Source organism: Leucoraja erinacea, chromosome 1 (assembly GCF_028641065.1).
Source record: "Leucoraja erinacea ecotype New England chromosome 1, Leri_hhj_1, whole genome shotgun sequence".
NCBI lineage: Eukaryota > Metazoa > Chordata > Chondrichthyes > Rajiformes > Rajidae > Leucoraja > Leucoraja erinaceus.
This window is the reverse complement of record NC_073377.1, coordinates 35,047,207-35,327,939: the sequence shown is the minus strand read 5'-3', so window position 1 is coordinate 35,327,939 and position 280,733 is coordinate 35,047,207. Positions and strand designations below refer to the sequence as shown.

At 43.5% G+C, this 280,733-nt stretch overlaps 5 protein-coding genes and 1 non-coding gene across 7 annotated transcripts; 3 read left to right on the top strand and 3 right to left on the bottom strand.

The window, feature by feature from the left end:
* Window positions 1-5,709: 5,709 nt before the first annotated feature.
* Window positions 5,710-67,437, bottom strand: zfr (zinc finger RNA binding protein). Its single transcript, XM_055632735.1, has 21 exons — window positions 67,292-67,437; window positions 66,222-66,310; window positions 65,882-65,963; window positions 37,905-38,184; window positions 36,619-36,742; window positions 35,254-35,472; window positions 32,570-32,798; window positions 29,435-29,630; window positions 23,680-23,941; window positions 23,057-23,232; window positions 22,790-22,909; window positions 22,566-22,711; window positions 20,620-20,758; window positions 20,052-20,254; window positions 19,262-19,430; window positions 18,401-18,542; window positions 15,154-15,251; window positions 14,210-14,305; window positions 12,015-12,126; window positions 9,827-9,924; window positions 5,710-6,746 (listed from the first exon to the last, which is right to left on the bottom strand). The coding sequence occupies exons 2-21, from the start codon at window positions 66,256-66,258 to the stop codon at window positions 6,561-6,563; spliced, it is 3,114 nt and encodes a 1,037-aa protein (XP_055488710.1). The 5' UTR covers window positions 66,259-66,310; window positions 67,292-67,437; the 3' UTR covers window positions 5,710-6,560.
* On the bottom strand, window positions 50,950-51,061 carry LOC129704830 (small nucleolar RNA SNORA66). The gene has a single exon (XR_008724786.1). It is a non-coding gene; the product is annotated as a small nucleolar RNA SNORA66 (small nucleolar RNA).
* A 26,897-nt stretch (window positions 67,438-94,334) lies between the features above and the next one.
* On the top strand, window positions 94,335-110,217 carry myorg (myogenesis regulating glycosidase (putative)). The gene is made up of 3 exons (XM_055632722.1): window positions 94,335-94,494; window positions 103,892-103,967; window positions 106,323-110,217. The coding sequence occupies exon 3, from the start codon at window positions 106,428-106,430 to the stop codon at window positions 108,537-108,539; it is 2,112 nt and encodes a 703-aa protein (XP_055488697.1). The 5' UTR covers window positions 94,335-94,494; window positions 103,892-103,967; window positions 106,323-106,427; the 3' UTR covers window positions 108,540-110,217.
* A 20,174-nt stretch (window positions 110,218-130,391) lies between these two features.
* LOC129695597 (uncharacterized) lies at window positions 130,392-181,898 on the top strand. Its single transcript, XM_055632697.1, has 5 exons — window positions 130,392-130,855; window positions 142,351-142,770; window positions 163,706-163,864; window positions 169,389-169,479; window positions 181,161-181,898. The coding sequence occupies exons 1-5, from the start codon at window positions 130,795-130,797 to the stop codon at window positions 181,324-181,326; spliced, it is 897 nt and encodes a 298-aa protein (XP_055488672.1). The 5' UTR covers window positions 130,392-130,794; the 3' UTR covers window positions 181,327-181,898.
* A 2,084-nt stretch (window positions 181,899-183,982) lies between these two features.
* On the bottom strand, window positions 183,983-191,924 carry nudt2 (nudix (nucleoside diphosphate linked moiety X)-type motif 2). Its single transcript, XM_055632710.1, has 2 exons — window positions 191,485-191,924; window positions 183,983-184,351 (listed from the first exon to the last, which is right to left on the bottom strand). The coding sequence occupies exons 1-2, from the start codon at window positions 191,603-191,605 to the stop codon at window positions 184,026-184,028; spliced, it is 447 nt and encodes a 148-aa protein (XP_055488685.1). The 5' UTR covers window positions 191,606-191,924; the 3' UTR covers window positions 183,983-184,025.
* A 221-nt stretch (window positions 191,925-192,145) lies between these two features.
* Window positions 192,146-271,914, top strand: LOC129695589 (kinesin-like protein KIF24). 2 transcript variants are annotated; one of them, XM_055632679.1, is made up of 13 exons: window positions 192,146-192,274; window positions 197,570-198,156; window positions 208,549-208,738; window positions 216,803-216,900; window positions 220,284-220,499; window positions 232,864-232,951; window positions 243,650-243,771; window positions 244,377-244,482; window positions 246,115-246,186; window positions 251,306-251,415; window positions 255,487-258,009; window positions 261,961-262,054; window positions 270,189-271,914. In XM_055632679.1, the coding sequence occupies exons 2-13, from the start codon at window positions 197,588-197,590 to the stop codon at window positions 270,324-270,326; spliced, it is 4,326 nt and encodes a 1,441-aa protein (XP_055488654.1). In that variant the 5' UTR covers window positions 192,146-192,274; window positions 197,570-197,587; the 3' UTR covers window positions 270,327-271,914. The 2 variants fall into 2 exon arrangements, with proteins under 2 accessions (XP_055488654.1, XP_055488663.1); XM_055632688.1 differs by having other exon boundaries at window positions 192,155-192,274; window positions 197,573-198,156.
* The last annotated feature ends 8,819 nt before the right edge of the window (window positions 271,915-280,733 follow it).

Below are 280,733 nucleotides of genomic sequence, written 5' to 3'. Positions count from 1 at the left end.
AAGAAAAGATTAAAATGTTTAAATAGCCTAAATGTCCAAATAACATTCACACAAGAATTCACAATATAACATGATTTTAAAATCCCATTGTCATAAATTTATAGGCCAAATGGAAGGAATTTAGTGTTTAATTGCTGTAAATTAATGGCCATTTAAATCATCTTGCGAGTGGGATTTTGAGGAACGCGCTGGTTTGGAACGTTGCGGTTGCAGTGAATTTGAAGCCCATATCGGCATAAAAAATACTGCTGGTTCAGATGGGCTCCAAGTCACCTTCTCGCAACTTAAAATTTTGATTAAAGGAATCTTAAGAAGTACTTTTTGTGTGTAAATATAAACAGCCTACCTTGCCTTGTCCCCTACGTGAGATCCGTCCCGTTGTTGGCGTTCACGGCTTTAGAAGATGATTTTTAATTTACTATAGCAATTAAATTACCTAGCGCTAATTTTAATAAACTTAATAAAACGGCAGTCAAAGCGATTTTTCTTTAGCAACTAAACAGCCTAACAGAGATCGATTTGAATAAGCTGCAGAAAAATCGCATTTTAAACCCGCCCCCCTCTCAAATGCGCCAAAGTCGCGCACACGGGCAGCGGCAGAATTGCAGTTTTTGGTAACATACCTACACATTGTATACCGCCTCCCTCGACTCTGTCCAGGGACCCCAACAGTCCTTTCAGGTTAGGCAGAGGTTCACTTGCACCTCCTCCAACCTCACCTGCTGTATCCGTTGTTCAAGATGTGGACTTTTATACATCAGTGAGATCAAACGTAGACTGGACAATCGTTTCACTGAACACGTTCACTCAGTCCATCTGGACCTACCTGATCTCCCGGTTGCCAAACAGCATAATTCCCTTTCCCATTTCAACACTGGCCTTTCTGTCGTCCTGGGCTGCCTCCATTGTCAGAGTGAGGCCAAACGCAAATTGGAGGAACATCTCATATTTCATTTGGGCAGCTTACAACCCAATATTGATTTCTAACCAAGTAATCCCTGCATCCCCTCTCTCTCCATCCCGTCATCCCAGCTTTGAAATCATCTTGTTGAGTCGTATTGTCAGTAACTAATTATCATCTCGTACACAGCTACCAATGGGTTGTTTCCTTTATCATCGTTACTTTTTTTGCATATCTTTCATTCATTTGTTCTATAGCTCTCTACATCACCATCCATTTCTCTCGTTTCCCTTTCCCCACTTTCAGTCGGAAGAAGTCAACCCAAAATGTCAGATTCCTTTTTTTCCCCCAGAGATGCTGTCTGACCTGCTGAGTTACTCCAGCTTTTTGTGTCCATCGTCAGTTTAAACCAGCATCTGCAGTTCCTTCCTACATGTCTCCATAGATGCTGCCTGACCCACTGAGTTGCTCCAGCAGTGTCTTTGTGGAGCAAGTTTGTTTTTTTTTTTACAGAGAATGGCAATTGCCTGGAACACATCGCCAATGGAAGCAAATACAATAATGGCATTTATGAAATTCTGGAATAGGAGCATGAAGGAAATGGATTATATGCAGGCTGATAAGAGTTGGTCTTGGCATCATGTTCAGCTTAGACCTTGTGAGCCAAAGTGCCTGTTCCTGTACTGTGCTGTTGTGTTTCTATGTTCTATGTAATTCCTGCAGCAGCATAGGTTTAGAAAAGTACTGCAGCAGCTGAGCTATTTCCCATACGAACACACTATTTACTGGTGATAGAATGTATTTGCAAAGTTGGCAAAAATATATTTTAAGACATTCATTGTCATTTGGTTATTTTAGCACACATTACCTCAAATGGTGTTTGAGGCCAAGACCATTGCAGTTTTCATGGAATAGCAAGGTTTGCAACTGATGATCTAAGGCTGCATACAAACAATGAAACAGGCATTTGGCAACAAGATACACTGAAGGGTCCAAAGAGTTTAAAAAAAAATTATAGTTGCTTGTGCTTCTATTTGTAAACCAAAGCTTTTAACCTCAATCATAGAAAACATAGAAAATAGGTGCAGGAGGAGGCCATTCGGCCCTTCGAGCCACCACCGGTAAATCAATTATATAACTTTAATGTCATGACTAAACATTTTATGTAACACAAAGTTTGTCTTAATGTATGCAATTAGGTAAAATGTTACTGCAAATTAAATGATAGGATATTACTGATCCAGGCAGCTACATGACAAGATGGCAACTTTCAAGGAACAAATATGCATTTATTTAGCAAACTTCAGAACTTCAGCATATCCCAAACATGACCAAAGATCATGAAAAGTCAAACTACTGTAATTAATGGCCAGATGGACAGTTCATAAAGGTTTCGACATGCCATCTCAAAAAAAAATTAACTTCATTCATCATGTTCAAAATGTTGATGAATTTGATATTGCAAGATTAAAACGGCAAACCTATGCCCATGTACTTTAAAGTTACTATGTGGCTACCTGGTCTAGTAAAATTCCATATCCATTTCATCATTGCTCCCAAGAATAATGGCAGGTTTCTATACTCATCCCAATATTTAAGCATTTTCATGAATTCAAAAGAGACAATTCCTGATGGTTTAATTCACATTAATAATAATAATACATTTTATTTTCGGGCGCCTTTCAAAGTCTCAAGGACACCTTACAGAAATTAACAGAAGAGAGAAAACATATGGAGTAAAATAAATAATAAGGACATCACCAGTACACAAATTAAAGACAGAAATCGCTCCAAAGACAAAAAATCAAAAAACACAATGTGAAGAGGGAGCAGCGGCAGCTAAACCGCGCCAGCGTCCACTCTCCCTTCCGACAGCCATCTTGGACACTAACATATTAACTTACACACAAAAAAAATCATCCCCCCCACAGTGGTTACCACTGTGGGGGAAGGCACGATGTCCAGTCCCCATCTCCAGTTCACCCAAAGTCGGGCCTATTGAGGCCACCGCAATTGCCTCTACGGAGGCCCGATGTTCCTGGCCGTTCTGGCCGGGTGGTGTTGCCCCGGCGTCGGGAGAGTCCTCACAGCGGCTGGGCCACCTGGAACGGCCGCTTCCTAGCTGGGGACCACGGCTTCCGAAGCCGACAAGGCCGCGCCGGTTTGGAGCTCCCAGGCTCCCGATGTTAGAGTCGGCGCCGCCCGCTCCGCTCCGCAGACCCGCAGCCCGGAGGTGTTGATCTCGGTGGTCACAACTCACCGGAGCTCCAGCGCGGCGAAGGCATCGCCCGCTCCAGGCAGCGCTGTGCCGCCAACGAAGCCGAGGTGCTGGGCGGTACCCGCCAGGAAACGGCGCTCCACGCCCGCTGGTAGGCCACGAGGACGGGTCGACGGGGCAGCCCGGAGAAAAAGCTGCCTCACCGACCAGGTAGGGACCAAGAAGTATAATTACCCCCTATCCCCCACATTAAAAAGTCAATTTCTCCAACAGACGAAGCACAGGACTTGCTAAAAACTTCCAAAAAAAATGAATTGAACGGACGGCTGCTGGTTAGCAGCCGTTCCCCAAGATGGCTCCTCCTCCCCGAACCATGAACAGTAGCCTGGTAAAGGTGGCATATGATATGCTTGTCTTCTTAGGTCAGGACATTGAGATAACAGTCAATAAGTCACATTACACCTTTGAGCACCTTTGGTGCAGACGCACTTGGAGTTATGTGCAGTTCTGGTCGCCCTTTTACAGGAAGAACGTGGTTGGTGTGGAAAAAGTACGTACAAAGTTTCAGAATGCTGCCAGGATTTGAAGGCATTAGCTATGAGAGTTTGGATGTTTTATCTGGAGCGTCACAGGCCGAGGGGAGACCAGAGAGAACAATACAAGAGAGATAGATGGGGTAGACAGAACATTTTTCACCAGGTTGGAAATGCCAAAGAGTAGGGAGCATGTCTAAGATAAGAGTGGCAAAATTCCAAATGTGCAGGGCTATTATTTTTTAGAGTGGTGGGTGCTTTGAACACAATTCCAGGGACAGTGGTGGGGGCAGATACACTAATGGCATTCAAGAGGCTTTTGGATAGGCGATTCACAAAAAAACACCAAATGTTTGTTTTGCAAGGCACTGTGGCGCAACTGGTCTGAAGGGTCTCGACCCGAAACGTCACCCATTCCTTCTCTCCAGAAATTCTGCCTGTCCCGCTGAGTTACTCCAGCATTGTATCTATCTTCGGCGCAACTGATAAGCCTGCTGTCTCACAGCGACAGACCCAGGTTCAATCCTGACCACAGGTGCTGTCTGTGTGCTTTTTGCACAATTCTTCCTGTGACAAGGTGGGTTTTCTCCAAGTGCTCCAGTTTCTACCCACATCCCAATGACACGTGCTTTTATAGGTTAATTGGCCTCTAGAATTGCCCTAATGTGTAGGGAGTAGATGAGAAAATGGGTTAACAGAGCTATTGTTTACAGGTGATTGATGCCCCATGTGGATTCAGTGGGCCGAAGGGCCTGTTACCCTACTGCATCTCCAAACTAAACTACATATCAGGAGTAATAGTGGGCTCGGCAGTTATTTATTTATTTATTTATTTATTTATTTATTTATTTTATTTATTCCGAACAAGTAAAGACATTAAAGACATTAATAGTAACAAAATCGAAATTATCAAACAATTGGACATTACAATCAATATTTACAAGCAATGAAAAGAACAAAAAGCAAATTTCCAATGTCCAACTCTGTGTCTGTACAAGCTCGAAAAGGAGTGAGAAGAAGAATAACTTATTAAATCTCACCCCTTTTCCCCAACACTTCTACCATATTTAAAAATCAATTAATTAATAATAATAATACTACCCCAGGCAATTTCCCATAATACCTCCAGACATATATATACACATACAACTATTATACACATACAAACTTCATATATGAAGTAACCAAACATAAGTAAACAATTGTAAAGCAATAGATAAACATTAACCCCCACTTGTCAACTATCCCCTCCATCCCGGTAGCCCTTGAAAATTATTTTTTTATATATCATTTTAAAATGATTCATGTTTGTACATTGCTTTAATTCCTCGTTCAATTTGTTCCACACTCCTACTCAACAAACCGAAATACAAAAGGTTTTTCTAGTCGTACGGACTCTTTGTTTCTTAAAATTAAATATTCCTTTTAAATTGTAACCCCCCACACGTTCGTTAAATAATTTTTGAATGTTTCCAGGTAAATTTTTATTTTTGGCCCTAGACATTATCTGAGCTGTTTTGAATGTAACCAAAACTTCTAATTTTAATAATTTTGACTCTAAAAATAATGGATTCGTATGACCCAGATACTTGGCATTATGTATAATACGAATTGCTCTTTTCGCATCATGGTTAATGAGTGTATTTAAATTTTACATTCAAAATTTGGACTTCCCAATTAGTACCTCTGAATTGACTCGGGTTTGCCACAATTCTCTATTCTCAGCCACCTCGCATTTGTGAGTAACCAAAATCAGAAAATTCACTGTTTCCACCATTAGGTTATAAGCTACCCAAGCGGAATACGAGGAGCTGTTCCTCCACTTTGCACGTGGCCTCACTCTGGCAATGGAGGGGGGCAAGAACAGAAAGGTCAATGTATGACTTGGGAATTAAAATTGGCAGGCAAACATTTGTCCCCTTATTTTTGATACCTCGACCATGGGAAATATTCTCCTTATCTACACTTGTTTTATACACCTCCATCGTTACCCATCAGCAGTGAGCGAGTCACTAGCGATGACCATGAAAAAAGCAAGAACAACGTAGATGGTAATATTTTTGTGTTGCTTTAAGTTTTATTGTTGAGTAAGAATTGACAAAGTATACACAAGGGGTACAGTCCAACCTCAATTACAACAGAAGTGTTTTCAACATGGCAATTGCATTCAAGCTTTTTTTTTTTACTACATATTGAACCATATAAAACAAACTACATAACTTTTCCATTGAAAACAAAAAACATGAAAACTGTTAGCTTCATTAAAAGCATTTCTACAACACAAACCTCCAAGGGTATAGATCAGTCATGCAAGCTGATTTACTAGGAATGAATGTAAAAGCACTGCATTAAAACTGCTGCCAGGCGCAACATCAAACTGTCTCTTTCCCCCCTCGCTGATGCACAGCTAAGAACTTTAAACTGAAGAAACCAAATTGTTATTCACATTCACCTTTATATTTAACAAACGTCACAGGTTCGCCAAAAGCAAGTGTTTAGTTGAATTCAAGTGCCAGTATTACATTGCGTCCTTAGAAATACTGTCACCCGATTTGTGCAATCTACATGACCTTCCACTCTTGCTTTTATTATTCTAAACAAATGAATGCTGAAGGAAGCAATACTTATTTACATAAGCATCTCTTCAAATTATAAAGCAGGTTTATCACTATCCATTAAACAATAGAAAGATGTAATTTAGTAGTTCTGTTTAAGTGTCACAAATGGGACCATTAACAATTGGTTTGTTTAAATATGCTTAGACAACATGCCACTCGAGTGTAAAGTGTGTACCTTATTTACATTTAACATAACTATATTTAAAATATGGCAACACATATAAATCAGACATTTGTTTCAAGTCCAAATATAGTCAATATTGTATTAACAACCTTGGACATTGTGAAATTTAAAATTCTCCACTATCAAAATCTTTTTTATCCTTCTTTCCCTCGGCTTCCAATCCATCCGTCCCATCACTGTTGTCCCTCCTCCTCTTTCGATTACGAACACTGAAACGTGGATTCATCTGAGGTAATGGATCCATTCCCAAGACTTTGTGAATCTGGCGGAATGCTATTAATCTCAGAGCAAACTGTAAAGAGTGAAATTAAAAATAAAAATCAGAACAAATTCTAGTTTTCTCTAAATACAAATTATAAACCAATTCCAAAAGAAGAGTACGACAGAATTGAACTGGTATTTTTCGAGTGCCGATAATGCAAAAGTGGCACAAATCACTAAAGAAGCTAAAGGATGAAAGGTGGACTTGGAGGGGAGGATGCTCCTCAAACTTCAGAGCATCTTGGACAATACAGGTCAACCCCTCCATGACACACTAGTCAACCCGAGGAGTACCTTCAGTAAGAGGCTGGTTCCACCAAGATGCAGTACAGTACGCCACAGGAGATCCATCTTCCCGGTAGCTATCAAACTGTACAACTCCTCTCCCTTCTGTCGTGGGGTAGATTGACTTGCCTGCCCCCCACCTCTACAAATCTTTGCACATCCCCAATCCTTTCCACTCATCACTTTAATTTCATGTATCTTGAGTTTTAGGACTGTTGGCAGATCAATTTCTCTCCTGAATAAATAAAGTTCTATCTATTAGTTTGGAGTCATATATACCTTTCTGTTCTCGGTCTCCTCCATTGTCAGAGTGAGGCTAAACGCAAATTGGAGGGGAAGCATCTCATATTTTGCTTGGGCAGCTTACAGCCCAGTGGTATGAACATTGATTTCTCCAACTTCAGGTAGCCCCGGCATTCCCTCTCTCTTTCTCTATCCCTCCCCCACCCAAGTTGTACCAGCTTCTCATTTTCACCCTTCAAACAGCCCGTTTTCCTTTATTTTGCTTTTCTTTCATTCATTGTTCTTTATCTCTCCACCACCGTCTATATCTCTTGTTTCCCTTATCCCTAACCAGTCTGAAGGGTCTCGATCTAAAACATCACACATTCCTTCCCTCCAGAGATGCTGCCTGTCCCGCTGAGTTACTCTAGCTTTTTGTGTCTATCCAAGGTAAAAACATGCCTGAAATTTTTATTCCAGGTATCTGTCAACTAATTTCTTATTTCAGAAATGATGAAACAAGTTCCTTGATTCTCACCAAGATTCAATCCTCCATACACATTTCCTGTTCCTTTAGTCTGCAAATGCTACCTGCATACTGGAAAACTAAGCCAAAATATGGACCGATGGGAGCTGTGCAGATCATAGAAACATAGAAATTAGGGGCAGGAGTAGGCCATTCGGCCCTTCGAGCCTGCACCGCCATTCAATATGATCATGGCTGATCATCCAACTCAGTATCCCGTACCTGCCTTCTCTCCATACCCCCTGATCTCCTTAGCCACAAGGGCCACATCTAACTCCCTCTTAAATATAGCCAATGAACTGGCCTCAACTACCCTCTGTGGCAGAGAGTTCCAGAGATCCACCACTCTCACACAGATCAACACACGTGGAGCTGCAGTCTCATCTCACCCATGACTTACAATGCACACCCTAACTCCAGGCCATGCTGGATTGCAGTTTAGAAAGATAGATATGAACCAGAACCTGCATAAAATGTTGCCTCCTCAGATACAGAAGGACATTTTTCCATATAACCATATAACAATTACAGCACGGAAACAGGCCATCTCGGCCCTACAAGTCCATGCCGAACAAATTTTTTTTCCCTTAGTCCCACCTGCCTGCACTCGTACCATAACCCTCCATTCCCTTCTCATCCATATGCCTATCCAATTTATTTTTAAATGATACCAATGAACCTGCCTCCACCACTTCCACTGGGAGCTCATTCCACACCGCCACCACTCTCTGCGTAAAGAAGTTCCCCCTCATATTACCCCTAAACTTCTGTCCCTTAATTCTGAAGTCATGTCCTCTTGTTTGAATCTTCCCTATTCTCAAAGGGAAAAGCTTGTCCACATCAACTCTGTCTATCCCTCTCATCATTTTAAAGACCTCTATCAGGTCCCCCCTTAACCTCATCAGATGTACACGATTTTCTTCTTTCCTGGTTGCTTTAGTCCCCCACTGTACATGGTAATCGCAGTTTAAAAACATGCCTAATTTTTATCATCTAATTAACAGCAATCAGATAGATACCAAATTGTCAAATACCATATTTCAGATTTGGTTGTATACACCACCAACTTTCACATTCTTTATTTCCACAGACTGAACAAATAAAACATGCAATTCTTTCTTTGGGAAACAATGCAAAAATAACTGCAAAAGCTAGTAATTTTAAACAATTGTCAAGTATGGTAAAACATGACTGGTAATAACATTGTATTCAAAAGATTTCAAAGCAATATCTATTAACTATATATGCGGTTCCGTATACATTTCAAGACCTGTGTCTACAAAGCCCTCAATGGGCTTGCCCCCTACTACATTAAAAGTCTTCTCACCCACCACTCCACCTCCAGGTCCCTCAGATCGGCCAACTTGGGGCTGCTGAATATCCCACGGTCTAGGCATAAGCTTAGGGGCGACCGCGCCTTTGCGGTTGCAGCTCCTAGACTGTGGAACAGCATCCCCCTTCCCATCAGAACTGCCCCCTCCATCGACTCCTTCAAGTCAAGACCAAAAACTTCACTACACTCCCAAGCCTTTCCTGACGTCCACTGAGCGAGGGCTATATGTATGTATGTATGTATGTATGTATGTAGTTTTTGTTTATACTATTCTTATAACAAATGTAAAGCACTTTGGCCAACTCCCAAATGCTAACAATCTCTCTCATCAATTCAGTACCGGTGGTGAATAATGACAAAGGTTATTTGAAGGAATTGTAAAAAAACAGAAAAGCCACTTTTGATGTGTGGATAATGGGGGATGAATTGCAGCTATTCAAGTAAAAATATGTGTGCAAATTAATATAGATAATGTCACATGCAGTCAAAAGGCAAATAATTTACGATGATTCCCAAGTGGATGATCAGGATGTAGCCCTAAATAGAGGTGAGCTAAGTGAGAAAAGAGTTATATCGAATGAGGGACAAAATATATCATGGAAGTAATTCCCTCAACATTTACCTACAAAAACACAGAATATAATTCTACATATGTCTAATCAGGAAACAGACCAGCAACACATTTACAATATATTTTTCAAATAACAAGCAACATAAGTGACTTTTCCGTTTGTGAGAATCATACCTGTGCACTAGCTGTTATATCTTCTCGCTGTTGTTCAATGACTGAATTCAATGTATCATTCGGGTTCTTTTCACAAGGATCATATAGGCCAGGACCACCTAAAAACGTCATTACAAATTTAAAAAAAAAAAAAAAAAAAAAAAAATTGGATTGTTCATATGATTTTGGATTTATTCTCAAATATAATTTGCAACAACTTCATTTTATACAATAAAATAAACCGAACCAGGGCAAGCTCATTGTTAATTAGCTAATACAGGCTAAAAAACTACTACGATTATCTGTTTTCAACACCATCAAATATTCATTGGATGGTGAGCACAACAAACATGATTCCATGTACGAGTAAAACTCAAGTGTTATCAACGACTCATTTTCACTCCTGACAAATTGAGAAGTCACTATTCCCAAGATTCACATCAATGCAAAGTTACTGGAAAAGCCTACATGACAGCAAGTGAAGAGGATGGCACTGATTAGACGGGTTTCTTTCTGGAAATGGCATTTTTGGACATGTCAAAAAAAGTTAATGTCACAAGAATGCATGATAGAATTCCAACGACTATCTATCCTAACCAATACCGTTTGTGTCACGTTTTCCTGGTCTCCTTTAGGCATACTAACTCCCTCACACATCCCAAAGACATGCTTACAAGTTAATTGGGGAGGGCATAGGTTGCATGTAAGTGGCAGAATGGGAGAGGTGGGAATGCTCTGAGCAGGCAAAGATTTAGTGGGCCAAATAAACTCAACGGTCTCCTTTGGCATAAGAATATTTATGAAATGATAAATATGAAAGTGCAGCAACCTTTGAAATGATTGGAAACTTCAGACCTTTGGCTGCAAACTATGCTGCATCCAAATTTAATAGTCGAAGATTAAAAAAAAAGTGTTAATCTGGCTGGAGGACTGGGACCAGCAGACAACATCATAATTGGTGAAGTTGTGGTTTGTGAGGATGAGTGTGAAAGGGTACAACAGGATATAGATACAGACATGGGTGGGGAAATGGCAGATGGAGTTTAATCTGAGTAAGTGTAAGGTATTGCACTTTGGAAGGTTGAATACAATGGGGAAGTACAGGGTTAGCAGCCCTTTAACAGCACTGATATTCTGGGTAAAAGTCCATAGCTCCCTGAAACTGGCAACACAAGTAGAGTGATAAAGATAGCATGTGATATGCTTGCCTACATAGGTCAGGACATAGAAATAAGAGCCAGGAAGTCATGTTGCAAACCTTTATAAACCTTTGCGAGGCCACATTTGGAGTAGTGCGTGTTGTTCTGGTTGCCCCATTACAGGAAGGATGGGGTAACTTTGGAGAGCGTTAATGAAATTTACCAGGATTAGAACGTATTAGCAATAAGGAGAGGTTGAACAGACTTGGATTGTTTTATCTGGAATGTGAGAGTCCGAGGGGAGACCTGATATAGAAGCATATACAATTATGAGAGGCACAGATACATTAGAGAGTCAGAACCTCTTCTCCCCCCCCCACCCCCAGTGGAAATATCAAAGACAAAGGCATAACTTTAAGATCAAAAGAAAGAATGAAAGGATTTGTTTTCTTTTTACAGAGTGGTGGGTGCCTGGAACACACTGCCAGGGGCGGTGGTGGAAGCAGATAAAATCGCAGTATTTAAGAGGTCGTTAAATAGTTACATGGATGTGCAGATTGGAGATATACAAATCACGTGCAGGCAGAACAGATTAATTTAGCTCAGCATTATGTTCAGCACAAACATTGTTGGCCAAAGGGCCTGTTCCTGTGCTGCACTGTTCTATGTTCTAGTAAATACAATAGCATTAAATTACCGGTTTAATGATTTCACAGTATTTGTCAAATTTAAATAGGTGAACGAATATTCAATAAACTATAATGATGGCCATGAAACACTGTTTGGCACAGGTATTATGGGCTCAAGGGCTGGTTCTCTTCTGTACTATTTTATGTTCATTTAAATTCTGTAGGATATCCAGAAATTAACAATGCATGGCGTGACCGAGGCAACTGCAATTTATTTTGACAGAAATTATAAACTTTTGCAGTGGAAGATTGAGTGGGTACAAGGACAGACAAAACCGTGGATGGGCGATATTAGGAGCTGGCAGATAAAGGAACAAATGCCTTTTAGTTCAAATAACAGTACCTAACATTAAAAAGTTCAAATACATTTACAGAACTCACCTGGTAGAAGTATTCCAGAAGAAACACATTCGAAAACTCTCCTCAAAGCGTCACCCGGACTAAGTGGCCCAGAAGCACTGCTGATTACTTTTTCCACAAGCAATTCCATGGCCTATTATACAAAAGGTTAGGGACCATTTCAAAACAATTGATAAATTAGTTACCCAAAAAATTCTTCCAAACAAAAGTGAAGATGAAGAAAGGGAACAGAAGAGTTTGAAGAGAGAAGATAGGAAAGAACAGACCAAGGTATGATCAAAGAAGGTTCAAAAGACTAGCAGAAGAGTAATTTACACACAAAAGCTCTCTGCATTAAATTTGAAGGAGCTGTTCCAAATAACAAGAAAGAGAAATTAGACGATTGGAGAGTACTAGTTAAGACAAATACTTGAAGAAACAGGGTAGAGTATGGATGCAGGAATCCAAAATACAGAATCTTTAAAAGAATGTGCAAGTAATAGGTTTTCTGGAATTAATATAGAAAATCGCATTGTGCAATTGGGAGGGTCAAGGTGATCAATGAATGAAGAGAGAATTTGATCCGAGGTGATATGGATACAAGTGTCAGCAGCACAATTGGCAGATTCTTCCAAATTCACAGTCACACTCCGTTCAATACAACATTCTACATTTAAAGGGCAGAGAAACAAACCGTCTCGAATTCCACCTTTTCAGCATTTACTGGAAATGTAACAGGTTCCATGCATAATTTAGATGCGGTGACAACTGATATATATGGCCAACTATAAGGATAACTAGATCTCTTGCCTCAACATGTTGAAAATAAGAAAGTAAGTAAAAGTTTGTTTCAATTATTTTGAACAAAAATTATTCTAGTTGTAGCCAAAATAAGAACATATTTACATGAGGGTATGTTCAGAATTAGAGTGATAATAATAAACAGCCCTTTAAATTTCCTACTGTGATATTTGAAAAAGGATACTTGCACAAGTTCTAATTAATAATCACATAAAGTGGGTATTACTGGTCAGGTGCTGCAGGATAAACCTAGAAGAATAACTGAAATGCATTTGAACCAATGGTAGAGACTAAACATTTCTAACAAATGGATACTAATCAAGCAGCCTGTTTTGTCTTGGATACACCAAGATGTGTGTGGTTGATGAAAAAGTGTACAATATTACACCAGTCCTTTTTGTGTCTCAAAGGGTTGAAAACATCTAGGTTAGTTGCTCACTCCAGAAACTCCCTAATACTTGACCTGATTTTGTGGCCACATTATTTCAAATGTTCATTTCCTAGACAATGGTGAACCCAGAATGGTCATTAACAGGATCCAACATAATCATGAAGTCAAATGTCACGAGTGGGTGGTGAGACTTGCTCTTCTTGCGCCTGGTAATCCTTGGCATTGAATATCTCATGCTTAAATGTAGTATTCAAGCATGCTTTGTTTTCTAATTGGCAAATGGAATTAATGACCATCACCTGCAAACATTCCAAGATTTACAAGATACAATTCCAAGCAGTGGAATGTATTCCCGTTGCTGCCTACTCAATCCCGTTTAAACAGGGCTCCATCACGCCACAGCCGGTCAAATGCTACCTTGCTATAAAGATCAGTGATTCTGTCCCAATCTCCGAAATGAAGCTGTCTGGACCCTTCTTCAGTCTGAAGGGTTCCGACCCAAAATGTCACCTATCTCTAAGGATACAGCCTGACCCACCAAATCACTCCAGCACATTGTGTATTTTTCTGTAATTAAGCTCCTGGTTCCACATTTGGAACAAAGTTGTGGTGAAATCCTGGAAAAACCTAGACTGAGTCTCAAAGAGAGGAAAACTGGTAAAAGCTGCCTGATAGCAATACCAAGGACATCTTCCTCTGTCTGTTGCCAAGATAGTAAATAGTAACAGTGGATTTGTTCTGTTTTTGCTGGACTGGGCATATTTGGACCATTTTACTGATTATTGGGCAGATGCCATTGTTTGTGCACTGCAATAGATTGATTAGAGGCATGGTTGGCTCTGAAGCACAAATCTTCAGTATTGTAAGAATACCATTGTATTAGGATAATAGCACAAATGTAGTTATGCCATTTCTTAAAACTATTTTGTGATCAATGGTATCAAAAAAGTGCTATTCTGTGTAATTAGAACATTCCTCTACACTGACAAAGTCAAACCAAGTCTTTCTTAAATGACTTTTACATTTAAATAGATGCTTCACTTACCCAGCTTGGCAAAACTCCCCAGGTTGGTACCCGCTGGCAGAGATCACGCAAGATGCGAATAATGATCACACAAGATTGCAAACCATTGGCTCTAGCCTGGAGCAGAAACAAAAATCTAAATCACATGGACGTCAGTAAGTCTTGGGGCTAGAGATTATGTAATGGGGAAAAACACTGCTGTTTTGAAATAAAAGCTTGTAAAGATGGTGGATTCAAAGAAAAAAATATCCAGCACTTTACTCATGAGCCTACTTTCCACAACAGAATTCTTCTGTGGAAGAAATGGGGGCCAAAGTGCACAGCAGAAACAGGAAGAAGCTGTCCTAGCTCATCTTCCTGGCCTCTTGAGAACTTCCTCTCCCCCGCGTTCTTCCTTCATGGCATTTTTAAAGAACAAGATTTATCCATGGAAAATACATAATTACACATGTTAAAAGGAAAATATAAATCACGGAAGACATGGTAGACTGCCTTTTCTTACTGTACGTTTGCCACGCTGCAAAGTCGCAGTAAGTTAGAGCAACTTCTGTCTCCCGCTCCAACATAAACAATAAATCTTACAAATTATAAATGAAGTAGGTGAAGAAAAAGGTTTATGAAAGCTGAGCATAAAGCATAAGACACCTTTTTAAAAGCTAGTTAATCTGCAGTCTTATGGAACAGTTACAACACAATACTGATAAGTGCAAACGTTACAAGAAGCGACAAAAGGATGCCTCATGCTAGTCAATGACCAGAAAAAAAAGTTACAGAATTTCAAGTTTTAAACAAAGTAAAAAATTTGGTAGTATTTTCCTGGTCACTTTCTTAGGCAAAGGCACGGTCAACGTAGGCAGCCTTGGGTATATTAGGTTTACTAATGTAACAGCTCATTTTCATGGAAAAGTCAAACTCAATCATCTCTCATAAGGCTACAAGTAAGTAAGTAAAATGATGTTCCGAACCTGGAACCACTTAGCGTGGCGGAGAGCAGCCAGAGCGTCAAGGCATTTTTGCCTGTCCAAGACGTCCGGTGGGTCTTTCACCATAACCGAGGTTACATCTAAAATGGATCGAATTGGCAAAGTGCAGTGAGGAATGGGTGTTTGACCAGGTAGGCATGACATTTCAGAAACATAGCCATACTGCCACACATTCTACTACAAATTGACAATACACGAGGGAATCCTCAATATAATTTTTGAAATATCCAATAACTTCAAATTAAACATATTATTGTACTTGAGCTTTTGTTATCTCAAGTAACTCAAATAATGACACGTTCAAGAATGTCCAGTAACACAAGGAATGACACCGCTCCAAATATTAGCTTTCCCTGATGTACACGGAGGACTAGTAGCCACACTTCACCAGCCAAATCAGAACTTGTAATAGAAGGGCCTCCAGAAATCCACATAGAAAATTGATAAAGAATCTTGCAAATTGGAGTTGGTCAATTGCCAAGGTGTGTGTTTTAACTAGCTCATTATCATTCCAGTTTATGGCTTTGCTGGGAGGAAATTGTTTTAAGGTACAAAAGTATTCCACCTAAACTTGACTTCAGTTCAATGTCAGTTACTATGTTCCAGTGCTGTATTTGGTGAATGAGTTAAAGTAACCAAAAAGAAAGGGGGTGGGACAGGAATTAAAATTAAAAAAAATTGTCAACCTTGCCCGTTCCCTATGATTCACAATATATCAGCCAACTTTGAAAATTCTCTAAAATATACTGTATTTGAAGAAAAAAAATAAAAAAAGTTTGTTTAATCAGTTTAATTGTGGAGGGTCTAATGAAGGGTTGTGTGCCAGAAACACAAATTATTTATCTTTTCCACTCTTGACTGGCAATTTTCTTTAAAAACCCCACCTGACCTAGACACAAATACAACTAATACTGTAGACTGTGCAGAGGGTTCTCGGCATTAAATGTTGGGTAAAACCAAGTATTGGATGCAAACCCTCAGGACAACAAAACAATTGTATTGAGCTTGCAGCATCAGGTCCAAAAATGCAACTATTTTAGCTTTGAAGGTTAACCAATTTCCTAACACTGCAAGTGCCAGAAAATAATTAATTTTAAATAGTGTATGTCATCCATAGCTCAGATTTTAAGCAGCTTGGAAAGCAAACATTTTATGTGGACCCATTTACCATATTTAAATATTCATTATTAAAAAGAGGCATTTATCTCCAAACTAGTTTAGTGCTGCCACGTTTCGTTGGTAGAATTAACTTTTATATGCTTTCTTTGAAGTAACAAGTGGCATAAAATTTATTAACAGGCAAATAATTTAAGCAAAAACATGAATTACAGAAAAGCTGCATCAATAATTACAGACAAAATGTCATTAACCAAAAATGTAAACGGCTTTACTCCACTAATGCTGTCTGACCTGCTGAGTATTTTTATGATTTTCCTTCCGATTTAAAAAATAAAAAAAAATCAGTAATTATAAACCCCTCAAACTTGGAAGGCTACTATCAGTTTTATGCTAGCTTTCTATAAACTTGACTGTTGATATCCACATGCTCCTGAACTATTTACTCGGGCATGCTTTATATTTAATTTAGTTTACTGTCAATTTTTTCTTATGATCTTGGGCAAAAAGAATGGCACTCTCAGTTACAGATGTCACTATTATGTATTTGAAAACAAATGGGATTGAAGATTTGGGAGCAAAAGACAACTAAATACTAGACTACTGAAAACAAATGAATTTTTGTGGCCCTGCTACAGTTTCATAGAAAAACAAACTTATGTCAGCGCCATTAAACCAAGTCAAGGAAAGCAAGAAAGGAAATGGAATTCTGCAAGAAATACTTTAGAGATAGACCGATACCACATATCTGGCAGTATGCAATATCCTGGCATAACGTACCAGGGATCTGCTTGTAAACAATAAACAAAATAACCCTAAAACTAAATTTGAATGCTTTTAGTTGTCAAGTTCACAACTTGTGGATTACAATTGAATTATTAAAATGTAACTTGAACTAAATGTCATTTTGCAGAAGGCAGCATTATGGAGGTAATTTACTTCAAGTAAACAGAAATATTTGATATCAACATTAAGTGGCATTGTTCGATCTCTGGATACATTTTATATATAAGCACGGCTGGAGTGGCCCCAGTCCATCCAATAATTGTGTGGCAGGTGTGGCTAAGCTCTTACAAAAACCTTGGTCAAAAATCCTTCCGATGACGTGTCAGCAGCCCCTGAGAGGATTCGACTCTTGCCGTTGATGCTAGAAGGCTTTGGACTGAATCCATGAGCTATGAATAGATAAAAACAACCATCTTGCAGGAAATCTACATCCCAACACAACTTACTGCAGTCAACAGGAGCAAAACACTCAGTAAACGGGTGCAATAACAATTAAGAGGATTTTTTTCCATTATACCCAATCCCTCATCCATCAAAGATTCCTCTCACAAAGCCTTCATCAGTTGTTTAGTAATTCCCCCAAGGAAGCTCCAAAAACCCAAATGAAATCCAGTATTTTATATCACCAGGGCTCTAAAATTCAATAAACAATTAATTGTACCATTCCCTACATTAGAAATTAGAATAAAATTATTAAGTTTGCCTAATGGTATCCTCAGTAAAATAATGTTCACGTAAACGCGGTTATCTGGATTTTTTGTTTTTTCCCCCAAATTACTTATACACTGCATCCACTCCTATTACAAGCTTCAGCATTTTTTAATTTTTTTTTTAAGAAAAAAATGTGCTTTAAAGTATAAAACAAAAGGGCAATCCAAGAGAATTTACTTGTCATCCAGATCTTGGTTTCAATTTGGGAGGATAATAAATGGTAGAGATCCCAGAATTTGGAAATGATAAATCTGAATTGAAGAGCCCTGTTCTGTATTAAGCATTTCTTTGAACATAAATGTGTAAAAAATAAACATCAGCACACTTAAATTACAATACAAAAATAGTCTTAAAAATACAGGATCAACTTGCACTCAGGGGAGCTATACGTTAAATACCAAGGGACCACAGAACAGCAAGTTCTACAACACTTTCCTTTTCTACCACACAGGTGACTTCACATTCTATAGACACTAACATGCTTTGAACTTCGCTCTTTCAAATCTCTTATGTACGGAAAAGTGTCATAGAGTAACTCCTAGGGCCCATTGGCATATGATAGCAGGAAGATAACAGAAGAGAAAAGCAGACAAGTAAAGAATCTTAGACTTCCAACCTCCAATTCCCATGTTCTCCTCTCTAATGACCGGTGATGTAAGTGTGATGGTGACTTGCATTTTTGGTTCCATATTTGAAGTAATAATAATGGCTGAGTCAGGAATGCAGCACTTTACTTCGTACTTCTCAGGAGTAGTCGCCTATAATCATTTAAAAAAAAGTATTACACAAGTGTAGATGGTTATGCATACAACCATATATGTAGCTACCTCATTATCATATTGACCCTCCCACAGTTTGTAGTATAACTGTAGTATCTGCATGTTCCCTCCCTGTTAGGTTCCAGTACGTGTGTAGACCAGTTGTGGTTAGTGCTGGAACGTGTGCGAGTAGTATCTGAATAAAGACTTAGTTAAAGGACTAAGGACAGCGTCTAGTTCCTTTACAACAAGCAATTGGGAATCATTACATACTTTAAAACCATTTTTAAAATGCTGAAAAATATAGCAGCATATGAGGAGAAAACATGTTAAGAATTTTTTCTCTTTACAGATGTCAAAAAATTTGGTATTCCCAGGAATTTTCTGTTGAAATTTACAGTACAAATAGTCCAGTTTAAAAAAAAAAAAAATAATTTCAATACGTTAAAAATAAATATATTTTAGTGGAGTGTCACTTTCTAAACAGAGTAAAAGAAAATCACTTTGCATGCTTGTTCTGCGAAAGATATCAGCTTCTCCGCGTTGCTATATAGTTTCATTTATTGTGCTCCACATCCCTGTTTGTGATTGAAGTTGATATCCAAAAGCAAAAACATTGTTAATTACTTCACTGTTTTAGAGTCAGTCATGTTTAAAGTATATATTTTTAAAAAGCAATAGAATTAAGATTTATTGAAGAAGGACTAAAACTAGCATACCACAAGTTGCTTTGGCAAATTGTCTGCAATGCGATTCAGTAGTACTCCAGTTGGTTTCTCGGCGCAAAGCAGTACAAGGTTCACATTTTTGTCCCCACGTAACAGCAATCCTTTAGCAAGTACGCCAACTCGCATGACACCCTTCAAAGCTCTCTGGCTATCATCTCTTCTGTAGCAAGTGTGGACAGCAGGGAAGAAAAGGTAGTAATTGTACTTCAAAGCCACTAGTCACTTAGCAAAAGAGTTTATTATCAAATGGTATTCCTCCAATTTAGGTGTCCACATCAAAGTCACCCTGCAGCAATTAACTCAAGCAAAGTCTGCTAATAAATAAGGTGCAAATTGGCTGCTGAGACCATAAACTTTATTCCTTTCAAGTTTTCTAGTTGGTTTATGAATAATTTCAAAATAAATTAGTGATTAATTTTCAGTAATCATTAATGCACCCAATACAAGTGGCAATTGGGGATTGACAAGAAATGCTAAACATTTTGCCAACAGTTCCACTTAGCTAGCGCCTTTTCCATTTGAAGACACCTTATCATCAGGAAAGCATCTATTCTTCCACACGTTTAAATAACACAATTTCTATTTACGTTTAATGTCACGAGTTTTATAATTATAAAACATTTTCAGTAATAAAGGCATAGAATCAGTACATGGTCCCACAATATGAACCGCTTCATATTTTGAAACAACTGCAGCTGTTCTAATGGTTTAAGACGAGTATTTTTTCAAAATTTAACTGGACACATTTTCACAGAAATGGACACAGAAACTACACCCATACCTATCTTTGATTAAATCCTTTTTATCATCTTCTTTGTTCTTTGGTTTGTCTTGCTCTGTTATGCAGTCAGATACAAGTTTAAGAGCACGTTCAGTATGTGAAACTATTTTCTGGACAGACTGCAGCTCCTCTTCAGTTGGGTAGATAGCAGCATGTTTTGTCATAACGTAGCGATCATCTGACGAGTCTGGACGCCTTGGAGGCTAAGCAGAGGTTTATAGTTGACACCAAGTATATGCACTTCCTTTGCCACTGCAATACATTACAATAAATCTGGAAGGAAACCCACATGCACCCAGATTTTGCTTGCTATTAAGTGCATTTATTTACTCTTTCTGAAGCATGCAAATCTTTTGATGCAAATTATTAGTACAAGCCTTACTCTTACAACTGTTATAGCAAATTAAAAAGCTAAACCTACAAAATGTTCAATTCCATTTGAAATTCTCAAAGTCAAAGTGATTGGTAGCAGGATGACCCTTTTCAAATTTGTTAAAATGCAAAAAAGTCACAAAGTATTTTTCCTTCTCAAACTCAAATGAAGGTTAAGCCATTAAAAACAACATACCAGTGGCCCTTGAGGCTGCATCATTCCAGGTCGAACACCAAGTAGCCCTGGAGGATATCCATCAACCAGTCTGCGGCGATCATCCCAGTAATGGTGCTCTTCTTCCATCCTCCTCCAGTAAATGTCCTCCTCATACCGTCTGAATAACACAGAAATCTTGCTTCAGCTAACTGATCTAAATATCTCAAATAAACCAATTTTACTTGAGGAACTCGCATGCAATAATCAATTAAAAGATCACTTCCTGCACCCATGCAGAACTCACTGACTTCATCCATTTCACCACTAACTTCCATCTGGCACTCAAATTCACCTGGACCATTTCCGACATCCCCCAATCGTTTGTAGACCACCTCCATCTCCGTCGTAGGTAACAGACTACTGACCGACATCTACTATAAACCCACTGACTCCCATGGCTATCTGGGCTACACTTCTTCCCACCCTGCTTCCTGTAAGGACCCCATCCCCCTACTCCCTTCCTCCATCTACGCCGCATCTGCACCCAGGATGAGGTGTTCCACACCAGGGCATCGGAGATGTCCTCATTCTTTAGGGAACTGGGGTTCCCCTCTTTGACTGTAGATGAGGCTCTCACCAGGGTCTCCTCTATATCCCGTAGCTCTGTTCTCACTCCCCATCCCCCCCACTCGTAACTAGGACAGAGCCCCCCCCCCCGTCCTCACCTTCCACCCTACCAGCCGTCACATACAACAGATAATCCTCCGACATTTGCGCCACCTCCAAAGGGATCCCATCACTGGCCACATCTTCCCATCCCCTGTCGGCATTCCGCAGAGACCGCTCCCTCCCCAACTCCTTGGTCAATTTGTCCCTTCCCACACAAACCACCCCCTCCACTGGTACTTTCTCTTGCAACTGCAGGAAATGCTACACTTGTCGCTTTACCTCTTTCCTCGACTCCATCCAAGGAACCAAGCAGTCTTTCCAGGTGAGGCAGAGGTTCACCTGCACCTCCTCCAATCTCATCTATTGCATCCGCTGTTCTAGGTGTCTGCTGCTCTACATCGGTGAGACCAAGTGTAGGGTCGGCGATCGCTTCGCCCAACACCTCCACTCAGTTTGCATTAACCAACCTGATCTCCCGGCGGCTCAACACTTCAACTCCCCCTCCCATTCCGAATCCGAACTTTCGGTCCTGGGCCTCCTCCATGGCCAGAGTGAGTCCCACCCCAAATTGGAGGAACAGTACCTCATATTTTGCTTGGGTAGTTTACACCGCCGCAGTATGAACATTGACTTTTCCAATTTCAGGTAGTCCTTGGCTTTCTCCCTCCTTCCCAGCTCTCCCACAGCCCACTGACTCCGCCTCTTCCTTTCTTCTTCCCCACCTCCACCATCCCCATCAGTCTGAAGGGTCTCGACCCGAAACGTCACCTATTCCTTCGCTCCATAGATGCTACCTCACCCACTAATTTTCTCCAGCATTTTTGTCTATATTCAATAAAAAGGCCATGCATGCCCTAGAAGCAATATCTAAAATTCCATTCACAAGTATCGACATTACTGTCACAGCCAGGATTTATTGTCCATCACTAATTGCCTTTAACCTGACAAAGTAATTAGACATTAAGGTCATCCCACTAGCCAACTTGGGCAAGGGCAGATTTCCTTTACAGAATGACATTACCGAAACGGGAGGAAGCTATCAGGACAATCCAGAAATTGGACCATCATTCCCGACTGTGAATTTAAAAGAAAACTGCATACATTCAGTCATTTTTCAGCCACAATTCGCCATGTGTGGTAGCCAGGAAAAGAGATGGCAGAAACACCTCATCAGGGAAGTGGCAGGAAAGGAGATAGATGGACCAAAAATATCAAACCACATAAGGAAAACAAATGAAAGGCAGAAGATGTGAGAAATTACTTAAAAATCCTCACAGCTTGGACGTGCATCTTCAAAGCTCAATTGATTGGATTACCTCATTTCCATTCGCCAACGCTCTTCTTCCTCTCTCCGTCTCCAGTATTCTTCTTTCTGCATCTGTTTTCTCATTTTTTCTTCCTGGATTTTCCTTGCTCTAATACTTGGTTTTACTTCAACTTGCAATTCTGGATTTACTTTTTTCTAGATTTAAAGGAGGATAAACATTTCGTACCCTATGTGAAATATTTTGTTAATAGTTTTTACTAATGCAAGGCTCACCTTATACTGCAGTCTGTGTCGCCTTCCTTTTAGATGCATTTCCTTTGCGTTTGGGTCATTGAAACTACACTCACATAATTTGCAGTGGAAGCGAATCACTTTGCCTTCATCGTTTCGAACCTTCCAAGGGAAGGACAGTTAAGTTAATTCAGAAAAAAAGTTTGAAGATAACCGCTTATTGGGAAAATATATTAGATGATGGTCAAGGTGCAAATCATGCAAAAAATAGAACCAACATCATTAATAGGCAGGCCACAGTAAAATTACCTCTTCCACGTAATCATGACCAACAGGCTGAACATCACTCTGCAACGCAGCAAGTGCTGTTATTGGCTCCACCACTGCCTCTGATTTGGTCTCCTGAACAGATGGTGCTGCCAATTTTACTTCAGGTGTTTTGGCCTCTTCAATTAAAGTTCCTGTAGTCTGCAACTTGTTACCACCTAGCGAACAATTCAATACTTCAGCCAGACAAGCAATTTTTTATAAACTTTCAACATTAAAGCAGCTACTTTTAAAAATGTGATATTACACCTGGGATTCTTTAAATACATGACACTTAAAATTAACAGGTGTTAGATCAATACCTCGCCTTTTATCACCATGACTTCATTTTAGATTTAGGGACATGAAGTCAGGTAATGGCATTTAGAACATCATTGAAGCCAGTTTCTAAGTGGCAATCATTTTACACTGGTTACAATTATTATTCTGGGTCTTCCCTCCATTTTTCAATCTTAAATGCAGGTAATAGGGTAGTCAGGTACTCTTCAATTACCACCTGTTGGTGGTATTCAGCAAGTTAGCAAATAGGAACTGTAGTTGCAGCACAGCCAGATTGTTGATTTAACATAAAACTGGCAAAAAGCTTGATAAACCCGAGTACTTGCCTATAAAAGTAATCTTCGGGGTTGGTGCTTTCTTCACAGCAAGCAGCTTATTAGTTACATTATTGATAGACACAGCAGCAACTGGATTAGTCTTTACAATAGTGGAAATATTGGGAGTTGCAGCAGCCATTCCACTGCTCGATCCCATGGGTGGATTTGGAGTGGGCGGCTTGACAGCTGTAGTTGTAGTTGCTGTCTGGCTGACCATGCTAGGTTCTGTTGATGGAATGGGTTTGCCAAGCTTTGTGTGCAATTTGACCACCTGCACGATATTTGAATAAGAAATAAAATTTGGCATTAAAATAATTTTACAAATACAAGGAACCAGAGATTTATTTTTGAAGTAGTTAATTAAAACACAAGAAACTATTTTCCGGAGAACACGTTTAAAAAAAAAAATTCAATTCAATTTTTAAAAGTCAACAAGTTCATAACATTCTCAAGTTGCCTCCATCAATTTGAAGTGCGCAAAAACGCAAAACCTGGCTTTAAATCTGCATCCCACATCACTCAAGGATTAGATTCAATTTCTAGTAATATTCATCTCATCCCATTTCTTAGTTAAATTTCAAATATTCTTCTTGGAAATGACTCTTTTAACAAAACTAATTATGTGTTGGAGTAGAATTAGGCCATTCAGCTCATCAAGTATATTCCACCATTCAATCAAGGCTGATTTATCTCTCCCTCCTAAACCTCCTTATGGGTTTGGTAACGAGATTATGTTTTACAAACTTGATTTTGAGATGACAATGGTGATCGATGAGGTTAGGGAAGTGGATGCATGTATATCTGCATGTATTTTAATAATGGTCCCTAATGGTAGACTGATCGTGAAGATTAAGATGCATGGCATCCACTGTGACTTGGTCATTTGGATTCTGAACCAACTTATCCACAGAAAACAGGTGGGTGTAATTCTGTCTGGAGGCCTGTAACCAGAGGATGAATATGGATATGGATCTCCCCCTCCTCTCTCTCTCTCTCTCTCTCTCTCTCTCTCTCTCTCTCCTCTCTCCTCTCTCCTCTCCCCCCCCCCCCCCCCCCCCCCCCCCCCCCCCCTCAGTGCAGGATTCCCATAAGGTTAATTTGCAGGTTGTCAGCAGTAAGGAAGGCAATTAAACGCATTTCATTTTGAGGGGACTTGAATATGAAAGCAAGGATGTAATGCCGAGGCTTCATAAGGTGCTGGCCACATTTGAAATATTGTGAGCAGTTTGAGGCCCCATATATGAGGATGGGTGTGGTGGCATTGGAGAGTCCAGAGGAGGCTCATGAGAATGATCCCGGGGATGACTGGGTTAACACACGTGAAACGTTTTAGGCCCTGGGCATATACTCCCTGGAGTTTAGAAGGATTAACAGGGATCTCATCTAAACCTACCAGATAATGAAAGCCCTGGATAGAGTGGATGTGGAAATTATGTTTTCAGTAATCGGAGGGTCTAGAACCAGAGAGCACGGTATCAGAATAAAAGGATGTACCTTCAGAATGGAGATGAGGTTTTTTTTTGTTTTTTTTAAGACAAGGGGTTGTGAATCTGTGGAATTCATTGCCACAGATGGCTGTGGAATCCAAGACATTGGGCATTTTAAAAACAGAGATTGATAGTACTTGAATAGTAAGGGCGTCAAAAGTTACGGGAAGAAGGCGGGAAAATGGCGGAGAGGAGACTTGAAAAATAGACCAGCCTCTTCACTCCTTATCGACACCATTGTCACTTTTTAACTTATGTATTTGTCCACCTATCAGCCATTCAACCCCCCCTCACCCACTATCCACCTGTCACTTATCAGGCTTTGTGCTGCCCTCACCGCTTCTCCGTCTTTCTGCACCCCCCCCCCTCCCCCCACCATCACCACAATCCATCTAAAGGGTCCCAACTCAATATTCCTGGTCTTCATACAAAATTGATTGAGAAAATATTTTGATAAGCATTTTATCAAACATAAGAGACAACTGGCAACGTTCCACAAAAAAACACTATGCCCCATCAGCTAAGTCAAGAATATCTAGCTTGCTTTTGCGCTGCAGTCTAGGCAGAAACATCAGCTAGAACACTATTCATTACCTGAACAGCCTTGTAGTAAAATGTTACAAACAAACTTTGCTATTTGTAAACCAATTTTTATTTTTCAATTAGCTCTTATTCAAGAAACATTTTATGTAGGTTAGTGAGCATGGGGTAGAGCAAATGATGCCTGGTGCAAGTTCAGACAGGAACTTCAGAATTCTGGATGACTTCAAATTTGAGAAACCAGAAGATGACAGGCACACATTTGAACAGCCACATCAAACAAATCAATGAAAAATGGCTTCAGTGATATGGAAGCTAAACAATATTTTGTTGAGGGAAATAAGCAAACTTATGGGGTCAGAAGCTCATCTTGGTGTCAACTAAGAATGTAAAGCCTGATTTGGACCCACAGGTCTCCTTTGAGTCAGTAGACTGGACAATGTTCAAGGACTTGGCAACGGACCTGAATGAATACGCCTGATGTTACAGACTTCATAGGAAACGTGTGGAGGAATGCGTTCCTTCTGAGTGTTTCCTAACCAGAAGCCTTGGATGAACCAGGAGATCCGCATTTTTCTGAAGACCAGATCCCGTGCATTAGGATCTGATGACGCAGAGGTTTATAAGAAGTCCAGATACGACCTTGACAAGGCCATCAAAAAGACCAAAAGGGACTTTTGCACAAAGCTGGAGGATGGGGTGGGGGGGGGCGGATGTTTGGCAACTGTGGCAGGACTTGAATGCCATCACCTCCTACTAGGTGAAATCCGGAGGCAGCTCAAGCGACAGCGAAGCATCACTCCTTGACGAGCCCAATGTGTTCTACGCACGCTTTGATTGGGAGAACACTGATGTGCTTTCCCGAGCCCCCTATGTAAAACTCATATTAGTCACAGTGGCCGACGTCAGAAGATCCTTTGGGGGAGGCCTCAGAAAGTGCCTGGGCCTGATGGTATACCTGGTCGAGTTCTCAAAACCTGCGCAGACCAACTGACTGGGGCTTTTGCGGACATTTTCAACCTCTCACTGCTGATGTCTGAGGCTCCCACCTGCTTTATGAGGACAACAATAATACCGGTGAGAAGAGTAAGGTGACGTGCCTCAACGACTATCGACCAGTGGCACTAACGTCCATGGTGCTTTGAGAGGTTGGTTATGGGGCATTTCAACTCCTACCTCAATAAGAACCTCGACCCGCTACAGTTTGCCTACCGTCACAATAGGTCCACGGAGGATGCAATCTCACTGGCTCTCCACTCCGCACTGGACCACTTGGACAATAAAAACACTTAGGCTGTTGTTTATAGGCTACAGCTCGGCGTTCAATACCATCATCCCCTCCACGCTGGTTACCAAGCTCACAGAACTGGTCTCTGCACATCCCTCTGCAATTGGATCCTCGACTTCCTCATCCACAGACTGTTCGAATTGGCAGAAACACTTCATCCTCAGTAATAATCAGTATGGGAGCATCTCAAGGCTGCGTGCTCAGCCCCCCCGCTTTATACTCATGACTGTGTAGCCGGACATAGTGCGAACTCCATTTTCAAATTCGCCGACGACACCACCATTGTTGGACGAATTACAGATGGTGATGAATCAGAGTATAGAAGTGAAATCGACCGATTGACCAAATGGTGCCAGCACAACAACCTGGCTCTCAATAACATCAAAACCAAAGAACTGATTGTGGACTTTGGAAGAGGATGGTTGAGGACCCACAATCCTGTTTATATCAATGGGACGATGGTGGAGAGAGTCATAAGTTTCAAATTCCTAGGCACGCATATTTCCGACGATCTTTCCTGATGCAATTATAAAGAAAGCACATCAGCGCCTCTACTTTCTTGGAAGATGACGGAGATTCGGTATGTCAAAGAGGATTCTCTTGAACTTCTACAGGTGCACAGTAGAGAGCATATTAACTGGTGGCATCATGGCCTGGTTTGGCAACTTGAACGTCCAGCAGCAGAAAAGAATGTAGAAAGTTGTGGCCACTGCCCAGTCCATCAGCGACTCTGACCTCCCCACCATCGAAGGGATCTATCAGAGTCACTGCCTCAAAAACGCAGCCAACATCATCAAAGACCCACACCATCCTGGCCACACACTCATCTCACCACTGCCATCAGGAAGAAGATACAGAGCCCACTGCCATCAGGAACAACAATCAATTGGCATCAGCGCCTGACCTCCCCACCATCGAAGGGGATCTATCAGGCCTCAAAAACGCAGCCAATCAAAGAAATAGTTGGGAGCCCAAGACCTGTATTCTGCAAACACTCATAAGATTTGGCTAGAAAATTATCGTACTTGTATGTTTGTTTTGAAAATTATTTATTGGGCATATACTGTTGTGCATTAGGAAGTAAATTTCATTGTTCTATCTGAAAACAATAAAACTTTCATCCTCAGACTGCTACCATAAAATTGAATCTTGGCAGGGATCAAAGGAAATAGTTGGATTCTGCAAACACTGATTTGGAGAAAATATCGTACTATATGTTAGAAAAAGAGCTTGGGCATTACTATTATAAATGCAGAAAAACAAATTTCAGACGATAAAGACAAGAATCAAGCACTGGAAATTCCTTGACAGGGGTTTTCATATCCACTTTGCAACCAACCTTCAGGTTTATAGTAGGGCGAATTGGTATTGAAGCTGGGGCCTTAATTATTTTAATGTTTAAATTATCTTTAAAAAAAAGATTTTACATATCATAGAATCATTTAAAACAGGTACAAACTTTTTATTTACATGCAAGCTTTCAAAACACTATGTTGAGTGAAAGAGCGGGTAAAGGGCAAGAATGCCACCAGATGCAATGCATGAGGCCAAAACCAAAGTTGAGTCAGCTCCAATTTAACAAATGCCTTAATGTGTAAGAAAGAACCGCAGATGCAGGATCAAATCGAAGGTAGACACAAAATGCTGGAGCAGCAGGTGAGGCTGCAACTACGGAGAGATGGAATGGATGATGTTTCGGGTCAAGACCCTTCTTCAGACTGATGTCGGGGAGGGGGTGGGACAAAGATAGAAAGTAGGCGGAAACAGCAGGACCAGTAGGAGAACTGGGAAGGGAGAGGGGTAGGACAGAGAAAGCAAGGGCTATCTGAAGTTAGAAATCAACATTCTAGGGTGTAAACTACCCAAGCGAGATATGGGGTGCTGTTCCTCCAATTTGCGCTGGGCCTCACTCTAAGTTCTCTCCATAGGCAAGACCAAGCGCAGGCTCAGCATTTTGTGTCTACATTAACAAATTCCTTGTCAGGTGTGGAGGCCAAGTTCATTTGTTCTTCATATTCAGAAGAATAAAGCACTCATATGGACTGTAAGCAGGGGGTCCTGGTCCAGAATGACCCAATGTGATACCATGGTTAGAAAACTCAATACTCAAGAAGCAGGCTTTGCAGAGCAGCAATTCTGACCATTAAACAAATTACAGGTAAATCTGCAATCCTTCCAATTCCAACTGGTTTCCTGCACTGCCATGCATGACTGACAACTACCATCCATGGAACAAAACTGCAGAAAGAATTAAAGAATGGTAATAGGAACAAGAAAATAAAATTCCAGACAAGGAACAAGGAAAAATATAATCTCAGCTATATTCAGTTGTTATCAAGCATGTTAAAAGGATATGCCAGGTTATGTTAGATTGAATAAATACAATTTACTCATCTAATTTGTTTTACAAAATGGTCTATTAGTTACTGAAATGCAAACAATAATTTACCTTCTGATGCTTTGCTCCACGAATATGAGCTGCATATGCATCAGCGCCAGTGCACGAGACATCACAGAGTTCACATCGCAGCTGATTTTGAATGCTTCGAGCCGTTCCAGCATTGCTGCTTTGATTAGTAGTTTTTAGAGCTGCTTCCTTCTTCTTGTGTTTCTGCCCTTCCAAATGTTCCCTGTAAGTCTGAGGAATTTGTTGTATTCAAAAGAGGAATGACATTAACAATACAGATGGCAAATGTCTACCAGATCTCAGTTATTGATAGAAAATTAAGAGGGATAAGGTGTTTCTATTGGATATTTGGAAATTAGGCAGCATTAACCAGAGCAAATAGTTCCTCATTCAGAGACTGCTTTGAGGCAGACCCATTTAATTCTAGGTTTAGCTGTATAAATATTTATCTTCAAAGAATGAGGCACAATTGTATCATAGTCATACCGTGATGGTGTGGAAACAGGCCCTTTGGCCCAACTTGCCCACACCAGTCAACATGTCCCAGCTACACTAGTCCCACCTGCCTCCACTTGATCCATATCCCTCCAAACCTGTCCTTTCCATTTGCCTGTCTAACTGTTTCTTAAATCGTAGGATAGTCCCAGCCTCAACTACCTCCTTTGGCAGCTTGTTCCATAGACCCACCCCCTTGTGTGAAAAAGTTATCCCTCAGATTCCCATTTAATCTTTACCCCTTGAACCCATGTCCTCTGGTCCTCAATACCCCAACTCTGGGCAAGAGACATCTACCCAATATATTCCTCATGATTTTATACACTATGGATTCAAAGGAAATGACAATCCAACTAACTAATTCCCTCTTTCCATTTTCAATTTCTAGAACCCTCAGAAGATTTTGTTTGTCTTCTCTTCAGAAATAGAAATGATTCTAAGTTATAGAATCATAAAGTCATACAGCGCAGAAACAGGCCTTTCAGCACAACTTGCCCACACCGAACATGTCCCATCTACACTAGTCCCCCCGCCTGCGTCAAGAGACACTGCGTCTACACTTCTATAAGATCACCCTCATCCTTCTGCACTCCAAGGAATAGAGTCCTAGCCTGCTTCACCTCTCCCTTTAGCTCAGGCCCACGAGCCACCCCCCCCCCCCCACCAATCCTGCTGAAACTATATTGTGCACTCTCTTCTGAAACAAAAGTCAAGCTAACTCCAGAATACTGGAAAGGCAAATATTCAGTGATACATGGTATTTGCCCAAAGCAATGGGGAGAATAGTAAATACAATAAAAGTTTAACCATGATTATGTGAAATAGTATATTAGCAAAGAGAGATACAAGACCACTGTCACCCTCCCCACATAACAAATATACAATAGTTCAGGCAATCTCAGTAAAGAAAAGAAATCCGATTGATGACCTTTTATCATAATTAGAAATAGTTGGAGACAAGATCTAGAATGATGATGATCTAGAATACAAGTACAGAAGAACTTCAAGCCATCTTTTCATATACCGACACATCCACAGCCTCATACCAGATTTTACCCATTGCTATCTCTTTTCCAAGAGACCAATGCAGGTCTGCATGGCCAAACTCAACGCTTCGATGCAGATTTTACTACAGGTATTGCCCTCAAAACCTGCCTGGACCAGCTGGCAGGAGTATTCTCATATCTAACTGCTCCCTATTCCTTTCAGGTTTTGGTTTAGGTTTATTATTATCACATATACCGAGGGTCAGTGAAAAGCTGTATCTTTATTGCATGCGATCCAATATGATCAGGTTACACTATATATAGATACACAATCAAGTCAAACTGAAGAGCAATAGGTAGAGCAAAGGGGAAGGGATAGATCGCAGTACCATAGAAGAGATTTAAAAGAGTAGAGCAATTGTATCAGATGATAGTAGATAGTGATCCTCCAAATTAAGGTTTGGTACAAAACAAAAAGCCATCTCAGAAAGAGAGCAGGGCTCCCGGTGAGATGGAGCGAGTTGCCGGGAACACCGGAGTCAGTGTTCGTGACCTAGCGTCCCCATCAGCCAGGGGGTTGCTGGACAGACGGGGATAGATGGAAACGTGTTGCTCTGTGCAGGGGGAACGACACCTGCGGCACGGAATAGCCGGGGTGTAACTTATCCTGCACTAGAACTGCGCGCAACTCCCCAAATGCTGCATGACCAAAGTCCTACAGAGCTGCGTCCTTCCCTCAGAGATGCCCAGGGGATCCAAGATGACTCGCATCATCCCAGTGCCGAAAAAAACAGTAAGGCAGTGCACCTCAATGGCTACTGTTCAGCAGCTCCGACAGTTACTTCATCAAGAACCTTCCTCCATCCCAAGGTCAGAAGTTGGGGATGATAGATAAAAGTCCATAGATTCTTATGAGACTAGACACAAGCTAAAAGGGTTCCAACCTGGAATATCACCTATTCATGCTTTCCAAAGATGCTGCCTGACCCCCGAGTTATACCATTATTTTGAGTATTTTTCTTTCCCTTAAGGGGCCAGTCAGGGTAATGTCAAAAGTAAGTTTTCTCCCATAAAATAGTCTATGACTGGACAGGATAATGGGGCATTCATTTAAGACAGATGACAAAGATTTTTTCTCTCAGAATTGTATTTTGAATTCTTTACTATAGAGTGCTACAGGGATAAAGCCCTGGTCTCTATTCAGGGCTGAGCTGGACAGATTTCTAATCAGTAAGGGATATGTGGGTTACAAGGACATGGCAGAAAAGTAGACTTGATCTGCCATATCCAAAACTTAGATATGAACTGATAAGTAACAGGTAACATTTCATTTCACCAACTGCAAAGTATGAGTTAGAAGAATGACGGCATACTCTCCAGTTGCCTGGATTCCCAAGAATTGATGTAATCTATTTCCAAACAACCTTTTTTCTCCCAACGGCATCACTTATAACATCCCAAGCATTTGATACCTCCACTTCCACTAAGTGGCTGCAGTGAGGATAAAGAAACACTGCTTCACAAAGATTGCCAAGCTCAATTGATATGGATAATTAAAATGATCAATGCATATTTGGTTGCGTGCCCAGTGCTACAAAATCGGCAAATAAACTGCAACTGTGAACCATAAATCAAAATATATTGTTTTGAATCTAACTTTATTCTATTTAAAAACCAATACGTCTTACCTGTGGGCCCAGCACAACTGATCTTGCAAACATCACAGTAATGAATCTGAGGTTGTTTTGGTGGCTGCTTTGGTTTCTGCTTATTCTGGAAAGGTACTTTCTTGGTAAAAGTGCTCCCAGCCCAAGCTGCAGCTTGTTTCTGTTGTTGTTGTTGCTGCTGCTGCTGCTGCTGCTGCTGTTGATAATAGGAAGATGCAGCAGAGTACACTGCAGCTTCATAACCAGCATATGTAGCTCCTATGAAAATTAAGAACATTATTTATTTTACAAAAAAAAATGAACCCATCAGACTGAAAGTTTTCCTTCTGAGATGATCAAACATGGATGTATTTTAGTTGAAAGTTTATAAACATGCAAACACCCTTCAACCTGAATACAGCATTAAGCCAGAAAGCATCTCAGAGCACCAGAATTAGCGATTCAACTGTTTACAGAAGCTATCTGCATTGCTCTTTATTGCTGGCTGTCTGCATTGCTGGCTGTCAATATTGATCATAAAATTCAGATTGTAATCCTTCAATTGGATTAAGCAGTATTAGAGAAAGCACCTATGGATCCACGCGCTTTAAAATGTATTCACATCAGGCCAAATAAATTGTTCACTTCAAATTCTGGACCAATTTCATGATATTTGATTCACAAAAGTTTTAATTTTGACCCCAATGCAAATTATTCCACATAAAAAGTTTAAATCCAAAAGGCTTGAGTTGTGATGGAAAGTTGGTCCTTCAGATCATTCAGACATTGAAGGGGAAAAAAACATTTCCAAAGCAGTATGAAAATCTATATATTTAGCAAATCACTTAAAATAAAAAAAATCGAATACATTATCAACCCACAAACTTTTATCTAAACGCAAGCTTATGATTTACTTTTCACAAGATGTCAGATATCAATGTTGTCAAGCTGGAAAGGATACAGAGAAGATTTATGAGGGTGCTGCCAGAACTAGAGGGTCTGAGCTATAAGGAGAGGTTGAGTAGACCGGGATTCTATTCCTTGGAGCACAGGAGGATGAGGGGCAATCTTATAGTTGTATAAAATTATGCGAGAAATAGTCCAAGTAGAAGCACAGAGTCCCTTGCCCACAAGTAGGTGAATCAGGGACAAAAGGACATGGGTTTAAGGTGAAGGGGTAAAGATTGAATAGGAATCTGAGGGGTACCTTTTTCACACAAAGAGTTGTGGGTGTATGGAACAAGCTGCCAGAGGAGGTAGTTGAGAAAACAGGGAATTATAGACCTGTTATCCTGACGGTGGTGGTGATGATGCTGGAGTTAATCATAAAAGATGAAACAGCGGCACATTTGGATAGCAGTAACAGGATCGGTCCGAGTCAGCATGGATTTACGTAGGGGAAATCATGCTTGACGAATCATCTGGAATTTTTGAGGATATAACTAGGAAAATGGACAAAGGAGAGCCAGTGGATGTAGTATAACTGGACTTTCAGAAAGCATTTGATTAGGTCCCACATAGGTGATTACAGTGGGCAAAGTTAGGGCACATGGTATTGGGGGTGTAGTGCTGAAATGGATAGAAAATTGGTTGGCAGACAGAAAACGAAGAGTAGGGATTAACGTGTCCCTTTCAGAATGGCAAGCAGTGACTAGTGGGGTACCTCAAGGCTCGGTGTTGGGACTGCAGCTATTTACAATATACATCAATGATGAAGGATATCAAAGTAAAATTAGCAAATTTGCAGATGACACAAAGCTGGGTGGCAGTGTGAACTGAGGTGGATGCTATGAGAATGCAGGGTGAAGGGTGAGTGGACAGATGCATGGCAGATGCAGTTTAATGTGGATAAATGTGAGGTTATCCACTTTGGTAGCAAAAACAGGAAGGCAAATTATTATCTGAATGGTGTCAAGTTGGGAAAAGGGAAAGTACAACAGAATCTGGGGGTCTTTGTTTATTAATCAATGGAAAATATGCAGGCAGGTACAGCAGGCAGTGAAGAAAGTGGACAGCATGTTGGCCTTCATAACAAGAAGAGTTGAGTATAGGAGCAAAGAGGTCCTTCTGCAGTTGTACAGGGCCCTAGTGAGCCCACACCTGGAGTATTGTGTGCAATTTTAGTCCCCTAATTTGCAGAAGGACATTCTTGCTATTGAGGGAGTGCAGCGTAGGTTTACATGGTTAATTCCCGGGATGGCCGGACTGTCATCTGAGAGAATGGAACGGCTGGGCTTGTATACTATGGACTGTAGAAGGATGAGAGGATATCTTATTGAAATATATATTATTAAGGATTGGACACACACGCTAGAGGTTGGAAACATGTTCCCGATGTTGGGGGAGTCCAGAACCAGGGGCCACAGTTTAAAAATAAGGGGCAAACCATTTAGAACGGAGATGAGGAAACACTTTTTCCACACAGGGATGAGAGTCTGTGGAATTCTCTGCCTCAGAGGGCGGTGGAGGCCAGTTCTCTGGATGTTTTCAAAAGAGAGCTAGAAAGGGCTCTTAAAGATAGCGGAGTCAAGGGGATATGGGGAGAAGGCAGGAACGGGGTACAGATTGGGGATGATCAGCCATGATCATATTGCTGGCTCGAAGGGCTGAATGGCCTACTCCTGCACCAATTGTCTATTTCTCTTAGCTATGGTTGGACCACTCATTGTATATTCTGACAAATATTTGGTTACATTTTTACATTCATCATTTTTAAATTCGCTACTTTACTTACCAGTGTACGTCACAGCAGTTGAGCTATAGGTACCACTTTGCGTATAGGACGGAACCACGGTGGCAGCTGCTGCAGCTGCTGGTTGCACAGTTGTGGATACAGGATAAACAGTAAAGGTAGTAGTTGGGTTCGGAGTAGCTGGCTTAATTGCTGTCACTTGTCTAGTCTGTTGAGCTTGTGTATATTGCGTTGCAGCTTGACTATATCCTGCCTTGGCAGCTGCAGTAAAACACAAGTCTTAGCAATTGATACAAGCAAAACCTTTTTTGTCAATATTCCCTCAATTATAAAGTGTACACAGTCTACCACAATCCATCTACTTCAAAGTAGTATGTTACTCAGTTTTAAGGAGCTTCTACATGATGATTCACCTCTAATGTTATCTTATATTTACATCCGCGCCGAGCCCGCGGATCCCTAGAGAGAGACCGCTTTTTTCGGGGCTTCTGCGGCGGCGACTTCTCCCGCCCGAGTTGCGGGGTCGAAGAGCTCCTGGAGCGGGGCCCGACACCGCTGCCCCGCGCGGCTGGAATGGCCGCGGACTCTGCGAGCGCACACCGGGGGCACCAACACCAAGACCCGGTGTGCGGCCTCGCACCACCCGGCGTGGCTTCAATGGCCGCGGGACAATCGCCATCGCCAGCCGGGGGCTATGACTTTGACTCTGACATCGGGGGGGGAGAGTGCAGTGGAGAGATACGTTTATTTGGCCTCCATCACAGTTATGTGATGGATGTTTATGTTAAATGTAATTATGTTGTGTCTGGGGTCTATTTGTGTGTTATGTATGGCTGCAGAAACGGCATTTCGTTTGGACCTCCAGGGGTCCAAATGACAATTAAATTGATTCTGATCTGATTCTGATTCTGATTTTACCTCGCGTTATCTTCAATTAACAAATGGACACTACTACTCTGCCAGCTGAGGCATCAGGAGTGTAAATCATTAAACGCTCCAAAACACAGAGCATTTTGTGACCCTTAAAACTTTGTGCTATAGAAAATGATGTTATTAAAACAATTCTGACAATGGGGTCAGGCAGTGAGAGGGGCTAGAGTTTATCAGACTGGCAGTAACAAAGTTACTTTACCTGCAGACTTTTCAAAAAAGGTATCTTCAATGGCAATACATGTATTTTAGTTAGTGCAAGCTAAAAATATTGAAACCAATGTTACTTTGCTTAATAAAAGGTCATTGCAAAAAGACAAAAAAAAGGACCAGTGTTCAATACCTCCTTATACTCTTCCACTTTCCATTACATCCAGTTAGGATATTCGCACAATGCTGACGAGAAGGGATTTCCAGAGAAGCCTGACATGAAAATCCACTTCCACTATCAATTCCTTAATAAAGATGTATACTCACCAGCTTGATAGTAGGCTTCTGCAGCAGTTGGGTGTGGTTGAGCTGCAGCACCAGGCTGTTGATAATATTGTTTGCTGTCGTAGGCTATTGCTGGTGCTGTAGAGCGCACATACGTATAGGTGTCCTGAAAAGGTTCAATTGAAACTAACTTAGTTCCTAGCTTTTCACTACATACTCAAAAAATAAAAGACAAAAACTCAAGACCAAAAGAAATTTAAGGCTAAAATAGTATATGACCAGATCAATATCATCGAGTATTGTGCATAAAGACTGATTGGATACTAGATGGTACACAAAACCTAATGATCCAATTCTATAAACAATATCCCTAACAATAATAATCTAGGGCATCAAAAACGACACAGTTTGGCTAAACCTAAATGCACTAGTTCAGTTAGAGGAATTTAGTCGTGTGGAAACAGGCCCTTCGGCCCATCAAGTCATAACCAACCTATTCACACTTGCTTTATCCTATACAGTTAGAACAATTCTACTGAGCCAATTAACCTACAAACCTGCACATCTTTGGAATATGGGAGGAAACTGGAGCACCCAGAGAAAACACATGCGGTCAAAGGGAGAACATACAATCTGTGTACAGAGATCACCCATAGTCTGGATCGAACATGGGTCACTGGCACTGCAAGGCATCAACTGTACCGCTGTGCCATTGTACCACCCCATTCCTTTTATCTTTTAAGAAAATGTAAGTTATTGGCACACCAACCATAGGTTCTGTACAAAGTACAAACTGCAGCCACTTTAGAATGGTGGTGGATGAAGTAAATATTCATATTATATACTTTTACAATTCCTTCCCCTCCCCCATTTCAAAGTTTCTATCCAATATTGCCTTGGTCTCAAAATGAAAGTAATTCTATTCTGTCTATGTTCTATTCACTTCATTGTTCAGTGTCCTGCAGAATGAATCTCTTTGTTACACTTCAAACAATAAGGAATTTATCTCAAAATCTTAAGAAATGTACAGCTTCTATATTCCCCCTCACTCCCACCACAATACAAAAAAGATAATTACAGAATATAAAATTACAGGAGACCATTTGACACAATATTTTAGCAATGCAAAGCATTGAACTGTATGTTAAATTGTGTGCATAACACACAAATTATTTAAAAACTTGCTTTAAAAGTATTGTGTCGATTTCTCCTACATTACATTTTTTCCTCCACAGGGGCTTGGAAAGAAATGTCATCCCTAGAAATAACAAATACAGTTACAAACAATTGTATGCCTAAACACCAAATAAATTATTGATTTAGTTCACCTGATAATTTTGCGAGGTGACGGGTGGAGGAGGCGGAGGGGCCTCTTGTTGCCGCTGTGTATACCCATAGTCTGCTGCGGTGTGTGTTGCTTGGTACCCTCCATAGGCTGCTGTGGCAGCTGCTGCTGCAGCCACAGCAGGAATTGGTCTGGCTGCCGTAGCAGCAGCTGCCGGAGCATAGGCTGCTGTCACAGCATGAGCAGCTACTGGTGCTTGGTGGACCGTGTAGCTGCCAGCTGTGGTTGGATGGGAGTAGGCGATGCCAGTGGCCGGCTGTTGGCTAGTCAAAAAGACAAAACGCGTAGTGTTTAGTAATACAAAACCCTAAACAGAAGTGGTATCACATTCAGAACAAGATGCAAGAGTTATTTTTCAGAAACTGCATGTAGAGATTGATAGGATTTATTCGGTAAACCAACATAAAGTAAAGTAAAGTAAGCTTTCTTGTCATTCAGACCTTTCAGTCTGAACAAAATTTTGTGCTTTGCAGTCATACATATAATAAAAATGACAAAAACACACAATAAACACAAATTTAACATCCACCACAATGAGTTCACCAGGCACCTCCTCACTGTGATGGAAGGCAAAAGTCTTAAAGTCTTTGTCGCTTCCCTCCTTGTTTTCCCTCTGCGCCGAGGCGATCCAGGCTTTGGATGTTGTGACCCCACCGGGTGATGTATGTCAGTCCCACGGCTGAATCCAAACGTCGCGAACGGGTCGGTTCAAACTCCGCGGCCCGGGGTGGTCGAAGCTGCCGCCCTCCAGTCCAGCGGACGAAGCTGTTGTTGCGGGAGCTCCGAAAAAACAGGTCACCACCCTGTGACCTGTGAGCTCCCGACGAAGTCGGGTCTGCCGCCGCCGGAACGCTGCCACAGCTCCAGGGTCGGGTCACCGCTGCCGACGGAACGCTGCCACAGCCCGAGGCCGCCAGTTCCGCCATTAGGGCAAGAAAGGTTTTTTTTTTGTGTTGTTTCTTGAGTTATGTTGAAGTGTGTTTTTTATGATTTTTTAAATGTCTTTATGTGGGGATGAGGGCACGGTGCGGGGGATACCGTCCTTCAGCCGCTTCCTGGTGAGGACGCGACTATTATTCGAGTCTCGTCCTTGCCCCCCCCCCTGTCCCCAGCGGCCTACCTGGATTGGCGCGGCCTTTCCTGCCGGGATCGACCGGAGCTCCAGCAGCGGCGGGACAGCGCTGGAACATCGCGGGGCTCGCGATGCCTTACCGGGGGTCGCCGTCTGGAGCCCGGAGTGCTGGACCTGCTGCACCGACAGCATGGAGCTGCGGTTTGCGGAGCTCCCAACGCGGGCGGCGCTGACTAACAACGCGGGGTCCTGCGACTCTGCCCGGCTCGACCTGCAGACTCGGGAGCTGCGGACTCCGGCTGCGGGAGGCGGCTGATCGGGAGGTCCGGGCCGCTGAGGAGGAGGATGCTCACCATCGGGGTTCGGCGTCGGTGTTCCACCAGCCCGGCGTGAGGGCCTGAACATCGGGCCGCCCGGTGCGGCGACCACGGATGAACATCTGGGAAGATCGGAGGGGAGGCTGGCTGGACTATGGTGCCTTCCTCACCTTGGTGCCACTGTGTTGTGTTGTGTCGTGGACTTTCTATGTTTGTGCTTTTTTTTTAAATTTCTATGTTATTTTTTTAATATGTTTTAATATTTATTATTTATTTATTTTTATGATACTGACTGTAAAGGGAAATTCATTTTGTTGTCTCTAATTGAGACAATGACAATAAATTTGAATACGATACGAAACGAATACGAAAAGTCGCCTCACCCCGAATGAAGAGACCAAAAACATGTTTCTCCTCTCTCCCCCGCCCCCCCCCCCCCCCCCACACACACACACATACACAACCTAATAAACCAAAGTCAACTAAAACAGGACAAGAGAACAAAAAACAAAAAAAAAGTCGGACAGCAGGCGCGCCGCAGCTGCTAAGGCAGCGCCGCCACTTCCACTAATATTAACATTTCCCAGAACATTCTGCAATTTATTGAACTAATGGAAGTATTTCACATTGGCTATATTTAAGAGGGAGTTAGATGTGGCCGTTGTGGCTAAAGGGATCAGGGGGTATGGAGAGAAGGCAGGGATGGGATACCGAGTTGGATGATCAGCCATGATCATATCAAATGGCAGTGCAGGCTCAAAGGGCCGAATGGCCTACTACTGCACCTATTTTCTATCTGTTGCATTCTAAAGTGCTCAGGTAGTTTTAACGTGAAAAACTATAATAATTCCAATCATGAAGAATTTTGCTGTTGTTCTGTTCATGACTGGATTTGAACATTGATCTTAATCTATTTGGGGAGGAAGGACTGGAGGCAGAGTGAAATAGGAGGTGGCAGCAGCAGGGGAAGCAAATGTAACAGAAATGGAGTGGACCAGATTACTGTGCTAACGGCTTTGAGTTGGATAGCTTTATGACAATTACTATGGAGCCAAATTGCAACATTCTGGCTGTTTCATGTTGTTGCCCCATAATTGTTGCTAGCAAGAACCTGGTCATCAGGGTGTCATATGATTTCTATAGGGTGATTTCACCAAATGTCAAATGAGCGTTGATCTCCCCTCACGTGACCAAAAATTTTAACTGGAGGACATATGTCAGCTCGGTACATGTTAGTGAATGGGGAAACAAGCACTTTCCCACCCGTTAAAAACATGGAAAACGGCTGATTTTTGCCATGGAGATTTAAAGATCCAAAATATCAGGAATTAGCGCGTTTGCTCGCTGAATTTCATCAAAAGTAAGTTAATAATGCCTTACTTTTGATGAAATTCAGTGAGCAAACGCGATAACACTGCCCCCAGCTTCGTGTCATCCGCAAACGTGGAGATGTTGCATTCAATTCCCTCATCCAGATCATTAATCTATAGTACTAAATCTCTGATCTTGACCGCTTTTGGCCGACTGTGCTGCGATTTCCGAGAGAACGCCGCCACCTACAGCCGTCATTTTTGGCCAACTCGTTCAGAGCCCCCCTCCGCCGTATAAGTGCTGAGGATTTCTTCCGTCGATGAAAAATGAGAGATATTAATGTTTTTACAAAATTCCCCATTCTCTCGGCTGCCCCGCTGGCGGCAGGGAGGGACTATAAAACCAGGAAGTGTCGTGCCTCACTCAGTCTCTGCCAGACCCAGGAAGCGAGAGGGTCTGGCAGAGACTGAACCCAGATTCAGATTCAGATTCAATTTTAATTGTCATTGTCAGTGTACAGTACAGAGACAACAAAATGCATTTAGCATCTCCCTTGAAGAGCGACATAGCAAACGATTTGAATTGAACAGCGAATAACACTCGATACAGCTGCAAAGCGGCTGGAGCCCTTTTTAAAAAGCTTGTGTTCACAAAATGAATTTTGGTTGTCGGGCGTCTGCAACCCAATGGTTTGCCTTGCCTTTTTTGACAAGTTTGCGTTCACAAAATGAATTTTGGTTGTCGGGTGTCTGCAGCCCAATTGTTTGCCTCGCCTTGGCTTTTAAAATCGTTGCAACAGTTGGATGCCTGCCCAAGCATCCATACGGCCCACAATGTCTATACTAGCCCTCTGGAAACAATTCCCATCAGCCCCCCCCTCCCCCTCCCACTGGTGAGCAGCATTGGAATTGGTGGAGAGGTGGAATATTGCGTTGGTGACCAGCCCTCCCGTGTGATGCTGGGACCCAACGGGTCCCACTTAGTCTAGTATATATTGTAAATAGCTGTGGTCCCAGCACCGAGCCTTGCGGTACCCCACTAGTCACTGCCTGCCATTATGAAAAGGACCCGTTTACTCCTACTTTTTGCTTCCCGTTTGCTAGCCAGTTCTCTATCCACATCAATACTGAACCCCCAATACCGTGTGCTTTAATTTTGTATACTAATCTCTTATGTGGGACCTTGTCGAAAGCCTTCTGAAAGTCCAGATACAACACATCCACTGGTTCTCCATTATCCACTCTACTAGTTACATCCTCGAAAAATTCTATGAGATTCGTCAGACATGATTTATCTTTCATAAATCCATGCTGACTTTGTCCAATGATTTCACCACTTTTCAAATGTGCTGCTATCCCATCTTTAATAACACACTAGCATTTTCCCCACTACCGATGTTAGACTAACTGGTCTGCAATTCCCCATTTTCTCTCACCCTCCCTTTTTAAAAAGTGGGGTTACATTAGCTACCCTCCAATCCTCAGGAACTATTCCAGAATCTAAAGAGTTTTGAAAAATTATCACTAATGAATCCACTATTTCTGGGGCTACTTCCTTAAGTACTCTGGGATGCTACCTATCTGGCCCAGGGGATTTATCGGCCTTTAATCCATTCAATTTACCTAACACCACTTCCCAGCTAACCTGGATTTCACTCAGTTACTCCATCTAATTTGACCCCCGGTCCCCTGCTGTTTCCGGCAGATTATTTATGTCTTCCTTAGTGAAGACAGAACCAAAGTAGTTATTCAATTGTGTTTAAGAAGGAACTGCAGATGCTGGAGAATCGAAGGTACACAAAAAAGCTGGAGAAACTCAGCGGGTGCAGCAGCATCTATGGAGCGAAGGAAATACGCAACGTTTCGGGCCGAAACCCTTCTTCAGACTGATCGGGGGCGGGGGTGGGCGGGGACAAGAAAGGACAAAGGAGGAGCCTCCTCGTGGTTCACCCTAAAAAATGCTATACTTTTCAAAAAGATCATCTCTTATTTTTCTAATCGCCAATTATAAAACTAATTTCTGTAACCGCTCAAGATCGGACAGCTTCTCATCCCAGGGCACAAAGTACTGGAGCAACACTGCAGTCCAGACAGCATCTGTGACGACATTTCAAGTTGGGACACTTCAGACTGATTGGAGTAGGACGGAGAGCTGAAAAAGTACAAGGGAAAAAACAACCAGGCAAGTCCTGGCAACATTTTCCAGCTCCCCCAGCTTCCCCCCACACCCCACTCAGTCTGAAGGGTTGCAATACAAAACCTCACCTATCCATTCCCTCCACAGATGCTGCCAGACCCGCTGAGGTACTCGAGCAGTTTTGTTCAAGATCCCAGTATCTGCAGCTCATGTTTCCTTTCATTAGCCTGGAAAATCTCCTTGAAACTCCTGTGATCAGGCCATAATTGGTTGCAATTAGTTGAGTCTAGCGAAAAAGCGAAATGGCGCTTCGGCCCACCGAGTCCGTACCGACCAGCGATCCCCGTACATTAACACTACCCTACACACACAAGGGACAATTTTACACTTGTAACAATCCAATTAACCAACAAACTTGTGAGTCTCTGGAGTGTGGGAGGAAACCGAAGATCGCGGAGAAAACCCATACAAACTCCGTACAGGCAGAACCAGCAGCTGGGATCAAACCCAGGTCTCTGGCGCTGAAGGCGCTGTAAGACAGCAACACTACCGCTGCGCCTCCATGTTGCTCTCTCCAAGGGATTGTTATAATACTCCACATTTACTAAATTCCAACACTCCTGCAATAATACCCAATATGTAATTTGCTTTATTACCCACTTGCTACACCTACCCACTAACCTTTCACAAGTTGTACACACAAACCATTAATATTTGTGCTTTATTTGTGCACCTAGACCGCCAGGGGACCTATGCGAGGATCCTGTTTGTAGATTTTAGCTCTGCATTCAACACCATTGTGCCAGAGCTACTACACTCCAAACATTCTGAGTTGACTGTGCCTGAACCCCTCTGTCAGTGGATCACCAACTTCCTGACAGTCAGGAAGTAGCATACGAGGCTGGGAAAGCACATCTCGGACCCTCAAATACTCAGCATAGTAGCATCGCAAGGCTGCGTACTTTCTCCTCTCCTCTACTCTCTCTACACCAACGACTGCACCTCCACAGACACCTCTGTCAAGCTTCTCAAGTTTGCGGATGACACGACCCCGATTGGACTGATCCAGGATGGGGAGGAATCTGCCTACAGACAGGAAGTGTCAGCTGGCGCCCTGGTGCCATAGCAACAACCTAGAGCTCAAAGCTATTAAGACAGTGGAATTGATTGTAGACTTTTGGAGAGCTCCCCCTCACCCCACTCACCATCAACAACACCCCAGTCACATCTGTGGAGTCTTTTAAGTTCCTGGGAACCAGCATCTCCAAGGACCTTAAGTGGGGGGCTACCATCGACTTCACAGTCAAAAAGGCACAACAGAGGATGTACTTCCTGCGGCAGCTGAGGAAGCACAATCTGCCACAGGCAATGATGGTCAAATTCTACACAGCCATCGTAGAGTCCATTCTCACCTTCATCATTGTCTGGTTTGGCTCAACCACCAAGTACGACACCTGGAGGCTGCAGCGAATTGTCCGATCAGCAGAGAAGATTATTGGCTGCAACCTTCCCTCCATTGATGAACTGTACAACGCAAGGGCCAGGAAGCGAGCAGGTAAGATCATCTCTGACCCCTCTCACCTTGGCCACAAACTCTTTGAATCACTTCCCTCTGGAAGGCGACTCTGGACTGTCAAAGGTGCCACAGCCAGACACAAAAACAGTTTTTATCCACAAGTAGTTGCTCTACTCAACAGCCAAAAATCTGTAGCCTACCTTTGATCTGGTATTTTGTTGGTTCACATGCTTGATCAATGGTGTTTTACAATACAATACAATACCGTTTATTTGTCATTTGAACCTCACATGAAGTTCAAACGAAATTTGGGTTTCTGCAGTCATAAAAGAAAAGAACCAAGACACACCCCAACACAATTTACACAAACATCCATCACAGTGAATCTCCCCCTCACTGTGATGGAAGGCAAAGTCTTGTCTCTCCCCTGCTCTCCATTCCTCTCCCGAAGTCAAAGTCAAAGCCCCCGGCGGGCGCTAGCAAGTCCCACGGCCACTTCAGATTCAGATTCAGATTCAATTTTAATTGTCATTGTCATTGTCCAGTACAGAGACGAAATGCACTTAAAGCTGCGCCGGGCGATGTAAGGCCCTGCTCCGGATCCCGATGTCGGAGCCCAGGTCACTCTCAACCCCGCAATTTGAGCTGGAGTCGCCGCCGTTGCTGGTGCCCCGCAAAGCAGTCTCCCACCGGGGACGCGCGAGCTCCCGGTGTCACCACCCACCGGAGTCGGGTCGCAGCAGCGCGCCACCGCAGCTCGCCACACTCCTAAGCCGGCCAGCTCCACGATGGTAAGTACCCAGCTCCGCAGGCTCAGTAACTTGAGCTGTCGTTCTGGTTGGCACCCACACACTAAACCAATAATATATTGTTGAAAATGCTAATATCCTCATGACTATATGCCCTGCAGCCTACTTTCATGTCATCAGCCCTCTCTTAAACATCATTAATACAAACTGTCAATAATTGAGGGGCAAAAACAGATCATTCTAGCTTGAGAAATCCATTTATTCAGATTCTCTTTGTGATAATTTCACAGGGTCGCTGGTTGTGGTTGGGGTAGACAATTAAACACAAGCAAACCATGAACATACAAAACATCATTGAACACAAAATGTGAAGCAACATTTCCTCACAATATGGACCATCATAATTAAAGCAGAAGAATCTCATGTTTGCTCTCCAAAACATCAGCAAAATAGCTCCTCGTGTCTCCCCCCACCAATCAATCTGGGGGGGGGGGGGGGGCAACTTGAAACATCACCTATCCATGTTCTCCAGAGATGCTGCCTGGCCCACTAAGTTACTCCAGCACTATGTCTTTTTTGTAAACCAGCATCTGCAGCTCATTGCGTCTCCGATTAGAAAAGGTACTGGAAGAGCAAGTAGAAATGGAAAAGAAAGCACAAGAGGGTTGGTGAACTCAACTGCAGTTTCTTAATCCAAGGAGCCTTCCCTTAATCCACAAGGAGAGCATGGATAAGAAGTGGGGGTAATGATATACTTGCAATCATCGGAGTGGTCGAGGGAAGTGCAGGACTGGAAGCACAATGCTCTGGATATATAAAAGTTTCAGGTGTCAAAGGTGCGGGGCAAAAGAAAGGGTGCTGCATAGTTACTGAGGGTAGTCCTTAAGGAAGATATCCTATAGGGATCAGCCAATGAGGCGATATAGAATAGGAATGGGTCAATGGTTATGATGGGGTTATACTGAAAGCTTCCTAAAAGCTGTGAGAATTAGAATTGATATGTTGGCAGATCAGTATGACGCAAAAGCAATTGAGTTGCAAGAGCAAAGGATTTTATATTTTTTACGGTATTGACCAGGATTGCATTATTTCAAGAAGCTTAAATGAGGAGGTTCCAGCAATCCCCTTGTCTCCCTCAGCAGTTCTCTTAAAAAAAAATTCCAATTGCACTTGCCCTGCGTGTCGCAATAGCGTGTTGCAATAGCAATTTGCCCTCTCCCTGCTAGCTGAGCCATTGTGGTCGTTTTGAAATTCAAAGTATTTTGATTTTTTTTTTTAAACTTTAATCAGTAACAAGTCGAGAAATAAAGCATAAAATGTTCTGAAAGTGATCTCTGCTGAGAGGGGGAAAATGTGAATCCAAATATGTAATAATCTTGTGAAAGTTGGCATTTTTAAAGCTTTAATCGCAAATAACACGTCAACTATTGGATGAAATCTTCAGTGAATATGATCACAGCTAGCTGAGCCATAGTGACGTCATCAGTGAAAGCTGGTCGTTTTAAATTCAGTCTTTAGACATTTAACCAGTAATGAGTCAAGAATAAGTAGAGAAATAAAGCATAAAATGTTCAGATAAGGTGTTCCCGGCCTCGAGGGGAAATATATGAATCAGAATATGTAAAAAATTTATCATTACCTCGAGGTGTTTTTGCGAAGATGTAAAGACAACCACATATACACACACGTACAAGATCAGACTTTTAATAAGTATACGATGTAGTATGTATGTGTATATATATATAAACCTATACACACACATATATGCATACAGACACATATATATACACATACATATATATATGTATTTATATACACACACATGTATATGTACATACATATACACACACACACACATATATATACACAAACACATATACATAGTCAAACTGGGGGTGGGGGGGGTTGGAAGGGCTATACTTGGCATTATTGTAGGAATGAGAACAGGCAAGTGAATTAAGTTTCTGTGAAGGATCTCTAAGATGGGGGAAGCATGAAAGATACATCGGATCACAGAACAATGGAACATGGAATTTAGTCCAGGCAGGTGTAAAGCAATGAACTGTGGAAAGTCAAAGCCTGTAAATACAGAGTAAATATCAGGGACTTTGGGAGCACTAATATACAGTGGGGTCTTGGTGGTGCCAATCCAAAACTCCCTGAAAGTGGTGGCAATATAGGTGGATAGAGAGTGGTGAAAAAGGCATTTGCTTGTCTTAGTACGCAGAGAAATTTGAGTACAAGTGTTGAACCGTCATTTTGCAGTTGCACAAGATGTTGGATAGACCATATTTGGATAGATCACATCATAAGGACCAAAGTTAGGTTAGATGGTGTGTTTTTTCCACCCAGGGCAAAGGAGATTGCAAGAGGACATAGGTTTACGGTGATAAGAGGCAAGGGGTTACGTTTTTCCAAACAGATGTTACACATTTCAAATGAGGTGACGGAGATAGTAGAGGCAGATGCTATTACAATGTTTATAAGGCATTTGAACATGTACTTCAATGGCAACATAACAGAGGGCTTAGCTGGGCATCACGGTCAGCATGGACAAGAGAGGGACTTCAGGGTCTGTTTCTGTGCAGTATTTATCTACAATTTAACAATCATGTCATGAAAATATTTAGTTACTTGGAAGCTAAATAATGCAATTTCTCCAACATGGCGTTTCCTTTCCCATTCATTAATATCCAAAAATAATTGCAACCGAGTTCTCTTGTATTTCCTCTGGGGGAATTTTATTTATAAACCAAAGACATGATATCAATAGACTATTGTCTATTGACATCATTTATATCCAAAATATTTCTATTGATGCAGCCTCGAACACATAGTCGGGTCCCAAATTCTTAAAATTACATAGGTCTCTGGAGTAATATTCATGCAGAATTTTGCATTACATAAAATGTAAAATAAATGTTCTTATAAGATTGAGAAATTCTGAAAAGAAAAAGGACCATACCCTTCTTCATCACAATCAACCTTCTAAAAAGGTCTGAGGATAATGGCAAGTTGAGCCCCAGGCATCAGCATTTCTAACAGAGAGATCATAACACTGCCCAGAGAGATCACAATGCTACCCTAATTCATTTGAAAAACTGACAAATTAACAGATGTTGCTATTGATTCTGATAAAATGCAAAATAGCAGGTTTTCAAAAACAATTAAAAAACCAGACCATTGCAGCTTTTTAAATCTCCTATATACCATAACACCCATTGTATTAGCATATTTACTTTAAGCACCTGAGAAAATTCAGCATGCCAAGCATTAAAGCTCTGCAGAAAATATTCTCATGACAAGAATTTCAGCCTTATATGGCAAATGCCCTGCTCTTGGATGCCTGAACCCGCAGAGAGCAACCAACACTGCCTGGTCCATCACAGGCATTCAATCCAGCCTCAAGGTGTCCCAAGAAACTGCAGATGCTGGAATGTTGAGCAAAAGTCAAAGTGGTGGAGGAATTCACTGGATCAGGCATTATCTGTGGAGGAGATGGGAATGGACAGATGACTTTTTGGGTATAGACACACCTTCAGACTGACATGGTTTTTAAAAATATCCATGCTGTGTATAAGGCATTTCATAAAGTTCCCCTTGGTAGGCCAATCCAGAAGATTAAGATGTAAGGATTGAGTAACTTGATTGTATGGATTCAGAACTGGCTTACAAAATGAAAACAAAGGATTGGATTGGAAGGATGATATTCAGGCTGGAAGATTGTGATCAGTGGAGTTCTGTAGGGATCTGTGCTGAGATCTTTGTTGTTTGAGATATATGCAAATGAGTTGGTTACTAAAGGGCCTGTCCCACTTACGTGTCCTTGGCACGCAAATTACACTACCTGGTCATCGTGTTGAGGCACACGGGCATCGTGTGGCCGGGCAGGGCCGGTCCCACTGAGAAGCGGGGAGGGGTATGTAGTGGAGCGCGACATCACACAGGGCTCCGAAGTTTTTGTCGCGAACAAAATCTTTGCGTGCCGTAACTGACGGCCAAAGTGGGACGGGCCCAAGACCCTGGCGCGATGCAACATCTCATTTTCAACAGCAGCAGAAGCAGGCAAACGATCGCTGAACTCGGCTTGGGGCTCACAGCCGTTGCGGATCCAGTCCGCCCCGACTCCTACTCCCAGAGCAGGGCCAAGAAAATTTATGATAGACACAAAATGCAGGAGTAACTCAGCAGGACCGGCAGCATCTCTGGAGAGAAGCAAAGAGTGATATTTTGGGTCAAGACCCTTCTTTCAGACTGAAGAAGATTCTCGACCTGAAACATCATCCATTCCTTCTCTCCAGAGATCCCGGTCCCGCTGAGTTACTCCAGCATTTTGTGTCTATCTTCAAATGACGTCACACGCTCCAGACGGCTGTGCGGGCGAATGAAGTCGCGCGTGACCTTCGCGCCTAAACGCGACAACGAGGTCGCGTAATTAGCGTGCCAAGAACACGCAAGTGAGACGGGCTTAAGTTTGCAGATGACACAAAATTGCTCGGGTTACAGAGGAAGACTGTCATGTACAATGACATATAGATCAGCTACAGAAATAGGTGGAGAAATGGCAGGTGGACTTTAATCCAAAGAAGATATTGCACTTTCAGAGGTCAAATCCAAGGGGAAGACCCTTAAAGCATTAATGTACAGAGGGATCTGTGGGTCTAATCCATAACTCCCTCAAAGTTGTAACATAAGTACATAGAGCAGTAAAGGTGGCATATGGTATACTCATCTGCATTGGTTAGGGCATTGAGTACAAGTCAGGAAATCATGGTGCAGCTTTATAAGACTTTGGTTGGGCTGCATTTGTAGCATTTTTGCGTAGATCTGGTTTAATTGACACCAATAGTCAACTTGGAGCGCATTAAAGGTTTTAAGATTTTCTCCCTGGCCCGCCCAAGAATATGTACCCCTTCTGTAATCACACACACCCTACAAGTTTTCTTTTGCACTGTGATGATATTGAGCTCATCTCACCGAATCAATGCTCTCTATTAACGTCTTGCCAATCTACTGGAGGCAAAGTCTGCAGATGAATGGGAGATTCACTCTATCTCTAATGCACTGATACATTTAGAATAATTGCTCCATGACTTGATTATTCTGTTTTAAGCAACACTTTCTGACATATTCCACAAAAGACCCAACTTTAATTTGAAAGGACCTACCAGAGATTTTTCCTCTTCCCCATTACCACCCCTATTAAATCTTAAACAATCTGTACATGAACAAACATGAAATTTACCCAGAAATAGCCATTTTCCAACTTTCACGCATAGATCGACTGTAACGATCTATGATACAAGGCATCAATTAAATGGAATCTCTGCTTCAGGAACAGTTGTATGAAAACAGGCTTTAGTGCCCAAAAGTCAAAACAGCAAAATTCACCACTTTGGTCCTCATTATCTTTAAACATTTGATGGGTAAATGAAAAAGCCCAAATTTGCACTGCAAAAAAGGCCATATTCAGATTCTAATACATTAAACCTACTGGTGGAAATTCAGGAATGCCACACACAAATATTATTCAAACTTGCAATGAATGAATAGTGAACCCCAAGTATGCAAACAGAAAACTAGGCACAAGTGAAAATAAAGAAAGCAAAGATACAACTTGGGATATATTTGCTATAGTTCATAAAATAATCTTTCAGTGGTTAGCATTCAAAAATGTTTGAGACATGACAGTATTTAACAATATACTGTTTCCAAGTAGAAATTTCAAACTAAAATCAACTAAAGTGCTTAGATTTAAATAGCTTTTTTTTGGTCAAAATTCTTCAAATGCTGCAGAGGAAGATACAAGCTGTAAAAAAATATTGTTAGTTTGGAAGAACTTTTAACAATCATTAAACAATGAACAGGAAGAATCTGTTACGACATCATGCTCTTTTGTATGTGATACAGAGCTGCTAGCCAAAGTAAATTGAATTGGCTAGTTGGAATTCTGCCTGTAACCACAGATACAATTTACTGTTGCAAACATGTTCCCCTCACTCCAGCAACATTATGCTGGGCAAGTGATCTAGTTTGCTAATGAGAACCTGCTTTGTACTTCTTGATACAAGGAATGCCTGAAGAGTTTTTTTTTTTTTAATATTGTGATTTTGCCATTATTAGCTTATAATGAAAGTTAAAGAACAAGACTAAGAAAACATTCAAGCACTTTGTTATTTGCCCAAATACATGAAGCTAATCTATTAAGGAGATACGATGATTACCAACTTCCCTATCCATAAAATCCCATCAATTTATCTGTTCTGCAAAGCTACAATCACATTTAGAGCCTTAGTTATACAACACCAAAGCAGGCTCTTTGGCCCAACTCACCCCTTGCTCTCAAGATGCAAGCCTATCATTTGTCACATTTGCCTGAATGCCCATGAACGTTCCTTTGAACTTCCACAGCCGCATGAAAACATTCCGATGGGATGCATCTCAGCCTCCTCTACTCTCGATCCGCAATGGTGATCATAGCCTCGTCCCATCACAGGCTCCTCAATTCCTTCTATACATTTGATCTTCACGGTGCATTGCAAATGTATGGAATCAGGTTTCCATATCCATTCTCTTCCCCCTTCATCTCCTGGGTGAAGATACAGGAGTATGAACATCCTAACTTAAGAAAAGCTGCTTTGTGTTGCAACCCAACTCCTGAATTAATCATCTCTTTCACGCTCCATTCCCCCCCCCCATCCCCCACACGTTGCCGCGTACTCTTACCTCAACCTCAAATGTCACTCTATTAGTATATACTTTTATATTCCTTTCCACTACCTGTTTTTGCAGGCGCTATGATGTTCCATCATTCTGTATATGACAATACACACTGAGAGAGTTAGATATAGCTCTTAGGGCTAATGGAATTAAGGGATACGGGGACAAAGCAGGAACGGGATACTGATTTTGGACAATCAGCCATGATCATAGTGAATAAGAAGGAACTGCAGATGCTGGAAAATCTAAGGTATACAAAAATGCTGGAGAAACACAGCGGGTGCAGCAGCATCTATGGAGCGAGGGAAATAGGCAACGTTTCGGGCCGAAACCCTTCTTCAGACTGATGGGGGATAGGGGGGCCGGGGAGAAGAAAGGAAAAAGGAGGAGGAGCCCGAGGGCTGAGGGAGAATTAGGAAGGGGAGGAGACAGCAAGGGCTAACAAAATTGGGAGAATTCAATGTTCATGCCCCCAGGATGCAGACTCCCCAAGCGGAATCGCCTCCCATTTCCTCCAAATACAAGGCGTAGCTATGGGCACACACATGGGCCCCAGCTACGCCTGCCTCTTTGTCAGGCATGTCGAACAATCCTTGTTACAGACGTACCAGGGCCCTATCCCCGACCTCTACCTACGCTACATCGACGACTGCTTTGATGCCACCTCCTGCACCCACACACAACTGACTGACTTTATCAGCTTCACCACTAACTTCCATCCAGCACTCAAATACACCTGGACCATTTCCGACACTTCCCTACCATTCCTTGACATCACTATTTCCATCGCAGGTGATAGACTTCTGACCGACATCCACTATAAATCCACAAACTCCCATGGGTATCTGGACTACACTTCTTCCCACCCTGCTTCCTGTAAGGATTGCATCCCCTACCAATTCCTCCGTCTACGCAGCATCTGCTCCCAGGATGAGGCGTTCCACACCAGGGCATCTGAAATGTCCTCATTCTTCAGGGAACAGGGGTTCCCCTCCCCCACCATAGATGAGGCTCGCACCAGGGTCTCGTCCATACCCCGTAACACTGCTCTCTCTCCCCATCCCACCACTCGCACCAAGGGCAGAGTCCCCCTAGTCCTCACCTTTCACACCACTAGCCGTCAAATACCACAAGTAATCCTTCGTCCGTTTCGCCACCTCCAACATGACCACACCACTCGCCACATCTTCCCATCTCCCCTCATGTCGGCTTTCCGCAAGGATGGCTCCCTCCGTAACTCCCTTGTCAATTCTTCCCTTCCCTCTCATACCACCCCCTCCCCGGGCACTTTCCCTTGCAACTGCAAGAGATACAACACTTGTCGCTTTACCTCCCCCCTCGACTCCATTCAAGGACCCAAGCAGTCGTTCCAGGTGCGACAGAGGTTCACCTGCATCTCCTCCAACCTCATCTATTGCATCCGCTGCTCTAGACGTCAGCTGATCTACATCGGTGAGACCAAGCAGAGGCTTGGCGATCGCCTTTACTCGGTCAGCATTAACCAACCTGACCTCCCGGTGGCTCAGCACTTCAACTCCCCCTCCCATTCCGTATCCGACCTCTGTCCTGGGACTCCTCCATGGCCAGAGCGAGCAACACCGAAAATTGGAGGAACAGCACCTCATATTCCTGCTTGGGGAGTCTGTATCCTGGGGGCATAAACATTGAATTCTCCCAATTTTGTTAGCCCTTGCTGTCTCGTCCCCTTCCTATCTCTCCCTCAGCCCCCTCCTCCTCCTTTTTCCTTTCTTCTCCACCCCCCCATCAGTCTGAAGAAGGGTTTTGACCTGAAACGTTGCCCATTTCCTCCGTTCCATAATGCTGCTGCACCCGCTGAGTTTCTCCAGCATTTTTGTGTACCTATCATCATAGTGAATATTGCTAGCTCGAAGGGCCGAATGGCCTACTCATGCACCTATTTTCTATGTATCCAATAAACTAATCTTTAATCTGGTGTAATGTGCAGACTTGCTAACCATGTTATTTACATGCTCATCCAAATCATTACTGTAGATGGCAAACAACAATGAACCCAGCACATCACAAGTTACTGACATCTGACCTGAATAACAACCTTACATTACCACCCTGACTCCTAGCACGAAGCAAGCAATGTATATCCAATTGTCTAGCTCACTCTGGATCTCATGTGATCTGTAGTTATCCAGACTGGCAACTTTTATAGGGATCCCCAAATGTATTTGTGTCACCAATTTCTAAAGTACATTTGCTGTAACAGTTTTCAGTAAATCTGCATAGCTTTGAAAATGTCACAATAGTAGCAAATTAGTGTTATTGTTAATTTATAAATGGCAATTAGTGAAACATCCTACTCATCTTAGTTCATTAATTGGGTCGTGGAAAGAGAGTTCACGTCTCTAATTGTTTCCACCAGTCTTCCCGCCACCACGTACAAGAAGCACAAGACAGACACCATTGTATGCAGATGCCGAGAAGTGTGTTCTGCTCTGGCTGAACAAGGTCTAATCTTGTGTGTGGACTTGATAAGAAGAAGTTCATCAATGTAAAAATGGTCAATTTATCTGGACCTTCATTTGTGTTTGTAGAAATCTGGAGCTATTGTGTCATCTATATTGTTGATTACCCGTGCTTTTCACCCAATTTCACAACAAGAAACTGCTCAATAGCAGTCTTTCAAACCTTTAAATCAACATTAAAAAAAATCTGTAAAATGTTACTTAAAAGTATACAAAATACACAGCATTATATTCAATCATAAACTAATTTGCACTGAAAGCTGTTGTGCATTTTTGAAGCACCAATTTGATCAATTCCCAGCAAAACTTTTCCTAATGCAAACATTGAATAATATTCAAATAGGCTTTTTTTTATTTTTTTTTATAAAGAGTTTGGGGCTGGACCAGTGAGGAAAATTCTCAAGGAGACAACTTTAAAGGTTGTATTGCTATAATGGATACCCAAAACATACCTAATACCTATTTCACTTGGTCCAATGCTTCTCAGCCTACATCACACCAATCTGAAAATAATCCAAGAAATAACTGTGAGAAATTATATACAAGGAGAATTGGGTTCTAATGCAATAGCACAATTTTAATGAGTAGTTCCTGAAGGTGATATTGTGAGTGGATGCATTTGCCTGTGTAAACATTCAAGCAAGAAGGAAGAAAAAGTGAAAATAAAAATCATCATAATAAAAACAACCAAAAGGTTTTTAGCTCTGGAATTCTCTCCCCGAACTTTACCTTTAGCTTCCTTCACAAGCTTTAAAACTTAGTTCTGACTAAGCTTTTACACCAAATATTGTGCCTCAATATTACTCCACTGATTATTGTATTATTGATTATGCTATACAATTAATATATTTGTATTATTGCATTAATTGTGGATGCAGCCCAGACCATCGCACAAACCAACATCCTTTCCATTAATTCTATTTACACTTCACACTGCCTTGGCAAGGCCGCCAGTATAATCAAGGACCAGTCGCATCACAGTCACTCCCTTTCCAACCAGGGAATATGTATAGAAGTGCGAAAATGCACACCTCCAGATTCAGGGACAGTTTCTTCCTGGCTGTTACCAGGCAACTAAACCATCCTAGCAACAACTAGAGAGCAGTCCTGAGCTACTATCTACCTCGTTGGAGACCCTCAGACTATCGTTGATCAGAATGTACTGAACTTTATCTTGCACTAAACGATATTGACACGGTTTTAATCATACATTGTCTTTCCACTCACTGGTTAGCACGTAACAAGTGCTTTTCTCTGTACGTGACAATAAACTAAACTCTAACTAAGATATAACACCAAGAAATTGAACATGCCACAGAAAATGCTTTGACTAAAAATTAGAAAGGAAGGTTTAATACCAAATAACAATTGAAATGCAAAACAACAAAAGATGCATGCGAGGATAATGCAACAGGCGCAAAGGAGTAGAAGGATATGTTGAAAAGATTACGTTTACTCGGTGGAGTGGAGGCTCATGTGCAGCATGGATTAATTGGACCCAATGGTCTGCTTCCGTGCATGTCAATGGACATTTTATAAATAAGATTTCTTAAGTATGATTGCTTTAATGTGACTGCTGGAAATGCTGGCCATCTCAGCTATAAAGATTGAACAAATTTTAACTATGACCAGGTTTTACAATATTCAGCCTGGGCATTTCAGTTTGTTATTTTAATCAAAGCACAAATCAGTCATTTTAAAGTAAAGATTCGGCATTAATTTGTTCATAGAAGTCAATTGTTGACAATATTAGCGTATTTAATTCCCCATAAACAGAGAAAGGTGCTTGGCCATTTCTAAAATGCTCCAGCCTGAATCTTAAACTCATCTCTCTGGAATATTAATCCATGCTTCAGGTTTATTAGTTGGTATCACAATTGTTATGCTTTTCGACCATGTATATCTCGTCTGAAAACTAGATAGCATAAAGCTCAACTGGGGAGAAATGAATGTTCGCTGGCTTTTTCAAGCCAGCACTTGGTTTCTGTTCAGTGATCACTCATTAAATAATCCCCATGAAAATTTCTGAGTTTTATCCCTCAACAGATACAGTACTACCTGAACACTCCAACTACTGTTTAAGAAGAACTGCAGATGCTGGAAAATCGAAGGTAGGCAAAAATGCTGGAGAAACTCAGCGGGTAAGGCAGCATCAATGGAGCGAAAGAAATAGGCAAAGTTTCGGGTCGAAACCATAGTTGAAATCTTATAGATACATAGAAAATAGGTGCAGGAGTAGGCCATTCGGCCCTTCGAGCCTGCACCGCCATTCAATCTGATCATGGGTGATCATCCAACTCAGTATCCCGTACCTGCCTTCTCTCCATACCCCCTGATCCCTTTAGCCACAAGGGCCACATCTAACTCCCTCTTAAATATAGCATCTTCAACTACTGTTCTGATTTACAAAATTACCTGCCATCAGATACAGAGACTAGGAAGAGAAATTATAAGCAAGAGCTGTGCATGTTATAAAGAACTACATTTCAACCAAGAAAATCTGGTTATCTCAAGCACTTGTAGATAGCATGTCTGAACACGTGATACCTGCGAAAGTGGGAGATTTGGGATTGAGAATGAACTGATTACTGACCTGGTACAGTACAGAACAAAAGATTGAATTCCTCTACTTTATACCATCACTTAAGCATACATTGAATCAAATTAGTCCCAAAGGTAACCCACGATGACCATTGTCATCCAAATTCAGCAACACCACCTAGACTTTAATTGCTATATACGTGTGGTTTCCGCAAGCTGTGCCAAATATACACTTTAAAAAAACAAATAGCTGAAAATGCATTCACTACATTTTTAATATTTGAACCATATTTTGTGCAAGAGGACATCTTCACAAATCAGTACCAATTACTCAATTCCATATCTTGATATCATATTAATCCAGTTTGCGCAGGGTTGAGCTACCAACTACTTAAGTCATTTTGAAGAATTTACCATATTTTGGAACCTGAAAATTACATTGACAATTTCCTTTTTGTGTCCATCAGGTTTTGCAGAATTACAAGTATGCTCTGTTCTAGATGTACATAATTATTTTATATTGCTAACACTTCAACACCATTGTCCTTATTTCACTGTCAATTGTGAAAATGGAAAATAAGCATTTAAATAACAAAATATCAGAATTAGAAGTGGCATACAGTCAGCATTATAAAGCACAGAAACATACCCATGTCAACCAAAATGCCCCACCTACATTACATGCCCTTGTTTGGCCCATATTCCTCTAAACCTTTCCTGTTCACCCTTGACAAATTTCAATTTCTTCTAAATTTTAAGACTTCAAACGTGAATTTACACACAACCAATGAAGCAGAATTTAACTTGTCTTCCATGGTTACCAAATACAAATTTGGCCAAAGGAAATGGAATGCCAAGAGACTTGTGTAAAAAAAATATATATATATTTACAAGGGAATTTACATTTGAATAAGTAATGAAAAACAAGGAAGGTTAAGGAGGTGAAACCAAAGATAAATTTTGAGGGTAGTCAGGAGCTAAAGCAATTTAAAATAATTAGAATGAAGGTGTTTTTCCAAATCACCAATCTGCAGCATTTGATGTAGGTTAGAATGCAAGCGACACAATTTTGGATGAGCTCTAGTTTATAAAATGCAAGGAGAGATGCCAATCACAAGAGCAATGGAACAGTTATCTATTTTGGGATGTAGTGCAGTGTGTGACAACATTCTTGAAATGTAAAAAGATTGTGTATACATTTTACAAAGTATACAAATACTAATGGCAATTCACTGATTTTCACAACCTATACATGTACAAAACAAATATTCATTTGACCACTTATGCCTCCATTCAGTCAGATTGTGGTTGACCTTTCACTTCAACACCACTGTTCCACACTGACCCCATGCTCCACGATTCCCTTTATATCTAAAAAAGGTTATTGCTCTTTCTTAATTATGCAGGTGACCCCACATTACGCCATTGGGTAACAGAAATTCACCAACAAATTTCACAAATCATTGCCAAAAAATTTGAGATACAGAATAAAATTCTCTCAGAATCTGTAAATAAAGAAAATAAACAAACCCCAATTTAAGGAACAACAGCAGCAACAGATTAGCAAGAGATACGACTGATTGGCTCTAGCCCAAGTGGGAGGAGAGGGGTGGAAACAGTTGAAAACTGAGGAATTTGCTCTGTAAATTGGTAAATCAGGCAATTTATCAGTCAATTTAAGCAGGACAGCTCTTTGCGAGCGGCAGTGAGTGAAGTGCCCTGTGAGAAAAGTGTGAGTCTTTGGCTCGAGAGTCTTTGGCGAGGAGGCTGAGGAGAGGAGACCACGCAATACGCTTGAGAGGTAGAGACCAAAGAAGGAGATGTCAGGCAAGCTGATTCAGTGCGATGCTTGCAGTATGTGGGAGGTCAAGGACACCGCTGGTGCCTCTGGCTGCTACAAATGCGAAAAATGCATCCAGGTAGAGCTCCTGAAGTGCCGTGTTGGGGAACTGGAGAAGCAAGTGGATGACCTCCGGTTCGTCCGAGAAACGGAGTCGTTCCTCGACAAGTCCTACAGTACGATTGTTACACCTAAGGTACTGGAAGAGAGAAGGTGGGAGACAGTGAGAAAGGGAGGGAAGCATGGAATGCCAACGTCCCCGGGTGATGTACCTCTTGTAAACAGGTTCATCCGCTTAGAAGCTGTTGGGACAGAAGACGTGAGCGGCGGACTTGCCTGTGATGCGAATAGGGCTGTTGAGCCAAAACCAAAAAGGCCTAAGGCAGGCAAGGCCATTGTAGTGGGAGACTCCATCGTGAGAGGTACGGACAGGGGTTTCTGCGGCAACAGACGGGATGCGAGGATGGTGTGCTGCCTTCCCGGTGCCAGGATCCAGGATGTCACGGACAGAGTGCAGAAAATCCTCAAGGGCGAAGGTGAACATCCGGAAGTGGTAGTGCATGTTGGCACAAACGATGTCGGAAAGAAGGGGATGAATATTCTGCAGCGTGACTTTAGAGAGCTCGGAAAAATGTTGAAAAGCAGGACCTCCAGGGTTGTTATCTCCGGTTTGCTTCCAGTTCCCCGTGCTGGCGAGAGCAGGAACAGGGAGATACGGGACCTGAACGTGTGGCTGAGGAACTGGTGCACGGGGCAGGGATTCTTAGATCACTGGGATCTGTTTTGGGGTAAGGGGGAACTGTACAAAAGGGACGGATTGCATCTTAACAGGTGTGGGACCAGCATTCTGGCAGGCAGGTTTGCCACTGCTACACGGGTGGCTTTAAACTGAATAAGGGGGGTGGGGTGTTGAATGGGACAGTGGAGGATGGAGTTAAAGGGAAAGGGTTTCTTAAATGTGTGAGCGTAGAGACCGAAGGGTGTAAAATGAGGGTAGAAGAAATAGGTAGCAAGGTGAAAAGTAAAAGTGGCAGGCAGACAAAACCAGGGCAAAAATCAAAAAGGGCCACTTTTCAACATAATTGTATAAGGGGTAAGAGTGTTGTAAAAACAAGCCTGAAGGCTTTGTGTCTCAATGCAAGGAGCATTCGTAATAAGGTGGATGAGTTGAATGTGCAGATAGCTATTAATGACTATGATATAGTTGGGATCACGGAGACATGGCTCCAGGGTGACCAAGGCTGGGAGCTGAACATCCAGGGATATTCAATATTCAGGAGGGATAGACAGAAAGGAAAAGGAGGTGGGGTAGCGTTACTGATTAGAGAGGGGATTAATGCAATGGAAAGGAAGGACATTAGTTTGGAGGATGTGGAATCGGTATGGGTAGAGCTGCAAAACACTAAGGGGCAGAAAACGCTGGTGGGTGTTGTGTACAGGCCACCTAACAGTAGTAGTGAAGTTGGAGATGGTATCAAACAGGAAATTAGAAATGCGTGCGACAAAGGCAAAACGGTTATAATGGGTGACTTCAATCTACATATAGATTGGGTGAATCAAATTGGCAGGGGTGCTGAGGAAGAGGATTTCTTGGAATGTATGCGGGATAGTTATCTAAATCAACATGTAGAGGAACCAACGAGAGAACAGGCTATTTTAGACTGGGTATTGAGTAATGAGGAAGGGTTAGTTAGCAATCTTGTTGTATGTGCCCCCTTGGGCAAGAGTGACCATAATATGGTTGAGTTCTTCATTAGGATGGAGAGTGACATTGTTAATTCAGAAACAATGGTTCTGAACTTAAAGAAAGGTAACTTTGAGGGTATGAGACGTGAATTGGCCAAGATTGACTGGCAATTAATTCTAAAAGGGTTGACGGTGGATATGCAATGGAAGACATTTAAAGACTGCATGGATGAACTACAAAAATTGTTCATCCCAGTTTGGCAAAAGAATAAATCAGGGAAGGTAGTACATCCATGGATAACAAGGGAAATCAGGGACAGTATCAAAGCGAAGGATGATGCGTACAAATTAGCCAGAAAAAGCAGCATACCGGAGGACTGGGAGAAATTCAAAGACCAGCAGAGGAGGACAAAGGGCTTAATTAGGAAAGGAAAAATAGATTATGAAAGAAAACTGGCAGGGAACATAAAAACTGACTGCAAAAGTTTTTATAGATATGTGAAAAGAAAGAGATTAGTTAAAACAAATGTAGGTCCCTTGCAGTCAGAAACAGGTGAGTTGATCATGGGGAACAAGGATATGGCGGACCAATTGAATAACTACTTTGGTTCCGTCTTCACTAAGGAAGACATAAATAATTTGCCGGAAATAGCAGGGGACCGCGGGTCAAAGGAGTTGGAGGAATTGAGTGAAATCCAGGTTAGCCGGGAAGTGGTGTTGGGTAAATTGAATGGATTAAAGGCCGATAAATCCCCAGGGCCAGATAGGCTGCATCCCAGAGTACTTAAGGAAGTAGCTCCAGAAATAGTGGAAGCATTAGTAATAATCTTTCAAAACTCTTTAGATTCTGGAGTAGTTCCTGAAGATTGGCGGGTAGCAAACGTAACCCCACTTTTTAAGAAGGGAGGGAGAGAGAAAATGGGGGAATTACAGACCAGTTAGTCTAACATCGGTAGTGGGGAAACTGCTAGAGTCAGTTATTAAAGATGGGATAGCAGCACATTTGGAAAGTGGTGAAATCATTGGACAAAGTCAGCATGGATTTACGAAAGGTAAATCATGTCTGACGAATCTTATAGAATTTTTCGAGGATGTAACTAGTAGCGTGGATAGGGGAGAACCAGTGGATGTGGTGTATCTGGACTTCCAGAAGGCTTTCGACAAGGTCCCACATAAGAGATTAGTATACAAACTTAAAGCACAAGGCATTGGAGGTTCAGTATTGATGTGGATAGAGAACTGGCTGGCAAACAGGAAGCAAAGAGTAGGAGTAAACGGGTCCTTTTCACAATGGCAGGCAGTGACTAGTGGGGTACCCCAAGGCTCAGTACTGGGACCCCAGCTATTTACAATATATATTAATGATCTGGATGAGGGAATTGAAGGCAATATCTCCAAGTTTGCGGATGACACTAAGCTGGGGGGCAGTGTTAGCTGTGAGGAGGATGCTAGGAGACTGCAGGGTGACTTGGATAGGCTGGGTGAGTGGGCAAATGTTTGGCAGATGCAGTATAATGTGGATAAATGTGAGGTTATCCATTTTGGTGGAAAAATCAGGAAAGCAGACTATTATCTAAATGGTGGCCGATTGGGAAAGGGGGAGATGCAGCGAGACCTGGGTGTCATGGTACACCAGTCATTGAAGGTAGGCATGCAGGTGCAGCAGGCAGTAAAGAAAGCGAATGGTATGTTAGCTTTCATTGCAAAAGGATTTGAGTATAGGAGCAGAGAGGTTCTACTGCAGTTGTACAGGGTCTTGGTGAGACCACACCTGGAGTATTGCGCACAGTTTTGGTCTCCAAATCTGAGGAAGGACATTATTGCCATAGAGGGAGTGCAGAGACGGTTCACCAGACTGATTCCTGGGATGTCAGGACTGTCTTATGAAGAAAGACTGAATAGACTTGGTTTATACTCTCTAGAATTTAGAAGATTGAGAGGGGATCTTATAGAAACTTACAAAATTCTTAAGGGGTTGGACAGGCTAGATGCAGGAAGATTGTTCCCGATGTTAGGGAAGTCCAGGACAAGGGGTCACAGCTTAAGGATAAAGGGGAAATCCTTTAAAACCAAGATGAGAAGAACTTTTTTCACACAGAGTGGTGAATCTCTGGAACTCTCTGCCACAGAGGGTAGTTGAGGCCAGTTCATTGGCTATATTTAAGAGGGAGTTAGATGTGGCCCTTGTGGCTAAGGGGATCAGGGGGTATGGAGAGAAGGCAGGTACGGGATACCGAGTTGGATGATCAGCCATGATCATATTGAATGGCGGTGCAGGCTCGAAGGGCCGAATGGCCTACTCCTGCACCTAATTTCTATGTTTCTATGTTCTATGTTTAATTCTCAACTTGTTTCTAGGCAAATAATATAGAGAGCCTGGCTTCATGTTATGGAAAATCATGATAGGTGCCGTTTTCTAGAAACGCAATTCTTCTGCCCCCCCTCCTGTAACACAAGGGTCACCTATACCGTGCAACTAAACCTCAACAATTCCCCAAGGTGCAGAATGCCAAAGATTCACTTCCCTCCACATGAAGAGACTTCTAATCTGTCTATATAGCTAGACCCTTGCTTTGACACAAGGACTCCCGGTTCTATGCACCCCAACCCCAAAAAACATTGAAGTTGCATGTACTTTGTCAACCCTTTTGAGAATGTCATTATTGATATTTCTCATTCTTCGAAACTGGATATCGTGGTGACAATATCCAAAAGGTTTTAATATGATAAGATATGGAGTTCATGTTTCGTTATGGCCAAAAAGGAAATGTTGTATCACCCAAAGAGCAATGAATCTTTGGAACTCTCTGGCCAAATTTTCTCTTCGGTCCAAGCTTAGTTGCCAAGTACGTTAAACAAAAACTGGATAGAATCAGGGGACAAGGGGTCTAGTACGGGAAACTAACGCTGAAGTAAATGATCTATCGGGATTTTACTGAATGACCAATAGCCATTAAAGGCTGAATTGCCAATCTATTTCTTAACTCAAGCAGGTATGAGCACATTTTAGTCAATTTCTTCTCCTATAACAAACCCATCATCTCAGGAACCTAAATTTCAAGTTGGGACTCTTCTTCAGACAGATCAGTCAGAAGGATCCCACCTGATTTTCTCCACCAGTTTGTTTTTTGCTCAAAATTCCAGCATCTGCAGTCTCTATCTGGTGAACACTTCCATATGCTCACGGCTGTCTTGAACAAGCTCAAATGGAAATAGCTGAGTATTAATGATACCACCTTATGAACTGTCATAAAAAAAGGTTGAAAACCATAACCAGATATCAATCTGCCAAAAAGACTGTTTAAATATCATACATGCTCACTTTGCCTAGTAATCAGGTTGTCCTGAAAAACCATTCAAATTGACCAAAGAACAAATTCATCCATTCAAGATTTCTGGGAACTGCTTATCGAATCATAGTAATCAATGAAGTAAGATTACTAGAACTGGTGAGCTCCTAGGAACAACCTATTTATCTCCAATACTGTTACTGTCAATCAAAGTTATTTTTATTCTCACACTAATAGTAGTCGTTGGCAGATCACACCCACATTCACTTATTCCGAGCCTCGACCTGCATTCTTCCCCTTCCATCTGGTAACACATCACCACACAAAAGCTCTACCCCAATTTTCTAAAAAAATTACTAGCTTGATACTGCTGTCATGAGAATCATGAGAATACATAACAATTTTACCTTTCCACACCTTCAACATGATCCCACCACCAGTCATACCTACCCATCCACAACCCTTTCTGCAGACTACTCCCTCTGCAACTCAATTCACTCACCCATTCACACCCAAAGCACCCCTCCCCAGGTGCATTCACCAGCAAACACAGCAGATCTGTCCCTATACCTCCCATTAAACATCCATCCATGGAACACAGCAGTCCTTCCAGGTGGTCAGAGCTTCACATGCACTTCCTCCAACCTCATCTACTGCATTCGATGTTCCTGGTGGGGCCTCCTTTATATCAGTGAGATCACGAGTAGACCGTTCGCTGAACACTTGCACACGGTCCAGCAAGGCCTACTGGATCTCCCAGTTGATGGCCATTTTAACTCCCTTTCCCATACTAACTTTTCTGTCCTCTGCCACCTCCACTGGCAGAGATAGGCCACACACAAACTGGAGGGAGAGCACCTCATATTCTGCTTGGGTGGTTTACAACCCAATAGTTATGAACAATCTGAAACTGGATCTTGATCCAAAACACCACCTATTCCTTTTCTCCAGAGATGCCGCATGACCGGCTGAGTTACTCCAGCTTTTTGTTGCCATCTTCGGTTATGAACATTTAACTTTTTTTAGGGAATTCACAAATGCCCCCTCCCTCCCCTGTATCACAACTGGATGCACACCCAATGTTACCCCTATCTTTCCTCTCCCTCTTCCACCTATATCCCTTCCTATGGCTTCATATTTCATGCTGCTTCTTTCCTCATCTCATAGCCTTTTAGCTTTTCACCTCTGGCCTTGGATCCAATTACCTGCAAGTCAACACCACCCCCCCCCCCCCCCCCCCCCCCCCCCCATTGCAGAGTGTCCAACAGAAGGGAATAAGGATCAATTATATTATCCATTACAGAGGGTCAACTTCTCAGCTGTCATTTCCTCCTAAATTCAAATAATAAAAATAAATAGGTATTACAATATCCATTGAGAAATCACATGGTAGATTAGAGATGGCAAGGAGATTTTTTGGTACTGTGAATTACATGATTCCAACTAAGCCTGATTTCAAACAAGATAATATTTATCCCTTCCCTCATCGTTGTAGGGGAAGTGCGAATTGCATCGTATTTAAAGTACTTGAAACGGTATAAATAATGTACATGCCGTTGTATCAGATTACACTAGGCGACATTAATACTTCAAAGCCTGCCAATGTCACGTTGAGTTAAAATTACGGTGAAACTCGAATTCGGAGTAGATCCAAATGATATGTTACACATTAGTTTGAACCGTTAAACATATAATTAAAACAATTAATTACACAATGGGAATGTTGAACATGGGCTGTATTTTTGCCCCCCGAGCCCAATGTCAGTGAAAACTATGACTCCGATTTCCTGACGTGGTATCCCACATTGCATTGTCCAACTCGCACCTGTTTGATGATACAAGATCCTCAGGCAACGGACTGAGTTACCGTTAGAAAGTCAAGGCGATTTTTCTTTTTTTATTAAAACAAAAATCAAATGGAAATACACATGAGATGCAAGAGGTTGGCCGTTCGTGTTTAATTCTAATCAAAATAAACATTTCAAACGAAAGCAACCGCACATTATTCGAAACCGCACACCATGTCGCCATTTTGTGACTATGCAAACGGGAGTTTTAATTTATACACAACAAAGGAGGAAAAATAACAAGTCTTTTGACAGTAGGGGCGGCTTGTTTTATTAAATTGTAGATCAGGTGGGGGTCGGTGTGCTGATGATGAAAGGGGGTTGCGGGAAGAGGGGCAGATTGCATGGGGGCAGGGCCAGTGGATTGAATGGGAGTGAGGAAGGCCGTGCAATGAGGAGGGCGGGCGGCGGCGGCGGCGGGGACGGCGGGGACGTACCTGTACTGCGCAGCACCACCATGGGCAAATCCAAAGTAGTTACTGGTAGCCATTTTGGCATCTTCGCCCAGCCGGCCAGGCACTGAGCACCAGGAGAAGCGCCCAAACAAGCAGCAGCCGCCGCAGCAGCAGCAGGAGGAGAGGGGGGAGAAGGGAGAGACCAGTAAAACATCGTCAGTCACTCACTCACTCAGTGCCCGCAACATCACAGCAAACAGGAGCACACCGCTCTCTACTCGCGGCTTCAACACACACTCTCCACAACACACTCCCCCCAAAACCACCACCTTTATCTCCCTATTTAAAAAGTTGATTTTGAAAGATATAAATTGTCGCTTACCATAGGTGAAAGAAACAACTGGACATATAGGAATCATGGGGGTTCCGTGCAGCGACCAACGACGACCTTTTACCTTTCAAGTCTGTGCCCTGTGGAGAGAGACGTCACCGTCAGGGGGCAGCCGCGCATGCGTGGCCGCTGCAAGGCATTATGGGAGTTGTAGTCCGCCCAGGGTTCCCGCCCCGCCCATCACCGAAACGTCACTCATTCTTTCCTAGGCACACAAAAATGCTGGAGAAACTCAGCGGGTGCAGCAGCATCTATGGAGCGAAGGGAAAAACTGCATCTGCAGTTCCTTCCTGAACCCATTCCTTCCTTCTCTCCATAGATGCTGCCTGTCCCGCTGAGTTACTCCTGCATTTTGTGTCTATCTTCGATTTAAAGGGCTGAATGGCCTACTCCTGCACCTAATTTCTAAACCAGCATTGCAGTTCCTTCGGTACACAAAAATGCTGGAGAAACTCAGCGGGTGCAGCAGCATCTATGGAGCGAAGGAAATAGGCGACGTTTCGGGCCGAACCCCTGCAGTTCCTTCCTCCGGCTATCACATGCCAGGCTTTGTCCTGCTCCTCCTCTCTTCCAGCTTTATCCCCCCATCTGTCTCAAGAAGCGTCTTGACCCGAAACGTCACCCATTCCTTCCTTCTCTCCACAGATGCTGCCTCACCCGCTGAGTTACTCCAGCATTTTGTGTCTACCATCAGCTATCCACGTTCTCCAGAGATGCTGCCTGGCCTGCTGGGTTACTCCAGCACTTATTTTGTAAACGGTGGTCTGCAGTTCCTTGCATCTAAGCACAGCTTAAAATGCCAGCATTTCCATTTTAAAACATAACACGAAGAGAAGGCAGACAAGAAAAGGGAGGATTTATACCTTTGTTTATCACCCAAACAAGCCGAAACCCTAAGCCCTGAGAGCGCAGTGAACTAAATTGCAGCGGAAATCCAAACCTTTTCTCCTGCGCACAGGGACAAGGGTCGGTGCAGCAGTCAAGATCAGCATTCAATGTTCTGATGCCTCTGAATCCCTTCCCCCACCAGAACGGATATTTGAAGAAAAAAAACAACTCACCGATTATGTATATTTATAAAAACATAAAAATCTCCTTGTTTCTGTGTAACGATGTATATGAAAAGAAACACGCTGCAGCTGGTCTCTTCATCTCAAAGAAATCCCAGTCAGCGTCACGGTCTTTTTTCCATCGGGTCTGACCTTCGCAAATACGCAGCCTGCAATCTTAATCCAGCTCCAGGAAATGAAGCTCGCACATTTACTGTTCTTCTTGCGCAATCGTATTCAGGAGACCCGGCAGCATGGTCTGTCCCACTTTTGCTGTCAGTATTACAGTGCGCCAATAAATTATATTGCGGCAATGCAATTATTTTTTGTTTCTAAACGTTGCTCTAAAATGCCCAACAGCTATCCCAGTAATTCTGTTCTGCACAGGTAAACGCTGCTTTCACCCAATGTCTCGCATCTTATGTATTTTTATTTCTTGCCCTTGTCCAACCATCTCACTTTCACCCCAATCCACCTATTACTTGCCAAGCTTTGTCCTGCCCTCCTCTCTACCAGCTTTCTTCTCCTCCACCTCCCCAACCAGTCAGAAGAAGTGTCCCGACCCAAACCATCAGCTGTCCACGTTATCCAGAGATGCTGCCTGACCTACTGAGTTATTCCAGCACTTAATGTCTTTTTTTGTAAACGAGCATCTGCAGATCCTTGTTTCTAAACAATGCCTAATATGTGCTCTGCTCAAGAACAGCCAATATATCATATTGTATTAGTCTACTGTAACTATGGCACTGGACAACTTGAAACAGTGGATAAAGAAAAAAGACAATCCCAGATTCCCGAAAACTGAAATAAAAATGCAATATGCTGAAAATTATCAGCAGATCGAGTAGGCATCAGTTGAAAAGAAAAAGTAAACCTTTCAGGTTGCTGAGATTTCATCAGTGCTGGTGGGTAGGGACCAGTGATTGAAATGGGTTTTCGGAACTAGGGGTACGCTAAGGTCCGTGAGGTTTGGGGGGGGGGGGGATTATTTTATGTGCGGCCATACCCATGTAAGAGTACAAGAATGCATAACTTGTTTATTGTGTATTTGTAATACAGTTTATTGTGTATTATATGTCATAGCTGATTTCTTGCATCTATCTATCTCTCTCGCTCTGTGTGTTGGCTCTAGCCATCGTCTGCTTTGGTGAGGGAAGCAGGTCGGTGATTGGTCACAACGCCCCTCAGAGACTGTGTCTGATTGGCCGCCGAGTGACCAGCGCATTATGTGATTGGACACAATGCCCTTGGAGACAGCGGCTGATTGGACGGGAGGGGACCAATTTGTTGATTGGATGGGAATTTTAAGGGAAGTTGGTCGGTGATTGGATGCAACCCCCTTAGAGATAGCGGTTGATTGGCCGCCAAATAATCGGGCCCAAAAAATTGGCAAATAGGAAAACAAAAAAAATCGGAATTCCGATTTAAATCCGATATAAGGTACATAGGGTGGGTATCAATTAATTCTAGACAACAGATTTAAAAAAATTAATCTAACCCCATTAATTCACTCAAGGTGTATTATGATGTGTTCTACAGTATGAAGTGTACAGCAAAACTTGCACTTCCAGAGTGGTCTATCGTGTTGTTTCTTCAGTGGACCACTGATTTATTTTAAGAGCAAAACATAAAGTGCTGGAGAACTCAGCAGGTCAGGCTGGATCTATGGAGGGTCCGAAGAAGGATCTCGACCCAAAACGTCCCCTGTTTCTTCTCTCCAGAGATGCTGCCTGACCCACTGAGTTACTCCGGCATTTTGTGTCTATCTATTGAGGGAATGGCTAGGCGACATTTAGGGTTGGGTCCCTTCTTCAGGCATTTTTTAAGGGGTTGGGAAAGATTGAAAATCACGTATTTAAATATGTTGTTACGAATATAACTAGTAGTGTGGGACAAAATTCCATGAGCCATAATTGCCACATATATACCCATATATTTAAGAGGGAGTTAGATGTGGCCCTTGTGGCTAAAGGTATCAGCGGGCATGGAGAGAAGGCAGGTACAGGATACCGAGTTGGATGATCAGCCATGATCATATTGAATGACGGTGCAGGCTCGAAGGGCCGAATGGCTTACTCCTGCACCTATTTTCTATGTTTCTATGTTTCTAAAAGTAGAAATGTAGAAAGTTACAGTGTGTAAAAAAATAGATATTACGAGCTTTGTAGTCTTCTTGTACCAATCAAACGCCAAATTCAAAATTCTATATTTTGAAAATGGGCAAAGCAAAAAGTAGCATGTTTTCAAGAAAGGCTTATCCCAAAATAATTGAACGGAAGGGTGTGATTTTCAGTCAGGACGTCTGTATCATTCACTCAGTGAGCTTGACGTCCGGAGCCCTTCTCTATTACCCCTCAACATAAAATGTCAATAAGTGTCAATGCCTCTTCAAGGTCTACTAATGCACCCATAGCTTCAGTTGCAGGTACAGCTGAAGGGATTTGGCACTCGGGCAACACTATGAATGTATATGAATTTTAAAAATCCAATATGTTCAAATTGTTCAAAAGCTACAACCACAACGTGATTAACTAACACTAAATAAAATTGAAGCAAATAAAAGCAAACAGAAGAACTAACCTTGAAGGAGAAAAAGAAAACATCACACAAACTTTAAAAAAAAATTAATATAATATCCCTAAATGACGGGGACAAATGACTAAATAACGTGGCTGGACAAAAATGCTGGAGAAACTCAGCGGGTGAGATGCTGCCTCACCTGTTGAGTTTCTCCAGCATTTTTGTCAACCTTTGATTGTTCCAGCATTTGCAGTTCCTTCTTAAAATAACGTGGGTGAATGACTGTACCTGCACACCAGGAAGAAGCCCGTGCTCGTGGTCCGGAGCCCTTAATGACAGTAAGTTTTAAGAAATTCTCCCATTAATTTTATTCAAAGAAACGCAAACTTGGTCAAAACGCAATTATATTGACTGAGGAATGCAGTCAATATAATTGACTACGGGCTGTTAATAAGTGCTAACAGTGGCAGTTAACAAATCCTTTTTGCCTCAGTTGAATCAAGTGATAAACGACTCCAATCTTTCTGCAGTACTCATTAAACCCGAGCTGGAAACTGAAAAGTAGGGGAACGCTGTCCCCCTGTGTACCCCCCCATTTCCATTAATGGTAGGGACTGAAGAGGGGACCAGGAGGTCATGAAGTTAGCAGTCCTTTTGAAATGCAAAATGAGGAGGAGAGCTGACTGCTTGTAAGATCACGTGGAGCTGGGGAAATTTGTGAATAATAGTACAATTAATGTGAAGACTGGTTGGGTGGAAGGTGAGTATCAGGGAAAAATACCATTAATCTGTACTTAGCGAGAGAGGATTATGCAAACATGTGGAAAACAGAGGATATTGAGTTGAGAGCTCCATCAATTGCTGTAGAGGTTTAGTTCAGTTCAGTTTAGTCCCCTGTCTACCTCATTGGAGCCCTTTGAGCTATTTTTAATTGGACTTTATTGAACTTCAATGTTATATCTTGCACTGAACATTATACCCTTTATCCTTTATCTGTGCACTATTGATGACCTGATTATATTCTTATATAGTCTTTTCTCAGACTGGATAGCACACAAACAAAAGCTTATCTCTACATCGGTACATGTGAAATAATAATAAACTTCTGAGAATGGATATCATACTTTCAAACCACTGCCTAACACTGCATTCACTCTCATGGGTCCTCTGTACCTGGTGCTTCAGGTCTCTCATCTTCTGGTACTGCTTTTACAGTGAAGAGAAATGGGGCAAAATTAAACCAAAAGTACCATTCTATTCAGAAGAATTAGAAGCAGAAGTAAGCTGTGCTGCCCTGTGTATGAGCTTTACCATTCAATAAGACCATGGCTGATCTTTTACCTCAGGTTCAAGTTTAAGTTCATTGCCATATGCATGAGTGTGGTGACGTACAGGTACAATAAAAAATCTTATTTGCAGCAGCATCACTGGCATATAGACTCAAGTGTCAAATCAAGAGAGTCACAGCTCTGCTGTGACCCGACCCCCGGAGATTCGGAGGCTTACCGCAGGTCTGGCAGACAGTAATATCGGGAGCCCGCGGGTCCCTGGTGGGAGACCGCTTTTCGAGGCTTCTGCAACGGCGACTTCTCCCGCCCGAGTCGCAGGGTCGAGGATGACCTGGAGCGGGGCCTTACATCACCGCCCAGCGTGGCTTCAACGGCTGCGGGACTTTGCTAGCGCCTGCCGGGGGCTCCAACAACAAGACCCGGAGCGTGGCCTTGCATCGCCCGGCGTGGCTTTAATGGTCGCGGGACAATTGCCATCGCCCGCTGGGGGCTTTGACTCTGACATCGGGAGGGGAATGGGGAGTGCATGGGGAGAGATAAGTTTTTTTGCCTTCCATCACAGCGAGGAGGAGATGCGCTGTGATGGATGTCTGTGTAAATTGTGTTGTGTCTTGGGTCTTTTTTTCATGTGTGTATGACTGCAGAAACAACATTTCATTTGAGCCTCTATGAGGTTCAAGTGACAAATAAATTGTATTGTGTATTGTGTGTTTATTGCATATATCCCAGATAGAACAACATTTTTACTTGCAAAAACAAATAATACACAAGTTCTTAAAGAAAGAAGACTGCAAACAAAAGGCAAGATATTAGGGCAAAAACATAATTAGAAAACAAACTCCATACGCAAGAGTTGGCAGTAGTGTTCTGTTGTTGAGTTAAAATTATGGTTGTTTATGTTGGTTCAAGACCTGATAGTTGTAGGAAAGTAGCTGTTATTGAACCTGTTGTGGGATACCAGGGCCATGTGTTTTCCTGTTTTTTCTCACCACGAAAGCAATGAAATTCACGTTCCTGCACCAAACGCATAACTGTGGAGGGAATTTGAAAGACAATGTTTCGTTTGGAGACCCTCCTTCAGACCAATGAAAAGTCCTGACCTGAAATGTCGTCTATCCATTTCCTTCGATAGATGCTGTCTGACTCTCTGAATTCCTCCAACAGAATGCCTTTTCTTCAAGCTTCCAGCATCTGCCGTCTCCTCATCCCGTATCATCTTGATTCAGATGTTAAAAAGGACTCATGAGATTGCTTTTAAAAAAGATGGAGGAATGCTGAACACGTGAATTGAAGACCAAGCATGCAGAGGAATTCCAGTGAAGAGGCCAGTGATTCGAGCAAGTGCTAAGAGACGGTATGATCGCTAAAAACAAGAAGCTGCATGAATCTAGGGGACAGCAGTGTTGTGAAGGAAACGACTTTAACTACTTTTATAGAAACATAGAAATTAGGTGCAGAAGTAGGCCATTCGGCCCTTCGAGCCTGCACTGCCATTCAATATGATCATGGCTGATCATCCAACTCAGTATCCCGTACCTGCCTTCTCTCCATACCCCCTGATCACCTTAGCCACAAGGGCCACATCTAACTCCCTCTTAAATATAGCCAATGAACTGGCCTCAACTACCCTCTGTGGCAGAGAGTTCCAGAGATTCACCACTCTCTGTGTGAAAAAAGTTCTTCTCAGATTCAATTTTTAATTGTCATTGTCAGTGAACAGTACAGAGACAACGAAATGCATTTAGCATCTCCCTTGAAGAGCGACATAGCAAACGATTTGAATAAAAAAATAATAAGTGTCCGGGGGGGGAGGGGGGGTGGTGATTGGCAGTCACCGAGGTACGTTGTTGAGTAGAGTGACAGCCGCCGGAAAGAAGCTGTTCCTCGACCTGCTGGTTCGGCAACGGAGAGACCTGTAGCGCCTCCCGGATGGTAGGAGGGTAAACAGTCCATGGTTGGGGTGAGAGCAGTCCTTGGCGATGCTGAGCGCCCTCCGCAGGCAGCGCTTGCTTTGGACCGACTCAATGGAGGGGAGCGTGGAACCGGTGATGCGTTGGGCAATTTTCACCACCCTCTGCAATGCCTTCCGGTCGGAGACAGAGCAGTTGCTATACCATACTGTGATGCAGTTGGTAAGGATGCTCTCGATGGTGCAGCGGTAGAAGTTCACCAGGATCTGAGGAGACAGATGGACCTTCTTCAGTCTCCTCAGGAAGAAGAGACGCTGATGAGCCTTCTTGATCAGAGTAGAGGTATTGTGGGTCCAAGAGAGGTCATCGGAGATGTTGACTCCCAGGAACCTGAAGCTAGAAACACGTTCCACCTCCGTCCCGTTAATGTGGATGGGGGTGTGCGTGCCGCCTCTGGACTTCCTGAAGTCTACAATGAGCTCCTTGGTCTTCTTGGAGTTAAGGGCCAGGTTGTTGTCAGCGCACCATGCTGCTAAGTGCTGGACCTCCTCCCTGTAGGCCAGCTCATCGTTGTTGCTGATGAGGCCAATCATCTCATCTCGGTTTTAAAGGATTTCCCCCTTATCCTTAAGCTGTGACCCCTTGTCCTGGACTTCCCTAACATCGGGAACAATCTTCCTGCATCTAGCCTGTCCAACCCCTTAAGAATTTTGTAAGTTTCTATAAGATCCCCTCTCAATCTCCTAAATTCTAGAGAGTATAAACAAGTCTATCCAGTCTTTCTTCATAAGACAGTCCTGACATCCCAGGAATCAGTCTGGTGAACCTTCTCTGTACTCCCTCTATGGCAATAATGTCCTTCCTCAGATTTGGAGACCAAAACTGCACGCAATACTCCAGGTGTGGTCTCACCAAGACCCTTTATAGCGAACAAGGGTTGGTGTGAGAAATTTGAAAGGAAGTGTGGATTAGTTAATATTAGACAATAGACAATAGGTGCAGGAAAAGGCTAATCGGCCCTTCGAGCCAGCACCGCCATTCAATGTGATCATGGCTGATCATTCACAATCAGTACCCCATTCTTGCCTTCTCCCCATATCCCTTGACTCCTCTATCTTTAAGAGCTCATCAACTGGTCAGTGTAGATGCGTATGCAGATAAGCAAGCATTCCATTCAAACCTGTGGGCACCAACTGACTGGAGTTTTTGCAGTTACCTTCAACCTCTCATTAATTTGGCCCAAGTACTCCACCTGCTTGAAAAACAAATTGATAAAACAGGTAACCAAGAAGAGCAAGTTAAGATGCCTCATGACTGCATCCATTGTGATGAAATAATTTTAGAGGTTGGGGTTATGACGCAAATCAACTCCAGACGTAATAAGGGTCTGGGTCCACTTCAGTTTACCTGCCGCCACAACAAATGGACAGGGGATGCGATTGCTTTAGCTCTCCATTCTGCACTGGAGCATGGACAACAGGCACACGTACGTATTCCCATGAGTATAAACACAGCCTATCCAATCTTTCCATGTAATTACAACCCTCCATTCCAGGCAGCATGGTGAATCTCTTCTTCTCTCTCTCTCTATTGCTACCACATCCTTCCTGTGGTGCGATCACCAGATTGTACGCAATATTCTAAGCGCAGTCTAACCAATGTTTTGAACAATTATAACATAATGTCCTGACTCTTGTACTCAGTTACAGCAGGAATGAGGTACTGATTTTAGATGATCAGTCATAAAAATAAATTGGATAGGCATATGGATGAGAAGGGAATGGAGGGTTATGGTACGAGTGCAGGCAGGTGGGACTAAGGGGAAAAAAAATTGTTCGGCATGGACTTGTAGGGCCGAGATGGCCTGTTTCCGTGCTGTAATTGTTATATGGTTATATGGTTATATGGTTATGATCATATTGAATGGCGGTGCTGGCTCGATGGGCCGAATGGCATATTCGTGCACCTATTTTCTATGTTTCTATGTAGTGCCATGGCCTATGAAGGCAAGCATATGAAATGCTCTTTTCGTGTCACCACTTTCAAGGAGTTATGGACCTGCACGCCTACAGTAAGTTCCTCTGTGCATCAAATTCATAACGCCCCTGCCATCTATCTTCTATATTACTAAAACTCTGTTCTTGACCGGTTTTGGCTTTCTGTGCTGCGGTTTCCGAGAGTACGCCGCCACCTACGGCCGTCATTTTTGGCCACCTCGCTCAGAGCCCCCCTCCGCCGCATGTGTGCCGAGGATTTTTCCTGTCGATGAAAATTGACAGAGATATTAATGTTTTTACAACATTCCCCATTCTCTCTGCTGCCCCCGCTGGAGGGAGAGGGAGGGAATATAAAACCAGGAAGTGGTGTGCCTCAATCAGTCTCTGCAAGTGGTGTGCCTCAATCAGAGCTTTGAATGACACTGACAAATGTCTACAGCACTGTGAGTACCCTTAATTTGGTTGGTTGAAAATGAAAATATGGTTAGAGGTAAAAAAGCACTGCCTGCAAATGGTTGTTTGGGTTTGGATTGAAGTAAAAAGGCACTCTCTCCCCCCCCCCCTTCTCCTCTCCCCCCCTCCCTCTCCCCCCTCCCCCCCCCCCCCCCCCTCCTCTCTCCCCCTCCCTCCCCCCCCTCCCCCCCCCTCCCCCCCTCCTCCCCCCTCCCTCTCCCGCCTCCTCTCCCCCCCCTACCCCCCTTCTCCTCCCCCCCCCCCCCTCCCCCTCCCCCCCCCCCCCTCTCCCCCTCCCTCCCTCCCCCCCCCCCTCTCCCCCCCCCCCCTCCCCTCCCCCCTCTCCCTCCCCCCCCCCCTCCCTCCCCCCCCCCCTCCCTCCCCCCCCCCCCCCTCCTCTCCTCCCCCCCTCCCCCTCCTCTCCCCCTCCCTCTCCTCTCGCTCCCCCTCCCCGGCCTATTCCCTCGTCATTCCCCCATATCCCCGTTCCCCCCCCTCTCCCCCCCCCCCCCCCTCCCCCCCCCCCCCCCTCCCCCCCCCCTCTCCCCCCCCCCCCCCCCCCCCCCCCCCCTCCCCCCCCCCCTCCCTCCCCCCTCTCCTCCCCCCCCCTCCCCCCCCCCTCCCCCCCCTCTCCTCCCCCCCCTTGCTCTCTCCTCTCCCCCCCCCCCCCTCCCTCTCCCTCTCTCTCCTCTCCTCTCCCCTCTCCCTCCCCCTCTCCCCCTCCCTCCCCCCTCCCCCCCCTCTCCCCTCCCTCTCCCCCTCCCTCCCCCCCCTCCCCCCCCTCTCCCTCTCCCCCCCGCCCCCCTCTCCCCCCCTCTCTCCCCCCCCCCCTCCCTCTCCCCCTCTCCCCCCCTCTCCCCCTCTCTCCCCCTCCCTCCCCCTCCCCCCCCCCTCTCCTCTCTCTCCTCCTCCCCCCCCCCTCCCTCTCCTCTCTCCCCCTCCCCCCCCCCTCTCCTCTCTCCCCCTCCCCCCTCCCCCCCTCTCCTCTCTCCCCCCTCCCTCTCCTCTCCCCTCTCTCCCCCCCCCTCCCTCTCCTCTTCTCTCTCTCTCTGCTTCTCCCTCTCTCTCTGCATTTCTCTCTCTCTACCTCTCTGTCTCTTTGTCTGTCGCAGTCTTTCCCTCTCTCCCCCTCTCACTCTCTCTCTCCCTCTCTCTCCCCCCCTCCCTCTCCACCCCCTCCCTCCCTCCCCCTCTCTCCCTCTCCCCCCCCCCTCCCCCTCTCCTCTCCCCCCCCCCTCCCTCTCCCCCACTCCCCCCCTCTCTCTCCCCCTCTTTTTCCTCCCATTCATCCCCTCCCCACCATCCCTCCCCTAAACCCCCCTCCCCTCCACACCCCCTACCCCCTTCCCTCCACCCTCCCTCCCCCCTCCCTGCTCCCCTCATCTCACCCTCCTCTCAGCACACCCCCCTCTCCCCCCCCCCCTCTCCCCTTCTCTCTCTCCCCCCTCCTCCCCATCCCCTCCCCTAAACCCCCTCCCCTCCACACCCCCTACCCTCTTCCCTCCCCCCTCCCTCCCCCCTCCCTCCCCCCCTCCCTCCCCCCTCCCTCCCCCCCCTCCCTCCCCCTCCCTGCTCCCCACCTCTCCCCCTCACTCCCGTCTCAGCACCCCCTCTCTCTCCCCCCTCACTCTCACCCTGTCTCTCTCTCCTCCCCTCCTCCCCCACCTTTCCCCCCTCACCCACCCTCCCCCTTACCCTCCTCTCTACCCCCCCCCCCCCTCTCTAGATGTGACTGCAAGTTGGGGGCTATGCGTCAGTAGGTTGGGTGGTTATGGGGTAAAAGGAGCAAATTAATAATATTAATAAAATATCAAGGGAGGTAATTAGCGTGAGTGGGGGGGGGGGGGAGGCGGGGGATAGTTAGTGTGTGACGCTGCATGCCGCCTCCCCCCACCCACAACCGCACGTTGGGGGAACAGACCCAACGGGTCTGCACTTGGTCTAGTATCCCATTAGAATTCGATCCCAAAGCTAATTACCTCACAGATGTCCAGACTATATTCCATCTGCCTAACTTTCTATCTAATCTGCATCCTGAGATAACTTTCATCACTTGCTATGACTCCATCAATTTTCACATTATCTGCAAACCGAGTAATCACCACTTACATTCTCATCAAAACCAAATAAACTCGTCAGTTATTTATATTTATTACAATCAACAAAGGCTTCAGCGCTGCTTCCCACAATGCATAACTTGTTACAGATTTCCAATCAGAAAAACCATCCACCACTACCTTCTGCCTCCTATCAACTAGAAATTTTGGATCCAATTTCCAAAGACACAATTCGTTTTGCCGACACATGGTTTGCATATTGCTGTGAGTGTCAAACGGAAACATAGGATCTGTTGGCAAAATAACAGATCAAGCAGTTATGTATTTATTTAATCAATAAACCAATTGCAGCAATAACCAGGGCAAAGACTGATAAGGAAGTTTAAATTAGGTACAAATTAGGTAGAATGGGAGAACAGCCAGAAGTATAGAAAGAATGAAATTAAATAAATAGAAAACAGAGAAAGGGCCATTGTTGAATGAGTGAGTGTTTTTTTAGCTCTACAGGATTGAGACCCTACACATATAATGATTTATTTGCAGTATCAGGGAGATTCACTTTATTATACCTGTGTAAGCTTTGAAAATATTTAACATTGGCACATTTATACCAACTCTACAAGACGGGTGCATGAGTTTTATTTTAATTTGTATTTTAATGAAAAATAGTAGAGAAAGGCTTTTTGATGGTGGAGCATACATCGAAAACAGCAACTTTTGGTCTTCCATGCTTTATCTGAGTGAAACCGTTGTGGCATTTGTGCAGAGAAATGTTAGTCTGTCAATGTTTACACCGCAATTTTGGGCCAACTGTGAGCTGGTATCTGTTTAACATTTCCTTATCTCCTTTTTAATTTTTATCTTTATAAATTTCTAACTTTGTGATAAGGCCAATGAAATTTTTCTTTAAGAAGAAAGTATGTTTTTTTCGTAACAGTAGAAACATCCTGCAGAATTTAGAGTGTACATAAACAAGATCTGGCACAAACAGCAGCAGGTTAGCATTGATGTTCAGCTGCATGAATATTCTGTCGTTTTAGTTACCTTTGAGAGCTATAAATCTTTAAACAGGATATTCCCTTACAAATTTAAATGTGATAAACAGCAGGAATCCACAATGAAATGAATTGCAAGTAATCTGAAACAGAAGAGACTTTTCAGAGCAAGTGCCATTTTTTATGTTTTAGGTAATTTTATTTCTTCTTATCAAAAGAACAATTTCAATTTGTGTGAAGGGTCATTGAGAAAATAATTCTATGTCAGATGATGCCAGATTTCAATTTTTAAAGTATTTGTCTTCAGAACATTGTCATTCGTTTGCAGATTAAATTAAATGGGTTAATGAAAAATGAAATGGTGTCATGTACGAGGCATGTGATGAGTATTCCATCTGTTAAATAATGAATACCTCGGAACGATTACATGAAAGTGTAGTCGTCTAATCAAGAAGTTCAGCTGACAGGTAAACTGCAAGCGCAAAGTACAAATGGTTTATCATTTTTATCTGCATTCTATTTTTACAGATTACAGCTTTAATGGAATACAACTTTTTCTTAACAGTGGATATTGCTTTTGCACCTGATAGCGCCCATTTGAAAGTAAAACATTGATGTATGATTGTTCCAATATTACTAAAATAATTTGAACGATTAACAAACAATTCCTTGGACAATATTTATTTTATGTCATTTTTAATTTTTGGAGGGCTAGGCCTGTTGCCCGGTAGGATATTCGCCCTTCAGAAGCCTGAAATAAGCTATTTCTGAGTCTTAGTGGTGCACACTTTCAAACTTCTGTACCTTTTGCCAATGAGAGCAGGGAGAAGCAGGAATGACCGGGGCAGGAGAGGTCTTTGATTATGTTGGCAGTGTGAGGTGCTGATAGAGTCAATGGCGGGAAATCTAGTCTGTGTACTCACTGCAATGGTCTTGGGTAGAGCTGAATGAAAATCTTGAGCTCAGAAATGCTACCAGGATGTTTACATTTAAACAAGATTCAAAGGATCGTACATATCTTATCAATAGTTGTACAATCCTTTGAGAACCTAATAATTTAGACATTGAGGTGTATCCAATAGTTGAAGCATGTTAAACCAGAGAATAGATGTGAATAGTCATTTAAAACAGAATAAAGCAGAAAGTAGTAAGTTGTAGAGGATGGTGAATCTCTGGAATGTGCTACTGTTGAATGCTGTGTAGGCTGGATCGTTGGTCATTTAATGAAAAGTTTAATCATTTTTTAAAGATAACAAATCAAGGCGAATGTGGAACTGACACAAAGGGAAGTTGAGGCCCAGAAGGGATCAGTTATTATCATGTTCAGTGGTTGGAGAAAGCTTGAGTGGTCAGGGAGCTTGTTCCTGCTCACATTTTCTTATGTTATGATGTTCAGAATTCAGAATGTAAGCATACTGCTTGCATTAATGAGCTCAGGATTTTCATGTTAAATATACATCAATACATGTATCTGAAATAATAATATGTAATTTGAAATTTGTCGGGCAGCACGGTGACGCAGCGGTTGAGTTGCTGCCTTACAGCACTTGCAGCACCGGAGACCCGGGTTCCATCCTGACTATGGGTGCTGTCTGTACAGAGTTTGTATGTTCTCCCCTGCATGGGTTTTCTCAGAGATCTTCGGTTTCCTCCCACACTCAAAAGACGTACAGGTTTGTAGGTTAATTGGCTTGGGTTTGTATACTTGGTATGTATAAATTGTCCTTAGTATGTGTAGGCTTATGTTAATGTGCGGGGATCGCCGGTCAGTTTGGACATGGTGGGCTGAAGGGCCTGTTTCCGCGCTGTATCTCGAAACTAAACTAAAATTTATCTACAATTACATTTTAGATTATGTTAATAAAACTATACATAATTTATCCTTTTCAGGATACTCACCAAGTTAAAAGTGACACAGGGGTGGCTGCGGAGATGTTTGCTCATGTGGGAATAGATAAAATGAAGGAGCACCATTTAAAAATAAAGTTTACTAATAAACTCAGACAAAGATGAAAGAATCTCATCCACTGCTCTAGATGTCAGCTGATCTACATCAGTAGACTTGGCGTAGGCTTGGCGATCGTTTCGCCGAACACCTCCGCTCGGTCCGCATTAACCAACCTGATCTCCCGTTGGCTCAGCACTTCCCCTCCCATTCCGAATCCGACATTTCTGTCCTGGGCCACCTCCATAGCAAGAGTGAGCACCACCGGAAATTGGAGGAACAGCGCCTCATATTCCGCTTGGGCAGTTTGCACCCTAGCGGCATAAACATTGACTTCTCCAATTTCCGGTAGCCCTTACTGTCTCCTTCCCTTCTCAGCTCTCCCTCAGCCGTCGGGCTCCTCCTCTTCCTTTCCCCACACTACATCAGTCTGAAGAAGGGTTTTGGCCTGAAACGTTGCCTATTTCCTACCCTCCATAGATGCTGCTGCACCTGCTGAGTTTCTCCAGCACTTTTGTCTACCTGAAGGAATCTTATTTTCCTTTGGATCTCATTTTTTCAATGGATGGTGGAAATAAAATGGATTTTAAGGCTGAAATAGATTATTTCATTATGAGCAATGGGATGATAACACATTACTGTGGAGATGCAGGAATGCAGTTTTGAAATTACAATCAGATCAGACAGATCTTACCAAATGCTAAAACACTGAGTAGTTCACTCCTGTTTCTAAGTATATTTGAATCTTCACATTTATTTAGTAGGGCTGATGGGAAGAAGGTGTTATAACAGATTTAGGATAATGCGATGGTTGTAAATGGAACCATCCTGTAATTGTTACTGGGGGAAGGGCTGGTACTTGAAACTTAAAGTGAGTGTCTGTTTAAATCAGGACATACTCTAACCTAATACTCCCCATACTCATACTCCATCTGTGTGTTGTGGCAGGTGGGGCTTTAGCAGTGATCTTTCTCATGTATGGAATCTCATATGGATAGGGTGGTAAAGAAAGCTTTTGGTATGCTGGCCTTTATAAATCAGAGCATTGAGTATAGAAGCTGGGATGTAATGTTAAAATTGTACAAGGCATTGGTGAGACCAAATCTGGAGTATGGTGTACAATTTTGGTCGCCAAATTATAGGAAGGATGTCAACAAAATAGAGAGAGTACAGAGGAGATTTACTAGAATGTTGCCTGGGTTTCAACAACTAAGTTACAGAGATAAGTTGAATAAGTTAGGTCTTTATTCTCTGGAGCGCAGAAGGTTAAGGGGGGACCTGATAGAGGTCTTTAAAATGATGAGAGGGATAGACAGAGTTGATGTGGACAAGCTTTTCCCTTTGAGAATAGGGAAGATTCAAACAAGAGGACATGACTTCAGGATTAAGGGACAGAAGTTTAGGGGTAATATGAGGGGGAACTTCTTTACGCAGAGAGTGGTGGCGGTGTGGAATGAGCTCCCAGTGGAAGTGGTGGAGGCAGGTTCATTGGTATCATTTAAAAATAAATTGGATAGGCATATGGATGAGAAGGGAATGGAGGGTTATGGTACGAGTGCAGGCGGGTGGGACTAAGGGGAAAAAAATTTGTTCGGCATGGACTTGTAGGGCCGAGATGGCCTGTTTCCGTGCTGTAATTGTTATATGGTTATATGGTTATACTCTATAAGGTCACCATCAAATTTCAGTGTATCTCCCATCAGAGTATCCTGCATCTTGGAATCTGCCAGTCTACAATATTTGGTTGTGGATAGCTCCTTGCATTGGGAAACCAACAACCCAGTTTCCTCCATTGTCAGAGTGAGGCTAAACATACCGGTTGCTCAACACTTTAATTCTCCTTCCCTTTCCCACACTGACCTTTCTGTCCTCTGTCTCCTCCATTGTAAGAGCGAGTCTAAATGCAAATTGGAGCAACAGCATCTCATATTTCACTTAGCAGTTTACAGCCCAGTGGTATGAATGTTGATTTCTCTAACTTCAGGTAACCCTGGCATTCCCTCTCTCTCTATCCCTCCCCCACCAAGTTGCACCAGCTTCTAGTTTTCATCAAACAAACAGCTAACAATGGCCTGTTTCCTTTATCATTGTTACTTTTTTTGCATATCTTTCATTCATTGTTCTTTATCTCTCTGCATCATTGTCTATATCTCTTGTTTCTCTTATCCCTAACCAGTCTGAAGAAGGGTCTTGACCCGAAACATCACCCATTCCTTCTCTCCAGAGATGCTGCCTGTCCCGCTGAGTTACTCCAGTTTTATGTGTCTAACCCACGAATGGATACCAGTGCAATACCACATCTCCTTCTCTTTCTCTCACTCAATACCTTTCTTACACTGGCAGTGTGTGTTTGTCTAATCACTGGTTTACACAATTTATCTTTGAATTTACCTGCATAATTCATTTTAAAAAAGGGGGTCAAAGTTTTAGAATGCGATTGCAATTTTTTGACAAAAACTTCAACTAGAGGGTTTGGTAAATTAGAGCGCATATTCAAGAGGCCAGAATGAATGAAGACATAAGTAGCTCTGTCTTAACCAAGAATAACTTGGTCCTCGGGATCTGCCTGTTCAGGAATCTGGTATCAGTGGAACTACTGTACATCTGATCTCCTTTATCTTGGTGAGATCAGACTTTGATGTTAAAAATCTCATCCCACGATTGTCTACCCAAGTCTGACATCATACTGCTGTAACAGAAGCAAATACATTTTCAAAGGGTTACATGAAATACTACTTCAAAAGTTACAGTGTATTTTGAAACACAAATACAAATTCAAAAATTGCAACTTGCAGAGTGCTACAATTGAACTTGCAATCCCAATTGCCGTCATAAACTTTTCGATTGTAACCATTGCTGGGTTAATATTCACTTGCTGTTATATCACATTAGCCCTCAATTATAAAGCTAAGCTTTATGTCTCTTTTCATTTAAATGCAGGAACAATAATGTTATTTTCTTTATGGAGCATGTCAGAGCTTTGAAAATTTGTACTATCTCATTCTTCAAGTCACATTAATTCTTCCTCATCGTGTTATATTTGGGTCTCACCCTAAATTTGTTCTTCAGTGTAACTCATGAAGAATTAGCACATACTAATGACCTCATATCATCAATCATATTTGCGCAAACTGGTATTTCAAAATCAGGCTACACACATGGTGGAAACCATTCTTCTGCTTCTCTCTACTATTACCACATGGTCAATGTAAGTCTGTGCAGGGGCCACTTGCATACTTGAAAATGAGTACCTCATATTCTGCTCCGTTAGTCTACAATCCTATACCATGAACATTCTTCTCAAATTTCAAGGTCCCCACAACCACCTTGTCCCCCCCTTATTCAACCTTCACACACATCTTTCCACTCCACTGCCACCATCACCTATTTGCTCTCTGCCTTTCTCATCCATCCATCACCCATCCCTCCCTACTCTGAATTCCCCATTTTTCTTTTCCCTTTCTCTTCGACTCGCTATCCCTCCCTCTGGTTCTACATTTCACTCCTCATCTTCCTTCTTCTTCCTTCTTTCTTCCAAGAGCATATTGGACATCCCTACCTCCATGACACACTGGTCAACCTGAGGAGCACCTTCAGCAACAGACTGGTTCCACCAAGATGCAGCCCAGAACGCCACAGGAGATACTTTTTCCCTGTGGCTATCAAACAGTACAACTCCTGTCCTGTACAACTCCAAACTGACTCCCGTTCCCCCTCCCCAATCTTTGCGCATCCCCAATCCTGGACTTTTCACTCATCGCTTTATTTCCTGTTTCACATATCTGTTGTGTTTTATGACTGTTGGCTGACCAATTTCCCTCCTGGGATAAATAAAGTTCCGTCGTATAGTATCATATTGTTCCCCGGATTCCACACCTGCGCCCTTTTGTCTCCATCTCACCTCCAGCCTTGGTTACTAACTCCACCTATCTACCAGTCAGCACTCCTACCCTGAATCCACCAATCACTTGCCAGTTCCTCCCCACTCCTTCTCCTTACCTCTCTCCACCAGCTATCTCCCCCATCGGTCTCATGACGGGGTCGGTCTGGAAACATCATTTGTGCATTTCCCTGCAGAGATGCTGCCGAATCTGTTGAGTTTCTCCAGCACTTCATTTTTTTGCACAACATTCCAGTCTCTTGTGGCTCTATAAGTCTGTATAATTTGTGAAGGATTGCATTCACTGACAAAATGGGATATCATGGATTAAACAAAGGAAATGTTTCACTGGAGCTAATAACCTAGGGGGATAAAAAATAAAGGCATGAAACACAGATGGTATTCATAATTAAAATACCAGGTTTGTGGTATTAAAACACCAACAGCACAGGACTTTGATGGACCATCATGTAGCTGATCACATTGACAGCAAACAATAATGAAGATTAAGAGTGGAAAGTATAAATAGTGACAATTGGCACTCTAGTCAGCAGTAGACAAGCTGCAGTCAGTGGAGTAATCAATCCAGGCAGTATTTTTGGTTAAATAGTATAGTAGTAGTATAGTATATCTTCATTGTCATTTCCTGAGTATTCACATACCCAGAGGAAACAAAAAAACGTTGCTCAACCAGTGTCCATTCAGTGTGCATTAAAAATAAATAGAAATACAAATACATATATCATGAACAAATTTAACACTCTACTAAACATTCAACAGGCGTTCCGATCTTCAGCGGCATGACAGTGGCTCTGCTGCAGTGTGTCCAGGTTGGTGGTTGGTGCGCGATACTTTGGCAGGGGGCAAAGTCCGTTTAGCAGTCCGGGAAGAAGCTGAGGAGCATCCTGCTGGTTTTGCAGCTAATGCTCCTGTACCTCTTCCCAGATGGCAGGATGGAGAATATGTGATGCGATGGGTGGTAGGGGTCTTTGATGATGGAGATGGCTCTGCTGATACATCTCTTCCTGTATATGTCCAGCAGGAAAGAGAGTGGAGCACCAATAATCCTGCTAGCGGTCTTCACAATCCTGTCTAGTTGGTGCCGTTCGTACGCCTTGCAGCTCCCGAACCAGGAAGTGATGCCGTAGGTCCATGTGCTCTCGATTGTCCCCCTATAAAAAGTCCGTAGGTGTGTAGTGGGGAGACCTGCTTTACGTAGTCTTTGGAGAGGGTGTAGTCGCTGCTGGGCTCTCTTGACCAGTGCTGTGGTGTTAGCCGTGGACGTCAGGTCATCAGACAGGTGTAGTCCTAGGAACTTCACGCTGCTGACCATTTCCACATCAGCTCCATCGATGTGCAGAGGTGTATGGTGTTGTTTCCCCACCCTCCTGAAGTCAACCACCATCTCCTTAGTTTTTCCCACGTTGAGAATGAGGTTGTGGGATTTACACCAACCTGTGAGCAGCTCCACCTCCATCCTGTACGCCGACTCATCATTGTCACTGATGAGACCCACCACTGTTGTGTCATCAGCGAACTTGTTGATGAAGTTGTTGTTGAGTCCAGTCAAGAGTGTTTTATTGTCATGTGTCCTGAAACGGAACAATGAAATTCTTACTTGCAGCAGCAAGACAGATGTGTAAACACAGTACTCCGTGATGCATTGATGCAATTACTTGAAAAGCATTTTTTTTGATGATTTACATCTTATACAAGTAAACAGTGGGGTGCAGAACACCACGTCTGATCTGTGATGGGCAGTTCTGCATTCTGCTACTTGTCATTCAAGAAGATCAAGGTTAAATGTTTTCTCCTTCTCAGTTTATAAACTTACACCTTGTTTTCTTGAATACCATGAACTTGTGTTCTATTTGTAGTTTGTACTAATGTCTTGTTTTTGCACAGACTTTTACTCTTCATTGTCTTGTTAAATGTATGTATAATTGCATATAATTTATGGTTTGAGTGTTTATCTAAGTGCTTTATGAGGCTGCTGCAAACAAGAATCAAGATACAAGAGTGTTTTATTGTCTTATGTCTGAGTAGAACAATGAAATTCTTATTTGCAGCAGCACAGCAAAAATGTAAATGTAGTACAGTGTAAAAAATATAATAAATGAGAAAAAAAAGTTTAGTGTGTGTATATATACACACATATACATGCATAGCTTCAAATTCCTGGGTGTGCCTATTTATGAAGATTTTTCCTGGACGTGGAACACTGATGCAATTATAAAGATAGCCCATCAGCACTTCTACTTCCTGAGAAGATTGCGGAGATTTAGTATGCCAGAGAGGATTCTCTTGAACTTCTACAGGTGTACAGTGGAGAGCATATTGACTGGTTGTACCATGGTCTGGTTCGACATCTTGAATGCCCAGGAGTAAAGAAGACCGCAACAAATGGTGAACACTGTCCAGTTCGAAGCGTACCGTGGCCCTATCCCCGAACTCTACCTCTGCTACATCTACGACTGCATTGGGGCTCTCGCAACGGCGACTTCTCCCGCCCGAGTTGCGGGATCGAAGAGCTCCTGGAGCGGGGCCTGACATCACCGCCCTGCGCGGCTTGGAATGGCCGCGGGACTCTGCGAGCGCACGCCGGGGGCTCTAACACCAAGACCCGGTGTGCGACCTCGCACCACCCGGCGTGGCTTTAATGGCCGCGGGACAATTGCCATCGCCAGCAGGGGGCTTTGACTTTGACTCTGACATCGGGGGGGGGAGAGTGCAGTGGAGAGATAAGTTTATTTGGCCTTCCATCACAGCGATGTGATGGATGTTTATGTAAATTATGTTGTGTCTTGGGTCTATTTGTTTGTAATGTATGGCTGCATTACAAACAAATGTTTGTAATGCATTTTGTTTGGACCTCAAGGGGTCCAAATGACAATTAAATGTATCTTGTATCTTGTACCTCCTGCACCCATGTAGATTCCACTGACTTCACCCATTTCACCACTAATTTCCATCCGGCACTAAAATTGTAGGGGCCCCAGTGCACTGCTTTGCCCGGGGTCCTATAATGCTGTTAAGATGGCCCTGCCAACCCCCCACCCCCACATCAGTCTGAAGAAGGGTCTCAACTCAAAACGTCACCTATTCCTTCGCACCATAGATGCTGCCTCAGCCACTGAGTTTCTCCAGCATTTTTGTCTACCTTCAATTTTTCCAACATCTGCAGTTCCCTCTTAAACAATTGTCCAGTCCATCGTGGGTTCTGACCTCGCCACCATCGAAGGGATTTACAGGAGTCGTTGCCACAAAAAGGCAGCCAGCATCATCAGAGACCCACACCATCCTGGCCACACATTCATTTCACCTCTGTCATTGGGAGGGTTGGTACAGGGTGGTGTGAGTACCTCACCATACTTGTGCATAAAATAATGAGTTTGACTAGACATTACTATAAGTAAAATCCTACTTTTTTTCAGTCTTTAGTATATTTGTCCACAAATCTCTGGTAATTTCAAAAGGGTGGAGAGGAGGTTTACCAGCATGCCTCCTGGATTAGAGGGTACTAGGTACAAGGAGGGGTTGGACATACATGGATTGTTTTCTCTAGAACACCGGAGAGAAATGATAGAAGTTATATAAAACTATGAGAGGCATAGATAAGGTAAACAGTCCGAACTTTTTTCCCAGGATGGAATATTAAATACGAGAGGGCATAGCTTTATGGTGCGAAGGTAATGTTTAAAGGTGATGGGTGGAGCAAGCTTTTTTTTAACACACAGCGGCGAGTGCCCAAAACACATTGCCGGGGGTGGTGGTGGTGACCTATAGAATAGTGGCATTTAAATAACATTTGGATACATACATGGATATGCCAGGAATGCCAGGAATATACCAGGGGCCATAGTTTGAGAATAAGTAGTAAGCTATTTAGAACGGAGACGATGAAACACTTTTTCTCACAGAGAGTGGGGAGTCTGTGGAATTCTCTGCCTCAGAGGGCGGTGCAGGCAGGTTCTCTGGATGCTTTCAAACGAGAGCTAGATAGGGCACTTAAAAATAGCGGAGTCAGGGGATATGGGGAGAAGGCAGGAATGGGATACTGATTGGGGAGGATCAGCCATGATCACATTGAATTGCGGTGCTGGCTCGAAGAGGCGAATGGCCTACTCCTGCACCTATTGTCTATTGAATGGAGGGAAATGCATTATGTGCAGGCAAATAAGAATCAAGATGGTCATTTATTGTCATATGTCCCAGATAGAACAATGAAATTGTCATAGGGTCATAAGTGATAGGAGTAGAATTAGGCCATTCAGCCCACCAAGTCTACTCCACCATTCAATCATGGCTGATCTATCTCTCCCTCCTAACCCCATTCTCCTGCCTTCTTCCCATAACCTCTGACACTTGTACTAATCAAGAAATTCTTACTTGCAGCAACATAACAGAATATGTAAACATAGTGACCGTAAACAATATAATAAATGAGGAAATAAAGTTCAGTGTGAGTATATATACACATACATATACTGTAGCCATACATTTAGACGTACGTGGTCGTGGTATCGTGTTCAGCACAGACATTGTGGGGAAATTATGCCTGTTCCTGTGCTCTACTGTTTTGTGTCATAATTTTCAGATTCTATCAGCTCTGTGGCTTTCAATATGTAAACACTGCCGTTGTCTCTGGTGAGTTCTTGTTTTCAAATTTACTTCGATGCTCTGGAGAGGCCCATTTCCCTCCTGGGATAAATTTCCTTCCTGGGATAAATAAAGTTCCGTGTACGAAGGAGCTGCAGGTGCTGGTTTAAACCAAAGATAAATACAATAAACAAGAATAACAGCGGGACAGGCAGCATCTCTGGAGAGAAGTAATGGGTGACGTTTCGGGTTGAGACCCTTTTTCAGACTGATTAGGGATAAGGGAAACGAGAGATATTGACGGTGTTGTGGAGAGATAAAGAACAATGAATGAAAGCTATGCAAAAAAGTAACGATGATAAAGGAAACGGGCCATTGTTAACTGTCTGTGTAGGAAAGAACTGCAGATGCTGGTTTAAATCAAAGGCAGACACAAAATGCTGGAGTAACTAACTCATCGGGCCAGGCAGCATCTCTGGAGAGAAGGAATGGGTCTCGACCCGAAACGTCACCCGTTCCTTCGTTCCTGAGATGCTGCCTGTCCCACTGAGCTACTCCAGCATTTTGTGTCTATCTTCGATTGTTAGCTGTTTGCTGGGTGAAAACGAGAAGCTAGTGTGACTCTGGGTGTAGTACGCTGAAAAGCTCTAGGTAGAGCATCCCTATTGTGTGGGGGAGGGATAGAGAGAGGGGGGAGATGCCAGGGCTGCCTGAAGGTAGAGACATCAAGACTCATATCACTGGGCTGTAAGCTGACCAAGCGAATTAAAGTTATATCGTATATTAAACTCGTGTATATATATCCGACGGCATCGACGACGGCCCAGGAACAGGACCTAATGTGAGAAGCAGCAAATAATTGCTCCGTATATATCGTGTATATATATCTATATTACTAAAACTCTGTTCTTGACCGGTTTTGGCGATCTGTGCTGCGATTTCCGAGAAAATGCCGCCACCTACGGCCGTCATTTTTGGCCACCTTGCTCAGAGCCTCCCCTCCGCCGTATATGTGCCGAGGATTTTTCCCGTTGATGAAATATGACAGAGATATTAATGATTTTACAAAATTCCCCATTCTCTCTGCTGCCCCCGCTAGCGGCAGGGGGGAGGGACTATAAATCCAGGAAGTGGTGTGCCCCAATCAGTCTCTTCAAGATGGAGGAAGGCAGAGGGTCACGTTTCCCTGAGCTGTGAATAACACTGAACACATGTCCACACACCTATGAGTAAGTACCCTTAATGTGGTTTGAAAATGAAAATATGGTTAAAGTAAAAAAGCACTGCCTGCAAATGGTTATTTGGGTTGAAATAAAAAGTCTCTCTCTCTCTCTCCCCTCCTCTTCTCTTCCTCCCCCCCCGACCCTCCTCCTCTCCCCCCCCCCCCCTCCCCCTCACCTCACCCCCTCTCAGCACACCCCCTCACTCCCCCCCCTCTTTCCCCCCCCTCTCCTCTTCTCCCCCCCCCCTCCTCTCCTCTCCCCCCCCTCTCCTCTTCTCCCCCCCTCTCCTCTTCTCCCCCCCCCCCCTCTTCTCTCTTCTCCCCCCCCTCTCCTCTTCTCCCCCCCCTCCTCTCTTCTCCCCCCTCTCCTCTTCTCCCCCCCCCCTCTCCTCTCTCTCCCCCCCTCTCCTCTTCTCCTCTTCCCCCCCCTCTCCTCTTCTCCCCCCCCTCCTCTTCTCCCCCCCTCTCCTCCCGCCTTCTTTCCCCTCCCCCCCTCTCCTCTCCCCCCCTCCCCCTCCTCTCCTCCTCTCCCCCCCCTCTCCTCTTCCCCCCCCCTCTCCTCTTCCCCCTCTCCTCTTCCCCCCCCCTCTCCCTCTTCCCCCCCCCCTCTCCTCTTCCCCCCCCTCTCCTCTTCCCCCCCCTCTCCTCTTCCCCCCTCTCCTCTTCCCCCCTCTCCTCTTCCCCCCTCTCCTCTTCCCCCCCTCTCCTCTTTCCCCCCTCCTCTCCTCTTTCCCCCCCCTCTCCTCTTCCCCCCCCTCCTCTCTTCCCCCCTCTCCTCTTCCCCCCTCTCCTCTTCCCCCCCCCCCTCTCTTCTTCCCCCCTCTCCTCTTCCCCCCTCTCCTCTTCCCCCCCTCCTCTCCCCCCCTCCCACTCTCTTTCTCCCCTCTTTTTTCTCTCCGCCTCCTCCCCTCTATCCCCTCCCCCACCATCCCACCCCTAACCTCCCCCTCCCCTCCACATATCCCATATACCCCCTTCCCTCCACCCTCCCTGCTCCCCACATCTCCCCCTCCCCTCACCTCATCCCCTCTCTCTCCCCCTCCCCCTCCCCCCCTCTATCCCCCTCTCTACTCTCCCCCCTCTCCCCCTCTCTACTCTCCCCCTCTCCTTTCCCCCCACTCCTCTCTCCTCCTCTACCCCCCCCCGTCTCTCTCCCCCTCCTCCTCCACTCCATCTCCTCCTCCACCGTCCCTCCCTTAAACCCCCCTCCCCTCCACACACCCCTACCCCCTTCCCTCCACCCTCCCTCCCCTCCCTGCTCCCCACCTCTCCCTGTCCCCTCACCTCACCCCCCCCCTCTCAGCACACCCACCCTCCCCCCACCACCCCTCCGCTCTCCCCCTCTCTCCCCCTCTCTCCCCCCCCCCCCCCCTCCCCCCCCCCCCCCCCCCCTCTCCCCCCCCTCTCCCCCCCCCTCTCTCCCCCTCTCTCCCCCTCTCTCTCCCCCTCTCTCCCCCCCTCTCTCTCCCCCTCTCTCTCTCCCCCCCCTCCTCCCCTCCATCCCCTCCCCCACCCTCCCTCCCCTAAACCCCTAAACCCCCTCCCCTCCACACCCCCCTACCCTCTTCCCTCCACCCTCCACCTTGCCCATTCTCTCTCTGCCCTCACTCTCTAACCCCCCCCCCCCCCCCCCCCCTCTCTAGATGTGATTGCAAGTTGGGGGCTGTGCGTCAGTAGATAGTGTGGTTATGGGGTAAAAGGAGCAAATTAATAATATAAATATAATATCAAGGGGGGGGGGTAATTAGCGTGAGTGCGGGGGGGGGGAGGGGGGGATAGTTAGTGTGTGACGCTGCATGCCGCCTCCCCCCTCACAACCGCACGTTGGGGGAACAGACCCAACGGGTCTGGACTTGATCTAGTATCGTATATAAATGACTCTAAAAATGTAATTACTGTGGCCTTGTCAAACATAAGGGTTAGCACTACACGCTACGAATCCCAGCTGTGGAGACACTGGTATCGTTGTCTCGTTGTAGGACATTGATCATTCTTTTAATCTGGATTTTTAACTCATTTATTGTGTTTTAAAAAATATATAATTTATGATGCTTTTATAAGTGATATAGGGGGGTTGCACGAAAGGTCACTGGGTCAGAGGGCTCGACGCACGGAGCCGCTAAATCCATCTGGAGGACATCCGTCACTTCTGGTATATGTTATTAATGCTAGAAACGCGTACTTTCCTACCTGTTAAAAATCACCAAAATATTGAATTTCTGCGCTGAAAAAAATTGTGGGAGTCAGGGTAAGTGTGAGAGACATGTACCCAACTTTAGAATTCCAAAAGTGAAGCGAAATGTAGGTAAATAGAAGTGAGAGCTGAAGGGACAACAGCAGCTAAAGTGCTTGGTAAATATTGACCGTGCAGATATCGGAATTGAAAATATTGGGAATTATCGCGTTTGCTCACTGCATTTCATCGTAAGGCATTATTTGTGTTTTTTTTCTTGATTCCTTTGGTATCTAAAAATTCTCAGGTGATAAATCTGGCTGTAAATTTTTCTTCAGATGCGTTTTCATTTTGTATGTAAAAGCCCACTTGGGAAAAATGGGCGATTAAAAAAAATTACGGCCAGATTTATCATTTCTGAAGCTTTTTAGATGCCAAAGGAATCAAGAAAAAACACCTTAGTTGATGAAATGCAGTGAACAAACGGCCAATGTTCGGCAAGCACTCTGGCTGTTGTTGGCCCTTCAGCTCTCGCTTCTATCTGCCGTCATTTCTCCTCACTTTTGGAATTCTGAAGTATGCTAAATGTCTCACACGCTTATCCCGATTTCCATAATTATTTGCAGCGCAAAAATTCACAATTTCGGCGGGTTTCAACGGGCCCGCTACGCTGGATACAATGGTAAGTGCTTACCTGCAGTACATCGGGTGTACTCCACTTGGAGTAGCGTAGGAACAGCACGGGTCATGGGTCGTGACCCGACTGCCGTGAAACCTCCCTATACTAAGATTTTATATGTACTTTATGATATGTTTTAATATGCAATGCATTTTTTATGTAATGTTGCCCCTTGTCTGGACATCGAGTCCGTAATAAAAATTTTTAAGAAGGAACCGCAGATGCTGCAAAATCGAAGGTACACAAAAATGCTGGAGAAACTCAGCAGGTGCAGCAGCATCGATGGAGAGAAGGAAATGCGCAACGTTTCGGGCCGAAACCCTCCTCCAGGATACCACGGTAGTAGGACTGATCAGCGACAACGATGAGTCGGCCTACAGGGATGATATCCAGCACCTGACCACCTGGTGTGCCGACAATAACCTCATCCTCAACTCCAAAAAGACGAAGGAGATTATTGTCGACTTCAGGCAGACCAGAGGAGGCAGTCATACCCCCATCCACATCAACAGGACTGAGGTGGAGCGCGTCTCCAGCTATAAATTCCTCGGAGTGCATATCTCGGAGGACTTGTCCTGGTCCCTCAACACCTCCAAGCTGATCAAAAAGGCACAGCAGCGCCTTTACTTCCTTAGGAGGCTCAAGAAAGCCCACCTGTCCCCCCAGATCCTGACCAACTTTTACCGCTGTACCATAGAGAGTATCCTGACCACCTGCTTCACGGTATGGTACAGCAGCTGCACTGCTGCGGACAGGAAAGCACTACAACGGGTGGTGAAAACCGCGCAGCACATCATCGGTGCCCCGCTCCCTGCCATGGATGCCCTCCACCGAAAACGGTGTCTGAGACGGGCTGGGAAGATCATCAAAGACCCCTCACACCCCAACCATGGACTGTTTGACCTCCTCCCATCAGGGAGGCGGTACAGGAGCCTCAGGTCACGTACCAGCAGGATGAGGAAAAGCTTCTATAACAACACAATCACACTGCTGAACTCGGAATCCCGACGATAGACTCTCTGGTCCCTCCGTCCCCCTTTGTTTAATCATTCTGTATTTCCTGACTATTCTGTATCTTCTCTCTTTCTATTTTTTTCTTGTCTTTTCTCTTTATGTACAACTACTACGGTCTGACGCAAAACTGCATTTCGTTGTACTGATACTTGTATTTGTGCGATGACATTAAAGTTGAATTGAATTGAATTTATTATTGTTTTATTAAACTACAATTCCCAGAATGCATTGGAGGTGCGTGGCGGATGTACGTCAGAGCTTGGGCCTGAGGTTTGCATCCGCTGCTGGACAGAGGAGGAGGAGGAGAGTGAGGGACGTGTCCAGTGTAGTGTGTGTGTCGTGTATATAGTGTTGTGTTGTGTGTGGGGGGGTGCAGCGGCAGCGGCGCCGGACCAGGAACAAGACCTGATGTAAGAAGCAGCAAATAAATGCTCCGTCCTTCGCCCACAGCCAACACACACATTTATAATTGGCCGTCTCTGGTGAGTTCTTCTTTTCAAATTTCCCTCTAGCTCTGTCTACAGAGAGAGGCCCATTGATTGCTGATTGCATTTCCAATTGTAGCTGCTCAGCACAAACTAGCTGGTTGTGGCTCCCACTCACTATTAAAACAGTCTGTCTGTCTGTCTGCCTGGGGGCTCTGATGCTGAGAAAGAAAGTCGGTGTTTTGATGAATTATTCCATGTTTCAGACGCGAGGGAGTTTGTTCTTGTTACCTTGGCGTTGGATGTGGTTAGTTTTGTTAATGCATGGCTCGGGATCGCTGTGATCATTTACTTTTTCTGCGTAGAAAGCTCGGACGTTTCCTAGTAACACATCTCTTCAAAAAGGGTAGGTAGACAAAAATGCTGGAGAAACCCAGCGGGTGAGGCGAAGGAATCTATGGAGCGAAGGGATCGGTGATGTTTCGGGGCCAGACCTTTCTTCAGACGCTGTTCTCTTCAAAAGGGGTGTTACGTTTTTCTAATTATGTTAAAATTAGAATACAGTGCAAAGTGGAATAACTCGGCGGGTCTGGCAGCGTCTCTGGAAAGCAGTGATCGGTGATGTTTCGGGTTGGGACCTTTCTTCAGGCTGATCCCTTTGTGTCCTTTTTGTGGAATCAGCCTAAAGAAGGGTCCCATCATCTATCCCTGTTCTCCAGAGGTGCTGTTTGTTTCGCTGAATTACTCCAGCACCTTTGCGTCTTTGCAAACTAGCATCTGCAGTTCCGCTTTCTAATTATGTATCTCGTTATAACTTTCTCTCAGGTCTTTTCCTTCTCGGCAGTTTCAAACGATTTTGGACTTCTCGGTTTTTTTTCCAGTTAGCCGTGAAGTTGCTGTCGTACAGCTTCAGTAACCCCGGTTTGATCCTGACCTCGGATGTTGTTTGTGTGGCATTTACACGCTCCGCGATTTCTCCCCGAGTAATCCTTCGTCCCAGTGACGTGCTGGTAAATTAATTGGCTGGTGTAAATTGTCCCTGTTTTAGATTGAGAAGGAAGGGAACTGATGGGGCATTTGAGACCATTAGGTTATAGGGAACTATCGGGTTTTAGGCTGAAAGGAATGTTCTGAGCCAGCATAAACTCGATAAACCAAATGGCCTATCTTCTACCTAAATATAAAACCTGGGGACAGTGGCCAAATTTGGAGATTTGTTTTGTGGTCTAATCAGACATCAGTCTGAAGAAGGGTTTCGGCCCGAAACGTTGCCGATTTCCTTCGCTCCATAGATGCTGCTGCACCCGCTGAGTTTCTCCAGCTTTTTTGTGTACTATCAGTCTGACATAGTTGCATTCAGAATATTGCAGACAGTACAAGCAATGTTCTAGACTCTCATCACAAATGTTAGGTACATAGCGTGCCCACTGCCTGAACAGCTTTATCTGAGATGGTGGCACAGTGGTACACAGGTTGGAGGAATTAGTTTATAGGTCGGGACTAAATATTGTAGATTCTGAGATTAGTTGTAGCAAGAAATACCACCTATCGTCCTCATCTGCTGAAGAATCAGTGCTCCAATAGATGATAGTTCTGCAGCCTGATTATATCTAGTCATGAATGACGGTAGTCAATTAAAGAGCTAAGAGGAAGCTCTAAGAATATTCTCATCATTAGGAACGTGTTTCCAGCTTCACGTTTCTGGGGGTCAACATCTCTTGGACCCACAACACCTCAACACTGGTCAAGAAGGCTCACCAGCGTCTCTTCTTCCTGAAGAAGGTCCATCTGTCTCCTCAGATTCTAGTGAACATCTACCGCTGCACCATTGAGAGCATCCTTACCAACTGTATCACAGTATGGTATGGCAACTGCTCTGTCTCCGACCGGAAAGCACTGCAGAGGGTGGTGAAAACTGCCCAACGCATCACCGGTTCCTCACTCCCCTCCATTGAGTCTGTCCAAAGCAAGCGATGTCTGCGAAGGGCGCGCAGCATCGTCAAGGACTGCTCTCACCCCAACCACAGACTGTTTACCCTGCTCCCATCTGGGAGGCGCTACAGGTCTCTCCGTTGCCGGACCAGCAGGTTCAGGAACAGCTTCTTCCCTGCGGCTGTTACATTACTTAACTCTGCACCTTGGTGATTGCCAGTCACCCCCACCCCCCCCGGACACTCCTTCCCCCAGAAAAAATGCACTATTGCTAATGTATGTACATATAGAATAATGGAACAGCAAAATATATATATTTGCTCTCCTGGGTGAGATGCTAACTGCATTTTGTTGTCCCTGTACTGTACACTGCACAATGACAATAAAGATTGAATCTGTTAAAAATCTGCAGTAACGGTGAGACTGAAGCATTCTAAATAACTCTGTTCATCTTGTAAGTCCTGGCACCCTCCCTCATCACAAAGGTTTGTCTTCACTTCAACTCGACAAATCAAGAAAAGACTGAAAGCAATGGATCAGATCTGAGGATAAATGCTGTGGTAACAGAAATAATCCCCACTTGAATATTGATGCCTTGGGTTCCAAAACAAGCTGTAACTCTAGCCAAGCAATTCCAGTGTGATTACAATACTGACATCTACCAGACAATGTGGAAAATTACCCAATGTGTCCTGTCTACAAAAGGCAGGGTAAATCCAATTTGGCTAATGCTGTTGAGGATTATTCAGGATCATGTGAAAGTAACAGGCATTAATTCAAAACTGTAAACGGCCTTCAGAATATCTGTTCTGATGTACACTGAAAGCTGTTACTTTGACGTTAAAAAGAATCGCATGTAGAGCTGGAGAGCAGCAGGAATTGCAATAAAAGCGCAGCTTTGCAAACAGACAGGCTGTTTACTCGCATGACCTTGACTCGTTCTCATATGAATCATCAGAATGTAAAACGGGGTATGGTCATTGGCCTACATTAAATCGGATATCTTCACCTTAGGGCAGCACAGCCATGGTGCTGGTAGAGCTGCTGTCTCAACGCAAGTGATTCCAGTTTTGATCCTGACCTCGGATGCTGTCTGTGTCGAGTTTGCACTTTCTCCCTGTGACCGTGTGGGTGCTCCGGGTTCCTCACATATATCAAAGAAGTCTGTGTTGTTGGGTATTTAGCCCTTGTAAAAATTGCCCCTAAAGAGTAGGGTGAGGATGAGAAAATGAGAAAACATAGAACTAATGCGAACAGGAACAGGAACTCACTGGGCCAAAGGGCATGTTTCCATGCTTATTATTTGGCATCACTCCATTTGAAAATTTACATAATTATTTTTAAATATCATTATGGTCTAAACTTAAAAAACAACTTTAAAAAAAACCTAAAGTTATTTCACACCATTGTGGTGAAGATGAAGAAAGCCTCCAGACCAGACTTCAAGAATTGGTAAAAAGGCTTGAGAATGAGCTACGGCTTTTGTTAGCAGTGTATCTCCTGGAAAATAGGTTAAAAATGTAGTTTTAAATGTGTTCAGTTCAGTTTATTGTCAGATGTACCTAGGTACAGTGAACAGCTTTTGTTCCATGCTAACCACTCAGCAGAAAGACAATGCATGATTACAATCGATCCATTTACAGTGTGTAAATACATGATAAGGATATATATATGATATGAGGTGCTTATTTGTGCAATATAATGACATGCAATTTAATTATGCCAATCCTGCACGACCGTAGGTAAATAAGTAATTTAAGGTTTTGGTTTGTGCTCCTGGAATGCTGTGATGCAAGGAAGTTCTTTAGTTTAATTTTATTCTCTTTTTTTTATCCTAGATCTATTAACTGATTAACAAACACTTGGCCTTGTGCCACACCCTTTTAACAGAAAAATATTCTTGTGTATGAAAATATAGTTAAATATGTTAGAATTTTACTTCAGAGTCACGTGAGTGACTACGTGAAGAACCCCGCCAGGACGCATGCGTGACATATCGCTTTCACGTTTGCGAAACGACAGGCGGGGCGGAGCGGTCCCCCGCAGCGGTAAGTTTGAAACCGCGACCTGCAGGTAAGTGATTTACTCTGCGGTAGTTTTTGTCCCCGCGCTGTTTTTGCACAGGGGGGGAAGCTGGACAAAATACTGTCCACAAGTGCTGCGAGTAAAGCTGGCTGGGGAGGACCGCGAAGTTGCGGGAGCCAGCAGCAGCTGAAGGCACAAGCCCCGTAAGGGATCAGCTGTGCCGACTTTTGGTCCCGCGCCGGCCAGAACACCACGGCCGGGCGGGAGACTATTCAGATGGGGCCGTCGACTTTTGACAAGTCGAAAACGGCAGGAGGCGGGGTGGAACGACGTTCCCCCGTAGCGACAATTTAAACCAGGACCTGCAGGTAAGAGCTGCGGTCTTTTTGTGTTTTCCCATGCTGATTACAGGTGGAGAAACCAACGGGCTGCGACAAAGCTGGTGGGCTAGCAGCGGCCAGCGGCACTTGAATCACCTATAATGGGATCAGCTGTGCCCGATGTCGCCTCCGCACCGGCCAGATCCACTCCGCGGCCGGGCGGTAAGGCAAGACAAAAAACCATCAAAGTCGTGGACTCAGAGGAGTCCGACTTTGAGCAGCCGCGGGCGGCCAGCGACCGTGAGCGCTGGAGCCGGATGGAGCGGTGTGTGGAGCATTTGCTCCAACGTGACAGGCTCCGGGAGATGGAGTTGAGTCACTGTGGGCTCTATGTAAAACCCACAGCAGCACCTCTTGTAGAGCTGCACAGTGCTTCTCCCTTGTCAGAGGGGAGTACTGGGGGTCAGTTCTGGGCTGATCCTGAAGAGGGGTTTGCAGAACAGAAATCAAGTGTGCAGGGGGTGCAGGAACGTGAAAATCTACTGGACATGGTGTCCAACTTCATACAGCCATACCAGACTGGCCAAAACCTGGAGGACACCTGACACCAGGTAACTGTATATCCCGGAATGTTCCCCCAAGAACCAGGTACTCCCAAATATGGGATGTGAGTATTGTCCTGAAGATGCTCAGGAATTTCTGTCCAGCAACAGCTCTGTCCCTACATAGACTGACATTAAAAACAGTCATGCTAATGGCATTGGTCACGGCACAAAGGGCACAGTCATTACATAAATTAAGACTGGACAACATGACTTCTTCATCTGAAAACATTACGTTTCATATTTATGAATTGGTGAAACCGAACAGACAGGGATCAGCGGGCCTCAATATCGAATTTAGGTCTTACTTAACAGATGATCATCTATGTATAGTAAAACATTTGTCGTTATATATGGAGAAAACGAAAATCATCAGAGGCAATGAGAAGGCACTTTTAGTCAGCCATAAGCAACCACACAAAAAAGTGTCGGTCCAGGCCATCTCAAGATGGCTGAAACAGGTTCTAACACAGGCTGGAGTGGATACTAATATTTTAAATCTCGTTCCACCAGGGCTGCAGCTACATCGGCAGCTATGCAGTTTGATGTACCAATGGACCAAATCCTCAAGGCAGCAGGATGGTCAGGGGAAAAAACATTCCAACTATTTTATCATAAACCAGTCATTAAACCTGGAACATTTGCAGAAACAATTTAAGTTCTGTAATTTAATTACCCCATAAATAGGGGCTATAATTTGTGTTAATCAATTCATGGATTTCAATGTCGGATTCATGTCTAAAATATGTTGACACAATTCCTCCTACAGTCATTAAGGCAGATGTGATGCATGGATTCGTTTCCACGGCATGAAATCACAGAGCTTTGAAATCTTCACGTAGTCACTCGCGTGACTCCAAAGTAAAATAGTAAGATTAAACGGGAACTTACCAGTTCGAAGTTTGATCATTATTTTATGAGGAGTACGTAGAGGGAATACGTGCCCTCCGCTCCCACCCATGATCATATACTCAACTGGTATTTCTTTCTCTAACCTTACTATGTTTAAGTCATTACAGTTATCTGTGATTTCACACCGCTGCTTTGAAGAATGACACGCATGCGTCCTGGCGGGTTTCTTCACGTATTCCCTCAACGTACTCCTCATAAAATAATGATCAAACTTCGAACTGGTAAGTTCTCGTTTAATCTTACTATTAATCAACAGAAGTGGTGGAAGGCTATACTTTCAAAAACTTGGTTAGTTATTTTTAAAGTTCATCTTAAAGGAGGCATAGTAGTAAGGAAATTCCAGTGTTTCAAACCATTAGAGTAGAGTCATTGTTCAGATTTGAGGAAAGGCAGATATTTCAAGAGATGGAGGGTATTATGACTAAAACAGCAAAACCATAATGATATTTAAAAATAATTCTGCAAATTATCAAATTGAGTGAAGCCAAATAATAAGCATGGTGTTAAAGGGTAAATAGGATTTCTCCTCCATGTGGCATGATAGCATTTCAGTGCACAAAGCCTTGTCTTTGGGTTGGGACCTCATCAGCAAGTTAACATTGGATGAGCCATGAGGATAATCAGTATGTCAGTGGTACCTGTGCTCAGCTTACTCCCAATAGTAACATAAATAGTTTATTACTATTGTGTGTATCTAGGTACAGTGACAAGCTCTTTTTGAACGATAGCCTCATTTATTTGAATTACATTTTTATTGATTTTCTTTCCACATAAGAAAGTTTGACCTTTTAAAATCTTTTTGTCAGTGGAAGTAAAATTAAGAGCTTTGAATCGTGAACTGTAATATTTCTACAGCAGCAGTTTTCCCTTTCAAATAAGGTAAGGGAATCGCTGCTATCCAGTGACTTCTGATGGTTGATATCAATGTCTGCTTATTGAAATTTGACACTGGCACACATTCTCTGCGCATATCGAAAGGATTGACTCACTTAGGAAGATGTGAATTTCATCTCCACAGCAACTAAAAAGTAAATGTAATGAAATGTAAGACGAGAGTGAATTGATCGTTGAACATTGCAGATCCTGCCTGGTTTGGATGAAATAAGCAACATGATGATGAACCAATGCAGAGCTGTGGTTTCAACTGTGCGGAAAACACTTTCTATTCCAACCAATGCTATAATGTAGTCAACTTTAAAGTTGTGTTTAAATCTATCTTTATGTGCATAATTTATGCTTGATGGTAAAGGTTGTACTTGAGTAATGTGTATAATTATGCACAACTAAATATTGACCTGTTTTCGTCCTATGCTTCAGTGACTCATGGCACTAATTGTGAGACTCCTTGTTGCATTTTAGAAACAGAAATGAGTAGAAGAAAGGGAGAGGTCATGACTGAAGATGTGCTTTAGCTATTGGATTTAAAGGCACATTGGGTGATTAAAAATATATACGATGAAAAATTCTGCCATTCTTGCCCTACATAAAATTTAGCCTGTAAAAAATAGAAGCGTTAGTAAGAGGGGCATGAGAGGAGATAGCATAACATTGACTAAGATGTTGTATCTCCTCGAGCTGTCCTGGAGGACTGAAGAGTAGCTAATGTTATTCTCTGTTTAAGAAGGGAAGTGGAGAGAATCTAGTGAATTGTAGGCCAGGGAACCACGTGTTAGTGGTAGGGAAGCTATCAGAGAGGATTCTTTAGGATGGAATTTACTGGAAAAGAATGGGTTTCTGAAGGGGCAGTTGGTGTGGCTTTGTAGAAACATAGAAAATAGGTGCAGGAGTAGGTCATTCGGCCCTTTGAGCCAGCACTGCCATTCAATATGATCATGGCTGATTATCCAAAATCAGAATGCTATTCTGGCTTTTTGCTCATATCCCTTGATTCCCTTAGCCCTAATAGCTAAATCTAACTCCATTGAAAACATCCAGTGAATTGGCCTCCAATGCTTTCTGTGGCAGAGAATTCCACAGATTCACAACTCTCTGGGTAAAAAGTTTTTCCGCATCTCAGTCCTAAATGGCCTACCCCTTATTCTTAAACTGTGACCCCTGGTTCTGGACTTCCCCCAACATCGGGAACATTTTTCCTGCATCTACCCTGTCCAATCCTCTAAGTATTTTATATGTTTCTATAAGATTTCCTCTCATCCTTCTAAATTCCAGCGAATACAAGCCCAGTCGACCCATTCTTTCATCATACGTCAGTCCCGCCATCCTGGGAATTAACCTGGTGAACCTACGCTGCACCCCCTCAATACGTAGCAGGTTGTGTTTTACTAACTTGATTTGTGAGGAGGTGACTGACGAAGGTGCATGCTGAGGGTAAGGTAGTAGATGTTGTCTTGGTGGATTTTAATAAGGCATTTGATAAAGTCTCCCATGGTGGGCTGATCCAGAACATTTTAATCAAATGTCTTGCTGAAATGCTCAGGATTAACAGGGACTTGGTCGTATGGATTCATAACTAGCTTACTGATATAAGATATTGGGTTGTGGTTGAGGACAATATTCAGGCTGGAGGACTGTAACCAGTGGAGTTCAGGAAAGATCTACACTGGAGCCTTTGTTTATGATATATATAAATGAGTTGGACATAAATACATGTTTAGTAAGTTTGCAGATAACAGAGACTGCTAGGATCGTGGATAGTGAGGATGGCAGTCAAAGAATAGAGCAGGCTATAGATCAGATACATAAATGAGCAGACATGGTAGATAGAGTTTAACACGAGCAAGTGTGAAGTGTTGGAACTTTGGGAGGTCGAATGTAAGGAGAAAACATGAAATTAACCCGTAACAGCATTGATGTACAGAGGGATGTTGCCGTTCAGCTCATCACGTTCATGCTGGTCAAAGAAACCCCACATCCAGTGGTACAGTCCTTCAGTTCAGGGCCAACCACATTGAAGTGACAGCCTAGAAGGAATGTGACACCTGAGGAAAGTCCGCTTGTCTCCAATAACTTGTACAAACATCTACAGATGCACCATAGAAAATATGCTGTAGGGTTGAATCGCAGCCTAGTTTGGGAGCAGATCTGATCTGCCCAAGCCTGCAAGAAATTGCAGAGGGTTGTAGATGTCGCCCAGTCCATCGCATAAGCCAGATTCTCCACCACTGACTAAATCTACATTTAACACTGTCTCGGGTAAACATGATCAAAGACTTGTCCCACCCCGGTCATTCCTTTCTTCTGCTCCTGTTGGGCAGGAAGTACACAACTTGAAAGCAAACACCACTAGACTTAGAAACAGCTTCTTCCCCTCTGTTATCAGGCATCTGAATGGTTCTTCCATAGGTATGGTACTGTCTGATTCACCTCTACCCCATTGTGGACATTGGACTTTGCCTATGGAACTGATGCGTTACAACGCTGAGAATATATTCTGCATCCTGCACCGTTCCCTTTGCTCTACCTATTGTATTTGAGTTTGACGATTGTATTTATGTATAGTATCTGATCAGAGTGGATAGCATGCAAAACAAAGTGTTTGATTGTACCTTGTACACATGACAATGATAAACGTAAACCTTTAATAACTCTACATTCAAAGTAGAGAATTCCAAAGATTCTCGCTCCCCTGAGAGGAGTAAATCCCACCTTCTATCAGCTTTAAATGTTAATAACGTATTTTAAAACCATGTTCTCTCATTCTAGGTTAGCCCTCTTGGCATGAACTTTATCAGGCTGTCTCAGAACCTATCAATTCTACCATGAGGTTCAACTGTTATTGGTAAAGATATTATTTTCTCTTTTTTCGCTTTCAATTAATTTAATCGGCTGAAGTGTGTTTGCTTCAATGTAGGAAGTGTTGTGGACTACTGATCAGGAAGAATGGTGTAGACGCACTTGGAGAGGACATTCTGGAGCACTCGTCCAGTGAAGCAATTTGGTAGAGCCGAAAAATAAGAAAGGCGCAATTACTGCAATGAGTTTAAAGTATATGTCTCCCAATATCCCATGGGGGATAGAGTAAAATATATATAGGCATGAAAGCATCAGGTTGTTGTATTAGGTGACTTTAATTTCCTCATTATTGACCAAGATGTTTGGATTTCTTGAGTAGTCCACTCAATGTTTGAGTTTCATTGGGGAGTATTTTGGAACAGTGTATGTTTTTGGTTAGCTATTCCTAAGGATGTGTGGACCTTGGGGAAAGAGCTAAATTGGGAGAAGGCTAATTATGACAGTATTTTTTCAGGAACTGGGGAGAATAGTTTATAAGCAGCTGGTATTAGGCAACTCCACATCTGATATAGAAAAAAGAAACTGCAGATCTTGGTTTACAAACTACTCCTCAGACTAAATCAATCTGAAGAAGGGTCCCAACCCAAAATGTTTCCTGGCCATGTTCGCCAGAGATGCAGCCTGACCAGCTGAGTTACTCCAGCAATTTATGTATTTATTCCATGTTTGATGTGAGAGTTAGTTAAAGACCAGAATGGCAAGGTTTGAGAACCCAGGTTGATGAAAGATGCAAATTTAGGCAAAAATGAAAAAGGAAGCTTATGAAAAGATTCAATATTAATTCACGGAGCTCAATCCATGAACAAGTGTGAGGTGCTGTACAATAGGAGGTTGAATGCGAGGGGAAATATATATAAATAATGGCATGTCCCTTTGATGTACAGAGAGATTTTTGGGTTCAAGTCCATCACTCCCTGAATGTGGCAACACAAGTAGATAGAGTGGTAATGAGGCGTATGATATCCTTGCCATCGCTGGCCAGGGCATTGAGTATAAGAGTCAAGATAGTCATGTTGCATTTTTATGAGACTTTGGTGAGGAGCATTTGGAGTATTGTGTGCAGTTCTGGTTGTCCCGCGCTGTGGAGGCATATGAAAGGTTGCAGAGGATGTTTATTAGAATGATGCTTGGATAAGATGATATTATCCACAGGGTAAGATTAGACGGACTGGAAATGTTTTCTCTGGCATGTGGGGAGACCATTTAGATACGTATAAAAAATTGAGAGGTTTTGTTAGACAATCAGAACTTTATTCCCCAGGATTGAAATATCAAATACTAGAGGGCATAACTTTAAGGCGAGAGGGGCACAGTGCAGGGCTTTGTCTTTTTTAAACAGAGGGTAGTGTGTGCCTGGAGCGCACTGCGGGAGGTGGTGGTGGTGGGGGCAGACATAATTGTGTCAAATAAAATACTAATAAGTATTTATTTTACTTATTTATTTATTTTACTTTTCTTTTTCATTGGTTGGAGCTGCATACTAAATCTCGTTGCACTGACGTGCAATGACAATAAAATATTATTATTATTATTTTGGTTAGCATATGAACATACAGGGAATGGAGGGAAATGCGTCATGTACAGGCAGAGAAGCCTTTGCTTCGGGCTCGGCATGGATATTGTGGGCCGAGAAACCTGTTCCTGTGCTGTATTCCTCTATGTTCTATGAAGCTGCAATTAGATGATTTAGATCTGATACGTATTGACAATCACTAAACTAAAAATTGCATGTTTGGACCTATCTAAAAGCTATATGTATGAGGTCAATAATTTTAACTTAACAGTGCTATTGTGGTATTTAATTAATTGGCTGGTCTACCTATAATCAATAAAAAAAATATTTATATGAATGTAGGTTTTTATTGATTCAAAGGTGTCTCTTTTCAACAGTTTATTACAAGAGGATTTGATTATTTTGTAAACCATGCACAATTACTTTTGTAACAATTAAAAGTTTAAGCAGTGATTGGAAACCTATATTATTGTTGGATCAATAATTGAATACACTTAAAGTAAATTTTAAATCGGAGGGTTCAATTGCTGAAGTAATATGTAAATATAAGAATCGTTTTTTTATAAGCAGTGAAGCTTATTGGATTCTGGAATATTAAGGTAATAAGCATGAACTAAAGGTCTAAGCACTGAGTGAAATATGTTAGCAGACCCATTAACCAAAAGATGATCTGTTATGTCACTATTTTATTAACTGCTTTTGAAGTAAAAGAAAAAAGCAAAATGGGAATAGAATTTAATCTTTTAAATTGCTGAAAATGTATTTGAATTTGCAAGTCTGGTATTAGGCAAGCTAAGATGTTACGTCTTTTTTCCTTTTATCATCTAGAGTTCCAACACATTGCTCTGTGGCTTCACGTGGTCATTCAACGATAAACTATTCGTGGATCAGCTACATAGTTCTGAAGTCTCAGGAGCACCCAATGACAACCTTATGCCTCATAACTACAATCGTCAGCTGCAACACCGGGCAGGTAGAGGAGAAAACACACGGATTGATGCAATGTACCAAGTTGTGCCAGGAAATCTGCCTGCAGCTAGGGAAAAACAGTCCAAAGAAGCTAAACCATTAATATGCTCAGTTTTGCTGGGTGTGTTACTGATAATTGCAGCTGGAGTTGCATGGTGCTATTATTCAGCATCGCTGAAGAAAGTAAATTGTATTAAGATCGATGATTTGGAGCTCTACGAGGATGGATTTATCATCAAGAAGACTGACGGTCCAGATTTATTTGAAATGGGCTTCAAGTCTGCCCCTATTAACCTTGAGTCGTGTTTTAAAGATGAGACTGGAGTTTGGATAAATTGCACAAATGCTGATAAAGAAGTGGATTTTTTTATTGAGACCTTGAAGCCCAAAGATTCCATAACTTGCTTCAACATCAAATGGAGAACTGAGGTACTGGACTCTGCTGTTGAACACTGCATGTATTGGGCAGATGGTTATTGGTATGGAGGAGCCGAGACTAGTTCACAGCACTGGCCTATCAAACTCTCAGGTGTAGTAGATCCAAAGCCATATGTTACAGGTGATGTACATTCATTACGTGAAGGCTTTGGTGGAATTATGGAAAGATATTGGATCTCAAATAAGTCTGTAGCCATTCGAGTTAATGATTCAGTCCCTCTACACATTGGTTGGAACAGCTCAAATAGAGAAGCATTTTGTTTGCACGCTAGATACAAAGATTCTCCATTTAAATTACCAACAGGACAACAACCATTTGTGCATCTAAGTTATCAAGTCTGTGCTGGTTCTGATATGAAAAGTATCCACCGATATATGGCCAAAAAACATTTCAAAAAGCCTGAAGTTACACCTTCAGAAAGTATGTTCATGTACCCTCTATGGTCAACATGGGCGTTGTATAAAACAAAGGTTAACCAGGATAAAGTGTTGCACTATGCAGAAAAAATTAAGAAATATCAATTCAATTGCAGTCATATTGAAATAGATGACCGGTACTCCAGTAGCTACGGTGAATTTGACTTTGATCCAGTGAAGTTTCCAAATGCTTTGGAAATGCTGCAGAAGCTGAGCAAAGATGGATTCCAGGTGACCTTGTGGGTCCATCCTTTTGTTAACTACAATTCACCAAGTTTTGTTAAAGGAATTGAAAGTTCATATTTTGTGATGGACACCAGTGGGAGACTTCCTGGTCTTGTGGAATGGTGGAATGGGATTGCAGCTGTCTTAGACTTCACCAACCCAGAAACTAAAGATTGGTTTCAGAAAAAATTGGAGCACTTGAGATCAAAGTATGGGATTGTTTCTTTTAAATTTGATGCAGGAGAGACCACTTACCTTCCTGTAGAATTTAGCACTCAGAAGCCTTTATCTGATCCCAGCATATATAGTAAACTATATGCTGAAGTTGCATCTTCACACTGCAAACTGGGTGAAGTGAGGGTAGGATATAGAACCCAGATGCTTCCTTGTTTTGTTCGTATGATCGACCGTGATTCTGTTTGGGGTTATGAGCTTGGTTTGAAGTCTGTGATTCCTACGGCCCTCACCATGAGCATCTTGGGATACCCCTTCATATTGCCGGATATGATTGGAGGAAATGTTTATCCAAATAAAACGGATGGATTTGATGAGATTCCAGACCGAGAGCTTTATATACGCTGGCTTGAATTGTCAGCTTTTCTTCCAGCCATGCAGTTTTCAATCCCTCCTTGGCAATATGATGCTGATGTTTTGAAGATTGCATCTAAATTTACGCAGCTCCGAGAAAGAGTAGTTGGGCCTCTTATATTCCGACTAGCAGAGGAAGCCACTAAAACAGGTAATCCAATCATCAGGCCTCTATGGTGGGTAGCTCCTGAAAATAAAGACGCACATAAGGTAGATACACAGTTTCTGATAGGAGATGATTTTATGGTAGCCCCCATTCTAGAAAAGGGTAAACAAGCAAGAGATATCTTCCTTCCAAAAGGTAAATGGCAGAGTTTCAATGGGGATATTTTCGATAATACGCTGGTTATCTTAACAGACTATCCAGTTAGTCTTGATGAAGTGGCCTATTTTACCAGAATGATTTGATTTAATTTTACTTAAAATTTGGACTAATTCAAATAGTTTTTCTAGAAAATGCATTTTAGATCCGCTGTTTGCATCTGTGTTCCGACCTATGTAATTTCAGGATTATTCACAAGCTGACATTAATATGTTGCTTGGTCTCTCTTAACTGTGAAGTTCTGTAAAATAATACTTGTATTATGAGTTTTTAATGGTTTTTTTTCCCTAAACTGAACCAATTACTATTTTTGAGCAAAACATTTTGCAAAGAAAATAGCTTAATTGTTCATTTTAACAATAAAACAGACATTCATATTCTGTTAAGAATTGTATAGCTGCAATGCGGTAATGGGAATAAAAATAAATTCGATATACCATTTGATAAATGCAAATAATCCCAAATCTTAACACTTTTAAAAAACAACTTTAAGCAAAGGACCAATAATCATAGAAAATACATGCGGGAGGAGGCTATTTGGCCCTTCGAGCCTGCACAGCCATTCATTGTGATCCTGGCTGATCATCCACAATCAGTAACCCGTGCTTGCCTTTTCCCCATATCCCTTGATTCCGCTAGCCCCTAGAATTCTCTTTTAAATTCATCCAGTAAATTGGCCTCTACTGCCTTCTGTGGCAGATAATTCCACAAATTCACAACTTTCTGGGTGAAAAAGTTTTTTCTCTTCTCAGTTCCCCTTTATTCTTAGACTGGCCACTGGTTCTGGACTCTCCCATCATTGGGAAAATTTTTCCTGCATCTAGCTTGTCCAGTTCTTTTATAATTTTATATGTTTCTACAAGATACCCTCTCATCCTTCTGAATTCCAGTGAAAACAAGCCCACTCTTTCCAATCTTTCCTCATATGACAGTCCCACCATCCTGGGGATTAACCTCGTGAACCTACGCTGCACTGCCTCAATAGGAAGGATGGCCTTCCTCGAATTAGGAGACCAAAACAGCACACAATAGTCCAGATGTGGTCTCACCAGGGCACTGTACAACTGCAGAAGGACCTCTTTACTTCTATACTCAAATCCTCTCATTATGAAGCCCAACATGTCATTAGCTTTCTTTAAGCCTGTACCTGCATGTTTACTTTCAGTGACTGGTGTACAAGGACACCCAGGTCTCGTTGCACTTCCCTTTTTCTTAATCTGGCACCATTGAGATAATAATCTGCCTCATTCTTGCCGCCAAAGTCGATAACCTCACATTTACCTACATTATACTGCATCTGCTATGCATCTGCCTACTCACTCAACCTGTCCAAGTCACCCTGCAACCTCTTAGCTTCCTCTTTGCAGTTCACACTGTCACCCAGCATTGTGTCATCTGCAAATTTCCTAGTGTTACTTTTAATTCCATCATCTAAATTATTAATATATATTGTAAATAGTTGCGGCCCCAGCACCGAATCTTGCGGCACCCCGTTAATGGGGAATTGTGTGGCAAAATGTAGTTTTGTGTATTTATATTTACAGCAACACTTTAATTGGCAAATCTTTCTGCTTTCGAAGACATTAGTTAAATTAACTTTCAAAAGATGTATTATACAGGTGGGGAGGAGTAAATTGACATGAAATTCTGGGTTGTAAATTTGGAAATTGGATATGGAAACAAGTGAATTTAAGCAAATGTTGCTGAGGTGAAAGTACTGTAAAATTGTTGGATACTGATTTTAAACTTCATACTCTAAGAAAAGTATTTAAAAAAAAATCTTTATTCACTTAAGAAGAACTTGATTGAGTAATCTATTCTGTGTTAAATCATGGAAAGTAGGTTGAGTGGTCTCCATGGGTTTTCAGGATTTTCTGACAGGAAATTCAGCTGCTCATTCCTGCTCTGCGATCCAGTAATATCTTTTACCTCAGCAGCCCTTTTCTCTATTCATCCCATATGCCATGATTCCTATAATATCTCAACATTTGTTATCCACTCTCTTGGAAAATACTCACCAACTGAGTCTGAACAGCCCTCTAGGATGGAAAATGGCACAGCTTCATTTCCTACATCGTGAAGACATTTCCTTCTCATCTTTATCTTGTCCCAAATGGCTGACAGCTGCTTTTCAAACTGATTCCAGTAAAAGTTCAACTACCAAATGATGTCGGCAATATTCCAGTTTTCCAGTTTGATTGTGGAGTTTGAGATTTTTTTATTGATCTCTGCACTCTACCAGATTATAAGCTTTTATCAAAATAGCTCAGGTAAAACTTACATTCATATAGTGCCTTTAATTAAAAAAAATATCCTGGGACATTTCTCAAGTACACACCCAAACCCATTAGACTCCAAAATCATGCAAGATTTGGGGACTCCCAACCAAACAGGCCAATCAAAGAAACTCAGCGGGTGCAGCAGCATCTATGGAGCGAAGGAAATAGGCAAAGTTTCGGGCCGAAACCCGGTTCCTTCGCTCCATAGATGCTGCTGCACCCGCTGAGTTTCTCCAGCTTTTTTGTGTACCTTTGATTCTCCAGCATCTGCAGTTCCTTCTTAAACACAGGTCAATCAAAGAAGATGCTTTTAAAAGGGTTGAATCAATTGTTTAGAATTCATCTTCATCTGGGGTGTTAAATTAACCATGAATGGAAATTAAATGTTATTTGTTCTTTTTGTTTTGATTTTGAACAAAGCAATAACATTTTAGTAAATGTTGTTCAATTGGAATTAATACAGTTAAATATTGGGAATAGGATTTTATGTTACACATGAAAGGTATCATTAATGTTTTGACCCCTGTCAACTCTGGAGTCAACCTGAGGAATAATCCTGTTACATAATCTTATACCTAAATTTCAAGCAGTTAAGTTGTAAAAATCTGTGTGAAACCCAGTGTTACTGTAAACAATAGATCAGTTTGTACATGTATAAAATTCTTGTATGATACTTTTTAGAAAAATACAGAAACTATTATGAAATTAGTTATGGGATTGTTCTAGTGTTTTCCTAACTATTACACACATTATGAAAGTTGTGGGGTCAAATTGCAGTATGTTGTTAATAATTATCCCTTGACACTTTGTTAGAGTTCCAGTACATTTTATTCTTGCATATTTGATCAAGATTTGGAAATTCTGTTATATGGGGTAGTATTTGATTCCAAAGGTTTGTCTTTTGAGGTGTGTAAATATTTTGGTTTTGTTTATTGGGCGGCATGATGGCGTAGCGGTAAATCTACTGCCGTACAGCGCCAGAGTCCCGGGTTCGATCCTGACTACGGGTGCTTGTCTGTACAGATTTGGTACTTTCTCCCCGTGACCTGCGTGGGTTTTCTCCAAGATTTTCAGTTTCCTCCCACCTTCCAAAGACGTACAGGTTTGTAGGTTAATTGGCTTGGTATATTGTAAAATTGTTGTAAGTGTGTGTATGGCAGTGTTAATGTGCGTTGGTCGGTGTGGATGCAGGCTGAAGGGCTGGTTTCTGCAATATATCTATTATATTTTAAACAAAAACTCCTTAGTCGCTGCCTCTGCATGTGTTTCCCATGTTGGGTCTTCTCCAAGTTCGCGATGGATGACCAATTTTTTTTTCTGATGACTGAAGAAGGTTCTCGACCCGAAACATCAACTATTCCTTTTCTGCAGATATGCTGTCTGTCCTGCTGAGTTACTGCAGCTTTTTGTGTCTATCTTTGGTTTAGACCACCATCTGTCAGCACTTGTCAGCATGTAGTCACTTATGGAATCCTAGACCATCATCGCTGAAAACATCAACAGGCTCGGTGCCTCACAATGCTATGTACGACAGTGATCGCAACTTGTAGCCGAATCCTAAAACTCCTCAGTTTCGCCAACTCCTTGCAGGTTCCTCAGGATTACAGCATTGTCGCTGTTGTTAGTTCCATTGATCAGAGCACTGATAGATATCCTTGGTATGGCCATGTGGAAGTACATCCAGGGTTGATCTAGTACTTGATTTTTTTTTGTGTGTGTTGGGGTTTCAGTTTGGTTGCTTTGAAACTGGTAAAACATTTATTAACCTTTCCTAACTATTTGCACATAGTAATTATGGCCTAGGTTTCATGCATGCTACTACGTGCTTTCCCATATCCTGTGGGGAAATATGGTTGGATCGGACTTTGCTTAATTGACTATTTGGTAATCTGATATTTGATGATCTTTGGGATCTGGTTTTACTTGTCTCAACTAAAATCCAGTAAAGACAAGTGCAGAACAGATCATGTTAAATGTACCCCATTTGAAGTTGCACATCCATGCCTAATAATGTTGACCAGTGTTGGGGAGAGTGCGTCATCTACCTTGATCATCTTGATTCACCTTGATTCTATCACAATTGTTGTAATTGTGTAAAAGTCATCAATTGAGCCTCTGATATCCCTCTTCTTAGTGAATGCTTTTGAGAACTTTATGATCACCTGAACTGAATGCACTGGCCCTAGCAACAAAAACTCTTGCTGGCTTCATGAACCTGAGTTTGACCCCTGCCTCATTATCTTGTGTAACCCCCGAGTGGCTGCAATGAAGTCTTTCCGTTTAGAAGTTGAGGTTCAATGTTTCACTTCGTCTCTTTACAATTATATTGGCTCACAGAATGAGCCCATTGGAAATTATAACAAATATCCTTCAAAAGTTGATAAAAAACACTTTAGCTTCCACTTTAGATACATTTGCTCAAGTGATTTGAAGGAGTAGTTGTGAATGTAGCAACAGAATTGGATCAGACTGAAGAAAGGTTCTAACCAAAAATGTCACCTATCCTTGTTCTCCATAGATGCTGCCTGACCCACTGAGTTACTCCAACATTTTGTGTCTTTCCTTGGCCATTGTAAATATATGAGTATATTTCTCACAATTTATCTCATTGAATAAAGTGGAACGTGGTCTCACCTCACACTACCTCAGTGCATTTGAGTGACTTGGACATATGGTGCTTTGGGAAAGTACTCATCTGTACCTGACGGCCTTCCATTCTTACAATGAATGTTCACCTTCGCCTGCAGCCCATTCTATGCCTTCATTATTCATGTTGCAACGGCCTGATGACAGGGAGAGTAGGGTGCTGTGTATCACTCCTTGCTTTTCTGTTTTGTGGAGTGTATTTTCTGCTGGACCTGCAGGTTATGACGAGTGTTAATGTAACATGTGACCTTGTCACAGAATGTTGCTGCAAGCACTGCTGTGATGTACTATCACAACTTCTAAAAAACATTTGGACAGGTACATAGAAAGCGATACAAACCAAACGTAGGCAGGTGGGATCAGAGTAGATGGAGCATGTTGATCAGTGTGGGCAAGTTAGACTGAAGAGCCAGTTTCCATGCTGTGGGTATTTGCTTTGGCTTTGTGCAAACAGTAAAACTAGGTGAATAGATGCTAATCCAATTAGCTCTTTTTTGAGAAATTCCTTTCCCCGCACATAAGGACTTTATTCCTTGGAGACTACTGGGTGATACTGTAGAAGTGTATAAACTCGTGAGGGTAACAAATAGGGTAATGCAGAGTGTCTTTTACACAGAGTAGGGGAACCACTAACCAGAGGGCATGGGTTTAAAATAAGAAGGGAAAGATTCACGAAGAACATGAGGCACAGCTGTTTCATACAGAGGGTAGTGAGTATATGGAATGAGCTGCCAGAGGAAGTGGTTGAAGCAGGTACAGGTATTTGGATAGGCACATGGATTGGAAAGATTAAGAATAATGCAGGCAAATGGGACTAGCTTAAATGGGGCATCTTGGTTGGCTTGGACAAATTGGGCCAAAGGGCTTTTTTCTGTTCGGTATGACTCTGCCTCTGTGACCATGATTGTAGATTCAATGTCACCCCCTATATTCATTGGAGGGGGGGGGGGGGGGGGGTTTGCTTTCGTCAATGGAAATCATTGCAGAACCCGCAACAAATATGATTCACTCTGACAACAAACATATCAATGTCTCCTCTGAGTCCATACCATCTACACAAAAGCTTTGTGGAAGATGCCCAGTCGTGCAACATATGTTGAGGCCGTTTTATGGAGCTAGTCTCCATCTGAAGTCTAAACCCACACTCCCCACACCCACACTGGGCCACTTCGCGACAGAAAGAATCAGGAGGTTCAGGAGTTATGCAGGATTTATAACAGAAACTAATTTGCTGCCCAGCTAGATGGAAATTCTGATGGTTAGGCATCTAACTTGCCAGCATTTGTCACCGTTGAAGCTCTCTGGATTCACTTGAAAATGTATTCCACAATGCAACATCCTTTTTAAAAGAAAGGAGAATTAAAAGCATATTAGGGTATTTATAGGAATGACATTGCAGAAGTCTGGAAAATCTAGTCTAGAGAATGTAGTCTGGCTCCATCATAGTCCTGATTGTGCTGGAATAATATGCTTTTTGTTGGATCAACCCACACCCACCTGGCAGAAAAATACTGTAGTGTCCGATTGAAGGTTACATAACCACCTTATTAGATGCATCAACAGTGCACACTACTTAATGTGTCTGATAAACATGCTCAAAATCATACTGCCAGACTAATTCTGCTGCAAGGATGCAAGACATTGTTGGCTGAAATCCAAATAGTCAATACAAAAAGGACAAATGTAGGTGGACAACCCATTGCAATGCTGAGGTGTTCTGTATGGGAACACTGCCATCTTTAAGATGAGATGTTAAAACTGACGTGCCACATGGCACAATTATGAACAAGAGTTATGGAGACATCCCAGGTGTCCCAGCCCAATATTTGGCACTAATAAAATGGCAATAATCACATTTGGTGGGAGATTACTATCCTTGAATGCATTAATATGTGTTCACCTTTGCAACAGTGTCCACACCTCGGTGTGATTCATTGCCTGAAAGGTGCTTTGGGATATCATGAAGGGATGGAGCCAAATAAACACAAACATGTCTGTGAACCATGAAGATTATGGCTAATGATTGTCGAGCTGTAGATCAGTAAGTCAGTTCAAGGAAAGGCAGCAAGATAAAATGCAACATTTTCAGTTAAAGGGCAATTTTAAAACACGTTATAAATTTCTTGCAGAAACAAATGTTGTTATCCATGAGTCTGATGCACTGTAGTTAATGTTGATTTAGAAACAATATGATGGTGTTTGTTCGGGTTTAAAAGATAAATAATGTCTTCCTTTTTATTAGCTTACTGTAACTTTATTCATGAACCTGTAACATTCAGTGTTTATAACATGATATCGTAGGATTTGCAGGCCTGGCAGCAAGCAATAGTGTATTGTAGCAAACGTATTAGATCAACATAAATGATGGGTTTAGTGATGAGTTTTAACAGTGAATATAAAATTTATGATTTATGTTGTCTCCCTGATTTGTGTTTTTATTTAATTTGCATTAAGATACTTTTAGTACACTGATTAACAAAGGTCAAATATTGTATACACTGTTCTGGTGCTTTTACCTGTAACCACTTTGTAAGAGGTCTATTGTGATTTGTAAATATGTTCAGTGATGTGAGTAGTTGAGGAATTATTTCCCCATTTTGTCTGAATTTGAATCCTGACGCTGTTAGAGTTTAAAATGTTTCTCTGAAACTGCATTGACGAGTGAAGAATAACACATGGCAGCTTTAATGTGCTGCTTCTCACCATCCTTTTGATAGCAGTTACATTGTAGTACTAAACATTATTGCACTACAATGATCAATGATACTTGTATTTATTTCACATTGGTGGTTTGACTGAAAAGTTATAACAAAAGCTGAAACTAGCATTTAAATGCCTTAAGAGAAAAGATACTTTAAGTAACTTAAGACGTAGTTAAAAAGCACAATTCCTAATATATTCTAAATGTACCGTATATACTATTTTAATTGCAATGAAAGTTTTCTGTGGTAGGGATTTGGTTAACATGATATGTGGCTGCAATTTAGGAACAAGGAAATATCAATTATACCTCTGATGACCATTTTATTAGAATTGTCATTCATTGATACATCACAACTGCCTAACCTAAAAAAGTCAACTATCTCAACGAGAATTTATCCATCACAAATGTAAATGAGGGGTCTTGATTTGCTGGACCGATTGATGAACAAGAGTGATTTGTCAGGCACAAGCAGGGTGATTGCTCTTTACATATAAGCTTATTTCACTCCTCTGGAGTTGGAAGCCATGATGATGGAAAAATTGCCAGCACTCTTTTTTATAAAATTGAAATAAACTTCTGAAATCCACAACAAGAAGTTAAATGCCATCTTCCATAGGTTTCTCTCTGTTTCATCTCATCTCCCCACTGTATGCTATTGTAGACTTTACAGCTATAATCTATGAACTTCGTTATTTTTTAAGCACCCGAGTATCTGTAGATAAAATGTTGATTCCATTTCATTTAACCAGGTTTTAGTTTTTCATTGTGTTTCAGTTAAAGATACTGCTGCATTATCATTCTGACCCTGGAGATTTTTTTAGGGCTTTATTCCATATATTTTTAAAAACATAATTTATTTGGTTCTGTAATAAAATGGTTCAGCTTTCCTCGTCATACCATGTAAATGTCCCATGGTTATTAATTATAAATCTGCAGTTATTTTCTGGTTTATCTGAGGATGACTGGCCGTATAGCCTGCCGAATATCACTGATCCTGGACATTTCGGCTTCATGTCATCAGACAGAAAATAACATTGGAATTGGAGAAATCGATGCAGAGACTGCATGAAATCCTCATTTGCAGTTTTCTTCAAACTCAAAAATAAATATTGTCCATCCATCAGGACAGCAAAATCCTTAAGGACAATTGTGTTACTCCAGATGGAACACTGATTTGAAGTGCTAGGGTTGTGAAGTTTTCATTATTATGTATAAAATAAATAAAGCTTGTTTTAAATGAAACGTTTGAGAATTTTTACATTTATCAAGATTTGCAACTTTTTTAAATGTGTTCAGAATTAATTAGTTTGATTTGTCTAATGATAGTGAATCATTAAACAGTAAGTATGGTGCAATCAAATCTGAGTTTCTCCCATTAAAAGGAACACACAAGGCAAAATTTATACAGCCAAAATAAAGAGAACATGTAAAATCGAATTCTCATTCAAAATGCATTATGGCCATATTGAGAAATTTTATGATATAAAACGACATGCAATTTTGAGTTCATTTGCAAATGCGGTTAATTTTTAAGTTGTTTGGGTCTAATTATTGACGTTTTGTAAATTCTTGTGGAAATATTGAATCAATCCCAAATTCCATGGTTAAAAACACTTTCAACGTGTGTATTTTGAGGTAATTATTAAATTGACTGAATTTGTGCTATCTTCCTCTCCCCTTTTCCAATGCAGTTATTTATCTGTGTAGGAAAGAATGGCAGATGCTGGTTTAAATCGAAGGTAGACACAAAATGCTGGAGTAACTCAGCGGGTCAGGCAGCATCTCTCGAGAGAAGGAATGAGTGACGTTTTGAATCGAGACCCTTCAGATTGATGTCAGGGGAGGGGGCAGGACAATGATAGAATGTAGCGGGAGACAGTAAGGCGAGTCGGATATCCACCATATAATCCTCCAACATTTTCGCCACCTCCAACTCAGCGGGTCAGGCAGCATCTCTCGTGAGAAGGAATGAGTGACGTTTCTGCTAGTGTATCTTTCCAGTCAACTTTGGCCAGCTCCTCCCTCATGGCCCCATAGTCCCCTTTATTCAACTGCAACACTGACACCTCCGATCTACTCTTCTCCCTCTCCAATTGTAGATTAAACCTGACCATGTTATGGTCACTGCCTAATGGCTCATTAACCTCGAAGACCACAGGAAATTGCAGAGAATTGTGAACGCATCCTAGTTTTATCACACACATAAGTTCTCTCCCTCACTGCACCATTGCTCCATCTATCCTTCACACTGTGTTGAGAAAAATTAATCAAGGATCATTCGTATGCCAACAGATTCGAGAAAACCTTTTTCCTCATTGTTATTTGATTCCTGAATGGACTCGCATATGGTCGGGATGAATTTCAGAATCTTCCAATCTAACTCATTGTGACTCTTGCACTTTAAAAAAAAGTCTGCACATTTTCTGCAGCTGTACACTATTTTCTGCACTCTTTATTTACTCTTCTGCACTACCCGATGTGTTTAGGATAATTTGCCTGGATAATGTGCAAATTCAGTAAATACTACTGGTCAATAAAGTATGTAATTTCAGCATTCACATTGTTTGCTGCTTTTCTTTTTGGTACCAGCATTGAACAGAACTACCATTATCAAGTTCATTTGTCACACCAAATAAAACTAAGGTACAGTTGGCAGGATTTACCATTTGTGAACCAATGTTGCTATACTTTGTCTTTTTTTTAGTTCTATATACTCCCTAACTTAATTTAAGGAGGGTTCCCATAATCTCTAATTAGGACCATTCATTGTCACAGGAAAACCAACAATTTGAAAAATTGTCACTGATGGTGAAAGCCCTGTCCCACGGTACGAGTTCATTCAAGAGTTCTCCCGAGTTTGCCCCGATTCGAACTCGGGAGATATACGGTAATGGCTGCTCGTAGATACTCGGGGCTCTCGTGGACATTTTTCAACATGTTGAAAAGTCTTCCCGAGCTTACCGCGTTTCCCACGAAGAGACATCCCCGAGCTCCGATGTACCCGCTACGTTCATTCTACGTGCTTACCACGAGTTTGATTTTTTTTTTAAACTCGGGAGAGCACTTGAATGAACTTGTGCAGTGGGACAGGGTGGGTTTTAAAAACAAATCTCTGGTTGCATTAGCCATTTCCTTAAAGCTGTGCCACAATGTAACAGCCAATTTCTTCTCTTCCACAAAATGGGCATCCAGTTATGTTGCAAATGATGCAAGTACTCCCTCTAATTATAGAGTTACATGGAAAAAAGAGGAATTGGTGGTTCTTTGTTTCCAAATGGCCCTTTGACATCTTTGTCTGTCACTATTCGGCCTCATCATAAATGCACAGAAATTAGGAGTTGGTCATTTGGCCTTTAGAGGTTGCAATGCATTTTCAATACAAAAATAATTAACCCTCAATCTCCATAATCTCCTCAATCTTTGATATCTTTTGTATCTTGAAATGTATCTAATACATTCAGCAACACAGCCTCCACCATCTAGTGGTAGAAAATTACCACTGCACACCAAGTTCAAAATTGTCTCTTCATCTCGGTTCTATGTGTTTACCATAAGATTGAGGCCCCTTGTTCTCTACACCACTTTCCCTAACCAAGGGAAACAATCTGCATTGATTGGCTTTTAGATGGACAAACAGATATGCCGGGAATGGAATGATATGGATCACGAGCAGACAGAGGAGATTAATTTACCCTGACATCACGTTCGACACCGACATTGAGGGCCGAAGGGCTTGTTTCTGCAATGTTCAGAATCAGAATCGTTTATTGTCATTTGAACATAAGTTCAAACAACATTGTGTTTCTGTAGTCATAACAATAAACAAAAAACAAACAAACGCACAATTCCACACAAAACATCCATCACAGTGAATCCCCAAACACCTCCTCACTGATGGAAGGCAAAAGTCTTATCTCTTCCCTGTTCTCTGTGCCCATTCCTCCCCGGCAGTCAAGCAGCCAATCTGCTGCATCAAGCCGATCAAGGCTCCTGATGTTAGAGCCCACCCGGCGGGTGATGGTAAGTCCCGCGGCTGTTTAAGCCGCGCCGGGTGATGTAAGGCCCTGATTCGATTTAAACCCCTTGATTCGGGCAGGTGAAGTTTGCCATTGCAGGAGCTCTGAAAAGCGGTCTCCCACCAGGGACCCGCGAGCTCCCGTTGTTACCATCCACAGGGCCTGCATCCGAAGCCTCCGAGCTCCGTAGTCGGGTCGCAGCCACGTGCCACCTCAGCGCTCCGCACTCCGAAGTCGGCCGGCTCCGCGACTGGAGCCCCAGGTTGATTCCCGTTGGAGGCCGCTGGCTCCACGATGTTAGGCCCAATGGCAACAGCAACGGAGACTCCACAAGGAAAAAGTCGGGTCCCCGTACAGGGAAGAGATTTAAAAGTTTCCCCCACCCCCAAACCCCCACATATACACAGCTAAAAATAATAAAAACTAAAAACCAAGACATCCACTTAACAGGAAAAAAAAAAAAGACAGACGGACTGCAGAGGCCGCTGCCGACAGGCGCCGCCATCTTGTTCTATGTTCTATATGATTAGCCCTGTAAGAGTTTTTGTTTGTTTCAATAAGCCCCCTCTCATTTTTCTAAACTCTAGGGAATATAAATCTTATCAACCCAATCTCTCCTTGAGAGTCGACCAATGCAAGAAACAGTCCCGTGGATTTTACGGGATTTCCTGCATGACAAATATACCCATCATTTGCTAGTAAGGCTAATTCTGCACACAACAGTCTGGGTGTTGGCTCATCAAGGCCTTGTATAATAGTAACATGACATTTTGCTTCAAATAACTAAGGCCAACATACCATTTGTCCTCATCATTGCTTGTTGTTATCATGTTTGTTTTCAGTTGCTGATGCACAAGTTCACCAAAGCCTCTTTGTACATCAACATTTCCCAATCAGTCACTATTTAAATAGTATGCTGCCTTTCTGTTCCCTTTATAAAATGAACAACTTTGTTGGACTGCATTTGGCAGGCCTTTCCCTAATCATTATAATAATACTAAAATTGTATTTGTTTTGGTCAGTCTATGTGTGGTGTACCTCCTGCTGACTTCTGTTACCAATGGCCCCACATCAGCAAATTAAACCCAACTTCAATACCAATTCTCCCCGTTGGATTGCAACCTGGTCGGGGAGCCTGTGTGTTGCAGGGACCCCTAGAGCTATGCCAGCGGGAGATTCGTCTCCTGTTAGGGTCTCCCATGCTGGACAGGTCGAAGGGTAGAGGCGAGATGAAGAGCGATCCTCTGGTCCTCCAGGTTGGAGGTTGAACACACGGCTAACAACCCTGTCTCGTAAAACAAATATGTTACAGAAACAGCAATTCAATTCAATTCAATTCAATTCAATTCAATTCAATTTATTTGTCATTTGGACCCCTTGAGGTTCAAACGAAATGACGTTTCTGCAGCAATACATTACAAACAAATAGACCCAAGACACAGCATCATTTACATAAACATCCATCATTGCTGTGATGGAAGGCCAAAAAACTTATCTCTCCACTGCACTCCCCTCCCCCCCCCCCCCGATGTCAGAGTCAAAGTCAAAGCCCCCGGCTGGCAATGGCGATTGTCCCGCGGCCATTAAAGCCACGCCGGGTGGTGCGAGGTCGCACACCGGGTTCTTGATGTTAGAGCCCCCGGCGTGCGCTCGCAGAGTCCCGCGGCCATTCCAAGCCGCGCGGGGCGGTGCTGTAAGGCCCCGCTCCAGGAGCTCTTCAACCCCGCAACTCGGGCGGGAGAAGTCGCCGTTGCGAGAGCCCTGAAAAGCGGTCTCCCTCCAGTGACCCGCGGGCTCCCGGTGTCGCCGTCCGCCAGACCCGCAGTTGCAGCCTCCGAATCTCCGGAGGTCGGGGCCACAGCAGCGCTCCACCACCGCTCCACCCGCTCTGGACTCGGCCAGCTCCGCGACGGTGAGGTGAGTAGTCGGCACCAGAGCCCCCGGTCTTCCTGTTGGAGGCCGCTCCACGTTGCAGCCCCAACGACAACGGAGACCCGACAAAGAAAAGGTCGGGTCTCCCGTGCAGGGAGAGATTTAAAAGTTACCCCCTCCCTCCCACCCCACCCCCACCCCCCCACACACACACCCCAACAAAAAATAACAAAAACTACATAAAAACATAGACAAAAAATAATAAAAACGCAGATGGGCTGCAGAGGCCGCTGCTGACGAGAGTCGCGCCGCCTACCGAACTGAAGGAATCAACACTACTGGGTGTGATGGACTTCCAGGCCTATCGACAAATGCTAGGATGAATGGCAATTGAGAAGAGATCCAGACAGCATCCCAAGAATAGCCCTGCACTGGACACCAGGAGGGAAAAGGAAACGAGGGAGACCCAAAACCACCAGGCGTCAAACTGTAGAGGAGAAAATTAAAACAATGGACCTGACCTGGGGAAGTGTCCAGAAACTAGCCCAGAACAGACAGGACCTCCGTCGCTGCCTTACATGCCAGGAGGCATAATAGACAGTAAGCAAGTAAGTCAATACCAATTAAGCTTTCTCAGCCTCACATTTTGAGCTAGCTGAATCACCCGTATTTAAGTAATTTCAATTGACAGGTCTCTTAGTAACAGGCTTCCAAATTATAATGAGGCAACTTATTTGCTCAACTCAGCTGTAAGTTGTAAACTTGTCAGTTGCATGAAAGTTGCAAAACTACGTGGGTTTTCTCCTATATCTTCGTTTCCTCCCACATTCCAAAAACATGCAGGTTTGTAGGTTAATTCGCTTGGTAAATGTAAACATTCTCCCTAGTGGGTGTGGGATAGTGTTAATGTGCGGGGATTGCCGGTCGGCACAGACCTGGTGGGCCGAAGGGCCTGTTTCCGTGCTGGATCTTTCTCTCTCTCTCTCTCTCTCTCTCTCTCTCTCTATATATATCTATCTCTCTATATATATATATATATATATACTTAAAACATTTCACACATAATAACAGTAAAAACAATCCAGTCCCTGATGAAACAGTAAATATATATATATATATATATATATACTGTTTCATCAGGGACTGGATTGTTTTTACTGTTGTTATGTGTGAAATGTTTTAAGTTTTATGTGCGATGCTCTGGTATTCCCTGGGAAACGTCTTCTCATTTTGCACTGTACAACTGTTGCTTTGCAAGATGACAATAAAGGTTGATTGATTGATTGTGATTTTAAAAAATAGCTTGATTTACTTAAAATAAAATATTCCCATCTCTTCCTCCTGTTGTGAGGAGTGTGCACTGCGGACTGCTGATTTCAAACCACTCCATCATGCTTTGGAGGTTTTCCAAAGGCTTAAAAGAATCTTTGCGGAGTAATTCTGTCAGCTATGATTTGTCAATCTTCATTTTCATGTCATTTGGCATCCTTTAAGTTTTGCATCTTTCCTTCACCAGATTGTTTTACGAGTAATGTTTAGGTCATAGAACATTGCAGTATAGGAACAGTTCTTTTGGCTCGCGATGCTTGTGCTGACCATGATGCCAATTTAAACTAGTCCCATTGGGCTGCACATGATCCATATCCCTCCATCCCCTGGCTGCTCATGTGCCTATCTGAATGCCTCTTAAATGTTGCTATCAGTATTGCTTCCACCACCACCCCAGATTCATCATGCAACGGTGAAAGCAACAGGTGTCCTAAACTTTCTGAGGCGCAACTTTCATCATTGTTCAACTTCTGTCAAGGAGAAGCTATACTTCACCCTCATTAGACCTCATTTGGACTACGCAGTTGCAGCATGGGACCCATACACAAATAAAAACATTTCTTCCATCGAACGTGTCCAAAGACAGGCAGCTCGATTTGTTACTAACACCTATGAGAGAGAAGCGAGTTTCACCAAACTTCTGAATTCTCTGGGGTGGAACCCTCTCCAAGACAGACGTGTCTTGGAGAGGGTTCCACAAATTCCACCAGCATGTGCCGTGCCCTACCAGGGGCTCAAACACCAACATCAAGGACGCTTACAGAGCTCTCCCCTGCCCATCCCTGGGACAATCCGATCACCTCTCACTGTTTCTACTGCCTGCATACAAACCCCTCATCCGCAAGACCAAACCTGCAATAAGGACGGTCAAAATATGGCCCGAGGACACCACCCTACAACTCCAGGACTGCTTTGATCGCACCGACTGGGACCTGTTTGCACAACAGGCTACCAGTGGTACAGAGGTAGACTTGGAGGAGTACACATCCACTGTGCTCTCCTACATCAACTGCTGTGTGGAGACTGTCACAGTGGACAAGCAAATAAAGATGTTCCCAAACCGGAAACCCTGGATGAACAAGGAGGTTCAGGATCTGCTAAGGGCACGCAACAATGCCTTTAAATCCAGGGACACTTCTGCCTACAGTGCGGCCAGGTCGAACCTGAACAAAGGTATAAAAAAGGCCAAAGACATCCACAGGCAAAGGGTGGAAGACCACTTCAATACCGCGGACACCAGAAGCATGTGGCAGGGTGTCAGGGACATCACTGACTACAAGAGCAGCCCCGCCTGCCCCCACGGTAATATCAAACTGGCCAATGAGCTAAACACCTTCTTTGCTCGCTTCGAAACTGGCAACACCACCAGGAGTGGAATAACCCTGGCCATTGCGGAGGGACAGGCCTTAACACTGAGCACTCAGGAGGTACAATGTGTTCTGCATAGGATCAATCCACGCAAGGCTGCAGGCCCAGATGGAGTCCAGGGAAGGGTACTAAAGGACTGTGCTGTACAGCTGGCGGAGGTATTCACGAGAATCTTTAATCTATCTCTATCTCTGTCAACGGTCCCCAAGTGCCTGAAAACAGCCACCATAGTGCCGGAGCCGAGAAAGTCCAAAGTCACCAACCTGAACGACTACCGCCCGGTTGCCCTAACTCCAATACCCATGAAGTGCTTCGAAAGGCTGGTCCTCTCCCACATCAAATCCAGCATCCCTGCCTCACTGGACTCCCATCAATTTGCATACAGGGCAAATAGATCAACGGAGGATGCCATCTCTCTGGCTCTTCACACTGTCCTGACTCACCTGGACAGACAGGGCACGTACGTGAGGATGCTCTTCGTTGACTATAGCTCTGCATTCAATACGGTCATCCCCACCAAGCTCACCACCAAACTCCACCAACTAGGCCTCAGCTCGCCGATATGCGATTGGATCCTGAACTTTCTGACGGAGCGACCGCAGGCAGTGAGACTGGGCCCGCACCTGTCCTCCACTATCACCCTGAGCACCGGCACACCACAGGGCTGTGTACTAAGCCCCATGCTCTACTCCCTCTTCACAAACGACTGTGTTCCTGCATTCGACACCAACACCATCGTGAAGTTTGCAGACGACACAACAGTGATTGGGCTGATCACCAACGGTGATGAAACAAAATACAGAGCGGAGGTGCAGAACCTGGCGGACTGGTGCACACGTAACAACTTGTCACTAAACACCTCCAAGACCAAGGAGCTGATTATTGACTTCAGGAGGTCCCATAATGGAGAATACGCCCCAATCTCCATTTACGGGGAAAGTGTGGAGAGAGTGTCCAGCTTTAAGTTTCTGGGCACTCACATTTCAGAGGACCTCACATGGTCCACCAACACTGCTGCGCTGGTCAAGAAGGCACAGCAACGACTGTTCTTCCTGAGGACATTAAAAAAGGCTGGTCTGCCCCAACAGCTGCTGACAACGTTCTACCGCTGCACCACAGAGAGCATATTAACGTATGGCATCTCAGTGTGGTATCTCAGCTGCACGGAGGCGGAGAGGAGAGCTCTTCAGCGCGTCGTCCACAGAGCGCAGAGGATTATTGGGACAGAGCTACCAGCCTTGGAGGGCATCTACCACACACGGTGCCTCAGGAAGGCCGTCAGCATCCATAAAGACTCATCACACCCTTGTAACGGACTGTTCGAACTACTTCCCTCCGTCAGACGTTACAAGGCCTTCTACACCCGAACCTCCAGACTCAGAAACAGCTTTATTCCCAGAGCTATAGCGGCTCTGAACCGGCCCTGCTGAGTGCCCCCCACCCCCCCTGGACTGTCTCCCTCGGATGGTCACGTCACACAGCTTATTTATTTATTTTACTTTTCTTGTACATCGGTGGAGCTGCATACTAAATCTCGTTGCACTGACGTGCAATGACAATAAAATATATTATTATTATTATTATTATTATTATTATTATTATTATTATTATTATTATTAAGCTCACCGTTTTACCTGTTTTTACAAAATGTTAAATGGTCAGCTCGACATAGATTACAAGACCTACACCAAACCCAAACCAATTAGGAGCAGACGAGGGCATTCGATCCAATTTGTGATCCCAGCTACAAAGACAGATGTGTACAGCAATTCGTTCTTCCCGCGCACAATTAAAGCATGGAATAATCTCCACCCTATTATAGTTACCCAACCAGATGCAACTAAATTTAAAGTAGCTCTTTCTTCCCAATAACCCTTTCTGGCTTAATCCCTCCCTTCACCACCTCCAGTTTAAATTCCATTTGAAGTATTTTGGAGGACCAAGAAACCAAGAACCAAGAACCCCTCGTACCGTACATCAAGCCCCGAGCACTCTCTATGTATTGAGGCTATCCACCCTGTTCATGCCTCTTATAACTTTATAAACTTCTATCAGGTTTCCCCTCAGTCTCTAATGTTTCAGAGAAAACAATCCTAGCCACTCCTTTTAATTAATACCATCTAACAACATCCTGCTGAACCTCTTCTGCACCTTCTCCAAAGCCTCCACATCCTTCCTGTAATATGGCTACACACAACACTCCAAAAGTGACATTGTTTTATACAGCTGCAACATGATTTCGCTACTTTATACTCAATAACCCAACCAATAATGGCAAGTACACTGTATGCCTCCTTCACCACCATATACACTTATTCTACCATTGTCGGGGAGTTATGGACTGGCACCCCAAGATCCTTTGTAATTCAAAGTAGCCATCGAATACATAGAACATTACAGCACAGGAATGGGCCCTTTGGCCCACAATGTTTGTGCATCACAAAGCCAAATTAAAGTGAACTCATCTGCCTGCACATCATCTACAATCCCACCATTCCCTGCACTTCCATGTGCTTATCTAAAACACACGTACACGCCACTATTGTATCTTTCTCCATCACCACCCCAGGTAATGTGTTTCAAGCCCCCACCACTTTGTGTAGAAAAACTTTTCCCACACATCTCCATTGAACTTCCTTCCTCTCAACCTTACAGCAATTCCCCACTGGTTTTATCTTCAGTGATACAGCGTGGAACCAGGCCCTACAGCCCACTGAGTCCATGCCGACCAACGATCACCCGTGCACTAGTTCCATCCTGGACACTGGGGACAATTTACGGAAACCAATTAACCTACCAACCAGCACGTCTTTGGAATGTGGGAGGAAACTGGAGCACCCGGAGAAAGCATGCGATCACAGGGAGAACATACAAACTCTGTACAGACAGCACCCATATTCAGGATCACACCCATGTCTCCACGCTGTAAAGGGCCTGTCCCACCAGCATGCGACTGCATGCGGCAAGCGCGACCTAACGTGGTCGCTTGAGCCGTACGGCCTTGCGGGGCCGGTCCCACTTCGATCGCCGGAGCCGTATGGAGTTGTGCGAAGCTGGTCCCGACATCGCGCGGGGCCGTGTTTAAAAATTCCACGCAGCAACGGCCTGCCGGCCCGCAGCCATATTGAGGCCATACGCAGCGTCTCGACGACGTACGCAGCATCTTGACTGCGTACACCTTCGCTCGAACTTCACGTCAACTCGTACGGGATCACTCAACCTCCGCAACTCTACCGCTGTGCCACTGTACCGCCCCAAGTGCTGGGTATCTCCACCCTGGGTAAAAAGGTTCTGACTGTCTACCCTATCTATGCCTTTCATCATTTTGTATACTTCTATCAAGTCTCCCCTCAACCTCTGTCGTGTATTTAATGTATACTTTGCTCTTGTAATTGACCTCCCAAAATACAACACTTTTGGGTCCATCTACCATTTCTCCGCCCACATTTCCAACTGATCCCCAGCCTGCTGTATCCTTTGACAACCTTCCTCACTCCACTAACTTTTGTGATGAGTATAAACTTACTAATCAGCTCACCTACATTTTTATCCAAACTAACTATACATTGTACAAACAACAGAGGTCCCAGCACTGATCCCGACTGAACACCACCATCTAGTCAGAATAAGACCTCCAGCCTTAGCCTGATCCATAACTATCTGAAAACTTAACCTTAACCCAGAATGTATAAACAAGGAACTGCAGAAGTTGGTTTACCAAGGAAAGACACAAAATATTGGAGTAAATCAGCGGGTTAGGCTGTACCCATCTCCCCCTCCTCTGCTAAATTAGATTAAATCTCCCTGCAACGATATTGGTTCCCTTCTCGTTTAAGTGCAACTTGTCCTTCTTGAAGAGAGTCCACTGATCTATGTACCTGAGGCCTCACCCTCTACGCCAGATTCTTAGTCATGCATTCAACGGCCCTATCTTCCTATTTTGTGCCTGATCAGCACATTGGCTCAGGGAGTAATGCTGAGATGACAACTCAAGAGGTCGTGTTTTTGAAATTACTACTTAACTCCCTAAATTCTATTTGCAGGACCTCATCTTCCTTCTTTCCTGGATCATCAGTGCTAATATAGACCACGGCCTCCGGCAGCCCACCCTCCATAACGCCCTGTGCCGCTCTGAGATGTACTTGTTCCTGGCACCACAGAGGCAATTCCCCATCCTGGAGTCTCGCAGGCAGCCCGAGGAATGCCTCTCTATGTCCCAGACTAAAGAGTGTGTCCCAGGCTCCCTTATCATGTATCTACACACTGTAAATGGCTCAATTGTGTTCATGTATTGTCTTTCTGCTGACTGGAAGAGCACGCAACAATAGCTCCTCACTGTACCTCGGTACACGTAACAATTAACTAAACTGAACAGAGTACTCTATCACTATTGCTCATTTTGTCTTTGGCCCACCCTTCTGAACAACAGCGCTAGTTGTGCTACCACTGATGTGACGACTGTTGCAATTTTCTCCAGAGAGACCATTCCCCCCCCACCTGGTGACACCTCCCCCTCAAACGCATCACAAACCGCACTTTCCAGGTGCGGCAGAGGTTCACCTGCACCTCCTCCAACCTCATCTATTGCATCCGCTGCTCTAGGTGTCAACTGCTCTACATCGGTGAGACCAAGCGTAGGCTTGGCGATCGCTTCGCCCAACACCTCCGCTCGGTTAGCAATAACCAACCTGATCTCCCAGTGGCTCAGCACTTCAACTCCCCCTCCCATTCCGAATCCGACCTTTCTATCCTGGGCCTCCTCCATGGCCAGAGTGAGGAGCAGCACCTCATTGAAGGAGCAGCACCTCATATTTCGCTTGGGCAGTTTACACCCCAGCGGTATGAACATTGACTTCTCCAATTTCAGGTAGTCCCCGCTTTCTCCTCCCCTTCCCAGCTCTCCCTCAGCCCACTATCTCCGCCTCTTCCTATCTTCTTCCCCCCCCCCCCCCCCCCCCTCCTCACATCAGTCTGAAGAAGGGTCTCGACCCGAAACGTTGCCTATTTCCTTCACTCCATATATGCTGCCTCACCCGCTGAGTTTCTCCAGCATTTTGAGCCTCCCATTTAAGGTCCATGGAGATGATGGTTCCAAGGAATTTAAATGACTCCACAGATGTGACTGTAGTGTTTTTGACAAGTGGGGGGAGGGGGATTTTCCAGCATCTGCAGTTCCTTCTTAAACAAACCGTACACCTATTGCTTGTTGAGTTGTTCCTTATCTGGTACAACACATTTCAGTACCATCTGGGGGACAATTATTAAATACCCAAAGGGCCACAGCAGTCCAAGAAGCCAGGAATAGGAACTGCACATACTGGAATCTTGAGCAAAACACAAAATATCGGAGTAATTCAACGGGCCTGGCAGTAACTGTCGGGGACATGGAAGCCGTTTAGAGTCGAAGTCTGAAGAAGTTTACTCCAGCACTTTGTGTTACTTCAAGAAGACTGTTCACCATCACCATCTCAAAGGCGAATAGGACGTGTGATTCCTAATTTTTCTCACGTTGATGTGAGATCATCGATCTGAAATATTAACTCGGTGTCTCTTTTCCATCTGTGGAGTATATTTTTAAGACATTTTATATATAATGTATATATATTCAATTAGTGAACCTGTGCCAAATCCCGTTCAACAATTATTTTTGAGTACACTGTCCTCTTGTTATCCTGAGAGGATTATTTTTAGTAAGAATATTATTCCAGGGGCCAAAGCAACGACTATTGATCTATGATGTTCCGATCACAATAAAAGAGTCTAGACGAGTTTGTCCACCCCTACTCCGGAATTGACTCAACCAAGCTATTCAGCAATTCTGCCCACGTTACTGTACAATGCAAGTTGCAGCAGTCGGTCCGATTAATCGCCAAGAAAGTAGAACTTTACAAAAATCTCTCAGTTTCAGGCGGAAACTAATGGCGCAACTTGACTCTGTTTAGATGAAAGTTATGGGGAGCAGTAATTGAAACCTGTTTTAATCAGTGCAATTATTTATCAGTTGAGCAACGAAAAGATTCAATCGAGGAAAAGTATTTGAGTCTTCTTTCTGCGGCATAATTGCAACAACGGGAGGTGTTTCTCCAACCGCACACTTTACTCAACAGGAAGATTCAGAGCAGCTGAGATGAGGCTTGTCACTTCGGTGATTTTTGTCCTCTGTTTTCTTCCAGTGACTTTGTTTGAAGGTAAGGCGGGCTTCTCCGTTAATATTTAACCGTGCAGGATGCGAGATTAAAATGTAGTTTGAAGCAACATGGGTCATATCTGCTACCTGGCATCGCGTCACAAGCTGCACATCTCAGCCAAGTGGAGCCAGGGTTTTGGGACAGGAGAAAACTTGCAAAGTAACCAATTGCGATAATGTAATGTGCTTGAGGTGCAGGCTATAGAAATGCATTGAAAAGAGTTAACCAGAGTTAACTGTAGAACTGCTTTAACTGATGATTGTTCTGGGACCTCTTTAACGTTGTGGTGTTTCTTGCATATGTTTCCCGTTTTACAAGTTAAATCACCCCACACTTACATTTTGCTAGCTATGTAACCGCGCATTCCGCCACACTTTAGCTTCCGAAATTCTGCAATTTCCCTTTTCACGGTTTACTATCTTCCAAGTTACATTTCAGTTTAGTTTAGAGGTCAGCATCGAAATGGGCCCTTCGGCCCATCGAGTCCACGCCCACGATCGATCACTCGTTCACAACAGTTCTATGCTATCCCACTTTCACATTAGATTAGATTAGATTAGATTAGATCCTTTATTTGTCATTCAGACCTTTCGGTCTGAACGATGTCGTTACCTGCAGCCATACATGTAATAATAATAAATAACAAAACACACAATAAACACAAATTAACATCCACCACAGTGAGTTCACCAGGCACCTCCTCACTGTGATGGAGGCAAAAGTCTTAAGTTACTGTCTCTTCCCTCCTTATTCTCCCTCTGCACTGAGGCGATATGTTGTTACCCCACCGGGCGATGGTGGTCAGTCCCGCGGCTCAACCAAGCTCCACGAACGGGCCGGTTCAAGCTCCGCGGCCCGGGGGTGGTCGAAGCTGTCGCCCTCCAGTCCAGCGGACGTAGCTGTTGCCGTGGGAGCTCAGGAAAACAGGCACCAGCCTGTGACAAGCGAGCTGCCGATGGTGTCATCCACTGGCCCGCGGCCAGCCCCGGATTCAGGTCGCTGCTGCCGGAATGCCGCCTTAGCCACCGGAACGCCGGCTCAGCCCCGAGCTTACATTAGGTGTTTAAGAAGAAACTGCAGATGCTGGAAAATCGAAGGTACACAAAAATGCTGGAGAAACTCAGCGGGTGCAGCAGCATCTATGGAGCGAAGGAGATAGGCAACGTTTCGGCCCGAAACGTTGCCTATCTCCTTCGCTCCATAGATGCTGCTGCACCTGCTGAGTTTCTCCAGCATTTTTTTGTTTTCCTGTACATTAGGGGCAATTTACAGAGGTCAATTGACCTACAAACTTGCATCTCTGCGGAAATCTGAGCACCCGGAGAAAACGCACGCAGTTACAGGGAGAACCTGCAAACTCCACACAAACAGCACCTGAAATGTTAAGCTCATCACAAAAATGCATGTCAGAGTAGGAGGTGGTCCTGATGCTAATTTTTTTTTTGGGGGGGGGGACATGTACATTTGCCTCCAATCATGTAAAATCTTTTCTGAAACAATTTCACCCCCATGTTGGATCTTATAGAAACATATAAAATTATAAAAGGACTGGACAAGCTAGATGCAGGAAAAAATTTCCCAATGTTGGGCGAGTCCAGAACCAGGGGCCACTGTCTTAGAATAAAGGGGAGGCCATTTAAGACTGAGGTGAGAAAAAACATTTTCACCCAGAGAGTTGTGAATTTGTGGAATTCCCTGCCACAGAGGGCAGTGGAGGCCAAATCACTGGATGGATTTAAGAGAGAGTTAGATTAGATTAGATTAGATTAGATTCCTTTATTGTCATTCAGACCTTTCGGTCTGAACGAAATTATGTTGCCTGCAGTCATACACAGAACCAATAAAAACAAAACATACAATAAACACAAATTAAACATCCACCACAGTGAGTTCACCAAGCACATCCTCACTGTGATGGAGGCAAAGTCTTAGTCTCCGTCTCTTTCCTCCTTGTTCTCCCTCTGAGCTGAGGCGATCGATCCAGGACGGAGATGCCGCCTTCCAGTCCAGCGGACCTCCGTGGTGATGTCGCCGCCGCCGAAAGCCGGAACGCCGTCAACGCTCTGAGACGGCCCGCCATAGCATCAGCTCCAGGCAGCCGCCCCAGCTCCGGGTCCCGCAGTCTCAGCTCCGGGCCGCCGTCCCAGCTCCAGGCCGCCGCCCCAGCTCCGGGTCCCGCAGTCACCGCTCCAGGCCGCTGCCCCAGCTCCGGGTCCCGCAGTCTCTGCTACGGGCCGCTGCCCCTGCTCCGGGTCCCGCAGTCTCCGCTCCGGGCAGCCGCCCCAGCTCCAGGCCACGGCGGGACGTAAAACCACCCATAAGTCTGCCAGACCCGTAGACTCGGATGAGTCCGGGGAAGAGGGATACCCTCCCTCATCGGGAAGCGTCCGAGGACGACTCTCCCACATGGAGCAGCTGGTGGAGAAGCTGCTCCACAATGATAAACTCCGGAGAAAGGAGCATTATCAGCACGAGTCCCATTTACAGGCCGTGCCAACAGCCTCATACTCTGGGCAGCAATATGTCTTCCCCATGGAAGGGGGAAGCACATACGGGGATTACCCGGACTCAGAGTTTGGAAGCGCAGGGGGGGGGGGGACACTCCCAGGGGGGATTGGAGGAAGTACCCCTACAATCAACCAAATATGCGATCTCCACAGCATTGGGAGCACCAATGGATGAAGACCTAGCAAGGAACATAATCTCCTTGGCGTCTCATCAACTGAAGGATCTTGTTATGGAGGAAACCATAAACAGGTACCCCCCACCATCAAACTGTGCTTCCCTAAAGGTGCAAGCGGTGAACCGCATAATTTGGGGACAAATAGGTCCCATAAATCAGGAACCAGGAACTGAAGTTCCAAAAAGTGTTAAACCTGCTGGGGTCAGGAATCACTTTGTTTGCGGGCGGTGTGTAAGGAGGCATCCTCACTGAGTGGGAGCAAGACACCATGGCACTGCTATGCAATGCACGTTTTGAGATAAACTGCATATGGAAGGAGGCTATAAAGCCGGCTATAAATTAAAGGTTTGCTGCACTTTGCAAAGCCAGCGACACCCAGCCAGCAAACTACCTGTTTGGAGAAGACCTGTCTAGACAGGTACGGGACCTGGATGATGAGGCAAAAACTGTGCGCCTCATAACAAGAGGTCAGCCCACACCCAGGGGCCCAGCCACGAGATTCCACCCCTACAGCTCTCGGCGTTTCACACCAAGAGAGCCAGGCACAGGAGGAAGGTTCACCCCTGAGACAAGGTCTTTTTTAGGGGCAGGCCCCAGCAGGCCAACAACGAGGATGAGGAGAGAGCAACCACCAGCTCTGCTCCCCAAACCTCGCGGACGAAAGCCAGCACCACGACACCAGTAACAACAGAGGTAAGTCAAACCAGTTCCTCAGGGAACATAGCAAACAAACCTCACTTACAGGTGGGGGGAAGGTTAAAATACTTCTTAAAAGAATGGTCTTGGGTTACAAAGGATCCATTCATACTACACAGTATAGGATTCAAAATTGAGTTCAATTTAAATTTATCACCACCACCAACACATTCTAATACTCGCACATATGTCTTTTCCCAAAAAGAGACAATGGATATACAAAAAGAAATAGAAACACTATCTGACAATAATATCATTGAGAGGTCATATACAGAACCTCACCAATTTATATCCAACATTTTTCCAAAAGAGAAAAAAGATGTAGGGATCCGTATTATTTTGGATCTTACGGAACTAAATACATATGTGCAATACAAACACTTTAAAATGGACAATTTTGGAACAGCAACTCCGTTGGTTTCCAAAAATGGCTATATGGCATGCATCGACCTAAAAGATGCATACTATTCGGTGTCTATTCACAAAGAGTATAGGAGATATTTGAAGTTTACCTGGATGGGTCAATAATGGCAATACAAGGCTCTACCAAATGGGTTGACATCAGCCCCTAGACTGTTTACCAAATTACTTAAACCAATTCTGGGGCTGTTAAGATCTCAAAATCACATAGTCATGGCATATTTGGATGACATTTTCATCTTTGGAGTCACCAAAGAATTGGCAAAGCAACAGTCAAGGCAACCAAAACCCTGTTTGAGAAACCTGGGTTCCTAATCCATCCAGTAAAATCAAAGTTAACTCCTACCAAGGTAATTGATTATCTAGGATTTACTATAAACACAGTAACCATGTTGGTGACTCTGCCAAAAGGCAAACAAAAAAGACTTGAGGAAAGCCTGCAATGATCTGAAAGGAAAACACAAACCAACTATCAGACAAACAGCTAGTGCTATTGGGAAATTGGTAGCTGCCTTTCCTGCAGTACGCCACGGACCTTTGCACTACCAGCATTTACAGCAGGCAAAGGAACGAGCATTGAAACTCAATGCAGGTCAGTTTGGCAAATCAATGCGGTTACCACCAGGAGCCATTATTGAACTACAATGGTGGATGGCAAACATAAGACTCAGCTCAAGGGAAATCTTTATTGAGAGCCCATCAGTGTTTCCCCAAACCAACGCAAGCGGGTTAGGATGGGGAGCCACTAACACAGACAGGAGCTGTGGAGGCAGATGGAATGAGCAAGAGTCAACTATACTCCAACAATATGGAAGCAATTACCTAGAATTGTTGGGGGCACAATATGGACTCAAGTCTCTCTGTAACAACATGCAACAAGTGCATGTTCAAATTCAGATTGGTAACACTACTGCGGTAGCATATATCAATCACATGGGTGGTGTAAAATCTGTATCCTGTGACAGATTATCTAACCTCATTTGGCACTGGTGCATTGAGAGGGATATTTGGGTCACGGCAGTATATCTACCAGGAAGATATAACACGGTGGCAGATGCAAGATCACAAATGTTTAATGATAACATAGAATGGATGTTGGATCGTACGGTATTCAATGAAATAACAATACGATTTGGCACTCCAGATTTGGACCTCTTTGCATCTAGATTGAACCATCAATTACCCATATATGAGTCCTGGGATCCAGACCCAGGAGCAGAGTCAGTGGATGCCTTTTCCCTAAACTGGGGAGGAATGTACATCTATGCATTCCCACCATTCTGCCTCATAAACCGATGCTTGGCTAAAATCAAGCAAGACAAAGCCACAGGCATTATAGTAGTACCAGATTGGCCTACACAAGCCTGGTTCCCAAAAATATTGGGGATCATAGTCCAGCCATTAATGGTTGTACCTAAGAGGAGAGATCTCCTAGTAAACCCAGTTTCAGGGAGCAACCATCCACTTTCTGACCGGATTGATTTGTTGGTTTACAGATTCTGAGGAGGCCATTTCAAGACATTGGGTTATCCGAACGAACTGTGGATGTCATCACAAAGGCATGGAGGGAGAGTACCAAAAAACAGTACGCCACTCATATTAAGTAGTGGGAAGCTTTCTGCCATGCAAACAAAATAGCCTACAACACAGTTCGGATAACGGATGTCTTGGAGTTCCTATCAAGCCTGTACTATGACTATAAATTAAGTTATAGCGCAATCAACAGTGCCAGATGTGCACTATCCTCCTATTTGACACTGGAGGCAGGGCATGGGCCGATAGGAACGCACCCCTTCGTAATAAAATTCATGAAGGGAATTTATAATTCGATACCCCCAAGGTCTAGGTACACGGACACGTGAGCATGGTACTGACCTTACTTCGTCAGTGGGGACAAACAACGGCCTTATCTTTGTCTAAACTTACATTGAAAGTGGTTATGCTGATGGCGCTAATAACAGCCCAAAGAGTCCAGACACTATAAAAACTACGACTGGACTACATGACCAGCAACATGAATAATATAACATTCATTGTAAAGGACCTGATCAAACAGAGCAGGCCAGGTATGCCAGTGATGAAGATCCAGTTCCTGGCATATCCAGAGGACCAACGATTGTGGGTGGTAACACATTTACACCACTACCTGAGAGTCACAGAAAACCTCAGACGCTCAGAACAATCGGCCCTCATCAGCCACAAGAAACCACACCGAAAGGTGTCGACACAAACTATCTCCAGATGGTTAAAGGAGGTAATGGTGGTAGCGGGAATAAATACTCATATCTTTAAATCTCACTCCACCAGGGCTGCATCTACGTCGGCAGCAAGAACGATGGACGTGCCCCTGGATGACATACTAGCAGCTGCAGGATGGGTGAACGAAAGAACGTTCCAGCGGTTTTATAATAAACCCATAATCGGACCAGGGGTATTTGCTCGTGCCATCTTAAGTTCTGTAAACTAGCTTTCCCACAGGTTTGGAGGGAAAGCAAATAAAACATTTATTTTTCTTTTCTTTACTTTAAAGCATCAGTGTCGTTAATAACTACGTTATGTCTGAATGCTTTAATAATAATCTCATCCATGGTCAATCCATTCAGTGAGTGACGCCTGGATTCGTAGCCGGCGTAAAATCACAGAGCTTTGAAATCTTCACGTAGTCACTCACGTGACTCCGAAGTAAAATAGTAAGATTAAACGCGTATTTACCAGTTTGAAGTTTGATCTTGATTTTATGAGGAGTTACGATGAGCGATTACGTGCCCACCGCTCCCACCCTCATACTATCAAGGTCACATGGAAGTTCTAGTTTCTTCAATCTTACTATTCTCAGGTCTTCTTTTTATCTGTGATTTAACACCGCTGCTTTGAAGATTGACGCGCACGCAGACGGACGGCCCTTCTTCACGTAATCGCTCATCGTAACTCCTCATAAAATCAAGATCAAACTTCAAACTGGTAAGTTCTCGTTTAATCTTACTATCATCCACTAAAGTAGACATACATTGAGGGGCATAATACTTTGGGAGGTTTAAAGTTAATTTGTATTAGGATGGATCTAATTATCCTTGGTGCATGAACCACCAAAGCTTAACATCCAAGTACAGTGACCTCTAGACAAAGGAACTATGGTTGCTGGTTTACAAACAATTATTCTTACAAAAAATTTGAAGAAGGGTCCCGACTTGAAAGACATCTATCCACGGCCTCCATCCAGAGATGCTGCCTGACCCAATGAGTTACTGAAGTACAGAAACCTGTTTGGAAGATAATTGACGTCTTGACTTTTATTGTAAGAGTTAAAATACTGAATTGGTGCCTGGCCACTTTTCAAGGTATTGGACATGAGCTGAGCTGAGCTGCTCCACCCATACGCTCCTGCCCGGTCCCTCAGGTCAGCTGGTCATAAAAGTTGTTTATGCTCAGCTAAAACTATTCCTGGAGGAGCATGATATTCGGGAGATCTTCCAGTCTGGATTTAAAACCATGCACAGCACGGAGTCAGCATTGCTAAGGGTTTTTAACGACATCCTCCTGGCTAATGATTCTGGGGATTGTGTGGTTCTTGTCCTGCTGGACTTGTCTGCCGCCTTTGACACGGTGGACCATAATATCTTATTATCTCGGCTACAGCAGTTAGTGGGCATCTGCGGCAGTGCCCTGGGATGGTTCAGGTCCTATCTGGCGGGCAGAACCATGTGTGTTAGCCTTGCTGGGTTTGAATCCTCTTCCGCTCCCCTGTCATATGGGGTTCCACAGGGTTCGATTCTGGGGCCACTGCTTTTCTCGCTGTACATACTTCCTCTGGGTTCCATCCTTAGAAAGCATGGCATCTCTTTCCACTGTTATGCAGATGATACCCAGCTTTATTTGCCGCTGAGGGGGGAAGACGCCTTTTCTGTAAAATCGCTTCTGTCTTGTCTTGATGACATTAAGTCCTGGTTGGCCCTAAGCTTTCTTGGATTTAATGAAAAGTAGACAGAGGTGATTTTATTTGATCCCAATGGCTGCCGTGAACCTCCATTTGTTGATTTAGGTCCATTGTCACGGTACGTGAAGCCAACAGTTGTGAACCTGGGTTTTAGGATGGACAGTGACTTTAAATTAGATCGCCAAATATGCGCGGTGGTTAAGTCCAGCTTCTTTCACCTAAGCAAGCTGACGAAGGTGAAGCCCATTCTCGAGCGGCAGCGTTTTGAGACAGTAATCCATGCCTTTATTACATCTAGGCTGGATTACTGTAACGCGCTCTATTTTGGTGTTGCTCGTTCTTCACTGGCTCGTCTCCAGTTGGTTCAGAATGCTGCTGCTCGCCTTTTAACAGGGACTCGAAAGAGGGAGCACATATCGCCAATTCTGGCCTCCCTACACTGGCTCCCGGTGCACTTTCGAGTTCATTTTAAGATACTGTTATTTGTTTTTAAATCTCTGAATGGGCTCGCCCCGCCTTACCTCTCTGAGCTGCTCCACCCATACGCTCCTGCCCGGTCCCTCAGGTCAGCTGGTCAGCTGCTCCTGGAGGTACCGAGGTCTAGTCGGAGGCTCAGAGGGGATAGAGCCTTCTCTGTTGCTGCTCCGGCACTCTGGAACACCCTGCCGTTGCACATCAGACAGGCCCCCTCACTGTCCATCTTCAAATCCAGTGTTAAAACACATTTGTACTCCCTGGCTTTTGACCATGCCTGGGGCTTTGCTTCTGTTTGTGGTGTTTTGATGTTTCTTTGTTTTGCATGTCTTTTCCTGCTATTTCTTTTGATTGTTATTTTTGGTGTGTATTAACTTTTTTGTCAATGATTAGTGATGTACAGCACTTTGTTGCAGCTATGTTTGTTTTTAAAGTGCTCTATAAATAAAATTATTATTATTATTGTTATTATGAGTTTGCTAACATTAATTGGAATAGGCTGTTTGTGAGCAAAGGGATGTTTGGAAAGTGGGATGTTTTAAAAAGTGTGACGATGAGAGTTCAGGGCATGCATGTTCCTGTTAGAGTGAGGGGCAAGGCAGGCAGAAGGAAGAAGCCTGGATGGTGAGAGAAGTTGAGGCTTTGGTCAGGAAAAAGGAGGAGGCCTGTGACAGCTGGGATGAAGTGTAAGCCTGGAAGAGTTTGGGGACTGAGGAGCATACTTAAGAAGGAAATCAAGAGGGCAAAAGAAGGGGCGGGAGATTACTCTGGCAGATAATATTAAAGAAAATCCAAAATGATTTTATGTACAATAAGGGAAAGAGAGACACTAGAGACTATGGCCCCTCCGAAACTAGTGTGGTCATCTCACAAATCTGATTGAGTTTTTTAAAGATGTGACCAAGAAGGTTAAATGGAGCAGAGTTGGAGATGTTGCATATATGAACTTCAGCAAGGCACTTGAAAAGGTTCCCGCATGGTATGCTGCTCTGGAAGGTTAGATCGCATGGGATCCATGGAGAGTTAGCTGACTGGATAGAACATTGGCTTCATGGAAGAAAGTAGTAGATGATGGTGGAAGGTTGTTTTTCAGGCTGGAGGCCTGTGAGTAATGGTGTGCCTCATAGTTTGGTGCTGGGCCCATTGGTGTTTGTCATCTATATCAATGATTTGGATGAGAATATACAATGCATGATAACTAAGATTGCAAATGACACCAAGGTGGGTGTAATTGTAGATAGTGAAGATGGTGAAAAATTGCAGCAGCATCTTGATCAGTTGGGCAAGTTGGCTGAAGAATGGAGTTTAATACAGATAAGTACGAGGTAATGCATTTTGGGAAGTCTAACGAAGGCAGGACCTACACAGGTATGGCAGGGCTCTGGGGAGTGTAACAGAGCATCTAGGAGTGCAAGTACATTGTTTCTTGAAAGTGCCATGACAGTCGGGTAGGGTAGTCAAGAAGGCATTTGGCACATTAGCCATCAGTCAGAATATTGAGTATAGAAGCTACAGTTGTACAAGACATATGTGAGGCTGCATTTAGAGTATTGTGATCAGTTCTGGTCACCCCCTTGTAGAAAGGATGTTGTTAAGCTGGAAAGGGTGCAGAGAAGATTTACAAGGATGTTGCTGAGATTCAAGGGCCTGAGCTATAGGGAGAGACTGAACAGGCTAGGACTAAATTCCTTGGAGCGCAGGAGGATGAGGGGTGATTTTAAAATGGTCTACAAGATCATGGGAGGAATATGGGTAAATGCATAGAGTCTTATACCCTGTGTCGGGGAATCAAGAACCATAGGTTTAAGGTGAGGAGGGAAAGATTTAATAGGAGTGGAGCTAGGAATGGATATTGGAGGTGTTTGGTATAGAAGATAACATGGTGCAAATAGTGCAATCAGATAAGAAAGGAAGGAGGAGAGTGTGGAACCAATGGTGGGGTGGGTGAGTCCCGGGGGGACAAATGGCGGACACAGAGTAAACTGGGGTGAGTGATGAGTAGATGGGGGAGATAGTGGAGCAGAAAGGAACTATTTGACAGGGGTGGGAGAAAGTGGAATAGACAGTATACACCAGAGGGAGTATGGCAGTTGAAGCAAGGTCGATGAGATGGAGTGGGCATGCTTTACCTGGGATTGCAGAATTAAAGTCAGGCAGAGAGAGGTTTGCTTGCACCTCCTCCAGCAAGCTAGGGGTGACATGGCAGTTGCTGCCTTACAGCGGCAGAGTCCCGTGTTTGATCCTGACTACGGAGTTTGTGCATTCTCCCTCTGACTGCATGGTTTTCTCCGAGTGCTCTGCGTTCATCCCACACTCCAAAGACGTACAGGTTTGTGTGTGAGTTGGCTTTGGTAAAATTGTAAATTGCCCCTAGTGTGTAGGATAGCGCTAGTGTGTGGAACGATCGCTGGTTGGCGTGGACTCGGTGGGCTGAAGTTTCGGTTTCCGCTCTGTATCTGTAAAATCTAAAGTCAATGCTCATCCTGTAGGGTTGTAAGCTACCCAGATAGAAAGGGAGGTGATGATCCTCTAGTTTGCGTGTGCATTGGGGGAGGCTGAGGTCACAGTTCGATGTGGGAATGGGAAGGGGAATTGAAGTGGCTTGCAACTGGGAGCTACAACTGGCCCTGGCAGACCAAGTGCAAGAGCTCAGCAAAGTGGTCGTCTGATCTTCGCATGGTCTCGCCAATGTTGAGGAGGTCACATCAAGAGCACGGATTGCATGAGACGAGGCTGGAGAAGGTGCAAGTAAACCTCTGTCTGACCCTTGAAGGTCTGGGTCCCTGAATGGAGGTAAAGAAAGAATTGTAGGAACAGGTGTTGCACCTCCAGCGGTTGCTGGGAAAGAGCCTGAGGAAGGGGAGGGGTGGGTACAGAGGGGAACACAGTCATGGATTTTATGTATCCAAAGTCAAAACCAAAATCACATCATTTAAATACATTTTTGGAATTGTAAACTGGTTTATTTGGCATGATTATTTATTAATGGCAAAAACAAAGATTCTTAATCTCTCAGTTCAGGATGAACATAAAATACAACATTATTTCATCATCACTTCCTTCAGAATGTTCGTACATAGTTATGTAACCAAAAGCAGACTAGTAATTGAGCATGGACATAGATGTATATCATTATTAATTGTATGTGCAAATTGTACAAAAAGTTTAATGGAAGGAACAAATGGACCATAAATCTTCAATGATATCTGTCTATGTTACACCAATACATTTGTTTGTGTATGATGTCACATCAGTATCTTATACCTTTTTTAATATTATCCTTATCAGAGATTCCAGGATTCAACATCAAGAATGTTCGGCTGGATAAATGTATCCATGCAAATAGTCAGAACAATCGAGTGTCTCTCACTGAGTGTAATGAAAATTCCAAACAGCAGCTTTGGAGATGGGAGTCCCGCCTAAAATATATTGTCAGCCTCAAAACCAACCAGTGTCTCACTGTTCATAAACCCAATGAACTTGGAGCTGTGAAATTGGAGCCCTGTGATGGTCGCCACCGCCACCCCCAGGAGTGGACATGCAGCAAACGGGGTCATTTAACTCTCGAAGGCTACAGTTTGCATCTTAGTGTAAAGCACAAGACAAACAAAGTGCACGTTTCACAGGAAAAAGGCAAATTAAACAAGTGGCGTACCTTGAAAGATGAAACCATCTGTACAGAGACGGATCAAGTTTTGCAACGTGAAGGTACTCCAAATATTTTGGTCTTACAATCAATTATAGTGGCAAGTAAGATTTAGACATTGGCAGAATTGATCTCATTCATAAGTGTATTATCGAAAATATTTCACCCATCACCCTAGAGATCTCTAACATATGTTCAAATTAATGTTAAGATTATCAGCAAATAAAAGAACTACTCACAACATTCAAAATGTTTTCTGTTCTCTGGAAAAATTCAGGGACGATTCAAACAAGAGGACATTACTTGAGAATTAAGGGACAGAAGTTTAGGGGTAACATAAGGGGGGACTTCTTTACTTAGAGAGTGGTAGCTGTGTGGAATGAGCTTCCAGTGAAGGTGGTGAAGGCAGGTTCGATTTTATCATTTAAAAATAAATTAGATAGTTATATGGACGGGAAAGGAATGGAGGGTTATGGTCTGAGTGCAGGTAGATGGGACTAGGGGAGAATAAGGGTTCGGCACGGACTTGAAGGGCCGAGATGGCCTGTTTTCCGTGCTGACATTTTTATATGGTTATATATGGTCATATGGTTAAAATCTCAATGTTTTACTTTTTGATATCATTTCTAATTTCATTACATTTTAGAAGAACTTTAACCGGAATTAAAATACGATTTAAATTTGTGGATAGGTATTCTGTGAGTAATTATGTCAGCCTCTGATATGGAATTTACAGAGAGAGATAAGTTTCCGAACTTTGCCCTAATAAAAATTGTTACTTTCAGGTAAATAGAATTTGTTGGATCAAAGATTTATAGAATTGTAGAAAATTTGTGACACTCATGACCATTCACGCCATCATATTTATGCCAATCAAATAGGAGCTTTCCACACATAGTCCCACTTTTGAACCATAATTTATTTTCATTTTGACGATCCTAATAAAAAAATGCCTCTCGCATTAAAAAAAATAACTGCACGAGAAGGAAATTAAATATATTCTTCCAGTGTTTTATTGTTGTAACAACATGTTTAATATCATAGTGTGGCCCCCAGAGCTTCTTGGACCACAACTTACTCAGAAAGACTATTTCTTGGACATTCCCCACATTGGAATGTTCTACCATTCAGGGCCTGGTGGTATGTTGGAGTCATATTATTCCAACTCTGGTTATGGATTTCTGAAAATAGAGCTATAAGTATAATTTCTTCAAAAATATATTGCATTGTAAATCTGTTTTCCTATTATATGCATATATTAATTTTATGTGAGATTGTAGACTTTATATACTTATGCAGTCCTATGTATACAAGCTACTGTTGTTTTTATTCTGTGGTACAGAAATATAGTTGAACGGACTTCAAATGAAGAGTTTTTTAAAGTTAAAAGCTTAGCATAGTAGGTGGCATTTGAAGAGGGAGAAACATGGTGCATGTTTTGGATCAAAAACCTTTTAACCGAACTGGTAAAATATAATGATAAACAAATTTGAAGATGCAGAGAAGAGATGAGAACAACATTCTTTATCATTGGCCTCTCTATGCTGACGAACACTAAAGTTCCCTAACCCTGTGATGGTTGGACCAGTGTTTGTTCTCTCCTTCTTTGGAAGACCCTAGATGTTTATCAGAAGAGAAAATTATAGGGGAATGCTGTAAATAAGAAAATATTGAAAATTGCAGCAATTAATGTAATTTTCTTGAAATATTAACTATAATCAAAAACTAAGAAAATGCTAAATACATTGTAGAATTCTGCGCATTTCTGACCATCTGCTGTTTTTATTTCTTTTCTCCAGCAGTCCTAATATTGTATTTTTGTCACAAACCTCTTGTGTGTCAAGTTCTTGATGATAGTAGATATGCCTTACATAGTCTCATAGCTTTGGAGTTAATGTGAACATGTTACCTTTCAATATTTGAATTGGTCCTTCCTTAAGAGCCATACAAATTGAAAACAAGAGGCAAAAACTGTGTATGCATGTAGTTAGATTTGTCGCTGCCTTCAAGATGTTATATATTTTGAGCGAGACTTTGCTGAAATTGAGTCTGAAGAAGGATCTCGAGCCGAAGCGTAACCTATTCCTTCTCTCCAGAGATGTTACCCGTCCCGCTGAGTTACTCTAACATTTTGTGTCTACCTTCGGTTTAAACCAGCATCTGCAGTTCCTTCTTACATAGTACTGCTGCAATGGAATTGTCATCTAGGATCTGATGAAATAAGATGATCAACTATGCACGCTTTTACCAATCATATTGAAAGATTGCAAATTAGACAGATTAAGATTTAGATTAGTTTATTGTAATATACACCAGTGTGGAATAATGTTGCTTGTTTACATGAGTTCAGGGTAAACAGTATATATGCAGTAATGATAAATACTACAATTAATACAAGAATGAGTGCAAAATAGCAGAATAGAGCTAGGTTGTAATGCAAAACCCAAGTAACCATATAACCATATAACATATAACAATTACAGCACGGAAACAGGCCATCTCGGCCCTACAAGTCCGTGCCGAACAAATTTTTTTTTTCCCCCTTAGTCCCACCTGCCTGCACTCATACCATAACCCTCCATTCCCTTCTCATCCATATGCCTATCCAATTTATTTTTAAATGATACCAATGAACCTGCCTCCACCACTTCCACTGGAAGCTCATTCCACACCGTTACCACTCTCTGAGTAAAGAAGTTCCCCCTCGCATTACCCCTAAACTTCTGTCCCTTAATTCTGAAGTCATGTCCTCTTGTTTGAATCTTCTCTATTCTCAAAGGGAAAAGCTTGTCCACATCAACTCTGTCTATCCCTCTCATCATTTTAAAGACCTCTATCAGGTCCCCCCTTAACCTTCTTGCACCTTAAGTAGTGCAAAACAAAAATTGAAGTACAATAATAGATACAGATTAGTTTATTGTCATTTACACGAATGAGGAGGAGTTAAGAATAATAATACTTGGCTTCACCTCAGTGAAGGAGTTGTAAAAAAGATGATTAGTTTAGGCGTCTGATAGCAGTTGGAAAGAAGCTGCCCTTAAGTCTGGATTTTTGAACTTTCCAGCTCCTGTAGCTCTCCCAGAAGGTAAAAGAGAGAAAAGTATAACGGCCAGGATGAAACGCAACTTTGGTGATACCTCCAGACTTCCTGATGCAATGCACCGTGAGGATGGACTGGATGGGAAGAAGTGATGAAACTGATGGGCTGGGCTGTGTTTCGACAGCCAAGGGATGGGCAGTCGCTATACCAGGCGGAGTTGCATCCCATCAGAATATTTTCTACAGCACATCTGTAGATGTTTGACAGAATTCTTATCAGATGCTGATGTGTTTTTTGATCATTGCATCAGTATGAAAATGCCAGGTTTAATAATAATAATAATAACTTTATTTGTTAAGCACCTTAAAAACAACCAAAGCTGACCAAAGTGCTGTACAGAAAAAAGAAAACAAGCAAGACATCATAAAACAGGCAGAACAACAGAACATACAACTAACACGAGGCGCATAAATTACATACAAAAATCCAAACAATAAATTAAAAAACATAAAACACGAGTACGAACAACGCAGCAAAACCAAGCAAATAAAGTTAATAAACAATTCAACACCTCACTGGTCTACAAAGGTCATGGAGAATAGATATGTCTTCAGGTGTGACTTAAAAATAGCTAGAGAAGGGGCCTGTTTAACGTGCAGAGGCAATTCATTCCACAACCTCGGAGCCGACACAGCAAAGGCACGGTCCCTTCTGAGCTTCCGCTTAGTCTTTGGCTCAATCAGGAGCAGCTGATCATCTGACCTGAGAGAGCGGGAGGGCGAATAAGGGTGAAGAAGCTCAGATAGGTAGGACGGGGCAAGACCACTTAGGGATTTAAAAGTAAATAAAAGAATTTTAAAATGAATCCTATACTGAATAGGCAGCCAGTGGAGAGAGGCCAAAAGGTGTGAAACATGATCATGCTTTCGTGTGCCAGTCAAGAGACGAACAGCTGCATTCTGTACCATCTGGAGACGGGCGATGGAGGACCGACTAACCCCCAGATACAGTGCATTGCAGTAATCCAGCCGGGTGGTAACAAAGGCATGGATTACCGTCTCAAAGTGCTGCCTTGACAAAATCAGCTTTATTTTTGCCAGCTGCCTCAGATGGAAAAAACCAGATTAGGTTGCTGGAGATCTACGAACGTGAAGCTACCGATTCTCTCTATAGTAGCTCCATTCGTGAGGATGGGACTATGTTCACCATTTTGCTTCCATAGATTAACTAAGTTTTTTGTCTTGCTGATGTTTAGGTTGTTGTCCCGACACCATGACACTAGGTACATGATCTTCTTCCTGTACTTTGTTTCACCGTCGTTGCTGAGCTGTAGTCAATGAATGCCTGATATAAGTGCTCTTATTGTCAGTGATCTAGAGCTGAATATAGTGCAATCTCCACAGATCTATTTCACCTGTACACAAATTGCAAGGGACCTATATTGTCTGGAAGACTGGTACAGATATGGGCAATTAGCAACCTTTCTCAGCACTTCATTATTGGCGACGAGAGAGCCCTACAAAGTGAGGGCAGTAGTTATTGAGATGGCTCGTTTTATTTTTCTTGGGGACTGGAATGCTGAAGTTTTCCTTGATGCAGATGGGGACAGTAGTGAGTGGTTGATGATGTTGGCAAAGTCATTGGCCAGTTGACTGGTGCACAGTTTCAGAACCCGTGCAGGGCCTCCATGCAGGCTGGCCACTTCCTGAGAGTTTACCCCCGTGAAAGCAGATCTGACTTTTTCCACAGAGATGGAATCAACAGGGGATTGGAGGAAACACCTTGGCGGAACTTTGTTGCTTGTTCAAAAAAGACATAAAAGGCATTGAGTTCACTCGGTAGAGATGCATCATTGCCAGGGACCACCCTCAATTTGGGCTTGTAGTCTTTGATGGTATTCAGGGCCTGCCATAGTTGCCTGTTGGTTTGATTGGACTGAACCTCCAGCTTGCTTTGGAAGTTTCACTGGGTTTCCCTGATTGGTCTGTGGAGATCATATTTGTCCTTCTTGTATGATGTGAAACCATTCGTCTGGAAGCCTTGGATATGGACTTGAGCAGGGAGTGAATCTTCCTGTTCATCCAAGGTTTCCACTGCCCACTTGCCCAACTCATCAAGATCCTGCTGTAACCTTTGATAATCATCTTCACCATCTATAATACCACCCACTCTAGTGTCACCTGCAAACTTACTGATCACGCCTTGTACTTTCTCATCCAAATCATTGATATAGTTGACAAACCACAAAGTACAAGGCGTGATTAGTAAATTAAAACAATATATATATTTATTTCGAACAGAATAAAAGAATAAAAAGCAAGTGTGAAACAGCATACAAAAAAAACAAAAAACAAAACAAGAATATTTATAAAGTGTCATAAACAATATCTATAAATAAATGAAATCGTATGTGTCCGAAAAGGTGCAGGAAGAAGCCAAAGCTTATTAATTCCCACCCCTTATTCAACTGCTTATAATTATCTTATACAAATTTAGCAGCTATAAACACCTATTTCCATAGGTACATCAAATTATTTACATTTATACACTAATCAAATATTTACAAAGCCATACAAAAAAAGAGAGAAAAAAACAAAAGAAAAAGAAAAGAAAAACCCCTCATATACTATACAGTATCTCTTAGTCGTATCTCTAAGTTTGCAGATGACTCTAAAGTGGGTGGTATTATAGATAGTGAAGATGATTATTTGGACTGGAGGCCCAGCACTAAACTATGAGGCGCACCAATAGACAGAGGCCTCCAGTCCAAAAAACAAATACAGTACACATCTTCACCCTCTGCTACTGTCAGGTGGGACTGTCATATGCTGAGAGAATGGAGCGGCTGGGCTTGTACACTCTGGAGTTTAGAAGGATGAGAGGCAGTCTCATTGAAACATATAAGATTGTTAAGGGTTTGGACACACTAGAACACATGTTCCCGATGTTGGGGGAGTCCAGAACCAGGGGCAACAGTTTAAGAATAAGGGGTTGCCATTTAGAACGGAGACGAGGAAACACTTTTTCTCACAGAGAGTTGTGAGTCTGTGGAATTCTCTGCATCAGAGGGCGGTGAAGGCCGGCTCTCTGGATGCTTTCTAGAGAGAGCTAGATAGGGCTCTTAAAAATAGCGGAGTCAGGGGATATGGGGAGAAGGCAGGAATGGGGGTACTGTTTGGGGATGATCAGCCATGATCACATTGAATGGCGGTGCTGGCTTGAAGGGCCGAATGGCCTACTCCTGCACCTATTGTCTATTGTCTACCTTCCATGAAGCCAATTTTCTATCCAGTCGGCTAGCTCTCCGTGGATCTATATGCAATAACCTTCCAGAGCAGCCTACCAGGCAGAGCCTTGTCAAGTGCCTTGCTGAAATCCGTATATATGTCTACAGCTCTGTCCTCATCCACTCTTTTGGTTCCATCTTCAATAAACTCAATCAGAATCGTAAGACACGGTCTCCCATGTACAAACCATGCTGACAATCTGTAATCAGCCCTTGTCTTTCTAAATGCATGTATATCTTATCCCTTAGAATACTCTGTAATAACCTTCCAACCACAAATGTTGGACTCATTGGGTTTATATTTCCCAAGCTTCCCCTTGCAGTCCTTCTTAAATAGAGGCACAACATTTGCCACCCACCACTCTTCTGGCACCACACCCGTATTTAATCATGACTCATAAATCTCAGCCAGAGCACCAGACTCAACTTTCTGTGCAATTTGTGGTCTATACCTTCTTCACAAATACCCCTACATGCCGTTCATGACTCTACATGCCGTTCAGTTTCTTCCAGTGTGAGGTGGAAGGCAGGATGTTGTAGTGACACAGTGGTGATCACACACAAGATATTTTTGTTTTAAATGTACATTTATTCATCTGAAGTTGGTGAATAATTCCTACTTGCATCAGAGTGATCCTTTTCAGCCTCAGCATATCATTCAAACAAAATTGGATCAATTTTAGAGATTCAGCATTGCTAGTTCTGAGAGAAGCAGATTATATACAGGTCATCGTTACTCGTGTTATATTTCATTTTTTTTGTAAGTTTAGATTTTATCGCTGTTTGAATTTGTTGCTAGTGCATCCAAATCTCCTTAAGATGAAGAGCGAATGGTCTGAAGACGGTTCTGTTTATTTAGTGGGCTACAAAAGCGAGTACTGCTTTATTAGACCTGCTCACTTTGTTCTCCTTGATGTTGCTATGGTGAAAGCACATTCTCACAAAGCATTTCTCAATGATCACCCTCTGCTGATTCAAGACAGTTTTCTTTAACTCTATGAAGGTTCCACTGCGGTGGAACATTCATAGAAATCTAAAATGAAATCTAAAATCTAAAATGTAAAATGAACAGAATTCTTTCATTATCTTATTTTGAAATAAATTGCTTTTTCTAATCTTTGGGAACAGTGAACCAGGTTGATATTATAACCAATAGAAAAAATGTGAAAAATAATTAAACAGAAACCATGCTTGATTTGTTGTGGGAAATGACTTATTAGTTAAGATATTATGTAGTTAAATGTGACTTGCTGCTATTTCATAGTCATAGACTGATATAGCATGGAAACAAGATCATCAGACCACTGAATCCTTGTGATCATCAAATACCCACACACTAATGTACATTACTCCCATTCTCCTTGCATGCTATCAGCCCTACCAAGTTTCCACCATTCACCTACGCATCAGGCCTACATTACATTGTAAAATTACCATTCCAATTGCATATCCTTGGAACATGGGCGGAAACTGGAGCACCTGGAGGAAACCCACACAGTTTATGCCCCTGTCCCACTTACGAAACCTGAACGGAAACCTCTGGAGACTTTGCGCCCCACCCAAGGTTTCCGTGCGGATCCCGGAGGTTGAAGGTGGTTGCCGGAGGTTGCAGGTAGTGGAAGCAGGTAGGGAGACTGACAAAAACCTCCGGGAACTGCGCGGAAACCTTGGGTGGGGCGCAAAGTCTCCAGAGATTTCCGTTCAGGTTTCCTAAGTGGGACAGGGGCATTACAGGGAGAACATGTAAAAGTTAGTTTTGTATATATGACAAATTAACATAACTGCATTTACAACATAGCTTGCTGAATTGCTTTCATAATATATAGTTTTCACATACTTAATGTAGACTGATTTTTAACTGACACAGAGACACAAGGAACTGCAGATGCTGGAATCTTGCAGGAGAACACAAAGTGCTGGAGTAACTCAGTGGGTCAGGCACCATCTCTGGAGGACATGGAAGGGCAATGTATTGAGTCGCAACCCTTCTTAATTGCCGACAGGAAAGGTCACTTATCCATGTCTTCCAGAGATGCTGCTTGGCCCACTGAGTTACACCAGCACTCGGTGTTTTTAACATCATATTTGTTAAATGTGATTTGTTTCTAAACCCTACAGTCATTTTCCAAGATTTTAATTGAATAGTTGCTCAAATTGTTCCTTTTCTAATAGTGTTCTCAGGATACTTCAACTGGCATTAGCAATTCACAACGTCCAAATCAGCAAGGGAAATTTAATCTCATGTCAAGAACTAAATCGGAAATGATTAAAGGAATAACACAATGCAATCAGTTCCACATCACAGTAGGGGTATGTAAACTCAGATTATATAAATGCATACTCACCTCCTGTACATTTACATTTTCATTATCTTAGAACTATCTTTGAAAGTGAAATCCACTTTGACAGGATTCATGTTCTAATATCAAGGAACAGCTGCAATATTTTTTTGAATGAATGTATCTGAATTGAGAAAAGACCATTTGGATCCCTTTGGCCTGATTTGTTAGTCAATTTTGTGTGTGTACTTCACTTCACTTCACTTCTGGGGTTAAAAAAAAACTTAGGAATAGTCTTTACAAATGGGCTCCAGATGGGTGAACTGGAAAGTCCAGTGAGAGTTTGCACATGCCCAGTTATTTGACTCCAGTATTTGTAATATTTCAAAATAAACTTTATTCATAAGTAAAACAAGAAATATTTTAAAACGTGCACGGCATTTTACACATTTATAGTGTTGTTCCATTTATGCATTCACAGTGTTATTGGTTCTATACACTTACAGAGTGAGCACCATTTGTAGATAGACCATCATTGTCGCCAGTATGGCCCCTTTGGCGAAACTAAACTTCTCATGTTTGACAGGCTTTTACAAAAGACTTGGCCCTCAATGTTGATGGCAGAAAGAACTTGGACTGCATCCCTTCCCCACAAAACCTTTCTGTTTGCTGCACCAAGTTTCAGTGCATCCCACAGCACGTGCTCCTGCAACCTGGATTATGCCAGTTGGCAGCATTCCTTTACGGACCTCTCGTTGTATTGGAAGACCAACAGGTCTGAAGTAGACCAAAGTGTATCAGTCAGACTGCGTGCACTTTGACACAAATGTCGAGCAAATTGTCTTCAATTCTGCTGTTTATATGCCTGAAAGCCAGAATATGAGTGGCACAGCGGCGCAGCAGTAGAGTTGCTGCCTTACAGCGCCAGAGATCTGGGTACGATCCTGACTATGCGTGCTGTCTGTACAGAATTTGTACATTCTCCCCGTGACAGCGTGCGTGCGTTTTCCCTGGTTGCTCTGGTTTCCTCCAACACTCCAAAGACGTAGAGGTTTGTAGTTTAATTGGCTTCGGTAAAAATGGTAAATTGTCCCAAGTGTGTAGGATAATACTAGTGTACAGCGATTGTTGGGCAGCACGGACTCAATGGGCAGAGGGCCTTTCCCAACTTTATCTTTAAACTAAACTAAACTAAAAGTTTGAATTTTCTAGTCAAAGTGTGTCACATTTGACAAAATGTTTGAGCCCATATTTTAAAAAAAAAGCACTGAGATGGCACTGCACAGATCAATGCCAGTGGTGCATTACATTCCTGGACACACATTATGTAAGCATTTGGCCCTGGTGACATCAACTGTGATACGTACAGCTGGTAGAGTTGCCGCTTCACAACGCTATTGACCTGAATTCGATCCTAACCTCGGATGCTGTCTGTGAGGCGTTTGCATGATCCCCCGTGACTGTGTGGATTTCCTCCACGTACTCTGATTTCCTCTCGCATCCCAAAGAAGTACAGGTATGTAGGCTAATCAGCCCGAGTAAAACTAAAAAAATGCTCCTGATATGTAGGGACTGGATGACAAAGTGGGATAACATAGCTCATGTGAATGAGTGATCAATGGTCAGCGTGGACCGAAGAACCTGTTACATGCTGTATCTCTAAACTAAACTAAATCATGACATTACATTAAATTGTTTATGTAATGTGGATGTCAGTGACAAGGCCAGTATTCTATTGTCTGGCCTTAAGTATTGATGCAAGAGTTGCTACCTTGAATAACTAGAGTCCTTCTAGTGCAGGCACCACCACAGGCTGTTTGGTAGAGAGTTCCAGGATTTAGTCACTGTCAATGAAGAAACAATAAAATATTTCAAATTGCACGATAACAATGCACCATTCTGTCGCCTTGTACTCATCATTGTATTTCCTGTTGTATTTATCGTTAAGGCATGTATACTGCTAACTCTGTCAGCTTAATGTGTACAGGAATTTGTTTTTTCACCCTGGTGTGTATGACAATGAACTGACCTGAATCTGAAAGTGAATCATGGTGCAGTAGTACTTTAACCTGAAACAATAATAATAATAATAATAATAATAATAATAATAATAATAATAATAATAATAATAAATTTTATTTATGGGCGCCTTTCAAGAGTCTCAAGGACACCTTACAAAATTTAGCAGGTAGAGGAAAAACATGTAAGGGGAATGAAATAAATAGTAGAGACATGACTAGTACACAAAGTAAAGACAGAATACAATTCAAAACACAATATGAGGCAATTAATGCACAAATGAAAAGGGAGGGGGACGTGGGGCTAAGGATAGGCAGAGGTGAAGAGATGGGTCTTGAGGCGGGACTGGAAGATGGTGAGCGACACGGAATTGCGGATCAGTTGGGGGAGGGAGTTCCAGAGCCTGGGAGCTGCCCTGGAGAAGGCTCTGTCCCCAAAACTGCGGAGGTTGGACTTGTGGATGGAGAGGAGACCGGCTGATGTGGATCTGAGGGATCGTGAGTGTTGGTAGGGGGAGAGGAGGTCAGTGAGATATGTGGGGGCCAGATGGTGGAGGATTTTGTAGGTGAGGATCAGGATTTTGTAGGTGATCCGGTGGGAGATGGGAAGCCAGTGAAGTTGTTTGAGGACTGGGGTGATGTGATGCCAGGATTTGGTGTGGGTGATGAGTCGGGAGGCTGCGTTCTGGACCAGTTGGAGTCGGTTGATGTAGGTGGAGCTGATGCCAAGGAGAAGTGAGTTGCAATAGTCCAGTCGGGAGGAGATGAAGGCATGGATGAGTCTTTCAGCAGCGGGCGGTGTGAGAGAGGGTCTGAGTTTGGCGATGTTGCGGAGATGAAAGAAGGAGGTTTTAATGACATGGCGGATGTGAGGCTCAAGGGAGAGGGTGGAATCAAAGATCACGCCAAGGTTGCGGGCCTGTGGAGATGGGGAGACAGTGGTGCCGTCGATGGTGAGAGTGGGGTTATTGATTTTGCTGAGTGTATAAAATAATGTTCTCATTAATATATTTGCAGCAGGATTCTAGGTCATTATTGATACTCCACTGCAGCCTTGATCTTCCCTGGGTAGTGTCCACCAGAGAACTGAATGTCGACTGGCCCAACAATGGCCATTAATTGCTTTGAAAGTAGTGAAGGTAAAGCTTTTAAATTAGGGACTATAGATGCTGGAAAGTAGGAGTATCAAGCCATCTGCCAACTGAGCAAATTGAGCAGTATTTGTGGGAATGAAGGAATTGTCAATGTTTTGGGTCAAAACTAGGCATAGACTAAAGGTGGAGACGGAAGATAGCTAATATAAAGAGGAGAGGGCAATGGTGAGACAGGAGTTACATAGAAACATAGAAAATAGGTGCAGGATGAGGCCATTTGGCCCTTCGAGCCAGCACCGCCATTCATTGTGATCATGGCTGATCATCCCCAATCAATAACCCATGCCTGCCTTCTCCCCATATCCCTTGATTCCACAAGCCCCTAGCGTTCTATCTAACTCTCTCTTAAATCCATCTAGTGATTTGGCCACCACTGCCCTCCGTGGCAGGGAATTCCACAAATTCACAACTCTCTGGGTGAAAAAGCTTTTTCTCACCTCAGTCTTAAATGGCCTCCCCTTTGACTGTGGCCCCTGGTTCTGGACTTGCCCAACAATGGGAACATATTTCCTGCATCTAGCTTGTCCAGTCATTTTATAATTTTATATGTTTCTATAAGATACCCCCTCATCCTTCTAAACTCCAATGAATACAAACCTAGTCTTTTCAATCTGTCCTCATATGACAGTCCCATCATCCCAGGGATCAATCTCTTGAACCTACGCTGCACTGCCTCAATCACAAGGATGTCCTTCCTCAAATTAGGAGACCAAAACTGTACACAATACTCCAGATGTGGTCTTACCAGAGCCCTATACAAATGCAGAAGAACCTCTTTACTCCTATACTGAAATCCTCTTGTTATGAAGGCCAACATTTCATTAGCTTTCTTCACTGCCTGCTCTACCTGCACGCCAACTTTCAGTGACCGGTGTACAAGGACACCCAGGTCTCGCTGCACCTCCCCCTTACCTAACCTAACCCCATTGAGATAATAATCTGCCCCCTTGTTTTTGCCACCAAAGCGGATAACATCACATTTATCTATATTATACTGCATCTGCCACGCATCTGCCCACTCACTCAACCTGTCCAGGTCACCCTGCAACCTCCTAACATCCTCTTCACAGTTCACACTGCCACCCAGCTTTGTGTCATCCGCACACACAACACAAGACAATTGTGATGATCAGAAGAACTGCAAACGTGTGCTTTCCCCACCAAAATTATATAACCTTTATTATTCCCAGTGTGCCTGCCTGCTGGGTTGCAGGGAGGAAACATTGAATTTCATTTTTGAGAATGAATAAAATCCAAATGCTGAAAATCTGAAACAAGATTTGAAAATGTTGTAGAAAACTGAGAAGATGAGGCGGCCCCTGTGCAAAGAGAAACAGTCAACATCTGCAATTCTTCGTAAGAATAGTTTGTTCAGATTTTCTGGCCTTTTCTGGTTATGTTTTTGATTTTATCCCCTGCACTGCCTGTACGTTGAGCAATCTATCAAGGGCATGTGATCAACGTGCTGTTCCCAGGGACATTGAGACAAGCATTGATTGGTTCTGGAAGATTATCAACTCATTCTCAGACTCACTTGTGTCTGCCCAAAAGTTACCAGACTTCTAATGCTAGAAGTTGTCCTGAATGTTGCAGGTTGCCACATTCCACAATGCAGAACTACGTGATAAGAGACACAATGAAGTTCAGTACATCCAGCACAAAGGCTCTGTGGGGGAAAGACACAACATGGGACCCTTCCTCCTTTACACACTGAAGGGCTGGAACATACGTAAAAATCTTCATTTGCTCTTGAAATAGAAAATAAATTGGTGGTGGTCTGACACAATGGAATAATGTCGTGCTGTAAATGCTGGTGCATGAATGACTATAAATTTGCAAATTTTAGGAATAAAAGGTTGGTGGAAAAATCTGTTGTCTGCTTACTATTTAAGTATAACTAGACCAAGTGGGACCCGTTGGGTCCCTGTTACATGGGAGGCCTGGTCCCCCAACGCAACCCGTTCCCCCAACGCAATATTTGACCACTCACCTATAGCCCCCACGGGAGGCCTGGTCCCCCAATACAACCCGTTCCCCGACGCAACATTCAACCACTCACCCGTTCCCTCTACGCAACGAAATATTCTACCACTCACCCATAGCCCCCAACTGTGCAGGGGTAGCTCATTTCCCCTTATTCGACCTCTCTCATTTTAAACTAAAAAAAATGCAATTGCACTTGCTAGGGCTGGCAAGACTCCGTGTCCTGGGATTGCAACATTATTGTTGCGGGCAGGGCTACAATCCCATTGTGACGTCATAGCTATAACTGCCAGTGCAGATGGAAGAAATATTTCTCAAAGTGGGATTTTGTAAAGTTAAAAATGTGAATAACTTGTAAAATATAACATCAATCTAAACAAAACTTGATAAAAAAAACACAGCACAAGACAATTGTGAGTAAGGTGGTCCAAAAATTGTAGCACTACCGTGTACCGTTTTGGCGTAGTTTAGGCCATGACGCACTCACATGCACGCACGTGCACACACACACACACACGCACGCAGATAAGTTGAGAGTTTTAGTAATATACTAGACCAAGTGCAGACCCGTTGGGTCTGCTACCCCAATGGTGTGATCCCCCAAGCCAAGATTCCACCATGCACCCATCTCCTCCAACGGAACTGAACCCGTTTCCAAATGTAAGATTCCAGCACTCCTCTGCCTCCCTCGGCAGTGGATTTTAAAAAAATTCAAATTTCACCTCCCCTGCCTGCTGCAGCAGTTCCAATTGCAATACCAATTGGCCCTCCCCCTCCTGTTGAAGCACTTGCTGTGATATCCCATTGAGGTGAAAGGTTCAGAGTGTTCCTGTCTTGCAACTTTGTTTTGAAGTGTGTTGGAAGCTGATAGGAAGGAGCAGCGAATCAAAAGGCAGACAGGCAGCCAGACGGACGGCAGGCGGCAGCCACAGACTTTTATATAATAACTAGACCAAGTGCAGACCCGTTGGGTCTGCTCCCCCAATGGTGTGATCCCCCAAACCAATATTCCACCATGCACCCGTCTCCTCCAATGGAATTGAAGCCGTTCCCAAAAGTAAGATTCCAGCACTGCCCTGCCTCCCTCAGCAGTGGATTTAAAAACAAAATCCAATGGCACCTCCCCTGCCTGCTGCAGCAGTGAAAAGTTCAGTGTTCCTGTCTTGCAACTTTGTTTCGAAGTGTGTTGGAAGCTGACATGTAAATGGAGAAGCCTGTTTATTTTTGAAATACTTGGGGGTGGGTGGGGGGGGGAGAAGGATTTGATTAAAAACGTGTACTTCAACACGACGAAATGAAATGAGGAGCGGATACTTAGAAAGAAAAGCGAAATCTCTACCGAAATGGAAAATATCTCGGAGATTGAGCGTCTGGATTGGGCGCGGCAATGAATCAAAGGAAGAAATGCAGCCGGCAGCCGTACATGCAAATGAATCCATTCCGATTGGACATCTGCGAGCATCGGCCATTCCGATTGGACATCTGCGAGTATCGGGCACGAATCGAAAGGCAGGAAGGGCGCCGGTCGGCAGTCGGTCGGATGGGGCCAGAGTTTTAAATGTATACTAGACCGAGTGCAGACCCGTTGGGTCTGCTCCCCCAATGGTGTGATTCCCCCAACCCAATATTCCACCATGCACCCGTCTCCTCCAATGGAACTGAAGCCGTTGCCAAATGTAAGTTTCCAGCACTCCCCTGCCTCCCTCAATTGCACCTCCCCTGCCTGTTGCAGCAGTGAAAAGTTCAGTGTTCTTGTCTTGCAACTTTGTTTCGAAGTGTGTTGGAAGCTGACAGGAAGGAGCAGCGAATCAAAAGGAAGAAAGGCAGCTGGCAGCCGGAAGGGAAGGCGGCAGCCACAGACTTTTATATATATAGATATAGAAGATAGATAGATAGATAGATAGATGGATGGATAGATAGATAGAAGATAGATAGATGACGATCCAATCACAAAAACCAGTCTGCCTTATTGACAATGCCATCTATAATCGGGCAGCTGTATGAAAATTAAAAATCACTATCTACACACAGTGCCTATTAAAAAAAAGATAAAGATGATTTTAAAACATTGTGCTGGGTGCACTGGCAGTTCTGAAGGGAACTACCAGCAATTATCTATTTAACCAGTTGTATATCCAGAGAGCCATGTATCTGTCATTATCTATGTCACTGGATTTCACATGCTGAGAAATAAGATGGATCCAAAACCGTTTAACACAGCAATTGTCCTTCAGATCCTACACAAAGGATTTGAAACCCCATTCATTTCAGTATTCAGTATTTACTTTAATGTCATTTTCACTGAGTACTGACATACACAGAGGAAACAAAAATTTGTTTCTCATCAGTTCCTGTCAGTGCAGTTAATAAGAACAGAATAAATACATACAACTTTAAAATTAACTTATCTAAAATAGACTTTAAAATTGAACTATACACAGACATTCAGTGGCTTTGCTTTGACAGGTGTCTAGCTGTCAAAGTATGGGCGAGGTTAGATGTGATGGTGTATGATGTATATGGAGGGGACACAGTCCGTTAACCAGTTTTATTGCATGTGGGAAGAAGCTGTGTAGCATCCTGCTGGTTCTGCAGCTGATGCTCCTGTACCTCTTCCCAGATGGCAGAATGGAGAAGATGTGGTGTGATGGGTGATAAGGGTCCTTAATAATGGAGATGGCTCTGCTGATACTGCGCTTCTCATAGATCTCCAACAGGAAAGGGAGTGGAGCACCAATGATCCTATTGGCTGTCTTCACTATCCTGTTAATTGTTTTTGTTCATAAGCCTTGCTAAACCTAAACCAGGAAGTGATGCCGTAGGTCAGTATACGCTCGATGGTGCCCCTGTAGAAGGTCGTTAGCTGAACAGTGGTGAGACCTGCTTTTCTTAGTCTCCGGAGGGGGTGGAGCGGCTGCTGTGCTCTTTTGATGACTGCTGTGGTGTTGGTCGTTGAGGTCAGGTTGTCCGCCTGATGAAGTCCCAGGAACTTCACACTGCTGACCCTCTCCACAGCAGCTCCATCAATATGCAGCGGTGTGTGATGGTGTTTTCCAGCCCTCCTGAAATCGATCACCATCTCCTTTGTCTTTTCCACGTTGAGGGTGAGGTTGTGAGATCTGCACCACTCTGTAAGCAGCTCCACCTCCATCCTGTATGCCGACTCATTGTTGTCACTGATGAGACCCACCACTGTTGTGTCATCAGCGAACTTGTTGATATAATTAACAATTTTTTGTGCCTTCCACCACAGTGATGAATGCTGTGGTGGATGTTTATGTTACATGTTGTTTCCTGTTTATGCATTTTATTATTTTGTTAACCCATCTTTATGCTTTGTATGGAAATTGAACTATAAATGTGCTATATAAATAAATTTATTATTATTATTATTATTATTGCTGAGTCTGGCAGTACAGTCATGAGTAAACAGACTGAACAGCAGGGGGCTTAGGACACAGCCTTGGGGTGAGCCAGTGCTCACTGTGACGGTTCTTGATGTTCGGCTGCCCACCCTGACTGTCTGCTGCCGCTGCGTCAGAAAATTAAGGACCCAGTTGCAAATGCCAGTGTCCACCTTCAACAGCTTCAGCTTTTCCACCAGCTGCTGTGGGATGATTGTGTTAAAAGCTGAGCTGAAGCCTATGAACAGGATCCTGGTATTCTTCCGGTCGAGATGTGATAGTGCGAGGTTGAGTGTTGTAAAGACTGCGTTTACTGGGGATTTGGTAACAAGGCAAAGGGGATCATAAGTTTCATTGCAAAATTTATTTTGATAATATCTTCAATTGTGTGCTTTAGGTTATTTTACAAATTAAAAAATAAAGTTTTAATTATCTATTTCAAATGTTATAGTTTAAATGTTTCTGAATATTAGAGACTTTTAAAGTCCTTCAAGTATTTGACAAATGGCTTCGGCGGCTTACAAAACAATTAGAGCTTTTTGGGGTGAGACTTCCTCAGAGTGGAAAAGGCTTTAGTACATTTAGACCTTGTGGCTGGAGTCTTGGATGCTCTGGTACAGCAAGATCGGCCTTATGATGCAGATTAGATAAGGCCTTGTGTGGGGAGACTGATGGTAACAACTCCCATAGGTTGGCGAGTAAGATGTACCCCAATATACAAACATTGGCACAATGACACAGCTGGTAGAGCTACTGTCACACAGTGCCAGAGATCTGGGTTCAATCCTGGCCTTGGGTGCTGTCAATGTGGAGTCTGTATGTTCTCCCAATGACCGTGTGGGCTTCCTCTGGTGTTTCGATTTCCTCCTATATCCCACAGACCTGTGGGTTTGTAGGTCAATTGGCCTTTGTAAATTGTCCGGAATGTGAGTGGACGTGAAAGTGGGATAACATAGATTCAGTGTGAATGGGTGATCAATGATTGGCATGTACTCAGTGGGCTGAAGAGCTAGTTTCCATTGCTGTATCTCTAAAAAATCTCCTTCAGTGCCTCTTCCTCCATCAGTTTCTCCTCTGCCAGTAGTTAAACTGAATTTTTTAAATGCTCCAGCTAGCAATGTTACAAAATTTTGAGATTTAAAAAATCAAGTCTGCAATTTATCCCATCAGATAAAGCATAACAATAAGTTTAATTTGACACCAAATTCACTTTCATATCTCAAGTATTAAAAAAGTTATGACCATTTTCATACTCGGAAATTAGCATCTTGTTCCCTGTTGATTTTCAATGGACATTACAAAAAAGCTGTGATCTTGGATAGTCAAACGCCCATTTCTTAAGGAAAGATTAACATTTTTAAATAGCCTAAGTGTCCAAAGATTATTCACAAATAATTCACAATATAACATGATTTTTATATCTAATTTACATTAATTTATAGGCCAAATGGAAGGAATTTAGTGTTCAATTGCTGTAAATAAATGCCCATTTAAATCGGCTTTCTAGTGGGTTCATGTGGAACGCGCTGGTTTAGAACGTTGACATAGCGCTGGATTAGTGCCCTCAAATGCCGAGAAAAATACTGCGGGATATAAAAAGCCCAAAATGAACTATTCGTTATAGATAACTTGATATTCAGGGTTATATATATGCCCCATTTAATGTAAAAATAAGGTACATACCTTTAATTGTTTGCTTTATAAAACCCTGGGGCTGCGAGAGGTTGCGAAATCAGAGAGTAATTTTAAAACTATTATAACTATATTATCGAGGCCTATAAAACTAATAATACCTTTTGCGACCGGGTCTTGCAGCGATTTTTCGTTAATGATTTACTAGGCTGAACATGTGCGATTAGTACAGCCTAGTAAAAATCGCGTTTTAAACCCGCCCCCTCCAAACAGCGCCAAAATCGCCGACATGGCTGAGGGCAGATTCCCAATGACGATTCAGGTAGGTTTTGTAACATACCTACTCCAGCTCTGCGAGAAACCGTTACTTTGTCAGATACTTAAGGCCCAGTCCCACTTTCCCGAGTTACTCACGAATTCTCCCGAGTTTTCCCCTTGATTCAAACTCGGAGAATGTCCGTAGCTAGTCCGTACGACAATAGACAATAGGTGCAGGAGTAGGCCATTCGGCCCTTCGAGCCAGCACCGCCATTCAATGTGATCATGGCTGATCATCCCCAATCAGTACCCTGTTCCTGCCTTCTCCCCATAACCCCTGACTCCGCTATTTTTAAGAGCACTATCTAGCTCTCTCTTGAAAGCATCCAGGGAACCTGCCTCCACCGTTCTCTGAGGCTGAGAATTCCACAGACTCACCACTCTCTGTGAGAAAAAGTGTGTCCTCGTCTCCGTTCTAAATGTGTCCTCGTCTCCTTATTCTTAAACTGTGGCCCCTGGATCTGGACTCCCCCAACATCGGGAACATGTTTCCTGCCTCTGATGTGTCCAAACCATGTGTCCAAACCCTTTACAATCTTATATGTTTCAATGAGATACCCTCTCATCCTTCTAAATTCCAGAGTAGGAGTACGTAGCGAGGCCATAGGAGTCTGTAGATATTTCGTAACGGCTCATAATGCCAGCCGTAGGTACTCGGGGCATCAGGTAAGTCGGGCCGTTTTTTCAGCATGTTGAAAAATGTCCACGAGTAAATAATATAGCCCCGAGTACCTACGGCTGGCTATTACCGTAATTCTCCGAGTTTAATTTAAGGGGAAAACTCGGGAGAATTCGTGGTAACTCGGGAAAGTGGGACAGGTCCTTTAGGAAAAACGATGTTTTTTATTTAATCTTTCAGGAATGGTGCAATAAGCATTTAGGCTCAGGGCAGTATGTGACATTTTCAGGCAGGACGATATAGTAGCAATGTAACGAGCCTGGTTGTCCGTGAATGACATTATTCCCTAACCTACATTGATCCATGTGATGCAAAGAAATAGGTCTTTGTTTTTTTTTTTTGTTTTTTTTTTTTTAATTTTATTTTTATTAGAAGTACGGTAAATTACAATCCTACACAACACATATATCTTAATACATTTTTTGTACTGCTTCATTTTTTTTTTTTTGAGCTTTAAGAAAAAGGTAGAAGTAAGGAAAGTAAAGAAAGTGCAAGAGAGTCGTGCAGTGCAAGAGTGTAGGGAAAAGAAAGCCCCTTAGGAAAGAAGTTAGAGAAGGAGGTAAAGTGAGAAAATAGACCCTAGAAAAGAAAGAAAGAGAAAATAGAAACAATCGCTCTATTATAACATTAAACTCCGCAGAAAGGGGACTACCAACCAAGTCTGTTTTTGTTGTTTTACCTCCCGTTACCAGGTCCTGATTCCGCTTATTTATATATTTGTTTTTTTTAGATTACTATTGCACCTCATACTTGTAATAGGTCCAGAAACATAAACCACGTCTTTTGGAATTGGTCTGCTTTACCTGCTAGGAGGAATCTCATCTCTTCCAGATGTAATGTTTCAAACATATTTGATATCCACATTTTTATTGTTGGTGTCGGCGCATTTTTCCAGAATTTAAGTATAAGCTTTTTTCCCATTATTAGCCCGTAATTAAATAAATTCTTCTGAAACACGTTTAATTCAGGGTTACCTTCCGATATTCCGAAGATAATCCATTCTAGTTTTGGTACCAGTTTTATTTTGATCAATTTTGAAAAAATATCAAATATTTCATACCAGAATTTTTGGATTTTTGTACAAAAAACAAAAGAGTGCGCTATGGTAGCTTCAGAAATAGGTCTTTGTGCCAGGGGGTAAAAACCAACACTTCTGCCTTTTCTCAATTTTAACTGAATCTGACATTTGTTATCTTCTTTTCAGATAATCATATTCAAGTTTTGGAAAATCAGACAGCAAGAGTTGAAAAATCAACAACAATCCCTGTGACTAATTTTGCCACAGAGACTTTCTATTCAATATTTGAAAACTTCACATACGCTAAAGAAAATGATAAAACAGTGACATTTAAGTATACTGATGGTAAGACAGATAATCTTGTTTTGTTTTTTTAAGTGATTTCAGGAGATGCCTTAAAGTATAGTTATAATGGCCTTGAAAATCTGTGACTTGGGCAGAATAATTCTGTTGTACATTGGCTAAGAAAGCAGAAAAAAAAGATAAAAATCAGCTGTGACCTGATTCTGTAGAGATAACAAAATTTAGTCAAGGCCAATATGGGTAAAACTATCTTTCACCTCAAGCGTGTGAGATAAAGTTGCTTGAACTTGGAACTGGGAATTTCCTCAGCTCCTATCTCCCCAATGTTGAGCCTTTGGGACAGAGCTTGTGCACAAATCGTGTCAACGATAAATGGATTGCTAAGCAAGGCATCCCCCTTAGTGACTAGACGGTCTCTCATATGAGATGCAAATGAAGTCTATTGAAGTTACCATTGCAATCTGTGTCAACAGGAAGCCAGGGCAGTGTATTTATGGCCTTTGAAATTTGTGTGTATATAGAAACATTAAGTGCAGGAGTAGGCCATTCGGCCCTTCGAGCCTGCAACGCCATTCAATATGATCATGGCTGATTATCCAACTCAGTATCCCGTACCTGCCTTCTCTCCATACCCTCTGATCCCCTTAGTCACAAGGGCCACATCTAACTCCCTCTTAAATATAGCCAATGAACTGGCCTCAACTACCCTCTGTGGCAGAGAGTTCCAGAGATTCACCACTCTCTGTGTGAAAAAGGTTTTTCTCATCTCGGTTTTAAAGGATTTCCCCCTTATCCTTAAGATGTGACCCCTTGTCCTGGACTTCCCCAACATCGGGAACAATCTTCCTGCATCTAGCCTGTCCAACCCCTTAAGAATTTTGTAAGTTTCTATAAGATCCCCTCTCAATCTCCTAAATTCTAGAGAGTATAAACCAAGTCTATCCAGTCTTTCTTCATAAGACTGTCCTGACATCCCAGGAACCAGTCTGGTGAACCTTCTCTGCACTCCCTCTATGGCAATAATGTCCTTCCTCAGATTTGGAGACCAAAACTATACGCAATACTCCAGGTGTGGTCTCACCAAGAGCCTGTACAACTGCAGTAGAACCTCCCTGCTCCTATACTCAAATCCTTTTGCTATGAAAGCTAACATACCATTCGCTTTTTTCACTGCCTGCTGCACCTGCATGCCTACTTTCAATGACTGGTGTACCATGACACCCAGGCCTCGCTGCATCCCCCCTTTTCCTAATCGGCCACCATTTAGATAATAGTCTGCTTTCCTGTTTTTGCCACCAAAAGGCGTTTACAGTCCGAATTGCCTCTGGGAAGAAACTCCTTCTCAGCCTCTCCGTTCTCACTGCATGGCAACGGAGGCGTTTGCCTGACCGCAGCGGCTGGAACAGTCTGTTGCAGGGGTGGAAGAGGTCTCTCATAATTTTGTTTGCTCTGGAGTTGCACCTCTTGTTGTATAGTTCCTGCAGGGGGGTGAGTGAAGTTCCCATAGTGCGTTCGGCCGAACGCACTACTCTCTGCAGAGCCTTCTTGTCCTTGGCAGAGCAATTCCCGAACCAGATGGTAATGTTCCCGGACAAGATGCTTTCCACCGCTGCTGCGTAGAAGCACTGGCGGATCCTCAGAGACACTCTGAATTTCCGCAATTGCCTGAGGTGGTAAAGGCGCTGCCTTGCCTTACTCACCAGTGCTGAGGCGTGTGATGACCATGTCATATCCTCAGAGATGTGGACTCCCAGATATTTAAAACAGTTCACCCTATCCACAGGTTCACCATTTATACTCAATGGAGTGTACGTCCTCGGATGATGTGCCCTCCTAAAGTCCATGATCAGCTCCTTCGTTTTTTTGATGTTCAAGAGGAGGCTGTTCTCCTGGCACCAGAGTGCTAGATCAGCCACCTCCTCCCGGTAGGCCCTCTCATCATTGTCTGAGATCAGGCCCACCACCACAGTGTCATCAGCAAACTTAATTATTGAATTGGTGCTGAACCTAGCCACACAGTCATGTGTGTACAGGGAGTACAATAGGGGGCTGAAGCTCGTTGGTTCCACTACATGTTGATTTAGATAGCTATCCCGTGATCCCAACTATATCATAATCATTAATGGCTATCTGCACGTTCAACTCATCCACCTTATTACGAGTACTCCTTGCATTAAGATACAAAGCCTTCAGGCTTGTTTTTACAACGCTCTTACCCCTTATACAATTATGTTGAAAAGTGGCCCTTTTTGATTTTTCCCCTGGTTTTGTCTGCCTGCCACTTTTACTTTCACCTTGCTACCTATTGCTTCTACCCTCATTTTACACCCCCCTGCCTCTCTGCTCTTGTACCCATCCCCCTGCCACATTAGTTTAAATCCTCCCCGACAGCACTAGCAAACTCCCCCAAGGACATTGGCTCCATTCCAGCCCAGGTGCAGACCGTCCTGTTTGTACTGGTCCCACCTCCCCCAGAACTGGTTCCAATGCCCTAAAAATTTGAATTTCTCCCCCTTGCACCATAGAACATGGTGCAGCACAGGAACAGGCCCTTCAGCCCACAATATCTATGGTAGACACGATGCGAAGTTGAACTAATCTCCTCTGCCTGCACATGATCAATATCCTTCCATTTCTTGCATATCTATGTTACTATCCAAACGCCTCTAAAATGGCACTACCTGTATTGGTATTTGATTCCACCACCATCCTGGCAGCTCGTTCCAGGCACTCATTGTTCTCTGTGTAAAAAAAATCCCAAGCATCTGTTTCAAATGTTTCCCTTCTTACTTTAAAGCTATTCCTCTTGTCTTTACATTTCCACTCTGAGAAAAAGGTTCTGACTGTCTACCCCATCTATGCTTCTCATAGTTTTATATACTTCTATCTGGTCTCAGCCTTTGACGCTCCAGAAAAATAATTCAAGTTTGTCGAACCACTCCTAATAGCTAATCTCTCTCCAAAGCCTCCTCATCCATATAATTGTAGAAACAGAATGTATCTAAATATTTCCACTGTTACTCAAAAGCTCCAGATCAACCTGACATACTATAGTCTCTTGCTTCCTGGATTAAAAAAAAACTTAGATATGGGAAATCAGAAAACACTGGAAACATTCCGCAAGTTGAGCAGCATCTGTGGAAAGAGAAACAGAGTTAATGTGTAGGAATGAACTGCAGATGCTGGTTTAAATCGAAGATAGGCACAAAAACCTGGAGTAACAGTGGCTTAGACAGCAGCTCTGGAGAAAAGGAATAGGTGACGTTTCAGGTTGAGACCCTTCTTCAGAATTTCAGAGTTAACGTTTCAGATTGAAGACCATTGATCAGAACAAAGCAAGATTTTAAGTTATAGAAAAATGGAGAAAGTAGGGGGGGGGGGGGGGGGTAGGACAAGAGGAATAGCCATGATAGGGATAGTAATAATAATATTACATTTTATTTGTATAGCGCTTTTCAAGGACTCAAAGTCGCTTTAAATAGTAGTGGATTGCAGTGCTGAACAAGTGCGGTTAATGATTTAATAACAATTAATGTTTTCTCTCTCGCCCCATTAACATAGTCTGACGTGCTGGGGATTAAAATTGCTCGATCGCTAATGCTTACCGTGCCAACTCAATATTACATGAATATTGAGTTTTGTGGTATTTTAGTTTCAAATACAAAAGCTGGAGGGAGCAGGAGCAGGTTATTCAGTCCCTTGAGCAGCCTGTTACACTATTTATTATGAGCATAGAAACATAGAAAATAGGTGCAGGCCAGCACCGCCATTCATTGAGATCATGACTGATCATCCACAATCATTAACCCATGCCTGCCTTCTCCCCATAATCCTTGATTCCACAAGCCCCAAGAGCTCTATCTACCTCTTTTAAATTCATCCAGTGAATTGACCTCCACTGCCTTCTGTGGCAGAGAATTCCACAAATTTGCAACGTGTGAAAAAGTTTTTTCTCATCAGTTTTAAATGGCTTCCCCATTATTCTTAGACTGTGGGCCCTGGTTCTGGACTCCCCCAAATTTGGGAACATATTATTATTATTATTATTATTATTATTATTATTACATATTTTATTACATATTTAAAATGATTAACATTATACTTATGGGCGTCTTTCAAAAACTCTCAAGGACGCCGTACAAAATTTAATAAGCAGATTACAAAACATATAAACCGAATAAAACAAAAAACACACAATTCGAAGAGAGAGCAGCGGCAGCTTAACGCGCCAGTGTTCACTCTCCCTTCCGGCAGCCATCTTAGAGACAAAACAATCAAAACACCTTTTAACATTGAACATTCACTACAGTGACTCCTACACACTCCTCACTGTGGAGGAAGGCGAAATATAGTTCAAGTCCTTTCCCCTTGCTCTTCTGCGGTCGTGGGCCTCGAGCCCCCGTTTACGGGATGATCTTGACTCCCATAGCTGGTGTTCAGGCCCTCCGCATCAAGGAGCTCCAGTTCAGGGGGTTGTCAGCTCCCCCGCGCCGGGCGAAAGAACCTCGCGTCGGGGCAGGTCGAGCCTTCCGCGGCGTTGGAGCTCCCGACTAGCCTCACCCCGAGACTGCGAGCCCTTGGCGATAATGTCCGCGGTGGTCATGGTGGGAGCGATCCCAGGCAAGGGATCCGCTCCGATGTAAGCCCACGCCCCGTGGTGGGGCTCACGACAGTCTGAGGAGGCTTCCAGCCCCAGCGATGGTAGGCCGCAGAGCCAGGAGAATGTGATCCGAAAATTAATCACATCTCCGGGAAGGTAAGAACTTGAATAAAGTTTACCCCGAAATGTTCCTGCAGCTAGCTTGTCCAGTCCTTTTAGAATTTTATACGTTTCTATAAGATCCCCTCTCCTCCTAAATTCCAGTTAATACAAACCCAGTCTTTCCTCATATGACAGTCCCACCATCCCGGGAATTAACCTCATGAACCTACGCTGCACTCCCTCAATAGCAAGGATGTCCTTCCTCAAATTAGGAGACCAAAATTGCACACAATACTCCAGATGTGGTCTCACCAGGGCCCTGTACAACTGCAGAAGGACCTCTTTACTCCTATACAAATCCTCTCGTTATGAAGGCCAACATGCCATTAGCTTTCTTCACTGCCTGCTGTACGTCCATGTCTATTTTCAGTGACTGGTGTACAAGGACACCCAGGACACCCTGTTTCCATGGCTGATTGCAACTTGAACTCTCCATTCCTACCTATCTGCAGTAATCATTCCCTCCTCAGCTTATCAAGAATGAATCTACTTTGTATTTAATATATGTGAAGTGTCTGCTTCCAATGTCCTTTGAGGAAGAATGTTCCAGACACTCAATGATCTTAGTAAATAAATTCACCTCGTCTCTGTCTTAAGTGGATGACCCTTTATTTTTAAACAATAAACTTTAGTTCTCTATTCTCCAACATGAGAAATCTTCCTGTCCACATCCTTCTTGTCAAGACCCATGGTCAATCTTCAACTGGATGGTCTAAACTCTTGACAGAGATGGTTTCACCGTACACATGTAATTTTCCATAGATTACCGAGGTATAGTTAACATAATTGTCTTTATCCTTTAAGGAACAACTTGGAAAATTGTCATGGTGGTTCTGGGCGGGATAACGTTGAGTCTGGGAATGATTGTACTGATTCTGAATATCACTCATGGCAAGTAAGTGTGATAATATTAATGTTATTGGTGAGTATTCATTGCATTGTGCAAAAAGTTGATTTGAATCAATGATGGATTGTATGTGCCACTGGTTTGACGACCAATAGTTTTTTGCATTAAACAATGCTACAGCCTCTCAAGCAGAGGTGGGTGCAGTTTCTCTTCAATTCTCTCAGTTTACCGGGCAACTTGATAGCGACATTTTCGTAAGTTCATAAGTGATCGGAGCAGAATCAGGCCATTCGGTGGTAAATGGTGGGTATCCATGGAGAGTAACGTGGCATTTAGTGGGCAAAGGTTGAAAAATTTGCATCTGTGTGTTCAAATCTTCCATCTATATTTCTGAGCCATACTCTGGTGTATTCAGTCCCTGAACAATGAAGGATCTAGCTTTTTGGGGGGGGGGGGGGGGGGGCGATGTGAGGGAGGGGGGGGGAGAGAACAATGGAGGACCCAGCGTGTGGGGACCGTCATGAAGATGGGGAGGGGAACCAAGGACGGGGGTGGGGGGGGAGAACAATAGACAATAGACAATAGGTGCAGGAGGAGGCCATTTGGCCCTTCGAGCCAGCACTGCCATTCAATGTGATCATGGCTGATCATCCCCAATCAGTACCCAATTACTGCTTTTTCCCCATATCCCCTGACTCCGCTATTTTTAAAAGCCCTATCTAGCTCTCTCTTGAAAGCATCCAGAGAACCTGCCTCCACCGCCCTCTGAGGCACAGAATTCCACAGACTCACCACCCTCTGTGAGAAAAAGTGTTTCCTCGTCTCCGTTCTATAGGAACACCACTGGGACCGTCAAACGGGCCCATCAGCGACTGCACTTCCTGAGGAAACTAAAACAGGCCTCACTCCCCACCAACATCCTCAGGACTTTCTACAGGGGCACGGTGGAGTCTGTACTCACGTACTGCATCAATACGTGGTACTGCACCTGCAACTGCTCGGACAGGAAGGCTCTGCAGAGGGTAGTGAGGGGAGCAGAGAGGATCATTGGCGTCTCCCTACCCTCGGTACAAGAACTGTTCCAGAGCCGCTGTCTGAAGAAAGCACAGAGAATTGCCAAGGACAAACTGCACCCCCTCCACACACACCTGGATCTCTTGCCATCAGAGCCCGGACTACGAGGCTGCTAAACAGCTTCCTACCACAGGCTGTGAGGCTGCTAAACAGTCACTCTGCACTCACAGTCACTTGACTTGACTGCGGCTGGCACGGACACTTTAATAACTGGCACTGGCCACTCAAATCAGCGGCCCCGGACATTTTTTTATGATTGGTTTACTGTATTTTAACATTGTGTTTTTTACCTGATTTTAACTATTTATTCTGTTCCATCAGGGACTGGATTGTTTTTAGTGTTATTATGTGAGAAGTGTTTAAATTTCATGTGCGAGGCTCCGCTATTCACTGGGAAACGTCTTTTCATTTTGCACTGTACTTGTTGCTTGCAAGATGACAATAAAGGTTGATTGATTGATTGATTGATTGATTGATAAATGGCTTACACTGTGGCCCCTGGTTCTGGACTCCCCCAACATCGGGAACATGTTTCCTGCCTCTAGCGTGTCCAAGCCCTTAACAATCTTATAAGTTTCAATGAGAAACCCTCTCATCCTTCTAAACTCCAGAGTGTACAAGCCCAGCTGCTCCATTCTCTCAGCATATAACAGTCCTCCAGGTGTGGTCTCACTAAGGCCCTGTACAACTGCAGTAGAACCTCCCTGCTCCTATACTGAAATCCTTTTGCTATGAATGCTAACATACCATTCGCTTTCTTCACTGCCTGCTGCACCTGCATGCCTACTTTCAATGACTGGTGTACCATGACACCCAGGTCTCGTTGCATCTCCCCTTTTCCTAATCGGTCACCATTCAGATAATAGTCTACTTTCCTGTTCTTACCACCAAAGTGGATAACCTCACATTTATCCACATTATACTGCATCTGCCATTCATTTGATTGGCATTGATTGGTCTCATCAGCAACAACGATGAGCTGGCCTACAGGGAGGAGGTCCAGCACTTAGCAGCATGGTGCGCTGACAACAATCTGGCCCTTAACTCCAAGAAGACCAAGGGGCTCATTGTAGACTTCAGGAAGTCCAGAGGCGGAATTAAAATTGAATCTGAATCTGAATCTGAATCGGATTTGCCCAACATGCATCTGCCATGCATTTGTCCAACATTTCCTCACTGCCTGCTGTACTTGCATGCTTACTTTCATTGACTGATGTACAAGGACCCCCAGATCCCGTTGTACTTTCCCTTTTCCCAACTTGACGCCATTTAGATAGTAATCTGCCTTCTTGTTTTTGCTACCAAAGTGGATAACCTCACATTTATCCGAATTAAACTTCATCTGCCATGCATCTGCCCACTCCCCCATGAGGGTGGAGCTGCCCAAAGTTGACTGGAAAGATACACTAGCGGGGATGACAGTGGAAGAAAAATGGCAGGTGTTTCTAGGAATAATACAGAAGGTGCAGGTTCAGTTCATTCCTAGGAGGAAGAAAGATTCCAAGGAGGAGAAAGGGACGATCATGGCTGATAAGGGACGTCAGGGACAGTATAAAAATTAAAGCGAAGAAGTACAACATAGCAAAGATGAGCGGGAAGCAAGAGGATTGGGTAATGTTTAAAGAACAACAGAAGAAACCAAAAAGAGAATACGGGGAGAAAAGATGAGGTACGAAGGTAAGCTAGCCAAGAATATAAAGCAGGATAGTAAAAGCTTCTTTAGGTATGTGAAGAGGAAAAAAATAGTTAAGACCAAAGTTGGAACCTTGAAGACTGAAAAAGGTGAATTTATTATGGGGAACAAAGAAATGGCAGATGAGTTGAACAGTTACTTTGGATCTGTCTTCACTAAGGAGGACACAAACAATCTTCCTGATATAGTAGTGGCCAGAGGATCTGGGGTAACAGAGGAAATGAAAGAAATCCACATTAGGCAGGAAATGGTGTTGGATAGACTGATGGGACTTCTTCCCAACTTTCTGAAGTCATGTTGGGGAACCTCCTTCCTCTTCTTCCCGATGTCGTTTGTGACTACGTGCACAACTACTGCCGGCTGTTCACCTTCTCTCTCGAGGATGTTCAGAATTTGGCTCGTGACATCCTGAACCCTGGCACCAGGGAGGCAACAGACCATCCTCGCATCTCGCCTGCCGCCACAGAATCTCCTGTCCGCTCCTCGGACAATGGAGTCACCCACCACTAGGGCTCTGCCCGACGTCGGTCTTGTTGGTCGAGTCCCATCTCCAGGATTGGAGCCACCGACGTGTCCGCCACTCGGACTGGAAACATCGCCTCCCCGGACAGTTCCCAAGAGGGCGTACCTGTTTTCATTAGGCACAGCCACCTGGGTCTTCTGCACTCCACGATTTCCACCCTTCCTCTCCGTCACACACCTTGGTTCTTCCCGTAACCTCGGCGTGACCACCTCACTGTAGGTCCTGTCCAAGAAACTCTCGTTTTCCAGGATGGCCCTGAGGTCATCCAGCTGCTTCTCCAGCGCCCCAACAAAGGAGGAGCTGGTGCAGGATACTTTGTGACTTTGTTAGCGCTGGTTATGTGGTGACTATTTGCATACCATGCAAAGGATTTCACTGTGCCTTGTCACATGTGACAATAAAGTGTTCAATTCCATTCCATTCCAAGCAAATCTCAGAAAATTAATACCGATGTCAGCACAAAATGTTAAAGTGCATTAATGTATGTATTCTGGAATTACCATGAAAATAAAAGGATGGACTTTAGTATGTGCGCCTACAGAACAATGTCTCAAGCACTATCATGAGCAGCACAGGGGCTCCACAAGGAACTGTGCTGGCTCCATTCCTGTTCACCATCTACACAGCGGATTTCCAATACAACACCAACAGCTGCTTTTTGCAGAAATTTTCAGATGACACAGCTGTTGTAGGCCTCATCAAAGGGGGCAATGAGGAGGAGTATAGAGACACAATTAACAACTTTGTGGAGTGGAGTGCACACAATAATCTCCATCTCAACACCACAAAAACGAAGGAGATAGTTGTGGATTTCAGGAGGGGGAGGAGGAGGACTCAACCAACACCAATCACCATCAGGGGCACTGAGGTGGAGGTGGTCGCCAACCACAGGTACCTTGGTGTGCAGCTTGACAGTGAGCTGGACTGGAAGAGTCATATGGAGGCGGTGTACAGGAAGGGACAAAGTAGACTGTATTTTTTAAGGAGGCTAAAGTCATTTAATATCTGTCAACCCCTACTGTGCAGTGTCTACCATTCAGTGGTGGCCAGTGCTCTGTTTTTTGCTGTGGCCTGTTGGGGAGAAGGCGCCCGAATAGCGGACAAAAACAGACTGGATAAGCTGATCAGGAAGGCCGGCTCAGTGGTTGGGGCAGAGCAACTAACGGTCCAGCAGGTGGCAGAGGCCAGAACTCTGAAAAAACTAGGCTCAATAATGACCAACCCCACTCACCCACTCCACGCCCTGAAGGTGATCAAGTGCAGCATCTTCAGTCAGAGACTGATTGCACCAATGTGCAAAACGGAGAGACATAGGAAGTCTTGTATACCAGCTGCTATAAGGTTTTATAATGCACAAAAATTTTAACTTATTATGTATTGAAGATATCTGTTGAAATGTGTGGTGTTATGTCTGTCTTGAAGCTGTTGTGGCACTGTAATTTCCTGTAAAGGATTATTAAAGGTTATTCTATTCTATTTAGAATCAGAATAAGAGAAAATAGAATTCTCCCCATGGATTAACCAGCATTTGTCCCTCAAACAGCATCAGTAAAGCTGGCCGTTTATTTCCGTCTGTGCGATTGCATAGCGTACATTCAATGTTGCATTATATAATGGCAACTTCAAAAACAGTGAGGTTTTCTTTTTGTATGTTCCAGGGCTATTTTTACATTATAAAAAATGCTTAATAATAGATGAAGCCAGTGAAATTATCTGATGCATTTTTAGTTTGGTTGCAGCATAGGATCACAAGGTTAATCCCTGGGATGGCGGGACTGTCATATGTGGATAGAATGGAGCGGCTGGGCTTGTCTATATTACTAAAAGTCTGATCTTGACCGCTTTTGGCCCACTGTGGTGCAATTTCCGAGAGAACGCCGCCACCTACGGCCGTCATTTTTGGACACGTCGCTCAGAGACCCCCTCCGCCTTCCTGGACCGGAGGATTTTTCCCATCGATGAAAAATCAGAGAGATATTAATGTTTTAAAACAATACCCCAGTCTCTCTGCTGCCCCCGCTGGCGGCAGGGGGAGGGACTATAAAACCCGGAAGTGTCGTGCCTCAGTCAGTCTCTGGCAGACCCAGAAAGCTAGAGGGTCACGGCTCTCTGAGCTGCGAATAACACTGAACGCACGTCTACTCCATGGTGAGTCCCCTCGATGCGGTTGTAAAGTGGCTGTAGCCCAATTGTTTACCTCGCCTTTTTAAAAAAAAGTTTGTTCACAAAATGAATTTTAGTTGTCGGATGGCTGCAGCCAAATTGTTTGCCTTGGCTTTTAAAATCGTTGCAACAGTTGGCCCACAATGTCTATACTAGCCCTCTGGAAACTAGTACCTTCAGCCCGTAACACCCATACTAGCGCAACAGACAGCGGAATTGGTGGGGAGGTGGAATATTGCGTTGGTGATGCTGGGTACCAACGGGTCCCACTTAGTCTAGTATACTCTGGAATTTTGATGGATGAGAGGGAATCTTATTGAAACGTATAAGATTATTAAGGGATTGGACATGCTAGAGGCAGGAAACATGTTCCCGATGTTGGGGGAGTCCAGAACCAGGGGCCATAGTTTAAGAATAAGGGGTCGGCCATTTAGAACGGAGATGTGGAAAAACTTTTTCACCTAGAGAGTTGTGAATCTGTGGAGTTCTCTGCCTCAGAAGGCAATGGAGGCCAATTCTCTGGAAGCTTTCAAGAGAGAGTTAGATAGAGTTCTTAAAGATAACGGAGTCAGGGGATATGGTGAGAAGGCAGGTACGGGGCACTGAATGTGAATGGTTAGCCATGATCACATTGAATGGTGGTGCTGGCTCGAAGGGCCGAATGGCCTACTCCTGCACCTGTTGTCTATTGTCAAATGCACAGGGAACCACAGCGTAAACGTGGCCCTAATTACAGTGCCCTTGACAATTAGAGAGGGGGGTTATCTTCTGCCTTTGCACTCTTGACAATGAGCATAATCAGTAAAAGAGTACAATACATTTCAACTGTACCATGCACTTGGCTTTTGAATATTATGTGCATGCATACTTACATATCTCACAAATTTATAATTTTCTGTTGTAGCCTTGAGCTTCTCCTGTGTGGATTCCATAACACTGGTACAGACTATACACTCTGTAAATTTACACTACAATGTAGAATTATGAAATCCACACCCAAATTCCTGATGCACCTCTCCTCCCAGAAATCTCGACCAGGATTATGGATATATAAAGCCTCCTATTCTCCAATACTAAGATTTGTGCAGGATTCCCAACTTAAAAGGTCTTTGTAAAGGCACAGGATGCATCTTGGTGCTTGATGCATTTCGTACAAAGGAACAAATCATTTCTATTCCAGTCACTCCATCTAAGGACTGGAAATCTGCCACTGGTGCAGAATAAAATGTGTGTTCTTCACAAACAGAATAGGGGGGGGGGGAAGAATTGGCTCAATCAGCACTTTGCCAAGCTGTGTGGAGAGGTCATGTGGCTCAGTGAAGTCTGGAGATTGTTCACATGTAAGCTTTGTTTACTCAATATATGTTCTCCCTGCCTACTTGAAAACTGAACAAAACATTTGGCACAAACTATTATTAATCATTATATGTGGGAACTAATTGAAAGGAATATGACACATTTTAAAATTGTGCATTTGGTTTGAATTGTATTATTGTCTCCTTTTATTCATCTATTACTGGAAAATCACATTCGATTAACGTTAATACATAACACCATGATTATCAGTGGAATAAAATAATTCATATTTTGGTAAATCAAATTATTTTATATTTATTTTTTTAATTTGTATTTTCAAAAATCATGATGCCTAAATGGGAGTGATTAATGCTGAGCATAACAGACCAGAAATATTTTGATGGAATTTTAATCCTGGCTGTATGATGAAAAATTGCTAGTACTGTACAGCATTTAAATAGCTGCAGAGTTATCCAATCCCATGCCCCCCTGACAATTGCAAAGGCCATCATAATCCCCACAGAACTAGCCTTCATAACCAAAGATGTTTTGTCCTTTTTTATCTACGGGCCAAGCACCTGTTATAGGCTTTACAGCACCGTTTATTTGGAGCTACCAGGCAGATCATGGCCTCAGGTTTCACTCTGGTTATATCTCTACATATTTAAATAGATGCTTCAGTAAGGTACTGAGCATCTGTCACATCGTTCACAAAGATCTCTTACAGACGAAACATTGATCCGTACTCCAGACTAACACTCCATGTAGTTGTAAATAATCCAATGAGGTAAAACACAACACAAATCTGAAGTAAGTGATATACAAAAGCCCAGTAAAGCTGCAATCTTGTTTAAACCAGAGATGCACAAAAGCCACAATGGAATATCAGAATATTCCATCTGTAAGAAAATATGAATGAACTGCAAAAAAATGGCAAAGCTTGCAAATAAGATAAAGGCTAATAATAAAAGTTTTTAAACCTATATTAATAGTACTCTATTCATCCCGTTGAAAGAAGGATGTTAATGGTTTTGAACCAGTTCTGAGAACAGAAAGATATTTGAACAGAGTAATTTAATGTAACTTTGTTTAAGCTAGGTCATGTCTGATTAATCTAGTTGAATTTTTTGAAGTCAGTAATAAAGTTGAGAAGAAATTCAATTAAATTTGAGGAAATATTCAACATGTTTCCAAGCAACTTAAAATAAAAATAATATACACTAATTTTGACAGGATTTGTCATATGTGTTTTGCAAGGATGTTTTTTGGAGCTTTTAGTTTTTATAATGTCTGTGAATGAGTTATATGGTATGGAAACAGGCCCTTGGCCCAACTTGCCTATACGAACGAAGACATTTACAGGAGCTAGTTCCCTTTGCCTGTTTTTGGCTCATATCCATCTTAACCATTACTAATCATGTCGTCTAAATGTTATTCAAACATTATTATTGTAGCTCCCTCTACAGGTTCCTCTGGTAACTGGTTCCATACCCTCCAAACTCTGTAAATGTTGCCCCTCAAGCTCCAAACATCGCAGAATAAAAGGATGTATCTTTAGAAAGGAGAGGATGAGGAATTTGTTCAGCCAGAGGGTGGTGAATCTGTGGAATTCATCACTGCAAACGGCTGTGGAGGCAAGTGTTTGGGTATTTTTAAAGTGGAGATTGACTGATTCTTGATTAGTAAGGGTGTCAAAGGTCATGGGGAGAAGGCAGGATTATGGGGTTGAGAGGGTAAGATAGCCATGATTGAATGGTGGAGTAGACTCAATGGGCCTAATTCTGCTCTTATGTCTTATGAACTTTGAAGTCTTTCCCCTCTCAGCTTAAATCAAACTCCTCTAGTTTTAATGCGTAGGAAGGAACTGCAGATGCTGGTTTAAACCAAAGATAGACACAAAATGCTGGAGTAACTCAGCAGGACAGGCAGCATCTCTGGAGAGAAGGAATGGGTGACGTTTCAGAAGAAGGTCTGAAGGTCGACCCAAATCGTCACCCATTCCTTCTCTCCAGAGATGCTGCCTGGCCTGCTGAGTTACTCCAGCATTTTGTGTCTATACTCTAGTTTTAGACTCCCCCATCCAGAGAAAAAGAGTGGGAAAAATTCACATCATCGATGATCGTTGCAATCTTGTATGTCTCCACAATGACTCCCTTCAACATCCTGTAGACACAAGGAACTGCAGGTGCTGGAATCCTGCATACAATACAATGTGCTGCAGTAACTCACTGAGTCAGGTGGCGTCTCTGGAGGACATGGATAGACGATGATTCGGGTTGGAACCCTTAACATGAATAAACAATGTTTTGGGTCGGGTCTCTTCTTGGTCAATTATGTGGTGTGTTATTATTCAGGGCTGCCAACTCTCACGCTTTGAGCGTGACACTCACGCATTTCAGCCAATTCTCACGCCCTCACGCTGAAGACATAATTCTCACGCTGAATTCAGTCCCTGCACAGCAAAGATTCTACAGTGGAGCTGTAGCAGAGCTATAGGATCTTTGCTGCACAGTTTGTCTCAGGTTTGCGCCACATGACAGCGATCTATCTGCACGGATTGGGGAAGCGCGTCGGTCCCGGGCAGCGGGTGCCAGCGCTTTTGTGCGCCGTCTGCGAGCGCTGCGCTTCCGGCTGCCGCGGCAACCTTGCTCCCTCCCTCCCTCCTGCCCTTCAACACACACAGCAGCGCCAACGCCGCCAATCCACGCTACACCGTGCCCGCCAGACTCCCCATTGGGCGGCCGGGGAAAGAGATGGAGGGGGGAGAGAGAGAGAGAGAGAGAAAGAAAAAAAAGTGAGGGATGGAGGCAAAGAGAGACAGGGGGAGGGAATGGAGTAAGGGATTGAAGGAAGGGAAGGAGAAAGAGGAAGCATGAGGAAAAAGAGGGAGGGGAGGAAAGAGGGAGGGGGGAGGAAAGGTGTGTGTGTGTGTCTGTTTCCCTGTGTGTGTCTCCCTGTGTGTGTCTGTCTCCCTGTGTGTGTGTGTGTCCCTGTGTGTGTCTCCCTGTGCGTGTGCCTCCGTATGTGTGTGTGTGTGTGTGTGTGTCTGTCTCCCTGTGTGTGTGTGTCCCTTTGTGTGTCCTTGTGCGTGTGCCTCTGTGTGTGTGTGTGTGTCTGTCTCCCTGTGTGTATCTGTCTGTCTCCCTGTTTGTGTGTGTGTCTCTTCCTATGTGTGTGTGTCTCTCCCTGTGTGTGTGTGTCTGACTCCCTGTGTGTATGTCTGTCTCCCTATGTGTGTGTGTCTGTCTGTCTCCCTGTGTGTGTGTCTCCCTGTGTCTGTGTGTGTGTGTGTGTGTGTGTGTGTGTGTGTGTGTGTGTGTGTGCGCGCGTATGTGTGTGTGTGCCTTCCTTTGTGTATGTGTCTCCCTGTGCGTCTGTTGTCACATCCTGGCCTTAGACAGGGCTGCCAACTCTCACGCTTTGAGCGTGAGAGTCACGCATTTCAGCCAATTCTCACGTTGATGACAGAATTCTCACGCTGTCTTCAGTCCCTGCCCAGTTTGTGTCTTTGCGCCATATCACAACGATCTGTGCAGTCTGGGGAAGAGCGTCAGTTGGCAGCTGTGAGTGACGTCGCATCTCTTCTCTTCTCTTCTTTCTTGGTTGGATGTGCAACTGCCAACAACATGAAGCAGCCGGAGATAGAACTAACCAGGTGAATCAGTTGTAAAACATGGGGGGACCACAATGAGGCCAAACATCAAGGACAGGGTTCGGCAACCTACGGCACACGGGCTGAATCCGGCCCATAACCTGAAAAACCACGTTTTTTTCCCAATTCATTTTCCCAGGGTCGGGGCAGGCGAGCTGACCAGAGAACTGCAGCCAGTCCCTGGGACGCGAGCTGATCTGGGAATGGCAGCCAGTCCCTGGGCACGCAGAATTCCAACGATCATTATGGACAAATTGGGCCAGCCATGTACATGTTGTATAACTCTCACTATATGCAAATCTGAATGGGCTTAGAATGACCATATAAGCAAAATTGCCTCCATTTTCCCCATTTTGATTCTTGAGATTAATATCCCTTTGCTCTGTTAACAGCGTTAAAGTACTTATGAGGTCGAGTCAGGAAAGGGAACATGTTATTTATTTTTTAGTTTGCTTTAATTTGTTAGTTGATTGTTTGTTGAGTGCCATCATTTTTGAAATGGTCTTAAAGTAACTTAACTGTTATAAAACAGTAATAAGTGATTTTTGTCCAAACAATTGGAACTTGCATAAAATGTTTGCATTATTAGCAGGACTGCCAACTCTCACACATTGAGCGTGAGACTCACGCATTTCACAAATTTCTCATGCTCTCACGCTGATCACAACATTTCTCACACTCAAATATCTGCAGGTGCTGAAAGTTCAAAATAAAGCAAAAATTGTTTTAGAGGTGAGTAAAAACCATGAGGGGAATATCAGGTGAATGCATAGTCTTTTTCCCAGGATATGTGATTCAAGCACTAGAGGGGATTGGTTTAAAGCAGGGCTATCAAACTGCGGGATGATTTTGGGGGAAAAAAAGTAGTTTATTTTTTCCCATGCAGATGGTGTGATAGGTGAGACACGACGGCGGTGGTCCTAGCACCAACCCCCCTTCCCCTTCCCCCCCTGAGGCACGGCACACACCTCCCACCCTCAGCTCCGGCGGCTCTATGTCCGTCAACCGCTCTGTCCACACCCCATGGAGTTTAAACCCCGGCCCGGAGCCAGGAGCGGACCGGGTGCCGCCTCCGGAGCCTACTATGGGAGGGGGAACACCCCCCACACCCTCCCCCCCTCGGTCACTACGCTCCCTTGCAATTTCTCACTCTCAACCAATGATGGCAGCCCTGTATTATAAATATTAAGATGGTAACCTGTTTTTATCTTCAGAATTTGTCAGTTTAATTATAGATTTTAAGACCAATGGTTGAACTTAATGTTCATAACACCATCCATATGTTTCATTGATGCTTTTAAATATGTATTTCTTGACTTTCAAAACAGAAAGAAATTAAAGGCTGGAATTGTTGCTGACTCAGATGAGAAAACGTCTTTGACAACTGGACTCAAACTCCAACATGATGTTTCTCGTTCCCCATCTTTAAAACACGGAGAAATACTGATTGAATGGAAAGATGGCAAGATAACATCCCTTTTTGATCATAATTGAGATAATAACTATTAGCTTAATTAGAATCAGAGATAGTTATTGCATGTATTTGAATGAGACAGATGGAGCAATGGAGTAATGCCTTATACTAATGCCTTATGCCTTATATGTAATAAATAATCCAAACTGATGTATAATGGTAATACTTGTTTGCCAACATTTTCTGGAGTGCAGTGTCCCAGGAACCCAGGGGGTTCATTTAAACTTGCTGCAGTTTACACGTTTCCTTCAAGAGTGTTTTATTGTCATATGTCCTGAAACGGAAGAGTGAAATTCTTTCTTGCAGCAACATAACAGATATGCAAACATAGTTCTCTGTAACCACCATCATAAACAACAAAATACTCATTTCAGGAGGATTGGCATTTAGTAGAAACTTAGATAACCTGAAGCGTCATCCTGCGAGCAGCTCTCACGACCACATGCTGGCCTTATCTGCAGAGGGACCTTGCACATTTAGAACCTGCTTCAATAACTGCACCCTGGCCAGAAATAGCATACATCTGAATTTTGGATGCTCAGTTTCAATGTGTAAACTATCTTGTTCTATGTTCCTGAATGTTTCTCTAATATCTTTTCACCTACATCATTTATTCCATCAACTTCTTTGCCTTTGGAAGTTGGGAAGAGCAAATTAATGTGCTTGTTTTTCCATTTGGTAATCAAGACAGGCAAGTACTTTCACTAGTTGTATGTCCTATTTCCTATGCTGAGAAAGATCATAGTGAGAGATGACTTTAATAATGGGATTAGCAAACATAGGTGGTAATTCATGTGGTGAAAACCAGTAGGAAAAAAAAGAAATTAAAGCTGAACTTAGTTCTGCCCTATATTTGGTCATATCCCTTTCAAAAATGAAAGGTAAACACCTGCAGTTTTGGATTGTGAGAAATTGGATCCTCTTCTCTTGGAGCTGGCTCGAAGGACCAAATGGCCTCCTCCTGCACCTATTTTCTATGTTTCTATCTGAAGCAGCTACGCAGAACATGGCTGAACCATGAATTCCACCCGGATAATGGTCTGTGACACAGGCCGAGTTTTCTTGAGAGGCTAGGAATTCATTTACATCTTTAACACATTTGAATTGCTAAACAAGTATTTTTTTTTTTAATCCTTTTTTGTAAAAAAAAGTTTCTTCTAAACAAAGGGATGATCTTACCCACTAGACTGTGCTATACTTTAGGTATCTTATGTAAAGATGTTATAAGGAATGTTGAAAACCAGTCATGCAAAATTAGAAAATTATGTTCTTTTAAGCATATTGCTGAGATGGAAATCTAAAATTGTTTTACATTTTTATAAAATAGATCAGATTAACACTGAAAAATATTGTTCCTGTAAAGTCTTGCAATAAAACTGAATTTAGTCTATAGAAATTAATAATATGTCTATATAATTTACAATATGAATTCTGCAACAGTAAATGGTGATGTGTGTAGGAAAGAACTGCAGATGCTGGTTTAAATTGAAGGTAGAGACAATACAATACGATACGGTTTTATTCGTCACATTGCACATAAAGTGCAAGTGAAATGAATTTGTCAGCAGCAGTCTCGCAAAAGGACAAAGTAAAAGTCCATGTAACAGAATCGGCTCCTCCCCACCGGGGACTGTGGCTTCAGGCTGCAGGCGGGCGGATAAAGCTCCCCTCCAGGGATCCCGGTCCTGATGATAAGTCGCCACCTCGCCCACGGTAGAAGTTGGCTGCGGGCCGGCATTCGGAGCTTCTTCTTCCCCCCGGGTCCCCAACGTGAGATCCCGGGCTGCAGACGCCGCGCCAGCTAGAGCTCTGCAGACCGCGAGTTCAGGCTGCCGTGGGCCAACGAAATGGAGCGCTCCCCACCCTAGTCTCGTCGTACTAGTTTCACTGTTAACCTGTCGAGTATCACTGTATGTGTAACTCGTCATCACCTAGCCCACAACCAACAATGGACCATCGTAGGTTCCACCTTTCCTTGATCATTGCTACTTTTTGCACATCTTTCATTCATTTGCTCTATATCACCGTCCATATCTCATTGCCCTTTCCCCTGATTCTCAATCAGAAGTGTCTTGACCCAAAACATTACCTATTCCTTTTCTCCAGAGATGCTGCCTGACCCCGCTGAATTACTCCAGCTTTTTGTGTCTATGTTTGGTTTAAACAGCTTTTGCAGTTCCTTCCTACACTTATTTATTTCTAAGCTCTAACCTGTCGAACTCATGTATCTGCCAGGATGACACGCAAAACCAGGTTTTTCCATTTATTTTGGTACACGTGACAACAATAAACTAATACCAACCACACTGTCCCATTTAAGTTACTTTTCCACGGCTCGGACATCTGAACTGTCACCAGAGGTCTGCACATCTAATGATGACCGCAATGAATATGAAGTACAAAATATGTAGAGGATAGGATGTTGTATTAATAAAATATAATTCATGAATCTGACAAACGCTTTCCGAAGACATTCACCAGTTAGTTTCCTGTCCACATTTAGCAACAGTCATGTTGAAATATGTATGTGGAAATTTGGCAAGATTGTTTCTTTCTCTCACCCTTGTTACGTGTCAAGATTTGAAGAGTAACTTAAGCAACACAATGAAGATTTGGTGACACCTGTAAAATTGTACTGGTGCCTTGAAGTAACTTTGGAATGAAGTAACAAAATAGTAAGAAATGCCTGCAAAGCTGCAGTAAAATAACTCGAGGTCTTTTATTTATTTTCACTGGTCTTGGCACAGATGAACTGGTAAGCTTCTCTCAGTGCTTCCTGCATTTCTTGATATTGAGCAAGTTTACAAGCCTCATCTACATTTAACCAGCGGAATGCCTGATGCTCATCCGAAAGCTTTATTTCTACATTACTGTCCTTTAGTTCTGCTAACCAAAAGATAACAATTTTGGGTACATTTCTCACGTTGTATTTCATTTCTTTTTTGTAGCCTTCAAGCAAATTGAAATCTTTGCTTTTTAGTCCTGCTTCTTCTTCTGTTTCGCGAAGTGCCGTTTGAAGGTCATCCTCACCCAGATCAACATGCCCTATGTAAGAAACAAGACATATTACACTTTGTCCTCACTGCACACCAAATTGTTTATCAATACAACTTCATTTTATGTGTAAGAAAGGACGGCAGATGCTGGTTTAAATCGAAGGTAGACACAAAATGCTGGAGTAACTCAGTGGGAGAGGCAGCATCTCTGGAAAGTTTCGGGTCGAGACCTGAGAAGGGCCTCGACCCGAAACGTCACCCATTCCTTTTCTCCAGAGAAGCTGCCTGTCCTGCTGATTTACTCCAGCATTTTGTGTCCAGCTTCATTTTATTTTAGATTAAAACAAATAATTCTGGAAATGCTCAGCAGGTCGTGACATCTGTAATGAGGGAAACAGAGCTAGTATTAAAGGTTAACACCTTTGTTCGGAGCTGGACAATTCTGCGACAAGCTGGTTCTTTGAAATTGATAGGTTCAATGTTGAATCCTGAGGTTTTTAATGTAGCTTAGTTATAAGATGTGCTGTTTCTCAAGCTCAGCATCAAATGTTATAATGCCCGTGAATATAATAGCAAAAGGACAACATAAATTTAAACTTGTTTCAGTAACCAAGCACGAGATAAATGTAAATAAACAAAACTGAGCACTGAAGACATCTCTGCAGATAGCTTACAATAGCTCAGATTTTTCATGGTTTGGAAAGAAAGAGTGACACTTACATGTCCCCGGACTTCCACCAACATTGTGAAGATTATAGCGGGTGCGGTGTTGTCCGTTAAAGAACGAGGCAGACACGAAGTTTGTCCGAAATTCTTGTCCTTTATTACTACACAAATTCTCCTCACTCACCAATACCGTGCACACACGATTAACCCTTAAATACTCCCCAGGGGCACCCGTGACCCCTACCTCTCGTCACCAGGACACGTGATCCCCCCCTCCCAAAGAGCCGAAGTTTACGTACAACGCGTGGCCCACCACCCGGTGCCGCCACATTATACATATCATCTGATATCTTTGAATTTGGTGCCATCTACTGGGAATCATTGGTGTCCATGGACAAGAATAGCGAGTCTCATCAATCAATTGAAGAAACCTCGAGCTTCACAGCAGAAAGCAAAGCAAGCAAGATAAATTATTCCATCTACTTTAAATATGAGAATACAGGTCAATGAACCTAAATTCATATTTTTACTAATCTCTGGTCTGATTTAATGGCAAGGATTTCAGCGGTAAACTCAGTGGAGAAAAAATTGATCATTTTCAGATTGGCAAACAATAACCATTGAGGTGCAACAAAGATTTGTGCTGGAACTTTAACTATGTACAAATTATAATAATGACGGGTGAAGGGATTGATGGTGTTGGCGCTGACAGAACAAAGATAGGTTGGAAAGCAAGTTGTGTGAAAGACGCCACAAAAATGGATCAACCAAAGGGGTAAAGAGAGTTGGCAGATGGCAAATATGGAGAAACAGGAGCTTATCAACTTTTGTGGGAAGAATAGAAAAACTGAATCCTGTTTCATTGGAATGCAGCAATACTTTGGTTTCTGGTTGCCCTCAGACATAAAGTACAGATTAGCATTCACGTATAGCAAATAACTAGAAAGATAAATGGAATACATGCTTTCATTGCAAAGTATAAAAGGTAGATAAGTCTGTATGCTGCCGGTGAGAGCACATCTGGAATACTGCATCCAGTTCAGTTCCACTTGCTACCACCAGAAGGAGCATATCAAAGATGAGTACTTTTGCTACTCAGTGCTATACTGTGTGCTGTACCAAATAGGATATAATAATGATTTCTGAAATTAGTCCGACCAATTTAACACTAAAATCCAGAAGTTTCTGTCAGTGATGATTTTCTGTAGTTCCATGGGTTGCATTATTGAACCTTATTCAACAAATTGATGATGCACAGTCTTTTGCCCAGAGTATGTGAATCAAAGACCAGTGGACTATAGGTTCAAGGTGAAAAGATTTAATAGGAATCAGAGGGGTAAGTTTTTCCACACAAATGGTGCTGGTTTGTATGGAACAAGCTGCCAGAGGAGGTAGTTGAGGTTGAGACTATCCCATCATTTAAGAAACAATTAGACAGGTACATGGATAGGACAGGTTTGGAGGGATATGGACTAAGCCCAGGCATGTGGGACTGGTTGGGCTGAAGGGACAGTTTCCACACTGTATCACTCCGTGACTCTATGATAGGTATATTAGCAATGTGCCACTCATCTGGCCAGTAAAACCTAATTTAAATATTGAATCTTGTTGAATGACACAAAGCTGCAACTGTTGCTTGAACTCACTGGCCCTAATAAACAAAATTCACAATTAAGGTATCAAGATTGTACACTCTTTCAAAGTTTTACAGTATGTAGGATAATAAATACATGTTCTTAAATCTTGTTTAAGAAGGAACTGCAGATGCTGGAAAATCAAAGGTAGACAAAAATGCTGGAGAAACTCAGCGGACGAGGCGGAAGTGATGGTTTTTCTATTTCTGTGTTGACCTAATTTTAATGTTTTTTCATTCTGCAATTTGTAAATATCTATTAAAAAGTAAAAGTCTTTGCTTTCTGGCTAATAAAGACCAAACCAAAAAACAAGTTCATGGTCTACCAAGCGGCAGTGAGCCCTCTACTATATGTGTTTGAGTAATGGACAATCTACAGTTGCCCCCACAAATTGCTGGAGGATTACCATGAAAGCAATTGCTGCAAACCCCACACCCCTCCCCCAACATCCATTGTTAGAACAGGTAAAACTAATGTCATTATCTTCTCTCTGGCCAACAGCAAGGGTCCAATCATACTCAACCAGTTCTGGTGGACAGGTCACTTAACTTTGTCTGATGTCAGATACCCAAGACAAGCATTCCACTCTGTCAAGGCAAGATATCCCAGGGCAAAGACAGACAATAGGTGCAGGAGTAGGCCATTTGGCCCTTCGAGCCAGCACTGCCAATCACTGTAATCATGGCTGATCATCCACAATCAGTACCCCGTTCCTGCCTTCTCCCCATATGCCTCGACTCCGCTACCTTTAAGAGCTCCATCTAACTCTCTTGAAAGCATCCAGAGAATTGGCCTCCACTGCCTTCCAAGGCTGAGAATTACAGATTCACAACTCTGGGTGAAAACGTTTTTCCTCATCTCTGTTCTAAATTGCCTACCCCTTATTCTTAAACGGTGGCTCCTGGTTCTGGATTCCTCCTTCATTGGGAACGTGTTTGCTGCCTCTAGCGTGTCCAATCCCTCAATAATCTTATATGTTTCAATAGGATCCCCTCTCATCCTTCTAAATTCCAGTGTTTTCCAAGCCCAGTCGCTCCATTCTCTCAACATGTGATATTCCCGCCAACCCAGGAATTAACCTCGTGAACATGAACAAGAAAACACTTCAAGAATGTAGAGATCTGAGAAAACTGAAAACATAACAACTGACTTCTATAAATCCTTAGAATGTAACAATTCAAAATAGGGATGATGCACGTCATCGAGCATCTCAAGTCTCCACAAGGCTAGCATTTATTTCAAGAGGGCTAGCATACAAAACAGGGATGTAATGCTGGGGCTCTACAAGACGCTGGTCAGGCCGCATTTGGAGTATTGTGAGCAATTTGGGCACCATATCTGAGGAAGGATGTACTGGCTCTGGAGAGGGTCCAGAGGTTTACAAGAATGATCCCAGGAATAAGTGGGTTAACTTATGATGCACATTTTGACAGCACTGGGCCTGTACTCACTGGAGTTTAGAAAGATGAGGGGGGAGGGGGGGGAGAAGATCTGGATCTGGATGCAGTACGCAGTACGCTGAAAAGCTCTCGGCAGAGCATCACTCAGCACATCTCATTGAAACTTACCAACTAGTGAAAGGCTTGGATAGAGTGGACGTGAAGAGGATGTTTCCACTAGTGGGAGAGTCTCAGACTAGCGGTCATAGCTTCAGAATGAAAGGATATCCCTTTGGGAAGGAGATGAGGAAGAAATTCATTAGTCAGAGGGTGGTGAATCTGTGTAATTCATTGCCACAGAAGGCTGTGGAGGCCAAGTCAATGGATATTTTTTTAGGCAGAGATAAATTCTTGATTAGGACTGGTGTCAGGAGATATGGGAAGAAGGCAAGAGAATGGGGTTAGGAGGGAGATAGATCAGCCATGATTGAATGGCAGAGTAGACTAATGGCCTAATTCAGCTCCTATCACATGCCTTTACAACCTTGGTCAAACAGCAGAAAAAAAACAAACAAGCACAAGTTGTAATACCTGCCCCTTCCCCTTCTTTCTTGATGCTATGCAAGGAACTAAACAATCCTTCCAAGTGAAACAGAGATCCACCTGCACTCCCTCCTCAATATGGGGTACATTGGAAAAACAAAGCTTGATTAGTTGACTATTTGGCAGAGCACCTGTGCCTTTCTGCAGTGGCCAGCTAAAGCATCCGATTACATAGAAACATAGAAAATAGGTGCAGGAGTAGGCCATTCGGCCCTTCGAGCCAGCACCGCCATTTGATATGATCATGGCTGTTCATCCAACTCAGTATCCCATCCCTTCTCTCCATGCCCCCTGATCCCTTTAGCCACAAGGGCCACATCTAACTCCCTCTTAAATATAGCCAATGAACTGGCCTCAACTACCTTCTGTGGCAGAGAATTCCACAGATTCACCACTGTGTGTAAAAAATGATTTTCTCGTCTCTATCCTAAAATACTTCCCTCTTATCCTTAAACTGTGACCCCTAGTTCTGGACTTCCCCAACATCGGGCATAATCTTCCTGCATCTAGCCTGTCCAACCACTTAAGAATTTTGTACGTTTCTATAAGACCCCCCCTCAATCTTCTGAATTCCAGCGTGTACAAGCCGATCACATATCTTTATAACTCTCTTTCACTTCCACCAAACCATTTGCCCTCGGCCTTCTCCATTGTGATAGTGAGGCCAAACGCAAATTGGAAGAACAATATTTCATATTCCATTTGGGTAGTTTACAACCCAACTGTATAAGCATTGAATTTTTCCAATTTCAGGTAACTCGCACTCTAGTCCTCTGCTCCCAAACGCACCCGAAACATCGCCTATTCCTTCTCTCCATAGATGCTGCCTCGCCCGCTGTTTCTCCAGCATTTTTGTCCACCTGTCTACTACCTAGGTTTCTTCTCCCTGTTCACCTATGCTTCCCCTCTCACCAAGCTCCCAAAATCCCCATCTGGCTCCAGCCTCAAACTCCAATTCTACTATCTCTTATAGAAACATAGAAAATAGGTGCAGGAATTTGCCATTCGGCCCTTCGAGCCTGCACGGCCATTCAATATGATCATGGCTGATCATCCAACTCAGTATCCTGTACCTGCCTTCTCTCCATACCCCCTGATCCCTTTTGCCACAAGTGCCACCTCTAACTCCCTCTTAAATATAGCCAATGAACTGGCCTCGACTACCTTCTGTGGCAGAGAATTCCACAGATTCACCCCTCTGTGTGAAAAATGTTTTTCTCATCTCGGTCCTAAAAGATTTCCCCCATCTCGGTCCTAAAAGATTTCCCCCTTATCCTTAAACACTGCCCCCTCGTTCTGGACTTCCGCAACATCGGGAACTATCTTCCTGCATCTAGCCTGTCCAACCCCTTAAGAATTTTGTAAGTTTCTATAAGATCCCCCCCTCAATCTTCTAAATTCTAGCGAGTACAAACCGAGTCTATCCAGTCTTTCTTCATATGAAAGTCCTGTCATCCCAGGAATCAGTCTGGTGAACCTTCTCTGTACTCCCTCTATGGCAAGAATGTCCTTCCTCAGATTAGGAGACCAAAACTGTACGCAATACTCCAGGTGTGGTCTCACCAAGACCCTGTGCAACTGCAGTAGAACCTCCCTACTCCTATACTCAAACCCTTTTGCTATGAATGCTAACATACCATTCACCTCCCGGTGCCGCCGTCCACCAGACCTTCAGTTGAAGCCTCCGAATCTCCGGAGGTCGGGCCGCAGCAGCGCTACTCCACCGCTCCGGACTCGGCCAGCTCCGCGACAGTGACGGTGAGTCGTCGGCACCAGAGTCCCCGGTCTCTTCCTGTTGGAGGCCGCTCCTCGATAACGGAGACTCGACAAGAAAAGGTCGGTCTCCCGTGCAGGGAGAGATTTAAAAGTTTCCCCTTCCAAACCACCCCCACCACCCCCCCCCACCCCAACAAAAAAATAACAAAAACTCCATAGAAACATAGATGAAGAAAGGTAGGCGGCGCGGCTCTGGCCAGCAGCGGCCTCTGCAGCCTGTCCGCGTTTTATTATTTTTTGTCTGTGTTTTTATGTAGTTTTTGTTATTTTATGTTGGGGTGTGTGTGTGTGGGGGGGTGGGGGAAACTTTTGAATCTCTCCCTGCACTGGAGACCCGACCTTTTCTCGTCGGGTCTCAGGTGTCGTTGAGGCCGCAACGAGGAGCGGCCTCCAACGGGAAGAAGCCGGGGACTCTGGTGCCGACTCACCGTTGCCGTCACGGAGCTGGCCGAGACCGGAGCAGGTGGAGCGGTGGAGGAGCGCTGCTGCTGCTGCTGCCGCTGCTGCTGCTGATGCGAAGGCTGCTACTGCGGGTCTGCGGCACCGGGAGCCCGCGGATCACTGGAGGGAGACCGCTTTTCGGGGCTCCTGCAACGGCGAATTCTCCCGCCCGTGTTGCGGGGTTGAAGAGCTCCTGGAGCGGGGCCTGACACCACTGCCCCGCGCGGCTGGAATGGCCGCGGGACTCTGCGAGCGCACACGGGGGGCTCCAACATCAAGACCCGGTGTGCGACCCTGCACCACCCGGCGTGGCTTCAATGGCCGCGGGACAATCGCCATCGCCAGCCGGGGGCTTTGACTTTGACTCTGACATCGGGGGGGGGGGGGGGGGGGGGGGGGGGGGGGGGGGGGGGGGGGGGGGAGAGTGCAGTGGAGAGATAAGTTTTTTTGGCCTTCCATCACAGCGATGTGATGGATGTTTATGTAAAATGTAATTATGTTGTGTCTGGGGTCTATTTGTGTGTAATGTATGGCTGCAGAAACGGCATTTCGTTTGGACCTCCAGGGGTCCAAATGACAATTAAATTGACTCTTGAGACAGAAAATAATAAAAACGCGCACGGGCTGCAGAGGCCGCTGCTGACGAGAGTCGCGCCGCCTACCCTAACACACAGGACTCTCACCTTTAGGAGGCGTCCAGTGATGCTGACCGTAAGAAGTTTGCAAGAGTAGGAACTCGATTGCTTCGAGTTTGGAAGCGTATAACCTCCTGAAAATGATCAATCCACAGGCCCTGAGAGTCATGACTGATGCCGGATCTCCTCGAACACGCGGGAAGCGTTGGGTGATTAGCAGCGGCAGCGACCAATGAACGACAGATTCAACCCTCCACTTGGAGTCACGATGCGGATGCAACGGAAATTATTGTATTCAAAGTTAGCATCCTAGTATACTCGCCAACACTGAACTTTATCCTGGGTAGTGACTATAAAGCCTCTGGTCTACGGATATCTTTCTCCTTCAGGGCACCATTGGCCCACTTTCCCAAACGCTCACAGTCTTTGCAAAAAGGAAGGTAGACACAAAATGGTGTAGTAGCTCAGCGGGACAGGCAGCAGCAGCAGCAGCAGCATCTGTGGAGAGAAGGAATGGGCGACGCTTCGGGTCGAGAACCTTCTTCACACGGACATTATCGCCGGTCCAGGCCCATTATGTTATCAATGCTCTGATTGGCCGGCGCTGTCGGGCAACGTGATTGGCTGAAGATCAGACGTCCGCCGATCACTTCGCGTTGATTGGTTACAAGGGGCGTTCGGCATCGCCGCTCTCGCTGCGGATTGGCCAGTGAGTGCGCGGGCAGGTAGCGCGGGCGCTGGGTGCGTGGCTTTGAAACGGTCTGCGGCGTTGCCATGGGTTTCAGTGGCGCCCTGACTCCGGCGGGACAAGGCAGGATGAGAGGCTGCAGCAAGGCCGGTATGTCGTGCACGCTGAAGGCACTGAGTTAACTTTGATAGCTATGATATTATCAGTCTCAAATTATAGTTGAAGGAACTTTCCAGTGTCATTGTTATGTCATTGTTATCTTTTAACCCTGCTTATTTATATCTCAATGTAAATATATTGTATGTTTTTTTAAAGTTTTTATTTATTTAACTTATTTTATTTGTTTGTTTATCATATTACCTGTTGAGTGATGTGTTTGCAAATGTGTTATGCTGCTGCTGCTGCAAGTAAGAATTTAATTGCTCCATTTCAGAACATGACAATAAAACATTCTTGATCGTGCACTCAAAATAATATAAACATAAGATTGGATGAAGAAGGGTTTCGGCCCGAAACGTTGCCCATTTCCTTCGCTCCATAGATGCTGCTGCACCCGCTGAGTTTCTCCAGCACTTTTGTCTACCTTCGATTTTCCAGCATCTGCTGTTCCTTCTTAAACAGATTAGGTGATCAAGCTGGTTAAAGTGTGAATATGCATTGAATAAAGTTGATACACAAAACAGTACCGAACAAACTGTTTACTCACTATTCCTCTTTGCAGTTGTATAAGACGTTGGTGAGACCGCATTTAGAATATTGTGTTCAATTCTGGGCACCATGTTATAGGAAAGATATTGTCAAGTTTGAAATGGTTCAGAAAAGATTTACGAGGATGTTGCCCGGACTAGAGGGTGTGAGCTATTGGGAGAGGTTGTGTAGACTGGGTCTTTATTCCATGGAGCATAGGAGCATGAGGGGAGATCTCATAGAGGTGTACACAATCATGAGAGGAATAGATCAGGTAGATACTGAGTTGGATGATCAGCCACGATCATATTTGAATGGCGGTGCAGGCTCGAAGGGCCGATTGGCCTACTCCTGCACCTATTTTCTATGTTTCTATGCACAGAGTCATTTGCCCAGAATAGGAGAATCGAGGACCAGAGGACATACCTTCAAGGTGAAGGGGAAAAGATTTAATAGGAATCTGAGGGGTAACCTTTTCAGACAAAGGGTGGTGGGTGTATGGAACAAGCTACCAGTGGGAATAGTTGAGGCTGGGACTATCCCATTGTTGAAGAAACAGTTAAACAGGTACATTGATAGGACAGATTTGGCGGGATATGGACCATGCGCAGGCAAGTTCGACTAGTTAGCTGGGACATTGTTGGCTGGTGTGGACGAGTTGGGCCGAAGGGCCTGTCTCCACACTGTATCATCCTATGACTCTTTAATATTTAAACTAAATTGAACTGTGATATTTGGGAGTTATCTTCCAAGATGTTATCTTTGAATTATCACATATTTTCAAGAGATAGTTAAATTTAGCTCTGAGGGCTAAATTAATCAAGAGATAAGGGGAAAAAGCAGGAACGGGTACTGATTTTAAATGATCAGCCATGATCGTATTGATCTGGCTCAAAGAGCGGAATGGCCTTCTCCTGCACGTATTTTTCTATGTTTCTATAAATGTAAATTAAGAAACGTAAATCTGTAAAAAGTGATTCCGTTTTATAAAATGCAGTCAACACATTTTATGTACAGTAATCATCTTGTATGATACTGCAATATTTTTATTATATACCAAATAAAAGCACTAGGTATTTTGATTATCACATGCCACATACAAAGTATAATGGGAGTATAATATAACACAAATGGTGATAAAGCCTGGGTTAGGATTTTGAATCGCTGTACTATATTTTAATTTAATAGTTCAAATATAAAAAGGGGGTATGTAGATAATGTAAAGATAGGGGAAAGTATAACAAATAATAACAATACATTTTTAATGCAAGATATTAGAATTGCAGTGAGGAAATAGTTAAAGCCAAAGTGCATACAACCCAGAACAAAATATTCAGTCTTAAGAAGGGTCTCGACCCGAAACGTCACCGGTTCCTTCTCTCCAGAGATGTTCCCTGTCCCGTTGAGTTGCTCCAGCATTTTGTGTCTACCTTCGATTTAAACCAGCATCTGCAGTTCTTTCCTACACAGAACAGTATATCACAGGAACAGGCCCTTTGGCTCACAATGTCCCTGTCTAACATGATGCCAAGTTAAAATTAACCTCTGCCTGCATGTGATCCATATCCCTGCATATCCACGTGCCTCATAGGTGAAAGAGGTGGCAATTCACTGCTAGATGTTCCAGGTTGAGAGAACAGGAGTTGGACAGGACCGTTGTGTCTGAGCACCATGAAGAGTTTACCATCACGCAGACGCTTCTCCTTTTCCCTGAAGCCACTATTCAGTTCATGCGATGAATAGAGAAGCCTTTGGGCTGGATGGCTGAGTCTGGCGAGCTGGGGGTGAGCCATGTCTCTGGAACAGAACACACAGCGTTCCCTCATTTCCCTTTGGTTAAGCAGCCTTGCTGTTAAGTCCTCACCCTTATTTTCTGTGCTGTCCTTCATGTGTTAGTCCTTCTTGCAGGCTGCTCTGTTGGCCACATTTCAGTGAACAATAGAGGCCTCTCCGGCGTTTACAGGCACTGTATTCACTGTAAGTGTGATCCTCCATGATGTTGGGGATTCCGCTCCCATTACCTTGCAGTTCATATAATCATAATCATATTTTATTTGCCAAGTATGTTTTGCAACATACGAGGAATTTCATTTGCCGTACAGTCATATCAATAAAAAGCAACAGAACACATAAAATAAATTTTAACATGAACATCCACCACAGTGACTCCTCTGTATTCCTGGAAGGCGAAAAATAGTTCAATCTCTCCCTTATTTGTCCTCCAGCGGTCGGGGGCCTCTAACCTTCCGTTGACGGGGGCTTACTCCCGTAACCGGTGGCGGGCCTTCCTCGTCGGGGCGATTAAATTCCTGTATTGGGGGGAATCCACTCCCCCGCGCCGGGCGATCTACCCCGGATTGGGGCTGGTCGAACGTCTTGCGGCTTTTGGAGCATCCCGACGTCGGTCTCAACCCGAGATTGTGAGCTCCTTGATGTTAAAATCCGCGGGCTGCGGTTGAGCGTCGATCCCAGGCAAGACATTGGCTCAGATGGCAAGATCACGCCTCCGCGGTGGGGCTCAAAGTCAGTCCAGAGCAAAGCCTCCAGCTCCATGATGTTAGGCCGCAGAACGACCAGAGATACGATATGGAAAATAATTGCATCTCTGGCAAGGTAACAGATTGAAAAAAAGTTTCCCCCGCCCACCCCGCACAATAAACAAACCAGAGAACATTAATACAAACTTTAAAAACACACTAAAACTAACAAAAAAAAAAGACGAAAAGGACAGACAGATTGTAGTCGAGGCTGCCATCGAAGCACCATCTGGTGGAACAATGGCAACACCATTGCCATTGGTAGATCCAATAGAGCAAATGGATTTTAATGGACTAGTGGTTTGTCCGTTACAATGCTGATTTGTGGTGTTTCCTTTATCTGTAGAAGTTCAGAACTGTTGTATTTGATCCTCTCCTGTTGTGCTGTTTGCAAAATATTGCCACACTTCAGCACCATTTTTGTGACATGAGAGACTTTATCAAATTCCTCATTGCTCAATAATCCATGTATAACATCCACTGCTCTACCCTCATCAATCACCTTTCTCACCTCCTCCAAAAATTCAATCGTCTGTAAGACCTGCGGATGAAGCCATGCTACCGATCCCTAATTAGCCCATTCTATACATGATTAAAGCTCTGATCTTGTTATTTTCCAGTTTGCGCGGTCTTTCTATTTGCGCAAAAACAGTACGTGATAGCGCAACGATTTTTTGCCAGTTTACTTAGTACTCCTTTGCTGCGAGCGCACCATTTTGTTCCGATAGGTGGTCTATTGTAAAAGGTAACGAGGTTTAAAAATATAAAACTCCGCTCGTGTGCAGATCTCTCCTCTCCAGCCTGTCAGCGCCGCGCAGATTATTCTTTTCTCCTGTCACTCCGCGGGACGTTCCACCCCTTCCTGCGCCATTGCGTCTATACTGGAGCTGAGGATGGCAGGCGGGGGTTTCCAACCGGACACTATTTTCGGAGGGACAGGAAGCCCGGTGCGGGTGATGTCGCCAAACGAAAAGCAGAGAATCTGATCTCGGCTTAGGAGAAGTCCAGCGACCAGTGCCCGCTGTGAGTTCCCAATGCACCGTCTGCTCCATCCCCTCGGGTCCACCTCGCTGGCTCCTGCCCCCTCTCTCCCCGTGATACCCCCCCCCTCTCCCCTACAACCCCCGTCTTTTCTCCGAGCTCTCCCCCCCCCCCGCCCATACACCCCCCCAGCGCACGCACCCCGCCAACCCTCCGCCGCCCACTACCCCCCACACACACCCCCCTCCCCCACACACACACCCCCGCAACCACTCCCCCGCACCACCACCCTCCCCCGCACCACCTCCCTCCTCCCCCCCTCCCCCACGCACCGCCCCCTCTCCCACGCTCCCCCACGCATCCCCCCCCCTCCCCCATGCATCCCCCACGCACCCCCCGTCCCCCTCCTCCACTGCAGTACGCTTCCCCTCACTGGCCCCTGCCTGAAGCAGTCCCGTCCCCGGATGCAGGACGCTCCCGCGCCCCCCCCCCCCCCCAACCGCCCCCGATCGTCCCCGCTTGAAGTCGTCCCCCTTCCCAGCTGCAGGATGTTTCCCCCCCCCCGCCCGCCCGACAGCCCCCGCCTGAAGTTGTCCCCCTCCCCCAGGTGTAGAACACTTCCCCACCCGCCCCTGCCTGAAGCCGTCACCCTTTCCCCCGGCTGCAGAACGCAACAAGAGATGCAACAAGAAAGAATGGACTGAATAAATCTCATCTTTAACATTTAAATTGTTGTTATATTTTAAGAGTTATTCACATTTTAAGCTTTAATAAATTCCTTTTCCACTTGCCGTACCTGGAGAGCTGCAAAGAGTGGATGCGGTGGTGGGGGGGGGGGGGGGGGGGTTGAGGGCGGATGGAGTGAATGCGTGGGGTGGGGGGAGGGCAAGAGGCGGAATGGGGGGGGGGGGTGAGGCGATCGGAGGTATCACAACGGGAACCCTTCAGCCGCTCCTGTGCAGTTAGGGGCTATGGGTGAGTGATGGAATATTGTATTGTGGGGGGACTGGTTGCGTTGGGGGAACGGGTGAGTGGTGGAATATTGCGTTGGGGAATGGGTCGTGTTGGGGGACCAGGCCTCCCGTGTGACTGGGTCTCTAGTCTAGTATGCTTCTAAAAGTGAGTAAATCCTATCCCAAAGAATCAATTATTATTTTACTTTACTGTTTTCTGGATATTTTAATTGATTGTGACAAATGATTGAAGATGATGTTCATTGCTCTATTTTCTATTTATCCAGCAGTACTATAAATTTGTGATGATGTCTTCATGTCTCTACGAATGCCTGTGTGAAGCAAGACTGGAACAGTATTACACTAATTTTACTGCAATGGGTTTTTTGAAGTCTCAGGAGCTGGCTAAACTAACCATAAATGATTATTCTCTGCTCGGGATTCACAACCTGCAGGATCAAAAACGTTTGTTCCAGCTCATTCAAATCATTAAAGCTGTACAGGAAGATGAGCGTGATCATATTGCAAATATGGAACACACTCAAGCAGGCTCTCTTAACTTTTGTGTGGAGAAGGTTAAGCCTGGTCCTCGACGACATTTGGATTTTGATTCCTCGACTGGTATCTGTGGGGCTCCTAGCTCCAGCAGTAATCCAAAGTTATCATCCACTGCCAATCAGTGTCAGTGTACAGCTTCTAGATTATTGAAAACCCCTTCACCTCCTGACCAACTATCTGCCAGATCAGATCTAAAGGAAACACAATTGCTTCCTGAGGGAGGAGCAAAGGATTGTAGCAAGAATGAGATCCAGAACACACACATGATTTTGCACAATTCAGGATATAATTATGGACTGCCTCGTGCTGCCATAAGGTATTTCAATGAATATTTCAACATTACATCATGTGCTTGTTAGTTTTTCAGAACTTTCACAAAATATAGTGAAGCCAAAATGCAATTATAAATATTATATTGTGGGGAAAAATGATGTATTAAAATAAAAAACATTGCATATATGTTTTGAATTGAATCCAAGTGTGATAGATATTTATAGTCTGTTGGTACTGTTTAAAATAAGTGTCTGATTTGAGAATAAGTTCCGCGTGCACGGTCCTCAGATGTGTACTTTGAGTAAGACAATGTTTTTTATAAGTTTATTAGTTAAATCGAGTTAATTTACTTCAACATTCACTTCAGATTTCAGTTCAGATGATAAACAAGCAAACTTGTGGTGTGGAGGAGAGTGATATTTGTGGTGTGGAGGAGAGTGGTCATCATTGGCGGTCACTCGAAATGAGTATGACTGTCCTCTCCACTCCATAGGGTAGGACCCTGTGTGTGACTTTGTTTAATGTGGTGCACAGACAGCCACCCCACGGTCCTTGACAGATCTCGGTCAGGATCCAGTGGCATGGAGTCCAAGATGACCGGGAACCCTTTTCTGCTGCAGCCTTTATCCGCCTTCCCAGCCGTTGTGACGCTTCACTAAAGTCAGCCATCATCCACCATCTGTTCCACCGTTGAGGTCTTGGTTGGATTGCTCTTTGTCAGGGACCTCCCCCTAGACCTTGCCCCCATGGGTGGCCTTACTAGGAACATAGCTCCAGACAGCATCACTCTCAGGATCTCGGGACCACACAAGCTTCTCCACCACGACAAGGTGACAATCCACAGAGAAGGGAGGAGAGTGGTATTTGGCGAGCCTGTTGCTATCAGTGGCTCATTAATTGATGTCGGGAAAATTGGCTGCTGGCACTTGAGGGTATGAATGTGGATTCCTCGAGCTTGCTGGTCTTGAGTATGTGCAGTCATAGTAACGAGCAATGTGATACTGGCATTGGATTGAAAATGTCGTACCACAGTTCAAAATCAACATCCGTAGAAGGCATGTTGCTGATTTGGAAAATATTTTCAGTTTCTGCTTAAAAACATCTCTAAAGGTGAGAAAATGCAGCATTGCTGAGAAGATTGTGCATTCTGTGCCATGTGAGAAATCATGGATACTTCCAGTGAACTTGACAACCACATGCAGGAAATGTCTCCATTTGCAGCAACTTGAATGTTGGGTTTTGACACGTGAGCAGCAAGTTTGTCTCACGGTGATGCATCAATGAGCTTGACAACTTTGGGATAGCTCGTTTATGGAGGAAGACTCATGACAGCCAATTGTGCAGACAGAGGGGAGCATAGCAAGTATCCATTGTGTCACTTTTGCTCACTAACAGTTTTTTTATTTCCTTCCCTGTTTTGGATTCCAGTGAGGGTAATGTACAGAGATGTGAATGTGGCACTGAGTGGGATAGCTGTACATGAGGAGAAGAGCAACAAGAGTGCAGTAGTTCTATGAGATTCGGTAGTTAGGAGGTAGATGTGGTCAGAGGTGGGGCTTCAAGTTGGTAAATTGCCTGCCTGTTACCAGGTTGGAAGATGACTTCCGTCATGAAGTATTGTCATAGTGGAGTTTGTTGGTGAGTCGGGGATAAAGGGGATGGGAGCCAAAGAGTAGAGTTAGGAGGGATCGAAACAAAGCTGGAAGAGGAACATGCAAATATAATAAACAAAATAGATAAACAGTTAAAATATTTAAGCAGAATAAATTGGTTAGAATATAAATAAAAACATTAGAAGGCCAACATGGAAAGATAGAAACATAGAAAATAGGTGCAGGAGTAGGCCATTCAACCCTTCGAGCCAGCGCCGCTATTTAATATGATCATGGCTGATCATCCAAAATCAGTACCCTGTTCTGGCTTTTTCCCCATATCCCTTGATTCCCTTAGCTCTAAGAGCTAAATCTAACTCTCTCTTGAAAACATCCAGTACAATTTTGGTCGCCTAATTACAGGAAGGATGTAAACAAAATAGAGAAAGAGTACAGAGGAGATTTACTAGAATGTTGCCTGAGTGTCAGCAACTATGTTACAGAGAAACGTTGAACAAGTTAGGTCTTTATTCTTTAGAGTGCAGAAGGTTAAGGGGGGACTTGATAGAGGTATTTAAAATGATGAGAGGGATAGACAGAGTTGACGTGGATAAGCTTTTCCCATTGAGAGTAGGGACGATTTAAACAAGAGGACATGACTTGAGAATTAAGGGACAGAAGTTTAGGGGTAACATGAGGGGGAACCTCTTTACTCAGAGAGTGGTAGCTGTGTGGAATGAGCTTCTAGTGGAAGTGGTGGAGGCAGGTTCGATTTTATCATTTAAAAATAAATTGGATAGGTATATGGACGGGAAAGGAATGGAGGGTTATGGTCTGAGTGCAGATAGATGGGAGTAGGGGAAAATAAGTGTTCGGCGCGGACTTGAAGGGCCGAGATGGCCTGTTTTAGAAACATAGAAATTAGGTGCAGGAGTAGGCCATTCGGCCCTTCGAGCCTGCACCACCATTCAATATGATCATGGCTGATCATCCAACTCGGTATCCCGTACCTGCCTTCTCTCCATACCCTCTGATCCCCTTGGCCACAAGGGCCACATCTAACTCCCTCTTAAATATAGCCAATGAACTGGCCTCAACTACCCTCTGTGGCAGAGAGTTCCAGAGATTCACCCCTCTCTGTGTGAAAAAAGTTCTCCTCATCTCGGTTTTAAAGGATTTCCCCCTTTATCCTTAAGCTGTGACCCCTTGTCCTGGACTTCCCCAACATCGGGAACAATCTTCCTGCATCTAGCCTGTCCAACCCCTTAAGAATTTTGTAAGTTTCTATAAGATCCCCTCTCAATCTCCTAAATTCTAGAGAGAGTATAAACCAAGTCTATCCAGTCTTTCTTCATAAGACAGTCCTGACATCCCAGGAATCAGTCTGGTGAACCTTCTCTGCACTCCCTCTATGGCAATAATGTCCTTCCTCAGATTTGGAGGCCAAAACTGCACGCAATACTCCAGGTGTGGTCTCACCAAGACCCTGTACAACTGCAGTCGAACCTCCCTGCTCCTATACTCAAATCCTCTTGCTATGAAAGCCAACATACCATTCGCTTTCTTTACTGCCTGCTGCACCTGCATGCCTACCTTCAATGACTGGTGTACCATGACAGCCAGGTCTCGCTGCATCTCCCCCTTTCCCAATCGGCTACCATTTAGATAATAGTCTGCTTTCCCGTTTTTGCCACCAAAATGGATAACCTCACATTTATCCACATTATACTGCATCTGCCAAACATTTGCCCACTCACCCAGCCTATCCAAGTCACCTTGCAGTCTCCTAGCATCCTCCTCACACCTAACACTGCCCCCCAGCTTAGTGTCATCCGCAAACTTGGAGATATTGCCTTCAATTCCCTCATCCAGATCATTAATATATATTGTAAATAGCTGGGGTCCCAGTACTGAGCCTTGCGGTACCCCACTAGTCACTGCCTGCCATTGTGAAAAGGACCCGTTTACTCCTACTCTTTGCTTCCTGTTTGCCAGCCAGTTCTCTATCCACATCAATACTGAACCCCCAATGCCGTGTGCTTTAAGTTTGTACAGTTAAGTTTCTGTGCTGTAATTGTTATATGGTTATATAATTGGCCTCCGCCTTCTGTGGCAGAGAATTCCACAGATTCACAACTCTCTGGGTGAAAAAGTTTTTCCTCATCTCAGTCCTAAATAGCTTACCCTTTATTCTTAAACGGTAACCTCTGGTTCTGGACTCCCCCAACATCGGAAACATTTTTCTGCATCTGCCCTGTCCAATCTTCTTAGTTGTTATATGTTTCTATAAGATCCCTCTAATCGTTCTAGATTCCAGCGAATACAAGCCCAGTCGACCCTTTCATTGAAGGCAACGTGTTTGAGTGCATGTTGTATTTGCAACATGGTGGATGATTTAACAGCACAAATAGTCAGAAACTAATCTGATCTAACTGCTATTGCACAATTGTGGCTGCGTGGTGACTGAAGCTGGGAACTCAATACTCCAGGGCACTTGGAAGTACAGGCATAAAAGAAAAGGATGTGGGATGGCACCTTTTTAATAAGAGATGACTTCACTACAGTATTTAGAAAGGCATGGCAGTTAACAATATAGAATTACATCAGTTTGGGTGGTGCTAAACAACAGCAGGAGACAGAAAATATTGATGGGAATTGCATTTGTTGTGATGAAGGACAATATAAAGGAGTTTAGAGGTTCAAGATCTGGGGTAATAAGGACTTTCATCTACATTTAGGCTGGGCAAATCAAATTAGTACAACAATATCTATCCATCCATCCACTCTGCCCCCTCCCCCCACTCTGCCCCCCTCCCCCCACTCTGCCCCCTCCCCCCCCTCTGCCCCCCCTCCCCCCACTCTGCCCCCTCCCCCCACTCTGCCCCCCCCTCCCCCCCCCCCTGCCCCCCCCCCCGCCCCCCCCCCTCCTCCCCCCCCCGCCCCCCCCGACCCCCCCCTCCCCTCGCCCACTCCCCCTCCGCCCCCACCCCCCCCACACCCGCCCTCGCCCCCCCCCCCCTCCCCCCACCCCCTCCCCCTCTCCCTCCCCCCCCCCCTCCCCCACTCCCCCCCCCCCCCCCCACTCTGCCCCCTCCCCCCACTCCCCCCCCCTGCCCCCTCCCCCCACTCTGCCCCCTCCCCCCCACTCTGCCCCCCTCCCCCACTCTGCCCCCTCCCCCCCCTCCCCCACTCTGCCCCCTCCCCCCACTCTGCCCCCCTCCCCCCCCACTCTTCCCCCCTCTGCTCCCCCCCCCACCCTCTCCCCCCCTCCCCCCACTCTTCCCCCACATCTGCCCCCCCTCCCCCCACTCTGCCCCCTCCCCCCCCCCCACTCTTCCCCCCCCTCCCCCACTCTTCCCCCCCCCCCCCCCCCCACTCTGCCCCCCCCCCCACTCTGCCCCCCCCCCCACCCACTCTTCCCCCCCCCCACCCCCTCTTCCCCCCCCCCCCACCCACTCTCCCCCCCCCCCCCCCCACCTCTCCCCCCCCCCCTCTCACCCACTCTTCCCCCCCTCTGCCCCCTCCACCCCCTTCCCCCCCCCCCCCCACTCTGGCCCCCCCCCCCCCCACCCACACTTCTGCCCCCCCCCCACTCTTCCCCCCCCCCCCCTCTGCCCCCCCTTCCCCCCACTCTTCCCCCCCCCCCCCCACTCTTCCCCCCCCCCCCCCCACTCTTCCCCCCCCCCCACTCTGCCCCCCCCCCCCCCACTCTGCCCCCCCCCTCTGCCCCCCCCCCTCTGCCCCCCCCCCCCCCCTCTGTCCCCCCCCACTCTCTGGCCCCCCCCACTGCCCCCCCCCCCTCCACTGCCCCCCCCCCACTGCCCCCCCCCCCCACTCTGCCCCCCCCCCACTGCCCCCCCCCCACTGCCCCCCCCCCCCCCCCTGTCCCCCCCCACCACTCTGCCCCCCCCCCACTCTGTCCCCCCCCCCACTGCCCCCCCCCTCTGCCCCCCCCCCACTCTGCCCCCCCCCCCCCACTGTGCCCCCCCTCTGTCTGCCCCCCCCACTCTGCCCCCCCCCCACTCTGCCCCCCCCCCCCACTCTGCCCCCCCCCTCTCTCCCCCCCCCCCCTCCCCCCCCCCCCCCCCCTCTCTCTGTCCCCCCCCCCCCCCCCCCCCACTGCCCCCCCCCCCCCTCTCTGCCCCCCCCCCCCCCTCTGCCCCCCCCCCCTCTCTCTCTCTGCCCCCCCCTCCCTCTCTCCCCCCCCCCCTCCCTTTCTCTCCCCTTCCCTCCTTCTTCTCTCCCCCTGCCCTCCCCCCCCCCTCCCCCCTCCCCCCCCCCCCCCTCTTTCCCCTCCCCCCCCCCTCCCCCCCCCCCCACTTTCTGGGTGAGTGGTGGAGTATTGCGTTTGGGAACCAGTCCTCCCCTGTGACGCCGCATGCCCTCCACCCCTCAATCTCTACCCCCCTCCCTCTCCCTTCTAACCCCCTCCCTCTCTACCCCACCCCGTCTAGCCGTGCCTGCGCAGTTGGTGGTTATGCGTGAGTGGATCGAGCGGGGGATGGGGTAAAATGAGCAAATGAATAATATTAATATAATATCAAGGGGGGGTTAGTGTGAGGGGGGTGGTTAGTGTGTGTGATGTCGAAGGCCACCGCCCTCCCCCTGCAACCGCGCATTGAGGGGACGGGACCCACTTGGTCTAGTATATTACTAAAGCTCTCATCTTGTTTGTTTCTTTCTATGCCTGTGAGTGCGCGTAGGTGACACCTGTACAACGCCATAATGGTGCATGATAGTGCTAACATTTTTGCACCACCTTACAATTGTCCTGTGGTGGTTTTTGTCAAGTTTTGTTCAGATTGATGTTATATTTTACGTTATTAACATTTTTAGCTTTACAAAATCCCACTTTGAGAAGGATTTCTTCAAATCTGCACTGGCATTTAGGCAGTTACCAGCTATGACGTCACAATGCTCTACCATCTACAATGTTGCTATTCCAAAACACTGAGTCCTTGACAGCAAATGTCCTTCAGGGGAAGAATCTGCCAGCCTAACCTAGCACAGATGTGATTGCAAAGCCACAGCAAAGTTTAATAAGTAGATTTGGATAACAAAAGATGGCCTTGTCGTTGGCACCAACATCACGTTAAAGAATTAAAAAAATGTTAGTGCAACTGCATTTTAAAAAAAGTTTATAATGAGGGAGGGTAAAAAAATGAGCCAACCTGCACAGTTGGGGTTTATGGGTGAGTGGTGGAATATTGCATTGGGGGAAAGGGTTGCGTTGGGGGAACGGGTAAGTGGTCGACTCTTACCTTGGAGAACAGGTTTTGTTGGCGGACCAGGCCTCCCCTGGGGGCTATAGGTGAGTGGTTGAATATTGCTTTAAAAATTAGCTGACCTGCACAGTTGGGGGCTATGGGTGAATGGCGGTATATTGCATTGGGAGAATGGGTTGGGTTGGAGGAACAAGTGAGTGGTGGAATCTTGCGTTGGGGAAGAGGTTGCGTTGGGGGACCACGCCTCCCGTGGGGGGCTATGGGTGGGTGCTGGAATGTTGTGTTAGGGGAATGGGTTGCATTGGGGGGGCCAGGCCTCCTGTGTGACAGGGACCCAACGAATCTCACTTGGTTTATCTAGTGTATATATTACTAAAATTCTCTGTTTGTGTGACTGATGATTAAAAACTCTGCCAAAACGGCACATGATAGTGCTACAATTTTTGGCCCATCTTGCTCACCAATGTCCTTGGATGTAAAAGGGACATTTTGTTTGGATTAATGTTATATTTTTCAACTTATTGACATTTTAAACTTTACAAAAGCCACTTTTAAACCACTTTTGCACTGGCCCTGCCCGTTAACCGCATCTCAATGACGGCACAATGTGATCCCGAATCTTATTTACATTTTAAAAATCGCGATTTAAAAAAAATTCTTCCGTTTTCATAAGCAGCTAACATAGTGTTTAGGTTTAAAGAAAAAACGTGATTTTCTTTGAGAATTACATTTTTTTAAATCGCGATTTTCATTCTGGGCGGGGTGGGATGGGGGGGAAGTGAGGAGTGTGGGAGCAGGGGGACAGAGGGACAGGAAGGTAGTAGGGAGGAGAGGGGTTATGGAGGGAGGGAGTAACTGATAAGTAATTGAGTTAAATTGTACACTAGCTTATTCAGGACTATTCAGATGGCTGGTAAGGGAAACAAAGAAGTTGTACCTGAGACTGGTGGTGCCATTCTCAAGCTTCTGTATCTTCTGCACAACAGGTGCGAAGAGGGGAAGGAATGACTGAGGTGGGAAATGTCTTTGATTATGTTGGGTGCTTTCCCGAGGTAGTATGAAGTGTAGGAGTCAACTGGGGGGAGTCTGGCCTGTGAGATGAACTGAGCATAATCTGTAACTCTCTGCAATTTCTTGTCGTCTTGGGCAGTGCTGTTTGCAATTTAAGCTTTGGTTGATATTAATATTAGCAATGATCTGTTGGGGATTAACAATGAACCATAGACAATAGGTGCAAGAGTAGGCCATTTGGCCCTTCGAGCCATTCAATGTGATCATGGCTGATCATCCCCAATCAGTACCCCGTTCCTGCCTTCTCCCTATATCCCCTGACTCCGCTATTTTTAAGAGCCCTATCTCTATAGAGATAGCCCTATCTAGCTCTCTCTTGAAAGCATCCAGAGAACCTGCCTCCACCGCCCTCTGAGGCAGAGAATTCCACAGACTCACCACTCTCTGTGAGAAAAAGTGTTTCCTCGTCTCCGTTCTCAATGGCTTACTCTTTATTCTTAAACTGTGGCCCCTGGTTCTGGACTCCCCCAACATCAGGAACATGTTTCCTGCCTCTAGAATGTCCAAACCCTTAACAATCTTATATGTTTCAATGAGATTCCCTCACATCCTTCTAAATTCCAGAGTGTACAAGCCCAGCTGCTCCATTCTCTCAGCATATCACAGTCCCGCCATCCCTGGAATTAACCTTGTAAACCTACGCTGCACTCCCTCAATAGCAAGAATGTCCTTCCTCAAATTAGGGGACCAAAACTGCACACAATACTCCAGGTGTGGTCTCACTAGGGCTCTGCAACCGCATTGATGCGACAGCCATGAAGGCACACCAACACTTCTGCTTCCCTTGGGGACTGTGGAAGTTTACCATGTCTCCAATGACTCAAATTTCTACAGATGCACCATAGAAAGCATACTGTTGGATTACATCGGGGCTTGTGCCGATGTGGGGAACAGCTGTGCTCAAAACCACAAGAAATCGCAGAAAGTTGTGGATGTAGCCCAGTGCATCACACACACCAGACTTCCCACTATTGACTCCATCTACACTTCACACTGCCTCGGAAAAGCAGCCAAAATAATCAAAAACTTGATCCATCCATTTCTTCTCCCTGCTCTCTTCCGGCAGAAGGTACAAAAAAAGGTGAATGCGTGCACAACCAGACTTGGGAACTATTTCTTCTGAAGATGGACACAAAATGCTGGTGTAACTCAGCAGGTCAGGCAGCAACTCTAGAGAAAAGGAATAGATGACCTTTTGGGTCGAGACCGCTCTTCAGACTGAGTCAGGGGAGAGGGAAACTAGAGGTATGAAAAGGTACTCTTTAATATTTGTAAACAAGCTGACAATACAATACACTATTGTTATTCAAATCCAATTTGTTTTTAACATGTATCACTCCATATCTTTCAAAATGCAAGTTCGTTTTATCTCAGGAAATTGGCTCTAAGATTCTGACAATGAACTAACATTGTCATTGTCACCAGTTTTATACCTGTTCATTTTTGGATGTGTAATTTTGGCCATTTTCCTGCCCTCTATATTCCTATTCATGAAGGATTAACCGATTGTAGCTAAAACCTCCGGCACCTTCACCCTTATTCCCTTCAGCAAGTTATGGATGCACATTTATTATATGTGTTGTTTTTGTTTATTACTGCTAGCATTTAAGTACCTCATCTTTATGCATATCTGGTATCTTGTGCCTTGCGTTTATAATAAGCTTCCATTTTTTTGTTTCACTTTGATGCCTCAGTCTAGCTATTAGTGACTTATCTTTGGAAACCTTTTTGTTTTCAACTTGTGAAAATATGCTAAACTATCTAGTATTAAATGTTGTTATTCCTCGTTTATTATACCACTTGCGATCCTTGATTCCTGTTCACTTGGGTGAGATCACCTTTTATTCTACAGGAATGAGCTTCTCTCCACTTGAGTATTTTATTTAAAGGAGATAATTTTGCTTGGTTAGCCACAGAGGGAGCAGGAAATCATTTGGGATTTAATGTACTCTGGAGCTTGTGAATGGCAGAATTTTCATTTTCAATGTATGGTCATTGATGTCAGAGCAAGTAGTGCGTGTTCCACATTGAGAATTATATTTAAACAAACATCGCCGTGTTCCAGATGAACTGCTACTGGTAAATCACTGATGTCTGAAACTCTGAATTTCTATGTGGGAAGAATAAACAATGTGCCTTGAAACATAAGTCTATATTGTCTATGTTGTTCTTGAGATGTTGACAGTGATTCTCCTATGTAATACATAATATTTAACGTAATTTAGAAATTTGTAATAAAAACAGAAAATATTCAAAATACTCACCATTAGCCTGTATCTATGGAAAAAGTAGCCAGAGTTAACTTTATAGATCACCAACTTCTCATCAGAGGCTTTCAGAAGACTTTACTTTGAACTAATGCATTTGGTCTGTGTTTTTTTTTAATACTGCCTAACTTGCTGAGGACATGTGTTTTCTGCTTTGGAATGAGACAGCTTTTTATGACCTTTTTATAGATATTGAAATGCTTTTTTTTTAAATGTATAGTCACTGTTGTAATGAATTTTCTTTTCCTCGCAATGTAATATTTTTGGTCATTGTTCAAAGGCATATCAATCCTGCGAAGGAACAGACTTGGACTGAGACTGAGAAAATCCACGTGTGTGTAAGAAAGCGACCACTGGGAGTACGAGAAGTGCGACGTGGTGAAGTTGATGTGGCAAAAGTAGAAGAAGGAAAGTCTGTCCTTGTTTGTGAAAATAAGGAAGCAGTTGATTTGACACATTATCTCCAACAAGTAGGATTTCAAAAAATTCTCTTAACCTTTTTTTCAACTTTAAATATTGATGACCACACGTACAGTAAATGTATTTTGTCTATTATTTAAAAACAAATGCCTAAATGTTTATTTGTGGGTAATGTAGTATTCGAAGGCAGTAAACGATTGATGATCAGATAAATATTATAAAGAGTTATTCTGCCTTTAAAGTGCACTGCCACTGTTCTTTATATTATTTTCAGGAACATACATCGGTATTTCCACATGATCAAGTATTTATATTATATGTTATTCGCTGCATATTTCTCACCCCTGTGTATTACTTACCTTTTTGACTATGGCAACCTTTTTTAAAGATAATTTTTTCCCCAAAGGTTTCCTTTGAAAATGATGCCAGTTATTTTCCCTCTTGTGGTTATGTGGTTACCAAGGTTCAAAGAATAGTTTTGTTGTGGATCAATAACAAAGCAAATTATTCCATGTTGCACAGACCAATGTTTCCATCTAAAAGAAACCACTTTTAAATATCATTTGCTCCCTATGTGATCCTCATTACAATTGGTTATTACAAAATTGACTTAATTTAGTTTAAAAAAATTAAACTGTGGATGCTGGAATCTGAAACAAAAAATGCCCACATCTGCGGGAAGGGAAATCAGTATGTTTCAAGTCAGCGACCCTTCCTCAGAACTTTTGTTTCAATACAGCGTTATGTTGGTACCCAATATTCAGTTGATGAATGTTTATGTATTAGGTTTTGGCAGCTTATTTCATTTTACTACAGTATAGAAGTTGGGAGGTCATGTTGCAGTTGTATAAGACGTTGGTGAGACCCCATTTAAAATATTGTGTTCAATTCTGGGCACCATGTTATAGGAAATATATTGTCAAGCTTGAAAAGGTTCAGAGAAGATTTACGAGGATGTTGCCAGGACTAGAGAGTGTGAGCTATAGGGAGAGGTTGAGTCTCTATTCCTTGAAGCCCAGGAGGATGAGGGGTGATCGTATAGAGGTGTACAAAATCATGAGAGGAATAAATTGGGTCAATGCACAGAGTCTCTTGCCCAAAGTAGGGGAATTGAGGACATAGGTTCAAGGTGAAGGGGAAAAGATTTAATAGGAATCTGAGGGGTAACTTTTTCACACAAAGGGTGGTTGGTGAGTGTATGGAACAAGCTGCCAGATGGGGTAGTTGAGGCTGGGACTACCCCAACGCTTAAGAAACAGTTAGACGGGGACAGGGATAAGATAGGTTTGGAGAGATATAGACCAAGCGCAGGCAAGTGGGACTAGTGTAGCTGGGACATGTTGGGCCGAAGGGCATGTTTCCACACTGTATCACTCTAGGCCTATGACTATATGACTTCCTATGTATTTTGATAGTCTCACTTAGTTCGGCTCTTCAAAATGTTGTTTGTTGTTTGTCACACGCACATATATGGCGAGGTGGTATATAGAATGAAAAATCTTGCTTGCTACAGCATCGCAGATAAATAGACAAACACACAAAAAACAAATTACACATTATATATCAATCACACAAAATTGTAAAATAAAGAAGACAGCAAAAAAGACATTACTGCAAAAACATAATTAGAAAAAAAGTTCATAGTAGTGCAATAGGTGGGATTGTCTCGTGAACTGCTGTTGAGGTAATCTGATAGTTGTAGGAAATTAGCTAATGGTAGCAGTGTGAAGAGGGTATATCCTGGATGGTGGGGATCCTTGATGATGGATGCCACCATCTTTGAGGGTTCCTGATGCAGATGGTTGTGATGCAGGGGAGAGCTGTGCCTGTCATTGACTGGGCTGAGTCCACCACTCTTTGTAGCCTCTTGTGTTCCTGTGCATTGGTATTGCCATATCAGGCCATGATGCAGCAGTTATGATGCTTTCTACAGTACATCTGCAAGTGTTTGTTAGAATAATCAGATACATGCAGAATCTCTTAAACTTCTAAGAAAGCAAAGGTGTTGGGAATCATTTTAGAACCCAAAACAACTTGTAAAATTACTATTCTCTCAATATTCTATCTACTCGATGTACTTTAATGTGATGCTAAAGAATGGGAGGTAGACAAAAATGCTGGAGAAACTCATTGAGTGAGGCAGCATCTATGGAGCGATGGAATGGGTGATGTTTCGGGTCGAGACCCTTCTTCAGACTGATGGGACGGGAAGAAGATAGGAAGATGCAGAGACAGTGGGCGGTGGGAGAGCTGGGAAGGGGAGGGGAAAGAGGGAGAAAACAAGGACTGCCTGAAATTGGAGAAGTCAATGTTCATACCGCTGGGGTGTAAACCAAAGATCTTAGAGCAAAGCAACATGGGTTACTCTCACGCAAACGCGTAGTACGCTCATGGGCAGATTCATGGGTGATTATAGGACCCATTTTAGCAACCAGTCCCCGCCATCTTGCTCCGCCATCTTGCTCCGCCATCTTGCTTCCGGCCAAAGATCGGATCTTTGTTTCCGCAGCGGTGAGAGGGAGTGAGCGGCCCGGGGAGAGGGTGGAGGGCGGTGCGCGGCCAGGGGAGAGGGAGTGAGCGGCCCGGGGAGAGGGAGTGCGCGGCGCAGTGGGGAGAGGGGGTGAGCGGCCCGGGGGGAGCAGGGGTAGCCGGGGCCCGGGCCGCCACCGAGCCGCCGCAGGCGCCGACCAGATGGGGGGTGAGCGGGGTGCGGGGCCGGGGAGAGGGGGGTGCGCGGGGGAGAGGGTCAGCGGGGAGGGTCAGCGGGGCATAGGAGGAGGGGGGGAGACATTGTAGTGGGGGGTCAGGCGAAGGAGTGCCGGGGTGGGGATAAGGCCTAATGTGTGTGTGAAGTTGCGGGGAGGTTTACAATGTCCCTTGTCTAGTCTGAAATAAAGTTCATCATTGGATCAGAAGAAATGTAATTGAGTGTGTTATATGATTATATACATTTATATCACATTCATGTATGTGTGTTTATAAACATTTTATTCTTTAACAAGAATTAACAGAATTATGAACTAACCTAACCCTATATCACACACAGAAACTTCCCCCGCAATGTTAATTACCCTGCGAGTCGGGTCGGTTCCGGTTACTACAAAATCAACTCAAACACTGCTTGTGAGCCATTTAAAAAGAAATGATTTAAAAAACATTAAAAAAGACAATTATCAGAGTCAAATTTTATTCTTGACAAGAAGTATGAACTGACAGAATTATGAATCTAACCCTATATCACACACACAAACTGTTGCCCCGCAACATTGATTACACTGTGAGTCGGGTCGGGTCAGGTAGGCTCCGGTTACTAAAATGGGCGGTGAAAAATGCCCAAAATCCCCTCCTTAGCGTACTACACGTCAGCCCATTGTATTTCGCAGGAGTGGCCTATCTTGCACTGCTCTAAGATCTTTGGTGTAAACTACCCAAGTGAAATATGAGTTGCTGCTCCTTCAATTAACAGTGGGACTCACTCTGGCCATGGAGGAGGCCCAGGGCAGTAAGGTCGGATTCGGAATTTGAGGGGTAGTTGAAGTGCTGAGCCACCGGGAGATCAGGTTGGTTATTGCGAACTGAGCGGAGGTGTTGGGCAAAGCGATCACCAAGCCTAAGCTTGGTCTCACCGATGTAGAGCAGCTGACACCTAGGGCAGCGGATGCAATAGATGAGGTTGGAGGAGGTGCAGGTGAACCTCTGCCACACCTGGAAAGATGGCTTGGGTCCTTGGATGGAGTCAAGGGGGGAGGTAAAGCGACAAGTGTAGCATTTCCTGCGGTTGCAAGGGAAAGTGCCAGGAGAGGGAGTGGTTTGGGTGGGAAGGGAAGAATTGACCAGGGAGTTACAGAGGGAGCGGTTTCTGCGGAAAGCCGACAGGAGAGGAGATGGGAAGATGTGGCCAGTGGTGGGATACCGTTGGAGGTGGCGAAAATGTTGGAAAATGTTGTGATGGCTGGTAGGGTGGAAGGTGAGGACAAGGGGGACTCTGCCCTTGTTACAAGTGGGAGGATGGGGAGTGAGCAGAGTTACGGGGTATAGAGGAGACCCAAGTGAAATGGATGAAGTCAGTGAGTTCTACATGGGTGCGGGAGGTAGCACCAATGCAGTCGTCCATGTAGCGGTAGAGTTTGGGGATAGGGCCACGCTATGCCTCGAACAAGGATTGTTCGACGTACCCTACAAAGAGGCAGGCATAGCTGGGGCCCATGCGTGTACCCATAGCTACGTCTTGGATTTGGAGGAAATGAGAGGAGTCAAACGAAAATTTGTTGAGGGTAAGGACCAGCTCCATTAGGCGGAGGAGAGTATCGGTAGATGGGAGTTCTGTTACATTTTATTTAGAAAGACTATAGATCATTATTTAACGTATTTTATGATGCAGTTATGGACCTCTTTAACCTTATTTTTTACCATTTGAGATGATATATGGCTGCTTAATTAGCAGATTGTAATTTTGAAGACCCGTAATCATGAAAATTAAATGAACCATTTGTTATGTTTGCATGCATTTGAGAATCAATATTGTTTTAGCAGATTGTTATCTGAAGCTGACATTCCAAACACCTCAGCCTCTCTACACTAGATAAATCCATTTTAAAAACTCTCATTTAAACTTTCAGTCACCTGCTCTAAGATGTTTCCCTTGTGTCATTCCCCATTTCTCAAAAACAAAAGCATGTTTTGGAAGGCTGCTAAAGGTTGGACAATGTGATGTGTTTTATGTAGACTACAAATTGCATCAATCATTCTGCTGTCATCAATATATGTAATTATCTCTTCATAAAACATAGAAACATAGAAATTAGGTGCAGGAGTAGGCCATTCGGCCCTTCGAGCCTGCACCGCCATTCAATATGATCATGGCTGATCATCCAACTCAGTATCCCGTACCTGCCTTCTCTCCATACCCCCTGATCCCCTTAGCCACAAGGGCCACATCTAACTCCTTCTTAAATATAGCCAATGAACTGGCCTCAACTACCCTCTGTGGCAGAGAGTTCCAGAGATTCACCACTCTCTGCGTGAAAAAAGTTCTTCTCATCTCGGTTTTAAAGGATTTCCCCTTTATCCTTAAGCTGTGACCCCTTGTCCTGGACTTCCCTAACATCGGGAACAATCTTCCTGCATCTAGCCTGTCCAACCCCTTAAGAATTTTGTAAGTTTCTATAAGATCCCCTCTCAATCTTCTAAATTCTAGAGAGTATAAACCAAGTCTATCCAGTCTTTCTTCATAAGACAGTCCTGACATCCCAGGAATCAGGCTGGTGAACCATCTCTGCACTCCCTCTATGGCAATAATGTCCTTCCTAATTTATTGAGATAGGATCTCCGACCAACAAATCCATGCTGATAAATCAATTTCTTTCTTTCCTGTGCAAATTAATCCTTTATCTAAGAATCTGTGCCGTCACTTGCCCTATCATTTATTTTTAACTAAATGGACCTGTAATTGCCCGCTTTAGCCTTGCTCATATATTTACTGTCTTCCAGTCATCTGGCACCTCATTTGCTGCCAATGAAAATGTAATTATCTCCATCAGGCCGCAGCAGTTTACTTCCTTGTGTGGCTGTGTTTATGGTAGATAAATGCTGTATGGTGCAAATTAGAGGTGAAATATGAATGCCAGAGCAATGATAAACATAAAGGGAATTGTGTGTGAAGGCAAAGTGAAAACTGGTGTTTGTGTTTTGTAGTTTGTGAGAAATGACTTGTGTCAGTGGTTGGTGTGAGGTGAATGTCTTTGGAATTGATCGTAAACAGTATGTTTTAAGTTTTGAGTGGTGTAGAAGGGCTGAAGTAACTGTTGAAAAGTATTATTGAGAAATTACTCTGTTGTTCTTGTAAACATCAAAACACTTGGTACTTTAAGCCAGGTCTGGGACTAATAGTAGGATTGAGGATGTAATCACAGTTTTTGTTCTGAAAGTGATGGCTGCTTCTTGTAATTAATACCTCCATTAGTCAGAGAGACCTCTAAGCTTCCTTGAAGCCATGTGGATCAGCAATCTTGCCAAAAATTATTCTATATTTGTACAACGAAAAATACAAACAAGAAATGTTTTTAATTACTATTGCATATTCGCCCGACATCTATATTTTACGGTCACCATTGACCACAAACTCGCTGGACTAGGCATAGTACTGTGCCTACAAGAACAAGTCATAAGCTGAGTATACTGTGGTGAGTGCAATCCTCATGACACCCAAAGTCTCTCAACCTTCTGCAAGACATAAGTTTGTGATAATATACTCACAAGAAGCATGACACCATCCAGGACAAAGCATCCAGCTTCATTAGCACCATCATCCATCATCCTAAACATTAATTCCCTTCATCACTGGTAAACAATGGCTGTAGTGTGTGCCATCCATAAAAGGGGTTGGAATTAGATCCTCCAACAGCATTTATCAAATTCATGCTGTTCATCACCTGAAAGGACATGGGTAAAAGGCACCAGGGAACCCACCACCTGCAGTTTCCCCTCCAATTTGCACACTATCTTGATTTGGAAATATGTTGTCAGTCTTCTTTGTTGCATGGTCTAAATTCTGGAATTTCCTAGCCAAAGTGCTGTGTGAGTACTTTCACAAGAAGGCCGTTTGCAGTTGAAGAAGCCAACTCGCTGGCTTTGTCAGTGGAACTCGAATCTCAGAAAATTGAATAAATGTAAAACTAAAGTGAACTTATCCTAAAAAGTTTGGCCTCGGGGCTTCATGCTGGTGAAATTGATGAGTGGACAAATTCAGTACAGAATTAGACACAAAAAGCTGGAGTTAATCAGCGGGACAGGCAGCATCTCTGGAGAGAAGGGATGCGTGATGTTTTGGGTCGAGACCCTTCTTCAGACTGTAATTCTGTACAGAATTGTTCTCTGTCAAATTTGGTTTGTTCCAAGCAGTCCTTGGAGTATAAAAGTAGGAACCAAGAACTGCAAATGCTGGTTAACAAAAAAGGACACAATGTGCTGGAGTAACCCAGCGGGTAAGGCAGCATCTCTGGAGAACATGGAAAGGTGACACTTCGGGTCAGGACCGTTCTTCAGATCTTTGGAGTGTTTTGAGTCTATTTAGGCTGTGGGCCGAGCATCAAAAATGTGTCTAGAAATCGGCTTTCGTGACCCAAGACACCAAACTACATGAAATTTTCCACAGTTTTAGATGAAATATAATTGAGAAGGATGTCTTAACTCGTCATTGCCAAAAGCTGCACATTAATTAATTAAACTAATTAGAAAATGAAATCGGGAAAGTAAGCGCCATCTGGTGGCCAATGCCCATATTACACCAAGGGTAGCCTATTTCCGTGTTGCAGTCCATTTAAACTATATATATACCAAATTAACATCCACCACAGTGAGTTCACCAGGCACCTCCTCACTGTGATGGAAGGCAAAAGTCTTAAGTCTTTGTCTCATTCCTTCTTATTCTCCCTCTGCGCCGAGGCGATCCAGGCTTCAGATGTTGTGACCCCGCCGGGCGATGGTAAGTAATGTCAGTCCGGCGGCTGAATCCGAGCTCCGCGAACGGGCCGGTTCAACTCCGCGGCCCGGAGTGGTCGAAGCTGCCGAAGCTGCAGCCCTCCAGTCCAGCGGACGCAGCTGTTGTTGCGGGATCTCCGGAGAACATTTTTCTGATTTTTCTCTAATTTAATAAAAATGTGCAAGTCTTGTTCATGACGAGTTTCAGGGGTGATTTGAATAATATTTTTACACAATATGTGCAATATTGCATTGTAGTTCTGTGACTTGGGTCACGAAACACTGGAATAAAACTCCTCGGCCCACAGTCTAATTGGGAACATTCTAGTTGGTTAAAGTCAGCATGTTTTGTTTCAGTAAATATATATTAGAATTTTATTTTGTAAAATATTTGATAATATCCATTGGTGTAAAGAATAATATTTATTTAATTCAGAAACAACTTGGCATGAAAAAAGACCTTTTCCCAAGTCTTTTACTAACTTAATTTGGTCTCTATAACTCTGCAACAGAAATACTAATCCCATACAATAGTTATTATTCGGTAATTGATCTCCACTATAACCATTTGTTCACCATTCTTAATTATTCATTCTTATTTTTTTAATTAAATTCAGTATGTGATTCATTTGCAGCATGTTTTTTATTTTGATGAAGTATTTGAGGAGGCTAGTACCAATCATGATGTGTACGTGAAGACTGCTTATCCCCTCATCCAGCATGTTTTCAGTGGGTATGTTACTTTACTTCATCACTGTTATCATATGAACTCTCATTGTGCTCACATTAGTCATACCAGGTCATTCTGCTATTTTACACTGATGTATCAGGTCAAAAGTTGTTTCAATAATTCAGATAAGATTTTTAAATTATCCTTGTAGAAGAATTCAGAACTGATCTTATTGGGGCGTCACAGTGGCACAGCAGTAGAGTTGCTGCCTTGCAGCGCCTGAGTTTGATCCTGACTACGGGTGCTGTATGTACGGAGTTGGTACATTCTCCCTGCGACTGTATGGGTTTTCTCCGGGTGCTCCGGTTTCCTCCCACACTCCAAAGACGTGCAGGTTTGTAGGTTAATTGGCTTCCGTGATTTGTAAATTGTCCCTAATGTGTGTAGGATAGTGTTAATGTGCAGGCATCGCTGGTTGGCGCGGACTCAGTGGGCCAAGGGGCCTGTTTCTTCACTGTACCTCCAAAGTCTTAAAGTTTATTATACCAATAAAAAATTGTAGCCATTTTTTGGGTTCAGCTTGAGATGATGAATACATTTTAGTTGAAATTTTGCATCTGAGGCCTTTTATTATATCATTCACAGTGTGTATTAAATATCACGGTTCCCTTTTTCTTAGAACAGGAAGGAGGGGGAAGATGGTATATGTTGTATGTAAATTGGTAGCATTGGGAATAAATGGAACATTATGTGGGTAATGTGCATCTAAGGGATTGAAGCAGTCTGAGATTTCTGCAGGGAGGGAATAACACAGGCTAGTTAAGACCTGAGAGCATTGGGGAAATAAGGTGCCAGATATTAGACCTATGGAAAATAATTGGAATACAGTGTTTGAATTTTCTTGTGGATTTTTGAAATATTGGGAAGGTTGTGAAAAAACTGAAATGCCACATTTCGCATCACGAAAAGTGGTAAATCTTACTAAATGTACAACGCATATTTTAAAGAATTGTATCAGTCTGTAGGGGTAAAATTGCAGCGAATACAGTATTTGTATTTTAAAAACGTTTCTATCTAGGCTGGGAAGAAACAACAAACGGCAAAGGGGATGACAACAGTGGAACTTTGATCCTGGCTAGTGGTGTGGGGGAAAAAACATTTGATGGAAATGGGTTGAATAAGTGATTGGCAATCATAACATTTTGGGCATGGAAAAAAGAATATCAGCACCTGAAAGCAACCTATAAGCATCAAGGGGCTGGCTTTTAAGGCCAGTCTTAATTTTCCTATAGTGCACTACAATATGACTGCCCTTGAACCGGTGATCAGATGATCTGGGAGTGACAACAATCAATAGAAAGAAAAGAAAAATAACACAGGAAATTATTTTCTACTCTAAGAACGTATTCTCAGGACCAATTAACCACAAGGCCTCCAGTATTTTGACTACCATTTGGAAACTTTTTGAGTGTGGAAGAATGATTTTATTGAAACATAAGATCCTGAGAGAACTTTCACAGGATAGATACTGAGGATTTTACTCCTTGTAGGAGAATACAGAACTCTGATAGGGTGCGGGTGGCATAGTTTCAGAGTAAGGAGTCGCCCACGGAACACGAAGAGCATGGGGACAAGTTTCTTCTGAGGCTTGTAAATCTTTGAAATTGCCTACCCAAGAGAGCTATGGAGCCTGAATCAGAGAGTGTATTCAAGATATAAATATACATGTTTTCCATAGGAGTTGTGGAAACAGGCTGGAAAATGGGATTGGTGGAAAGTTAGGGCACAGATCACCAAATTTCTGCTCCTATTTCTTGTGCTTTTATGACATATAACTTTATTCTGCAAATGTAACATTTATTTGCATGTCCTCTCATATTCACAAACATCACTGGAGATCTTGTGCGTCATTATCGGTAGTGATGTAAATTCTTACATGTATCAGAGGGTTACAGAGAGGTAGGAGGTCGTTGGGCCTTTTGTTCTGTGCAAAAGCAATTAATCCCTTGACCTCTTCCCATAACTATGCTGCTCAGAACTTAAGTATCACTTATTGTTCAAACCTAATGTTTGGTGCTGACTGTGTGATGTTGTTCCGGTGACTGGGAGAGTTTCTCCACAATGCTTGAGTTTCTTTCCACATCCTGGTTATTCAGCTGATATAAAGTTATTCTACAACGCTCCTTCCCCATTCAGTTCTCTTCGCATTCCTACCAACTCGACCCCCCTCGCCTGATTCCACTGCTCACCTATAGACTAGGAACAAGTTACAGTCGTCAATTAACCTGCACTTTTTAGGGATGTGGGATGAAACCAGACCTCCCAGAAAGAGTCCACCTGGATAAATACAGACCGCACCAGAGGTCAGATTTGTATCTGGGCCGCTGGATTGTGAGGCAACAGCTCCACTGACTACACCACTGTATCCATCTTGGATTAAGTGAGGAACTAAAAGCTTCAATTATTAATTTATAACCTGAATATCTTTATGCCTCAATACGTAAACATAACATGCTTTTTAATATTTTTCTGATTTATTGTGTCTTCATATCATCACCTAACATACTAGGTATATGGTAGAGAGCAAATTGACTGGTTGCATCACAGCCTGGTTCAACAACTCGAACACGTGGGAATGTAGGAGATTACAAAAAGTGGTGGTCCATCACAAATATTGATCTCCCCACCATCGATAGGAGGCACTGCCTCAGAAAGGCAGCCAGCATCATCAAGGACCCACACCACCCTGGCCATGCTCTAATTTCACTCCTACCATTGGAAAGAAGGTATAGGAGTCCAAAAACCATGACCTCCAGGTTCAGGAACAGCTTCTTGCCAACGACCATCTTGAACACTATAAATACTAGCTCTTGAACACTATAAATACTAGCTGTGAACAATGAACTGTATCAGTTGCACTAGGCCTTTGAGCTTTTTGCATTAATGTTGGTTTCCAAATTACTGATATTTCTTTGTTTATTATGTTAACTATGAGTAAGTACTCGGTTTACAGGTCTGTTATGCTGCTGCACGTAAGTATTTAATTGTTCCATTGTTGGTATATATTACAATTAAACACGCTTGAGTCTTGAAGTATTCAAAAATTTAGAAATATGTTACTAAAGGCAATTATGGCTGCAAAATCCTGGTTGCTGAAATTCTAGGTATGTTTGAGAGGTAGGTTTTTGTGTTGTTGTACCAAGTGATAACCTTACTTTTTGACTCCAATCATCAGTGTGGGTCACAATTCAGTTGCTCTGTAGACACATTGTCTTCCTTATGGAAGAAACAGAAAAGAGTATCAACATTTATCTGATTGCGTTGGCTCTGAATGATATGGGCTTGGGTAAGTTGAATGTTCATAAGGGGAGAATGTATGGTCCACACAACAATTTGAGTGAATTCATAATTTTTGCTTTTTGTTTATGCATATTTAATCTTCGAAGTGGAAAGGCAACTTGTTTTGCATATGGACAGACTGGAGCTGGAAAAACTCATACCATGATTGGAACTTGTCAAAATCCAGGCTTGTATGCACTTGCTGCTGAGGATATCTTTGTGCATCTTCACACATCAGAAGCAGCCACAGCACTTTTCATCTGGATAAGCTTCTATGAGATATATTGTGGCCAACTGTATGACCTGCTCAATGGTCGCAAAAGGTATGAAAATGTAAAGTTAGATTTAGGAGACAATGACAAAATTTGCAATCAATTACTTGGTGAAGATATAGTAGTGGAAATATCACCATTTTAGTTGATGTTTTTAGTAATTAATTTAGTGTTTTAGTGATTCAATGTAATCCAAATTGTTTTTAATGTTGTTTTCTGAGATAAACTTTAAAAATAAACATGCTTTTGGCTAACATTTTTCCAATTGATAACCAGAGAGCCACACAGTCATTATACATAACTGGACTGTTTTGCAGATAAAGTTAAATGTGTTTTTTTTTTTTTTACCATCAAAAATGTATTTACTTCCCATTTGAAAGCGACAGTTGAATCTGCTTCTACTGCACTTCCAGGTAGTGCTTTGCCTATCATCATCACCTACTACTTAAAATGTTTTTCCACGCTGAGAAAAGGGGAGAAGAAAATATACATTATCATGTTTTGCAATAATTTGCAGAACTGTAAGAAAAGTGGAGAAGGGACTGCGGTTTAATGGCATATCTAAGTTTCTGAAAAATATCAAATGTTGAATGTTTGAGACAATTTTCCAATGCTATATGCGTATTATGGCATGCAATGGGGAAAGCAGCTTGTTTCAACCAGTAAAATGTAGAGAATAAGTTGGCCCATCTGAAAATCAGTAAACACAATGTGTACATATACTGTATATGGGAATGTTAAGAAAGAAAATGCTAGTAAGTAATTAGAACATAGTTTTAAAAATATTCACCGAAGACTTGTTATTTCCAAGACTGATTTGACCAAAATAAAGTTCTGAAGCAACTGGATAAATAAATAAAACTGGATGAAATCTCGCTACATCAAATTCTCTGAAGAGGTAACTAAAAAAACGCCAAGAACAGTTGTAGTGATTGTGTTAGACACCAAAAAACTGGAGTAACTCAGCGTGTCAGACAGCATATCTGGAGAAAAGGAATAGATGACCTTTCGGGTCGAGACCCTTCAAACTGAGAGTCAGGGGAAAGGGAAACAAGAGATATAGACGGTGATGTAGAGAGATATAGAACAAATGAATTAATGCTATGTAAAAAGAATGATACAGGAAACATGCCATTGTTAGTTGTGTGTTAGGTGAGTACGAATCGGTTTCTATTCTTGGTCCAGATCTTTTAGAGTTATACTGCATGGAAACGGGCCCTTCGGCCCAACTGGTCCATGCCGACCAAAATGCCTCGTCTAAGCTACTTCCATTTACTTACGTTTGGTAAATATCCCTCTAAATGTTTCCTGTCCATGTACCTGTCTAAATGTTGTTATTGTACCTGCCTCAGCTGCTTCCTCTTGCAGCTTGTTCCATATACCCACAGCCTCTATGTGGAAAAAGTTGCCCTTCTGGTTCCTTAAATTTATGCCCCCCAATTTGTTGATTTCCCTACCATGGGAAAAAGATTCTGTACAATCATTCTATTTATTCCTTGTGCTTCGTGGAATAAAATCCAATCCTGCCCATTTACTCCCTATAGCTTAGGCACTTGTGTTCAGGCAACATCCTCTTAAAACTTCTCTGCACTCTTTCCAGCATGGCATCTATCCTATTTCAGGTTGACCAAAACTGGACACACTATTCAAGTGCAGCTTCATCAAAGTCTTGTACAACTGTTACAAAACATTCCAACTTCCCAGGGAATTTAAGGTAAAAATGCCAAAAGCCTTCTTCACCACCCTATCCACCTGCAATGTCACTTTCAGAGAACTCTGTACTTGTACTCTTACATGCCTCTACTCTACCAGACTTCTCGGGGTCTTGCAGTTTACTGTTCAGATCCTGCCATGGATTGACTTCCCAAAATGTAACAATCTGCAGTTCCTTCCTACACATTTCGTCTGCTCCACTGCGAATCCTCCTCGAAGTATGCTTACTTTGAAGAAGTTCTCCTCCTCTCTCCGACGAGAGTGCTGCAACATCCTCCCTCGCTGCAATTCTACATTTCTTGATCCCCATCCCCTTTGATGTCTCATTTTCACACATTATACTTCCTTATCTCTCTCCTTCTCCCTTGACTCTCGTCCTGAAGAAGGGTCTCGACCAGAAACATCATCCATTCCTTCTATCCAGAGATGCTGCCTGTTCTGCTGAATTACTCGAGCATTTTTGTGTGTACCTCTCATTCACCTGCATTATGCTCCATTCGCTATTCCTCTCTGCCTACAGTGCCCTCCATAATGTTTGGGACAAAGACCCATCATTTATTTATTTGCCTCTGTACTCCACAATTTGAGATTTGTAATAGAAAAAAAATCACATGTGGTTAAAGTACACATTGTCAGATTTTAATAAAGGCCATTTTTTATACATTGTGGTTTCACCATGTAGAAATTACAGCAGTGTTTCTACATAGTCCCCCCCCCCCCATTTCAGGGCACCATAATGTTTGGGATACAGCAATGTCATGTAAATGAAAGTAGTCATGTTTAATATTTTGTTGCATATCCTCTGCATGCAATGACTGCTTGAAGTCTGTGATTCATGGACATCACCAGTTGCTGGGTGTCTTCTCTGGTGAAGCTCTACCAGGCCTGTATTGCAGCCATCTTTAGTTTATGCTTGTTTTGGGGGCTAGTCCCCTTCAGTTTTCTCTTCAGCATATATCAGGCATGCTCAATTGGGTTCAGATCAGGTGATTAACTTGGCCACTCAAGAATTTACCATTTTTTAGCTTTGACAAACCCCTTTGTTGCTTTAGCAGTATGTTTGGGATCATTATCTTGCTGTAGAATGAACTGCCGGCCAATGAGTTTTAAGGCATTTGTTTGAACTTGAGCAGATAGGATATTCCTGGTAGGATAGGATATTCCTGGCAAACGTGCGTTCTCTCAATAACAAAGTGGACTAACTGCAACTACTGCGCCGGACAAGCAAGGACTTCTCTCGAGCCGCTGCCCTGTGTTTCACCGAGACCTGGCTCTGAGTCGACTCCGGACAGCGCACTGCAACTGGCTGGCTTCCAACTTCACAGAGCGGAATGGGAAGTGGAGGCAGCAGGGAAATCAAGAGGCGGTGGAATATGCTTCTATACCAACCAGGACTGGTGCAGCAACATCACGGTAATGTCAAACTTCTGCTCTCCCAACCTAGAATCCTTCTTTATCAACTGCAAACCCTTCTAGTCTCCAAGGGAATTTAACTCCTTTACTCTTGCTTGAGTTTACATCTTTGCCCCCCCCCCAACCCCCCCCCCACGAGCTGAATGAGTTCTACTGCAGGTTTGACAAGCAGAAACGTAACCCTGTTACCCCCTCCCCAACCAACACAGCCAGACCCCATCTGCAAAGACTGGACCCTTCTACACCCACTCCTCCCCAATCACCACTTCACACCTACTTAAGGCAAGATTCCAGTCTGAAAAGACTGGACCCTTTCCCACCCCAACCAACACTTCACACCAAAGATCTTAGAGCAGAGCAAGATGGGTTACTCCTGTGAAATACAATGGGCTGACGTGTAGTACGCTACGGAGGGGATCCTGGGCATTTTTCTCCGTCCATTTTAGTAACCGGAGCCTACCTGACCCGACTGGCAGTGTAATCATTGTTGCGGGGCAACAGTTTGTGTGTGTGTGATATAGGGTTAGATTCATAATTTTGTCAGTTCATACTTCTTGTCAAGAATAAAATTTGACTCTGGTAATTGTCTTTATTAATGTTTTTTAAATCATTTATTTTTAAATGGCTCGCAAGCAGTGTTTGAGTTGATTTTGTAGTAACCGGAACGGACCCGACTCGCAGGGTAATTGACATTGCGGGGGAAGTTTTTGTGCGTGATATAGGGTTAGATTCATAATTCTGTTAGTTCATAATTCTGTTAATTCTTGTAAAAAGAATAAAATGTTTATAAACACACATTAGGCCTTATCCCCACCCCTACACTCCCTCGTCTGCCCCCACACTACAATGTCTTTCCCCCCCCCCCCCCCCCCCCCCCCCCCCCCCTCCTATGCCCCTCTCCCCGCTGCCCCGGGCCGCTCACTCCCTCTCCCTGCTGCCCTGGGCCGCACACTCCCTCTCCCCGCCCCGGGCCACACACTCCCTCTCCCCGCTGCGGAAACAAAGATCCGATCTTTGGCCGGAAGCAAGATGGCGGAACAAGATGGCGGGGACTGGTCGCTAAAATGGGTCCTATAATCACCCATGAATCCGCCCATGAGCGTACTACACGTTTGCGTGAGAGTAACCCATCTTGCTCTGCTCTAAGATCTTTGCTTCACACCAACTCACAGCCTGACCCTAGTCTGCAAAGTTTGGACCCTTCTACACCCACTCCTCCCCAATCACTACTTCACACCTATTTAAAGCAAGACTCCAGTCTGAAAAGACTGGACCCTTTCCCACCCACCCCTCTCCAATCGCCACTTAACACCCAATTACCCATCCCCTCCGTGCTGCACAACATCACTTCTTCATCGTCAACAATAAAAATAGAGCAGGTGGAGAGGCTGTTCAGAAGACAGAAAGGCCGGAAATCTCCAGGACCGGACAATGTTTTCCCCCTCTACTCTCAAGCTCTGTGCCGAACACAGACATTTTCAACCAATACTGTCCCTGCCTGCTTCAAACCCTCCACTATTGCATTGGCCCTGTACACGAAAAGGCAAGGATTACTGGTCTTAATGAGGCCAGTCGCATTGATCTTTGTAGTCATGAAGACCCTTGAAAAGCTTGTGCTGGCCAAGCTGAAAAAAATCACGAACCCCATGCTGAACAATAGACAATAGGTGCAGGAGTAGGCCATTCGGGCCCTTGGAGCCAGCAACGCCATTCAATGTAATCATAGAAATTAGGTGCAGGAGTAGGCCATTCGGCCCTTCGAGCCTTTCAATATGATCATGGCTGATCATCCAACTCAGTATCCCGTACCTGCCTTATCTCCATACCCTCTGATCCCCTTAGCCACAAGGGCCACATCTAACTCCCTCTTAAATATAGCCAATGAACTGGCCTCGACTACCCTCTGCGGCAGAGAGTTCCAGAGATTCACCACTCTCTGTGTGAAAAAAGTTCTTCTCATCTCGTGTGCCCTAATTTTGCCCACTAATCTCCTGTGTGGGACCCTCTGCAGTTTGCACATCGGGCCAATAGATCTATGGATGACACAATCAATCTGGGCCTGCACTTCATCCTCCAGCATCCAGACCACCAGCAGACCTATGCGAGAATTTTGTTTGTTCATTTTAGCTCTGCATTCAACATCATTGTGCCAGAGCTACTACACCCCAAACTTTCCAAGTTGACTGTGCCAGAACCCCTCTGTTGGTGGATCACAGCTTCCTGGCAGACAGTGTAAAGAAGTCTCAACAACACATTGTCTTAACTGTAGCTTTTATTAACTGTTCACATAATTGCTATACTAGCTGTACGTGGTCTGTCACTGGAGCTAGAGAGAGAGACCCCAGGGAGGGAACATGCAATTATACACCTAATAAGGGGAGTGGTTAAGGGTGGTGAGGTCACTATGTTAAAGGCACAAGCACTAGCTATCTACATCCTTCCTCTTGGAACAAAGCAATATAACAGTGACAGGGCGACCACGTCTCATGCGCTACAAGCAGGCATCCAATGATTACAGAGCTAAACAAAATCCCCGTAGCGAACAGGCGGCTTGACCAGCCTGCCTGACCGGGTGCGAAGCTCGCCACCTCCTCCCCCTGCAGGAACAAGAGCAGCCGGGGCCGGGGCAGGCGAGCGAACCGGGGATACAGGGGGAGAAGAGGCAGGAGAAGACCCACCCGCCGGCGGGGTAGAGGGAGAACGAGGGCTGGGAGGCGGAGACGGGGGTTTAATCAACGGCGACGGGAGGGATCTGGGCACCTGCGGAACGGCAGGAGCGGAAACAGACAAGGGAGGGGAGAAGGGGGCAGCAGGCGGAGGTCGGGGCTCGTTAACGAGCAGCAGATGCTGGCGGGTACGGCAGTAGATGACCCCGTCGTGGTCCACCAAGTAAGACCGCGGTGAGCCGGCATCACCGACCACCGTGGCGAGCTTGTAGTGGCCAGAGGCAGTCTGCATCCGGACGATCTGGCCGGGAAACAGGGGCGGCAGGGGGCGGCAGGACTGGTCGTGGGAGCGCTTCTGCGAGTCATGCTTGGTGGTGATACGCTCCTGGACAGTAGCAGGGGGGAGAACAGAGGGAACAAGGGATTGCTGGGCAACAGGGAGGGGGGGGCGAGTTCTGCGAGACAGCAGTCGTTGTGCCGGCGAACCCAGGGCAGGGTCGCGGGAGATGTTGCGGAGATTAAGTAGGGCCAGGTGGAAGTCCGACTTGGACAGCCGACAGTGCTCCAGCAAACCCTTAGCACTGCGGACTGCACGCTCCGCCAGGCCGTTGCTTTGCGGGTACTCAGGGCTGCTGGTAAAATGTTTAAAGTTCCACTGAGAAGCGAAACGCTGGAACTCGGCACTGGTGAACTGGCTGCCGTTGTCGGATTGGAGGCGAGCAGGGGAGCCAAACGTGGCAAAGTGGCGACGCAGCCTCCCGATGACAGCCGAGGAGGAAAGGGAGTGGAGTTGGTCGACCTCAAACCAGTTGGAATAGGAGTCGACGAGGACCAGGAAGTGTTTCCCACGCCACTCGAAAATGTCAGTAGCGACCGCCGTCCAGGGGAGATCAGGGGCAGGTTGTTGCAGCAGCGGCTGACGTTGTTGATGTGGGGCCAGGCTGTTGCAAGAAGGGCAAGCAGAGACCCACTTCCGGATGTCGTTGGCCATGCTGGGCCAGTAGAACTGGCCCTGGGCGCTGGACAGAGTGGCCTCGGTCCCAGGATGACCGTTGTGGGCAGACTGAAAATAGGCAACCCTCAGTGACTCGGGCACTACGACCTTGTGCCCCTTAACCACCACGCCGTCGTGCAGGACGAGCTCATCGCGGACCAGGAAGTATGGGACTACACTGGCCGGCAAGGAGGAGCGGCGTTCAGGCCAACCCTGGATGATGATGTCGGACAGTAGCTGCAGGGTAGGATCCTTGGCAGTGTGGGAGACGAGGGACTGCATCTGCTTGGAAGGCACAAAGTTGACATTAAGCACCATTAGGTCCGACGACTCGTAGGGGTGGCGGGCAGAGGAAGGCAGAGGGGCGCGGGACAGTGTGTCGGCAACGAACGTGTCCTTGCCCTTTCGGTAAACGATGGTAAAAGTAAACCGTTGCAGCTGCAACATCATACGCTGCAACCTGGAGGAAGCAGCGTGGATCGGCTTGTTAAGAATGGTCACTAGCGGCTGGTGATCCGTTTCAATCGTGAAGGTATTGCCCAGAATGTAGTCCTTGAACCTCGAGCAAGCAAACACCACAGCAAGGAGTTCTTTTTCAATTTGAGCGTAGCGCTGCTCGGCAGGGGTCATGGTGCGGGACGCATAGGAAACGGGCAGCTGCCGGCCGTCGTGGAGCTGCAGGCAAGCGGCGCCGAGGCCAAACTTGGAAGCGTCACAGGTGAGAACAATGGGGTGCTGTAGGTCAAAAAACTTGAGTGTGGGGGTACTGACCAGTCGGGACTTCAGGACGTCAAAGGCGCGTTGGTGTTGCGGGAACCAAGCCCAGGCAGTGTCCTTTTTGATGAGCTCCCTCAGGGGCGCACTCAGTTCGCTGAGGTCGGGGATAAACTTCCCCAGGTAGTTCACCATGCCCAGGAAACGCTGCAGAGCGGGCACATCGGTAGGAGGGGACATTCCAGAGACGGCAGCAGTTTTCTCCGGGTCGGGCTTCAGCCCCGAGGCGGTAAAGACGTGGCCCACGTAAGTGACTTCTTTAACGCGGAATCGACATTTCTTTGGGTTAAGTTTCAGATTAATGTCCCGGGCCCGATCTAGGACTTTACGGAGGTTCAGGTCGTGTTCAGCCACGTCCTTGCCATAGACCAGGATGTCGTCAACTATGATAGCACACGGCAGACCGGCGAACAGCTGCTCCATGGTCCGCTGGAACACCTCACTGGCAGAGTTGATGCCGAATGGCATGCGCAGAAATCGAAATCTTCCGAACGGTGTGCTGAAGGTCGTCAGGTAGGAAGAACGTTCATCTAACGGTATCTGCCAGAAAGAGCTTTTGGCATCGAGGACCGAAAAGACAGTGGCCGGGCCAACCTGTGCAGCGACGTCCTCTACTGTGCGCATCGGGTAGTGCGGGCGTTTGATTGCCAGGTTCAGGTCCTTGGGGTTGATGCAAATGCGAATCTCAGATTTGTCCTTCTTGGCCGCCACCACCATGGTGGAGACCCACCGGGTGGGCTCGCTCACCTCTTTCAGGATGCCCTTGGAGACCATGTTCAGTAACGCAGACTTCACCTTGTCCTTCATGGCGAAGGAGACGCGGTGTGGCGGGCGGACCACAGGCTCTATGCTGGAGTCGACAGCAATCTTGTAGCAGCTGGGCAGCTTGCCCAGCCTGTCATCGAAGCGATCAGGGTATTCACGCAGGGGGTCCATGAGGGTCTGTACCTGATGGATGTCGTGATGAAAGGAGACCAAACCGAGGTCCTGGCATGCTCGGGCGCCGAGTAGGGTCACGTTGTCGGAATCTAGCAGGTAGAAAGTGAGGGGCCGAGAGGCCTCCAGGACCTTGCAGTGCAAAGTTGTCTTTCCCACAGGAACGAGTACAGCTCCCCCATATGCATGCAGGCGGGAGTGAGCAGGAGACACTTTCTCACCAGACCTTATCTTGCGAAACAGGCTTGTTGACATAACATTTCCAAAAGCGCCTGTGTCCAACTTAGCTGAGAAGGTCGTACCATTAACGGTCACACGGACAGAAGGGTTAGCAACCAAAGCATGAGAGTCTAGAAGCGAAAACACGCTGGCCTCCCCTTCGGAGGAACTGATATCAGAAAGGGTGAGATCATCAGGCAGGTGCTCTGAGACAGTACTATCAGCCTGAGCAAGGTTGACCGGCACTCTCCGAAAAGGGGGGGCTTGATTCCCGCGGGCTCGGCAGGCTGCAGAAAAATGATTTAGCTTTCTGCAGAAATTGCAGGTCTTCCCCAGGGCAGGGCACACGTTGAATTGATGGGTAGCAAAGTTGCAGTTGGGGCAGCGGCGGGCGACTCCTGACCTGGGTGGGGGTGGACCCTGTTGTCGCCGCGGGGCAACGTTTCTTGGGCGGCCGGTGGCAGAGGCTAAGTCGACATGAGTGTCCTCGGGTGGCAGGGTAGAGGCGACAGCTTCAGCCATGAGTGCAGCGTGTAGAGCCGCATCCAGAGAAAGTTCGGGCATTCTGAGAAGTTCTGCTCTCAGTTTGGTATCGCGGAGGCCGTATACAAGGATATCACGAGTCAGCTGCTCGGGGGTCAGGGCATCAAGGCGGCAGCGCCGAGCCAGGTGCCTCAACGCGGCGATGTAGTTAGTGACGGACTCATCAGCGCTCTGCCGACGGCCAAACATTTTGAAACGCTCCAAAATAGAGTTGGTGGGAACATCACACAGGGCAGTGAACTTAGCAATGAGACATACCGGATCGAGGGCACTCTCACCAGCAGCATACACAAACGACTCGGACCGTTCCAGGGCGTCAGGACCGGCCAAGTTGAGGAGCAGAGATGCACGCGTCTCAGCGGTGGCAGCAGGGTGGGCGATGGTCACATAATGCTGAAAATCACGTCGGAAGACATCCCATCGATGGGCAATGTCCTCATCAAAGACAAGCGGGTCGGGCTTGCGGCACGAGTTTGCCATGGCACGAGGGAAGGAAACAGGATAAGGGTACTGGGGTATAAACTAAAAGAAAACCGGCAAACAGGAGGCGCAGGGTCTCACAGCTGAGACACCATGTAAAGAAGTCTCAACAACACATTGTCTTAACTGTAGCTTTTATTAACTGTTCACATAATTGCTATACTAGCTGTACGTGGTCTGTCACTGGAGCTAGAGAGAGAGACCCCAGGGAGGGAACATGCAATTATACACCTAATAAGGGGAGTGGTTAAGGGTGGTGAGGTCACTATGTTAAAGGCACAAGCACTAGCTATCTACAGACAGGAAGCAGCATGTGAGGCTGGGAAAGCACATCTTGGACCCGCAGACCTTCAGCACAGGAGCAACGCATGGCTGCTTACTCTCCCCTCTCCTCTACTCTTTCTCTACCAATGACTGCACCTCCACTGACTCCTTTGTCAAGCTTCTCAAGTTTACAGATGACATAACCCCAATTGGACTGATCCAGGATGGGGAGGAATGTGCCTACAGACAGGAAGTGACACAGCTGGCGTCCTGGTGCCATCACAACAACCTGGAGCTCAATGCTCTTAAGACAGTGGAATTGATTGTAAACCTTAGGAGTGCTCCCTCTCCCATCACCCCACTCACCATCAACAAAACCACAGTCACCTCTGTGGAGTCTTTTACATTCCTGGGAACCATCATCTCCAAGGACCTGAAATGGGGGGGCTACCATCGACTCCACAGTCAAAAAGGCACAACAGAGGATGTACTTCCTGCGGCAGCTGAGGAAGCACAATTTGCCACAGGCAATGATGGTTCAATTCTATATGGCCATCGTAGAGTCTGTCCTCACCTTCTCCATCATCGTCTGGTTTGGCTCAGCCACCAAGAACGACACCTGGAGGCTGTAGCGAATCGTCCGATCAGCTGAGAAGGATATTGACTTCAACCATCCCTCCATTGACGAACTGTACACTGCAAGGGCCAGGAAGCGAGCGGGCAAGATCATCTCTGACCCATCACCCTGGCCACAAACTCTTTGAATCACTTCCCTCTGGAAGGCGACTACGGACTGTCACAGCTGGCACAGCCAGACATAAAAACAGCTTTTTTTTTTCCCCACGAGTAGTAGCTCTACTCAACCAAAAATCTGTAGCCTCCTTTTGCTCTGGTATTTTTTTAAATTCATATGTTTAATCGATAATGTTTTATGTGTCATTCCTAACTGTCACTGTACGTCATGTTATCACTTGCGGGCAGAGCACCAGGGCAAATTCCTTGTATGTGAATGCTTGGCCAATAAACTTATTCATTCATGTCTATACTCGTCAGAATTCATTATGCTACTACCATCAGCAGTTGTATCATCAATGAAGATAAGGGAGCCATTACCTTCAGCCGCCATACATGCCCAGGCCATAACACCCCTGCCACGATGTTTCACAATTGAGGTGGCATGATTTGGATCTTGGACAGTTCCTTCTCTCCTCCATACCTTGCTCTTGCCATCACTCTGATATGTTAATCTTCATCTTATCTGTCCATAAAATCTTTTTTCAGAACTGTGGTTGCTCTTTTAAGTACTTCTTGGCAAACTGCAACCTAGCCATGCTATTTTTATGGCTAACCAGTTATTTGCATCTTGCAGTGTAACCTCTGTATTTCTGTTCATGAAGTCTTCTGCGGACAGTGGTCATTATCAAATCCGCACCTGACTCCTGAAGAGTGTTTCTGATCTGTCGGACGGGTGTTTGGGGATTTTTCTCTTTTATAGAGAGAGGATTCTTCTATCATCAGCTGTGGAGGTCTTCCTTGGCCTGCCAGTCCCTTTGCGATTAGTAAGTTCGCCAGTCCTCTCTTTCTTCTTAATGATGTTCCAAACAGTTGATTTTGGTAAGTCTAAAGTTTGGCTGATGTCACTAACAGTTTTATTCTTGTTTCTCAATCTCATAATGACTTCTTTGACTTTCATTGGAACAACTTTGGTCCTCATGTTGATAAACAGCAATAAAGGTTTCCAAATGTGATGGAAAGACTGGAAGAAACACTAGGTGCTGAGAGCTCTCTTACACCTACATTAAGACGGAATTTAAACACACCTGAGCAATTACAAAAACTTGTGAAGCCATGTGTCCCAAACATTATGGTGCTGTGAATTGGGGGGACTATGTATAAACACAGCTGTAATTTCTACATGGTAAAACCAAAATGTATAAAAATGGCCTTTATTAAAATCTGATTATGCACTTTAACTACATGTGATGTTTTTCTATTACAAATCTCAGCAAGAGGCAAATAAATATGTGATCTTTGCCCCATACATTATGGAGGGCACTGAATGTGTCAAGCTGATCAAGAAGATGGTTCTTCAGAGTGAAAAATAGTCTCGACCAGAAACGTATTCCTTTTCCCCAGGGGTGCTGCCTGATACACTGAGTTACTCCAGCTTTTTGTGTCTATCTCCACCCCAATTTAAATGTTTGACTTTGGACTAGCCCTGTCCTTGTTCATAATCATAACTATTTTAAAGCTAATAGAACTGTGGTCGCTGAACCTGAAAACGATCACCCATAGACAGTTCAGTCACTTTTAATCTGCACATTGCACTAATTTTCCTTGACTCTGGACACTGGTAAATATGACTGTTTTGTTCTAGATACATGTAAATGCCTTTTTATGTTTTTATTTCCAGACTATTTGCTAGAGAAGATGGCAACCATGAAGTGCAAATTGTGGGGTTGCGTGAAATTTGTGTTGACGATGTTAAGTCTTTATTAGAGGTAATTTAACAGTAGTTTCCATAGAAGATGCAGGCAGTATTTTCTATTTGGATATTGCAAACTGTGGTTTGGTACCATCTTTACAATGCATTCAAGTTCTGTTAATACCGTGTGTTACAAAAGTGGGAAATTAGCCAATTTATATTCCTGAAACCAATTTATGCCTTCCAAAATAAAGCATTCCATTTTATGCAGCACCTTTCACAACGTTAAAGGACTTTGCAATAAATAAAATGCTTTTGAACACCAGTCACTGTTATAATGTAGTTCAGAAGTGCTTTTGAAAATCTGCCAGAGATCTGTAAGCACAAGCTTGACACTGAACTACAGTATAAGCACAGCAGAAATAAATAACCTCACAGGTTAACACCAAGGCCTGGCTTATCCACCACAACATGACAATCAAAACGGACCAATCCATTTTCAACTCGAGTTTATTGTCATATGCCCAAGTACGCTAAGCAGAAATGTATTTTAGCAGAAGCATCGGATATACATAAAAATTAGGAGCCAATCTGGGGAAGTTGCGACACAGGATTACACATCTACTAGCAGCGAAAATCAGAATTCATACGACAGAGCAAAGTGCAGCATAATTAACAATTCAGAACAAAACTCTGCAGTCCTGCAGTATCTCCTCGTGAATATTGGTGCTCAGCTAAACAGATAATAAGAGTAGGTATGACCATGAACATTGCTATCATGCTGTGTGGCATCACCATCAAACCGAATGGTTTTACAGTGAGAGAGCCCAGTAGGTGATTGCCAATGACAATACTAAATCATTTGCAATCACTTTCAACCAAAAGCCATTCTTTTGCCAGATTGACTCACTTTAAGTAATATCAAGAAATATCAAGGTGGCAGAGTTGCTGCCTTACAGTCGGAGACCCGGGTTCGATCCCGGCTATGGGTGCTGTCTATAAGGAATTTGTACGTTCTCCCCATGACTGCGTGTGTTTTCTCCGAGATCTTTGGTTTCCTCCCACACTCCAAAGATGTACAGGTTAATTGATACAAAGATGTATAGGTTAATTGGCTTGGTGTATGTGTAAATTGTCTCTAGTGTGTGTAGGATAGTGTTAATGTGTGGGGTGGTTGCTGGTCGGTGCAGACTCGGTGGGCCAAAGGGCCTGTTTCTGCTCTGTATCTCTAAACTAAACTAAAACTAAATGGTTGAGAGCACTGGGATACAATAAAGATTGTATCCGGACTGGACGAATCCTATGTGTGGCACTGAACTCAAGAATTGGCTGTGCTTCTTGTCAAGCAGTCCCAGTACAGTAACAACACTGGAATCAATAGGTGCAGGAGTAGGCTATTCGGCCCCTCAAGCCAGCGCCGCCATTCAATGTGATCATAGCTGATCATCCACAATCAGTACCCCGACCCTGCCTTCTCCCCATATCCCCTGACTATCTTCAAGAGCCCTATCTAGCTCTCTCTTGAAAGTATCCGGAGAACTGGCCTCCACCGCCCTCTGAGGCAGAGAATTCCTCAGACTGAATTGAATTGAATTTCCTTTATTGTCATTCAGACCTTACGGTCTGAACGAAATTTCGTGCCTGCAGTCATACATACAATGATACAATAATAAACAACAATAAACACAAATTAACATCCACCACAGTGAGTCCTCCAAACACCTCCTCACTGTGGTGGAGGCAAAAATCTTAGGGCTGCAGTCTCTTCCCTCTTCTCCCTCTGCGCTGAGGCAATTCCCCACCGGGCGATGGTACAAACAGTCCCGCAGCTCACCGAACCCCGCGAACGGGCCGGTTCAAACACTGCGGCCCGGGGTGGTCGAAGCCGCCGCACCTCCAGTCCAGCACACGCAGCCGCCGGCCCGCGGCTGAACCCCAGGACTCTGGACACCGCCGCCAGAACGTCGTCCCAGCCACCGGAGCACCGTCCCAGCCCCCGGACCGGATCGCCCTCACGTGAGTACCGTTCCACCCTCAGGCTGGGCCACTCCGACGGGAGTGCCGTTCCTCCCTCGGGCTGGGCCACTCCAGCGGGAGTGCCGTTCCTCCCTCGGGCTGGGCCACTCCAGCGGGAGTGCCGTTCCTCCCTCGGGCTGGGCCACTCCAGCGGGAGTGCCGTTCCTCCCTCGGGCTGGGCCACTCCGACGGGTTCCTGCCGGGCTGGGCCACTCCGACGGGAGTGCCGTTGGGCTGGGCCACTCCAGCCCCTCACCATGCCGCTCTCACGGGAGCACCGTTCCATCCCGGGCTGGGCCGGGAGCGAGCCCAGGACGAGTCCTGTCAGCTGCCTCCAGAGTCCCGAGGTCGCCGGCTCCGCTAGGCCTCAGCGTAGACGGAGGCAAAGAAGGGGGATACGACAAAAAGGTCGTATTCCCCCGAAGGGAGTGACAGCAGCCCCCGTTTCACCCCCCACCCCCCTCCCCACATAAACACAGCCTAAAAACCAAAAACATAACTAGACAAAAACGAAAAAAAACAATACAAAAAAGTAAAAACCAACGGACTGCAGGCGAGCCGCTGCTGCCAGTCACTCTTTGTGTGAAAAAGTGTTTCCTCATCTCTGTTCTAAATGGCTTACCCCTTATTCTTTAACTGTGGCCCCTGGTTCTGGACTCCCCAACATTGGGAACATGTTTCCTGCCTCTAGCGTGTCCAAGCCCTTAATAATCTTATATGTTTCAATAAGATCCCGTCTCATCCTTCTAAATTCCAGAGTATACAAGCCCAGCCCCTCCATTCTCTCAGCATATGACAGTCCCGCCATCCTGGGAATTAACCTTGTGAACCTACGCTGCACTCCCTCAATAGCAAGAATGTCTTCCTCAAATTTGGAGACCAAAACTGCACACAATACTCCAGGTGTGGTCTCACCAAGACCCTGTACAACTGCAGCTGAACCTCCCTGCTCCTATACTCAAATCCTTTTGCTATGAATGCCCACATACCATTCACTTTCTTTACTGCCTGCTGCACCTGCATGCCTACTTTCAATGACTGGTGTACCATGACAGCCAGGTCTCGTTGTATCTCCCCTTCTCCTAATCGGCCACCATTTAGATAATAGTCAGCTTTCCTGTTTTTGCCACCAAAGTAGATAACCTCACATTTATTCACATTATACTGCATCTGCCATGCATTTGCCCACTCACCCAGCCTATCCAAGTCACCTTGCATCCTCCGCACAGCTAACACTGCCCCCCAGCTTCGTGTCATCCGCAAACTTGGAGATGTTGCATTCAATTCCCTCGTCCAAATCATTAATATATATTGTAAATAGCTGGGGTCCCAGCACTGAGCCTTGCGGTACCCCACTAGTCACTGCCTGCCATTCTGAAAAGGACCCGTTTACTCCTACTCTTTGCTTCCTGTTTGGCAGCCAGTTCTCTATCCACATCAATACTGAACCCCCAATACCGTGTGCTTTAAGTTTGTATACTAATCTCTTATGTGGGACCTTGTCGAAAGCCTTCTGATAGTCCAGATATAACACATCCATTGGTTCTCCCCTATCCACTCTACTAGTTACATCCTCGAAAAATTCTATAAGATTCGTCAGACATGATTTACCTTTCATAAATCCATGCTGACTTTGTCCAATGATTTCACCACTTTCCAAATGTGCTGCTATCCCATCTTTAATAACTGACTAGCAGTTTCCCCACTACCGATGTTAGACTAACTGGTCTGTAATTCCCCGTTTTCTCTCTCCCTCCCTTTTTAAAAAGTGGAGTTACATTAGCTACCCTCCAATCCTCAGGAACTACTCCAGAATCTAAAGAGTTTTGAAAAATTATCACTAATGCTTCCACTATTTCTGGAGCTACTTCCTTAAGTACTCTGGGGTGCAGCCTATCTGGCCCTGTGGATTTATCAGCATTTAATCGATTCAATTTACCTAACACCACTTCCCGGCTAACCTGGATTTCACTCAGTTCCACCATTTCATTTGACCCGCGGTTCCCTGCCGTCTCCGGTAGATTATTTATGTCTTCCTTAGTGAAGACAGAACCAAAGTAGTTATTCAATTGGTCCGCCATGTCCTTGTTCCCCATGATCAATTCACCTGTTTCTGACTGCAAAGGACCTACGTTTGTTTTTACTAATCGCTTTCTCTTCACATATCTATAAAAACTTTTGCAGTCAGTTTTTATGTTCCCTGCCGGTTTTCTTTCATAATCTATTTTCCCTTTCCTAATTAAGCCCTTTGTCCTCCTCTGCTGGTCTCTGAATTTCTCCCAGTCCTCTGGTAGGCTGCTTTTTCTGGCTAATTTGTACACTTCATGTTTTGCTTTGATATTATCCCTGATTTCCCTTGTTATCCACGGATGCACTACCTTCCCTGATTTATTCTTTTGCCAAACTGGGATGAACAATTGTTGTAGTTCATCCATGCAGTCTTTAAATGCCTTCCATTGCATATCCACCGTCAACCCTTTAAGAATTAATTGCCAGTCAATCTTGGCCAATTCACGTCTCATACCCTCAAAGTTACCTTTCTTTAAGTTCAGAACTATTGTTTCTGAATTAACAATGTCACTCTCCATCCTAATGAAGAACTCAGCCATATTATGGTCGCTCTTGCCCAAGGGGCCACGCACAACAAGACTGCTAACTAACCCTTCCTCATTACTCAATACCCAGTCTAGAATAGCCTGCTCTCTCGTTGGTTCCTCTACATGTTGATTTAGAAAACTATCCCGCATACATTCCAAGAAATCCTCTTCCTCAGCACCCCTGCCAATTTGATTCATCCAATCTATATGTAGATTGAAGTCACCCATTATAACTGTTTTACCTTTGTTGCACGCATTTCTAATTTCCTGTTTGATGCCATCCCCAACTTCACTACTACTGTTAGGTGGCCTGTACACAACACCCACTAGCGTTTTCTGCCCCTTAGTGTTTCGCAGCTCTACCCATATCGATTCCACATCCTCCAAGCTTATCAAATGCTTTCTAAAAGTCCTGGTACACTACATCCAATTGCTCTCCCTTGTCCATTTTCCTAAAAAAATTCCAGATAATTAGTCAAGCATGATTTCCCCTTTGTAAATCCATGCTGACTCGGACCGATCCTGTTACTGCTATCCAAATGTGCCGCAATTTCATCTTTTATGATTGACTCCAGCTTCTTCCCCACCACCTATGTCGGGCTAACTGGTCTATAATTCCCTGTTTTCTCTCTCCCTCCTTTCTTAAAAGGAATCCAGAGAAGAATATGAAAGGTCTTGACCCGAAATGTCACCCATTCCTTCTCTCCAGAGATGCTGCCTGTCCCACTGAGATACTCCAGCTTTTTGTATCTATCTCCGATTTATACCAGCATCTGCTGTTCCTTCTTACACATTATAGTTACCCATGTGATTTGAATGGAGTCTGTAACCAGCGATGATCCTATATGCCTACTGCCCTTGTGCTGGGTAGTAAAGGTCATGGTCGAAGGTGTAATTAACAGTGTTCTCATGAGGCAATTTTTCACCAACAATTTGCTTCTCTGATTTTTTTTTTTGTTCCACTCCTCATCACAACCTTTGTCCAAATATGAACCAAAGAGAAATATACCTGAGGTGAGACTGAAAGACACTGCCCTTTATATCAATGAGGCATTTAATCAAATGTGGCAATAAGGAGCTCTTTGTAAAACTGGCCACTGAACATCAAGGGGCAAGCACTCCAATGTTTAGTTGCACTTGACACCCTCGACTCCCTCCACTATCTTCAATGCAAATGCCAGACGCACAATAGGATAACATGCACTTGATTTTATGTGTGCAGCTTCAACAACTGTAAAAGAGCTTTATGCCATGCTGAACTAAGTTGCCTGCTATCAATGAAACCACAATTTTGTGTCTCATCTGCAAACTTATTAATCATCTTACATTTTCATATTCAAATCATTGTGTTACATATATTAAGGTCCCAACACCAATCCTTGACGATAGGCTTTCAATCAACAAAAACAAACATTCTATTGTCACTGCCACCCATTAACTGAATCTGCATGTAAACCTTTAGTCTGAATGCATAAGAATACCCAGATCCCTCAGAACAAAAATGCTTTTGAATCTCTAAAAGAAAATTACGTGCCTGACTATTCTTATAAATCCATGTTGATTTTTTCCATCTTATTGTTATTTTCTAAATACCATGTTAGCACTTAGAGTATATAGCGTCTTTAAATGCTAGTACTTACCTCAACTATGGCAGTTTATTCCATCTATCCACCATCCTCTGAGTGCAAAGTTGCCCCTTAGGTTCCTATTAAATCTTTCCCCTGTCATTTTAAACCTATGTTCTCTAGTTCTTGATTTCCCTGCCCTGGGTAAAACACTGCATTTACCTTATTTATTCCCTCTGCTCCACAGCACTTCCCAAGCCCCTACCACTTCCTTAATAATAAATTCTAGCATTTCCCAATCTACTGATATCACTGATGTATAATTCCTTCTTTTCTCCCTTGCTCCTTAGTGAAGGTATGTTTGCAGCATTCCGATCCATGAGAACAGTTATGGAATTGGGGAACATTTGAAATATGATAAACCACTCCATCTGCCACATTGAAATGGCTGCCACGTTGAAATTCCTATAATCATTTTGGTCCCATTAATTTCTTTAATATTTTATATAACTGTTCATTTCTTTCAGCTCCTCGTTTACTCTGGACTTATTTAAAAGGTTTTAGTGTTTATGAAGACAGACACAAAATATTAGGGTAATTTATCTGCATTTTTCATACATTCCAGTATTTTTCCCCTTTCAATCTTGGGACCCGCATTAACTGTTCCCTTCTACATAGGTAGAGAAACAAAATGTCTAATGTTACTTGCAAACTTACTCTTGTATTCCACTTTTCCTTTTCTTATTAATGTCTTTGTTCTTCTTTGCTGAATTATTCTCAATCCCAATCCTTGAATTTCCAGGCAGTATTCAAGATTCAAGAGATTCAAGATTCAAGAGATTTTATTGTCATGTGTCCCAGATAGGACAATGAAATTCTTGCTTTGCTTCAGCTCAACAGAATATAGAAGGCATGAATACAGAACAGATCAATGTGTCCATATACCATTGTATAAATATATACACACATGAATAAATAAAACAGATAAAGTGTAAATAAACAGATAACGGGCTATTAATGTTCAGAGTTTTGTTTGAGTTGAGTTCAATAGCCTGATGGCTGTAGGGAAGAAGCTGTTTCTGAACCTGGATGTTGCAGTCTTCAGGCTCCTGTACCTTCTACCTGAAGGTAGCGAGGAGATGAGTGTGTGGCCAGAATGGTGTGGGTCCTTGATGATGCTGCCAGCCTTTTTGAGGCAGCGACTGCGATAGATCCCCTCGATGGTAGGGAGGTCAGAGCCGATGATGCACAGGGCAGTGTATTACTTATTGTAGCCTTTTCCGCTCCTGGGCACTCAGGTTGCCGAACCAAGCCACGATGCAACCGGTCAGCATGTTCTCTACTGTGCACCTGTAGAAGTTAGAGAGAGTCCTCCTTGACATAAGTCAAGTCAGGACTCTCCGTAATCTTCTCAGGAAGTAGAGGCGCTGATGTGCTTTGTTTATGATTGCATCAGTGTTCTCGGACCAGGAGAGATCTTCAGAGATGTGCACGCCCAGGAATTTGAAGCTCTTGACCCTTTCCACCATCGACCCGTTGATATAAACGGGACTGTGGGTCCCCATCCTACTCCTTCCAAAGTCCACAATCAGTTACTTGGTTTTGCTGATGTTGAGGGCCAGGCTATTGTGCTGGCACCATTTTGCCAGTCGGTCGATCTCTCTTCTATACTCTGACTCGTCCCCATCAGTGATACGTCCCACAACAGTGGTGTCGTCAGCGAACTTGATGATGGAGTTCGCACTATGACCAGCTACGCAGTCATGAGTATCGAGTGAGTATAGCAGGGGGCTGAGCACGCAGCCTTGGGGCGCTCCCGTGCTGATTGTTATCGAGGCTGACACTTTTCCACCAATTCGAACAGTCTGTGAATGAGGAAGTCGTGGATCCAATTGCAGAGGGATGCGCAGAGACCCAGTTCTGCGAGTTTGGTAACCAGCTTGGAGGGGATGATTGTATTAAATGCCGAGCTGTAATCAATGAATAACAGCCTGACATATGAGTTTTTGTTGTCCAAGTGGTCCAGAGCGGAGTGGAGGGCCAGCGAGATCGCATCCACCGTTGATCTGTTGTGATGGTAGGCAAATTGCAGTGAGGTTTTTGTCAAGGTAGGTGTTGATTTGCGCCATGATCAACCTCTCAAAGCACTTTATCACCACCGACGTTAGTGCCACTGGTCGATAGTCATTGAGGCACGTCACCTTGCTCTTCTTGGGCACCGGTATTATTGATGCCCTTTTAAAGCAGGTGGGAACCTCAGACCTCAGACGTGAGAGGTTGAAAATGTCCGTAAAAACTCCAGCCAGTTGGTCCGTACAGGTTTTTAGAACACGACCAGGTATATCATCGGGTCCAGGCACTTTTCGAGGGTTCACCCCTCTGAAGGATTTCCTGACGCCGCCCTCTGTGACTGTGACTGAAATACCATCACAGCGAATGGGGGCTCGAGAAGGCACATCAGTGTTCTCCCTATCAAAGCGTGCGTAAAACGCATTGAGCTCGTCAGGGAGTGATGCTACGCCGACATTCGAGCTACCTCCTGATTTCGCCTTGTAGGAGGTGATTGCATTCAGGCCCCGCCACAACTGCCGAACATCTGTCTCATCCTCCAGCTTGGAGCAGGTCCCTTTTGGCCTGTTTGATGGCCTTACTAAGGTCGTATCTGGACTTCTTGTAGACCACTGTATCATCAGACATGAATGCCCGGTGTCTGGTCTTCAGGAGAGTGCGGATCTCAAAGTTCATCCAAGGCTTCTGATTGGGAAACACTCGGAAGGTTTTTGTTGGGATGCAGTCCTCCACACATTTCTTTATGAAGTCTGTAGCGACTGTGGCATATTCATTCAGGTCCGTTGTCGAGTCCCTGAACATTGCCCAATCTACAGACTCCAAATAGTCCTGGAGTTGTTACTCTGCTCCCATCGACCAGCTCTGTACAGTCCTCACCTCTGGGGGTGCGATCTTAAATTGCTGCCTGTAGGCAAGAAGAAGCAGCACCGCAGTATGGTCGGATTTACTGAAGTCAGGGCGAGGAATAGAGCGATTAGCATTCTTGATGGTGGTGTAGCAGTGGTTGAGGGTGTATGGTCCTCTGGTGCAGCAGGAGACATATTGGTGGAAGTTAGGGAGCGATTTCGTAAGATTTGCTTTATTGAAGTCCCCAGCTATGGTGGCAAACGCCTCGGGGTAAGACGTCTGGTGTTTGTTGACCACGGCGTGCAGCTCCTCCAGTGCCAGACGGACGTCTGCCTGGGGTGGGATGTAGACCGCGGTCAGGATGATGGAGGTGAATTCCCTCGGAAGGTAGAAGGGACGGCACTTCACCGCCAGATGTTCTAGGTGTGGAGAGCAGGAGTTGGACAGGACTGCCATGCCTGAGCACCACGCAGAGTTGACCATGAGGCAGACGCCCCCTCCTCTCCCTTTCCCAGATGCCTGCGTACGGTCCATACGGTCCTCCCAGATGGCAGCTCCAGCTCCGTTGCTCCTGGGAAATCCTGCTCGTTGGCTCCGGAGGTGTTTCCAGGTACAGTCTCTTTGTTTCCCAGTCGGGTCTGGTTATCTCCAGCGGTCCTGGGAACGCTTGCAGTCGGAGGCTCCCGCAGCTGCAGGAGATCGCGAAATCACTAGTACTTTCAGGTGCACTAGCAGCTTGTCCATTACCGCGCAGATTTCTGCCGTCTTTCTGATCCACATAAGTTGCTTGCTGCTGTAAGTAATCTTCTTCTGTTTGGCTGTTAGCAAAAAGTCGCCGCTAGCAGGCGCCATCTTAGGTGTTCTTGTCTCGACCCGAAACCTCACCCATTCCTTCTCTAATCACATTTTATTTACCAAGTATTTTCTCATCTGCAGGTATCATTTCTACACTTGATAACTATATAATTTTTATTCTGATATTCTTCCAGACCATGCATCTGATGGATGCCAACTGTTCTACTTTGTTCACTAATATATATTCAAGAGTCAAGAGCGTTTAATTGTCATGTGCACTGACAACAGAACAATTAAATGCTTATTTAAAATAACTTTTGAGCTATTAGACTACTTAGGGCCTGTCCCACTTTCCCGAGTTATTCATGAATTCTCCCGATTTATTCACAAATTCTCCCGAGTTTTCCCCTTGATTCAAACTTGCAGAATGTTCGTAACGAGGTTGCAGGAGTCCGTAGATATATCGTAGCGGCTCGTTATGCCCGTTGTAGGTACTCGGGGCATCGTGTAAGTCGGGACGTTTTTTCCAGCCTGATTAAAAAAAAATGTCCGCGAGTTAAAAAAAATAGCCCTGAGTACCTACGACTGACATAATGAGCTGCTACGATATATCCACGGACTCCTATGGCCTCCTAAAGACTCGTTACGAACATTCTGCAAGTTTGAATCAAGGGGAAAACTCGGGAGAATTTGTGAATAACTCGGGAAAGTGGGACAGGCCCTTAAACAGTTAAGATTGTTAGACTAATCAATGTGAAAAGCACCAAAGAAGGTACTAAATAGTCACACTCATTTAATACATTAACCAAAAATCAAAACATTTATCTAAAACATATTCTTGGAGGCAAACTTGTGGATGACTTCAGCTTTTGGATTTTCTTTCAGGTCATTTCTTGGGGCAGTAAAGCAAGGAGCACAGGGGCTTCTGGGATCAATACAGATTCCTCACGTTCACATGCTATTATTCAAATCCAACTTAAGGATCCAGCTGAAGCAATTGTTGGGAGGTAAAATAATTGTATTTATAAAATTCAAAAAATATATTTTTTTACATACGATATGTTTTAATACTAAAGTTTATAAGTTTTAAAGTGGACAAATAATTTGTTTCTTTGAATAGTGATGTTCATCAGAGTACCATCAGTATTGTAACATATTGCATTATGTGGACACTATTGTTAGTATGGGTATGATAATGCAATTTTTTTAGGACGGGTACGGTTAGACTTCAAGACCCATAATCGTACAATTGAGTTCAACAAATCCTGCCAAGTTATGACAACATAATTTATTTTAAAGAAACTAAAAAATGTACAACTCCATTTGTTTGAAAAGCTGTCTTTGAGGTAAATGGAGTTTGGATACTTTAGCTTCAGATACATACACGTCTTTATTCTTAATATCCTCTGAGGTAGTCATGTAAACCAGCTGACTGTCAAGCAAGAAGGGGAGGGTGGGGGTGAGGGGGATATGTTGAAGGGAGATGATGGGAGAGAAAATGATCTAACCATATTCCAAAAACAAACTAGAAAAGCTTTCAAGAAATGTTGATCTTTGTAGAACAAATCATACCATGTTTACGAATATTAAACCATGATGATTCTCTGCCCAGGATTTCTTTCATTGATCTCGCTGGGAGTGAGAGGGCTGCTGATGCCAAAGATTCCGACAAGCAAGCTAAATTAGAAGGAGCAGAAATAAATCAGAGTTTGTTGGCCGTAAGTTGATTTTGAACAGATAATCTTTTTTAGTGAAGACAAAACGTTTTGTATTTGAATTTATGAGGTACATTTGGGTAGTAGAAATACTCAAGGTTATTCATTACAGAATAGTGTTATGAAGGGGATGAAAGTCCCACAAAGGAAGTTAGGGAATGACTACCTGAAATTCTCTAAAGACTTGCTGGTTATAACTATCGGTCTCATTTGCACTTCTTCAGCTAGCTATGTGTTTTGGGGCTAACCAAAATTACAAAGGCAGGAGGCAGTCTGTCTGTACTGAGGTAATCATACAGTAGGTGTAATTGAAATTGGGGCTATATTTTTCAATATAAACTAAGTATTGACAAGGTAAATGAATTGGACATCAGAGTTCAGATTCAGATTAGTTTATTGTTACAGTATGTACACTAGGATGCAATCCTTTGTTCACATGAAACTCACAGAGTAAACATTACATGCAATGGTGACTGCAAAAGATCAGAATGGTTGAGATATATATCTGAGTAGTGCAAAAGAATATTAAAAGTACAATAATGGAATAATCTAATGCGGTAGAGTGTAGAGTAAGGTTTGGTTTAAGTATCTTCGGTTTAAACCAGCATCTGCAGTTCCTTCCCACTCATACTTTCAAAGTCTCCTTTCTTTAAATTCAGAACCCTAGTCTCTGAATTAACTGTGTCACTCTCCATCCTAATGTAGAATTCCATCATATTATGGTCACTGTTGCCCAAGGGGCTCTGCACAACAAGATCGTGAACTAATCCTTCCTCATTACACAATACCCAGTCTAGGATGGCCTGCCCTCTAGTCAGTTCTTCTACATATTGGTTTAAAAAACCATCTTGTATACGTTCCAGGAAATCCTCCTCAGCGTTGCTACCAATTTGGTTGGCACAATTTATATGTAGATTAAAGTCACCCATGTTAACTGCTGTACCTTTGCTGCACGCATCCCTAATTTGCTGCTTGATGCTGTCCCCAACCTCCCTGCTGCTGTTTCGTGGTCTGTACACAACTCCAACAAGCGTTTTCTGCCCTTGACTATTTCGCAATTCTACCCATACTGATTCTATAGTATCCAAGCGAATGTCTCTCCTTGCTATTGCATTAATCTCCTCTTTAAACAGCAATGCTTCCCCACCTCCTCTTCCTTTCTGTCTATCCTTCCTGAATATTGATTACCCCTGCATGTTTAGCTCCCAGCCTTGGTCACCCTGGAGCCATGTCTCCGGGATGTGAAAGAGATGACTGGTTCAGGAGCCTAATAGCAGGAGGCAAATGTGAAATTGGAGGAATTATCGGCAACATGGTTACCAAAGTCCGATTTTTGCTATATTGTGAAGGAAATTGTGATTTTTTTTTTCTTTCTTTTATCTTCTGACATAACCATCTGTAGAGTTACTGCCATTATTAAGACAGAAAGTTGGCAGATCAGAATACGTTTTGTAACTGGTGTGTAAATATAATTTACAGTGCGGAATTGTTAATTTGGCGCCATTAATTTGACTTGGGGGAGGGGTGGGGGGGGGGTGGGGAGGAGTGGATTATTTATTACAATAACTATGATCGTTCACATATCAATTGTGTATTGTATATTCTGCAAGAAAATTGTTCTTAATTACATTTTAGCTTAAAGAATGTATTCGTGCTCTTGACCAGGAACAGGCTCACACACCGTTCAGACAAAGCAAGCTTACACTGGTAAGATTTTCATTTCCTACAATGTTTTGCACTGACCTTTCTTCATAAAGCCTGGCCTTGGACACAGGTCTTGTTTAAGAAGAGCAAAACGTTTACAAGACGAACCTCATATTTTCAGAAATGTTCACAACTTGCTCACATCTGTGGTAATGCTCGCATGACAACAATCCTCATGACTATGACTTTGAGAACATAACAAGTAAAAATAAAACTTCTGCAAACTAGTTTAAATTGATAAATTCTATGGTGGCATGGCAAAAGCAGACCTTGGGGTGGAATCTTGCATGGTGATGATCCTATTGCATAAAACTTCAGTTAGAAAGTTAAAATGTGCCTCTTTAATATACATGTGATTTACATGAGCAAATAATACTGCATAACAAAACTTTGCGTTATATTAAAGGAAACCTAGTAACTTAAAGTGAAACAGTACCATTTCTCAATGTGTGGCTTTAAATATGTAGCCAGCTGGCTTGTAACTTGGGGTACAGAGAAGTCCATTTTGAATTAATTTAATGTGAAGTTATCACCTACCTGTCAAGAAGGTATAGAGTCACAGAGCATGGAAACAGGCCCTTTGGCTCAACTTGTCTGTGCCGACCAAGATGTCCCATCTAAACTGGTCCCATTTGCCGATCGACCTACCTGTCCAAATGTCTTTTAAGTGTTGTTGTAGGCACTCCATCCTTTAACGATTTATTTGCTGAGTGTTTTTGATGCCCAACAAAAATTTGGTTGAACATTGAGTCATAAAGCATGGAAATGAGTGCATTGTACCCAAAATACTGCACGGACCATCAAGCACCCGTGTTTAAACTATTCCAATCCTCGCCCATTTTATTCTTTCCATATTCCCAGCAACTACTCCCTCGTTCCTCCCCACACCATCCTACTACCTCCACTACAAGCTTTAAATCTACTATTCACCTACACACTTGGTACAATCTACACTGGCCAATTAATCTGCCAATTTACGCATATGTCAGATGTGGAAGAAAATAAAATCAACTTGATCAAACCCATGCAGTCACAGGACAAATGTCACCAGAGGTCAGGATTGAGTCAAGGTTGCTGGAACTGTGAAATAGTAGTCTTGCCAAGTGCACCGTTGAGCTTCTAAGTTTTTACTTGGAATGTAAATATTGGACGGTATTTGTAATGGACATGGAAAGTATGCTTATTTATAGAATAAATAGGACTTCATGTACTTTTTAAACTGCATGTGCAGTAAAATGCTGAAAATGAGCCACTCTGGTTCATCAAAGGAAGGTTTAAAGAAGGCACTTACCCTGCCATATGTTGTCTTTGCTTGCACTATGGACTTTGGTTTTTGCACTACTATAGTTACCTAGTGTTATGGTTATTAATTTATTGTATTTTTGAATATCAGTGTTACATTGTTTATATGACAATGGACACCCTTAATACAATTTTAACATGCACTCTTTCTGCTTAGCCATATGACAAAATAATAGTTTAATTCAATACATGCAAAGTTGCTGAGACAAACCAGGGAGGGCTTGCACAGAAAATGTTGTAGAACAGAGAGACCTAGGGTGTAGGTATGTAGTTCTATGAAGGTGTCACAGATGGAGAGGGTGGTAAATAAATCATTGGGCATGCTTGCCTTCATCTGCCAGGTTGTTGAGTGCAGAAGTTGGGACATTCTGTTAGGGCTGTACAAGGCATTGATAAGGCCACATTTGGTGTACTCTATAGTTCTGGTTGTGCAGCAATAGGAAGGATGGCATTCAGCCAAAAGGGTGCAAAAAAAAGATTTACATGGATATTAGTGGGGCAAGTTTGGCCTAAGGGCATGTTTCTATGCTGTATGATTCGATAACTAGAGGGTTTGTATTACAAGGAAAGGCTGGGTCTTTTTTCCCCAGTACTTAGGAGGCTGAGTGGCGACCTTGTCGAGGTTTATAAAATCATGAGGGACATAAACCCGGTAGATAGTCACAGTGTTTTCCCCTGGGTGGAGTGAAATGTGATAGCAACCATGCTGTTTACTGTTGCCATTTGACCTCTTTGGTCTTGATCAATGTTTATGGTCAAAATATCTCTTCCCATCCATCCTTCATTTTTATCACCAGAGCTTCATATTGGTTTTTCCCTCGTATCTTAAATTTCCTGTTCAAAAATACAGGAATGATTCAACTAGGATCACTTTTCTCATTGTGTATGAAAATCCATACTATTATTATTAATGCTATAATGTAGATATACAGTCTGATTTTTGTTTCCTTTATATAATTTGCTGTTTCTTGTCTGAATGTTGTGATGTCGGTTTAGCAAGGCTATAATGACTTGTAATGGCAACAGTCCAAAAATATCTTGCCCTTTGTTGGATGTAAAGAATGCTGGATTGCTACCATAAACAGTTTATAAAGATTATATTATGACTTCCAGAGAACATTTCAACCAAGCAAGTCTTTTTGAAAAGTAATTGTGCTTGCACTACAGAATTTCCACTCCTCAAAATGACACGTTCTTTTTTTGTGTTTGACGTAATTTCTCATCTTCCTCCTCTCTTGCAATCTTAATGTCCCATTTCTGTGGGAACACCCTTATCCTTCACACAGTCAGTCCCTGTCCCAGTACATGCAACACATTTTTAACATTGCATATTACTACCACTCTTGCACATAAATTAATTAAGTTCATTAAGAATTAATCTTCACCTTTTTCCTGTTCCCCATCTGTGTTTTTATCTCGCTTCTTCTGTAAGCATAAGATCAGCTATCTAAAGCATGATCACACTGACAACCACCTGCCCAGTCTCCTAAAGACCATGGCTAGCATTTTGCTCTAGTATTTGACATGAATTGTAGATAATCCAAAATTCAGTCTGATTGAGCATTGCAAAAAACAAAACTGAAGCTTTCAGCCACTGGCAAAATCACCATGTGTTTGTTGGTTACTTGTCAATTTCAACTCTGTCTTAAACAAAGCTCTGCTGCCAACTCAGCAATATATCAGAGATTTCTCTTTTTTCAAGATTACCTGCTACCAAGTCTATCTCAGTAAAACTAATATATATCCTCAAATTCTGCAATATTTTCCTTTCAGTTTTTGTGACATCAGCCCTTCATAAAATCCAAAATAATGTTACTTATATTATGTTCTGCACTTGTCCTGAATGATTCCTTGATTTTACCTTTAAAATACCTCACAAACATTGCTTAAGCCTACTACAGATCTACCATGGCCTACGAGAACTGACCCTAGACACTTATGCATTCTGTCGTCTTTGTTGTGCAGGACAGAATGTTTAGGAGTAGAATGTTGCTGTTTAGAGTATTTTTCTAACATTTTAACATTTTTTTGTTTACTTGTTACCTGGATTTAATTTACCATGACTTTCTAAGGACTAGAAAATTCAATATTCGGTTATTCTGATTGACTGACTGACTGACAGAAAATGTACAACTTCCTTCTGCAGTTGTACAGAGCCCTAGTGAGACCACACCTGGAGTATGTGTGCACTTTTGGTCCCCTAATTTGAGGAAGGACATTCTTGCTATTGAGGGAGTGCAGCGTAGGTTTACAAGGTTAATTCACGGGATGGCGGGACTGTCACATGCTGAGAGAATGGAGCAACTGGGCTTGTACACTCTGGAGTTTAGAAGGATGAGAGGTTTTCTCATTGAAACATATTAATTTGTTAAGGGTTTGGACACGCTAGAGGCAGGAAACATGTCCCTGATGTTGGGGGGAGTCCAGAACCAGGGGCAATAGACAATGGACAATAGGTGCAGGAGTAGGCCATTCGGCCCTTCGAGCCAGCACAGCCATTCAATGTGATCATGGCTGATCATCCTCAATCACAGTTGGCCACAGTTTAGGAATAAGGAGTAAGCCATTTAGAAAGGAGACGAGGAAACACTTTTGCTCACAGAGAGTGGTGAGTCTGTGGAATTCTCTGCCTCAGAGGGCGGTGGAGGCAGTTTCTCTGTATGCTTTCAAGAGAGAGCTAGATAGGGCTCTTAAAAATAGCGGAGTCAGGGGATATGGGGAGAAGGCAGGAATGAGATACTGATTGGGGATGATCAGCCATGATCACATTGAATGGCGGTGCTGGCTCGAAGGGCCGAATGGCCTACTCCTGCACCTATTGTCTATTGTCTAAAATGAGAATGGGTATCTGATAACTAAATACCTGGGGAATTTGAAGAGAAATGGAAACGACCAGGAGATGTCAGAAAGTTAGGAGAATGGAATGAAGGGCATCAACTAGTGTGTAACAATATAAGTCAATTTGTATTGCAGTGACTTGAGTACAAAATGACACTTCCCTTCTTTTAAACATCATCAGCCCTAGCAGCAATCCAAATCTATAATATCTATTAGCGGCACAAGAGACTGCAGACGTTTGAATCTTTAGCAAAAAAAAGGAGAGCAGCTGGAGGAACTCACTGGGTAAGGTAGCATCTGTGGAGGGAAATGGACAAATGAAGTTTCAGGTCAAGACCCTTCATCTAGATTGAAAGAGTAGCGAGGGCCAATATAAAGATGTGGGGGAGTGCTGAGCAAAAACTAACAAGTGACCGGTGGATCCAGGCAAGGATGCATTGATTGGCAGAGAACAGCCTGGCAGGGGTGGGAAGGTTGGAGATCACAACAAAAGCTAGGATGTGATGTGAAGAATAAAAGGTTGCAAATTTTGGAAACCGATAGGAAAGGAATGTGGAATTGTTAGAGAAGAAGTGGTGACAGACGTGGTCGACAGCGAGGGGTGGAGTGAGCAATGGGATGAGCGGAATGGGGGAAAAGAAACTGAGTGACAGGAGGAAGGGTAAAGTGGGAAGAAGTGTGTGTGTGTGTGATTGGACCTGGGGAGCTAGGAGCAGAGAGAAAGGGACAGAGGAAATACGAGTTACCTGAAATCGGAGAATCGTAGACTCTCCAGGTGAAATATAAGCTGCTGTTCTTCAAGTTTGCATTTGACCCTATTATATCGATGTGAAGCATGCATGTAGTGAATGCCTTAAAAAAACAATCTTAATAATTTGAATTTTTTATTGAAATAAAAAATGTGAAATGATTTGATGATACAAATTATAATTTCCTTAAATGTTTTCTAATAGTAAGTGCAAAATTTACTTTTGTTTTTGAGGTATTGAAAGACTCTTTTATTGGGAATTCCAAGACCTGTATGATTGCTAATATTTCACCTAGCCACGTGGCCACAGAACACACGCTGAATACCTTGCGCTATGCAGACCGGTGAGCTTATTTTACAGTAAATTGCTTATTTTACAGTAAATGGTATATTAAGCTGATGGGGAAATTTTAAAGTGGGATCTCAGGAATTGTAGCTAAGTATAATGACAAAGGTTGTTTGTAGATGATTGATGAGGGAAGCCAGTGGATGTTATCTAAATGGACTTTAGTAAAGCATTCAACAAGGTCCATCATGATCGTCTGATTTGGAAGATTAAGGCATATGGGATCCATGTTGACTTGGTGGATTAGCTTAAAAATTAGCTTGCGTATAGAAGATGGAGGTGAGGGGTGTTATTCTAATTGGAGGTCTGTGACCAGTGGTGTTCCACAAGGATCAGTGCTGGAACCTTTGTTATTTATTTATACATCTAAGCAATTTGGATGAAAATGTAAGCTAATTGGTAATTTTGCAGATGACAAAAAAATTGGCATAGTTGTGCATCGTGAGGAAGGTTGTCAAAGGAGGATGTAGATCAGTTGGAAATGTGGGTTACGAAATGGCAGATGGATTTTAATCTGGACAAGTGTGAGGTGTTGCACTCTGGGAGGTCAAAGTTGAGAGAAAAGTATGCAGTAAATATCGTAACCTACATCTATGTACAGATGCCAGACCATAGTTTGTGAAAGGGGCAACAGAAGTCGATAGGGCAATAAAGAAGGCATATGGCGTGCTTGCCTTCATCGGTCGTGGTATTCGAGTATAAAAATTTGGAAGTAATATTGGAGCTGTATAAAAGTTCAGTTAGTCGACATTGGGAGTATTGTGTGCTATTCTGGTCATCACACTACAGGAAGCATGTGGAGGACATGGAGAATAGGATAACCAAGATGTTGTTTGGTTTGGAGTGTACAGCTACAATGAGAGGTTGAACAAACTTGGATTATTTTCTCTGGAGTGTTGGAGGTTGAGGGGAGGTCTGATGGAAATATATAAAGGTATGAGAGGCATTGATAGGCAATGTTTTCCCAGGATGGAAATGTCATACACCAGAGGGCATAGTTTAATAGTGAGACAGGGAGTGTTTAAAGGAGATTTACAAGCCAAGTCTTTACACAGTGACTTAATGGCAAATTCCTGTGCTGTATTTTATCTTCTACACAGCACGGCATAGATCAGGTGGGAAGTTGGCAGATAAAATTTAATCCAGACAAGTGTGAGGTAATTCACTTTGGAAGATCAAATTCTGTTGGAACATGTACAATAAATGGCAGGACTTTAAGTGTTGAAGTACAGAGAAATTTGTGGGTTTAAGTTCAAATCTCCCTAAAAGTGGTGGCATAGGTAGATGGGATGGACACCTAGGAGAATGAAAACTCTGATTTAAACCCTCCAGTGCCTTGTGGCCATATCCAGTCATGGAAAAGTCTCCAGGAGTAAACCTCTAGAAAATCCGGAGTCGGAGCCCCTAAGGCAGTTCGTTGTTGCAACCTCGCTCTGGCAGCTCCTGCGACGGTGCTGGTGCCAAACTGTAACGGCCCTGCTGTTCCTTTGGATCGATCAGCGACGTGGAGAAGGGGGACGTGCTGCATGGGCAACAGCCCGTCCTCCATATGATATTGCCCAGGCTTGCATCCAACCACACATCACCTGCTACTCTAGCCGAGGTTTGTAGCAAGCAGCCAACAACTAGGATGCATCACCCATGGTCAGTCATGACCGAGGGGGGCCTACAGGTAGATGGGATAGTGAAAAGGACATTTGGTATGTTTGCTTTCATAGGCTGAGACATTAAGTATAGAAGTTGGGAAATTATTTTGCAGTTCTACAAAATGTTGATTAGACTGCACCTGGAGTATCTTGTGTATTGTCGGTCACCATGTGTTAGAGGGAACACAGAAGAGATTCACTAAGAGGTTAGCTGGAATGGAGGGCTGCAATTGTGAGATATGGGATAAGCTAGATTTTTTTCACCCTGAAACAAATGATGCTGAGGGGTGACATTGTAAACGTTTACAAAATTATAAAGGTCCAGATGGGATTGATAGAATCTTTCTTCCAGGGCAAGGGAGACAAGAACTAGAGGGACTTAAGGTGAGAGGAAAGAAATTTAAAGGAAAACTGAGGGGGTCCGTTTTTCACATAGAGGGTGGCGAATATTTAGAATGAGCTGCCAGTAGAGACAGATACTATTGCAGTGTTTGAAATGCTTGTAGGTACTTACTTGGATAGGAAAGGAGCAGAGGGTATATGCAGGCCAAAGGGATTAGTGGAGATAGGCATTACGGTTGGCATGGATGAGAGGGCCTAAGATTCCATTAAAAATATTTTTCTGAGGTTAAGATTGATGTTGCCTTTTGTGACACAGGGATTCAACAAGAATTGACCTAGTTTCAGTAGTGGAAGTGATGATCTTGGAATAATTTGTGAAATAGTTGAATGGTCTGATTTGAGAAATTATAGGATTCTTTAAAAAAATATATACGAGTAAGCTTTGAAGTGAAGTTACAATTAGGTTGCAAACCTGAAAGATTATTTGTAAACTGTGTTGTATTACAAGCCTAGGAGACCAGAGTGGAAAGAAATTAAGCATTAGATCTACAAGATGCTTTTTCAGAAAATGAAGGTGTGTTTTCTAAATTACTGAGAATAACACGCCTATTTTTTTTTAATTTTTGGAACCATGTCATAGACTTTTTATAATTATCAAACATATCCCTGGTTTAACTGTTTCTCATTCCTTCACCCACATGGATTCAGCCAGGTCTATTCAGGTTGTCCCTTTGTGAAGACAAAATAAACATCAAACTTAAACTTAAAACAATAGTTTTGCTTTTTATATTAAGCCTCAATCCCATTGATCCTGTGGAATGTTAAGTTAATACAAACATAATAATGTAACCGCTCCAAATCAGCAACATACCATAATAGTTGTGCGTGATCATAGCCAATGAAGCCACATTTGTTACGCCACATCCCCACATGGATCTTGAACTGTCTCTTTCATTCAGGAATGACAGTAACTGATAAGAAGAATCATTCTCTGGTCTCAGTTGTTTTGAGCCAAATGGGGCATTATATTTGTCCTCAGCACATTAGGGGAGAAAGAAAATGTAGTTAGAGATACATCACATCTCTATTCAGTGACTTGATAACCAGATCCTGACTGATTGGGCTGTGGTTTTTGGGATGCAACCCCAACAGTGTAATATTCCACCAGCTACTCTTCTGAAGAGATGGTCTAGATTTTTTTGTTTGTTCAAATCTCTGAAGGACATCATAATTCTACTGCCTTCTGTTTTGAATGTGACCGTCCTACCAACAGATCCATGCTGACAGTTGACTGAATTGGCTTGACTCGAGTTAGGATGTGGAAATTGTTCCGTTAAATGAAGAAAGAAAACATTCTAATTCAGAGCAGTAATCTAAATCTTCACAACTTGCATGTTCTCCTCCATGTCACAGTGTTCAGTGATTGCCGACCAGCGATCCCCACACACTAACACTATCCTACGCACTCGGGACAATTTACAGTTTTACCAAGCCAATTAACCACCAAACCTAGTGTGGGAGGAAACTGGAGATCCCGGAGAAAACCCATACAGGTCACAGGGAGAACGTATAAACTCTGTACAGACAAGCACCTGTAGTCAGGATCAAACCTGGGTCTCTGGAGCTGTAAGGCAGCAACTCTACCACTGCACCACCAGGCACAGTGGACTGTGCATTCTGTCCACAGTGTGCTGATGCAGATTTGAAGAGCTAATTGCCCATCTTCTGTGTTGTTACTATTCTACAATGTATACATCATTGAGACTTTTTTGTCGTTCTTTTGTTATTGCAGGGTCAAAATTATGGAAATCCTGCCCCCAAGCAGTATTGTACAATACTTGTTTGTACAATAAAGTCGTTTAAGATGGCAGCACCATTTTCTTAAGATTGAGCAAGGTTCAGGAAGAAATGCTGGCCTGGCCAATGAACTCCACGTGCTATGAATAAATAAAAATATTTTTAAAATATCATTGCATTTTTCACATTGACACTGACAAAATTAGATAAATGTATTGAATCAAATGATTTTTTTTAAATTAAGAGAATACCTTTTCAGCTAATCTTACTGTTATTATCTTCAGGGTAAAAGAAATAAAGCGAGGAGCCAAAGCATCCAGCACAATCTTTTCTAGATGTCATGGAGGTAGAAGTCCATCCCCAAAACAGACCAAAACATGGGGAGACAAATCTATACCAAAGAAAATGAAGACCAAAATTGACCAATACTCCAATCAAAATGCAGCTCTGCATAAATTATCATCAGCAGCTTTGTGTCCACCTGACTTTCTTCCCTCTTGCAGCCCAAAAATAGTTGATAAAGATGTCCTTTCCCCAGCTTCCTCAAAGACCACATGCCAAACTCGTTCTATTCCCCTGAAGGGCATATTCAAGAAAAATTCCAGAGATTTCAGCAAAAACACAAAGCATGAAAAGCTGACTGAGAAGACCATTATTACAAAAGAGGTTTTTCTGAATAACTCCAAATCTGCTGCATCCAGAAGAATGCAATGTGGCCAAAGGAATTCTCCTGGTACAACGAGAAATGTGAAAGTTCAAACAGTTCATCCTATTCAAAAAGAAGTCATTCCCAGAAATGAACTATATTTTATTGGACAGATAAAAAATGACTCGCCCAATAAAGCAAATAATGCAAACATATTTGAAAATGAACATCAAAAGAGTCCTAAGTCATTAAAAAACAATTTTTTTGTGCAAAAGGAACGGGAAAACCACTTGCGCCTTTATCATCAGCAGCTCCAACAGCTTCAGCAGCCACCATTATTGCAGAAGAAACTAAGTTATCAACCCATGAAGGAGCTCCTCAGTCAATTTTATCAACCTCAAGTTGAAATAAGCAATGAGAATAATGAATGCATTCCCTCACTGCATTCCACTGTCAAAACATCAGAGGTTCAGATTGAATGCGGCAGTAGTAGTTCTACATACTCCAACTGCCAAAGCATGATTGATAGACAGAATCAAACCTGTAATCAAGATTCCTTGTTTGAAATAGAAAGAGAGGAAGGAAAGAATGGACGAAACAATGTACATGTTTTCCCCTTTTCTCAAGATCAAAACTGTTACCCAAGGATAGAAGACCACAGTATATGTGCTTCACAAAGGACGACAGGAGAGGAGTGTGCAGTTCACTGTTCATCAGGAGGGAACTTCACTGAAATGTTGCATTCTCCAAATAATATTGATTGTTGTCAAATGAAGCCAAGATACTTACCGTTCGATTCTAAAAACAGTTTGCAGAATGTAAACAAAGACAATTTTTCAATTGAAAATCAAGATGATACCTGTCCCATGTCAAACATTTCTCAAATGGACAGTAGTTTTACTGTTGCTACAGATTTGAATAGTGTGAAAACTGGAGCTGGCACTTTGTGTCACCCGAGAAAAAAAACGTGTTTCCATTTGAATTCAATAATAAATGTAGGGAAAGACAAGCAAATGTGCTGTACTACCAATAATAGAATTCCATCTAATGACTATATTTCTACAGATTTAACAAATGCTTCTGACGACCTTTCTGTGGAGAGGCCACTGTGTCGAGATGCACGAGCTGGAGCTTGTGGATGGACAATCTCATGTAACCAGCCCTCTGTTGAAATGGAGGTATCACCAAGTGGTTCTGATGTTTTATCATCACAGACCAATCAGTTTGAAAAGTGGGTGAAACTATCACCTGACTATCTTGCTAGAAATCAGAAAGTGTCATCAGATATTTTACTCAACTTGAAAAACACTATTCATGAAGCACACCTTATTTTGAAAGATGAAATTGAAATGGAGATAGCTGCAAAAGATGAAATTGACCATTGTTCAAATGTTTGCCATGTAGAGACTGCTTATAAAGATGAGAATATTTTGACAACCAGTGTACCTGATTTGTCAACTAATGATTGTACATGCTCTCTAATTCCACCAAAGCATGACTTGAGGCAGGGAGAATTGTGTGATGCCGTACTAAGTAGAAATCTCTCTGAAGACAACAGCCAAACAAGTGAATGCCACAATTATAAACAAATACCGAAAGGCTCTAAAAGTGAACCTGATGATATGGATACTGCAGAAAACGTAATCAATTCTTCAATTGTACACTCACATCATCATATAGCTTCCGTTATTGAAGATGAACCCGCAGCAGATAAATATTTTTCAGATGCTGGAAACCAGAGCTCTACATGTCCATATCTTAATCAAGCGAGCAGGCAGGAAGGCATTTCTACTCCTGTAATTACACACAACAAAACAACAGAACCGATTTGCAGCTCTGAGATTAAAGAATCACAGCAAGAAACACAAGATTTGGTGGCTGGAGGCTGTACTGAAACAGTGCCAAATAACCACCATGAAGAAGAATGCTGTCAGTCTTGTGGCAAGTCGCTTAATAAGGATTTGATCAACATAATTGGAGAAAAATTACAAGAAAATACTTCAGTTCCATTTAATCATTTACATGCGGAGAACAATTCAATTCCCACGGAAGTGTGTGTCTGCCACAATAAAAACAATAAGGAAGCATGTGGACTTCAGGCAGATGGTAACCAATCTAAACATTTATCTGCCCACCACCTTGAGGAGATGGAGAAAACAAAGTAAGTGTGAAAAGCAGCACATTTTAAAGATTCTCCTTGTGTAAAAGTTGAGCAACCCTGTAATAATGTTTTAATTAGAAACATAGAAATTAGGTGCAGGAGTAGGCCATTCGGCCCTTCGAGCCTGCACCACCATTCAATATGATCATAGCTGATCATCCAACTCAGTATCCCGTACCTGCCTTCTCGCCATACCCTCTGATCCCCTTAACCACAAGGGCCACATCTAACTCCCTCTTAAATATAGCCAATGAACTAGCCTCGACTACCCTCTGCGGCAGAGAGTTCCAGAGATTCACCACTCTCTGTGTGAAAAAAGTTCTTCTCATCTAGGTTTTAAAGGATTTCCCCCTTATCCTTAAGCTGTGACCCCTTGTCCTGGACTTCCCCAACATCGGGAGCAATCTTCCTGCATCTAGCCTGTCCAACCCCTTTAACCATATAACCATATAACAATTACAGCACGGAAACAGGCCATCTCGGCCCTACAAGTCCATGCCGAACAAATTTTTTTTTTTCCCCTTAGTCCCACCTGCCTGCACTCATACCATAACCCTCCATTCCCTTCTCATCCATATGCCTATCCAATTTATTTTTAAATGATACCAATGAACCTGCCTCCACCACTTCCACTGGGAGCTCATTCCACACCGCCACCACTCTCTGAGTAAAGAAGTTCCCCCTCATATTACCCCTAAACTTCTGTCCCTTAATTCTGAAGTCATGTCCTCTTGTTTGAATCTTCCCTATTCTCAAAGGGAAAAGCTGGTCCACATCAACTCTGTCTATCCCTCTCATCATTTTAAAGACCTCTATCAGGTCCCCCCTCAACCTTCTGCGCTCCAGAGAATAAAGACCTAACTTATTCAACCTATTAGAATAATTTTTATAATTGAAATTATTAATTGACTTCCAATCGACTCCAAAACATGATTTTCTTTTGTTATTTGTGAGGCAAAATAAAGTAGAATTCATCTATGGAAAATGTGTGTAATTTAAATTATTTGAATATACAAGTTTTAAGCCACATTCTTGGAACATTCCCCTTAGCAATCTTTGATATTTATTTTGATAATTTTGCTGCGGGTGGAGGGGGGTGTTGGTTACATGGAGATGGGAAAGGTAATAAATGGTCAGTGTGAATCCTATGTGTTGTGTATTGTGAGAGTAACATTTATTTCATTTTATGCGTTTTTGACAAGGACGGTATCACTGTTTAAAATTCATGACCAGATATATTACTTGCCTTCCTATGTTTTAGTTCAAATTTTGCCAGATTACCTCTAGAACTACTACACTTCTAATGCAAGTAGCAGTAAAGTCCAAGGGATATGGATATAGGGGATTCCTGCACTATCTGCCTGCTGCTTCTAGTCTGCCTACAATTTACCTATTCCCTCTCTGCCTGCATACACTTAAGATAAGCTGTGATCACATCTCTAAATATATTATCTACCAAAGCTTCATAAATGCATCACAGGGACTCCAACCACTACTCCAGATCTGAAAACTGGATTTCAAGGTGTGGCATCTGGAGACATTTTCCTGCATGTATAGTTGTCGAGGTCACTGGGACTTTCCACCTAGCTCATGCATTGTCATTCGCTGATATATACTGTCATTCCTTACCTTGATTAACAAAGCAGACATAGAACAGTGAAAAACACCCATCAGCTTGTCATTGATCTGCTGCTTTCTGCCATGTCACGCCTGGAACCTGATATCACACTCTTTCCTCATCGGGCCTGCCTCTGCAATCTCCATTGAATTCCACTGAATCTCAAAGGTTGTTGGTTAGCTTATTTATTTAAGAAGGAACTGCAGATGCTGGAAAATCGAAGGTACATAAAAATGCTGGAGAAACTCAGCGGGTGCAGCAGCAACTATGGAGCGAAGGAAATAGTCTGAAGAAGGGTTTCGGCCCGAAACGTTGCCCATTTCCTTCACTCCATAGATGCTGCTGCACCCGCTGAGTTTCTCCAGCATTTTTGTGTACCTTAGCTTCTTATTTAGTTTAGTTTAGTTTAACTTTAGCTTAGAGATGCAGCACGGAAACAGGTCCTTTGGCCCACTGAATTTGCGCCGACCAGTGATCCTCACACATCCTAACACTATCCTACACACACTAACATGTACTATTTTACCAAGCCAATTAACCTACAAACCTGTACGTTTTTGGAATGTGAGAGGAAACCGGAACCGCTGGGGAAAACCCACACAGGTCATGGGGAGAACATGCAAACTCCGTAAAGACAAGCAGCCGTAGTCGGGATCGAACCCAGGTCTCTGGCGCTGTAAGATAGCAACTCTACCGCTGCGTCACTGTGCCGCCCATTTGTTGGTGTTGGGTCATAGCCCACTATCTTTGTGGTACCATCATCACTTGTCACATAGCATGTGTGCTTCATTTGCTGAATAGTTTTGATTGGATTTGAACATGGCAATAGTCATCAGCAAACGGGACCATATGACTGAAGAAAAATCAGTGAAGGGTATAGCAAACTACAAAGATTTAGAAAGGAGAAACACAAAACGATGCAAAATATTGAATGCTTTGGAGAGAAAAATATAATAAAATAAGCAAATAAACAAATCTGACTGCTAAATAGGATATACTGCAATTAAATCCAAAGGAGTAGTAAAAAAGGTAAATTAATTGAGGATACAGATAGAATGAAATTAATTGTTTCAGAATAAAGTAGTGTCTGAGCAGTTGAAGACTTTTGATGAGGTGTTCAGGCTGATCATGCCCACATGGTGCTGCCATACCCGGAACCTTCCCAATAATTGGGAATAGGGAGTAGGATAATGCAGGATAAGGTGGCCGATGTGGAACACTGATAGCCTAATCCATCAAAGAGACTATAAGAGGTTTTTTTTAAATGTAAGAATTATGTTAAAATAGAAATTAGAAAATCAAGGAGAAGATATTAAAAATATTAGCAAATAAAATCAAACAAAATCTAAAAGAGTTTTATGTTCGTTTATAAAGAGGTGTATGGTGTGTCGAGACCAAAAAGCTAACCTGAGCATGGTGTGAAGCATTTAGGTAAGGTTTTAAATGAATAATTTGCAACAGTCTTCATAGGAGAACGATGTTGATGTGGCGGAGTTCTTGCATGGGAAGAGATTATCAAGTGGACGGAGAAAAAGAGGGTCTAATGGAGATCCGCCAGAATGTTCGGTCCGTCAAAGCCTGTTGGTTTCCTGATTGCGAATCATTTTAACTCCCTTTCCCTTTCCCTTTCCCATACTGACCCTTTTGTCCTGGGCCTCTTCCATTGCCAGGGTGAGGCCACACACAAACTGGAGTAATAGCACCTCATAGTCTGCAACCTAACGTTATGAACATTGAATTCTCCAATTTTAGGTAACTAACCTAAAAGCAACCCCCCTCCTCTCTCTTCCTTGTGCCCCACCTGAACTTGCACACATTTCTCCCCCACCCCCCTTCCACCAATATTTCTTCCACTGGCTTCATAATTCGCACCTCTTCCATCTTTATGTCACACTTGTAGTCTTTTCATCTCTGGTCTTTGTCAATCTACCTATTACCCACCTCTTTCCAGCTTTCTCCCCTCCTCCCCAACAATCAGTCTAAATAAGGGTCCCAACCTCAATGGTCACCAGAGATACTGCCTGACCCGTGGAGTTACTCCAGCATTTTGTGTCACTGCTGTAAAGTAATTGGCAGAAGGGTCAGAGGGGAAATGAAGAAAACTGTTCAGGTTGTGGGATTCTGGAACTTGGTCTAAAAACAGGTACTATTTTAAACCGTTCTCCAGAATTGGTTACTTCCAGCACAAACTGGAAAAGATCAATTTCTAAAATTGTTTAATTTATTGCTGTTATGAAGGCTGCAACATGCATGCTAAGAAGATGATATTCGGGTTCTCAAGCCTACATTGAGGTTTCTTGTAAATTCAAACTATTTTGTTCTTTGCACTCTAGGAAACTTGTTGTCCAAGCCCACTGTGAGCAACTAGAAGACATGTTAGCTCTTTTTGAAAAGGAAGAATATTTGCTCAAGAAATTAACAATTTTGGTAAGATCTTAATTTTAAAATATATTGAGCAGAGGAAGTGTGTGAAAGGAACAGTGTTTGTGTTTTGGATAAATATATTATTTAACACTGGTAACATTGATTTACAAACGGATTACATTCCAGATTAGTTGATGTCATAGAGTGATACAGTGTGGAAACAGGCCCTTCGGCCCAACTTGCCCACATGTCCCGGCTACACTAGTCCCACCTGCCCGCATTTGGTCCATAACCCTCCAAACCTGTCTAACTACTTATTAAACGTTGGGATAGTCCCTGACTAAATTACTTGTTCCATACACCCACCAGCGTTTGTGTGAAAATGTTACCCCTCAGATTCCTATTAAATCTTTTCCACTTAGAAACATAGAAATTAGGTGCAGGAGTAGGCCATTCGGCCCTTCAAGCCTGCACCGCCATTCAATATGATCATGGCAGATCATCCAACGCAGTATCCCGTACCTGCCTTCTCTCCATACCCTCTGATCCCCTTAGCCACAAGGGCCACATCTAACTCCCTTAAATATAGCCAATGAACTGGCCTCAACCACCCTCTGTGGCAGAGAGTTCCAGAGATTCACCACTCTCTGTGTGAAAAAAGTTCTTCTCATCTCGGTTTTAAAGGATTTCCCCCTTATCCTTAAGCTGTGACCCCTTGTCCTGGACTTCCCCAACATCGGGAACAATCTTCCTGCATCTAGCCTGTCCAACCCCTTAAGAATTTTGTAAGTTTCTATAAGATCCCCTCTCAATCTCCTAAATTCTAGAGAGTATAGACCAAGTTTATCCAGTCTTTCTTCATAAGACAGTCCTGACACCCCAGGAATCAGTCTGGTGAACCTTCTCTGCACTCCCTCTATGGCAATAATGACACTGACAATGACAATTAAATTGAATCTGAATAATGTCCTTCCTCAGATTTGGAGACCAAAACTGTACGCAATACTCCAGGTGTGGTCTCACCAAGACCCTGTACAACTGCAGTAGAACGTTAACCTTAAACCTATGTCCTCTGGTCCTTGATTCACCTACTCTGCAAGAGATTCTGTGCATTTACTCGATCTATTCCTCTCATGATTTTATACACCTCTATAAGATCACCCCTCATCCTCCTGGGCTCCAAAGAATAAGAGTCACACCTACTTAACCTCTCCCTATAGCTCAGGCCCTCGGGTCCTGGCAATATCCTCATAAATCTTCTCTGTACCCTTGCCAGCTTGACAACATCTTTCCTATAACATGGTGCCCAGAACTGAACACAATACTCTAAATGTGGCCTCACCAATGTCTTATACAACTGCAACATGACCTCCCAACTTCTGTATTCAATACTCTGACAGATGAAAGCAAATGTGCCAAAAGGCTTTTTGATCACCCTATATACCTTTGACTCCACCTTCAAGAAACCATGCACCTGCACTCCAAGATCTCTCTGTTCTACAACACTCCCCAGAGCCTACCGTTCTGTGTGGGTCCTGCCCATGTTTGACTTCCCAAAATGCAACACCTCACATTCCTTCAACCATTCATCGGCCTACCTGGCCAATCGATCCAGATCTTGTTGCAATTTTTCACAACCATCTTCACTATCTGCAAAACCACCAACTTTTATATCATCTGCAAACTTTATAGTCTTGCGATGTATGTTCTCATCCAAATCATTGATGTAGATGACAAACAGTAAAGGGACCAGCACGAACCCTGAGGCGCACCACTGGTCACAGGACTCTAGTCCGAGAAGCAACTTTCACCATCACCCTCTCCTTTATTCCATAAAGCCAATTTTCTATCCATTCAACTATCTCTCAGCCATGCGATCTAACCATCCGGAGCAGCCTACCATGCGGAACCTTGTTGAATGCTTTGCTGAAGTCCAAATATCTCCAAGTTTGCGAATGACACAAACATCTCCAAGTTTGCGGATGACACAAAGTTGGTTGGCAGTGTGAGCTGAGAGGAGGATGCTATGAGGCTGCAAGGTGACTTGGATAGGTTGGGTGAGTGGGCAGATGCATGGCAGATGCAGTACAATGTGGATAAATGTGAAGTTATCCATTTTGGTGGCAAGAACAGGAAGGCAGATTATTATCTGAATGGTGTCAGATTAGAAAAAAGGGGAGGTGCGACGAGACCTGGGTGTGCTTGTACATCAGTCACTGAAAGTAAGCATGCAGGTACAGCAGGCAGTGAAAAAAGCTAATGGCATATTGGCCATTGCAAGAGGATTTGAGTTTCGGAGCAAAGAGGTCCTACTGAAGTTGTACAGGGCCCTGGTGAGACTGCACCTGGAGGATTGTGTGCAATTTTGGTCTCCTAATTTGAGAAAGAACATTATTGCTATTGAGGTAGTGCAGCGTAGGTTCTCCAGGTTAATTCCCGGGATGGCGGGACTGACATATGATGAAAGAATGGGTTGACTGGGCATGTATTCACTGGAATTTAGAAGGATGAGAGGATATCTTATAGAAACATATAAAATTCTTGAAGGATTGGACAGGCTAGAAGCAGGAAAAATGTTCCCGATGTTGGGGGAGTCGAGAACTAGGGGTCACAGTTTAAGAATAAGGGGTAGGCCATTTGGGACTGTGATGAGGAAAAACTTTTTCACCCGCAGAGTTGTGAATCTGTGGAAATCTGCCACGGAAGGCAGTGGAGGCTGATTCACTGGATATTTTCAAGGGAGAGGTAGATTTAGCTCTTAGGGCTAAAGGAATCAAGGGGTATGGGGGGGGGGGGAAGCAGGAACGGGGTACTGATTTTAGATGATCAGCCTTGATCATATTGAATGGCCGTGCAGGCTCGAAGGGCCGAATGGCCTACTCCTGCACCTATTTTTCTGTGTTTCCACACATCTACAGCTCTGCCCTCAGATGATGTGAAATAGCATTTCCTTTACTTTCAATGTATTTCAGAACTCAAGTACTTTGTTCGAAAACAAGTAAAAGGTGAAAATTGAATATCACTATAAAATATCACTTTATGAACAATCATCTTAAAATGAGATGATGAAAAACACAATATAAGAATGTAACTCTCTCTGGCCATCCCTCTCCATGACAATTACTCTCCTGCCACTCACCATCTCTTTTCCCTGCTGAAACCGGCACCACGACCATCTCTTCCCACCTCCCTCCCCTTCTCTCTCTCTTACACAGCAGCTGCATCTTCGCTTAATTGTAGTTGTTAACATTAAGTAATGCTCATTATTCCGTAAAAGCCTTGCAGAAGTACCCTGAAGAATCCAAAGATATGAGCATTTGTAAATTGAGAAACACGTGAAAAAAGTAGATCTATTTAATCACAAACTGACAACATTCTGGTGAACTCCACAGGTTTTTTTAAATTATGCATTGAAATGATTCAGGGTGGGGACAAAGTGGACCTCTTTAAAGTGAGTGCTTGTGCTGTTTGTGATTAGGAAGTGTTGTGAACCTATTTTTCACTGACAGTGAGATGTTGGGAACTTGCATTTTCAGCTGGGGTTGAGGATGGAGTCATTGTGAGCAGATACTGTCTATGTTGGAGATATAGGGACGGAGAAACTTTGTTCCTATCACAATTATGATGTGAGGGGAGAATTTGGGAGAGAAATATGGAGCTGAACGGGGGAAGGGAAGAGGCATATGAAGATCCTACATTGTCATTCTGATGGGGTGGGGGTAGAAGTGAGTTGTTAGGTCACTCTTGTTGGTGTAGGGTGCGGTTTGGGAAATTCAGTTATAAAGCTACTTCATTGACGAAGTTAGAAAAGGTTTATTTATTTCCTTAATCCCCTTTAAATTTGGTTAGTAATTATCAGACTAACATAAGATATATATTTCTTGTAATAGTCCTCGATGAAAAGAACACCTGCAACTTCTATAATTTGTGCTCTTCCTTCTGAGCGTCATGAGCCCCTTGTGCTGGTTCTTCTCCACCAAACCTGATCCCAGAAAGGTCTCCTTTATCTTATCTCTGAACCAAGCAGAGAGAGTTCAATCACAATCAGACTCACGCACAGCATACATCCTCATGATTTTCATTTGATCTGTCAATGGTAGATTGATAAAGACGTATTGTTTGTGTTTATGTGAACGGCACCTAGTATGTCCATTGGTTTCTACACTCACCATTATATTATCATCCTGTTAACAAGTGTGTGCTTGCTTCAGGGTACCCACATTGTTAGTTTACACAAACAAATCAAAGTTTTCTTTCAAGGATTTTTATTTCATCTGATGGAGGCAGATTTTAAAACTTACTATTAATTTCCATTAAAGGGCGTGTCCCACTGTATGAGCTAATTCAAGAGTTCTCCCGAGTTTTCCCCTGATTCGAACTCTGAGAATGTCCGTAGTGGGTCCGTAGGAGTTCGTGGATGTCTCGTAGCGGCTCAAACGAGTAAAAAGTAACAATTTGTTTCATCACAAATATTTTTTTACCTGTGGACACAGTGTTGAAAAAACGTCACGAGTTTACCGGATTTCCCGAGTACCTACCGTTACTTGTACGAGCCGCTACGAGACATCCACAAATTCCTACGGACCCGCTACGGACATTCTCCGAGTTCGAATCAGGGGAAAACTCGGGAGAACTCTTGAATTACCTCGTTCAGTGGGACAGGCCCTTAGCTTTCTCATTAATTGCCCCCTAGTGGTGAGTGACAAGATCTGGGCGAGTGCATCACAGGTTGGGGAGAAGGCAGAAGGCAATAGACAATAGACAATAGGTGCAAGATTAGGCCATTCGACCCTTCGAGCCAGCACCGCCATTCAATGTGATCATGGCTGATCATCCCCAAACAGTACCGCGTTCCTGCCTTCTTCCCATATCCCCTGACTCCGCTATTTTTAAGAGCCCTATCTAGATCTCTCTTGAAAGCATCCAGAGAACCTGAGGCAGAGAATTCCACAGACTCACCACTCTCTGTGAGAAAAAGTGTTTCCTCCTCTCCGTTCTAAATGGCTTACTCCTTATTCTTAAACTGTGGCCCCTGGTTCTGGACTCCCCCGACATCGGGAACATGTTTCATAGAAACATAGAAACATAGAAATTAGGTGCAGGAGTAGGCCATTCGGCCCTTCGAGCCTGCACCGCCATTCAATATGATCATGGCTGATCATCCAACTCAGTATCCCGTACCTGCCTTCTCTCCATACCCCCTGATCCCCTTAGCCACAAGGGCCACATCTAACTCCCTCTTAAATATAGCCAATGAAGTGGCCTCAACTACCCTCTGTGGCAGAGAGTTCCAGAGATTCACCACTCTCTGCGTGAAAAAAGTTCTTCTCATCTCGGTTTTAAAGGATTTCCCCTTTATCCTTAAGCTGTGACCCCTTGTCCTGGACTTCCCTAACATCGGGAACAATCTTCCTGCATCTAGCCTGTCCAACCCCTTAAGAATCTTGTAAGTTTCTATAAGATCCCCTCTCAATCTTCTAAATTCTAGAGAGTATAAACCAAGTCTATCCAGTCTTTCTTCATAAGACAGTCCTGACATCCCAGGAATCAGTCTGGTGAACCGTCTCTGCACTCCCTCTATGGCAATAATGTCCTTCCTCAGATTTGGAGACCAAAACTGTACGCAATACTCCAGGTGTGGTCTCACCAAGACCCTGTACAACTGCAGTAGAACCTCTCTGCTCCTATACTCAAATCCTTTTGCAATGAAAGCTAACATACCATTTGCTTTCTTTACTGCCTACTGCACCTGCATGCCTACCTTCAATGGCTGGTGTACCATGACACCCAGGTCTCGCTGCATCTCCCCCTTTCCCAATCGGCCACCATTTAGATAATAGTCTGCTTTTCCGTTTTTGCCACCAAAATGGATAACCTCACATTTATCCACATTATACTGCATCTGCCAAACATTGCCCACTCACCCAGCCTATCCAAGTCACCCTGCAGTCTCCTAGCATCCTCCTCACAGCTAACACTGCCCCCCAGCTTAGTGTCATCCGCAAACTTGGAGATATTGCCTTCAATTCCCTCATCCAGATCATTAATATATATTGTAAATAGCTGGGGTCCCAGTACTGAGCCTTGGGGTACCCCACTAGTCACTGCCTGCCATTGTGAAAAGGACCCGTTTACTCCTACTCTTTGCTTCCTGTTTGCCAGCCAGTTCTCTATCCACATCAATACTGAACCCCCAATGCCTTGTGCTTTAAGTTTGTATACTAATTTCTTATGTGGGACCTTGTCGAAAGCCTTCTGGAAGTCCAGATACACCACATCCACTGGTTCTCCCCTATCCACGCTACTAGTTACATCCTCGAAAAATTCTATAAGATTCGTCAGACATGATTTACCTTTCGTAAATCCATGCTGACTTTGTCCAATGATTTCACCACTTTCCAAATGTGCTGCTATCCCATCTTTAATAACTGACTCTAGCAGTTTCCCCACTACCGATGTTAGACTAACTGGTCTGTAATTCCCCATTTTCTCTCTCCCTCCCTTCTTAAAAAGTGGGGTTACGTTTGCCACCCGCCAATCTTCAGGAACTACTCCAGAATCTAAAGAGTTTTGAAAGATTATTACTAATGCATCCACTATTTCTGGAGCTACTTCCTTAAGTACTCTGGGATGCAGCCTATCTGGCCCTGGGGATTTATCGGCCTTTAATCCATTCAATTTACCCAACACCACTTCCCGGCTAACCTGGATTTCACTCAATTCCTCCAACTCCTTTGACCCGCGGTCCCCTGCTATTTCCGGCAAATTATTTATGTCTTCCTTAGTGAAGACGGAACCAAAGTAGTTATTCAATTGGTCCGCCATATCCTTGTTCCCCATGATCAACTCCCCTGTTTCTGACTGCAAGGGACCTACATTTGTTTTAACTAATCTCTTTCTTTTCACATATCTATAAAAACTTTTGCAGTCAGTTTTTATGTTCCCTGCCAGTTTTCTTTCATAATCTATGCCTCTAGTGTGTCCAAACCCTTAACAATCTTATATGTTTCAATGAGATCCCCTCTCATCTTTCTAAACTCCAGAGTGTACAAGCCCCAGCTGCTCCATTCTCTCAGCATATGACAGTCCTGCCATCCCGGGAATTAACCTTGTAAAACTACGCTGCACTCCCTCAATAGCAAGAATGTCCTTCCTCAAATTAGGGGACCATAACTGCACACAATACTCCAGGTGTGGTCTCACTAGGGCTCTGTACAACTGCAGAAGGACCTCTTTGCTCCTATATTCATAGAAACATAGGAATTAGGTGCAGGAGTAGGCCATTTGGCCCTTCAAGCCTGCACCGCCATTCAATATGATCATGGCTGATCATCCAACTCAGTATCCCGTACCTGCCTTCTCTCCATACCCTCTGATCCCCTTGGCCACAAGGGCCACATCTAACTCCCTCTTAAATATAGCCAATGAACTGCCTCAACTACCCTCTGTGGCAGAGAGTTCCAGAGATTCACCACTCTCTGTGTGAAAAAAAGTTCTCCTCATCGGTTTTAAAGGATTTCCCCCTTATCGTTAAGCTGTGACCCCTTGTCCTGGACTTCCCCAACATCGGGAACAATCTTCCTGCATCTAGCCAGTCCAACCCCTTAAGAATTTTGTAAGTTTCTATAAGATCCCCTCTCAATTCCTCTTGTTATAAAGGCCAACATGCCATTCGCTTTCCAAGGCAGTGGATTAGTACAGCATTAATGTAAATGGATGCCTGTTAGTTGGTGCGATTTCAGTGGGATGAAGAGCTTGTTTCTGTGCTGTGACATTCTGAATCAATGTGGAGTAAGATAAATAATAACCATATAAGTCACAGACTGTGGCCAAATTTATTACTTTGGATATTGAAGAAGCCAACAGATGATCAGCAGTGTGAAGATACATACTATTAATTAATTCTATTAATTTTTTCTATTTATTATATTCTATAATACTTTTAATTCCTTTTGTGTCATTAGAAAATATTTTAATATCGTAATAATATCTGAATAATATGTAATAATATTATCTAAATAATAAATATATTTTCAGTGATTTCTTTTGATAATGTATTAGCACTTCTTCCCTCATCAAAATGCTATAATGTATCAGTATCAAATATATTAGAATTCATGTAATTGCATGAATACTACAAACAATTATTTTCAGCATTTGAAAAATGCTTGAATAAAAGCATTGTGTTTCTTGGCAGGACTTCAAGGATTATGTAACGCAACTAGAAAAGATCCTGATGCTAAAAGCTGAAAGCATCCAGCACTTGCAAGGCGAGATCCATAAGTATCAAATTCATCCTGGAACAATGGGACAATTTAATAATCCTGAATCTTAGCTTCAGTGTAAATTATAGTGGAAGAGCAAGAGATGAACAGAGAATGCATTTGACCCTTCTATAATTTTCAGAGTGACTGTCTTATTTAAATGCAACAAACAAAAATAAATCTTTACATATCTTTGTGATCTAATTGTAAACTTTTTTATCTCGGTATGGTCAAATATAAATTGAAGATTGCATTTTCCCTCTTGTTGCTTTTCTCTGGATCCTATCTAAATGCTCAATCATTTACCAACATTTTTTTTTTGTGGAGGAAGTTTATGGCAGATTTCACGATCATTGGATAACAAACAATGTGCATTTAAAAGCGTTTCTGGGCAACAATAAACAAACCAATAGATTAGGCTCAAGAGAACATAATCCAGCCTTGGGAGCCTGTTATGCTGTTGAGACCATGGATGAATACCATGGAAGTATATACTATCTCAGATATTCACAGTCAGACCATACTTGGACATGATGTCCAATTCTTGTATAATTACTTGTATAATTCAAGTAATGAAAAGGACTTAATTGCCATTATATAATTAGGTAAATTAAAACTTGTTAATCCAGTAAGAAAAATTATGCAATTATCGTATAGCCTGATACAACACGGAAAAGCGGGCAATTGGAACTAGCTTAGATGGGACACCTTGTCTGCATTGACAAGTTGGGCTGAAAGGACTGTTACTGTGCTATATGACTTTATGACTCTTATTTGCCACCCTCTAGTTTCCATCACCTCACCCGTGTCTAACAATGCTTCATATATCTCAGTCCGGACTCCTGCAATGCCTTCCCCAACTTCCCAAAGTGTCCTTGGTTATATCTGATCACGCCCGGGAGATTTATCTGCCCTCATACATCTCAGGAAGTCCAGCACCTTATGCATCCCTGATGCATCTGTAAGGATTACATTCTTTGACTTCTCAAGCGCCTTTAACACAATTCAGCCCCGACTGCTAGGGGAGAAGATGGAGAAGATGAAGGTGGATCCATTACTAGTACTGTGGTGTTTGGATTACCTTTTCCTCAGACCACAGTACGTGCGCCTACAGAACAATGTCTCAAGCACCATCCTGAGCAGCACAGGGGCTCCACAAGGAACTGTGCTGGCTCCATTCCTGTTCACCATCTACACAGCGGATTTCCAATACAACACCAACAGCTGCTTTTTGCAGAAATTTTCAGATGACACAGCTGTTGTCGGCCTCATCAAAGGGGGCAATGAGGAGGAGTATAGAGATACAATAAACAACTTTGTGGAGTGGAGTGCACACAATAACCTCCATCTCAACACCACAAAAACGAAGGAGATAGTTGTGGATTTCAGGAGGGGGAGGAGGAGGACTCAACCAACACCAATCACCATCAGGGGCACTGAGGTGGAGGTGGTCGCCAACCACAGGTACCTTGGTGTGCAGCTTGACAGTGAGCTGGACTGGAAGAGTCATATGGAGGCGGTGTACAGGAAGGGACAAAGTCGACTGTATTTCTTAAGGAGGCTAAGGTCATTCAACATCTGCCAACCCCTACTGTGCAGTGTCTACCATTCAGTGGTGGCCAGTGCTCTGTTTTTTGCTGTGGCCTGTTGGGGAGAAGGCGCCCGCATAGCGGACAAAAACAGACTGGACAAGCTGATCAGGAAGGCCGGCTCAGTGGTCGGGGCTGAGCAACTAACGGTCCAGCAGGTGGCAGAGGCCAGAACTCTGAACAAACTGGGTTCAATAATGACCAACCCCACTCACCCACTCCACGCCCTGAAGGTGATCAAGAGCAGCATCTTCAGTCAGAGACTGATTGCACCAATGTGCAAAACGGAGAGATATAGGAAGTCTTGTATACCTGCTGCTATAAGGTTTTATAATGCACAAAAATAATTTTGCATTTTTTAGTATTCATTCATTGTATTTTAACTTATTAAGTATGGAAGCTATCTGAGGAAATGTGTGGTGTTATGTCTGTCTTGAAGCTGTTGTGGCACTGTAATTTCCTGTAAAGGATTATTAAAGGATCTAATCAATCTAATCAATCAATCACCTTCTTGAATGTAATATGGACTGCTCTCAAGACAACTTCATTAACTTTCCCAAGATTCCTAGTCTTTGCTCTTTGCCTGCAGTAGAAACAGAGCGTACTCAGTTGCCCATCTCCTACAGTTCTACACACATGATCATGTTGGAATCTAAAGAACCTGACATTCTCTCTAGTTATTCTTTTTCCTTAATATACATAAAATCTATTTGGATTCTCCTTACTTCCATTTTCCAGAGTTATATCATATCGCCTTTTTTTCTCGGTAGACAAAAGTGCTGGATAAACTCAGCGGGTGCAGTAGCATCGATGGAGCGAAGGAAATAGGCAAAGTTTCGGGCCGAAACCCTTCTTCAGACTGATCATCTTTCTCTCCTGTTTTCCTTCTTTGTATGCTCTTTAATTCCCTTTAATCCCCCAGGGATACACAATCCAGCTCCTGTACCTGACCCAAGCCTCTTTTTTTTGCTGACCAATTTCTCTTAATCCAGGGTTTCTTATTGCCACCTATAACCATATAACCATATAACAATTACAGCACGGAAACAGGCCATCTCGACCCTTCTAGTCCGTGCCGAACACATAATCTCCCCTAGTCCCATATACCTGCGCTCAGACCATAACCCTCCATTCCCTTCCCATCCATATAACTATCCAATTTATTTTTAAATGATAAAAAAACGAACCTGCCTCCACCACCTTCACTGGAAGCTCATTCCACACAGCCACCACTCTCTGAGTAAAGAAGTTCCCCTCATGTTACCCCTAAACTTCAGTCCCTTAATTCTCATGTCATGTCCCCTTGTTTGAATCTTCCCTACTCTCAGTGGGAAAAGCTATCTTGCCCTTCTCTCCAACAGGAACACAAACTCTCACCATCACACTTTTAGAAGCGTCTCACTTTCTGGATGTCCCTTTGTTTGCAAACAACCCAATCAATTATAACGGCAGACTAGTTAATTAACAAAGCACAAAATTAAATACGCAAGTCTTTTAAACCATAAATTGAGAAGAGGACAAATTTGGAATTGATTCCCTGAAATTTCACTTCAAATAAAATATATGAAATACACCCAGCTGAAGTGATGAAAACAAAGATTAAGTTCTGCAAATATGGAACTGTAGGGCGGCACGGTGGCACAGCGGTAGAGTTGCTGCCTTACAGCACTTGCGGCCCCGGAGACCCGGGTTCGATCCCGACTACGGGTGCTGTCTGTACGGAGTTTGTACCTTCTCCCAGTGACCTGCATGGGTTTTCTCCAAGATCTTCGGTTTCCTCCCACACTCCAAAGACGTACAGGTTTGTAGGTTAATTGGCTTGATATATAAGTGTAAATTGTCCCCAGTGCATGTAGGATAGTGTTAGTGTGCGGGGATCGCTGGTCGGCACGGACTCGGTGGGCCAAAGGGTCTGTTTCCGCGCTATATCTCTAAATTAAACTAAACTAGAGAGTGGTTGAATAGTCTTGCTCGTCATCATTTGTCTGAAGAAAATTGGAAGCAAGTCAGTTGTTGGTCTTTGGTTTAAGTAGGTTATCACACTCCATAGCATTTATCAAGGACTCCACACTGGTAATTTGGGCAAGATCCTTCATTCTCACTGTAGTTAATGTGGCAAGGTGGTATCTTACATGTAGAGTGGTTCTGGTTGGATGCAAAACCAGCCAAACTAGTATTTTCTCCTGGAAATAGAAATGTTTTACTTAGCTGCAAATGCAATAACATCATTCGGATCAAGATATATTCCTGTACAGCAGTAGCTAGGTTGTGCACGGACATATTCAAACACATAACTGCAATAGAGTGTGCACGTATATATATGCTTGCATGTATTTTGCTGTGGTTTGAGCCACTATATTATGTGGTGATTCTACTACTTTTGGAAACTTGATATATAAAAATTGAAACCTTAGAAATAAATGTCACCAGTTCACAAGAGCCTCCTAAACCCTAGTCTGGAAAAAAAAAAGTCAAACAAATAAAACCTATCCTCTGTATTTCTTGCCTATATTAGTTAATAAACTGTTGAAATATTGTCAAACCAAATTAAAGCTTAATGTCCAGCTCTATAGAAAAACACAGGATTGTAAAAGTACAACTCATGTACAAGCATATGCGGAGAGAACTCTGTCAAAACATTGGCAGAAATCACTTCAACCTCAATCTGATTTTGTTCCTCAGTGTATTTAGTCGTATTTAGTCATAGAAACATAGAAAATAGGTGCAGGAGTACGTCATTCAGCCCTTCGAGCCTGCACTGCCATTCAATATGAACATGGCTGATCATCCAACTCAGTACCCTGTACCTGCCTTCTCTCCTTACCCCCAGATCCCCTTAGCCACAAGGGCCACATCTAACTCCCTCTTAAATATAGCCAATGAAATGGCCTCAACTACCTTCTGTGGCAGAAAATTCCAGAGATTCACCACTCTCTGTGTGAAAAATGTTTTTCTCATCTCGGTCCTAAAAGATTTCCCCTTTATCCTTAAACTGTGACCCCTTGTTCTGGAGTCAAACAGACCCATCGGCCAAGCTTGCCAGTGCTGACCAAGGTATCCCATCTACACTAGTCCCTCCTGCCTGCATTTGACACAATTCCATGGATTCCTATCCATGTATCTGCCCAAAGTATTTTTAATGTTTTATAGTTTCTACTTCAACTACCTCCTCCGGCAGCTTATTCCACATACCCACCACCGCCTATGAAAAAGTTCCTGGTAAATCATTCCCTCTTACCTTAAACATATGTCCTCTGGTTCTTGATTCCCCTAAATACTCTTGAGTAAAAAACTCTGCACATCCACCCTATAAATTCCCTTCATGATCTTATACACCTCTATAAGATCACCTCTCATCCTCCTAAACTCCAAGGAATACAGATCTAGCCTACCCAACCTCTCCCTGTAGCTCAGGGGCCCTCAAGGAATGATCCTATAGACCAAGCAAGATAGACCACTCCTTCTAAATGTGATGGGCTGACGTGTAGTACGCAACGGAGCGGAATGTGGGCCTTTTTTTCATCCATTTCAGTAACCCGACCCGACTCGCAATGTAATCAACGATGCGGGGGAAAAGCTTGTGTTAATAAATTATAATTCTGAAAATGAGGAGGAGATTTTTACCAAAGAGCTTTCATTTTTACGAGGATGTTTCCGTAACCTGCTTCCGTCTCCGCACTAGTATCTTTGCTCCGCTATGAGATCTTTGGTGCGGAGATGGAAGCCGGTTACAGCAATGGGGCCAAAAGTTACCCTTGAATTTGCACCATGACCGCATTACGTCTTTTTCGTCAAGTGATCTATCTTGCTTGTTATAAGATCTTTGCCCTCAAGTACTGACAGCATCTACATAAATTTTATCTGCACTGTTTGTAGCTTAACAACATTTCAGATTTGTTTGATTTGAGAATCACAGAATTTTCAACTGTCTAATTTTAAGAATCACTCACCTATTAACAATAAGCAGTAGAGGGCAATAATAGATTAAACCTGCTCTTGCTTTTCAAGAATGCAATATGTTATTAGCTTATGTATGACACACAATACATGCAGTGAAAGAAGTACCATGTATTTTACATTTTATTGCATATTTGAAACCATACAATTCCATTGTTTTTTTTCCTTTTACCTTCATATGTAATTTCTCTGTGGCTATAGCATATATTTTGCCATTTGAAATTTGTAATGTACATTTCATTGGAAATGTTGATTTTTTTAAATCAAAATTGTCTGCAAGCAAACTATCACTGTAAAAACTTTAACGAAATCATAAGTTTTAGCTTTTTAAAAATATCTTAGAGTACTAAAAAACTTCAGGATAGAGCATTATAACAGCTTTAATCGAATTATCAATGTTAAGTATCTGAACTACCATACATAACTGCAATACTTTGTGTTACTAAGGTTCTCATGAGTTAACAGAATTCCTTTACTTACACCCATCTCAAAATTATTTGTTTGATTTCCACCAGAAAAATTATGGCGAACAATATCTCTGTGACATTTTAAAATGACAAGGAGTGGAAGGGAGGAGTCATCTTCCTGTTAGGTTGTGCTTTCCAAAATGCATTATCATCAAGGAGACTAGCAAGATCATGGAACATCATGACCAGTGGTGTTCTGCAAGGATCAGTGCTGGGATCTCTGATGTGATTTATATAAATGACTTGGACAAAAATGTAGATATAAGGAACTGCCGATGCCGGTTTGCAAATAAGATACAAATTGATGGAATAACTTAGCTGGTTAGGCAGCATCTCTGAAAAGCATGGATAGGTGATGTTTTGTGTTGTGATGCTTCTTCAGGCAGATTGTAGTAAGGGGCTGGATAAAACATAGAAACATAGAAAATAGGTGCAGGAGTAGGCCATTCGGCCCTTCGAGCCTGCACCGCCATTCAATATGATCATGGCTGATCATCCAACTCAGTATCCTGTACCTGCCTTCTCTCCACACCCCCCGATCCCTTTAGCCACAAGGGCCACATCTAACTCCCTCGTAAATATAGCCAATGAACTGGCCTCAACTACCTTCTGTGGCAGAGAATTCCACAGATTCACCACTCTCTGTGTAAAAAATGATTTTCTCGTCTCTGTCCTAAAATATTTCCCCCTTATCCTTAAACTGTGACCCCTTGTTCTGGACTTCCCCAACATCGGGAACAATCTTCCTGCATCTAGCCTGTCCAACCCCTTAAGAATTTTGTAAGTTTCTACAAGATCCCCCCTCAGTTTTCTAAATTCTAGTGAGTACAAGCCGAGTCCACCCAGTCTTTCTTCATATGAAAGTCCTGACATCCCAGGAATCAGTCTGGTGAACCTTCTCTGTACTCCCTTTATGGCAAGAATGTCTTTCCTCAGATTAGGAGACCAAAACTGAATGCAATACTCCAGGTGTGGTCTCACCAAAACCGTGTACAACTGCAGAAGAACCTCCCTGCTCCTATACTCAAATCCTTTTGCTATGATGGGTGTATGGAACAAGCTGCCAGAGGAGGTAGTTGAGGCTGAGTCTATCCCAATGTTTAAGAAACAGACAGGTACATGGATAGGACCAAGCACAGGCAGGTGGGATTAGTGTAGCTGGGACAAGTTGGGCCAAAGGGCCTGATTCCACACTATCACCCAACGACTCTAAAAACATTGGAAAAATGTTAATTACATAATTCAGGAGAATCCTGGTTTTGGTTGTTAATTTGTTTTATTCATACAGAAAGTCAACAAAATGTATTAATAAGCTTTAACAGTGAAGGGTGAGATTCTTACCCAGAACCTCTGATGTCCACCACAGGTACCAATATGTAATCTATATGTAGCAGCATCAGAATATTTTATCCATCCAAAATGTCAGGCAGATTTTCCTAAAGTATCATTTAATTCAATTAAAGGTAGACAAAAATGCTGGAGAAACTCAGTGGGTGAGGCAGCATCTATGGAGCGAAGGAATAGGTGACCCTTTTCGAGTCAAGACCCTTCTTCAGACTGATGGGGGGGGGGGGGGGAGAGAGAGAGAATGAAGAAGAAAGGAAGAGACAGAGACAGTGGGCTGTGGGAGAGCTGGATGGGGAAAGTGGGAGTAAGCAGGGACTACCTGAAATTGGAGGTCAATGTTCATACCGCTGGGGTGTAAACTACCCAAGCGAAATATGAGGTGTTGCTCCTCCAATTTGCGGTGGGACTCACTCTGGCCATGGAGGAGGGCCCAGGACAAAAAGGTCAGATTCGGAATGGGAGTGGTAGTTGAAGTGCTGAGCCACCAGGCGATCAGGTTGGTTAATGCGAACTGTGCGGAGGTGTTGTGCGAATCAATCGTCAAGCCTGTGCTTGGTCGTTGAAACTGAATTTTGCAAATCAGCTTGCAGCAAACTTTATGTAATTAATTTTAACTTTGAAATGGGGAAAATAAGCATTACTCCTTCCACAATTTGCTTCTAATAGTCACGTTCCATGCAAGTGAAATTTAATTTTCCAATAGCTTGCATTTGTTTACTGGCAATATATTAGATTTTTCTAGAGTGTTATGAACAATGCAATGAATGATTTAAGCTAGGTACATAGAAACATAGAAAATAAGTGCAGGAGTAGGCCATTCGGCCCTTTGAGCCTGCACCGCCATTCAATATGATCATGGCTGATCATCCAACTCAGTATCCTGTACCTGCTTTCTCTCCATACCCCCGATCCCTTTAGCCACAAGGGCCACATCTAACTCCCTCTTAAATATAGCCAAGTCTATCCAGTCTTTCTTCATATGAAAGTCCCGACATCCCAGGCAGCAGAACTAAAAAAAAGTTTAAAGAGTTGTTTAAGAACAGAAGTAGACAGGCAAGGAGTTTCAGTTTATTCCATAATGTCAAAACGCTAACCTACCAAAGAGGAATCCCGAGTTCACAAAGGTCAGTCAGAAACTGTTCAAACCCTTACATCAAAATAATTTCTTTCAAAGTGACAAATGATATTCTTATCCAAAAAGTTGAACAGCACCAGACACCATTACATGCAGCACCCACAAGTCTTTAATCATTCGAAATCTATTGAAATGTGATCAAGACTTAACGTCGCAAAATATATAAAAGCACTTGCAAGTGTACTTGTGGAGCTACAGGTATGGACCCATCCAGTAGTGATGGGAAGCTTGTAGTAGTCATTGTAATTCACCTAAAAGTGTATAGTGGGTAGAATCATGTGAAGTAAATGTTAAATGGTTACATAATCTGGCTATATAGTTCCTTGACCATCTTTACATTTAGTTTTTCCACCAGTGGTGACTATAGCTTCAGATAGCATCAACCTGCTATTATGGAATTAAGACAGGAAATGCTTAAAATACTGTACATGTGTCTCTGTGTCAAATCTTGTTAGATATGCCTGTGAAACATCTTAAAACTTATTACTCTGTTTTACCCGCCAAGTATAGACATTGTTACTGGAAGGCAATTCACGAATAGTGAATGGAATAATTTATAAATTTGGACCAGGTTTTTGTGCATTTCAAGTAGCAAAGACCAGCAAAGCAAGGGTTATAAATTAGTAAAATCTATTTTAGGGAAAGAAAGAAACAGACTTTTGGAGAAGCATTGGTTTGTGTCATAAGGAATTGGGATTGAAGACCATTCAAAAAGTGATTAACTGAGTAGATCCAATTAGATAATTGATTGTCCTTTAAATTCTTTCAAATTACAACTTGCATCTTTTGCAACTGCAATAGTACTCAATTACCTACAGCAATGTTTTAACCCAGTTGATTTGATCCCTTAAAATCTCCATTAACAATTATTATTCTTGTTAAGAGTTAATCTACTTTAGCAGATTTTAAAACTGTAGCCAATTGTAGACAAGACTAAAAAATTGCAACACCTGCTAACATTGCTATCTTGTAGAGACACAAGGAACACCAGCTGCTGGAATCTTGAGAAAAACACAAAAATGCTGAAGCAACTCAGATAGTCACACAGCATCTGTGGAGGGAATGGATAGGCATCGTTTCAGGTTGGACTGAAGATTTATCCCAACCCGAAACATTGTCTATCCAATCCCTCCACAGATGCTGCCCAACTATTTGATATCTTGCAACTTTTGTTGAAAGATTTACTGCCTCCCTTCCTCTGTTGACAGCCATCGTTCTTCAGCAGGGATGAGAGAGAGAGAGGAATGGCATTTGGCATTGATGCCCAGAGAAATGGAGTACTTTATTCAATTTCATACCAGGGCCCCAAGCCCTGGCAGATCAAGTCCAGTGTGCAGGTTCAAACAACCAGTTAAATGTAGCTCATACACCTTCACACCATTCCATCCCTTATCCTGCACTCTAATGGCCATTGACCCAGGATAATCTCCATGGTCTCCACTCATGCAACCACTGAGAGGTGGGGGGAGGGAGGTGGGGGAGAAGAGAGAAAGGGGGGGGGGGGGGGGGGGGGGGGGGGGGGGGGGGGGGGGGGGGGGGGGAAGAGAAAGGCAAGGAGAGACGCGAGAAACAGGAAAAAGAGGGATCTAGCATCATGGAACGGGAGTTAAGTGAGGGTGATATTCAGTGAGGAGGGGATGAGAGAGGGAGAACTGAGCATCCAGGGTCCAGCCTAGAACAATTGCAGCAGAAACATAATAGTGCAAAATAGCAATTACCATAAATCTCCAATTTAGCAAGGGCCTCAATAACATTTAAAAATAATCTATTCATATGCATTGACTCCAGCAAGTATTTCCATCAGAAATAATTACAATTACTTTCATCTATTTGACATCCCTACCAGTTGAAACAGAGCAACAACTTACTGTCCCACCTAAATGTAATTATAGCACGAGCATTTTGTAAAAGTCATTCAAGACTTTTGATTGGAATTCTAAAAATGAGGATAAACATTAAAAGGAGGACTGAAATTCTACTCCA

What these genes read in the sequence shown, in the direction of transcription:
- LOC129695589 (XM_055632679.1), top strand. Translation starts at nt 197,588, where the DNA reads ATGATGTCTTCATGTCTCTACGAATGCCTGTGTGAAGCAAGACTGGAA. An exon ending in TGACACATTATCTCCAACAA is followed by an intron (nt 208,739 to 216,802) that starts GTAGGATTTCAA and finishes ATTCATTTGCAG; the next exon opens with CATGTTTTTTATTTTGATGA. An exon ending in ATCCAGCATGTTTTCAGTGG is followed by an intron (nt 216,901 to 220,283) that starts GTATGTTACTTT and finishes TAATCTTCGAAG; the next exon opens with TGGAAAGGCAACTTGTTTTG.
- LOC129695597 (XM_055632697.1), top strand. Translation starts at nt 130,795, where the DNA reads ATGAGGCTTGTCACTTCGGTGATTTTTGTCCTCTGTTTTCTTCCAGTG. An exon ending in TCCAGTGACTTTGTTTGAAG is followed by an intron (nt 130,856 to 142,350) that starts GTAAGGCGGGCT and finishes TATCCTTATCAG; the next exon opens with AGATTCCAGGATTCAACATC. An exon ending in CTGAATATCACTCATGGCAA is followed by an intron (nt 169,480 to 181,160) that starts GTAAGTGTGATA and finishes CTTTCAAAACAG; the next exon opens with AAAGAAATTAAAGGCTGGAA.
- myorg (XM_055632722.1), top strand. Translation starts at nt 106,428, where the DNA reads ATGCCTCATAACTACAATCGTCAGCTGCAACACCGGGCAGGTAGAGGA.
- zfr (XM_055632735.1), bottom strand. Translation starts at nt 66,258, where the DNA reads ATGATTCCTATATGTCCAGTTGTTTCTTTCACCTATG. An exon ending in AACTGCTGTGACGTACACTG is followed by an intron (nt 32,799 to 35,253) that starts GTAAGTAAAGTA and finishes TAATTTTCATAG; the next exon opens with GAGCTACATATGCTGGTTAT. An exon ending in ATTTGCCAAAGCAACTTGTG is followed by an intron (nt 18,543 to 19,261) that starts GTATGCTAGTTT and finishes AAATGATTATAG; the next exon opens with GCGACTACTCCTGAGAAGTA.
- nudt2 (XM_055632710.1), bottom strand. Translation starts at nt 191,605, where the DNA reads ATGACTCTCAGGGCCTGTGGATTGATCATTTTCAGGAGGTTATACGCT. An exon ending in TCACTGGACGCCTCCTAAAG is followed by an intron (nt 184,352 to 191,484) that starts GTGAGAGTCCTG and finishes TTTCTTACATAG; the next exon opens with GGCATGTTGATCTGGGTGAG.